The 253,049-nt window shown below is 48.0% G+C and overlaps 3 protein-coding genes, 2 long non-coding RNA genes, 205 other non-coding genes and 8 pseudogenes across 210 annotated transcripts; 217 read left to right on the plus strand and 1 right to left on the minus strand.

Annotated features, from left to right (window-relative positions):
* Positions 1-21,826: 21,826 nt before the first annotated feature.
* Positions 21,827-24,652, plus strand: LOC121902056. Its single transcript, XR_006097451.1, has 3 exons — positions 21,827-21,880; positions 21,966-22,036; positions 24,309-24,652. It is a non-coding gene; the product is annotated as an uncharacterized LOC121902056 (long non-coding RNA).
* Positions 24,653-54,919: 30,267 nt separating this feature from the next.
* On the plus strand, positions 54,920-55,100 carry LOC121902785 (annotated as a pseudogene).
* Positions 55,101-55,633: 533 nt separating this feature from the next.
* Positions 55,634-55,749, plus strand: LOC121902927. The gene has a single exon (XR_006097894.1). It is a non-coding gene; the product is annotated as a U5 spliceosomal RNA (small nuclear RNA).
* Positions 55,750-57,818: 2,069 nt separating this feature from the next.
* Positions 57,819-61,244, plus strand: LOC121902267. Its single transcript, XM_042419523.1, has 3 exons — positions 57,819-58,004; positions 60,188-60,455; positions 60,582-61,244. Exons 2-3 carry the CDS (start codon positions 60,267-60,269, stop codon positions 61,242-61,244), a joined length of 852 nt encoding a protein of 283 aa, XP_042275457.1. The 5' UTR covers positions 57,819-58,004; positions 60,188-60,266.
* A 388-nt stretch (positions 61,245-61,632) lies between these two features.
* Positions 61,633-61,807, plus strand: LOC121902788 (annotated as a pseudogene).
* Positions 61,808-62,340: 533 nt separating this feature from the next.
* LOC121902930 lies at positions 62,341-62,456 on the plus strand. The gene has a single exon (XR_006097897.1). It is a non-coding gene; the product is annotated as a U5 spliceosomal RNA (small nuclear RNA).
* A 176-nt stretch (positions 62,457-62,632) lies between these two features.
* Positions 62,633-62,823, plus strand: LOC121902710. Its single transcript, XR_006097700.1, has one exon. It is a non-coding gene; the product is annotated as a U2 spliceosomal RNA (small nuclear RNA).
* Positions 62,824-63,356: 533 nt separating this feature from the next.
* LOC121902931 lies at positions 63,357-63,472 on the plus strand. The gene has a single exon (XR_006097898.1). It is a non-coding gene; the product is annotated as a U5 spliceosomal RNA (small nuclear RNA).
* Positions 63,473-69,303: 5,831 nt separating this feature from the next.
* Positions 69,304-69,490, plus strand: LOC121902784. The gene has a single exon (XR_006097765.1). It is a non-coding gene; the product is annotated as a U2 spliceosomal RNA (small nuclear RNA).
* A 533-nt stretch (positions 69,491-70,023) lies between these two features.
* LOC121902935 lies at positions 70,024-70,139 on the plus strand. Its single transcript, XR_006097902.1, has one exon. It is a non-coding gene; the product is annotated as a U5 spliceosomal RNA (small nuclear RNA).
* Positions 70,140-70,315: 176 nt separating this feature from the next.
* Positions 70,316-70,506, plus strand: LOC121902716. Its single transcript, XR_006097706.1, has one exon. It is a non-coding gene; the product is annotated as a U2 spliceosomal RNA (small nuclear RNA).
* A 533-nt stretch (positions 70,507-71,039) lies between these two features.
* LOC121902928 lies at positions 71,040-71,155 on the plus strand. The gene has a single exon (XR_006097895.1). It is a non-coding gene; the product is annotated as a U5 spliceosomal RNA (small nuclear RNA).
* Positions 71,156-71,331: 176 nt separating this feature from the next.
* Positions 71,332-71,522, plus strand: LOC121902764. Its single transcript, XR_006097752.1, has one exon. It is a non-coding gene; the product is annotated as a U2 spliceosomal RNA (small nuclear RNA).
* Positions 71,523-72,057: 535 nt separating this feature from the next.
* On the plus strand, positions 72,058-72,173 carry LOC121902794. The gene has a single exon (XR_006097767.1). It is a non-coding gene; the product is annotated as a U5 spliceosomal RNA (small nuclear RNA).
* A 176-nt stretch (positions 72,174-72,349) lies between these two features.
* Positions 72,350-72,540, plus strand: LOC121902717. Its single transcript, XR_006097707.1, has one exon. It is a non-coding gene; the product is annotated as a U2 spliceosomal RNA (small nuclear RNA).
* Positions 72,541-73,066: 526 nt separating this feature from the next.
* Positions 73,067-73,182, plus strand: LOC121902795. Its single transcript, XR_006097768.1, has one exon. It is a non-coding gene; the product is annotated as a U5 spliceosomal RNA (small nuclear RNA).
* Positions 73,183-73,355: 173 nt separating this feature from the next.
* Positions 73,356-73,546, plus strand: LOC121902718. Its single transcript, XR_006097708.1, has one exon. It is a non-coding gene; the product is annotated as a U2 spliceosomal RNA (small nuclear RNA).
* A 533-nt stretch (positions 73,547-74,079) lies between these two features.
* On the plus strand, positions 74,080-74,195 carry LOC121902796. The gene has a single exon (XR_006097769.1). It is a non-coding gene; the product is annotated as a U5 spliceosomal RNA (small nuclear RNA).
* A 176-nt stretch (positions 74,196-74,371) lies between these two features.
* On the plus strand, positions 74,372-74,562 carry LOC121902765. Its single transcript, XR_006097753.1, has one exon. It is a non-coding gene; the product is annotated as a U2 spliceosomal RNA (small nuclear RNA).
* Positions 74,563-75,097: 535 nt separating this feature from the next.
* LOC121902932 lies at positions 75,098-75,213 on the plus strand. The gene has a single exon (XR_006097899.1). It is a non-coding gene; the product is annotated as a U5 spliceosomal RNA (small nuclear RNA).
* A 176-nt stretch (positions 75,214-75,389) lies between these two features.
* LOC121902719 lies at positions 75,390-75,580 on the plus strand. The gene has a single exon (XR_006097709.1). It is a non-coding gene; the product is annotated as a U2 spliceosomal RNA (small nuclear RNA).
* Positions 75,581-76,106: 526 nt separating this feature from the next.
* Positions 76,107-76,222, plus strand: LOC121902797. Its single transcript, XR_006097770.1, has one exon. It is a non-coding gene; the product is annotated as a U5 spliceosomal RNA (small nuclear RNA).
* A 173-nt stretch (positions 76,223-76,395) lies between these two features.
* On the plus strand, positions 76,396-76,586 carry LOC121902720. Its single transcript, XR_006097710.1, has one exon. It is a non-coding gene; the product is annotated as a U2 spliceosomal RNA (small nuclear RNA).
* Positions 76,587-77,119: 533 nt separating this feature from the next.
* Positions 77,120-77,235, plus strand: LOC121902798. The gene has a single exon (XR_006097771.1). It is a non-coding gene; the product is annotated as a U5 spliceosomal RNA (small nuclear RNA).
* A 301-nt stretch (positions 77,236-77,536) lies between these two features.
* Positions 77,537-77,652, plus strand: LOC121902799. Its single transcript, XR_006097772.1, has one exon. It is a non-coding gene; the product is annotated as a U5 spliceosomal RNA (small nuclear RNA).
* Positions 77,653-77,828: 176 nt separating this feature from the next.
* On the plus strand, positions 77,829-78,019 carry LOC121902721. Its single transcript, XR_006097711.1, has one exon. It is a non-coding gene; the product is annotated as a U2 spliceosomal RNA (small nuclear RNA).
* A 533-nt stretch (positions 78,020-78,552) lies between these two features.
* LOC121902800 lies at positions 78,553-78,668 on the plus strand. Its single transcript, XR_006097773.1, has one exon. It is a non-coding gene; the product is annotated as a U5 spliceosomal RNA (small nuclear RNA).
* Positions 78,669-78,969: 301 nt separating this feature from the next.
* Positions 78,970-79,085, plus strand: LOC121902802. Its single transcript, XR_006097775.1, has one exon. It is a non-coding gene; the product is annotated as a U5 spliceosomal RNA (small nuclear RNA).
* Positions 79,086-84,933: 5,848 nt separating this feature from the next.
* LOC121902787 lies at positions 84,934-85,107 on the plus strand (annotated as a pseudogene).
* Positions 85,108-85,640: 533 nt separating this feature from the next.
* LOC121902933 lies at positions 85,641-85,756 on the plus strand. Its single transcript, XR_006097900.1, has one exon. It is a non-coding gene; the product is annotated as a U5 spliceosomal RNA (small nuclear RNA).
* A 176-nt stretch (positions 85,757-85,932) lies between these two features.
* On the plus strand, positions 85,933-86,123 carry LOC121902709. Its single transcript, XR_006097699.1, has one exon. It is a non-coding gene; the product is annotated as a U2 spliceosomal RNA (small nuclear RNA).
* A 522-nt stretch (positions 86,124-86,645) lies between these two features.
* On the plus strand, positions 86,646-86,761 carry LOC121902803. Its single transcript, XR_006097776.1, has one exon. It is a non-coding gene; the product is annotated as a U5 spliceosomal RNA (small nuclear RNA).
* Positions 86,762-86,937: 176 nt separating this feature from the next.
* LOC121902766 lies at positions 86,938-87,126 on the plus strand. The gene has a single exon (XR_006097754.1). It is a non-coding gene; the product is annotated as a U2 spliceosomal RNA (small nuclear RNA).
* Positions 87,127-87,659: 533 nt separating this feature from the next.
* On the plus strand, positions 87,660-87,775 carry LOC121902805. The gene has a single exon (XR_006097777.1). It is a non-coding gene; the product is annotated as a U5 spliceosomal RNA (small nuclear RNA).
* A 176-nt stretch (positions 87,776-87,951) lies between these two features.
* LOC121902774 lies at positions 87,952-88,140 on the plus strand. Its single transcript, XR_006097762.1, has one exon. It is a non-coding gene; the product is annotated as a U2 spliceosomal RNA (small nuclear RNA).
* A 533-nt stretch (positions 88,141-88,673) lies between these two features.
* LOC121902806 lies at positions 88,674-88,789 on the plus strand. Its single transcript, XR_006097778.1, has one exon. It is a non-coding gene; the product is annotated as a U5 spliceosomal RNA (small nuclear RNA).
* A 176-nt stretch (positions 88,790-88,965) lies between these two features.
* Positions 88,966-89,156, plus strand: LOC121902737. Its single transcript, XR_006097727.1, has one exon. It is a non-coding gene; the product is annotated as a U2 spliceosomal RNA (small nuclear RNA).
* Positions 89,157-89,689: 533 nt separating this feature from the next.
* LOC121902807 lies at positions 89,690-89,805 on the plus strand. The gene has a single exon (XR_006097779.1). It is a non-coding gene; the product is annotated as a U5 spliceosomal RNA (small nuclear RNA).
* Positions 89,806-89,981: 176 nt separating this feature from the next.
* On the plus strand, positions 89,982-90,172 carry LOC121902754. Its single transcript, XR_006097743.1, has one exon. It is a non-coding gene; the product is annotated as a U2 spliceosomal RNA (small nuclear RNA).
* A 533-nt stretch (positions 90,173-90,705) lies between these two features.
* Positions 90,706-90,821, plus strand: LOC121902808. The gene has a single exon (XR_006097780.1). It is a non-coding gene; the product is annotated as a U5 spliceosomal RNA (small nuclear RNA).
* A 176-nt stretch (positions 90,822-90,997) lies between these two features.
* On the plus strand, positions 90,998-91,188 carry LOC121902744. The gene has a single exon (XR_006097733.1). It is a non-coding gene; the product is annotated as a U2 spliceosomal RNA (small nuclear RNA).
* Positions 91,189-91,710: 522 nt separating this feature from the next.
* Positions 91,711-91,826, plus strand: LOC121902809. The gene has a single exon (XR_006097781.1). It is a non-coding gene; the product is annotated as a U5 spliceosomal RNA (small nuclear RNA).
* Positions 91,827-92,002: 176 nt separating this feature from the next.
* On the plus strand, positions 92,003-92,193 carry LOC121902723. Its single transcript, XR_006097713.1, has one exon. It is a non-coding gene; the product is annotated as a U2 spliceosomal RNA (small nuclear RNA).
* Positions 92,194-92,726: 533 nt separating this feature from the next.
* Positions 92,727-92,842, plus strand: LOC121902810. The gene has a single exon (XR_006097782.1). It is a non-coding gene; the product is annotated as a U5 spliceosomal RNA (small nuclear RNA).
* A 176-nt stretch (positions 92,843-93,018) lies between these two features.
* Positions 93,019-93,207, plus strand: LOC121902767. The gene has a single exon (XR_006097755.1). It is a non-coding gene; the product is annotated as a U2 spliceosomal RNA (small nuclear RNA).
* Positions 93,208-93,740: 533 nt separating this feature from the next.
* LOC121902811 lies at positions 93,741-93,856 on the plus strand. Its single transcript, XR_006097783.1, has one exon. It is a non-coding gene; the product is annotated as a U5 spliceosomal RNA (small nuclear RNA).
* Positions 93,857-94,032: 176 nt separating this feature from the next.
* LOC121902740 lies at positions 94,033-94,223 on the plus strand. Its single transcript, XR_006097730.1, has one exon. It is a non-coding gene; the product is annotated as a U2 spliceosomal RNA (small nuclear RNA).
* A 522-nt stretch (positions 94,224-94,745) lies between these two features.
* On the plus strand, positions 94,746-94,861 carry LOC121902812. Its single transcript, XR_006097784.1, has one exon. It is a non-coding gene; the product is annotated as a U5 spliceosomal RNA (small nuclear RNA).
* Positions 94,862-95,037: 176 nt separating this feature from the next.
* On the plus strand, positions 95,038-95,228 carry LOC121902738. The gene has a single exon (XR_006097728.1). It is a non-coding gene; the product is annotated as a U2 spliceosomal RNA (small nuclear RNA).
* A 533-nt stretch (positions 95,229-95,761) lies between these two features.
* On the plus strand, positions 95,762-95,877 carry LOC121902814. Its single transcript, XR_006097786.1, has one exon. It is a non-coding gene; the product is annotated as a U5 spliceosomal RNA (small nuclear RNA).
* Positions 95,878-96,053: 176 nt separating this feature from the next.
* Positions 96,054-96,244, plus strand: LOC121902755. Its single transcript, XR_006097744.1, has one exon. It is a non-coding gene; the product is annotated as a U2 spliceosomal RNA (small nuclear RNA).
* Positions 96,245-96,777: 533 nt separating this feature from the next.
* Positions 96,778-96,893, plus strand: LOC121902815. Its single transcript, XR_006097787.1, has one exon. It is a non-coding gene; the product is annotated as a U5 spliceosomal RNA (small nuclear RNA).
* Positions 96,894-97,069: 176 nt separating this feature from the next.
* LOC121902746 lies at positions 97,070-97,260 on the plus strand. The gene has a single exon (XR_006097735.1). It is a non-coding gene; the product is annotated as a U2 spliceosomal RNA (small nuclear RNA).
* Positions 97,261-97,782: 522 nt separating this feature from the next.
* Positions 97,783-97,898, plus strand: LOC121902816. The gene has a single exon (XR_006097788.1). It is a non-coding gene; the product is annotated as a U5 spliceosomal RNA (small nuclear RNA).
* Positions 97,899-98,074: 176 nt separating this feature from the next.
* On the plus strand, positions 98,075-98,263 carry LOC121902769. The gene has a single exon (XR_006097757.1). It is a non-coding gene; the product is annotated as a U2 spliceosomal RNA (small nuclear RNA).
* Positions 98,264-98,796: 533 nt separating this feature from the next.
* Positions 98,797-98,912, plus strand: LOC121902817. The gene has a single exon (XR_006097789.1). It is a non-coding gene; the product is annotated as a U5 spliceosomal RNA (small nuclear RNA).
* Positions 98,913-99,088: 176 nt separating this feature from the next.
* Positions 99,089-99,279, plus strand: LOC121902741. Its single transcript, XR_006097731.1, has one exon. It is a non-coding gene; the product is annotated as a U2 spliceosomal RNA (small nuclear RNA).
* A 522-nt stretch (positions 99,280-99,801) lies between these two features.
* Positions 99,802-99,917, plus strand: LOC121902818. Its single transcript, XR_006097790.1, has one exon. It is a non-coding gene; the product is annotated as a U5 spliceosomal RNA (small nuclear RNA).
* A 176-nt stretch (positions 99,918-100,093) lies between these two features.
* On the plus strand, positions 100,094-100,284 carry LOC121902739. Its single transcript, XR_006097729.1, has one exon. It is a non-coding gene; the product is annotated as a U2 spliceosomal RNA (small nuclear RNA).
* Positions 100,285-100,817: 533 nt separating this feature from the next.
* LOC121902819 lies at positions 100,818-100,933 on the plus strand. The gene has a single exon (XR_006097791.1). It is a non-coding gene; the product is annotated as a U5 spliceosomal RNA (small nuclear RNA).
* A 176-nt stretch (positions 100,934-101,109) lies between these two features.
* Positions 101,110-101,300, plus strand: LOC121902757. Its single transcript, XR_006097746.1, has one exon. It is a non-coding gene; the product is annotated as a U2 spliceosomal RNA (small nuclear RNA).
* Positions 101,301-101,833: 533 nt separating this feature from the next.
* Positions 101,834-101,949, plus strand: LOC121902820. Its single transcript, XR_006097792.1, has one exon. It is a non-coding gene; the product is annotated as a U5 spliceosomal RNA (small nuclear RNA).
* Positions 101,950-102,125: 176 nt separating this feature from the next.
* On the plus strand, positions 102,126-102,316 carry LOC121902747. The gene has a single exon (XR_006097736.1). It is a non-coding gene; the product is annotated as a U2 spliceosomal RNA (small nuclear RNA).
* Positions 102,317-102,838: 522 nt separating this feature from the next.
* LOC121902821 lies at positions 102,839-102,954 on the plus strand. Its single transcript, XR_006097793.1, has one exon. It is a non-coding gene; the product is annotated as a U5 spliceosomal RNA (small nuclear RNA).
* A 176-nt stretch (positions 102,955-103,130) lies between these two features.
* LOC121902770 lies at positions 103,131-103,319 on the plus strand. Its single transcript, XR_006097758.1, has one exon. It is a non-coding gene; the product is annotated as a U2 spliceosomal RNA (small nuclear RNA).
* A 533-nt stretch (positions 103,320-103,852) lies between these two features.
* On the plus strand, positions 103,853-103,968 carry LOC121902822. Its single transcript, XR_006097794.1, has one exon. It is a non-coding gene; the product is annotated as a U5 spliceosomal RNA (small nuclear RNA).
* Positions 103,969-104,144: 176 nt separating this feature from the next.
* LOC121902743 lies at positions 104,145-104,335 on the plus strand. The gene has a single exon (XR_006097732.1). It is a non-coding gene; the product is annotated as a U2 spliceosomal RNA (small nuclear RNA).
* A 522-nt stretch (positions 104,336-104,857) lies between these two features.
* Positions 104,858-104,973, plus strand: LOC121902823. Its single transcript, XR_006097795.1, has one exon. It is a non-coding gene; the product is annotated as a U5 spliceosomal RNA (small nuclear RNA).
* Positions 104,974-105,149: 176 nt separating this feature from the next.
* On the plus strand, positions 105,150-105,340 carry LOC121902748. Its single transcript, XR_006097737.1, has one exon. It is a non-coding gene; the product is annotated as a U2 spliceosomal RNA (small nuclear RNA).
* Positions 105,341-105,862: 522 nt separating this feature from the next.
* Positions 105,863-105,978, plus strand: LOC121902934. The gene has a single exon (XR_006097901.1). It is a non-coding gene; the product is annotated as a U5 spliceosomal RNA (small nuclear RNA).
* A 176-nt stretch (positions 105,979-106,154) lies between these two features.
* LOC121902732 lies at positions 106,155-106,345 on the plus strand. Its single transcript, XR_006097722.1, has one exon. It is a non-coding gene; the product is annotated as a U2 spliceosomal RNA (small nuclear RNA).
* A 522-nt stretch (positions 106,346-106,867) lies between these two features.
* Positions 106,868-106,984, plus strand: LOC121902924. Its single transcript, XR_006097891.1, has one exon. It is a non-coding gene; the product is annotated as a U5 spliceosomal RNA (small nuclear RNA).
* A 175-nt stretch (positions 106,985-107,159) lies between these two features.
* LOC121902749 lies at positions 107,160-107,350 on the plus strand. Its single transcript, XR_006097738.1, has one exon. It is a non-coding gene; the product is annotated as a U2 spliceosomal RNA (small nuclear RNA).
* A 522-nt stretch (positions 107,351-107,872) lies between these two features.
* On the plus strand, positions 107,873-107,988 carry LOC121902825. Its single transcript, XR_006097797.1, has one exon. It is a non-coding gene; the product is annotated as a U5 spliceosomal RNA (small nuclear RNA).
* A 176-nt stretch (positions 107,989-108,164) lies between these two features.
* Positions 108,165-108,355, plus strand: LOC121902734. The gene has a single exon (XR_006097724.1). It is a non-coding gene; the product is annotated as a U2 spliceosomal RNA (small nuclear RNA).
* Positions 108,356-108,877: 522 nt separating this feature from the next.
* Positions 108,878-108,987, plus strand: LOC121902923. Its single transcript, XR_006097890.1, has one exon. It is a non-coding gene; the product is annotated as a U5 spliceosomal RNA (small nuclear RNA).
* A 182-nt stretch (positions 108,988-109,169) lies between these two features.
* Positions 109,170-109,360, plus strand: LOC121902751. Its single transcript, XR_006097740.1, has one exon. It is a non-coding gene; the product is annotated as a U2 spliceosomal RNA (small nuclear RNA).
* Positions 109,361-109,893: 533 nt separating this feature from the next.
* LOC121902826 lies at positions 109,894-110,009 on the plus strand. Its single transcript, XR_006097798.1, has one exon. It is a non-coding gene; the product is annotated as a U5 spliceosomal RNA (small nuclear RNA).
* A 176-nt stretch (positions 110,010-110,185) lies between these two features.
* Positions 110,186-110,376, plus strand: LOC121902712. The gene has a single exon (XR_006097702.1). It is a non-coding gene; the product is annotated as a U2 spliceosomal RNA (small nuclear RNA).
* Positions 110,377-110,909: 533 nt separating this feature from the next.
* LOC121902827 lies at positions 110,910-111,025 on the plus strand. The gene has a single exon (XR_006097799.1). It is a non-coding gene; the product is annotated as a U5 spliceosomal RNA (small nuclear RNA).
* A 176-nt stretch (positions 111,026-111,201) lies between these two features.
* LOC121902713 lies at positions 111,202-111,392 on the plus strand. Its single transcript, XR_006097703.1, has one exon. It is a non-coding gene; the product is annotated as a U2 spliceosomal RNA (small nuclear RNA).
* A 532-nt stretch (positions 111,393-111,924) lies between these two features.
* On the plus strand, positions 111,925-112,040 carry LOC121902937. The gene has a single exon (XR_006097904.1). It is a non-coding gene; the product is annotated as a U5 spliceosomal RNA (small nuclear RNA).
* Positions 112,041-112,216: 176 nt separating this feature from the next.
* LOC121902724 lies at positions 112,217-112,407 on the plus strand. The gene has a single exon (XR_006097714.1). It is a non-coding gene; the product is annotated as a U2 spliceosomal RNA (small nuclear RNA).
* A 661-nt stretch (positions 112,408-113,068) lies between these two features.
* Positions 113,069-113,184, plus strand: LOC121902828. Its single transcript, XR_006097800.1, has one exon. It is a non-coding gene; the product is annotated as a U5 spliceosomal RNA (small nuclear RNA).
* A 176-nt stretch (positions 113,185-113,360) lies between these two features.
* Positions 113,361-113,551, plus strand: LOC121902771. The gene has a single exon (XR_006097759.1). It is a non-coding gene; the product is annotated as a U2 spliceosomal RNA (small nuclear RNA).
* A 661-nt stretch (positions 113,552-114,212) lies between these two features.
* LOC121902829 lies at positions 114,213-114,328 on the plus strand. The gene has a single exon (XR_006097801.1). It is a non-coding gene; the product is annotated as a U5 spliceosomal RNA (small nuclear RNA).
* A 176-nt stretch (positions 114,329-114,504) lies between these two features.
* LOC121902714 lies at positions 114,505-114,695 on the plus strand. Its single transcript, XR_006097704.1, has one exon. It is a non-coding gene; the product is annotated as a U2 spliceosomal RNA (small nuclear RNA).
* A 532-nt stretch (positions 114,696-115,227) lies between these two features.
* On the plus strand, positions 115,228-115,343 carry LOC121902938. Its single transcript, XR_006097905.1, has one exon. It is a non-coding gene; the product is annotated as a U5 spliceosomal RNA (small nuclear RNA).
* Positions 115,344-115,519: 176 nt separating this feature from the next.
* Positions 115,520-115,710, plus strand: LOC121902725. The gene has a single exon (XR_006097715.1). It is a non-coding gene; the product is annotated as a U2 spliceosomal RNA (small nuclear RNA).
* Positions 115,711-116,371: 661 nt separating this feature from the next.
* Positions 116,372-116,487, plus strand: LOC121902832. Its single transcript, XR_006097803.1, has one exon. It is a non-coding gene; the product is annotated as a U5 spliceosomal RNA (small nuclear RNA).
* Positions 116,488-116,663: 176 nt separating this feature from the next.
* On the plus strand, positions 116,664-116,854 carry LOC121902772. The gene has a single exon (XR_006097760.1). It is a non-coding gene; the product is annotated as a U2 spliceosomal RNA (small nuclear RNA).
* A 661-nt stretch (positions 116,855-117,515) lies between these two features.
* On the plus strand, positions 117,516-117,631 carry LOC121902833. Its single transcript, XR_006097804.1, has one exon. It is a non-coding gene; the product is annotated as a U5 spliceosomal RNA (small nuclear RNA).
* A 176-nt stretch (positions 117,632-117,807) lies between these two features.
* On the plus strand, positions 117,808-117,998 carry LOC121902759. Its single transcript, XR_006097747.1, has one exon. It is a non-coding gene; the product is annotated as a U2 spliceosomal RNA (small nuclear RNA).
* A 661-nt stretch (positions 117,999-118,659) lies between these two features.
* LOC121902834 lies at positions 118,660-118,775 on the plus strand. Its single transcript, XR_006097805.1, has one exon. It is a non-coding gene; the product is annotated as a U5 spliceosomal RNA (small nuclear RNA).
* Positions 118,776-118,951: 176 nt separating this feature from the next.
* On the plus strand, positions 118,952-119,142 carry LOC121902773. Its single transcript, XR_006097761.1, has one exon. It is a non-coding gene; the product is annotated as a U2 spliceosomal RNA (small nuclear RNA).
* A 661-nt stretch (positions 119,143-119,803) lies between these two features.
* On the plus strand, positions 119,804-119,919 carry LOC121902835. Its single transcript, XR_006097806.1, has one exon. It is a non-coding gene; the product is annotated as a U5 spliceosomal RNA (small nuclear RNA).
* A 176-nt stretch (positions 119,920-120,095) lies between these two features.
* LOC121902760 lies at positions 120,096-120,286 on the plus strand. The gene has a single exon (XR_006097748.1). It is a non-coding gene; the product is annotated as a U2 spliceosomal RNA (small nuclear RNA).
* Positions 120,287-120,947: 661 nt separating this feature from the next.
* LOC121902836 lies at positions 120,948-121,063 on the plus strand. The gene has a single exon (XR_006097807.1). It is a non-coding gene; the product is annotated as a U5 spliceosomal RNA (small nuclear RNA).
* A 176-nt stretch (positions 121,064-121,239) lies between these two features.
* On the plus strand, positions 121,240-121,430 carry LOC121902761. The gene has a single exon (XR_006097749.1). It is a non-coding gene; the product is annotated as a U2 spliceosomal RNA (small nuclear RNA).
* Positions 121,431-122,091: 661 nt separating this feature from the next.
* LOC121902838 lies at positions 122,092-122,207 on the plus strand. Its single transcript, XR_006097809.1, has one exon. It is a non-coding gene; the product is annotated as a U5 spliceosomal RNA (small nuclear RNA).
* Positions 122,208-122,383: 176 nt separating this feature from the next.
* On the plus strand, positions 122,384-122,574 carry LOC121902726. Its single transcript, XR_006097716.1, has one exon. It is a non-coding gene; the product is annotated as a U2 spliceosomal RNA (small nuclear RNA).
* A 533-nt stretch (positions 122,575-123,107) lies between these two features.
* Positions 123,108-123,223, plus strand: LOC121902839. The gene has a single exon (XR_006097810.1). It is a non-coding gene; the product is annotated as a U5 spliceosomal RNA (small nuclear RNA).
* Positions 123,224-129,917: 6,694 nt separating this feature from the next.
* On the plus strand, positions 129,918-130,092 carry LOC121902782 (annotated as a pseudogene).
* Positions 130,093-130,625: 533 nt separating this feature from the next.
* On the plus strand, positions 130,626-130,741 carry LOC121902840. Its single transcript, XR_006097811.1, has one exon. It is a non-coding gene; the product is annotated as a U5 spliceosomal RNA (small nuclear RNA).
* Positions 130,742-130,917: 176 nt separating this feature from the next.
* Positions 130,918-131,108, plus strand: LOC121902727. Its single transcript, XR_006097717.1, has one exon. It is a non-coding gene; the product is annotated as a U2 spliceosomal RNA (small nuclear RNA).
* A 533-nt stretch (positions 131,109-131,641) lies between these two features.
* On the plus strand, positions 131,642-131,757 carry LOC121902841. Its single transcript, XR_006097812.1, has one exon. It is a non-coding gene; the product is annotated as a U5 spliceosomal RNA (small nuclear RNA).
* Positions 131,758-131,933: 176 nt separating this feature from the next.
* On the plus strand, positions 131,934-132,124 carry LOC121902752. Its single transcript, XR_006097741.1, has one exon. It is a non-coding gene; the product is annotated as a U2 spliceosomal RNA (small nuclear RNA).
* A 532-nt stretch (positions 132,125-132,656) lies between these two features.
* LOC121902939 lies at positions 132,657-132,772 on the plus strand. The gene has a single exon (XR_006097906.1). It is a non-coding gene; the product is annotated as a U5 spliceosomal RNA (small nuclear RNA).
* Positions 132,773-132,948: 176 nt separating this feature from the next.
* On the plus strand, positions 132,949-133,139 carry LOC121902728. Its single transcript, XR_006097718.1, has one exon. It is a non-coding gene; the product is annotated as a U2 spliceosomal RNA (small nuclear RNA).
* Positions 133,140-133,672: 533 nt separating this feature from the next.
* LOC121902842 lies at positions 133,673-133,788 on the plus strand. Its single transcript, XR_006097813.1, has one exon. It is a non-coding gene; the product is annotated as a U5 spliceosomal RNA (small nuclear RNA).
* A 4,411-nt stretch (positions 133,789-138,199) lies between these two features.
* LOC121902269 lies at positions 138,200-139,535 on the plus strand. The gene is made up of 2 exons (XM_042419526.1): positions 138,200-138,463; positions 138,590-139,535. Exons 1-2 carry the CDS (start codon positions 138,200-138,202, stop codon positions 139,250-139,252), a joined length of 927 nt encoding a protein of 308 aa, XP_042275460.1. The 3' UTR covers positions 139,253-139,535.
* Positions 139,536-139,636: 101 nt separating this feature from the next.
* LOC121902786 lies at positions 139,637-139,814 on the plus strand (annotated as a pseudogene).
* A 533-nt stretch (positions 139,815-140,347) lies between these two features.
* On the plus strand, positions 140,348-140,463 carry LOC121902843. Its single transcript, XR_006097814.1, has one exon. It is a non-coding gene; the product is annotated as a U5 spliceosomal RNA (small nuclear RNA).
* Positions 140,464-140,639: 176 nt separating this feature from the next.
* On the plus strand, positions 140,640-140,830 carry LOC121902762. The gene has a single exon (XR_006097750.1). It is a non-coding gene; the product is annotated as a U2 spliceosomal RNA (small nuclear RNA).
* Positions 140,831-141,491: 661 nt separating this feature from the next.
* On the plus strand, positions 141,492-141,607 carry LOC121902844. Its single transcript, XR_006097815.1, has one exon. It is a non-coding gene; the product is annotated as a U5 spliceosomal RNA (small nuclear RNA).
* A 2,167-nt stretch (positions 141,608-143,774) lies between these two features.
* LOC121902270 lies at positions 143,775-147,071 on the plus strand. Its single transcript, XM_042419527.1, has 2 exons — positions 143,775-143,831; positions 146,015-147,071. Exon 2 carries the CDS (start codon positions 146,094-146,096, stop codon positions 147,069-147,071), a length of 978 nt encoding a protein of 325 aa, XP_042275461.1. The 5' UTR covers positions 143,775-143,831; positions 146,015-146,093.
* Positions 147,072-147,455: 384 nt separating this feature from the next.
* On the plus strand, positions 147,456-147,630 carry LOC121902783 (annotated as a pseudogene).
* A 533-nt stretch (positions 147,631-148,163) lies between these two features.
* Positions 148,164-148,279, plus strand: LOC121902845. Its single transcript, XR_006097816.1, has one exon. It is a non-coding gene; the product is annotated as a U5 spliceosomal RNA (small nuclear RNA).
* Positions 148,280-148,455: 176 nt separating this feature from the next.
* On the plus strand, positions 148,456-148,646 carry LOC121902753. The gene has a single exon (XR_006097742.1). It is a non-coding gene; the product is annotated as a U2 spliceosomal RNA (small nuclear RNA).
* Positions 148,647-149,178: 532 nt separating this feature from the next.
* Positions 149,179-149,294, plus strand: LOC121902942. The gene has a single exon (XR_006097908.1). It is a non-coding gene; the product is annotated as a U5 spliceosomal RNA (small nuclear RNA).
* Positions 149,295-149,470: 176 nt separating this feature from the next.
* On the plus strand, positions 149,471-149,661 carry LOC121902729. The gene has a single exon (XR_006097719.1). It is a non-coding gene; the product is annotated as a U2 spliceosomal RNA (small nuclear RNA).
* A 660-nt stretch (positions 149,662-150,321) lies between these two features.
* On the plus strand, positions 150,322-150,437 carry LOC121902943. The gene has a single exon (XR_006097909.1). It is a non-coding gene; the product is annotated as a U5 spliceosomal RNA (small nuclear RNA).
* Positions 150,438-150,613: 176 nt separating this feature from the next.
* On the plus strand, positions 150,614-150,804 carry LOC121902730. The gene has a single exon (XR_006097720.1). It is a non-coding gene; the product is annotated as a U2 spliceosomal RNA (small nuclear RNA).
* Positions 150,805-151,337: 533 nt separating this feature from the next.
* LOC121902847 lies at positions 151,338-151,453 on the plus strand. The gene has a single exon (XR_006097817.1). It is a non-coding gene; the product is annotated as a U5 spliceosomal RNA (small nuclear RNA).
* A 176-nt stretch (positions 151,454-151,629) lies between these two features.
* On the plus strand, positions 151,630-151,820 carry LOC121902715. The gene has a single exon (XR_006097705.1). It is a non-coding gene; the product is annotated as a U2 spliceosomal RNA (small nuclear RNA).
* Positions 151,821-152,352: 532 nt separating this feature from the next.
* LOC121902944 lies at positions 152,353-152,468 on the plus strand. Its single transcript, XR_006097910.1, has one exon. It is a non-coding gene; the product is annotated as a U5 spliceosomal RNA (small nuclear RNA).
* Positions 152,469-152,644: 176 nt separating this feature from the next.
* LOC121902735 lies at positions 152,645-152,835 on the plus strand. The gene has a single exon (XR_006097725.1). It is a non-coding gene; the product is annotated as a U2 spliceosomal RNA (small nuclear RNA).
* A 533-nt stretch (positions 152,836-153,368) lies between these two features.
* LOC121902848 lies at positions 153,369-153,484 on the plus strand. Its single transcript, XR_006097818.1, has one exon. It is a non-coding gene; the product is annotated as a U5 spliceosomal RNA (small nuclear RNA).
* Positions 153,485-153,660: 176 nt separating this feature from the next.
* LOC121902736 lies at positions 153,661-153,851 on the plus strand. Its single transcript, XR_006097726.1, has one exon. It is a non-coding gene; the product is annotated as a U2 spliceosomal RNA (small nuclear RNA).
* A 532-nt stretch (positions 153,852-154,383) lies between these two features.
* LOC121902850 lies at positions 154,384-154,499 on the plus strand. Its single transcript, XR_006097820.1, has one exon. It is a non-coding gene; the product is annotated as a U5 spliceosomal RNA (small nuclear RNA).
* A 176-nt stretch (positions 154,500-154,675) lies between these two features.
* LOC121902763 lies at positions 154,676-154,866 on the plus strand. The gene has a single exon (XR_006097751.1). It is a non-coding gene; the product is annotated as a U2 spliceosomal RNA (small nuclear RNA).
* Positions 154,867-155,401: 535 nt separating this feature from the next.
* LOC121902945 lies at positions 155,402-155,517 on the plus strand. The gene has a single exon (XR_006097911.1). It is a non-coding gene; the product is annotated as a U5 spliceosomal RNA (small nuclear RNA).
* A 176-nt stretch (positions 155,518-155,693) lies between these two features.
* Positions 155,694-155,884, plus strand: LOC121902731. The gene has a single exon (XR_006097721.1). It is a non-coding gene; the product is annotated as a U2 spliceosomal RNA (small nuclear RNA).
* Positions 155,885-156,417: 533 nt separating this feature from the next.
* LOC121902851 lies at positions 156,418-156,533 on the plus strand. The gene has a single exon (XR_006097821.1). It is a non-coding gene; the product is annotated as a U5 spliceosomal RNA (small nuclear RNA).
* A 3,536-nt stretch (positions 156,534-160,069) lies between these two features.
* On the plus strand, positions 160,070-160,233 carry LOC121903001. The gene has a single exon (XR_006097962.1). It is a non-coding gene; the product is annotated as a U1 spliceosomal RNA (small nuclear RNA).
* A 575-nt stretch (positions 160,234-160,808) lies between these two features.
* LOC121902619 lies at positions 160,809-160,972 on the plus strand. Its single transcript, XR_006097612.1, has one exon. It is a non-coding gene; the product is annotated as a U1 spliceosomal RNA (small nuclear RNA).
* A 781-nt stretch (positions 160,973-161,753) lies between these two features.
* LOC121902978 lies at positions 161,754-161,917 on the plus strand. The gene has a single exon (XR_006097940.1). It is a non-coding gene; the product is annotated as a U1 spliceosomal RNA (small nuclear RNA).
* A 575-nt stretch (positions 161,918-162,492) lies between these two features.
* LOC121903036 lies at positions 162,493-162,656 on the plus strand. Its single transcript, XR_006097995.1, has one exon. It is a non-coding gene; the product is annotated as a U1 spliceosomal RNA (small nuclear RNA).
* Positions 162,657-162,808: 152 nt separating this feature from the next.
* Positions 162,809-162,972, plus strand: LOC121902947. The gene has a single exon (XR_006097912.1). It is a non-coding gene; the product is annotated as a U1 spliceosomal RNA (small nuclear RNA).
* A 781-nt stretch (positions 162,973-163,753) lies between these two features.
* On the plus strand, positions 163,754-163,917 carry LOC121902635. Its single transcript, XR_006097629.1, has one exon. It is a non-coding gene; the product is annotated as a U1 spliceosomal RNA (small nuclear RNA).
* A 575-nt stretch (positions 163,918-164,492) lies between these two features.
* On the plus strand, positions 164,493-164,656 carry LOC121902622. Its single transcript, XR_006097615.1, has one exon. It is a non-coding gene; the product is annotated as a U1 spliceosomal RNA (small nuclear RNA).
* Positions 164,657-165,231: 575 nt separating this feature from the next.
* Positions 165,232-165,395, plus strand: LOC121902630. The gene has a single exon (XR_006097624.1). It is a non-coding gene; the product is annotated as a U1 spliceosomal RNA (small nuclear RNA).
* Positions 165,396-165,970: 575 nt separating this feature from the next.
* Positions 165,971-166,134, plus strand: LOC121902620. The gene has a single exon (XR_006097613.1). It is a non-coding gene; the product is annotated as a U1 spliceosomal RNA (small nuclear RNA).
* A 575-nt stretch (positions 166,135-166,709) lies between these two features.
* Positions 166,710-166,873, plus strand: LOC121903035. Its single transcript, XR_006097994.1, has one exon. It is a non-coding gene; the product is annotated as a U1 spliceosomal RNA (small nuclear RNA).
* A 575-nt stretch (positions 166,874-167,448) lies between these two features.
* On the plus strand, positions 167,449-167,612 carry LOC121902610. The gene has a single exon (XR_006097603.1). It is a non-coding gene; the product is annotated as a U1 spliceosomal RNA (small nuclear RNA).
* Positions 167,613-168,187: 575 nt separating this feature from the next.
* On the plus strand, positions 168,188-168,351 carry LOC121902621. The gene has a single exon (XR_006097614.1). It is a non-coding gene; the product is annotated as a U1 spliceosomal RNA (small nuclear RNA).
* A 575-nt stretch (positions 168,352-168,926) lies between these two features.
* On the plus strand, positions 168,927-169,090 carry LOC121903034. The gene has a single exon (XR_006097993.1). It is a non-coding gene; the product is annotated as a U1 spliceosomal RNA (small nuclear RNA).
* Positions 169,091-169,665: 575 nt separating this feature from the next.
* On the plus strand, positions 169,666-169,827 carry LOC121903039. The gene has a single exon (XR_006097998.1). It is a non-coding gene; the product is annotated as a U1 spliceosomal RNA (small nuclear RNA).
* Positions 169,828-170,386: 559 nt separating this feature from the next.
* On the plus strand, positions 170,387-170,550 carry LOC121902632. Its single transcript, XR_006097626.1, has one exon. It is a non-coding gene; the product is annotated as a U1 spliceosomal RNA (small nuclear RNA).
* Positions 170,551-171,125: 575 nt separating this feature from the next.
* Positions 171,126-171,289, plus strand: LOC121902644. Its single transcript, XR_006097635.1, has one exon. It is a non-coding gene; the product is annotated as a U1 spliceosomal RNA (small nuclear RNA).
* Positions 171,290-171,864: 575 nt separating this feature from the next.
* LOC121902655 lies at positions 171,865-172,028 on the plus strand. Its single transcript, XR_006097646.1, has one exon. It is a non-coding gene; the product is annotated as a U1 spliceosomal RNA (small nuclear RNA).
* A 572-nt stretch (positions 172,029-172,600) lies between these two features.
* LOC121902667 lies at positions 172,601-172,764 on the plus strand. The gene has a single exon (XR_006097657.1). It is a non-coding gene; the product is annotated as a U1 spliceosomal RNA (small nuclear RNA).
* Positions 172,765-173,339: 575 nt separating this feature from the next.
* Positions 173,340-173,503, plus strand: LOC121902678. Its single transcript, XR_006097668.1, has one exon. It is a non-coding gene; the product is annotated as a U1 spliceosomal RNA (small nuclear RNA).
* Positions 173,504-174,078: 575 nt separating this feature from the next.
* On the plus strand, positions 174,079-174,242 carry LOC121903040. The gene has a single exon (XR_006097999.1). It is a non-coding gene; the product is annotated as a U1 spliceosomal RNA (small nuclear RNA).
* A 575-nt stretch (positions 174,243-174,817) lies between these two features.
* Positions 174,818-174,981, plus strand: LOC121902631. Its single transcript, XR_006097625.1, has one exon. It is a non-coding gene; the product is annotated as a U1 spliceosomal RNA (small nuclear RNA).
* Positions 174,982-175,556: 575 nt separating this feature from the next.
* LOC121902638 lies at positions 175,557-175,716 on the plus strand. The gene has a single exon (XR_006097632.1). It is a non-coding gene; the product is annotated as a U1 spliceosomal RNA (small nuclear RNA).
* Positions 175,717-176,291: 575 nt separating this feature from the next.
* On the plus strand, positions 176,292-176,455 carry LOC121902689. Its single transcript, XR_006097679.1, has one exon. It is a non-coding gene; the product is annotated as a U1 spliceosomal RNA (small nuclear RNA).
* A 151-nt stretch (positions 176,456-176,606) lies between these two features.
* Positions 176,607-176,770, plus strand: LOC121902989. Its single transcript, XR_006097951.1, has one exon. It is a non-coding gene; the product is annotated as a U1 spliceosomal RNA (small nuclear RNA).
* Positions 176,771-177,345: 575 nt separating this feature from the next.
* On the plus strand, positions 177,346-177,509 carry LOC121902700. The gene has a single exon (XR_006097690.1). It is a non-coding gene; the product is annotated as a U1 spliceosomal RNA (small nuclear RNA).
* Positions 177,510-178,084: 575 nt separating this feature from the next.
* On the plus strand, positions 178,085-178,248 carry LOC121902711. The gene has a single exon (XR_006097701.1). It is a non-coding gene; the product is annotated as a U1 spliceosomal RNA (small nuclear RNA).
* A 575-nt stretch (positions 178,249-178,823) lies between these two features.
* LOC121902625 lies at positions 178,824-178,987 on the plus strand. The gene has a single exon (XR_006097619.1). It is a non-coding gene; the product is annotated as a U1 spliceosomal RNA (small nuclear RNA).
* A 782-nt stretch (positions 178,988-179,769) lies between these two features.
* On the plus strand, positions 179,770-179,933 carry LOC121902623. Its single transcript, XR_006097616.1, has one exon. It is a non-coding gene; the product is annotated as a U1 spliceosomal RNA (small nuclear RNA).
* A 575-nt stretch (positions 179,934-180,508) lies between these two features.
* On the plus strand, positions 180,509-180,668 carry LOC121902641. The gene has a single exon (XR_006097634.1). It is a non-coding gene; the product is annotated as a U1 spliceosomal RNA (small nuclear RNA).
* A 575-nt stretch (positions 180,669-181,243) lies between these two features.
* LOC121902626 lies at positions 181,244-181,407 on the plus strand. Its single transcript, XR_006097620.1, has one exon. It is a non-coding gene; the product is annotated as a U1 spliceosomal RNA (small nuclear RNA).
* A 575-nt stretch (positions 181,408-181,982) lies between these two features.
* On the plus strand, positions 181,983-182,146 carry LOC121902627. The gene has a single exon (XR_006097621.1). It is a non-coding gene; the product is annotated as a U1 spliceosomal RNA (small nuclear RNA).
* Positions 182,147-182,928: 782 nt separating this feature from the next.
* LOC121902636 lies at positions 182,929-183,092 on the plus strand. The gene has a single exon (XR_006097630.1). It is a non-coding gene; the product is annotated as a U1 spliceosomal RNA (small nuclear RNA).
* A 553-nt stretch (positions 183,093-183,645) lies between these two features.
* LOC121902606 lies at positions 183,646-183,809 on the plus strand. The gene has a single exon (XR_006097600.1). It is a non-coding gene; the product is annotated as a U1 spliceosomal RNA (small nuclear RNA).
* A 566-nt stretch (positions 183,810-184,375) lies between these two features.
* LOC121902628 lies at positions 184,376-184,539 on the plus strand. The gene has a single exon (XR_006097622.1). It is a non-coding gene; the product is annotated as a U1 spliceosomal RNA (small nuclear RNA).
* A 575-nt stretch (positions 184,540-185,114) lies between these two features.
* Positions 185,115-185,278, plus strand: LOC121902629. Its single transcript, XR_006097623.1, has one exon. It is a non-coding gene; the product is annotated as a U1 spliceosomal RNA (small nuclear RNA).
* A 782-nt stretch (positions 185,279-186,060) lies between these two features.
* LOC121902618 lies at positions 186,061-186,224 on the plus strand. The gene has a single exon (XR_006097611.1). It is a non-coding gene; the product is annotated as a U1 spliceosomal RNA (small nuclear RNA).
* A 575-nt stretch (positions 186,225-186,799) lies between these two features.
* Positions 186,800-186,963, plus strand: LOC121902722. Its single transcript, XR_006097712.1, has one exon. It is a non-coding gene; the product is annotated as a U1 spliceosomal RNA (small nuclear RNA).
* Positions 186,964-187,538: 575 nt separating this feature from the next.
* On the plus strand, positions 187,539-187,702 carry LOC121902607. Its single transcript, XR_006097601.1, has one exon. It is a non-coding gene; the product is annotated as a U1 spliceosomal RNA (small nuclear RNA).
* A 575-nt stretch (positions 187,703-188,277) lies between these two features.
* LOC121902608 lies at positions 188,278-188,441 on the plus strand. The gene has a single exon (XR_006097602.1). It is a non-coding gene; the product is annotated as a U1 spliceosomal RNA (small nuclear RNA).
* Positions 188,442-189,016: 575 nt separating this feature from the next.
* Positions 189,017-189,180, plus strand: LOC121902733. Its single transcript, XR_006097723.1, has one exon. It is a non-coding gene; the product is annotated as a U1 spliceosomal RNA (small nuclear RNA).
* A 575-nt stretch (positions 189,181-189,755) lies between these two features.
* LOC121902745 lies at positions 189,756-189,919 on the plus strand. Its single transcript, XR_006097734.1, has one exon. It is a non-coding gene; the product is annotated as a U1 spliceosomal RNA (small nuclear RNA).
* Positions 189,920-190,700: 781 nt separating this feature from the next.
* LOC121902756 lies at positions 190,701-190,864 on the plus strand. Its single transcript, XR_006097745.1, has one exon. It is a non-coding gene; the product is annotated as a U1 spliceosomal RNA (small nuclear RNA).
* Positions 190,865-191,439: 575 nt separating this feature from the next.
* LOC121902768 lies at positions 191,440-191,603 on the plus strand. Its single transcript, XR_006097756.1, has one exon. It is a non-coding gene; the product is annotated as a U1 spliceosomal RNA (small nuclear RNA).
* Positions 191,604-192,178: 575 nt separating this feature from the next.
* On the plus strand, positions 192,179-192,342 carry LOC121902779. Its single transcript, XR_006097764.1, has one exon. It is a non-coding gene; the product is annotated as a U1 spliceosomal RNA (small nuclear RNA).
* A 781-nt stretch (positions 192,343-193,123) lies between these two features.
* LOC121902633 lies at positions 193,124-193,287 on the plus strand. The gene has a single exon (XR_006097627.1). It is a non-coding gene; the product is annotated as a U1 spliceosomal RNA (small nuclear RNA).
* Positions 193,288-193,862: 575 nt separating this feature from the next.
* Positions 193,863-194,026, plus strand: LOC121902790. Its single transcript, XR_006097766.1, has one exon. It is a non-coding gene; the product is annotated as a U1 spliceosomal RNA (small nuclear RNA).
* Positions 194,027-194,601: 575 nt separating this feature from the next.
* On the plus strand, positions 194,602-194,765 carry LOC121903024. Its single transcript, XR_006097984.1, has one exon. It is a non-coding gene; the product is annotated as a U1 spliceosomal RNA (small nuclear RNA).
* A 781-nt stretch (positions 194,766-195,546) lies between these two features.
* Positions 195,547-195,710, plus strand: LOC121902611. The gene has a single exon (XR_006097604.1). It is a non-coding gene; the product is annotated as a U1 spliceosomal RNA (small nuclear RNA).
* A 575-nt stretch (positions 195,711-196,285) lies between these two features.
* Positions 196,286-196,449, plus strand: LOC121902801. The gene has a single exon (XR_006097774.1). It is a non-coding gene; the product is annotated as a U1 spliceosomal RNA (small nuclear RNA).
* Positions 196,450-197,024: 575 nt separating this feature from the next.
* On the plus strand, positions 197,025-197,188 carry LOC121902813. Its single transcript, XR_006097785.1, has one exon. It is a non-coding gene; the product is annotated as a U1 spliceosomal RNA (small nuclear RNA).
* A 781-nt stretch (positions 197,189-197,969) lies between these two features.
* On the plus strand, positions 197,970-198,133 carry LOC121902634. Its single transcript, XR_006097628.1, has one exon. It is a non-coding gene; the product is annotated as a U1 spliceosomal RNA (small nuclear RNA).
* A 575-nt stretch (positions 198,134-198,708) lies between these two features.
* LOC121903013 lies at positions 198,709-198,872 on the plus strand. The gene has a single exon (XR_006097973.1). It is a non-coding gene; the product is annotated as a U1 spliceosomal RNA (small nuclear RNA).
* Positions 198,873-199,023: 151 nt separating this feature from the next.
* LOC121902624 lies at positions 199,024-199,187 on the plus strand. Its single transcript, XR_006097617.1, has one exon. It is a non-coding gene; the product is annotated as a U1 spliceosomal RNA (small nuclear RNA).
* Positions 199,188-199,762: 575 nt separating this feature from the next.
* On the plus strand, positions 199,763-199,926 carry LOC121902824. Its single transcript, XR_006097796.1, has one exon. It is a non-coding gene; the product is annotated as a U1 spliceosomal RNA (small nuclear RNA).
* A 575-nt stretch (positions 199,927-200,501) lies between these two features.
* Positions 200,502-200,665, plus strand: LOC121902954. The gene has a single exon (XR_006097918.1). It is a non-coding gene; the product is annotated as a U1 spliceosomal RNA (small nuclear RNA).
* Positions 200,666-201,240: 575 nt separating this feature from the next.
* LOC121903032 lies at positions 201,241-201,404 on the plus strand. Its single transcript, XR_006097991.1, has one exon. It is a non-coding gene; the product is annotated as a U1 spliceosomal RNA (small nuclear RNA).
* Positions 201,405-202,185: 781 nt separating this feature from the next.
* Positions 202,186-202,349, plus strand: LOC121902612. Its single transcript, XR_006097605.1, has one exon. It is a non-coding gene; the product is annotated as a U1 spliceosomal RNA (small nuclear RNA).
* A 575-nt stretch (positions 202,350-202,924) lies between these two features.
* Positions 202,925-203,088, plus strand: LOC121902837. Its single transcript, XR_006097808.1, has one exon. It is a non-coding gene; the product is annotated as a U1 spliceosomal RNA (small nuclear RNA).
* A 575-nt stretch (positions 203,089-203,663) lies between these two features.
* On the plus strand, positions 203,664-203,827 carry LOC121902613. The gene has a single exon (XR_006097606.1). It is a non-coding gene; the product is annotated as a U1 spliceosomal RNA (small nuclear RNA).
* A 575-nt stretch (positions 203,828-204,402) lies between these two features.
* Positions 204,403-204,566, plus strand: LOC121902614. Its single transcript, XR_006097607.1, has one exon. It is a non-coding gene; the product is annotated as a U1 spliceosomal RNA (small nuclear RNA).
* Positions 204,567-205,141: 575 nt separating this feature from the next.
* LOC121902849 lies at positions 205,142-205,305 on the plus strand. The gene has a single exon (XR_006097819.1). It is a non-coding gene; the product is annotated as a U1 spliceosomal RNA (small nuclear RNA).
* A 575-nt stretch (positions 205,306-205,880) lies between these two features.
* On the plus strand, positions 205,881-206,044 carry LOC121902615. Its single transcript, XR_006097608.1, has one exon. It is a non-coding gene; the product is annotated as a U1 spliceosomal RNA (small nuclear RNA).
* Positions 206,045-206,619: 575 nt separating this feature from the next.
* Positions 206,620-206,783, plus strand: LOC121902616. Its single transcript, XR_006097609.1, has one exon. It is a non-coding gene; the product is annotated as a U1 spliceosomal RNA (small nuclear RNA).
* A 575-nt stretch (positions 206,784-207,358) lies between these two features.
* On the plus strand, positions 207,359-207,523 carry LOC121903037. Its single transcript, XR_006097996.1, has one exon. It is a non-coding gene; the product is annotated as a U1 spliceosomal RNA (small nuclear RNA).
* A 575-nt stretch (positions 207,524-208,098) lies between these two features.
* LOC121902860 lies at positions 208,099-208,262 on the plus strand. Its single transcript, XR_006097830.1, has one exon. It is a non-coding gene; the product is annotated as a U1 spliceosomal RNA (small nuclear RNA).
* A 575-nt stretch (positions 208,263-208,837) lies between these two features.
* On the plus strand, positions 208,838-209,001 carry LOC121902617. The gene has a single exon (XR_006097610.1). It is a non-coding gene; the product is annotated as a U1 spliceosomal RNA (small nuclear RNA).
* A 575-nt stretch (positions 209,002-209,576) lies between these two features.
* Positions 209,577-209,736, plus strand: LOC121902639. The gene has a single exon (XR_006097633.1). It is a non-coding gene; the product is annotated as a U1 spliceosomal RNA (small nuclear RNA).
* Positions 209,737-210,311: 575 nt separating this feature from the next.
* Positions 210,312-210,475, plus strand: LOC121902871. Its single transcript, XR_006097841.1, has one exon. It is a non-coding gene; the product is annotated as a U1 spliceosomal RNA (small nuclear RNA).
* Positions 210,476-211,050: 575 nt separating this feature from the next.
* Positions 211,051-211,214, plus strand: LOC121902883. Its single transcript, XR_006097852.1, has one exon. It is a non-coding gene; the product is annotated as a U1 spliceosomal RNA (small nuclear RNA).
* Positions 211,215-211,995: 781 nt separating this feature from the next.
* LOC121902894 lies at positions 211,996-212,159 on the plus strand. The gene has a single exon (XR_006097863.1). It is a non-coding gene; the product is annotated as a U1 spliceosomal RNA (small nuclear RNA).
* A 575-nt stretch (positions 212,160-212,734) lies between these two features.
* Positions 212,735-212,898, plus strand: LOC121902966. Its single transcript, XR_006097929.1, has one exon. It is a non-coding gene; the product is annotated as a U1 spliceosomal RNA (small nuclear RNA).
* Positions 212,899-213,473: 575 nt separating this feature from the next.
* LOC121903033 lies at positions 213,474-213,637 on the plus strand. Its single transcript, XR_006097992.1, has one exon. It is a non-coding gene; the product is annotated as a U1 spliceosomal RNA (small nuclear RNA).
* Positions 213,638-214,418: 781 nt separating this feature from the next.
* Positions 214,419-214,582, plus strand: LOC121902604. Its single transcript, XR_006097598.1, has one exon. It is a non-coding gene; the product is annotated as a U1 spliceosomal RNA (small nuclear RNA).
* A 575-nt stretch (positions 214,583-215,157) lies between these two features.
* On the plus strand, positions 215,158-215,321 carry LOC121902906. Its single transcript, XR_006097874.1, has one exon. It is a non-coding gene; the product is annotated as a U1 spliceosomal RNA (small nuclear RNA).
* A 781-nt stretch (positions 215,322-216,102) lies between these two features.
* On the plus strand, positions 216,103-216,266 carry LOC121902918. Its single transcript, XR_006097885.1, has one exon. It is a non-coding gene; the product is annotated as a U1 spliceosomal RNA (small nuclear RNA).
* A 781-nt stretch (positions 216,267-217,047) lies between these two features.
* LOC121902929 lies at positions 217,048-217,211 on the plus strand. The gene has a single exon (XR_006097896.1). It is a non-coding gene; the product is annotated as a U1 spliceosomal RNA (small nuclear RNA).
* Positions 217,212-217,786: 575 nt separating this feature from the next.
* Positions 217,787-217,950, plus strand: LOC121902831. Its single transcript, XR_006097802.1, has one exon. It is a non-coding gene; the product is annotated as a U1 spliceosomal RNA (small nuclear RNA).
* A 781-nt stretch (positions 217,951-218,731) lies between these two features.
* Positions 218,732-218,879, plus strand: LOC121902642 (annotated as a pseudogene).
* Positions 218,880-219,660: 781 nt separating this feature from the next.
* On the plus strand, positions 219,661-219,824 carry LOC121902605. The gene has a single exon (XR_006097599.1). It is a non-coding gene; the product is annotated as a U1 spliceosomal RNA (small nuclear RNA).
* A 781-nt stretch (positions 219,825-220,605) lies between these two features.
* LOC121902643 lies at positions 220,606-220,753 on the plus strand (annotated as a pseudogene).
* Positions 220,754-221,534: 781 nt separating this feature from the next.
* On the plus strand, positions 221,535-221,698 carry LOC121903038. Its single transcript, XR_006097997.1, has one exon. It is a non-coding gene; the product is annotated as a U1 spliceosomal RNA (small nuclear RNA).
* Positions 221,699-222,273: 575 nt separating this feature from the next.
* Positions 222,274-222,437, plus strand: LOC121902637. The gene has a single exon (XR_006097631.1). It is a non-coding gene; the product is annotated as a U1 spliceosomal RNA (small nuclear RNA).
* A 782-nt stretch (positions 222,438-223,219) lies between these two features.
* On the plus strand, positions 223,220-223,383 carry LOC121902941. The gene has a single exon (XR_006097907.1). It is a non-coding gene; the product is annotated as a U1 spliceosomal RNA (small nuclear RNA).
* Positions 223,384-226,168: 2,785 nt separating this feature from the next.
* Positions 226,169-232,778, minus strand: LOC121902014. Its single transcript, XR_006097435.1, has 3 exons — positions 232,412-232,778; positions 227,327-227,479; positions 226,169-227,236 (listed from the first exon to the last, which is right to left on the minus strand). It is a non-coding gene; the product is annotated as an uncharacterized LOC121902014 (long non-coding RNA).
* Positions 232,779-253,049: the final 20,271 nt, after the last annotated feature.

A 253,049-nucleotide genomic window follows, 5' to 3' on the forward strand; every position in this document is an offset into this window, starting at 1 on the left:
GGCCGCGAATCACAAGCAGTCAGATGATCAAACAAGTTGTAGGCTAAAAAAAACCCAGGTTAGTTAAAGAGAGAAAACTGCCAGTGCAACTTTATTATCACTAGTAGAACTGGTGATCAGAAGTACAAACATAAGATTCCAGTTGAAATAAATTGGAATTGTCCTTTAAGAGGACTGGAAAACCAGCTTATTGGTAGAAAATAATATTAATCATAACTCAGAATCCAGGTCATTTCATCAGGATTTGTGAAATGATGTATAACTTAACTTTACATGAAACTGTAAGCATACTTACATAAATAAAGTTTGGTATTGTGTTTTTCACATTGTTCTTCTCTGTCAAAGGAGCCTTTACAGATGTGTCAGAATGGTGTGAACACAGCTGCAGCTAGTTCAACTAATTCTGAGTGTGTTTTCAGTCTGACAATTGGCAAAAACGGTCATCAAAACAGAGCAGATGTTTTGACTTATCATAATAACACAATAACATTAATGACAACTTCTTTTTTTCTGTTTGTATGAGTGCCACGTGTCGTAGTGAAATAGGTGGGGCAGAAACTTTTGTAACTACTTGCAGGGTTACTTGTTGAGCTACTGTACCTGGTTAGCTAATCTAGCAACATGCTAACCTGCAGGGAACATGCAAGTACTAGCCAGCAGCAACAGCTCATCAAAGTAGCTCTCTTGCTAATGCAGGTTACTCAAGAATTGTATTTGTACCATTGACTCAAGTCTCACAACTGACTGCAAACCATGCCTCTTCTTTGGAACAGTTGAGTGGGTTAAGTAAAATTGGATGAGTGCACATGACGCAGCTAGTCTCCATTTAGGACTCTAACTCTGTTTCTCTGAACATCATCAATGTCAGAACGGTGTGCTATTGGTCAATGATGAAAATACACATCTATGCGAAAAAAAACTTTTGGATTGATATCGCCTTTGTGAGCAATTCAGTGCTTGCTGTGTTTCTAAGGCAATTGACATTGACATTTTGTGGTTACAAATGCTGGTCTGTCTGGGCCAGAGCTAAGCCATATGCTACTGAGCCAGAAAATAGAATAAAGGGCCCCACATATGACACATAAAATGAAATGCAGCCATAATTCATTTTATTACTTACACCTGTGTTTGTCAAGTCAAAATATCTGCCGTGACAAACATCAAGGTTGCATTCAGTTTGGACACTCTTTCCTAAGAACATTCACTTCTGGTAGCTAATGTATAATTCAGCTTTTTATGGGTTTTTTTTTATTTTTTATAAAACTAACAGGCTAACCTTGAAGCTTCAGACAGCTGAAGCTTAGTCTCCAGTGTGGAAGTTTTTGTATCATGGATGAATCATAGGAACTGGAAACTGGCTTCAAAGACAGTGCCTAATCACTTGAATGAAAATTGCTTCCCTGGCTCATAAGTCAAAAAACTTTAGTAGCATCTGGGTTTGCTTCCGTGCTGTGTGGCCCACTGAATATGCACAGTAGTATTTCTCCCTCTGGCCCTGTCTGGGTGTTCCCACTCGGTCCATTGACTTTACATTGAGATGTAATGAATGCTAGGCTCGAGGGAAGTTTTAAAACCATCCATGGATTAAAAAAATCATAATACAAAGAGAAATAGTTGACCTTGTTAGTAGTTGGAGGTGTCCTGTCAACAGTCTTACAAACATCTCTTTTATAATGGTACTTTTTTTTTTACACTTCACACATTTTTGCTTTTGTGTAACAATTTGGCTTCAGTACTGTGGAAAATGTCTGATTCTTGAGTACTCTGTTTAGCATGCAGACTTTGCACAGCTCTCTCTAGAGCCACAAAAGGCTTAATACAACTTTTTCACATATGCAGTAGCACTCCCCTATAAACACATTTGTGTGTGATGTACAAAACTGGTGGAGTTGATCCTTGAACAAAATTTGATTCTACACACTCTTCTCAGTAACTGCATTGAATGTCGTTAATGATGTTATACAGATATTGCAGTGATATAATAGCTGATAAATACAAAAATATGAGGTTACAGTAAAGTTTCATGCTGTAATCCGTTGGATTTCCACTACAGTGATTTTTACTGTCTCCTTGTCTCTCACATGTTTGCAGGAGGTTGCATCAATCCCCTTTCATGCCATCCAGGTTCATACCATTTATCCCCAGGAGATGCTGAGAAGGAGTGATCTATTTATATTGCTGATGTTCATCTTTGATCTGCCATGTTGGAAACTTTGATCTGTCATCTCTCTTTGTTATGTTGACAAGTAACTTCCCTGTACTGTGAGCAGAGAATCATTCCTGTTTCTAACTTGTCCTGGAAGCCTCGAAGGCAAACTTCAGAATGATTATTGGTCAGGATTCTGGCTGTCAAAATCAAAGCAAACGTGTTTCAGTTCCTTTAGCCTTTTTTGTCAATCAAAGGATCCAACCAAATGTAACTTATGTTCCATGGTATTCTTTATTCAATATTTCAATAGTGGATTAAATCGTGTAAAATCTGTTTCTCTCACTGTCCCTTCATGACATCATGTTCACCTTTAAAGTCCAACTGAAACTAATAGAAACTAAAGAGATTCTACTGTGCTGAGACGGTGTAGGGCTTTTGCTACATATTTTCTGACTGCTCTGTGACATTCATTAACCCTTTCCTGACTACTTTTTCTTTTTGCTGCGAGGGAAAACAGTGCTTGATCCTCACCGGGAGTCTGTGCTTCCGAAACAGTACAAGCCTAAGTAAAAACAACAGGGTATAAATAATATTAATCCTACTTCTTATTCAGCAAATATAAATAAATCACTGATTTTTCTGTGAACTCATCATTGCACTGGTATCGGCAGTAGGCTGAGGCGGAGCACTCATCATCCTCATCCACCATCAAAAATGCCACAAGTAATGAGTGCAACATGATGGATAGTAGATAAATGTTCAAGTAATGCACTTGTTGTGCCTCCCTTCATAGTGAGCACCTTCTCACAAATATGCAGTAGTTTTGTTGACTTTGGTTAAGTGTATCCACACTTTTGAAGGTGGTCCACCATATTTGTTAACAACTGTCACATAGTTAGCATATGTATAAACCATAGTTCTTTCCTTGTTTTGTCAGAAACACAGAGATGCAACATTAAATCACCTTTCACATGACCAGTTGTAATATCTGGCTCCGTATTGTCAAGTGACCAATATGTCAACATCTACAGTCAACAGTTTACTTTGCTGAAGCAGAATTAACATTGCATTGTGTTCAGCTGTAGCTCAATTCAATGCAGTGAAGCTCAATTTTGTCTGAGCTGCACCTACAACATTTGACTTGAAAAGCCAACCAGCAACATGTCATTAAAAAGAATGACAGAGTTAACCACAATAATTAGATCACTGTGAACAGTTTCACAGAGCACTACACTATTTTATATATCCACCAACTGTCTGTACCAGAGGAAGCAACTGGTCCGTGGATATGTCATGATCATTTAAAAGAGTGGTGTTATTGTTGGAGTTTCAAACACCAAACAAACACCAAAATTAGTGTATAAAATAAGATGTAGCTGTGGTGTTTCTGTTTCAACAGCACCATGCTGGGCAGGTGACAGGTGTGTTGACGGTGTTTGTGTGCTCTGAAAGTCAGACAGCTGACGGACTGTAGCCTAGCATGCTGATATTACATAAACATTGGATGTAATAACTGTTGTGGAGATATGAGCGATGGTCAGCATCTCAGTGGAGAAAGTGTACACGAGCCTTTGATGTCTTAATGCTGAAAATGTTTATTGAAAGCACTTGGCCAAGTGGAGAACTGAAAACACCAAACATCGAAGTGCTCTGCTCTGATGCTGTCTCTTTCTGTTCTGCCCTCTGAAGGTCTGACTCTTAGTCTTTAACTTCAACAGATCAGCCTACAATATGAAAAATTAGTCTAATTGGTTCACTAGTTTCTAAACAAGGAACTGCATTTTTACCCGTGTTAGTTCAGGTCACATTGTATGGAACTTCAGGTCACCGTCAACACATTCTGGTTACACATTCACCTATCTGTGTTGTCTAGGAAGGCCCCCTCCGACCTTGGTAACCATGGCAATGCTGATTTACCCTTTATCAGAGAGGCTTCTGTTTTCCCCAAAACATCACAGAGGGTTCTGGAGTCTCAAGGAGAGGAGAGAATTTCTCCTTTCTACTTAATAATTACAGTGTGGCCCAGGCTTGTAACCTAATGTATAACCCCTAAAGATGGAAAATTCCATAACAATAACAAAGTACATATTACTTTGTCATTACAGAGAGACCATACGTAAACATATGGATGAGACCATATGTTTACAGACATCTGCAGATAGAAACAGATGAAAGAGCAGCAAGAATAGGGGCAAAAATTAGCGTGTTCTCCCGGGTGTCATGTTTCCATCACTGCTAATCTGAGCGAAGGCTGATAAATACCCATGACTACTGCAGACATTTGACCAGGGATTGCATGCCGATTGTACCCTTTCCCACTGAGGACAAAAGCTAGATGTTAGTGGGTGTTATTGGGGGTTTTTTGTCCAGTGTGAATGGGGCTTTATTTTAAAATTTACTTAAAATGTTTAACTAAATTAAAATATAGTATCAAAAAATATCAATGGAGTTTATTGACCCACTACAGTGTTGAGTCTACACTAATATAAAAACAGGTAAAATCTCATAAATAGTGTCTTGGACTTCAGAATAAAGACATGATGTCTTTTATGAGCGCAAGAGCTCACTGAGAATGCAATGAGTTACTGAGACACACTACACCTTACCTTAATTCTGCTTATGTCACCAATCTGTCTTTAATGAGGGAGGAAGAGGAGAGGAACAGTAAAGATGAAGCATGTGTTTTATCTTGTGTTTGAAGGCCTTGGGAGTTTGAACTGGTTTGAACACATGGAGTTTGAATCAACATGAGAGACGCTGAGTTTGAAGCCAGATGGCTCTTCAGCTCTCCAGACGTCTCTTCTCAGTTTCAGTGAATCATATTTGACACACATTTATTATCAGTTACAGCACAGTACAATACAGTGGTGTTGATGTCTCTGTGGTGTCCTGGGGTTTATTTTAAAACACATTTTGAATGACTGTAACCTAGAGACATTTCAAGATTATCAGCCAGGCCCAGAAGTACGTCAGCAGCTTGACAGAGCAGCAGCAGGAGGCCCCCACATCCACACTTCTCAACCCACGGGAGGTGGTGATGGAGGTGCTTCTGAAAGTCCTGCTGGGATTCTGCTTACCTCCACTAAACACCTCCTGCCATCTCAGCAGCTCAGGAAAAAGGCAGTTGGAGTCACACAGGCTGTTCTAGACTGGATCTCTACCACTTTGCCTACCATGCACCATCAGGCCACATTCTCTCTCCATCAGAGACGATGTGGTCCTGTCTATCCAGGAAAAGGTTAGACAGGATTACACTCAACACATCCTTGTGAAGAGGCTGAAGTGCTTTGCAGCAGAGGTGCTGAACATCATCACTGGTGTCTCAGTGAGAGAGATCTGTGTGCAGTTTCAGCCTCAGACTCTGCTGATATCTCATCTCCACCAACTCTGAAGCCTCCAGCTGAAGCTCCAGTCACTGCTTCAGTCTTGGATGGTGAGATTTTGAAAGAACAGAGAGAGAAACATTTCCACTCCATCACCTCCTGTGACCTCTGTTGATGACCCTCCTGCCATCCCTGCTGCACTGGAGTGTTTATACAATCAACCATGTTGAACCAGTGGAGCATCCTTTATCCAGCTCAGAGCCAGACTATGTTGTTTCTCCTCCACCTGATCCACTGACCCCCACTGCTGAACCTCCTGCCAACACTGGCTTGGATAAACCAGCAGAGCAGCTAGCACCTCACCCAGAACCAGACTGTGCTGCTGTCTCATCTCCACCACCTCCTCTGACCCCTTCTACTGAACCTCCAGTCACTGATTCAGTCCTGGATAGTGAGGATTTGAGTGAGGAGCCCACCAGAGAACCATACACTCCTGTCATGATAGCAGAGCAGGATGACCTAACCATCAGCCAGGGTGAAGCCAAAATTAAGGAGTGTGGACTCAGAAGCTTCTGTAATTGGTTCAGAAAAACACTCTGCTGCTGCTGCTACCTGCCTGAAGATGCAGACTGAAATTATTCCTCAGTTAGATTTTTCCTTTGTTCTTATTATTATGGTTCTATTCAAAATAATAAATTCTTTGTTGTATTGCAGTCAGTATGCATCAGTCAGTTTCATTTAACGTAAGATGAAGATGTCATCAAACAGGAGGTGAAAGCTGGATTCACTGTTTCTTTGAGAAATGTATAATGTAGTACAAAGTCAAGAGGTTGTGTTATGTAGCACAACAAGCTAGCAAAGCTCTGTTACTGAAACCTCATTCGCAGTGGCATCTGCCATACAAGAAAACTCTCCTGAGAGTTACAACCTTATTGTTATTACTCTTTGGAGCCGTTTCGAAAATCATTCTCTTCAATTTTTTTTTTTTTTGAACAATAACAGGGCTCTATGGCACAGAAATAGGATAGGAATAGGATATATCAGACCTGGGATACACACACAATACTTGTAAGTAGGATGAGTTCATTGTTGGTTTGGCTCTGCACATGAGATTTGTTGACAGTAATAAAAATATAGAAAATCACCTCATCCTTTAATATACTGTAATTCCTGGGGATCTCATGACAGCCACAGTGTGCTGCTTTGTGACCAAACCAGAGGTGAGGCGGGGAGGAAACAGACAACTTCAACCTGATTTTTTTTAAAAATATCCTATGAAATATGTAAAAAAGAGAGAGAGATCCTTAACAGTGTGTTGAGTACATGAAAACTATAGAAGGACAAAATATGGAGGTCTGGGTCACCCTGGTTGCCTACAGATTTAAGGTGCCAACCATAAACTACAACCCCAGTTCACATCGTCTCTCTTTCCCTTAATTTCCTTTAATCTCTCTACTGTCAACCAACTAAATAAAGCCATAAAATGAAGGTCAGAATCAGACAAATCAAGGACATCTGACACGTATGTTGTAAAACATCTTACCACTAAGAAACTGACTGTATGTTCTACGCAAGAGCAGATTTAAATGTAATTTAACTGTTTCAATGTACTTGTGTTTGAGAGTTAAAAAGTTATCCAAAGCAATGGAGTAAATTATTATTAAACACATGATACTCGGCACTAGCTGTGTAATCACAAGCATACTGTAGTTGGCAGCAGCCTCATCTAGGTGAATGACCTCTAGTGAGGCAGGAAGCATTGAGAGAGGAGGGGTGGCTACAGTTATCATGCCTGGATGGACTGGCAGATCCAATTAACCGACTCTCTTCCACTGGTGTAAATGCTCCTGCACAGAGCAAAACCTGCCTTCATCGACCCTGAACACAAATACCTTGATAGGGTGGGAGCTCTGCAGAGGGTGGAGAGGGGTACAGGAAGAGGACGGGGATCCTGGAATGCTTTTTTGTAATCATGTAGTACACATGGCCATTATTAACATACTACCAAAGTATATTTTCTTTAGTTGTAGTCCAACAAAATTACAAATATTATATTTCAGCAGAACTTCTATTGGCCACTAGAACAATAGCCGTTTTTCTTACACATCATCTTCCTGTAATGGCTTTATGTTAACGTGACCATTAACACCACATTGTCTGCAATACTTCGTCTATTACATGTTCATTAACATCAACTACTTAATCTAACTAAACGACTGTTGACTGAGAACAATGACAAGCTTGTTCTGGCTTTTTCATCGCTTCTTCACATCTTTAACCCAAGCCAGAATTAAGACCTCTAATTGACTTGAGTGCAAGGAACCATATATAGGACCAACTGTAGTGTAGCGTGTAAGCTAAAGCATTATGAGATGGGACATTAATTCAGAGGCTTTGTTTATTTAAGGTGAACATGAATTAAAGGAAAAAAATCTTTTTAACCTAACTGGATTTAGTGGCTTTTTAAGCTAACCAATGATTTTAAACCTGATATAATTTCTAATCCTGTACATGAGTGATATTGTTTAGAGGAGCGCTCCTGGGTCTCACGTCATCGCATTCTGGATCCAGCTCTGATTGACCACATCCATCATCATCTTCCTGACCTACCCAGAGGTTGATCAGAAGCCCTTCCAAGAGGAAGAAAACCATGTTTTTTAGGAAATATTTTGAAGTAAAAGACAAAGAAGATACAGAGACTTTGAACATGTGTTCGAGCCACATGCAAACACACACACACAGAATGATGAGCACTCATTGCATCCTTACAGACATTTTGTCAGCAGTCAAGCTCCCCTGAAATTAAAAGGAGTAGCAAAACTAATATGCAGAAACCACAGGAGTGTGTTTTCGTAATAAGTGTGGGTGTATGTTTGTTTTTCATAAATGTGTGTGTGTGTGTGTGCATACACCTTCTCACTGTACAAAGGCAGTGCAGAGTGTCTGCAGCCCAAAAGTGTGAAGATGAATTGGAAGTGGAACTGAATAAGTGAGGCATATTAACAAACAGAGCCTAGTCATTTATAGATGAGAGCGAGGGTGGAGAGGAAAGGACTGGAGAATGAATAAAGAGCGTTAGGTAATAAGAAGGTGAGAGAGAGGAAAAGGTGAAAAGGATTCAGACAGTACACCTACACGGTGAGTAATGGAGAGACAGCGACGTGCAACAGTCAGTTAAGTCCAACTTGTCAAAACAAGAAATACTAAAGACTATGATTTTATGCTATTTTAAAACATGTTGTTTATTATATCACTGATATCGTACTCAGTCGTCACTTTAGGTAGAATCTAAGGACATTAAACAGGTCAGTCTGACTTTCATTTTGGCTCGATATTTGCTCTGCTTTTCAATGTTGGTGCAGTCTGTCAGATCAACATCTCTTCAAAGTCAGAATGTTTGCTAGGTAGATAAAGACTGTTTGGACTGGTTTTAGACAGGATCACGTTGTCTTTTTGTACCCTAATGGCCAGAGATGTACAGGATGGTGAAGCCAGTTAAAACCAAGTTCGCTCAGCCTTTTAACTACACCAAATGTTTTAATTTATTACACCAGTTTAATTCTTGAGGATGAATTAGAGGATCTTTAGTTTTATTCAATCAACCTAACTATTGGATGGATTTCCATGATTCTTTTTTAAATTGACCATGATGATCCCCTCACTTTTCCTCCATAAAACCATAAGCAGGTTGACTTTTCTGTTTTAAATGTCTTGACAACTATTGGATGGCTTGTCATGAAATTTGGTACATTAATGTTCCTCTCAGGATTATTTCTAAAAACTTTGGTGATCAACCGCAAATGAAGCACCATCATCATATTACAATTTAAATTTTGTCCAGTACTTTAGTTTATGACTAAATACCTGCAAAACTAATGACACTGCCACAAGCAACAGCTGTACTTAGCGACAGCGTGCAGCTATTTGCTAATTAGCAAATGTTAGCATGCTAACACATGAACTAAGATGGTGAACATTTTAACAGCATACCTGCTAAACATCAGCATGTTAGCATTGTCATTTTGAGCATGTTAGCCCTTTGACATTAGTATTTAACTCAAAGCAACACTGTAGTACAGCCTCATGTAGTCACTAGCATGGCTATAGACTCTTAAGGTGTTAATCACATCAGAAATCAAATGTGTTTATATTTAAAGTTGGTCTGAACAGCCACCCTCAAAGGTGGAGTGAAAAGCCCACCGTCATAGGAAGAATATCATTTAAACACAGGGATAACCAGAGCTGTAGTGGAGTGGAGAATAGTAGTGGAGAAAGTGAGGAGTTTTGTTAGTATCTGACTTTAGAGTGCAAGTATATGGCTACTTCCCAGAGGCAGTACATATCAGTACAGACTCAATACATATCGAACCCACAAAAGAATCTGCCTTTTTGTTTCACTCGTTCATTTCATGCCAGCACTACAATGGAGGATAAATGCACGTAAACACTGTTTACCCACCTCACAAATATGAACATTGTATCCTCGTATGAGACACTGAGACAACTATTACTGTTAACATGGAGTGACCAACAAACCACCACCCACCCATGCTACACAGGTGTTAAAACAAAACAGCCCTCTGTGCTGAAGCTAGTAGGCAGACTGGAGCTGCTTTCATGGTATCAACCGTAGACTGTATATAAAGATGGATGACTCATCTCCTCTTCCTGCCACTATGTAAAAACGAAGCCAAAATATCTTGTTTCCGGGAGCTGCCATCTTGCTTGTGTGATGTCATTTGCAACCAGAGTCTGCACAGTAGAGTTGGGCAGTGGGATGACAGCCCGTGGGACCTGCTGCCGAGAGCCAAGTAAACCATTCAAAACCAGTTTGTAACTAGCAGCTACAGCTGGTAGTGAATCACAAATGAAAACGTAGCGTCTTCCATGAGAAACTGCTCCAGTCACTCAGCTCATCTGCCACATCTGATGGAGGTTTGAGGGCAGTTGTCAATCACAGCTGTCAATCATGATGTCACATCCCCTTTTTATATTGTCAAATAAATAATTAAAAATAAACCTGTCAGAAAAATGAGCACTTGAACATACATCAGTGTGATAAGAACGACCTAAAATGACAGAAACCATCTTTGGGAAAAATTCATTTGACGTTAATTTGGTTGTTTTAGTTTGGCCCATGTCCCATCCCCTAACATGAGGGGGCGGGACTTATGACCTATACTTCAACCAGCCACCAGGGAGTGATCAAGATATTTTGGCTTCAATTTTGGGGAGCTGTCATGTTGGCCATCGTTATATACAATCTATAGGATAGACTGAGTTCAGAGGATGAGAAAAAAAGACCACAAAATACATAGCTAGCAAAAGCTTGTATGTCTGGCTTGCTGGTAAAAATTGTATCATAATGTTTGTAGTTTAGTTTAAGTTTGCTGTTTTTTATATCTAAAATTTCCTTTTCAACATATGGTCGCTATTCTGAAACTGGTCCAGGGAGGCTTTGGATGCAGGCATGAAGAAGAGGGAGTGGAGGACCTGAAGCTGTGGAGGCCAGCCGTCAACCAGTTAACAATTTCATTCAGTCATTTAATCTCATTTATTATTTGGGTCAGTGCGTGTTATTAAATATTATACCACTGAATGTGATCTAAATATTTTTTATCTTCCTCAGCATATGCATCAGTCCTGATGGAGTGTCTGTGGGAGGATGACTCAACGTCACCAAAGACTCCACTGCAGGTGGATCCCTTATCAGATCCTGACAGCAGATCACCAAACACCAGGCAGTTGGCCAGTAAGTTGAATAGCCTTGATGGTTTAACACAGGACTTTAGTGTGAAACCCAGCACGGATGTTGTAGTTCTCAGTTTGCAGTTTCACATTATTACAAGTCAGATTAATTCTATAATTCATACTCATATTTACCAAGAGTTAACTGACTCATTTGCTTTGTTGCATATTTATTTATATTTGAAACCTGGTAGGACATTTACATAGGGAAAAATTAGATCATGAATGATTGAGTGATGGGGTATTTTTGAACATTTTCACTATGTACTCATGGTTATTAAATAAAAAAACAACCTGTCTCATGATTGTCTATTTCTGTGTGTATTTTGATGTAGAGCCAGATGCAGATTGAAACATTATGAAATAGTTAATGAAGCATTATGCAGCTTTGGCAGTATGCACTCTCTGCCTTCTAGTTGTTTTAAAAGTGTAAATTGGTATTCTATCGTTTGACCATATATTTTTGAGATACATCCTGATACATAATTTAAAAACCTACATTCATTATGTTTGTATGTATGTCTTACTTGATTCCTAGTGTGGAAGATAAATTTCCCTTGTGTAAATAGTCATGACAGTGTCAGCACAAAAGACAGCACGCAGGAGGGTTAATTATTAAAGAATCAAGGAAAGGACAGTACTCATGATATTTGATTATTTGCTTATGATGTTTGATTAAAGGCCACAGGCCTTATTTTACTTTTTAATTTTAGGGAAATTTGAGACACCATTGTTTCTGAGATGAATCATACTTGGGTCATTGCCAAAGCATCAAGGTCAATAAATGATGTCGTAAATTCAGAAACAATGGTGGAAAAGTCCTGAATTTGGTTAAGAGCAAGGTGGAGCCTACAACAGGAAGAGTTATAAAAAGTAAATGAGATGATGTTTTATAGATATAGTATAAATAGATAGTATAAAATAGATATAGTATGTTTCTGCTGTTACTCTCTGTGTTAAAACACTTACTGATCAGTTTGTTGGTGATAGTAACCCCTAAGTTAGTGTTTTGAATTTTGGTGGTGGGATTAAACCTTTGTTTACACATGTATTACATAATGTGCTTTTACTCAATGCAGTTGGAGAATAAACTGAAATTATACCTTCTGTGTCCGCAAGTAGGCGTGGGTCCGCCAGGGTCCACGTGACATAAATTTCATCATCAGAGGGTGTATGCATAGACTTGTCTTCCTGTAAAGGCCAGAAAGTAGTATAAACAGAGCTACTATGCATCTGTGGTGTGCGCAGCTGTCTGTGTACATGTCCACTCGGGAGTATATCTGTGCCCTTAGCTGCTGACACCTGCAGGCCTTGCCACTGATGCAGTATCTGATAATTATGAAGCTGCTCTTAACAGCATAAGAAGTTTTAATACATCCAAACACTTGGTTGTTATAACTTTTATTAATTCTTAACTAAAAGATGCCATTGAAATGCTTTGTAACATGCTCTGTCGCCCTATTAAAAACTTTGATTAGAAATGTATGTCAGTGTTTTAACACCGCTTAATGTGGACCCCCATCAACTCCCGATGAAAGGCTGACACTGTTTTCTTTTTGTTGCCTCGTAATCAGCTTTTCATTGGAAATTCATGTTAAACAGTAGATGAGAATGTAACCTTAGTGTTCCCAGTAATTCCACTGTTGATTGTTGCTGAGAGTTGTCAGTACACGAGTGCAATAAAGCTGACTGCTGTGATTGCTGTTTGTCTCTTCCGATAGTATTTACTTTCAGCCTGGGCGTCATGACAGGAGGAAGAGGGATTTAGAAACTTTGTACAAAGTCAGAGAGGAGCAGAGTGATGACAGATATTCGGATTCAGAACAAATTAACACTTGAGACACTCAGTCAGGAAAATGACAGCCTCCTTGTCTGCCTGCATGACAAAGACTGGCAACAGTACAGAGCCCCTAAGGGGACATGGGGGAGAAAAAAAACTAGATGGATGGGAAAAAAATAGATGGGTGAAAAAAAAGATAAATTCTAAGATAAATGCGTTTCCCCAAGAAATATTTTGAGTGGATAAAAGTACTTCCTGTCAAAATCCAAGGGAGAAGAAGAGGAGAGTGAACCGGTACTATAAAAATGTCATCTTTTGTAATGCAACAAAAGTAATGAATGGTGAGTTCTTCACCATGTTAACATTAGTTCACTAACGTAACATTACAGCTTTGGTAACTTTACTCTTACCACTAACGTCACCCTTTTTGAAGTCTGTAGCATTATAATCATGGGCATGATTTAATATGGGGAAGTACTGCCCTATAACTTATCAGATGGCATAATTGTATGTGCATTTAAAACATGTCCTTTCCATCGGTGGTCATTTAAAACATCTGAGGTTCCTGGTATTTCTGATTTAACAGGCTCAAGATTTCCATAACACAAGTAAATGTCCTGCATTCACAAAAGTAATAAATAAAAAAGCAAAAGTACAAAAGTATTATGAGCAAAATTTACTTAAAGTATCAAAAGTAAAAGTACTCTTCTGTTCTGTGACACGTGACATTCTGTGATATATTATTACATTATTTTATCGTAAATAGTAATGCATCAATTCATAAGCAGCATTGTACTGTTGTGGCTGCTGGAGGTGGATGTAGTTTTAACTGTTTTATGTACAGTTGGCTAGTTTAGTTCAACCTAGGGGTTGGGCCAAAGGGTCACAAGATAAATCTGAGGGGCTGTGAGATGATAGGAAGGAATAAAGTTTGTTAAATGACTATGTACTGCTTATAAATGCCAAATATGGACTTAAAGTAAAGTGTTACCAGTGTTTAATAAGACAAATGTATCATATGTGTTCTTTTTATGTAGTCTTATTCTGAAAAATTACAAGAGACTATAGCTGTCAGATAAACGTAGTGGAGTAAAAATTTTCTTCTGAAATGAAATGGAGCAGAAGTAGAAAGTAGCATACAACTGAAGTACTCAAGTAGAGTGCAAGTACCTAGAATTGTACTTAAGTACAGTACTTGAGTAAATGTACTCAGTTACATTCCACCATTGAGGTGACACATTAGGAAATGTGTATGTGAATAATTTTGAAAGGCTACTTATGTTATTGTCTAGGACTTGATGTATATACAGTATAGTATATGCGTACAATCTCCTGTATATTTTAAATGATTTTATTACACGTTGACACGTTGTAGACAGCCAGTAAGACTTACAGAGAGATATACTATGGATATGAAGCAGACAAACTTATTAAGAGGAAGGTACTCAAGAAAATAGACAGACTCAAACAATACAATCATCCAAACCTACGGCAGCACAAACTGTTGTATGGACCCCTAAGGAGACATGGGAGAGAAAAAAAAAGATGTGTGAAAAAAAAAAGACAAATACTTTTGCGTTCCAAAAAGACACTTTTGTGTTCCCCCGATAAATATTTTGAGTGGAAAAAAGTACTTTCCGTTAGGCAAATCAAGCCACAGCCACTCTCACAGCTGCATGTAAGGGAGGCAGGAGCAAAGTGAATGAACACCAATAGAAACTCTACTTCTCATCCAGTGGTAATGTAAGGGAGTTAAGCAGAAGAATTTATTGATACTTAATCGATTAAGGAGACACTACGGATACAGTCAAAGTGCGGTCCTGACACCGTGAATGCTACTCCAAAAGTCTGCTGGAGAGCCTTGAGCAACGTCTAGTTAAACTTCAGATAGGGCTTTGTTTACCAGATAGCCTTGGCCCGAGTCATAACATAATTTACTTTAGCACAGGTTCCCAGTAGAACGACCAGATAGAGAAATCAGCCTGACCCAAATAAGGACAGACAGCTGGCTGTATATAAAATTCCTTCACAACTTGAATCAGTCTCCAATTTGTTCTTTCCCCAGTGTTTTTGTCTCTCCTCATCCCTTTATCTACTCCTGGGAAATATAAAAGGCCCATATGCATGAAGCAGTAATTTACCTTGAATATTGTTAATCACAGCAGTTGCTGATTAACAACTTACCATTCCTATGTCTTGGGAATATAAGTTCTAAACTAGTTAACATTCAAGCTAACTTGAGCTATCAAGCTACATAAAAGCCATACACTGGATGGCTCATAACTAGCCTGTTTCTTTGGTCTTTGATGTGACAGATCATTATTTCAATGCACCACATTTCAGATGTCATATGTCCATTGTCTGAACTGATTAATTTCTTGGCTTATTGAAAGTGTTTCCAGTATGCACCCCCTAGCCTCTAGCCTCTTCAATATGTCCAATACTTTGGTTTATGACCAAATACCTGCAAAACTAATGACATTCTTATCAGCCTCAGCTGTACTTAGTACAGTGTTTAGTGCTATTTAGCAATGTTAAAATAAGATGATGAACATGACCTTCTTAACATCAGCATGATAGCAAAACACAGACAGCTGCTGATTTTCACATGGACAGTGGCTGCGCTTCTATAAATACTACAGTTGTCTCCACACACGTACACTATCAACTGATCTCACAACAGCAAGAAAAAGAGCTTTGTTTGCTGTATTTAGCTGAACAGCAATGACAAGTCAAAAAAACAAAATTGTGTGTGTGACTGTTCAGTGAAAATAGGAACATAGATGGGGACTACATACATATATACAATACATTTAAAAAAGCGTTCAGTTTGCATTTGTGGTGCATGCACAATTAGTGCACTCATAGAGTGTACAGTCTATGCAGTCACTAATTCCAGCCTTCATGCAAACATCTGCAGAGGGGTCCTAACAAAGCTTTGCAGACTTGGAAACACTACGAAATTCACATCACGCACACCTGCATAGACCCTTGTGGCCACGTGCCCTCTGAAGTGCTGTGAGTGTGTATAGCTGAGGTTTTTTCAGATTTGAGGAGTTTACTGAGGGACACTCTGCCTCTTGGGAGTGATCACTCCCTTCTGCTTGTGTGTCCTCATCAGTAAATGTAGACTGTTTGATCTCAATGTCCAGTTCTACAGTTGTGCTTCCCCTCGACATTTACATCTTCATCTCCTAAACTCAGCCTTATCTGATTCCAAAACAGACCTGAAAATGACAGATTCCTTATTTCAGTGTTCAGTAATATATGTCTGACATCAGCTGCAAGGCTGATGGCACTTATGACTCTTCCCAGGAAAAGCTGTGGAAAAGTGTGCCAGTAGCTTGCTCAATTCCTGTCTTGATAGGTAAATAACAGGAAGCACTCAACTGGTTCTGCAAATTTATCAAATTTAGCTTCCATACCTCATGAGCCACAGCTTGTCCCAGAAAACTGGTCAGATAATGCTCTAATTGCACTAAATTTAGCTCTATTAAGTGTCAGGTCTTTGTCAGGAAAAACATTTTTAATCAATGATTTTATCATCAAGAACAATCTTGATTTTATGTTTTTAACTGAAACTTGGTTAGACCAAGATAACAGTGCAGCTGTTCTTCTTGAGTCAACCCCTCCCAACTTCAGTTTTATGAATAAAGTAAGAGTGCATAAGAAAGGAGGTAGAGTTGCCATTTTGTTTAATGATTCCCTCCAATACAAGCAGATGTCTTGTGGAAATTTTTACTCTTTTGAATGTGTGGCTCTTCAGTTGAATTCCTCCTCTTGACTTATATTTCTAAACATCTACAGGCCACCTAAATACTGTGCTTCCTTTTTTGATGACTTTGCTGAACTGCTGTCTATTATCTGTGTTGATTTTAACTGTGTTGTTATTGTTGGTGATTTTAACATCCATGTTGAAAACTCCCAGGACAGAGGGACTAAAGAATTGTGTTGTGTTCTTGATAAAAGCATATTTTTGTTCATTCAGATGTGTAATAAACTATAGACAGTTCAGTACTGTGCCAGAAGGTCCCACCCAGTTTTCCAGTCTCTCTAATAATATGTTGTGGTTGACCATGTCAAAAGCGCCACTGAGATCCAGTAATACTAATAGTGAAATTCTGCCACTGTCTGTGTTCAAGTGTATGTCACAGAAGACCTTAACAAGAGCAGTCTCAGTGCTGTGGTGTGGTTGAAATCCTGACTGGAAGACATCAAAATGGTTGTTTAGTGCCACAAAGCTGTTCAGATGTTGAAAAATAGCTTTTTCAATGACTTTACTTAAAAACAGGAGGTTTGATATGGGCCTATAGTTGCTCATTAGTGATGTGTCTAGATTCTTAAGAGTGGCTTGATGACGGTAGTTTTCAGGGCCTGTGGGAAGACACCTGAGAGAAGAGATGTGTGGACAATCTGTAGAAGATCTGAGGCCATGCAATTTGAAACAGTTTTGAAATATCCTGTAGGCAGAATATCAAGGCAGCAGGAGGAGGAATTCAGATGTTGTATAATGTCCTTCAGGTTTTTATGGTTGATCAGATAAAATTGTGTCATACTACTTGAACTGATTTGAAGTGGACACAAGGACAACAAATATCCTGTACCTGATATGGAGGCACTGACTGCTTGTCTAATTTTCTGAATTTTGTCAGTAAAGAATAAGGCAAATTCATTGCAGGCCCTGGTGGATAGAAGTTCAGGGGCTACTGACACTGACAATCTCTTTTATTAAACCAAATTTGAGGGTTAATAACACTGCACTGTAACTTTTATCCTGCTTTATCTGTCTTATTCTATTTTAGCTTCTTTTTTATTTCTAAATTTAACACTTTTTAATTGTATTTAAATGTCTCTTTACATTGCCTTGCGTTGCTTTTATATTCTGTCTTGATGTCTTTTATGCTGTATGTAAAGCATTTTGAATTGCCCTGTTGTTGAAATGTGCTATACAAATGAACTTGCCTTGCCTTGACATACAAATGTCCGACATGTATTAATACAATTGCATTAATACAACGTGATTCGGGTCACTTTTACCAGGCAGTGCATATACAGCCTTACAGAAAACAGCAGACATGACAAAACAAATGTTTATGCCTTTGGGAAAGAACTAGTCACTATTATTGTCATCTAGATTAAAATACTGCTGGCAACATGATATCAAAAGTCTTGGCAGTCTCTGAAACATTAATGCGTAGAAAAATTGATCTTATCCTGGATTTGGTGTTCATATTTACCAGTTCATAAGGAGAATACTTGAATATCAAATACTAAGTAGATGTTATGGTCAATTTAAGCAAAGCAACTGACTATCAATCACCTTTTTGCATGTTTGACTGTCTACCAACCTTCAACTCATACTCTTAGTGCAGTCATGCAGAGTGAATAAGTCATGCTTGAACAGACAAAGAGCAACATCACTCCTTGGGCACTTTGAACTTGCAAGTGAGAACAAACTTACTGGAACACCAAAGGTAGTTTGTGTTTTGGAGATTTGAACCAGCGACCTTTTGATCCTGTGTTTGTCTCTCTAATGTGACACATTGTGCAGATTCAGTTTGTGGCGGAAACTGCCCACTGCCCACTCTGTCTATGCTTTCAGACATCAAACCAGGTCAGTCTGAGTCTGTGTGTGTGTGTGTGTGTGCATGCGTGCATGAGTGCGACTGTGTTGTTGAGGCAACAATTAGTGCAGCTCAGGGACTTGCTGTGCTTTAGTTCACTCTATCTCTCTGTCTCTCTCTCTTTCTCTCTCTCTCGCACACACAATGTAATTACCTGTCTGTTTTTTCTCCCCTGTAAATGGTTGATTTGGAGAAAAAGTAATTTTTGCCATTTCATTCTGTTTTCTGTGTCTTACCTTTCTCATTACTCTTTATAAATAGTTTTTTGAAAATTATAGAAAAGCTTATTCTTTACTTTGAATTTTCCTTGTTTTCTCACTTTTTTAATCTCTATTTATTGCAGTATCATTTTCTCTTTTACTGTCTCTCTTCTCAGTAGTTCCCCCTATTCTATTCTCTGCTGTCAAAATGCAGTGCTTTATTGATACCCACTGAAACACACTGCAATTTGTACTAGTCTGCTGGGACATCTGTTGCTGACTTTATATATGTTATTTGTGGGTATACTGACACAGCAGAAATCTAGTTGTACTGCAGTCTTCTTGTTAATGTGACATTACATTTCATTTATTGGGTGTAATAATTAAATACAAGCAAACTGGTTTGGACCTACATACACACACTTTTGAACTTGTTCTTTTATTTTGAAGGCTAAAAACTAACTAAACAGTGTGTCTTATTTTATTATAATTCTGCCCAGAAACATGTGGTTTAATCCACATGCTGAAGCTGTGTACATGAGGAAGTGATACTTGGTATCTAATAAATTTGGATTGTTAAACCTACCATTACCTCCAAGACCAAGCAGCACATCTTTAACTAACGACATTTTGTGGGGTTTCAGGTTACAATTACAAGAATCCCCATTCACAACACACTTACTCTGTAGGTTTTAAATGCTATCAGAGTTTAAGCTAATGTTAGCAGCTCTGTCAAGGTCTTCATTAGATTTGTGCAATTTAACACACAAGAGAGATTTATGTTTAGGAAACATGTTTGTCCTCATTCTCAAAGGCTTTTCTCTTGGTACGTACAGTTTGAAAATATGAACAATAAAGCAAAAAGCTTGTCCATGCATGTTTTTACATGGGCAGCAGCCATTTAGGGTTATATCAGAGAGAAATAACTCTGATATTGCTTTTTCTTATAACACTGTACTATTATACTGTCAACTTCAATTTTAACTTTATTGTCCCCAAAGGTAAAATATAGAACACAAGGCCCTATTTTCCTGAAATAGGGCATAGGCACAGATCCAAGTATTAATTCCTGGCACATGGCACATGTGGGTGTGACCAACACATTTCTGCAATTTTCTTGATCATCAGCAGTGGTACACAAGGTGGAGGAGAGACTGAATTCATTATTAGTGGGGGTAATACAGAATCAGCAGATGGAGTCAGGGAGAGCTTCAGTAATAACCAATCACATGAGCTTCTCTTATTGCAATGGTAACACCCTTGATTTGGTTTTATCTAAAGGGATAGCTGTTTCTGATCTGACTGTCTTAACAGCCACATCCGCTGTGTCAGATCGTTTTCTCATTAAATTTGAAGCATCATTTGCCTGTCCTGTTAATGCCGGAACAGATGTATTTACCACTCGCCATATTGGTCTGCCTACCATAGCTGCATTTGGTCAGCAGGTACCTGAAGTCTCGGCTCCTTTCACTGCAGAGACAGGCTCTTTTGAAAATTTCACTAGTGACTTAAATGTGGCCATCTCTAGTCTCCTGGATTCAGTTGCATCTCTTACTACCAGAACTAGGTGACTAAAGAGGTCTATACCCTGGTTTAATGAAGAGACATGTGCTCTTAAGCGGGCCTGCAGGAGACTGGAACATAAATGGCGAAAATCAAAATTGGAAGTTTTTACCTATCTTGGCATGATTGTTTATTGAAATACAAGCGTGCTTTATCTGCTGCAAAAGCAGCGTATTTCTCTTTCTTAATCAATATTAATAAACATAATCCTAGATTCTCTTTAACACTGTAGCGAAACTTACTAAAAAGCAGCCATCTATTAGCTGCTCACCTATCATAACTCATGAGCTTCTAGCCTTATTCTGCAATAAGGATGATGAGATTAGAAACAAAATAAGTTCATCAACTCCAGCTACTCCTGTAGATCCTGTCTTACCAAATTCATATTTATACAAAGTGTCACAGATAGTCTGTGTTATTACAGTTTTTGAGACTATCTCTCTTGAGACTTTGACTAAGCTCATGTCAGCTTCTAAACCAACTACTTGCCTACTTGACCTTTACCAGCAAAACTTCCTAAAGACCTCTGGCCTTTTCTGGGACCTACAATGCTAGATATTGCTAATTTATCACTTACTACTGGCAATGTCCCCAGAAGTTTTAAGACAGCTGTGGTTATACCTCTACTTAAGAAACCGCATCTCGATCCAGGGTCTCTTAATAACTATTGACCAGTTTCTAATATTCTATTCTTTTCTAAAGTATTCGAGAGAGTTGTGACTCAACAACTTTTGACTCATATAAAAGGAAATGATCTATATGAACCTTTTCAGTTTGCTCTCAGGGCCTGTCACTCCATTGAAACCGCTCTAACCAGAGTGGTAAATGATCTTCTACTTGCTATGGATTCAGATTCTACCTCTTCTACTACTGGATCTCAGTGCAGCCTTTGATCCTAACATTGATCACTGTATACTGTGTACTTTTGGTTTCTTTGGCCCAGCCCTCTCTTGGCTTAAGTCATACTTATCTGAAAGAACCATAGACTGTAAAAACATATAGACGTAGTCACTGTGACGTCACCCATTCGTTTGTGAACTGCCGTTTTGAAGCCTTGAGTTTAACAATTTGACCATCTGTTCCAAATACCTTCATGTTGTGTCTATTATAAATTTAGCTCCTTGCTGTGTAAAATGAGACAGTTGAATGTATGTAAGTTAGTTTATGATGTCGTACTTTTGTCTGAGCCAGTTATAGGACAAATCATAGTAGATTTCTATGTCTCTTTAATGTGTTGATTTGATAAGCCCCTGGAGGATAGTGCTGTTTGTTCTTTAATTCAATGTGATAGCAATGTCTTTTTGTGGTGCTGCTTTGGTCCACACCTGTGTGCTGTAATTCTGACATATGTGTAACCCGGGTCACAAAGAGTTAACAACACAGAAGTGCCTCAGCCAATCAGAGGGCAGGTCCGCAGCACCGTAGGCAAGCTACACAGCGTACGCTTGTCAGACGCTGGGTGACACTGTTGAGAGAAGACCTACAGCTGAACGGTAAAAATTTAACTCAGATAAAACAGTAAAAACGCCATATAATGTTGTCAAAACAGAACGGTAACAGCCTGTACTTTGTTGTAAGCTCGAAGAGGTGTGTGTGAGAGAGGCTGCTCATTGAAACCTGCCGAGTGACACAGAGGAACTCCTGAATTGGTGAGTAGTAGTAAAAGTAAACAATTAGGCTAAATGTTGCGCCACACGATGCTAGGCTAAGCTAGCTAGCTCAAGTGAATGAGCCTAGAGCTAACAAAAATTAGCATTTAGTGCTGAACAGTGCAATTAGCCGACTGTTGTAGAGCTCAACTAAAGTAAAACTGTTTGACAACTCAACTGGAAAAAATATAAAGATGTGACATGTAGAGTATTTAATTGCTCAATGTTTTCGGTGGCTGGTAAAGCTACTGAACTGTTTAATCTGCCGCTGACCGGTAAAGATATAACTCAGATAAAACAGTAAAAACGCCATATAATGTTGTCAAAACAGAACGGTAACAGCCTGTACTTTGTTGTAAGCTCGTAGAGAGGCTGCTCATTGAAACCTGCCGAGTGACACAGAGGAACTCCCGGATTGGTGAGTCGTAGTAAAAGTAAACAATTAAATGTTGCGCCACACGATGCTAGGCTGTTTAATACTGAAGCAACATACTAAGTTATGTTTTGTCGGGTATTGTATTTCATTGGTATAGTGAATCTGATTTAAAAAGAACAGAAGACATAAGAATATAGAGTGTAAAGTTCACACTGTTGGTCTGTAATTCATGTAATATTGTTTTAATTTTAAAAAATAGCAGGTTAAACGCACAATATGTAATTTCAGCCGCTAGAGGTCTCTCAATCAAAACAATAACAAAAGACAGCGTGTGATGACGGTGTGAAGTAGCAAGGGATCATGGGAGTTGTTGTCTTCGTTGTTAAATAACCAGCTTCTCCGGGATACGATTACTCCAATGTTAATCATTTGGGATGTTCTTACTGGGAGCCGAATTACCCGCGGGGGGTCTCCTCCTCTCCAGAACACACGGACTCGGAGATTACAGGTAAAAACACTAAATAAAGCTGTTTCACCTAAAAAATCAGTGTTTCTCCGACGATGTACGATGACCACCGGACGTCCAGTACAGGCTGTTAGCTGAGCTGCTGCTAACACTTGTTTGGTTTATTTCTCTTATAACTTTAGATCCAGACGTTCCGCCAGTTTCTCCTGGGAGCCGAATCATCCGCAGAGGTCTCCTCCTCCCAAGAAACAAACGTACACGCAGATTAAAATTGTTAATCGTTAAATACTAATTAAAGCTGTTTCACGTGAAAAATCAATATTTCTCTGACGATGTTTGGTGACCACCGGACTTCCTGGAGGGGCTATTAGCCCCTCTTAATGTTTGCCCAGTTTATTTCTCTGATAACTTAAGATCCAGACCTCCAATGACGAAATCCTTCTTCCGGCTGAAAGATATAGTTAAAAGCGACCTAAAATTATCATGAAAATGTGGCTTAAAACCGAACAAAAGTCAATTTATAACAATTTCTGTGGAACAACCACAACGCCAATGTATTACCTTGTATGTGTGTAAGTTATTCTTTGGTAGACACCATTGTAGCGGACAATCACAGCGCCGCCGTATGCATCTTGTGCATGTTTACTCTTTGGTAGAGGAGATATGACGCCATTGACAGGCGACTAAATGAAACGGTCCGTTACTTTGATTAAATTACAGATTTTCTGGGTTTGAAAATTGTTGGAAACATTTGAGATAATCTAAGTACACAACTCAACAAAATATATAACATAGGTCTAGTTGTTTTTAGACATTTTAATGTGGAATAATTACATATTATAGAAAAAAAGCCCTCTTTTTAGCTGAGTTGTTTTAATGGTGTAAGTGTGAGAGTGCGTGTGCATTGTGAGCGGGGATTTTTCTTTTTTGTCTTAATCGTTTGCTTATCCTCAGTTTTGCTTAGTTTAGTTCATTTATTTGTCTCTACTTTATAGCTTACATAATGATTTCATATTAATAATATTCTTTTCATAGTTTATTTTGTGGTTTGGTTATTCTCAGTTCTGCTTAGTTTAGTTCATTCATTTGTCCCAACTTTATGGCTTATGTAATGGTTTCATATTAATAATATTATTTTTCTAGTTTATTTTGTTTATTTGTTTATCTTTTTCTAGTTAGCTGTGCAAGTACAGGATTTTTTTATGCCCTGTAATGAGTATTGTTCGGTATTCTTTATGTGTTTATTTAGTTTAATTTTGGTTTATTCTTTTCTCTTTTTTTCTTGTTTTGTTACACCGCCGGCAGGAGGCCCTCTCCTATAGCTGTTGATAACCAGTGTTAAGCATTTCAACATTAAGGCAACTGTATGGTGGTTTTGTTTGTTTGGTCGAACACTTCATTGATTTTGTATCCCTTTTTATTTTTTTCAGGAGCTGAGCGCCCAAGGTGGTGGGGTTGGTGACTGTAGGTGATGGTTCCTCCTTTTTCCTGTGTGCTGTGTTTAACTGCATCCCTGGGTTTGACCATTCACCAGTGTGTGTGTGTGTGTGTGTGTGTGTGTGTGTGTGTGTGTGTGTGTGTGTGTGGATGTGTGTACACGTGTGATTCGTGGTGACTCTCTTCTGGATACCTCTCCTACCTCCCCTCCCCTGGTAAGCCTCAGCCCTGAATAATTCCCCTGCCCCTCTTTTTAATACCTGTGTGGTCAGTATGTTTAATAATTGTTTTTTTACTAAATTTTGCTATAGTTAAAATAAAGAATTGATGGTTGGAACCACGTCTCTCGCTTCTTGGTGTAACGAACCTGATTACCTTTCTGGGTTATTGGTACTGGTCTGAGGTAACATTTGTCCCTGGGTAAAACCCCCAGGGTGGCGTAGTTGGATCCTTGTGATTACACTGGCTAGTGCCATTCATACCTAGTCTCTTGCCACAGAAGGATGCACCCAGTCAAAACAGAAAAGTAGCTGAAGAGAACTCAGTGGTTCAAAACCAAAAGAAAAAGTGACAGAAGAAATGATTTGTTGCTGAATTGAAACTGAGATATCTTTGTGGAATTCAACTATTTACCGAACTTAAAGTTATTTAATTTATTTTGTTTATTTTCAAAAATAATACACGGTACCAGTTTATAGCTTCTTGTCTCGTGTGGTCATTTAATGTTGCAAATAGCCATTTCTGCCTCCTGTCTGAATCTGGTATCCTCTGATTCTGGTCCAAAATTATTAAAATCCATACTAAATAGTAGTGTTAGGAGCTACATATGGTTGGGAGGAAATCTTATTCCTTGACTAGTTGAACTCTTGACCCTTGTTTCTATCTGAGGGTTGTTCATTGACCTACATTTATTTTTGAGTCTGTACAAGAGTATTTAAGAACTGGCTGAGTGCCAACTCACCAGAGAGAGAAAAGGTAACTCTAGTTGGTATGTGCTCTGTCTCTCAGAAGTATGATGCATTGTACTTCTGATTGTATTATTTGATTACATTGTTTCAAAACCTGACAATACTCTTTGTGTGTTTTTTGAATGATCAAGCAATTCTCACTACAATACTCAAATGTTATTTTGATGATAGATCTTCAGTCTTTAGTCTGACTAAATGGCCTTCTGTCTGAGACATTTTCTCTTCTCTCAGTTTGACCATCCATATATCTGTCTGTCTCCTCTCCTTCCTCTACTTACTGCATGTTTCTGTCTCCTCTTCCTGTCTGCCCGTTTCTCTCTCAGGACTTAACATTGACAAGTTGGGATGTTGTAATTGTCCAAAGATGTTCTCAAAGGCAGAATGACAACACACTATTGGGCACTGAACACATCAGTTACAGTCAGACAGGGAGTGCACACACACACACACACACTCACATGGTCACTCTTCTGACAACCAGTCTATGAAAAATTGTTAACTTGCCAAGGGCAGTGGCAGAAATTTTGAGCCAGGCTGCTGTAATTTTTGCTCTAGGACTGTTAATATGTCACTTTATCAAGTTTTAATATTTTTTCAGGCGAGAAAGGAACCATTTAGATTCCCAGTATCTGGTCTATTTGGTTTATCTAAATAACACCTGTTTGGAAATTTGTACTACTATGTTGCAGTGGGATGTGCTTGAAGTTGGCATTGGCGTTGCTGGGACACTGGAGGCATGTACAGTTAGGTAATGACTTGGCTCTCTAGCCTGTGGAAGACAATTTTTAGAGGGGTCGTTAGTTGAACCAACTGCGAACCAGAACCAGCACCAGCCCACCACCAGCACTAGGTTCCAATTGGTGGAAAGGGGGTAAGAGAGGCAGTCCTGGATTTAAATAAAAATGCAGGAACTCCTTGATGAGACAGAGTTTGTAAGTGTTAGTATGTAAAAGGTACAAGGCTAGGCACTCTTGCGGGTCAATCAGCTCTCTGAAATTGCTCCTCCATCTGTTCATGTGTGGTGCCAGCTAAACTCCTCAAACTATCCCATGGACCTTCTGAAGTGGGTCTGAAAGTGGCTGTGGTAGAGCTTTGACTCCTGCACCCAGTTTGTTCTCTCCTCCCTCTCAGAATAGGATGCACCCAGAATTTTATTTTTCTTTTTATTCAGCAGAATCAGCACCAGGTCATCATTGCTTGATGCCAACATGTATGGGTTTGAAAAATCAAACCTGTACTTGCATAATTGCATTGTGTTTGATGTGAACATACTATATGTGGTGAGTCAAATTCCCTTCTGTTATTTTGTGTTGTATATTCACAATGTTCTTGATGTGTAAAGACTTTTATTCTGGATCTGAATGCAAGTCCAATATTTCAATTCAATTCAATTCAGTTTTATTTATATAGCGCCAAATAACAGAAGTTATTACAGGGCACTTTTCACATAGAGCAGGTCTAGACCATACTCTTTAATTTACAGAGACCCAACAGTTCCCCCATGAGCAAGCACTTAGCAACAGTGGTAAGGAAAAACTCCCCCTTAACGGGAAGAAATTTCAAGCAGAACCCGGCTCTAGGTGGGCAGCTATCTGCTTTGACAGGTTGGGACTCTGTTTTGGGTTCTTCCAGCTCCTGAGAAAAAGCTCAGCTGCTTAATGCTCTACTATGTTCACTGGCTAGTAGCTAACTTTGTCTGACTGCTCTCTGCTGTTTGGTGCTGATCAGGTGGTGTACAGCAGGTTTATCAGAACTCTTTTAACTGAAAACAGCTACCTGCTGCTGCTGAAAATGAAGTTAATGAGAGCGGTGTGACTGAATGAAGACATTAAAGCAGCAGGGCAGAAAATGAAAATACTGAGCATGGAAATGCTAAAACATCCCCTAGGGCTGGGGTCAACTGCAAAGTCAGGTGAAAATTTTCTGTTTATCACTAGGATTGACCCTTGTCATATTACATGTAGTCATTCAATTAATATATATTTTATATATATATATATATATATATATATATATATATATATATATATATATATATATATATATATTATCGATTATAGCAGCTTTAAGTTTTATCTTTAGTGCCCCACATGACTGTCATTTGGTAGAGGTTGGTACTGAGGCAATATGAAAGAGGAGATCAGAACAGCCATCAGGGTGGGTATAGTATATTAAAGCTTACTGTTGAAAGTAAAGGACTGTAAATGAGCCCTTTGAATGTTCATATGTGTCATTTTGAGTTACACTGTCTCCCTCTCCCTCCTGCACCTTCTTCTTTCCTTCATCCTCACCCTTGAAACGAATCCAATGTGCGATGCTGATCTGTTCTGAGCTGCAAAGCAGAACCATAAACACCAGGATATTTCCTCAGAGATGATTCTCTTTACTGAACAGCTGATAAATGTATCACCTTGTAAAATCAGGCATGCCCACCACTGACATTTCCAAACACCTTCTAATGAGGCAACAGGAAGTCAAACATTAACACTGCAAAAAATGTACACAAGTGCAAAGAGAGAGCTGATCAATCAGATGCTACAGATGAAACTACAGTAAGTCTTCACACTGAGTAGACCACAGGATCATTAACAGTTTTACTTTTCAGAATAAAAAGATGAGTGAATAAATTCAGTGGACAGAGTAGCAGTCTTCATTTAGTGATCATTCGGTGGTTTAGATTGAAGGCTTTATATTATATTCCTCCAGTCCACCCTTTTTCCTCTACAGATAATTGTAATACAGACAGTGAAAAGGCCAATCTGTTTAGAGCTGTCATTTTTATCTGCAAGGAAGGATCATAAAACTATGAAATCCTCCCAGATAATATTCTGTTGTCTGGGTCCCAAAACACAACCAAGCTGTTAGACGGCAGCTGGCTGAGAATTAGAACAGATAAAGAGGGAACTAACCTGTCTAGAATATAAAGTATCATTGATGTTTTCTTGGAAATAAGCATTGTTGTATGTGTGGAAAATCCTTGCCAAAAGTCTGACTGGAGCATCACAGGGTTGTCCAATCATTCCAGAGGAGTGTTGGCAACTATCTACCCTGCTGAAGTGTCCTTGAACAAGATCCCAGGGAAGCATAAACGATGCACACAACACAAAATCCATTTCCCACACATAAACTGGTATTTATAAGCAGAATGTGCGGTGAGAATGTGCGCACCCTCACGCATTCATCAGACCAGGCGTACACATGTTTTTCTAATGCGATGTGCTGGAGATGAAATAAAAGGTGATGGAATCTTTTAGTAAAACATTGTTTTGGTTTGACAATCAGCTGCACTGATTGTGTGATTTTTTTTGGCTGGACCACAACAGCGGGGCTAGCCCTATAAACACGAACGTCCGTGACTGACTGACTGACTGACTGAGTGATGAAGTTACACCATTGGTTGGCTAAAGGCTGCTGAAGCTTGGGACAGCCAAGTATCCCGGAATGCATTTCACACCAATCGACAGCGATGGCCAGGATTTTGAGCCAGGCTGAAAGCTGTTGTAATTTTCGCCGTAGGACTGTCAATATGTTACTTTACTAAGTTTTAATATTTTTTCAGGTGAGAAAGTAACCAATTTGCTCTCCAGTATGTGGTCAGTTTATCTAAATAACTGGCCGGGTGAGACCGGTGTTGTACCGAGTTCTGCCTGCGTGCCAAGAATTACATGTACCTCACGGGAGCACACACAGCTAAAGGGAAAACTACCAGGTATTGGAATGATTTTTAAGGCAAAGTACTGTTTAAAAACGATATAATCTTCTTTGTGAGGTTTATCACTGATGATAAATGATCTGAAGTCTACAGTTTTTGAAGATTGAGTGATCAATGTTTTATTAGACTTAGTGGTAGTAGCAGTTCCTTGATACAATTGGAATGAAATTTACAAGGTTTCCTTGATTAATCTCTCAGTATTTCTTAGTATGAACTCTTCAGTGTTCTTTGTAGATGTGTTTTTAAGCATAGGATTTCAGATATTCTAAAAATGAGAAATTTTATTTGATCAACTCTGCCAAAGTTGATCAAATAAAGTATGTGCTGATAAAACCATTTGATTCCCATAAAGCTTTGATTTAAAGTGTCACTACTGAGTGTTAAGGGGTGCATGCATTATTCTGCAGAACTGATTGTTGCTGCTGAGTAATGCATCTGCTATTATTTCAGCTTAGGTCATTATTAAATGCATGAAATTCACATTGTTGAGCCAAAATGGCCTAAAGTAAGTGCTGATAAAACCATTTGATTAACAAATGTCCAGAAATAAAGTTACAGTTACATTACAGACTGAATACAATAATTTACTGCATCTCTCTGTCAATGTTATTTTTTTGTGAGAAAAAAAGTGTTAGTGGAGCTTTGAGTTGAGATTGTTTTCACACAGTACAGTCAGGTAGTTGTGTAGCTTAGCTTCAACTTGTCAAGTCTGAACCAGCAAGTATGCAAGTGTGAACTTGATATACTTGTTTATGAGAAAGGCCCTATGTCAAATTGGCTTTAGTCAAAGTGTGGCACACTTCCTGGGGCCTTGGTCACCAAGTGTCGCCACTTCCTGTATCCATAGTTTCAAATTAAAAGCCCTCTAGTGTTTCATACACAGTCCAGCCATAAACTAGGTTTTGACATAGTCTTGTTATGTTTACACAGAGATCTGTAAAATCCCATCAAAGATGCATTTACAAATGCATGTTGATTATCGTTTTTTGTGTGATTCATTTTATCATTCTATTAATTTACACTGGAGTCAACATTTGCTGTTAATATTCTTAGCTGTGTCACACCTTGTAAAGTTGGTTTAGATATGAGCATTACAAACTAATCATATAATACATGTGAAGATCAGGTCCACTAACTGCTTAAGTTATAATAGCATGAAGTGGGCAAGTCATCAGGCTTCATGCAAGAACCACTAATACAAACAGATTCAAGTAGTTAATGGAATTTAAGAGAACTTGTCACATTCTCCAAATTTCTGATATTTATCATTTTCTTTTAGGCAAAAGAGTCTAGACCTGTCATATGAATCATGTACAGATACTGTAGTCAATAGGAAGAAAAAATTTTGTTTGATTTAAAAAAAGCTACAATCAATATTTTTATAATGGTGATGAACACACAGAGAATTGTCAGTGACTCTGCAGCTCCCCTTGGCTTTATGGAACTTTATAATGAATTTCAGCTCATTGTTTAGCTGCCCGGCTACAACTTTACTGTTTTGGTTCACTCTCAGCGTTCTCATTGCATTTGGCCGTAGCAGGATGTACACTACCTGCTCAGCACCAAACAGCAAACAGATACAGTTAGTGACTAGCTGGTAAACATAGTGGAGCATTTAGCAGCTAAAGAGCCAGATATTTCCCTCAGGAGTTGGTAGAGAGGAAAAACAGAAAGAGAGTAAATATTGGACTTATCTTTACCAGGTGGACAGAAACACAACTCCAAATGAATGATAATGTTGCTCCATAACTGCTGGATGTGGAAATAAGCAACTGGTTGCTAACAAGTTCAACACATTAACTTCTATTTGGAATGGGAAAAAAACAGTTATTGAAGGGTTATGAATTAAAGTGTAATGACTTAATCAGAATGGACCTGAAGTTTAAATATGTTACAGAAATCAACTAAAATGAAAATAATAAAGATAAGACAAAAATAATTTGGATAAAACATAAGGTAAAAATAATATAATATTTGGTTCACCACATCAGTGTTATGTGCATTGAAGCTTGCCAATTAATTTGTTTTTCTTTTCTTTTGTTTTTCTGTTTAGAAAAATGTCATTTGGCATCTAACTTTATGTCAAATCCAGCACTGAAAGCTGTTGTAACATTTTCTAATTGTTTTGAGCTCCCTAATATGACTACTGAAACTGCTACATTTGTTATGTTTTTGTCTGAAAAGCATAGACTTGAAGCACTGCAGTGTGAAATTCTTCTTTTTACTCTTTGGTAACAAGAGTTGGTGATTTTTTGGGCATTAAAATCTCATGAACAGCAACAGGTTTGTGTAGTTTATAAAACTGTTGGAGCCCACTGTGTCAAGTTTATCATATAAAAAGCTAAAAAAAAACCCAACAGTATATTATTCTATCTGCTGGTATAAGAGAATCAGCAGAAAAAGAAATCATAATCTGTCAAGACCAACAAAAGGGGATAATAGTTCAAAGGTTCTTAATTTTAGGCAAAGGAGAACTATTTGTTAAAGGGTTAAGCTTCAGAGGAACTAGTAAACACAGTGTTGTGTTTGAAGATGCTTTGCGTCTCTCTCTGCATCCGTCTACAGCTGCGGCCCATTTCAGCAGCTGCTGTCCTCCAAAATTTATTTCAAGATGGAATACAACATTAGAGATCCGACCCAGTCCACAGGCTCATCCAAATGCAGCTTGCTTGTGCCTGACATTACTTATTGATTAATCATTAGTTGTGTATTTAATCTCTGGACTCTGCTTCCTTCTGTTGTTGAGTCTCTGCCTGCGTCCTTCTTCCACAGTCAGGACCATTATAGTCAGTGTGTTCGGTTCCTGTACTGAACCTCCATACCCCTGCAGTGAAGTCTTGAGTTTTACAATTACTTCCTGCTGTGCTGTTTGACACATGCATCTTTTCATACGTAACCCATAAGTCCACTAAGATCATCTTCAGTTCATCAATACTAGAAAATACTTTCTACTAATTTTACTACAAAAGATTTTTTCATGATGTTCCTGGTGTTCCCACATCAAATTACAGAGCACACATGACACAGGGTTAAATTTCTCATCAGATCTAGGATTCCTAACCTGGGAGAGGCATTTCCAGCTTGTTCATCTGGACCAACGAACAGAACGAACAGAAATGGCTGCAACATGGTGGAACAAAGACACCATGTGATCTGCGATTTCAAAATGTGACAGTCATTGAATGTCCAGTAAATGTCCTCCCATCCACCCCCAGACCTCCACAGCTACAGAGTTTGAGGAGTGGAAGGATGAATAAGTAGGTTTCCCTCACGTTTTCCCAGTTTTGCATATAAACACATGATGTGCATTGTAACATGCAATCACAGAATTGTTCTTAAGAGGCACATACAAAGAATTTAAGAGAATTTGTGGCATTCAGTGGTATTCTTGTACTTACAATTTTCTCTTACTTACAAACAAAATTTACAAGTGGTCCAGATCTGTCATACGAGTCATCTTGTGTTGCAGCTGACAGTGTAACATCACCTACTGTAGGCTAGATTATTCTCTCCTCTAAAATGTCTGTGACTGTTGCATCCCTTGACCGCCTCTCATATTCATGGAGAATATCATGGGGCACTTTGCTTCAGAAAGATGGGATATATCTTATTTCTCTGTGCCGTAGACATCCATTGTTATGAAAAACATAAATGCTGCTGCAATGGCTGACATGTTCCTTGGCCCCGAAAATTACGGTCACGTTAAGTTGTTTAGAAACGGCTCCAAACTCTAATGACAGTGATCACATTTTTAGTCTCTGGAGAGTAGTTCTGTGCAAGGCAGACGCCACTGTGCATGCATGGGAACGCAGTTCTGTTTACAGAGCTTTACTAGCTTGTTGTGCTACATATCACAACCTCCTGACTTTGTACTACAGTGAATATGTGATCGATGTGTGATTTATGTGATAAATCACCTGGTTCTAGTTGATTCTTACCATAAAAGGGCCTATTGTAGCTATATAAAGTAGACCTGCAAAGACAGACTTTCAAGAAAGTTAAGATGAATAGAAGTGCCCTTTCTATTCTAATCTATTCAAATGCTGGTGTCAGGTAGGGCAGCTATAGTCAGATAACGATCCCTGATCAGATAAATGTAAAGAAAATGATGAGACAGCAAATGTAAAGCAGTAACAGAAAAGAATGAATAAAAGTAGGAGAGGGGATGAAAGGAGGAGAAGGAAAAATGAAAGATATAATCAGTGAATTTTATTACGTAGACACACACAGGCTTCCTATAATACATACCACAACATGTGTGTGTAAGTTATATGACATCAGTGCTCCAAAAGCAGAAGAACAGATGGGCAAATAAATTACACATTTATCAAGCAACAGGTGAAAGTAACGTGATGCCCTGCCTTTAAACCAGTTAGCAATGTGTTTGTATGTATGTGTTTGTGCATGCATGTATGTATGTGTGGTCACATACTACTTCATCTTAAGGCATTGCTTCCTGTCTGATAAAAAAAGGTTATTTATTCCCACTTCTTTTGTGAGTGTGTGTGGAAACAGACCACAATGTTAACTGAAAACTGTTATTTGTGTCATGCTTGCACAAACACATGTGCAGCTACAAGCCCCAGAGTGAATGAAATGTCTTCCTCCAGTGTCTGCAGGCGACCATACATCCAGCTGATGTGTTGTTATGAGTGAGTGTGACAGAGCGAGGTCCAGGCACAAAACAGTGAAGCCATACAAACTTTATGGGCCGTGCAATGGCCCTGCTGTCACCACTAATGGAAAAGTGTAGCAGAATGCCCGGAGAAGAGAGGAAGTAGTTGTGAGTGTTGAGGCTAGTGCTGTCTGCTGCACGTGTGATGTAACAACTACCAGCAGTGGTTTCAGCATGGCTGACATGACAGATGATAACAGTGGTGATATGAGTGGAAGCTGAATGACAACACTGTCCTTTCCTGCCGGTTTTACTAGAATTCTGGGTTAGCTCCCATTGGAAATGCATAGATGTGAAGCAGGTCCTTGCTGCAAGATGTTGTTCTTGCTCACATGGAATCTCAGGACTATCTGGCTGTGTGAGTAACCTTTACAGTTTCTCTTTTGTCCATGAATTTACTTGCTAAATCATAAAATTTATCTGGATTTATATTCTGATAGGATAGCAAGTTAGCTAGAAAGCATTCCCATTATGTCTGGAACTAAAGATTATTTTCATAATATGTTAATCTATAGATATTTTTCTTCCCTGTTCATTGACTATCTTCTATAAAATTTATAAAAAAAAGTAATGGAGTTCCTAATCACAAATTCCCAAAGTCCAAGGTGACATCAGTCCAAAACCCAAAGAAACATCACTTTGCAATGATATAAAACAGAGAAAAGCAGTAAATCCTCATTTGAAAAACAAAAAAATAACTTAAAAAATATAAACGATAGAAGTTGCTGTCATTTTTGTTTTATTTGTTTTTTTGTAGATTGACTAATCAATTAAATATTGATTTCTTGGCACTATTTATCATCTCACATTAGATACTTTTCAGGATAGTGATACCTTGCAGTAGCCACAGAGCCAAACATTTAACATATAATTACAAGATGAGTGTTTGTGACACTAGTTGTGTTAGTGTTGCGAGATACTATGACCCCATTGATACTAACATGTAATCTGCATTAGGATACATTAACTGGGTAATGACATCTTATCAAGGGCCCTTTGTTACTATACATAGTATAAATAAATGTACTCTATTCTGCTCACATTGTGATTGTATCTAAATATGCAAATTAGGTTGTCAATATATGGTGTCTCACAGGTCAAGGGAAGTGATGCTGCTGTATTGGCTCTACTTAATTTTCCTCAGTGACCTTTTAATTTGTTGGGAAGACTTTTTGTGAAGAATGTGGCCATACAGGGTGCATATACACCTTGCTGAGATCTGATCAGATGTGGACTGGCCATTATGATAGCATTTGGACAGCAATGCATTTCTGCACGCATACCCTTCTACAGACACAATATCCAGATACAGATCACATGCTAATACTAGGTGGAAAAATACTGATGCACTATCCTTTGACATCATCCAGTCAGGATCAGCTGTTAAGCAATTGTAGCTTCTATTTGTTATTTTACTTGTGAAGAAATATTAAAACCACATGTATATAAAATTGCCCTCCATTATTTTCAAGTTAGAGCATTTAAATGATATGTGAATGTTATATACATTAAATTATACGTATTTGGATATTTGGATATTTCACTTCATATTCATTAATATATTATTTATTGATATGTACATTTTGACATCACATGCAAAGATAGATCCCTCATGAATACGTTAATATTTTTAAGCAATATTTTTAAATATTCAAACTCATTCCAGAATATACCAAATACATGTCAAATGCTGGCAATTTGTGAGATTTTGAGGAAGTTAGACTGCATATGGGCTTATACTGAATTGTTTAGCGTAAGGAAAAAATAAGAGGAATAATAAATTTGGCGAAGACGAGCAAGACAAAGAGGAGGAGAAGGAATGGGGAGAATAAAAAGGAGAAACAACAGATTGATGGCAAAACATTTCCTGTGGAAGACCTTGGATTCAACCGGAGCCCAAAACAAAATGAAAATAAATATTTGCAAACATGCTTTCTCTCTGTCTCTCTCTCTCTGTCGCTTTCTGTCTCTCTGTCGTGGCTGTAAGAATGGCTGTGTGGATTTGAGTGGACGTAAATTCCATTGTGATGAATAGCAGCATTGATTCAGGCCATCGTTACCATTCTTCTTTATGGTTCCAATCATTTATTGTTATTTGCTATGAGGGAAGGGCTGCCTCCACTAAACACCACTATCCTTCTACATCTACCACATCAGGGATAGGACACACAAGCCATGTATTCATCTTTCATTCATTCACTCCTTACATGATTTATACTTTTCCACCTTCCTTCCTATCTCTTTTCCATCTCATTCACTTATAAAACCTGATTTCTTTCCTTCCTTTCTCTTCCTTTCTCTTCTTCCTACTTTCCTTTCTTTTTGTCTTCATTCAATTAATGTTCCAAATTGGTTTACTTGTTGTCAGTTAGCCAAAAGAGGGTCTGTGTCATTCATTGATGTTGTCTCATTCATTCATCTCCTCACCACTTCTTTTCTTCCATTCTTCCTGCGTCATCTCTATCCATGCAAACATGCCTTCTCTTTGTCTTTGATATTTAGTGGCTTCTTTCAGTCACATTACCGTCTTTAGTTTCCTCCTTTTCCCATTTTCTCATGGAGTAGCCTACTTCAATTTCTCCTTTCCTTTTGCACTCTCATGTCTGTGTTCCTCTTTTCTTACTCATTCACACCCTCCTTTCTTGGGGTTGACCCATATCACTGACAAGCATCTACACTGGATTGCAGTGCCCGAGGGCTCGCAGCTGGTTTGGACATTTTTTGTGGTATTCTTGTACTGTGCAGTTAGAATAAATTGAATCTGAATGTGACCCCCACTAAAACCACTGCAAGGTTTCTGACTGCTGGATGCTAGGTTTAAGGCGAGCAATTTCATTTTGTTGACCCAATTAATGCTAGAGCTTCATGCAATTAATTTATGATTGGTCCAAACATTAATTTTAAATATGTCCTATAAACCCTCTGACTAGTAAGACTTTGGAGCCAACCAATTAAAATAAGTGCAATTTAGATTTTACTATCTGAAATGTGAATTCCAGGTATCTTGCTTTTATTGGTAAAACAAAACTCAAATTCAAGATATTTCCATTGGAGTCTGTCCAATCAAGAAAATGAGAACATTGGCCATTGGTTCAAATGCTAAGTTCATGTTCAAATTCTAAAATGACTGACACTTTCTAACAGTGACCTCTTATGAAATGCTGTGAAATCTTTTATGAGAAAGAGGTCAAGGTGGATAGTTAGGTCAACAAAGCGTGTCATTTTGAAAAGGTGGACACTGTTCTAACAATGACGACAATCTTAACGGAGGAGATGATGTGCCTTTGGAAGGCAGTGACAATGAAAATGACACTAACAATGTAATGTTACTGATAGGGCTGTCAGATAAGGAAATGCTTATGTGTTTAGTTTGGAGGGCTTATTGCTCATATAGCACCGACTTTTTGGTTTGTTGTTGGTTTGGTTTCATGGCCCACAACTTTATTGTTTTGGTTCAATATTACCGCTGTTTCCAGTAGCAGGCAGCTGTTTCCAGAGAAAAAGCCCCTTTTGTCAGCCTAACAGAATTTTGGGCCTCAACAGTTGCTGGGAAGAAAATGCTGCTTTCAGCTCTGTGATTGGTGGTCCAGCTATAATTTTACACAGGGCCGAGTAATTCAAATAATCGTAAAATTGACCAATCGTAACCATATCTTCCCTCTAAATGGGCGGGCCTTGTTGTAGTTACTTTATGACAAGGTCAGCCCACTGTGCACTGTGAATAGATCTGCACCATCACCACCCTGGTACACATGTGCTGCACCGAGTAGGCAGAGTCTGAATACCATTGGACAGTTGCTGCTGCAGCTGGCAGATACGTCAGATCCGCCGCCAAATTTCAGCGGCGGAAGCAGCGTTAACGTCACCACGATTACATGGCCCATACAAACACAAACAAGTCAAGGGAGCTTGATAAGACAGAGAACTGATGAATGTCATTCAGGCTTACTTAAAATCATATTGTGAACATTACTGTCCATGCTCGCAATTAGGCCCTATTTGTCTTCTAGGAAAGTTGCCATGGCTTTTGCGCTGTAGGCCGACATTGTTGTTTTTTTTTGTCAGCTGACAGTTACGTGATTGCTGCTGCTGGCTGACAGATTACTTTCCATTTAAACCGTTATCCTGACCTTCACAGTTAGATGAAGTGATGCAGCTGCGCACTGAAATGGAGTGGACCCAATCACAAACTAACAGGAAAAAAACATTTAAACAAGCCGCAGTAACCATGGTTAATGAGGATTATCCAGACCTTTTTCAAGATGAACTTTTAATGAAAAATTGGAGTTAATCGGCAAAGGAAGACTTTCACCAGAGCTAATTTGGTGCAGAAAACCAAGGCTTTTTTCAACTTCAAGTAACTTTTGTTAATGTGATCATCAAAGGGTAAATTTTTAAAATCTAATAACGGCCGCTGTGTCAACTGATATTATTCTGGCCACTGCTGCCACTGTTGTGTATGTTACTTTATTTGGAAAAAACGGTTATTAATATGCACATGTTGCTAATTTTTGGCTGTCTGCGTGCTGTAATGTATGTGTGTGTGTGTGTGTGTAGGTTGGTTTTGTGACGTAGGAGGGCTGGCTGTCATGCACCCATATTCTGCTGAAGTGCACACAGCTTGTGTAATGATGTAATTATTTTAAGGAAGATTTGCATTTTGCTTAAGAAATTAGCTGTTTATTTCGGTGATAACTCTCACTCCCTCCGTGCTGTTTGCTCATTACATTGGCTGCTCTATTTTTGTTTCAGAGCTGGAATTGTCATAGGTAACTTTTGCAGTACTATAGGGAAGGACACAGTAAGTTGGGCTGGTAGTTTGCTTTTTTCCCCGACGAGGGAAGGAGGGTCAGAGGGCCAAGGTTTAAGAGGCACAGTTTGCTATTAAACATAATGGTCGGAAAAAACTGGTGTGAATTTAATAAAATGTGGTTATTTATGGTGGAGGGAGGGTCATGTATTTTTCCCCCAGTCACTCAGGGAGGATCAAGCAAAAATATTTGTAGCTCTGGGGAGGGTCAAGATAAAAAGAAAAACCTACCCCAGCCATCCCCCTCCCTATGATAAATAATGAACAGTCCCTTAGTTCGTAATGACAGTTCATTTGAATTGTCTTCCTTACTTGTTGCTATGCAATTATAACTCCTCAAAATGCACTTATATTTCTTAAATGTAATTATGGTCCCACAAAACCTTATTTGTGTTAAAATGACTTGCTATATGAATCTGGGAGGCCAGCCAGGTCTGCATGATGATTCCTCTTCTACTGGTATTCTCATGAATATTCATCACTGAGGGCTAGGTGGGATTTTTCCTCTCAGTCACTAGGACAAAATACTCCATACTGATCATAAATATTCAGACTGAATTTTATACATATTCAATAAAGATCTTGTTAAGAACTTACTCAAAGTAGATCTCGTGCATTACAAAAATTAGAAGCCCATAGGCAGCAACAGATAAATATTTCTTACAATATAGTTCAAATCAACATTCTATATAACATTATATCTTGATTTATTTGATGTCATCTGATGAATCACTTGTTACCAATCATTGGCACAATTTAAAAGCTCTAATTTTTTGCTGTCAAGACCTATAACTCCTGTCAATTCTCTTCTCTGTAGTCTCAGCAGACTATTTACATTATTAGTTCAGTTTCCTCTGCTCTGCCAGCCGTGTTGTGTTCATTCACTCCCAATCTTAAGCACAGCCTCAGTCAGAGTGGAGCCTTAAGGCACATCACAGATATTTATAGAGGAAAGAGGAATCAGCAGCTTTTCTGTATCCACCAAACTTCTTTATCACTTTGGGGATTCACATCAACAACCTTTTTGATCACAGGCTCCCTGCAGAACTCAGAGCTGCCCCTGCCCCTTGTATTTGTACCTGCTGGTTAAGTGACCTGCTGGCTTTGTTCCCTTTGTTGAGAGTACAACAGTCACACACACACAAACACACACACACATATACACAAGCACTAACACATGCTGAATGCATGTACCTGTTTAGCCTGAAGTAGTGCACATATAGCATCATGAAATGGGTCACACACACGCTAACTGCAACACAGAGAGATACTAACATACTGAATACACACATTAGTTTTGCCTAGTGTGACACACAGCAATGTGTGGCCACATTATTTTGCCAGTCAATTAGCTTAGTGAACTGTTGTTTCTACACTTCGGGTTTTGATTAAACAAATGAGATATAACATGTTATTTAGTGAGCTAGACGTGCTGGTAGGTAGATATTTTAGATAGAGTCAGGATAGCCGTTTCCCCCTGTGTCCAGACTTTGTGCTATGCTAAGCTAATCAGCTTCTGGGTCCAGCTACATATTTAGCTGACAAAGACTAGAGTGGTAGCCTATCAATCTTCTCATCTAACTCTCAGCATAATAGATAATAAGTGTATTTTTCAATATATTGAATTATTCCCCTTAAAACACACATATGTGGTCAAAATAATTTTGGTAAATGATTGTTTTGTGTGTTCTAAAGTAATGTGGTCAGAATGCTACAGCTAAGGCAGTGTCATCTAGTTTTCTCTTGCTGTGTCTCATTTTAAGGTTTCCCTAATGATCCCTTATGATGTTATTTTTTGGTGAGGCTCCCATGAAGTAAGAAGTTATTTGGTTATGTATGTGTTCTAAAATACTGTTGTATGTGCATATCCAGTGTTTGTTTATTTCATTAGTGTAATGCTAACTCTCGCTAGCTGTACCAGTTTTCCTATGGGATTCCTCATTGTACTGACATGTTGTTAGCATTATACAGCATTCACACATTATTCCAAGATGATTACTCCACTACTAGTCTTCACATCAGATTATCATCCTAAATTAGCTACTTTTGTTGTTTTATATATTTGTCATTGTTTTGTTGACAAGGGAAACCATTTAAAATGAAAATTAGCTGAATGGATTCTATTTGTGTTATATCTGATTTTATGTCTCCAACTCTGAATTAGGATTTGGAGGTTGATATGAAAGTTTTTCTGACTACAGTCTGACTGATATGATGTGAGCATGGGATTCTAAGCATTCTGGGATGTCTAACTAGACACGTTAGACAGCCTACTTGGTAACCTGTTTTCTTTTAGTAGAGTGATTAAAACTGTAAAGAGCAGACCAAAGGAATTTGGAGGAAATATTTATTTTTTTGTTTCTTTTTGTTTGTTTATGGAGAACAACAAACACACATGGACTGTGGAAATTAATATTTAAATTTGGCAACTAATTGTCCTTGTGTTATTTTGAGTTATGTGGCCTGTTACGTTTAAGTTTATAAAGAGAACTGTGAGAAGTATATAGTGTAGTTAAAATAAATACATGAACATGCAAGTAAAGACTGACAGATGCAAGAGAGGGAAACTACTGTTGTTCTTGTCATTATTTCCCTTTTCTTTCTGGGACACTAATACAGTATAATCTGGATACAGGCCTCACACCCACCCTGTTACGCAAGGACTGATTTGTGTAGCATAACAGACTATATGAATTACATGCACACACACATTCACATGAAGACTGGAATGAAGAAAAATTATTTATTTACTGACAGTTCACTCAGACAAAGATGCATTATGATCAAATGCAATGAGACACTATGAAAATGCAGATAAACTGACTGGAGAGTAGGATTCTTGTGTTTCTTTTTGGAATATTACTTCATGGACTCTTGTTTTTATATCAGCCACAAGGGGGCAGTGCAACATCAGATATCTTCCTTCAGTCAGTGTTTGTGCTTGTGTACCTCTTATATGGTGTGTGTTTGTGTGTGCATCAGTGTATAGCAAGGAGGAGTAAATTTAAGCAAATGAAATTGACTTCCTTTGAATCTCAGCTTTAATAAATCACTATTAAAAGTCCATGCACCTTCTCTGCATGGACTAAACTGGTGTTATATCTAATGTAATAAAAGGAATATAATCAAATCTAATTTAATATCAGACAAAACAACCAAATACAGTACACATCATGTAAGAATATTGTAAGAATATTATAAATCAAAATGTGGCATTTACCATGTAATTTACACAGTAATTAAGTTTGCTCTCTGTTGCATCAACAAAGACTTTAGTTGATGCCAGTGTTTATTTAGCTGCAGCATTTTTAGAACCATTGATTATTACAGAGCCGCTGAAGAGATGCACAAAAGATTTTTCCCCAAACTCTCTTGTGCACACTAAAAATAATCTAGTGATTTTTTTGTGCATGTGTTACTTAAGGAGCTATGTAATTAGCAATGCCAATGTAAGTCAAATGAAAATAACAGCTATCATAGCCAGAGTAGCAAAATATGAAAAATGACTTTTTTGTTTCTCGTCCAATATAGTATAAATCCCTTACTTTTGTAAATACTTTGGAATTACTTTTCTTGAATTTACTGTAGGTTTATGTAACCCAGGTTATTTTCTGTAGCTACAAGTTACAAATGTTCCCTAAACACCTCACATGCAGACTATTGGTAGAAGTTACAATTTACCGATGTTCTGTAAATGCCTCACATGCAGGCTATCAGTAGATGCTAGCTAAGTGGCTGTGCACAGAGAAGTTTCTAGTCCCCCATCAATTACTGCATTGAACACAACTCAAACAGGTGTGTGGCCAAAAAAAAGAAAAGAATACAAGAGTAAAATTAGGCGGTCTAATGAAAGATTTACAAGCTTAAACCGAGTGGAGCTGGCGTGTTGCCAGAGTGAGAGAAAACTGCTACGCTGCAGAGTGGCTGTGGAAAGAATCATCAGCATTCTGGCGGGCGTTTCCCTCCAAATTAATGGATTATCCTAGTGAGTTAGCCACCCGATGTTAGCTGGTTGGCATTAAGGTTTTGTTCCAAAATAATTTAATCGTGTTATTTTACCTTGAAAGGTGTGGTGAAGCAAAAAAACAGTCAGGATATAATGTTTGTGTTATGTGATGAGAATATAGCTGAGGGTACTAAGCTTTTTAGCCAATAACCACTGTAGGCTTGATAGAGACAGTACAGTACACAAAATATGGACTATGCTACGTAGACATGGACTATACTATGGCTCGTTATTATGCACAGGCTAATCATGACTCTGCAGCACCATTAATGTTCTGGGGAATAGAAAAAATTTCACCCTCTCCTAGAGGTGGTGACATCATCAACTCACTGCTTCGCAGAGAGGCATTTTTGTTTCACACTCAACACGGTGGAGCCCTTTGGCATAAATGAAGAACTGAATTTTCCTCTGACTTGTCATACTTCATGGATGTTTGCATTTGTACTTTAGTTACTTTTATTTCTGTAACTCTCTAGAAGGGGTTCTGTTTTGTTTTTTCTGCTTTTTGTTTCGGATGTAGCATTGTTCTTTTGGCATTGATGAGGAACTAAGTATGTCATGTTTTTTTAGTTTGTCACTTTTAATGGATGTTCGTACTTGGATTTGATGCATTTTATTAATTGTGAGTGGTTTGTGCTCTTTTTTTCCTGACATGTATTGGGGGTGTGGCACTCAGACACTGACCATGGCAACTCCCACCCTTGGATTCATTATCCAATAGATTTGAAATTCTGTTCAAACTATTATCTAATTACAACTGCACACCTGGTTCAGGTTGATTACATATGTTGTTTGCCTCATGTCTTTGTCCACCTCTGATGAAGACACAGTAGTGTCAAAACGTTAGTCTGTTTGCACAATTAAAGGCTGCAAATTAATCAGTGTGCTCCAGTCCCCTCTGTTATTTATAAAATCATTGAGTAGTGTTGCTGATGTTTTCAGTAGCCTCTTTTATACAGAGAACCTGCGTTATAGCCGTAAAGAGGATCCGCCTTTGGGCCGCCTTTGCTTTCTTACTCTGAACCACACAAAGCTGGTATAAAGCCGCCTCCATGTGTGGTTTTACATAGCATGCCGGCGTTCTAGATTCAGAGGCATGATGGAGATCAAACTGATCAGAGCTGTAAACTCTGCCATGAGGAAGTGCAAAGACATTACTGGGACGAGGGGAGGACATTTCACTTCGTTTGATAACATTAAAAGTTAAGTTAGACTTTTCTGTCAGCTTCCCGACTCATTTTAAAAAAGACGAGAGAAAAAGACAGAGAGAGAGAGCTTAGAGCACCAGCGACAGAGAGAGAGAGAGAGAGAGAGAGAGAGCAGCTGTGGTCGAGTGAGCTAGAGAGTGAATGAAGAGAGGGAGTGCTGGTGGTGAGAAAGCTGGTGAATCAGCTCAAGAAAATGTTATTTTCTGATTGTTTCACAGCAGTTATGTTCTAAAGCATAAACATGCCCACACCCCCACTCACGTCTGCTCAACCCTGCAGCTGTATGCTGCACCACGTCTGTACCTTTTATACAGAACAGCTAGGCGGATTACAGGCGTAGTATTCCTGTCTGGAACGGGCTGTGTAAAAGGGGCTACTGATTCACGTTACACTGCAATAACACATCAAACTATATAGACTATGGTAATGTAAAGCACAGAGCTGCTTTGTAAATACCACTTTGTGTTGTATTAGTATTGTTAATATTGTGCAGAACAGTTACAAACCACAGTTGCTTCCCTTCGGTCCCTTTGCAGGGTTTCCAGCCTCTCCTCTTCTTCCCTTGCTGCTGCTGTGCCGGTTTTTGCTCTCCTCCCTCACCAGGCCCTGCCTGCAGCAGCACCTCTACCTCGCCCTTGTCCTCTTCCTCTCCCTCTAACCTCTGGTACTTGACTCTGCAAACAGATAATAAAATATGTATACTGCCAACATCTTGCTATCAATAACACCTAATATTAGGATAAAATAACCGTAAGTTTCGTTTAGCACTACTTTGCTAATGTTAGCTTTTATTACCAAAGCAATAAAACACTCATAATTGCTATCTTGTGAGCTATAACCTACAGTATTATAGACTAAATAATTAAATACATCTTCACCTCATCACTTGACTTATAACTACTTGAAGCTGTCGTGAACGATGCCATCTTTAGTAAAAAGCTTCTTGTCCCTGAAGGCCATGGTAGCTTCTGGAACTGAAAGGGAGGGGTGAGTGGCAGAGTGTTTAAATCTAGAATCTGACCGCTCAATGCCGCTAAATACTACAAATACTATACACTGTACTTTTAAGGGTAAGGCTAATGACGGCACAGTGTGGAGGGCCAGGTGCAGCTCCAGACTCTGCTGGGCTAGTCACACAGTCGTGATTCTTAGCAGATATGTGTGATTCCAGTGAAATTGGACAAATAATATATAGGCAATTCTTTGGTGTGTAGGCTCAGTTCTGTAAGAAAAAAAAATCCTTTGTTCAAAACTAAACTTCAAAAATTCTAAAAATACTAAAATTCATGACTAAATTTGCATATCAATAATATGCTTACAGCCTGTAAACTAAATGTTTTTTTTCCATTTAATTGTGTGCGCTAGCTGTTCAAGTATCCCTTCAACCTGGGAAGAAGAGTGTGATGTCAGACTGAACCTCAACCTCAGTACACTTCAACCCCCATTTCCACACCACTGAAGAGATCACACTTGGACTACGCCACAGATGCAGGCCTGGAATTAAGTCATTTTCAGGGCAAGGCCACTTTGGCCTTTGATAAATACAAATTTATTTGGGCATCTTGGTCAAAATGTAGGGCATCAAGGCCAATAAGTGATAATTACATCGTATGAAGAACAGTATACAATAAACAATTAGTAGTCAGTGTATTGAAAAACAGTATTGAGTTTATTAAAACTGTACACTGAATGTTTGACTTTTCCACAAAATGCTGTCTGATTTTTTAAAAGTGTTAACAATTCATTATATTAATTGTTATTGTTATTATTTTAGTGATAAAATTAAGTCTATAAATGGGCTAAAGGTGATCAAAATGAATATAAACAAGTTTCAACACCCATGCAACTACAGTGGAAACCGCTTATAGTGATCATGGTTCCAGTGATCTACCACTTATATGGATCAAAAAGCTCAGGACAGAATCATTCCTATACAAATGCTGTTTAAATAATTTGCTTATGGTAATCAATAGTCTGCTTACAAAGTACATTTTGGGTCTTTTCTTACATGAAAACATATGGGGAAAACATTTTAAAACTATGGTAATTCATACTCCATGATACACTTATGATGTGTATTTAGCGGCTATATAAGGCGTTCTGGCATACCTCTGCAGGGTTGTGTGGAGTAGCGGGATGGACATGTTTATTTGTGACCGCTGTGAAACAATCAGAAAATAACGTTTTCTTCCTCTCATTCGCTGGCTTTCTCACTACTGCTGCTCGCTTTCTTCATCCACTTTCTAGCTTGCTCAATCACTGCTTCTCGGGAAGCCGTCAGTAAAGTCTAACTTTACTTTTAATGTTATCAAACAAAGAGAAATGTCCTCCCCTCTTCCTAGTAATGTTTTTGTCTTCCTTCATGGCAGGGTTGTACAGCATTACAGGTTGCATTTCTCCAAAAGTTGATTCTGGTTCAACTTTCTCGATGCAGGTCACTGTGGCCCCCACCCCTGCAGCCTAAACTCACAACGCACTACCCGTCTGCTTCAGGCTGGGAGGCTGCATGCACATTGAAATCATGATGGGAAAAAGAAAAGGAAAACGTGATTTTCTCTCAATGCAAAGCATAGTCTCCTTGAAGCTTATGACAAACTGCCAAAAATGAGCCAACAAGATGCAGCAGTGAAACAAGTGTTTAAACAGCTGTTCTGTATTTTGAAAGTCAATAAAATTAAGTAAATAGTGCAGCTGCCCGTTTCATTACATTATCTTCATGCAATAAATATACAAATGTCAATTAAATGGTAATCTGCATGAGAAATTAAGAAAAAGAAAAAGAAAGAAGTTATAATAATCATCTGCTTATAGTGATATATATTTGACCCGGACGGATGTGATCACTATAAGCGTTTTCCACTGTATTAGCATTAAAGTCTGAGATCATAGGGACAGTTACAAAAATGACTTAAAGCACTTTTTGACATGTTAAACACACTGATGAGAAACTTATTATCTCTTCTCTGGATAGACTAGGAGTCATGTAACAGCCGACAGACTCTCCTGAATTGTTTTAAAGGTACAATATGTAACTATTCTGCATTAAAATGCCTAAAAACAACTAGACCTGTGTTATATATTTTGTTGAGTTGTGCACCTACAGTACTGTGCAAAAGTTTTAGGCACTAAAAGTAAAGTGAGAATGCATACAAAAATATTGCTATAAACTGTTTTAATTTATCAATTAACTTCTTACAAAGTTGAGTAAACAGCAGAAACCTAAATGAAATCAATATTTGCTGTGAGCAGCTTTGCCTTTAAAACAGCAGCAGTTCTCCTCGGTACATTTTAACACAGTTTTTCATGGTAACTTGCAGGTAGGTTGTTGTAACCGTCCTGGAGAAAGAATGTTCTTCTGTGGATTTATTATTTAGGCCATCTCAGGTGCTTCTTCATGTAATCCCAGATTGACTCCATGATGTTGAGATCAGGGCTCTGTGGGGGCCAAACCATACCATCTGTTGCTCATCATTCTTCTTGTTGCTGAAAATAGTTCTTTATGACTCTAGCTGTATGCTTGGGGTCATTGTCATGTCATGAATAAATTTTGGACCGATCAGACACCTCCCTGATGGTATTGCATAATGGATAAGAATCTAAGCATCTAGGGTGCCTAAAACTTTTGCACAGTACTGTACCTTATCCCAAATGTTTCCAACAATTTTCAAAACCCAGAGAGATCAGTAAATTTAATCAATGATCCGTTTCATTTGGTTGCCTGTCAAAGGCGTCATACCCCCTCTACCAATGTGTAATAACCATTATGTGCATGTATACTCTATACATGCACATAATGCATGCGTTGACATAGTGGTTGCCCGCTACAAAGGCCTCTACCAAAGAGTATATACATACAAGATAAAACATCGGTGGCATTGTGGTTGTCTGTCACAACTGCGTCTACTAAAGAGTATACACATAGAAGATAAAACATCGGCGTTGTGGTTGTCTGTCACAATGGTGTCTACCAAAGAGTATACACATATAAGAAAATACATCTGTGTTGTGGTTGCCTGCAAGAAACTGTTATAAATGGACTTTTATTCAGTTTTAAGCCACATTTTTATGATAAACTTTTTTGATCTTGGTCATTTTTAACTGTATCTTTTAACTGGATGAAGGATTTTAGTCATTGAACACTAACAGCAGCTTGGCTCGCAGCCCTAACGTCCTATGTCCACCAACTGTGTTGGAGAAACACTGATTTTTAACATGAAACTGCTTTATTTCAGTGTTTTTACATGTTTTAATCACCAAATCCGTTTGTTCTGGAGAGGAGGAGACCTCTGTGGATGATTCAGCATCTGGTAATAACATCCTGAACGATGAACACTGAAGTAATCCTATACTGGAGAAGGTGGTTATTTAACAATGAGGATAACAACTTCCATGATCCCATGCTACTTCACACCGTCATCACAATCCATCTTTTGTTATTGTTTTGATTGAGAGACCATTAGTGGCAGAAATTACATTTTGTGCATTTAACTGAGAAGTGGCTGTCTGCTTACAGAGATGTGTGTGTGTGTGTGTGTTAACATTGCATCGGCCTGAAAAAGTAGCAGCCCATCAGGTCTCACAGCGAGTTATAAACTCTATGTAAGTTTGGAGTTAGCTAACACTATGCAGCAATATCCTGGTTAGGAATGTCAGTGGTTAACCACAGAAAATATTTTTGACTGGTTACACATGTCGTTCTATAGGTTCATTTGCATACACACTCTGCTAACGGCAAGACAATTAGGTGTTCACAACATCAGATGTGTAAAAGCGACTCTTACACTGATTGTTGCATTATGTGTTGCTTGTAGCCTTAATGTTACTAGGCTAGCGAGTATGTTAAAGTCTGTTTGTACTGAATGTCAGTCAGCCCTAAAAGTGTTTCATTAGTCAGTTTAGCAGTTCAGTTTAATCTGTAGGAGTTTCTGAAGGCTCGTGTAACGTGTTTTTCTGCCATGGAGGAAATAAATTCATGATGAGTGAAAACAAGTCCAAAGTGTCTTCCAACATCTATACTGCAGAAACAGAGAATATGAAGCTACCAAATACCACTGTCACCGACAGGTGTAAACGGCAGTCTTACAAATAACTAACTGCCCGAGAAAATAATTTTTGACTGCTTCCAAGAGCCTAGCAGGAGAATGTGTGACTGATAAACTTTAAAACACAACTTGTATTAATACTTACAGTGTACAGTGTTCAGCTGCTTGTGCTTATCACGTAATGTTAACTGTTAGCTAACAGGTTAGCTGTTAATGTTTACGTTGACTTTACACATATATTTACAGGAGTGGGAGAAATCTTGTGCTACTGTTGATGTCCTGCATGATGACAGAGACACTCAGAAACGTTGCTGAGTTGCATGCAGTTTTAAATGAAGAAATATGCAATTTTCTTTTAAGGGCGCAACGGCCAGTTCAAAACAGGCCACACCAAACTGGCCATGTGGGTAGTTAATTCTAGAAGGGACATTACGGCCACGCCCTGGGGCATCCACAGCAGTGGCTGTTTGGTTGTGGTATAATCCCTGCCTTGCAGATAATTCCAGTTTTTATCCTGATGACAGCATAAACGTCAGAGGTGCTACACGTCCATCCACTATCCCGACCTCCACAAACTTACTTCCTTAAATTCAAGGTCTAAGGAAAGAGGATGTTGTATTGCTGTATAGATTTAAAGTCACTTGATGTAAATTTGTAATATGACTATACAAATGAAATTTGGCTGAATTTTTAAAGCTGAATTTTTAACATTCCATTAACATTTTTATTATAGCTTGTGTTTTTATTTATGAAATAGCCTATTCTGTATTTATGACACTTGTGTGGCAGTAGCTACATTTTTCTCTGTATGTAGGCTATAGCTGTTTTTGTGCCTAAAGACGAATTCCCCATAGGTTAGGCTATATGAAAGCCATATAACATTATATTATTCTGAAAAAAAACCCAGCATAACATATAGGCTAACTAACTTCACACAATAACGCTTTTTAATAACTGTCCATCTTGCCAAAATGGTCGATAACTGTATAGTAGCTAAACACTGTAAACTATGCAGGAACCCACCTGTTAACATACTGCATCCTTCTTCACGTCTGACAGGATTTACCATTCCAAATATAGTAGTGATTTTCGTAAGTTTGGCAGAAAATTCTGCAGATTTTTCTTTGTTGTGCCGTTTTTGGGCACCGCTTTGATATTTTCGTTTCATTTTCTAAGTGTCTCTGACAGCGGTGCCGATGCTGTCACTGAGCTGTATTGATTTGAATTTCCCGCCTAATGTATTAATTGGACCAAAAATCCCTGATGTATCAAACAAAGAAAACTATGGACCAGTAAAATTTTTATTTTATTTTAAATATTTGTTTTATTTTTATGTTCAAAATACAGACAATATCATGACTTGAACCCTACGTTGCGGTAAAAAAAAAAGAAAGATGAGGGCGGGGCCCCCCTACGTTTAACATTTTTTTAAAAATGTTTCCTAAAGTTCAAATTTGGATCCAATGTCACACCATGATATTTAAAATTAGTGACTATGTCAATCCTTTCACCTTTGATGAGAATATCAGCGTTAGGAGGTTGTGCCATGATTTTAGAGAAAAACATACCCTTTTTCTTGTTTACATTTACACTCAGACATGATTGATCAAACCAATGTGTGATCCTTTCCAATGCAATTGTTAGCTTAGCAGCAGCCAACTCAGCTGTTTTTGCATGTGTGTACAAAATGTATGTCAGCTGCATACATTTGTAGTTCTACATCATGACACTGTTGAGGGAGATCATTAATAAATAATAGGGGATCTAACACTGACCCTTGTGGAACACCCATTGTGCACTTCATGTTACTGGACAGTGCGTCACAAACTTTAACACATATTAGACAAATATGAAGACATCCATCCAAGTTCAATTTAGAGTTTCGATATTAAAACATCATGATTGACTGTGTCAAATGCTTTACACAGATCTAAAAATACAGCACCAACGACTCCTTTATCAAGTCTTGATTTAATTTGCTCTATTAAGTGCAAGGTAGCAGTTTCGGGGGAATGATTTGCTCTAAAGCCAAATTGCATACAATGTGGACCAAAATTGCTTGTATTAAGAAATATTGTCTGTTGTTCAATGACAGCTTTCTAGGCAACCTTTGAGAGTACTGGTAGTATACTTATTGGTCTGTTGTTACTGGCTTCGAGGTGGTCTCCAGATTTAAAAATAGGTGTGGCAATGGCATATTTCCAGTCATTAAGAAAGGAGCTGTGTTTAAAAGACAAGTTAATGAAATGAGCAATAGGGGGAGTTAAAATATCTTTGTGTGATTTAACAAACATGGTGTCAAATTGGAAAGCATTTTGGAGCTTTTTAAGGAGCTGATGATTTTGTTTACTTGTAACTCATTAGTCTCTACCAGCTCGAAAACCTGGCCTGTAGCATGTATAGGAACAATATCCATTTTCCTTTTCGTTATTTTTTTTCCTAACTCGTATACAGACTCAGGAAAAAAAATGTTAAAGACAGAAGCAACAGTAAGATGATCTTCAATTAACTTTCCTTGTACTTTGAGTTTAAAATCTCCTAAAAATTTCAGGTCCCTCCTTGTGAGATTATCAATGTTCTTCCAGATCAATTTACTGTTGCATTTGTCTCATTCAATATATTGAGATAAAAACAAGATTTAGCTTCTCTTAGCTCTTGGATAACTTTGTTTCTTAAACCTTTATAAGTCAGCATGTCAGTGTCTCTTCTAGTTTTAATTGCCTTCCTTAGTGCAGCATCTCTAGATTTCATTAGTTTCCATGAATTTTCATTAAACCACTGTAAATTGTTTTTATTTTTAGATTTTATCTGTATCCTCACATTAAATCTTTCCCCCACAGTGTTGATTTTGTGAGTAAAAGTATCAGAGCCATAGTCTAGATCAACAGACTATGACTACGTCATCCCAGTTCAAGATGTTAATTTCACTGACAAATTCTTCTTGTTTAGCTCTGGGTATGCACTGAAGTATCATTGTCTAAGTTGCCGTGGTCCTAAATCTATTTTTAGTCAGTTTTTTTGCACATAGGGTTAGGTTATGATCTGATAAGCCAGTGATTAAATCATAACTTTTAGCTATTCTTTCTGGTTTGTTAGTAAATATCAGATCGATTTGTGTACTGGAGCATTTTGCAATCCTAGTTGGGCCTTTTAGTAGTTGTTCGAGTTGGAATTTCTCTGTGATCATTTTTATTTTTTTCCTCTTAGATTTATCCTCCCAGTTCACATTAAAATCACCCATAAGTAATAATTCTTTGTTGAGATTGCACTCTTCCAAGACTTCTGTGAGTTGATCATAGAAAGTGTCATCTTCAGGAGGGGGCCTATAGACACCTATGATGTTAAAGACATTTGTTGGGATAACATTTTTATCCCAACATATTCTAATGTGTTACCCGCATTGTAAACCACACGTTCACATTTGATGTTGTCTCTCACATAAAAAAGGACCCCTCCTCCTCTTCCATCGGGTCTGTCTCTTCTGAAACATTGGTATCCAGACTCCGTGAACACATTCACAAGAGTTGTTTGTTTCAACCATGTTTCAGTCAGACAGAGAAAGTCCAAATTTGAGTCAGACAGAAGATGAGTTAGCTGATTGCTCTTTGCAGTAATGCCTCTGATGTTAAAATGTCCACCGAATAGCCCCCTCTGTTTCAGCTTCGGGTCCCATAAGACTTTTGCATGATTGACAGTTTGGAAGGTTTTGAATAGCCTCTGCCTCCTTGCTACAGGGTTTTGACACACAGTGGTGTTAGCAGTAAGTTTTGTGAGAGAGACACTGGACCTATCAAGGTCTCCACAGCCCAGTAGCAAAAAGTTATTCATTGAGACATCATGCCTTGTGTTAACAAAGTTTAGACTGTTAAGGGGAGAAGTCTCACTCAGAAAGTTGATGCTCATTCATCACCGGCACCAGAGTTGTTCCAGACACACTCAGGCACAAATCAGCACAGAAGTTGTGCAGTACTTCAGGGGTCACTGGTCCAGGATTTAGCTGAACATCTCTGAAGAGCAGGAGCAGCATGAAGAGGAGACCTGCTATTCTCCGAAACGGGGTGGCATATGACCGGACCACTGGATCGGTGATTTGCTCTGCTACCTGGGCTCATCTGTGCCGCAAGACAGAGGAATAGATTGCAAAATATCCCAGTAAGTTATGATGAAAACTCACTGTAGGAGTGTCAACTGGCCATGAGCCAGCATTTGTCCCAAGCACAATCACTCAGTGTCCCAGCTGTTTTCCATCAACATTGATTGCTCTGGCCAGACAGACACGTACAGACAATACAGCAGTGAGTACCAACAGTAGTCCAAAAAGCACTCCATGAAACACAGCCCAGATGTTTTTGCTGATGTATGACTGCTTTGAACTTGACGCAGTTTTTGACAGGCCTGCTCTGTGGTACGATAAACAGCCTCAGAGGAGAGTCCTATGCAGCAATCCCATCCAGGATCCCGGTGGCCCAAGGGTAGATGCTCCTCTTAAGCCCCTCAGCACCGGCCCATCCTAACCCATCCTCACTCTCTTCCCATGGATTTCTATATTTTTGTATTTCTCTAGAATCAGTGATATGCCTCCAAATGAAATGCAAAAGTACATTGTTTATGAGGATTGCTGCAACTCTTCAAAAGATGCACATTTTGTAGTCACAGATGTGACAGAGAGCAGTTTTACATAGGCACTATGGTAGCATAGAGGCTGCATGTACAGAGTGCAAGCTGGTGAGGAAGTGGAGAAGCTAGCCATATGCAGGAAGCTGTCCAGCAGGCAACATAACTGTCAGTGCTGCGGTTATTTTCACTGAATCGTCATTTACGAAAACAGAAAAGGTAGCAGAGGCCAAAAAAAAAAAAAAAATACAGTGATACAAAATACAAAATACAGTCCTGTGTAAACAAAGTTAATTGATATTACTGTCCTTTTTGGAGCTCATGAATGCACTGAAAATCCAGTTAATTTCAGGGTCAACCCTCTTTACCACCAGAATGTTTTCTTTGGCCCATCATCGACTCTGTGTGGAAGCAAGAGGAGGGACTGCACCTCAGCAGGCAGCTCCCGGAGATGTGGTGTATTTGGATGGAGATATCCGAGCTGACAGTTCAGGTAGGTGGTTAAATTAAAATTTAACCACAGTTGCAAATCCCACAAACTTATGTGGTCAATATTGCTTCTCGGCCTTTTGGCTAAGACTGCGGTCGCCTCCTGTTGGTGGTAAATATTCTTGCCTGTTGTGGCATTGATTTCTTACCATTGCTTGGGAGGATATTCACTTAATTCCTTGTGTAAAGTATTTCAACTCTACTGTAGTTGTACATCTTGCAAAAATAGGAATCCATTGGCTCAGAGGACTGTCTAACGTCACTCTGCGGTAAGTAACACCTTGACCAGGCCAAACACAAAGTACCTTTTAAATTTCCTTCATTTTGTTGGTTTTAGGATATTTTACTTATTTATTGGTATTCTATGATTTTTAGGGTATTTATTGGCAATTTTAAAGGTTTTAGTTGCTTTTAGTTGTTTTACCTTGTGGTGCCTCCACCATGTCGGCCCCCCGTGCCGGCATGCAGAGGCACCACAGTATCTGTTTTACCTTCCAAGAAAGAGATGGAAAGCTTCTGGGGATGTCAAGACTTGACTTTTCCAGGAAGCTAGTTCAAAACGCTTTGGACCTGAACTGTATTTTTACCCTGCCTAATAAAAAAGGCTTTGATGTAAGTTTTTGATCTGCTGTTTCGCTTAGAGAGTTCTGGACATGCTTTGAAAATGTGAAACCCCAGTATTCTGCTTTCTGCGGATGACATTTGTTTGTGGTTGGGGAGATTGAAGGGTCCCCATTCAACAATGGCAGGACCCCCAAGGCTTCCAAAGCCTGAAACATCCGCCATCCATGGTAGCTCTGGGAGAAAACAGGGGCTACATTCATTACCAGGGTCAGCCCAAGTTATGCCGCAAGTGTGGTGAGCATGGGAACCTGGCAGAAGCATGCCAGCAGATTGTTTGTGTAAAAGAGAAATTGGGCACACCTTTGAGGAGTGCTCCAATGGCAGACGGTGCAATCTTTGTGGAGAAACAAACCACCTCTTCAGAGATTGCCCCAAGTCTTTTGCCAACAAATTAAAGGCAGCAAGGTAAATGGAAAATGGGAAAACTGTCGGACAATCTGTTTGAAATGTGTGTCAATAAATTTTTTCGAAAGAAAAAAAAAAATCTGTTCTTATCAGTTTAATATCTGATATGTCCTCTATACGGGGACAAAGTATTAAACGGATTTTTAGCACCTGGAGCTGAAAGAGGGGCTTGCTCCGTTCACTCCACGCATCGACCCGGTATTGCAGTGCCGCCGGGAACGGTGCACCCTTCTCTTTGCTTTGTGGAAAGCCAAGTGCTCGGAGGAAAGCGGCAGGGCTCAGCGTGCAAGCTGTCACTGTCGTCAGTCAAAGCGGATGGCAGCAGCGTTTATGGCTTGGGAGAGTGGAAAAGCAGCCTTTATGATGCTCCCCATCTCAAATGAGCGTATATATGTCAGCTATGACAACTGGGGCAAAAGTGCAGCGTACAACGTGAGATTTGCACGTCTGGTTGACAGACAAACATGACAAAGAGGGAAAGTCGCCGTGCGCTGCGATAGGTCCAAAATACCCCTTGGATCTGCGCTGCGTCTTCCCTGCTGGAGCCATGGAGCGCATGCGGGCGCCTGAGTATTTTTGTGTTTTGGTAGCCTGCGTCTGACAGCCAGTCCTTAATATCTCAGCATTGCGATCGGATAGAGCCCGTGATGGGGGAAACGGGTGTGGCCTGGGATTTGGTACGCGGCAAGCCAAGGGAGCCTCACCGTGAAGGTGGTGACTGGGACGACTGGGCTCTTTCGGCTGCTGTTGAGGAGCGGGCCGTACTTACTCTGGTTTCTCTTCACAACGTACAAGTCTTTCGCCTTTTACTAAAGACTTCCGTGGAGAGGAACACCCACGAGTTAAACCTATTTTTGGCAGGCTTTGCAGTTTGGCAGAGCCTCGTGTGTTTGTGAAAAGCCAAGCAGCTGTCCTCAACGAGGCGTGCGGCTGCGTCAAGGAGCACCTGGGCGGAGCCGCTAAGCAGAAGTCGTTCTTGGAGCCGTTTGAAACGACTGCGCCGCGACGAGCGAGACCTGTGCAGGAGGGCACCACGGGCGGCATACCGCAAGGGTTCATCGCTTCTCGGCCTTTTGGCTAAGACTGCGGTTGCCTCCTGTTGGTGGTAAAAATTCTTGCCTGTTGTGGCATTAATTTGTTACTACTGCTTGGGAGGATATTCTCTTCATTCCTTGTGTAAAGTATTTCAACTCCATTTGTAGTTGTACATCTTGCACAAATAGGAATTCATTGGCTCAGAGGACTGTCTAACTGTACTCTGCGGTAAGTAACACCTTGACCAAGCCAAACAGAAAGGTAAGTCTCTTTTATTTTCCTTTACTTTGGTTGGTTTTAAGGTATTTTAGTTATTTATTGGTGTTTTTGAGCTTTTTAGCATATTTATTTGCACTTATAAAGGTTTTAGTTGTTTTAACTTGTGGTGCCTCCACCATGTCGGCCCCCCATGCCGGCATGCGGAGGCACCACAGTGTCCGTTTTATCTTCCAAGAGAGAGATGGAAAGCTTCTAGGGATGTCAAGACTAGACTTTTCCCGGAAGCTAGTTCAGAAAACATTGAACTTTAAACCAGAGGACCTGAATTGTATATTGACCTTGCCAAACAACAAAGGCTTTAATGTAAGTTTTCGATCTGCTGTTTTGCTAAGAGAGTTCTGGACACGCTTTGAAAATGTGAAACCCCAGTTTTCTGCTTTCAATGTTGAGAAACTGACTGATAATGCTTTGAAAACGGTTATTGTTAGGATGTTCAATGAGACAGTGAATGCAGAGGACATTTGTTTGTGGCTGGGGAGATACTGCACTGTTAAAGGCCAGGCTACCAAAGTGAGAGATGAGGATGGCATTTGGAATTGTGCTTGGAGGGTCCCCATCCAACAATGGCAGGACCCCCAAGGATTCCAAGGCTTGAAACATCTGCCATCCATGGTAGTTCTGGGAGAAAACAGGGGCTATATTCACTACAAGGGTCAGCCCAAGCTCTGCCGCAAGCGTGGTGAGCATGGGCACCTGGCAGAAGCATGCCAGCAGATTGTTTGTGGGAAATGTAGAGAAATTGGGCACACCTTTGAGGAGTGCTCCAATGGCAGACGGTGTAATCTTTGTGGAGAATCAAACCACCTCTTCAGAGATTGCCCCAAGTCTTTTGCCAACAAATTAAAGGCAGCAAAGCAAATGGAAAATGTGAAAAATGGCGGACAAGCTGAACTGTTAAGAGAGCTACCAGAAGGGGCTGGGCAGGAAAATTCAAATCTCCCGCCAAATCCTGTGATTGGAGGAGAGGAATCAGGTGAGGCGGGAGTGGGGGAGGGGCCTGCAACAGCCCCACCAGTGGAGAGTTCTGTGGAGGATGGGGTGATGCAGGCAGAGGGCGGAGCTAGCTCTGAATGTGAAGAAGTCCAATCACAAGAAGACAGCGAGGATGCCCCCCTCCCCGCAGCCCAGCAATCAAAGAGGCCTGCATCAGAATTGTCCTCTGAGTCTCCTGTAGTCTCAGAGAAGAGGGGAAGAGTTGGGTTTTTCTCAGACAGTTCATCTGTGGAGGAACCCAGAGTCTTCCCCTCCGGTTCACCAAATGAGGTCTCGTTTTTAACAATAGCTCTGCAATCAACCCCTAGAGACTCAAAATTAAATGCGACACTGTGTCCAAGGCCAACCCCCAGAGTCCGATCGGGGAATGGAGCTCAACCCCTTCACTCTTCACCAGTGGGAGTGAAGGAAGAGCTACATTCACAAGAAATTGCCTAACATTTGTTTTACTTTTTAAAGGTATTTTAATGTTTTAATCTCCTTTTTAGTCTTTTAAAATGTCATACCTGTTGTTTTTAACCATACTCATGACACTCACCTTCTCTACCTGTTGTTTTTAACCATACTCATGACACTCACCTTCTCAACCATCAATGTGAGAAGTGTGAAGTCGAGAGTTAGAGCCCAGGGTGTTTTATCCTTTCTTCATTCTTTTAAGTCAGATGTGTTTTTAATACAGGAATGTGGCCTACCGTTTTTAAAACAGTACAGACAGTGGGAGGATATGTGGCCAAAATCATCAATATGGAGCGGGTCAAATCAAAACAAGAACGATGGAGTGGCCATTTTAATAAAAAATCCTCAAGTTCTGGTGAAGGGCAGCACTGTGGTGAGAGACGGTCGGGCACTTTTAACACATTTGACTTTTATGGGACAGGATTTTAACCTTTTAAATATTTATGGCTTTAATGAGAAGAATGACAGGTATGACCTTTTAGAAGACCTGCAGTTCCACATGCTAGGCAGAGTACCATTAGTTGTAGGGGGTGATTTTAACTGTATTTTAAGTAGAAATGATAGGAAAGGAGCAGGGGATAATTTTAAAGTGGATAAAACATCGGTTTTATTACAGGGCATTTGCAAGGATTTTAAACTCCAGGACTGTTTTAAAACCATGCATCCCAGAGAGGAAGGCTTCACCTGGTTCAGTGGTGATGGCACCAGAGCCTCTCGCATCGACTATATTTTTACACGGGACTGCCCACCAACCGATGCTAGATTGACCCCTGTTTTCTTTTCCGATCACCTAATGCTTTCCTGCACCCTTTCACTCTCTTCGGGTGTGACATTAGGAAGTGGTCTGTGGAAACTCAACTGCTCCCTGTTAGAAGATAAGGAGCTCATTAGTCAATACAGGGAGCAGTACCAAGAGTGGCAGACCCTTCAAGACTTTTACGATTCACGTGCACACTGGTGGGAAATGGTGAAGGGAAAGACCCAGACTTTCTTTAGAAAAGCAGGTAAGAGAAAAAAGAGTAAAGAAGACAGACGCATGATGGGACTGCAAAAAAGACTACAGCGCTATTTTAAACTAAATCAAAATGGAATGGATTTTAATGAGGAGATTAAACAAATTAAAACAGAGATGTCGGTTTTAGCAGAAATAAAAAGTAAGGGTGTCATTTTAAGGAGCAGGGAACGGGAAATAGAAGAGGGGGAGAAGTGCACTCGATATTTCTTCAAGAAAATTTTAAATAAAGGGGGGAACATTTTAAAACTAAGAAAAGACAATGGGTGCACGGCTAACACAATGGAAGAGATTAATGAAACGGTTGAAAATTTTTATGGAGAATTGTACAAGGAAAAAAACATTGAAATGGACACCATGACTGAAGTCTTAAAATTCATTGAAAACACAGTAAAGGACAGTGTGCTTTTATCCTAAGATTTTAGTATTTTTGAGTTAAATAAATGTCTTATGAGTTTTAAGAAAGGGAAGTCCCCAGGACAAGATGGACTTCCCTTGGAATTTTATTTGACTTTTTGGGACATTTTAGCACCTGACTTGCTTACTGTTTTTATGGATTTTGAGCGTTTTTACCGACTTCCTGACAGTTTTAGAGTAGGGATAGTGACTCTTCTTCACAAAAAGAAAGACAAGACTGACCTGAAGAACTGGAGACCTATCACACTTTTAAATTTTGACTGCAAACTTTTTAGTAAAGTTTTAGCATCACGTATGTCCTTGGTTTTAGAAGAGGTGATTCACCCGGATCAAGCCTGTGCCATCCCGGAGAGGAAGATCACCGACAGCCTCGTACTGATCCGAGACACCATCTGTTACGCGAGAGACAGAAACATCCGGCTAGTAGTACTCAATCTAGATTTTGAGAAAGCCTTTGATCGGGTCTCGCACCAGTACCTTTTCCAGGTACTGCTAAAAATGGGGTTCCCAGAGAGGTTTGTAGCTTGGGTGGGATTGCTGTACCGGGGCATTACCAGCAAATTCGTTGTTAACGGGCATCTGACAAAAGCAGTCGATATCAACTGCGGCGTCCGTCAGGGTTGTCCGTTATCTGCCCTCCTCTATGTCACCTGTATAGAACCACTGGCACAGGTCTTGAGAAGGGACCAACGAATCAATGGGGTGGGAGTTCCAGGGAGCGGGGGACTTGTCACCAAGTGTGTTTTATATATGGACGACGTGAACATTTTATGCACTGACCTTTTATCTGTTAACAGGACGCTGGACTTGACTGACTGGTTTGGACGGGCCTCTGGGTCTAAATTAAACAGAGGCAAGACCCAAGCCCAGTTTTATGGACCATGGACAGCGACTGAGACGACAGGACTCCCTTTGACTATGACCCAGACTGACCAGAAAATACTGGGGATTAAATTTGACAGGGAAGGGGGAGGTAGAACAAATTGGCCAGACGTGGTAGGGAAAGTACGGCAAAGACTAGGGTACTGGGGACTTAGAGGACTGACCATGGAAGGAAAGGTTTTAATCATTAAAGCAGTGATTTTACCTTTGCTTTTACTGATCAGTTCTGTTTTTATCCCACCTAGGAGAGTGCTTTTAGATCTGGACCGAGCCATCTTTTATTTTCTGTGGGGCTCGAAGTGGGAAAGGCTAAGAAGAGAGATCATGAAGAAGCCAAAAGAAAAAGGAGGAAAAGGAGTGCCCGATCTATATCTGTTTTTAGGAAGTAGATACACAACACTGCACCTCAAAATAGCTACAGACCCATCCGGAAACCCCAAGACAAAAGCAATGACACGATTCTGGATGGGATCTTACCTCAGAAAGATGAAGTTTTTACCCACAGATCTCAAAGTACCTGTGTCTTTTAACCTGCCACCTGTTTATGTTTTTATCCAGACGTTTCTCAAGCATTTTAACTTGGAGCAGGAGGAGCTGCATATTTTAACTAACCACCGGTCTCTGATTTCTGTTGTGCAGGAGCGGGAACCAGTGAGTCCAGTGCGCGGGCTCGCATTCGGCGAGCCCTCAACAGTTTGGCGCAACGTCAACCATTCCGCTCTTCCAAACAGACTCCGGGACCTGTCATGGATGGTGGCTCATGAGATCCTCCCAGTTAGGTCCGTTATGCACTCCCGGGGCATGTCAACGCTCTCAACCTGCCCCCGACCTGGTTGTGGCGCGCCTGAGTCGGTGAGGCATCTGCTCTGGGAGTGCAGTGCTGCCGTAGACCAGTGGGCAACAGCCGGCTCCTTACAATTCCCGTACTTGCCAGCAAGGGAGGTCCTCACAGCACAACTAGTGCTCTATGGGGTGAGCCAAACAGCGATAAAAAAGAATGACTTTGCCAAGCAGTGGCTCACCCTAGCTGCCATCAAAGACGCCATGTGGACCTCCAGAAACTTGCTGGTAAGAAAGCACATGCAGATCCCCCCCGTGGCTGTGATCCGGATGGCCGCAGCGACGGCCCAAGCGGCCGGAGCTGCTGGCGGCGGGCCTAGGACACAGCCACAAAGAAGCATCGCCTCTGTGCCCATTCGGAGGAAGGAGCCGGAGCTACACGCAAAAAGGTCAAAGCAGCGACGGCCTGGCTCTCCGGGTGAGGCAGGTGGGAATGAGCATCAGGGTGAGAGTCTCCTCTGAGCACCACGACAGGATCCCGAGAGACCCGTTGTTTGGGAGAGCGGAATGAGTTACCCTTGGTAGGGACTCACTGCGCTCCTGCACAAAGAAGGACCTGGCAAAAACATCTTAACGAAATGCACTCCCTTTTAAAGACTTTTAAAATGGACACTCAAAACATACTGTCATCCACATGAGAAGTGTTTTATGAATGGCTTTTACCTGTGACAATGCTGGTTTTATCTGTAATACCTCTTAAAACAAAAGTTTTATTGTTTTAAATGTGGTTTTACAGATCACACTGATTTATTTATTTATTTATTTATTTATTTATGAATTGCATTTTCAAGGTAAATTTTATGTCATGAATATGAACAACTTTGATGAAATGTGTTTGAAATGAGTGTCAATAAATTTTTTCGAAAGAAAAATCTGTTCTTGTCAGTTTAATATCTGATATGTCCTCTATACGGGGACAAAGTATTAAACGGATTTTTAGCACCTGGAGCTGAAAGAGGGGCTTGCTCCGTTCACTCCACGCATCGACCCGGTATTGCAGTGCCGCCGGGAACGGTGCACCCTTCTCTTTGCTTTGTGGAAAGCCAAGTGCTCGGAGGAAAGCGGCAGGGCTCAGCGTGCAAGCTGTCACTGTCGTCAGTCAAAGTGGATGGCAGCAGCGTTTATGGCTTGGGAGAGTGGAAAAGCAGCCTTTATGACGCTCCCCATCTCAAATGAGCGTATATATGTCAGCTATGACAAGTGGGGCAAAAGTGCAGCGTACAACGTGAGATTTGCACGTCTGGTTGACAGACAAACATGACAAAGAGGGAAAGTCGCCGTGCGCTGCGATAGGTCCAAAATACCCCTTGGATCTGCGCTGCGTCTTCCCTGCTGGAGCCATGGAGCGCATGCGGGCGCCTGAGTATTTCTGTGTTTTGGTAGCCTGCGTCTGACAGCCAGTCCTTAATATCTCAGCATTGCGATCGGATAGAGCCCGTGATGGGGGAAACGGGTGTGGCCTGGGATTTGGTACGCGGCAAGCCAAGGGAGCCTCACCGTGAAGGTGGTGACTGGGACGACTGGGGTCTTTCGGCTGCTGTTGAGGAGCGGGCCGTACTTACTCTGGTTTCTCTTCATGACGTACAAGTCTTTCGCCTTTTACTAAAGACTTCCGTGGAGAGGAACACCCACGAGTTAAACCTATTTTTGGCAGGCTTTGCAGTTTGGCAGAGCCTCGTGTGTTTGTGAAAAGCCAAGCAGCTGTCCTCAACGAGGCGTGCGGCTGCGTCAAGGAGCACCTGGGCGGAGCCGCTAAGCAGAAGTCGTTCTTGGAGCCGTTTGAAGCGACTGCGCCGCGACGAGCGAGACCTGTGCAGGAGGGCACCACGGGCGGCAGACCGCAAGGGTTCATCGCTTCTCGGCCTTTTGGCTAAGATCAAGTGTAGTATCTGTTCTTATCAGTTTAATATCTGATATGTCCTCTATATGGGGACAAAGTATTAAACGGATTTTTAGCACCTGGAGCTGAAAGAGGGGCTTGCTCCGTTCACTCCACGCATCGACCCGGTATTGCAGTGCCGCCGGGAACGGTGCACCCTTCTCTTTGCTTTGTGGAAAGCCAAGTGCTCGGAGGAAAGCGGCAGGGCTCAGCGTGCAAGCTGTCACTGTCGTCAGTCAAAGCGGATGGCAGCAGCGTTTATGGCTTGGGAGAGTGGAAAAGCAGCCTTTATGACGCTCCCCATCTCAAATGAGCGTATATATGTCAGCTATGACAACTGGGGCAAAAGTGCAGCGTACAACGTGAGATTTGCACGTCTGGTTGACAGACAAACATGACAAAGAGGGAAAGTCGCCGTGCGCTGCGATAGGTCCAAAATACCCCTTGGATCTGCGCTGCGTCTTCCCTGCTGGAGCCATGGAGCGCATGCGGGCGCCTGAGTATTTCTGTGTTTTGGTAGCCTGCGTCTGACAGCCAGTCCTTAATATCTCAGCATTGCGATCGGATAGAGCCCGTGATGGGGGAAACGGGTGTGGCCTGGGATTTGGTACGCGGCAAGCCAAGGGAGCCTCACCGTGAAGGTGGTGACTGGGACGACTGGGGTCTTTCGGCTGCTGTTGAGGAGCGGGCCGTACTTACTCTGGTTTCTCTTCATGACGTACAAGTCTTTCGCCTTTTACTAAAGACTTCCGTGGAGAGGAACACCCACGAGTTAAACCTATTTTTGGCAGGCTTTGCAGTTTGGCAGAGCCTCGTGTGTTTGTGAAAAGCCAAGCAGCTGTCCTCAACGAGGCGTGCGGCTGCGTCAAGGAGCACCTGGGCGGAGCCGCTAAGCAGAAGTCGTTCTTGGAGCCGTTTGAAGCGACTGCGCCGCGACGAGCGAGACCTGTGCAGGAGGGCACCACGGGCGGCAGACCGCAAGGGTTCATCGCTTCTCGGCCTTTTGGCTAAGACTGCGGTCGCCTCCTGTTGGTGGTAAAAATTCATGCCTGTTGTGGCATTAATTTGTTGCTACTGCTTGGGAGGATATTCCCTTCATTCCTTGTGCAAAGTATTTCAACTCTATTTGTAGTTGTTCATCTTGCACAAATAGGAATTCATTGGCTCAGAGAACAGTCTAACTGTACTCTGCGGTAAGTAACACCTTGACCAGGCCAAACAGAAAGGTAAGTCTCTTTTAATTTCCTTTATTTTGGTTGGTTTTACGGTATTTTAGTTATTTATTGGTATTTTTGAGCCTTTTAGCATATTTTTTGGCACTTTTAAAGGTTTTAGTTGCTTTTAGTTGTTTTAACTTGTGGTGCCTCCACCATGTCGGCCCCCCATGCCGGCATGCGGAGGCACCACAGTGTCCGTTTTATCTTCCAAGAGAAAGATGGAAAGCTTCTAGGGATGTCAAGACTAGACTTTTCCCGAAAGCTAGTTCAGAAAACATTGAACTTTAAACCAGAGGACCTGAATTGTATATTGACCTTGCCAAACAACAAAGGCTTTGATGTAAGTTTTCGATCTGCTGTTTTGCTAAGAGAGTTCTGGACACGCTTTGAAAATGTGAAACCCCAGTTTTCTGCTTTCAATGTTGAGAAACTGACTGATAATGCTTTGAAAACGGTTATTGTTAGGATGTTCAATGAGACAGTGAATGCAGAGGACATTTGTTTGTGGCTGGGGAGATATTGCACTGTAAAAGGCCAGGCTACAAAAGTGAGAGATGAGGATGGCATCTGGAATTGCGCTTGGAGGGTCCCCATCCAACAATGGCAGGACCCCCAAGGCTTCCAGGGCTTGAAACATCTGCCATCCATGGTAGTTCTGGGAGAAAACAGGGGCTATATTCACTACCAGGGTCAGCCCAAGCTCTGCCGCAAGTGTGGTGAGCATGGGCACCTGGCAGAAGCATGCCAGCAGATTGTTTGTGGGAAATGTAGAGAAATTGGGCACACCTTTGAGGAGTGCTCCAATGGCAGACGGTGTAATCTTTGTGGAGAAACAAACCACCTCTTCAGAGATTGCCCTAAGTCTTTTGCCAACAAATTGAAGGCAGCAAAGCAAATGGAAAATGTGAAAAATGGCGGACAAGCTGAATTGTTAAGAGAGCTACCAGAAGAGGCTGGGCAGGAAAATTCAAATCTCCCGCCAAATCCTGTGATTGGAGGAGAGGAATCAGGTGAGGCGGGAGTGGGGGAGGGGCCTGCAACAGCCCCACCAGTGGAGAGTTCTGTGGAGGATGGGGTGATGCAGGCAGAGGGCGGAGCTAGCTCTGAATGTGAAGAAGTCCAATCACAAGAAGACAGCGAGGATGCCCCCCTCCCCGCAGCCCAGCAATCAAAGAGGCCTGCATCAGAATTGTCCTCTGAGTCTCCTGTAGTCTCAGAGAAGAGGGGAAGAGTTGGGATTTTCTCAGACAGTTCATCTGTGGAGGAACCCAGAGTCTTCCCCTCCGGTTCACCAAATGAGGTCTCGTTTTTAACAATAGCTCTGCAATCAACCCCTAGAGACTCAAAATTAAATGCGACACTGTGTCCAAGGCCAACCCCCAGAGTCCGATTGGGGAATGGAGCTCAACCCCTTCACTCTTCACCAGTGGGAGTGAAGGAAGAGCTACATTCACAAGAAATTGCTTGACATTTGTTTTACTTTTTAAAGGTTTTTAATGTTTTAATCTCCTTTTTAGTCTTTTAAAATTTCATACCTGTTGTTTTTAACCATACTCATGACACTCACCTTCTCAACCATCAATGTGAGAAGTGTGAAGTCGAGAGTTAGAGCCCAAAGTGTTTTATCCTTTCTTCATTCTTTTAAGTCAGATGTGTTTTTAATACAGGAATGTGGCCTACCGTTTTTAAAACAGTACAGACAGTGGGAGGATATGTGGCCAAAATCATCAATATGGAGCGGGTCAAATCAAAACAAGAACGATGGAGTGGCCATTTTAATAAAAAATCCTCAAGTTCTGGTGAAGGGCAGCACTGTGGTGAGAGACGGTCGGGCACTTTTAACACATTTGACTTTTATGGGACAGGATTTTAACCTTTTAAATATTTATGGCTTTAATGAGAAGAATGACAGGTATGACCTTTTAGAAGACCTGCAGTTCCACATGCTAGGCAGAGTACCATTAGTTGTAGGGGGTGATTTTAACTGTATTTTAAGTAGAAATGATAGGAAAGGAGCAGGGGATAATTTTAAAGTGGATAAAACATCGGTTTTATTACAGGGCATTTGCAAGGATTTTAAACTCCAGGACTGTTTTAAAACCATGCATCCCAGAGAGGAAGGCTTCACCTGGTTCAGTGGTGATGGCACCAGAGCCTCTCGCATCGACTATATTTTTACACGGGACTGCCCACCAACCGATGCTAGATTGACCCCTGTTTTCTTTTCCGATCACCTAATGCTTTCCTGCACCCTTTCACTCTCTTCGGGTGTGACATTAGGAAGTGGTCTGTGGAAACTCAACTGCTCCCTGTTAGAAGATAAGGAGCTCATTAGTCAATACAGGGAGCAGTACCAAGAGTGGCAGACCCTTCAAGACTTTTACGATTCACGTGCACACTGGTGGGAAATGGTGAAGGGAAAGACCCAGACTTTCTTTAGAAAAGCAGGTAAGAGAAAAAAGAGTAAAGAAGACAGACGCATGATGGGACTGCAAAAAAGACTACAGCGCTATTTTAAACTAAATCAAAATGGAATGGATTTTAATGAGGAGATTAAACAAATTAAAACAGAGATGTCGGTTTTAGCAGAAATAAAAAGTAAGGGTGTCATTTTAAGGAGCAGGGAACGGGAAATAGAAGAGGGGGAGAAGTGCACTCGATATTTCTTCAAGAAAATTTTAAATAAAGGGGGGAACATTTTAAAACTAAGAAAAGACAATGGGTGCACGGCTAACAATGGAAGAGATTAATGAAACGGTTGAAAATTTTTATGGAGAATTGTACAAGGAAAAAAACATTGAAATGGACACCATGACTGAAGTCTTAAAATTCATTGAAAACACAGTAAAGGACAGTGTGCTTTTATCCCAAGATTTTAGTATTTTTGAGTTAAATAAAGGTCTTATGAGTTTTAAGAAAGGGAAGTCCCCAGGACAAGATGGACTTCCCTTGGAATTTTATTTGACTTTTTGGGACATTTTAGCACCTGACTTGCTTACTGTTTTTATGGATTTTGAGCGTTTTTACCGACTTCCTGACAGTTTTAGAGTAGGGATAGTGACTCTTCTTCACAAAAAGAAAGACAAGACTGACCTGAAGAACTGGAGACCTATCACACTTTTAAATTTTGACTGCAAACTTTTTAGTAAAGTTTTAGCATCACATATGTCCTTGGTTTTAGAAGAGGTGATTCACCCGGATCAAGCCTGTGCCATCCCGGGGAGGAAGATCACCGACAGCCTCGTACTGATCCGAGACACCATCTGTTACGCGAGAGACAGAAACATCCGGCTAGTAGTACTCAATCTAGATTTTGAGAAAGCCTTTGATCGGGTCTCGCACCAGTACCTTTTCCAGGTACTGCTAAAAATGGGGTTCCCAGAGAGGTTTGTAGCTTGGGTGGGATTGCTGTACCGGGGCATTACCAGCAAATTCGTTGTTAACGGGCATCTGACAAAAGCAGTCGATATCAACTGCGGCGTCCGTCAGGGTTGTCCGTTATCTGCCCTCCTCTATGTCACCTGTATAGAACCACTGGCACAGGTCTTGAGAAGGGACCAACGAATCAATGGGGTGGGAGTTCCAGGGAGCGGGGGACTTGTCACCAAGTGTGTTTTATATATGGACGACGTGAACATTTTATGCACTGACCTTTTATCTGTTAACAGGACGCTGGACTTGACTGACTGGTTTGGACGGGCCTCTGGGTCTAAATTAAACAGAGGCAAGACCCAAGCCCAGTTTTATGGACCATGGACAGCGACTGAGACGACAGGACTCCCTTTGACTATGACCCAGACTGACCAGAAAATACTGGGGATTGAATTTGACAGGGAAGGGGGAGGTAGAACAAATTGGCCAGACGTGGTAGGGAAAGTACGGCAAAGACTAGGGTACTGGGGACTTAGAGGACTGACCATGGAAGGAAAGGTTTTAATCATTAAAGCAGTGATTTTACCTTTGCTTTTACTGATCAGTTCTGTTTTTATCCCACCTAGGAGAGTGCTTTTAGATCTGGACCGAGCCATCTTTTATTTTCTGTGGGGCTCGAAGTGGGAAAGGCTAAGAAGAGAGATCATGAAGAAGCCAAAAGAAAAAGGAGGAAAAGGAGTGCCCGATCTATATCTGTTTTTAGGAAGTAGATACACAACACTGCACCTCAAAATAGCTACAGACCCATCCGGAAACCCCAAGACAAAAGCAATGACACGATTCTGGATGGGATCTTATCTCAGAAAGATGAAGTTTTTACCCACAGATCTCAAAGTACCTGTGTCTTTTAACCTGCCACCTGTTTATGCTTTTATCCAGATGTTTCTTAAGCATTTTAACTTGGAGCAGGAGGAGCTGCATATTTTAACTAACCACCGGTCTCTGATTTCTGTTGTGCAGGAGCGGGAACCAGTGAGTCCAGTGCGCGGGCTCGCATTCGGCGAGCCCTCAACAGTTTGGCGCAACGTCAACCATTCCGCTCTTCCAAACAGACTCCAGGACTTGTCATGGATGGTGGCTCATGAGATCCTCCCAGTTAGGTCCGTTATGCACTCCCGGGGCATGTCAACGCTCTCAACCTGCCCCCGACCTGGTTGTGGCGCGCCTGAGTCGGTGAGGCATCTGCTCTGGGAGTGCAGTGCTGCCGTAGACCAGTGGGCAACAGCCGGCTCCTTACAATTCCCGTACTTGCCAGCAAGGGAGGTCCTCACAGCACAACTAGTGCTCTATGGGGTGAGCCAAACAGCGATAAAAAAGAATGACTTTGCCAAGCAGTGGCTCACCCTAGCTGCCATCAAAGACGCCATGTGGACCTCCAGAAACTTGCTGGTAAGAAAGCACATGCAGATCCCCCCCGTGGCTGTGATCCGGATGGCCGCAGCGACGGCCCAAGCGGCCGGAGCTGCTGGCGGCGGGCCTAGGACACAGCCACAAAGAAGCATCGCCTCTGTGCCCATTCGGAGGAAGGAGCCGGAGCTACACGCAAAAAGGTCAAAGCAGCGGCGGCCTGGCTCTCCGGGTGAGGCAGGTGGGAAGGAGCATCAGGGTGAGAGTCTCCTCTGAGCACCACGACAGGATCCCGAGAGACCCGTTGTTTGGGAGAGCGGAATGAGTTACCCTTGGTAGGGACTCACTGCGCTCCTGCACAAAGAAGGACCTGGCAAAAACATCTTAACGAAATGCACTCCTTTTTAAAGACTTTTAAAATGGACACTCAAAACATACTGTCATCCACATGAGAAGTGTTTTATGAATGGCTTTTACCTGTGACAATGCTGGTTTTATCTGTAATACCTCTTAAAACAAAAGTTTTATTGTTTTAAATGTGGTTTTACAGATCACACTGATTTATTTATTTATTTATTTATGGATTGCATTTTCAAGGTAACTTTTATGTCATGAATATGAACAACTTTGATGAAATGTGTTTGAAATGAGTGTCAATAAATTTTTTCGAAAGAAAAAAATCTGTTCTTATCAGTTTAATATCTGATATGTCCTCTATACGGGGACAAAGTATTAAACGGATTTTTAGCACCTGGAGCTGAAAGAGGGGCTTGCTCCGTTCACTCCACGCATCGACCCGGTATTGCAGTGCCGCCGGGAACGGTGCACCCTTCTCTTTGCTTTGTGGAAAGCCAAGTGCTCGGAGGAAAGCGGCAGGGCTCAGCGTGCAAGCTGTCACTGTCGTCAGTCAAAGCGGATGGCAGCAGCGTTTATGGCTTGGGAGAGTGGAAAAGCAGCCTTTATGACGCTCCCCATCTCAAATGAGCGTATATATGTCAGCTATGACAACTGGGGCAAAAGTGCAGCGTACAACGTGAGATTTGCACGTCTGGTTGACAGACAAACATGACAAAGAGGGAAAGTCGCCGTGCGCTGCGATAGGTCCAAAATACCCCTTGGATCTGCGCTGCGTCTTCCCTGCTGGAGCCATGGAGCGCATGCGGGCGCATGAGTATTTCTGTGTTTTGGTAGCCTGCGTCTGACAGCCAGTCCTTAATATCTCAGCATTGCGATCGGATAGAGCCCGTGATTGGGGAAACGGGTGTGGCCTGGGATTTGGTACGCGGCAAGCCAAGGGAGCCTCACCGTGAAGGTGGTGACTGGGACGACTGGGGTCTTTCGGCTGCTGTTGAGGAGCGGGCCGTACTTACTCTGGTTTCTCTTCATAACGTACAAGTCTTTCGCCTTTTACTAAAGACTTCCGTGGAGAGGAACACCCACGAGTTAAACCTATTTCTGGCAGGCTTTGCAGTTTGGCAGAGCCTCGTGTGTTTGTGAAAAGCCAAGCAGCTGTCCTCAACGAGGCGTGCGGCTGCGTCAAGGAGCACCTGGGCGGAGCCGCTAAGCAGAAGTCGTTCTTGGAGCCGTTTGAAGCGACTGCGCCGCAACGAGCGAGACCTGTGCAGGAGGGCACCACGGGCGGCAGACCGCAAGGGTTCATCGCTTCTCGGCCTTTTGGCTAAGATCAAGTGTAGTATCTGTTCTTATCAGTTTAATATCTGATATGTCCTCTATACGGGGACAAAGTATTAAACGGATTTTTAGCACCTGGAGCTGAAAGAGGGGCTTGCTCCGTTCACTCCACGCATCGACCCGGTATTGCAGTGCCGCCGGGAACGGTGCACCCTTCTCTTTGCTTTGTGGAAAGCCAAGTGCTCGGAGGAAAGCGGCAGGGCTCAGCGTGCAAGCTGTCACTGTCGTCAGTCAAAGCGGATGGCAGCAGCGTTTATGGCTTGGGAGAGTGGAAAAGCAGCCTTTATGACGCTCCCCATCTCAAATGAGCGTATATATGTCAGCTATGACAACTGGGGCAAAAGTGCAGCGTACAACGTGAGATTTGCACGTCTGGTTGACAGACAAACATGACAAAGAGGGAAAGTCGCCGTGCGCTGCGATAGGTCCAAAATACCCCTTGGATCTGCGCTGCGTCTTCCCTGCTGGAGCCATGGAGCGCATGCGGGCGCCTGAGTATTTCTGTGTTTTGGTAGCCTGCGTCTGACAGCCAGTCCTTAATATCTCAGCATTGCGATCGGATAGAGCCCGTGATGGGGGAAACGGGTGTGGCCTGGGATTTGGTACGCGGCAAGCCAAGGGAGCCTCACCGTGAAGGTGGTGACTGGGACGACTGGGGTCTTTCGGCTGCTGTTGAGGAGCGGGCCGTACTTACTCCGGTTTCTCTTCATAACGTACAAGTCTTTCGCCTTTTACTAAAGACTTCCGTGGAGAGGAACACCCACGAGTTAAACCTATTTTTGGCAGGCTTTGCAGTTTGGCAGAGCCTCGTGTGTTTGTGAAAAGCCAAGCAGCTGTCCTCAACGAGGCGTGCGGCTGTGTCAAGGAGCACCTGGGCGGAGCTGCTAAGCAGAAGTCGTTCTTGGAGCCGTTTGAAGCGACTGCGACGCGACGAGCGAGACCTGTGCAGGAGGGCACCACGGGCGGCGGACCGCAAGGGTTCATGGCTTCTCGGCCTTTTGGCTAAGATCAAGTGTAGTATCTGTTCTTATCAGTTTAATATCTGATATGTCCTCTATACAGGGACAAAGTATTAAACGGATTTTTAGCACCTGGAGCTGAAAGAGGGGCTTGCTCCGTTCACTCCACGCATCGACCCGGTATTGCAGTGCCGCCGGGAACGGTGAACCCTTCTCTTTGCTTTGTGGAAAGCCAAGTGCTCGGAGGAAAGCGGCAGGGCTCAGCGTGCAAGCTGTCACTGTCGTCAGTCAAAGCGGATGGCAGCAGCGTTTATGGCTTGGGAGAGTGGAAAAGCAGCCTTTATGACGCTCCCCATCTCAAATGAGCGTATATATATGTCAGCTATGACAACTGGGGCAAAAGTGCAGCGTACAACGTGAGATTTGCACGTCTGGTTGACAGACAAACATGACAAAGAGGGAAAGTCGCCGTGCGCTGCGATAGGTCCAAAATACCCCTTGGATCTGCGCTGCGTCTTCCCTGCTGGAGCCATGGAGCGCATGCGGGCGCCTGAGTATTTCTGTGTTTTGGTAGCCTGCGTCTGACAGCCAGTCCTTAATATCTCAGCATTGCGATCGGATAGAGCCCGTGATGGGGGAAACGGGTGTGGCCTGGGATTTGGTACGCGGCAAGCCAAGGGAGCCTCACCGTGAAGGTGGTGACTGGGACGACTGGGGTCTTTCGGCTGCTGTTGAGGAGCGGGCCGTACTTACTCTGGTTTCTCTTCATAACGTACAAGTCTTTCGCCTTTTACTAAAGACTTCCGTGGAGAGGAACACCCACGAGTTAAACCTATTTTTGGCAGGCTTTGCAGTTTGGCAGAGCCTCGTGTGTTTGTGAAAAGCCAAGCAGCTGTCCTCAACGAGGCGTGCGGCTGCGTCAAGGAGCACCTGGGCGGAGCCGCTAAGCAGAAGTCGTTCTTGGAGCCGTTTGAAACGACTGCGCCGCGACGAGCGAGACCTGTGCAGGAGGGCACCACGGGCGGCAGACCGCAAGGGTTCATCGCTTCTCGGCCTTTTGGCTAAGATCAAGTGTAGTATCTGTTCTTATCAGTTTAATATCTGATATGTCCTCTATACGGGGACAAAGTATTAAACGGATTTTTAGCACCTGGAGCTGAAAGAGGGGCTTGCTCCGTTCACTCCACGCATCGACCCGGTATTGCAGTGCCGCCGGGAACGGTGCACCCTTCTCTTTGCTTTGTGGAAAGCCAAGTGCTCGGAGGAAAGCGGCAGGGCTCAGCGTGCAAGCTGTCGTCAGTCAAAGCGGATGGCAGCAGCGTTTATGGCTTGGGAGAGTGGAAAAGCAGCCTTTATGACGCTCCCCATCTCAAATGAGCGTATATATGTCAGCTATGACAACTGGGGCAAAAGTGCAGCGTACAACGTGAGATTTGCACGTCTGGTTGACAGACAAACATGACAAAGAGGGAAGTCGCCGTGCGCTGCGATAGGTCCAAAATACCCCTTGGATCTGCGCTGCGTCTTCCCTGCTGGAGCCATGGAGCGCATGCGGGCGCCTGAGTATTTCTGTGTTTTGGTAGCCTGCGTCTGACAGCCAGTCCTTAATATCTCAGCATTGCGATCGGATAGAGCCCGTGATGGGGGAAACGGGTGTGGCCTGGGATTTGGTACGCGGCAAGCCAAGGGAGCCTCACCGTGAAGGTGGTGACTGGGACGACTGGGGTCTTTCGGCTGCTGTTGAGGAGCGGGCCGTACTTACTCTGGTTTCTCTTCATAACGTACAAGTCTTTCGCCTTTTACTAAAGACTTCCGTGGAGAGGAACACCCACGAGTTAAACCTATTTTTGGCAGGCTTTGCAGTTTGGCAGAGCCTGTGTTTGTGAAAAGCCAAGCAGCTGTCCTCAACGAGGCGTGCGGCTGCGTCAAGGAGCACCTGGGCGGAGCCGCTAAGCAGAAGTCGTTCTTGGAGCCGTTTGAAGCGACTGCGCCGCAACGAGCGAGACCTGTGCAGTAGGGCACCACGGGCGGCAGACCGCAAGGGTTCATCGCTTCTCGGCCTTTTGGCTAAGATCAAGTGTAGTATCTGTTCTTATCAGTTTAATATCTGATATGTCCTCTATACGGGGACAAAGTATTAAACGGATTTTTAGCACCTGGAGCTGAAAGAGGGGCTTGCTCCGTTCACTCCACGCATCGACCCGGTATTGCAGTGCCGCCGGGAACGGTGCACCCTTCTCTTTGCTTTGTGGAAAGCCAAGTGCTCGGAGGAAAGCGGCAGGGCTCAGCGTGCAAGCTGTCACTGTCGTCAGTCAAAGCGGATGGCAGCAGCGTTTATGGCTTGGGAGAGTGGAAAAGCAGCCTTTATGACGCTCCCCATCTCAAATGAGCGTATATATGTCAGCTATGACAACTGGGGCAAAAGTGCAGCGTACAACGTGAGATTTGCACGTCTGGTTGACAGACAAACATGACAAAGAGGGAAAGTCGCCGTGTGCTGCGATAGGTCCAAAATACCCCTTGGATCTGCGCTGCGTCTTCCCTGCTGGAGCCATGGAGCGCATGCGGGCGCCTGAGTATTTCTGTGTTTTGGTAGCCTGCGTCTGACAGCCAGTCCTTAATATCTCAGCATTGCGATCGGATAGAGCCCGTGATGGGGGAAACGGGTGTGGCCTGGGATTTGGTACGCGGCAAGCCAAGGGAGCCTCACCGTGAAGGTGGTGACTGGGACGACTGGGGTCTTTCGGCTGCTGTTGAGGAGCGGGCCGTACTTACTCTGGTTTCTCTTCATAACGTACAAGTCTTTCGCCTTTTACTAAAGACTTCCGTGGAGAGGAACACCCACGAGTTAAACCTATTTTTGGCAGGCTTTGCAGTTTGGCAGAGCCTCGTGTGTTTGTGAAAAGCCAAGCAGCTGTCCTCAACGAGGCGTGCGGCTGCGTCAAGGAGCACCTGGGCGGAGCCGCTAAGCAGAAGTCGTTCTTGGAGCCGTTTGAAGCGACTGCGCCGCGACGAGCGAGACCTGTGCAGGAGGGCACCACGGGCGGCGGACCGCAAGGGTTCATGGCTTCTCGGCCTTTTGGCTAAGATCAAGTGTAGTATCTGTTCTTATCAGTTTAATATCTGATATGTCCTCTATACAGGGACAAAGTATTAAACGGATTTTTAGCACCTGGAGCTGAAAGAGGGGCTTGCTCCGTTCACTCCACGCATCGACCCGGTATTGCAGTGCCGCCGGGAACGGTGAACCCTTCTCTTTGCTTTGTGGAAAGCCAAGTGCTCGGAGGAAAGCGGCAGGGCTCAGCGTGCAAGCTGTCACTGTCGTCAGTCAAAGCGGATGGCAGCAGCGTTTATGGCGTGGGAGAGTGGAAAAGCAGCCTTTATGACGCTCCCCATCTCAAATGAGCGTATATATATGTCAGCTATGACAACTGGGGCAAAAGTGCAGCGTACAACGTGAGATTTGCACGTCTGGTTGACAGACAAACATGACAAAGAGGGAAAGTCGCCGTGCGCTGCGATAGGTCCAAAATACCCCTTGGATCTGCGCTGCGTCTTCCCTGCTGGAGCCATGGAGCGCATGCGGGCGCCTGAGTATTTCTGTGTTTTGGTAGCCTGCGTCTGACAGCCAGTCCTTAATATCTCAGCATTGCGATCGGATAGAGCCCGTGATGGGGGAAAAGGGTGTGGCCTGGGATTTGGTACGCGGCAAGCCAAGGGAGCCTCACCGTGAAGGTGGTGACTGGGACGACTGGGGTCTTTCGGCTGCTGTTGAGGAGCGGGCCGTACTTACTCTGGTTTCTTTTCATAACGTACAAGTCTTTTGCCTTTTACTAAAGACTTCCGTGGAGAGGAACACCCACGAGTTAAACCTATTTTTGGCAGGCTTTGCAGTTTGGCAGAGCCTCGTGTGTTTGTGAAAAGCCAAGCAGCTGTCCTCAACGAGGCGTGCGGCTGCGTCAAGGAGCACCTGGGCGGAGCCGCTAAGCAGAAGTCGTTCTTGGAGCCGTTTGAAACGACTGCGCCGCGACGAGCGAGACCTGTGCAGGAGGGCACCACGGGCGGCAGACCGCAAGGGTTCATCGCTTCTCGGCCTTTTGGCTAAGATCAAGTGTAGTATCTGTTCTTATCAGTTTAATATCTGATATGTCCTCTATACGGGGACAAAGTATTAAACGGATTTTTAGCACCTGGAGCTGAAAGAGGGGCTTGCTCCGTTCACTCCACGCATCGACCCGGTATTGCAGTGCCGCCGGGAACGGTGCACCCTTCTCTTTGCTTTGTGGAAAGCCAAGTGCTCGGAGGAAAGCGGCAGGGCTCAGCGTGCAAGCTGTCGTCAGTCAAAGCGGATGGCAGCAGCGTTTATGGCTTGGGAGAGTGGAAAAGCAGCCTTTATGACGCTCCCCATCTCAAATGAGCGTATATATGTCAGCTATGACAACTGGGGCAAAAGTGCAGCGTACAACGTGAGATTTGCACGTCTGGTTGACAGACAAACATGACAAAGAGGGAAGTCGCCGTGCGCTGCGATAGGTCCAAAATACCCCTTGGATCTGCGCTGCGTCTTCCCTGCTGGAGCCATGGAGCGCATGCGGGCGCCTGAGTATTTCTGTGTTTTGGTAGCCTGCGTCTGACAGCCAGTCCTTAATATCTCAGCATTGCGATCGGATAGAGCCCGTGATGGGGGAAACGGGTGTGGCCTGGGATTTGGTACGCGGCAAGCCAAGGGAGCCTCACCGTGAAGGTGGTGACTGGGACGACTGGGGTCTTTCGGCTGCTGTTGAGGAGCGGGCCGTACTTACTCTGGTTTCTCTTCATAACGTACAAGTCTTTCGCCTTTTACTAAAGACTTCCGTGGAGAGGAACACCCACGAGTTAAACCTATTTTTGGCAGGCTTTGCAGTTTGGCAGAGCCTGTGTTTGTGAAAAGCCAAGCAGCTGTCCTCAACGAGGCGTGCGGCTGCGTCCAGGAGCACCTGGGCGGAGCCGCTAAGCAGAAGTCGTTCCTGGAGCCGTTTGAAGCGACTGCGCCGCGACGAGCGAGACCTGTGCAGGAGGGCACCATGGGCGGCAGACCGCAAGGGTTCATCGCTTCTCGGCCTTTTGGCTAAGATCAAGTGTAGTATCTGTTCTTATCAGTTTAATATCTGATATGTCCTCTATACGGGGACAAAGTATTAAACGGATTTTTAGCACCTGGAGCTGAAAGAGGGGCTTGCTCCGTTCACTCCACGCATCGACCCGGTATTGCAGTGCCGCCGGGAACGGTGCACCCTTCTCTTTGCTTTGTGGAAAGCCAAGTGCTCGGAGGAAAGCGGCAGGGCTCAGCGTGCAAGCTGTCACTGTCGTCAGTCAAAGCGGATGGCAGCAGCGTTTATGGCTTGGGAGAGTGGAAAAGCAGCCTTTATGACGCTCCCCATCTCAAATGAGCGTATATATGTCAGCTATGACAACTGGGGCAAAAGTGCAGCGTACAACGTGAGATTTGCACGTCTGGTTGACAGACAAACATGACAAAGAGGGAAAGTCGCCGTGCGCTGCGATAGGTCCAAAATACCCCTTGGATCTGCGCTGCGTCTTCCCTGCTGGAGCCATGGAGCGCATGCGGGCGCCTGAGTATTTCTGTGTTTTGGTAGCCTGCGTCTGACAGCCAGTCCTTAATATCTCAGCATTGCGATCGGATAGAGCCCGTGATGGGGGAAACGGGTGTGGCCTGGGATTTGGTACGCGGCAAGCCAAGGGAGCCTCACCGTGAAGGTGGTGACTGGGACGACTGGGGTCTTTCGGCTGCTGTTGAGGAGCGGGCCGTACTTACTCTGGTTTCTCTTCATAACGTACAAGTCTTTCGCCTTTTACTAAAGACTTCCGTGGAGAGGAACACCCACGAGTTAAACCTATTTTTGGCAGGCTTTGCAGTTTGGCAGAGCCTCGTGTGTTTGTGAAAAGCCAAGCAGCTGTCCTCAACGAGGCGTGCGGCTGCGTCAAGGAGCACCTGGGCGGTGCGTCTTCCCTGCTGGAGCCATGGAGCACATGCGGGCGCCTGAGTATTTCTGTGTTTTGGTAGCCTGCGTCTGACAGCCAGACGTGCAAATCTCACGTTGTACGCCGTGATGGGGGAAACGGGTGTGGCCTGGGATTTGGTACGCGGCAAGCCAAGGGAGCCTCACCGTGAAGGTGGTGACTGGGACGACTGGGGTCTTTCGGCTGCTGTTGAGGAGCGGGCCGTACTTACTCTGGTTTCTCTTCATAACGTACAAGTCTTTCGCCTTTTACTAAAGACTTCCGTGGAGAGGAACACCCACGAGTTAAACCTATTTTTGGCAGGCTTTGCAGTTTGGCAGAGCCTCGTGTGTTTGTGAAAAGCCAAGCAGCTGTCCTCAACGAGGCGTGCGGCTGCGTCAAGGAGCACCTGGGCGGAGCCGCTAAGCAGAAGTCGTTCTTGGAGCCGTTTGAAGCGACTGCGCCGCAACGAGCGAGACCTGTGCAGGAGGGCACCACGGGCGGCAGACCGCAAGGGTTCATCGCTTCTCGGCCTTTTGGCTAAGATCAAGTGTAGTATCTGTTCTTATCAGTTTAATATCTGATATGTCCTCTATACGGGGACAAAGTATTAAACGGATTTTTAGCACCTGGAGCTGAAAGAGGGGCTTGCTCCGTTCACTCCACGCATCGACCCGGTATTGCAGTGCCGCCGGGAACGGTGCACCCTTCTCTTTGCTTTGTGGAAAGCCAAGTGCTCGGAGGAAAGCGGCAGGGCTCAGCGTGCAAGCTGTCACTGTCGTCAGTCAAAGCGGATGGCAGCAGCGTTTATGGCTTGGGAGAGTGGAAAAGCAGCCTTTATGACGCTCCCCATCTCAAATGAGCGTATATATGTCAGCTATGACAACTGGGGCAAAAGTGCAGCGTACAACGTGAGATTTGCACGTCTGGTTGACAGACAAACATGACAAAGAGGGAAAGTCGCCGTGCGCTGCGATAGGTCCAAAATACCCCTTGGATCTGCGCTGCGTCTTCCCTGCTGGAGCCATGGAGCGCATGCGGGCGCCTGAGTATTTCTGTGTTTTGGTAGCCTGCGTCTGACAGCCAGTCCTTAATATCTCAGCATTGCGATCGGATAGAGCCCGTGATGGGGGAAACGGGTGTGGCCTGGGATTTGGTACGCGGCAAGCCAAGGGAGCCTCACCGTGAAGGTGGTGACTGGGACGACTGGGGTCTTTCGGCTGCTGTTGAGGAGCGGGCCGTACTTACTCTGGTTTCTCTTCATAACGTACAAGTCTTTCGCCTTTTACTAAAGACTTCCGTGGAGAGGAACACCCACGAGTTAAACCTATTTTTGGCAGGCTTTGCAGTTTGGCAGAGCCTCGTGTGTTTGTGAAAAGCCAAGCAGCTGTCCTCAACGAGGCGTGCGGCTGCGTCAAGGAGCACCTGGGCGGTGCGTCTTCCCTGCTGGAGCCATGGAGCACATGCGGGCGCCTGAGTATTTCTGTGTTTTGGTAGCCTGCGTCTGACAGCCAGACGTGCAAATCTCACGTTGTACGCCGTGATGGGGGAAACGGGTGTGGCCTGGGATTTGGTACGCAGCAAGCCAAGGGAGCCTCACCGTGAAGGTGGTGACTGGGACGACTGGGGTCTTTCGGCTGCTGTTGAGGAGCGGGCCGTACTTACTCTGGTTTCTCTTCATAACGTACAAGTCTTTCGCCTTTTACTAAAGACTTCCGTGGAGAGGAACACCCACGAGTTAAACCTATTTTTGGCAGGCTTTGCAGTTTGGCAGAGCCTCGTGTGTTTGTGAAAAGCCAAGCAGCTGTCCTCAACGAGGCGTGCGGCTGCGTCAAGGAGCACCTGGGCGGAGCCGCTAAGCAGAAGTCGTTCTTGGAGCCGTTTGAAACGACTGCGCCGCGACGAGCAAGACCTGTGCAGGAGGGCACCACGGGCGGCAGACCGCAAGGGTTCATCGCTTCTCGGCCTTTTGGCTAAGACTGCGGTCGCCTCCTGTTGGTGGTAAAAATTCTTGCCTGTTGTGGCATTAATTTGTTGCTACTGCTTGGGAGGATATTCTCTTCATTCCTTGTGCAAAGTATTTCAACTCTATTTGTAGTTGTTCATCTTGCACAAATAGGAATTCATTGGCTCAGAGGACTGTCTAACTGTACTCTGTGGTAAGTAACACCTTGACCAGGCCAAACAGAAAGGTAAGTCTCTTTTAATTTCCTTTATTTTGGTTGGTTTTACGGTATTTTAGTTATTTATTGGTATTTTTGAGCCTTTTAGCATATTTATTGGCACTTTTAAAGGTTTTAGTTGCTTTTAGTTGTTTTAACTTGTGGTGCCTCCACCATGTCGGCCCCCCATGCCGGCATGCGGAGGCACCACAGTGTCCGTTTTATCTTCCAAGAGAGAGATGGAAAGCTTCTAGGGATGTCAAGACTAGACTTTTCCCGGAAGCTAGTTCAGAAAACATTGAACTTTAAACCAGAGGACCTGAATTGTATATTGACCTTGCCAAACAACAAAGGCTTTGATGTAAGCTTTCGATCTGCTGTTTTGCTAAGAGAGTTCTGGACACGCTTTGAAAATGTGAAACCCCAGTTTTCTGCTTTCAATGTTGAGAAGCTGACTGATAATGCTTTGAAAACGGTTATTGTTAGGATGTTCAATGAGACAGTGAATGCAGAGGACATTTGTTTGTGGCTGGGGAGATATTGCACTGTAAAAGGCCAGGCTACAAAAGTGAGAGATGAGGATGGCATCTGGAATTGCGCTTGGAGGGTCCCCATCCAACAATGGCAGGACCCCCAAGGCTTCCAGGGCTTGAAACATCTGCCATCCATGGTAGTTCTGGGAGAAAACAGGGGCTATATTCACTACCAGGGTCAGCCCAAGCTCTGCCGCAAGTGTGGTGAGCATGGGCACCTGGCAGAAGCATGCCAGCAGATTGTTTGTGGGAAATGTAGAGAAATTGGGCACACTTTTGAGGAGTGCTCCAATGGCAGACGGTGTAATCTTTGTGGAGAATCAAACCACCTCTTCAGAGATTGCCCCAAGTCTTTTGCCAACAAATTGAAGGCAGCAAAGCAAATGGAAAATGCAAAAAATGGCGGACAAGCTGAACTGTTAAGAGAGCTACCAGAAGAGGCTGGGCAGGAAAATTCAAATCTCCCGCCAAATCCTGTGATTGGAGGAGAGGAATCAGGTGAGGCGGGAGTGGGGGAGGGGCCTGCAACAGCCCCACCAGTGGAGAGTTCTGTGGAGGATGGGGTGATGCAGGCAGAGGGCGGAGCTAGCTCTGAATGTGAAGAAGTCCAATCACAAGAAGACAGCGAGGATGCCCCCCTCCCCGCAGCCCAGCAATCGAAGAGGCCTGCATCAGAATTGTCCTCTGAGTCTCCTGTAGTCTCAGAGAAGAGGGGAAGAGTTGGGATTTTCTCAGACAGTTCATCTGTGGAGGAACCCAGAGTCTTCCCCTCCAGTTCACCAAATGAGGTCTCGTTTTTAACAATAGCTCTGCAATCAACCCCTAGAGACTCAAAATTAAATGCGACACTGTGTCCAAGGCCAACCCCCAGAGTCCGATTGGGGAATGGAGCTCAACCCCTTCACTCTTCACCAGTGGGAGTGAAGGAAGAGCTACATTCACAAGAAATTGCCTAACATTTGTTTTACTTTTTAAAGGTATTTTAATGTTTTAATCTCCTTTTTAGTCTTTTAAAATTTCATACCTGTTGTTTTTAACCATACTCATGACACTCACCTTCTCAACCATCAATGTGAGAAGTGTGAAGTCGAGAGTTAGAGCCCAAAGTGTTTTATCCTTTCTTCATTCTTTTAAGTCAGATGTGTTTTTAATACAGGAATGTGGCCTACCGTTTTTAAAACAGTACAGACAGTGGGAGGACATGTGGCCAAAATCATCAGTATGGAGCGGGTCAAATCAAAACAAGAACGATGGAGTGGCCATTTTAATAAAAAATCCTCAAGTTCTGGTGAAGGGCAGCACTGTGGTGAGAGACGGTCGGGCACTTTTAACACATTTGACTTTTATGGGACAGGATTTTAACCTTTTAAATATTTATGGCTTTAATGAGAAGAATGACAGGTATGACCTTTTAGAAGACCTGCAGTTCCACATGCTAGGCAGAGTACCATTAGTTGTAGGGGGTGATTTTAACTGTATTTTAAGTAGAAATGATAGGAAAGGAGCAGGGGATAATTTTAAAGTGGATAAAACATCGGTTTTATTACAGGGCATTTGCAAGGATTTTAAACTCCAGGACTGTTTTAAAACCATGCATCCCAGAGAGGAAGGCTTCACCTGGTTCAGTGGTGATGGCACCAGAGCCTCTCGCATTGACTATATTTTTACACGGGACTGCCCACCAACCGATGCTAGATTGACCCCTGTTTTCTTTTCCGATCACCTAATGCTTTCCTGCACCCTTTCACTCTCTTCGGGTGTGACATTAGGAAGTGGTCTGTGGAAACTCAACTGCTCCCTGTTAGAAGATAAGGAGCTCATTAGTCAATACAGGGAGCAGTACCAAGAGTGGCAGACCCTTCAAGACTTTTACGATTCACGTGCACACTGGTGGGAAATGGTGAAGGGAAAGACCCAGACTTTCTTTAGAAAAGCAGGTAAGAGAAAAAAGAGTAAAGAAGACAGACGCATGATGGGACTGCAAAAAAGACTACAGCGCTATTTTAAACTAAATCAAAATGGAATGGATTTTAATGAGGAGATTAAACAAATTAAAACAGAGATGTCGGTTTTAGCAGAAATAAAAAGTAAGGGTGTCATTTTAAGGAGCAGGGAACGGGAAATAGAAGAGGGGGAGAAGTGCACTCGATATTTCTTCAAGAAAATTTTAAATAAAGGGGGGAACATTTTAAAACTAAGAAAAGACAATGGGTGCACGGCTAACACAATGGAAGAGATTAATGAAACGGTTGAAAATTTTTATGGAGAATTGTACAAGGAAAAAAACATTGAAATGGACACCATGACTGAAGTCTTAAAATTCATTGAAAACACAGTAAAGGACAGTGTGCTTTTATCCCAAGATTTTAGTATTTTTGAGTTAAATAAATGTCTTATGAATTTTAAGAAAGGGAAGTCCCCAGGACAAGATGGACTTCCCTTGGAATTTTATTTGACTTTTTGGGACATTTTAGCACCTGACTTGCTTACTGTTTTTATGGATTTTGAGCGTTTTTACCGACTTCCTGACAGTTTTAGAGTAGGGATAGTGACTCTTCTTCACAAAAAGAAAGACAAGACTGACCTGAAGAACTGGAGACCTATCACACTTTTAAATTTTGACTGCAAACTTTTTAGTAAAGTTTTAGCATCTCGTATGTCCTTGGTTTTAGAAGAGGTGATTCACCCGGATCAAGCCTGTGCCATCCCGGGGAGGAAGACCACCGACAGCCTCGTACTGATCCGAGACACCATCTGTTACGCGAGAGACAGAAACATCCGGCTAGTAGTACTCAATCTAGATTTTGAGAAAGCCTTTGATCGGGTCTCGCACCAGTACCTTTTCCAGGTACTGCTAAAAATGGGGTTCCCAGAGAGGTTTGTAGCTTGGGTGGGATTGCTGTACCGGGGCATTACCAGCAAATTCGTTGTTAACGGGCATCTGACAAAAGCAGTCGATATCAACTGCGGCGTCCGTCAGGGTTGTCCGTTATCTGCCCTCCTCTATGTCACCTGTATAGAACCACTGGCACAGGTCTTGAGAAGGGACCAACGAATCAATGGGGTGGGAGTTCCAGGGAGCGGGGGACTTGTCACCAAGTGTGTTTTATATATGGACGACGTGAACATTTTATGCACTGACCTTTTATCTGTTAACAGGACGCTGGACTTGACTGACTGGTTTGGACGGGCCTCTGGGTCTAAATTAAACAGAGGCAAGACCCAAGCCCAGTTTTATGGACCATGGACAGCGACTGAGATGACAGGACTCCCTTTGACTATGACCCAGACTGACCAGAAAATACTGGCGATTAAATTTGACAGGGAAGGGGGAGGTAGAACAAATTGGCCAGACGTGGTAGGGAAAGTACGGCAAAGACTAGGGTACTGGGGACTTAGAGGACTGACCATGGAAGGAAAGGTTTTAATCATTAAAGCAGTGATTTTACCTTTGCTTTTACTGATCAGTTCTGTTTTTATCCCACCTAGGAGAGTGCTTTTAGATCTGGACCGAGCCATCTTTTATTTTCTGTGGGGCTCGAAGTGGGAAAGGCTAAGAAGAGAGATCATGAAGAAGCCAAAAGAAAAAGGAGGAAAAGGAGTGCCCGATCTATATCTGTTTTTAGGAAGTAGATACACAACACTGCACCTCAAAATAGCTACAGACCCATCCGGAAACCCCAAGACAAAAGCAATGACACGATTCTGGATGGGATCTTACCTCAGAAAGATGAAGTTTTTACCCACAGATCTCAAAGTACCTGTGTCTTTTAACCTGCCACCTGTTTATGCTTTTATCCAGACGTTTTTTAAGCATTTTAACTTGGAGCAGGAGGAGCTGCATATTTTAACTAACCACCGGTCTCTGATTTCTGTTGTGCAGGAGCGGGAACCAGTGAGTCCAGTGCGCGGGCTCGCATTCGGCGAGCCCTCAACAGTTTGGCGCAACGTCAACCATTCCGCTCTTCCAAACAGACTCCGGGACCTGTCATGGATGGTGGCTCATGAGATCCTCCCAGTTAGGTCCGTTATGCACTCCCGGGGCATGTCAACGCTCTCAACCTGCCCCCGACCTGGTTGTGGCGCGCCTGAGTCGGTGAGGCATCTGCTCTGGGAGTGCAGTGCTGCCGTAGACCAGTGGGCAACAGCCGGCTCCTTACAATTCCCGTACTTGCCAGCAAAGGAGGTCCTCACAGCACAACTAGTGCTCTATGGGGTGAGCCAAGCAGCGATAAAAAAGAATGACTTTGCCAAGCAGTGGCTCACCCTAGCTGCCATCAAAGACGCCATGTGGACCTCCAGAAACTTGCTGGTAAGAAAGCACATGCAGATCCCCCCCGTGGCTGTGATCCGGATGGCCGCAGCGACGGCCCAAGCGGCCGGAGCTGCTGGCGGCGGGCCTAGGACACAGCCACAAAGAAGCATCGCCTCTGTGCCCATTCGGAGGAAGGAGCCGGAGCTACACGCAAAAAGGTCAAAGCAGCGGCGGCCTGGCTCTCCGGGTGAGGCAGGTGGGAAGGAGCATCAGGGTGAGAGTCTCCTCTGAGCACCTTGACAGGATCCCGAGAGACCCGTTGTTTGGGAGAGCGGAATGAGTTACCCTTGGTAGGGACTCACTGCGCTCCTGCACAAAGAAGGACCTGGCAAAAACATCTTAACGAAATGCACTCCTTTTTAAAGACTTTTAAAATGGACACTCAAAACATACTGTCATCCACATGAGAAGTGTTTTATGAATGGCTTTTACCTGTGACAATGCTGGTTTTATCTGTAATACCTCTTAAAACAAAAGTTTTATTGTTTTAAATGTGGTTTTACAGATCACACTGATTTATTTATTTATTTCTTTATTTATGAATTGCATTTTCAAGGTAACTTTTATGTCATGAATATGAACAACTTTGATGAAATGTGTTTGAAATGAGTGTCAATAAATTTTTTCGAAAGAAAATCTGTTCTTATCAGTTTAATATCTGATATGTCCTCTATACGGGGACAAAGTATTAAACGGATTTTTAGCACCTGGAGCTGAAAGAGGGGCTTGCTCCGTTCACTCCACGCATCGACCCGGTATTGCAGTGCCGCCGGGAACGGTGCACCCTTCTCTTTGCTTTGTGGAAAGCCAAGTGCTCAGAGGAAAGCGGCAGGGCTCAGCGTGCAAGCTGTCACTGTCGTCAGTCAAAGCGGATGGCAGCAGCGTTTATGGCTTTGGAGAGTGGAAAAGCAGCCTTTATGACGCTCCCCATCTCAAATGAGCGTATATATGTCAGCTATGACAACTGGGGCAAAAGTGCAGCGTACAACGTGAGATTTGCACGTCTGGTTGACAGACAAACATGACAAAGAGGGAAAGTCGCCGTGCGCTGCGATAGGTCCAAAATACCCCTTGGATCTGCGCTGCGTCTTCCCTGCTGGAGCCATGGAGCGCATGCGGGCGCCTGAGTATTTCTGTGTTTTGGTAGCCTGCGTCTGACAGCCAGTCCTTAATATCTCAGCATTGCGATCGGATAGAGCCCTTGATGGGGGAAACGGGTGTGGCCTGGGATTTGGTACGCGGCAAGCCAAGGGAGCCTCACCGTGAAGGTGGTGACTGGGACGACTGGGGTCTTTCGGCTGCTGTTGAGGAGCGGGCCGTACTTATTCTGGTTTCTCTTCATAACGTACAAGTCTTTCGCCTTTTACTAAAGACTTCCGTGGAGAGGAACACCCACGAGTTAAACCTATTTTTGGCAGGCTTTGCAGTTTGGCAGAGCCTCGTGTGTTTGTGAAAAGCCAAGCAGCTGTCCTCAACGAGGCGTGCGGCTGCGTCTAGGAGCACCTGGGCGGAGCCGCTAAGCAGAAGTCGTTCTTGGAGCCGTTTGAAACGACTGCGCCGCGACGAGCGAGACCTGTGCAGGAGGGCACCACGGGCGGCAGACCGCAAGGGTTCATCGCTTCTCGGCCTTTTGGCTAAGATCAAGTGTAGTATCTGTTCTTATCAGTTTAATATCTGATATGTCCTCTATACGGGGACAAAGTATTAAACGGATTTTTAGCACCTGGAGATGAAAGAGGGGCTTGCTCCGTTCACTCCACGCATCGACCCGGTATTGCAGTGCCGCCGGGAACGGTGCACCCTTCTCTTTGCTTTGTGGAAAGCCAAGTGCTCGGAGGAAAGCGGCAGGGCTCAGCGTGCAAGCTGTCACTGTCGTCAGTCAAAGCGGATGGCAGCAGCGTTTATGGCTTGGGAGAGTGGAAAAGCAGCCTTTATGACGCTCCCCATCTCAAATGAGCGTATATATGTCAGCTATGACAACTGGGGCAAAAGTGCAGCGTACAACGTGAGATTTGCACGTCTGGTTGACAGACAAACATGACAAAGAGGGAAAGTCGCCGTGCGCTGTGATAGGTCCAAAATACCCCTTGGATCTGCGCTGCGTCTTCCCTGCTGGAGCCATGGAGCGCATGCGGGCGCCTGAGTATTTCTGTGTTTTGGTAGCCTGCGTCTGACAGCCAGACGTGCAAATCTCACGTTGTACGCCATGATGGGGGAAACGGGTGTGGCCTGGGATTTGGTACGCGGCAAGCCAAGGGAGCCTCACCGTGAAGGTGGTGACTGGGACGACTGGGGTCTTTCGGCTGCTGTTGAGGAGCGGGCCGTACTTACTCTGGTTTCTCTTCATAACGTACAAGTCTTTCGCCTTTTACTAAAGACTTCCGTGGAGAGGAACACCCACGAGTTAAACCTATTTTTGGCAGGCTTTGCAGTTTGGCAGAGCCTCGTGTGTTTGTGAAAAGCCAAGCAGCTGTCCTCAATGAGGCGTGCGGCTGCGTCAAGGAGCACCTGGGCCGAGCCGCTAAGCAGAAGTCGTTCTTGGAGCCGTTTGAAACGACTGCGCCGCGACGAGCGAGACCTGTGCAGGAGGGCACCACGGGCGGCAGACCGCAAGGGTTCATCGCTTCTCGGCCTTTTGGCTAAGATCAAGTGTAGTATCTGTTCTTATCAGTTTAATATCTGATATGTCCTCTATACGGGGACAAAGTATTAAACGGATTTTTAGCACCTGGAGCTGAAAGAGGGGCTTGCTCCGTTCACTCCACGCATCGACCCGGATGTAGTGCCGCCGGGAACGGTGCACCCTTCTCTTTGCTTTGTGGAAAGCCAAGTGCTCGGAGGAAAGCGGCAGGGCTCAGCGTGCAAGCTGTCACTGTCGTCAGTCAAAGCGGATGGCAGCAGCGTTTATGGCTTGGGAGAGTGGAAAAGCAGCCTTTATGACGCTCCCCATCTCAAATGAGCGTATATATGTCAGCTATGACAACTGGGGCAAAAGTGCAGCGTACAACGTGAGATTTGCACGTCTGGTTGACAGACAAACATGACAAAGAGGGAAAGTCGCCGTGCGCTGCGATAGGTCCAAAATACCCCTTGGATCTGCGCTGCGTCTTCCCTGCTGGAGCCATGGAGCGCATGCGGGCGCCTGAGTATTTCTGTGTTTTGGTAGCCTGCGTCTGACAGCCAGTCCTTAATATCTCAGCATTGCGATCGGATAGAGCCCGTGATGGGGGAAACGGGTGTGGCCTGGGATTTGGTACGCGGCAAGCCAAGGGAGCCTCACCGTGAAGGTGGTGACTGGGACGACTGGGGTCTTTCGGCTGCTGTTGAGGAGCGGGCCGTACTTACTCTGGTTTCTCTTCATAACGTACAAGTCTTTCGCCTTTTACTAAAGACTTCCGTGGAGAGGAACACCCACGAGTTAAACCTATTTTTGGCAGGCTTTGCAGTTTGGCAGAGCCTCGTGTGTTTGTGAAAAGCCAAGCAGCTGTCCTCAACGAGGCGTGTGGCTGCGTCAAGGAGCACCTGGGCGGAGCCGCTAAGCAGAAGTCGTTCTTGGAGCCGTTTGAAGCGACTGCGCCGCGACGAGCGAGACCTGTGCAGGAGGGCACCACGGGCGGCAGACCGCAAGGGTTCATCGCTTTTCGGCCTTTTGGCTAAGATCAAGTGTAGTATCTGTTCTTATCAGTTTAATATCTGATATGTCCTCTATACGGGGACAAAGTATTAAACGGATTTTTAGCACCTGGAGCTGAAAGAGGGGCTTGCTCCGTTCACTCCACGCATCGACCCGGATGTAGTGCCGCCGGGAACGGTGCACCCTTCTCTTTGCTTTGTGGAAAGCCAAGTGCTCGGAGGAAAGCGGCAGGGCTCAGCGTGCAAGCTGTCACTGTCGTCAGTCAAAGCGGATGGCAGCAGCGTTTATGGCTTGGGAGAGTGGAAAAGCAGCCTTTATGACGCTCCCCATCTCAAATGAGCGTATATATGTCAGCTATGACAACTGGGGCAAAAGTGCAGCGTACAACGTGAGATTTGCACGTCTGGTTGACAGACAAACATGACAAAGAGGGAAAGTCGCCGTGCGCTGCGATAGGTCCAAAATACCCCTTGGATCTGCGCTGCGTCTTCCCTGCTGGAGCCATGGAGCGCATGCGGGCGCCTGAGTATTTCTGTGTTTTGGTAGCCTGCGTCTGACAGCCAGTCCTTAATATCTCAGCATTGCGATCGGATAGAGCCCGTGATGGGGGAAACGGGTGTGGCCTGGGATTTGGTACGCGGCAAGCCAAGGGAGCCTCACCGTGAAGGTGGTGACTGGGACGACTGGGGTCTTTCGGCTGCTGTTGAGGAGCGGGCCGTACTTACTCTGGTTTCTCTTCATAACGTACAAGTCTTTCGCCTTTTACTAAAGACTTCCGTGGAGAGGAACACCCACGAGTTAAACCTATTTTTGGCAGGCTTTGCAGTTTGGCAGAGCCTCGTGTGTTTGTGAAAAGCCAAGCAGCTGTCCTCAATGAGGCGTGCAGCTGCGTCAAGGAGCACCTGGGCGGAGCCGCTAAGCAGAAGTCGTTCTTGGAGCCGTTTGAAACGACTGCGCCGCGACGAGCGAGACCTGTGCAGGAGGGCACCACGGGCGGCAGACCGCAAGGGTTCATCGCTTCTCGGCCTTTTGGCTAAGATCAAGTGTAGTATCTGTTCTTATCAGTTTAATATCTGATATGTCCTTTATACGGGGACAAAGTATTAAACGGATTTTTAGCACCTGGAGCTGAAAGAGGGGCTTGCTCCGTTCACTCCACGCATCGACCCGGTATTGCAGTGCCGCCGGGAACGGTGCACCCTTCTCTTTGCTTTGTGGAAAGCCAAGTGCTCGGAGGAAAGCGGCAGGGCTCAGCGTGCAAGCTGTCACTGTCGTCAGTCAAAGCGGATGGCAGCAGCGTTTATGGCTTGGGAGAGTGGAAAAGCAGCCTTTATGACGCTCCCCATCTCAAATGAGCGTATATATGTCAGCTATGACAACTGGGGCAAAAGTGCAGCGTACAACGTGAGATTTGCACGTCTGGTTGACAGACAAACATGACAAAGAGGGAAAGTCGCCGTGCGCTGCGATAGGTCCAAAATACCCCTTGGATCTGCGCTGCGTCTTCCCTGCTGGAGCCATGGAGCGCATGCGGGCGCCTGAGTATTTCTGTGTTTTGGTAGCCTGCGTCTGACAGCCAGTCCTTAATATCTCAGCATTGCGATCGGATAGAGCCCGTGATGGGGGAAACGGGTGTGGCCTGGGATTTGGTACGCGGCAAGCCAAGGGAGCCTCACCGTGAAGGTGGTGACTGGGACGACTGGGGTCTTTCGGCTGCTGTTGAGGAGCGGGCCGTACTTACTCTGGTTTCTCTTCATAACGTACAAGTCTTTCGCCTTTTACTAAAGACTTCCGTGGAGAGGAACACCCACGAGTTAAACCTATTTTTGGCAGGCTTTGCAGTTTGGCAGAGCCTCGTGTGTTTGTGAAAAGCCAAGCAGCTGTCCTCAACGAGGCGTGCGGCTGCGTCAAGGAGCACCTGGGCGGAGCCGCTAAGCAGAAGTCGTTCTTGGAGCCGTTTGAAGCGACTGCGCCGCGACGAGCGAGACCTGTGCAGGAGGGCACCACGGGCGGCAGACCGCAAGGGTTCATCGCTTTTCGGCCTTTTGGCTAAGATCAAGTGTAGTATCTGTTCTTATCAGTTTAATATCTGATATGTCCTCTATACGGGGACAAAGTATTAAACGGATTTTTAGCACCTGGAGCTGAAAGAGGGGCTTGCTCCGTTCACTCCACGCATCGACCCGGTATTGCAGTGCCGCCGGGAACGGTGCACCCTTCTCTTTGCTCTGTGGAAAGCCAAGTGCACGGAGGAAAGCGGCAGGGCTCAGCGTGCAAGCTGTCACTGTCGTCAGTCAAAGCGGATGGCAGCAGCGTTTATGGCTTGGGAGAGTGGAAAAGCAGCCTTTATGACGCTCCCCATCTCAAATGAGCGTATATATGTCAGCTATGACAACTGGGGCAAAAGTGCAGCGTACAACGTGAGATTTGCACGTCTGGTTGACAGACAAACATGACAAAGAGGGAAAGTCGCCGTGCGCTGCGATAGGTCCAAAATACCCCTTGGATCTGCGCTGCGTCTTCCCTGCTGGAGCCATGGAGCGCATGCGGGCGCCTGAGTATTTCTGTGTTTTGGTAGCCTGCGTCTGACAGCCAGTCCTTAATATCTCAGCATTGCGATCGGATAGAGCCCGTGATGGGGGAAACGGGTGTGGCCTGGGATTTGGTACGCGGCAAGCCAAGGGAGCCTCACCGTGAAGGTGGTGACTGGGACGACTGGGGTCTTTCGGCTGCTGTTGAGGAGCGGGCCGTACTTACTCTGGTTTCTCTTCATAACGTACAAGTCTTTCGCCTTTTACTAAAGACTTCCGTGGAGAGGAACACCCACGAGTTAAACCTATTTTTGGCAGGCTTTGCAGTTTGGCAGAGCCTCGTGTGTTTGTGAAAAGCCAAGCAGCTGTCCTCAACGAGGCGTGCGGCTGCGTCAAGGAGCACCTGGGCGGAGCCGCTAAGCAGAAGTCGTTCTTGGAGCCGTTTGAAGCGACTGCGCCGCGACGAGCGAGACCTGTGCAGGAGGGCACCACGGGCGGCAGACCGCAAGGGTTCATCGCTTCTCGGCCTTTTGGCTAAGATCAAGTGTAGTATCTGTTCTTGTCAGTTTAATATCTGATATGTCCTCTATACGGGGACAAAGTATTAAACGGATTTTTAGCACCTGGAGCTGAAAGAGGGGCTTGCTCCGTTCACTCCACGCATCGACCCGGTATTGCAGTGCCGCCGGGAACGGTGCACCCTTCTCTTTGCTTTGTGGAAAGCCAAGTGCTCGGAGGAAAGCGGCAGGGCTCAGCGTGCAAGCTGTCACTGTCGTCAGTCAAAGCGGATGGCAGCAGCGTTTATGGCTTGGGAGAGTGGAAAAGCAGCTTTTATGACGCTCCCCATCTCAAATGAGCGTATATATGTCAGCTATGACAACTGGGGCAAAAGTGCAGCGTACAACGTGAGATTTGCACGTCTGGTTGACAGACAAACATGACAAAGAGGGAAAGTCGCCGTGCGCTGCGATAGGTCCAAAATACCCCTTGGATCTGCGCTGCGTCTTCCCTGCTGGAGCCATGGAGCGCATGCGGGCGCCTGAGTATTTCTGTGTTTTGGTAGCCTGCGTCTGACAGCCAGACGTGCAAATCTCACGTTGTACGCCGTGATGGGGGAAACGGGTGTGGCCTGGGATTTGGTACGCGGCAAGCCAAGGGAGCCTCACCGTGAAGGTGGTGACTGGGACGACTGGGGTCTTTCGGCTGCTGTTGAGGAGCGGGCCGTACTTACTCTGGTTTCTCTTCATAACGTACAAGTCTTTCGCCTTTTACTAAAGACTTCCGTGGAGAGGAACACCCACGAGTTAAACCTATTTTTGGCAGGCTTTGCAGTTTGGCAGAGCCTCGTGTGTTTGTGAAAAGCCAAGCAGCTGTCCTCAACGAGGCGTGCGGCTGCGTCAAGGAGCACCTGGGCGGAGCCGCTAAGCAGAAGTCGTTCTTGGAGCCGTTTGAAACGACTGCGCCGCGACGAGCGAGACCTGTGCAGGAGGGCACCACGGGTGGCAGACCGCAAGGGTTCATCGCTTCTCGGCCTTTTGGCTAAGATCAAGTGTAGTATCTGTTCTTATCAGTTTAATATCTGATATGTCCTCTATACGGGGACAAAGTATTAAACGGATTTTTAGCACCTGGAGCTGAAAGAGGGGCTTGCTCCGTTCACTCCACGCATCGACCCGGTATTGCAGTGCCGCCGGGAACGGTGCACCCTTCTCTTTGCTTTGTGGAAAGCCAAGTGCTCGGAGGAAAGCGGCAGGGCTCAGTGTGCAAGCTGTCACTGTCGTCAGTCAAAGCGGATGGCAGCAGCGTTTATGGCTTGGGAGAGTGGAAAAGCAGCCTTTATGACGCTCCCCATCTCAAATGAGCGTATATATGTCAGCTATGACAACTGGGGCAAAAGTGCAGCGTACAACGTGAGATTTGCACGTCTGGTTGACAGACAAACATGACAAAGAGGGAAAGTCGCCGTGCGCTGCGATAGGTCCAAAATACCCCTTGGATCTGCGCTGCGTCTTCCCTGCTGGAGCCATGGAGCGCATGCGGGCGCCTGAGTATTTCTGTGTTTTGGTAGCCTGCGTCTGACAGCCAGTCCTTAATATCTCAGCATTGCGATCGGATAGAGCCCGTGATGGGGGAAACGGGTGTGGCCTGGGATTTGGTACGCGGCAAGCCAAGGGAGCCTCACCGTGAAGGTGGTGACTGGGACGACTGGGGTCTTTCGGCTGCTGTTGAGGAGCGGGCCGTACTTACTCTGGTTTCTCTTCATAACGTACAAGTCTTTCGCCTTTTACTAAAGACTTCCGTGGAGAGGAACACCCACGAGTTAAACCTATTTTTGGCAGGCTTTGCAGTTTGGCAGAGCCTCGTGTGTTTGTGAAAAGCCAAGCAGCTGTCCTCAACGAGGCGTGCGGCTGCGTCAAGGAGCACCTGGGCGGAGCCGCTAAGCAGAAGTCGTTCTTGGAGCCGTTTGAAGCGACTGCGCCGCGACGAGCGAGACCTGTGCAGGAGGGCACCACGGGCGGCAGACCGCAAGGGTTCATCGCTTCTCGGCCTTTTGGCTAAGATCAAGTGTAGTATCTGTTCTTATCAGTTTAATATCTGATATGTCCTCTATACGGGGACAAAGTATTAAACGGATTTTTAGCACCTGGAGCTGAAAGAGGGGCTTGCTCCGTTCACTCCACGCATCGACCCGGATGTAGTGCCGCCGGGAACGGTGCACCCTTCTCTTTGCTTTGTGGAAAGCCAAGTGCTCGGAGGAAAGCGGCAGGGCTCAGCGTGCAAGCTGTCACTGTCGTCAGTCAAAGCGGATGGCAGCAGCGTTTATGGCTTGGGAGAGTGGAAAAGCAGCCTTTATGACGCTCCCCATCTCAAATGAGCGTATATATGTCAGCTATGACAACTGGGGCAAAAGTGCAGCGTACAACGTGAGATTTGCACGTCTGGTTGACAGACAAACATGACAAAGAGGGAAAGTCGCCGTGCGCTGCGATAGGTCCAAAATACCCCTTGGATCTGCGCTGCGTCTTCCCTGCTGGAGCCATGGAGCGCATGCGGGCGCCTGAGTATTTCTGTGTTTTGGTAGCCTGCGTCTGACAGCCAGTCCTTAATATCTCAGCATTGCGATCGGATAGAGCCCGTGATGGGGGAAACGGGTGTGGCCTGGGATTTGGTACGCGGCAAGCCAAGGGAGCCTCACCGTGAAGGTGGTGACTGGGACGACTGGGGTCTTTCGGCTGCTGTTGAGGAGCGGGCCGTACTTACTCTGGTTTCTCTTCATAACGTACAAGTCTTTCGCCTTTTACTAAAGACTTCCGTGGAGAGGAACACCCACGAGTTAAACCTATTTTTGGCAGGCTTTGCAGTTTGGCAGAGCCTCGTGTGTTTGTGAAAAGCCAAGCAGCTGTCCTCAACGAGGTGTGCGGCTGCGTCAAGGAGCACCTGGGCAGAGCCGCTAAGCAGAAGTCGTTCTTGGAGCCGTTTGAAGCGACTGCGCCGCGACGAGCGAGACCTGTGCAGGAGGGCACCACGGGCGGCAGACCGCAAGGGTTCATCGCTTCTCGGCCTTTTGGCTAAGATCAAGTGTAGTATCTGTTCTTATCAGTTTAATATCTGATATGTCCTCTATACGGGGGCAAAGTATTAAACGGATTTTTAGCACCTGGAGCTGAAAGAGGGGCTTGCTCCGTTCACTCCACGCATCGACCCGGTATTGCAGTGCCGCCGGGAACGGTGCACCCTTCTCTTTGCTTTGTGGAAAGCCAAGTGCTCGGAGGATAGCGGCAGGGCTCAGCGTGCAAGCTGTCACTGTCGTCAGTCAAAGCGGATGGCAGCAGCGTTTATGGCTTGGGAGAGTGGAAAAGCAGCCTTTATGACGCTCCCCATCTCAAATGAGCGTATATATGTCAGCTATGACAACTGGGGCAAAAGTGCAGCGTACAACGTGAGATTTGCACGTCTGGTTGACAGACAAACATGACAAAGAGGGAAAGTCGCCGTGCGCTGCGATAGGTCCAAAATACCCCTTGGATCTGCGCTGCGTCTTCCCTGCTGGAGCCATGGAGCGCATGCGGGCGCCTGAGTATTTCTGTGTTTTGGTAGCCTGCGTCTGACAGCCAGACGTGCAAATCTCACGTTGTACGCCGTGATGGGGGAAACGGGTGTGGCCTGGGATTTGGTACGCGGCAAGCCAAGGGAGCCTCACCGTGAAGGTGGTGACTGGGACGACTGGGGTCTTTCGGCTGCTGTTGAGGAGCGGGCCGTACTTACTCTGGTTTCTCTTCATAACGTACAAGTCTTTCGCCTTTTACTAAAGACTTCCGTGGAGAGGAACACCCACGAGTTAAACCTATTTTTGGCAGGCTTTGCAGTTTGGCAGAGCCTCGTGTGTTTGTGAAAAGCCAAGCAGCTGTCCTCAATGAGGCGTGCAGCTGCGTCAAGGAGCACCTGGGCGGAGCCGCTAAGCAGAAGTCGTTCTTGGAGCCGTTTGAAACGACTGCGCCGCGACGAGCGAGACCTGTGCAGGAGGGCACCACGGGCGGCAGACCGCAAGGGTTCATCGCTTCTCGGCCTTTTGGCTAAGATCAAGTGTAGTATCTGTTCTTATCAGTTTAATATCTGATATGTCCTTTATACGGGGACAAAGTATTAAACGGATTTTTAGCACCTGGAGCTGAAAGAGGGGCTTGCTCCGTTCACTCCACGCATCGACCCGGTATTGCAGTGCCGCCGGGAACGGTGCACCCTTCTCTTTGCTTTGTGGAAAGCCAAGTGCTCGGAGGAAAGCGGCAGGGCTCAGCGTGCAAGCTGTCACTGTCGTCAGTCAAAGCGGATGGCAGCAGCGTTTATGGCTTGGGAGAGTGGAAAAGCAGCCTTTATGACGCTCCCCATCTCAAATGAGCGTATATATGTCAGCTATGACAACTGGGGCAAAAGTGCAGCGTACAACGTGAGATTTGCACGTCTGGTTGACAGACAAACATGACAAAGAGGGAAAGTCGCCGTGCGCTGCGATAGGTCCAAAATACCCCTTGGATCTGCGCTGCGTCTTCCCTGCTGGAGCCATGGAGCGCATGCGGGCGCCTGAGTATTTCTGTGTTTTGGTAGCCTGCGTCTGACAGCCAGTCCTTAATATCTCAGCATTGCGATCGGATAGAGCCCGTGATGGGGGAAACGGGTGTGGCCTGGGATTTGGTACGCGGCAAGCCAAGGGAGCCTCACCGTGAAGGTGGTGACTGGGACGACTGGGGTCTTTCGGCTGCTGTTGAGGAGCGGGCCGTACTTACTCTGGTTTCTCTTCATAACGTACAAGTCTTTCGCCTTTTACTAAAGACTTCCGTGGAGAGGAACACCCACGAGTTAAACCTATTTTTGGCAGGCTTTGCAGTTTGGCAGAGCCTCGTGTGTTTGTGAAAAGCCAAGCAGCTGTCCTCAACGAGGCGTGCGGCTGCGTCAAGGAGCACCTGGGCGGAGCCGCTAAGCAGAAGTCGTTCTTGGAGCCGTTTGAAGCGACTGCGCCGCGACGAGCGAGACCTGTGCAGGAGGGCACCACGGGCGGCAGACCGCAAGGGTTCATCGCTTTTCGGCCTTTTGGCTAAGATCAAGTGTAGTATCTGTTCTTATCAGTTTAATATCTGATATGTCCTCTATACGGGGACAAAGTATTAAACGGATTTTTAGCACCTGGAGCTGAAAGAGGGGCTTGCTCCGTTCACTCCACGCATCGACCCGGTATTGCAGTGCCGCCGGGAACGGTGCACCCTTCTCTTTGCTCTGTGGAAAGCCAAGTGCACGGAGGAAAGCGGCAGGGCTCAGCGTGCAAGCTGTCACTGTCGTCAGTCAAAGCGGATGGCAGCAGCGTTTATGGCTTGGGAGAGTGGAAAAGCAGCCTTTATGACGCTCCCCATCTCAAATGAGCGTATATATGTCAGCTATGACAACTGGGGCAAAAGTGCAGCGTACAACGTGAGATTTGCACGTCTGGTTGACAGACAAACATGACAAAGAGGGAAAGTCGCCGTGCGCTGCGATAGGTCCAAAATACCCCTTGGATCTGCGCTGCGTCTTCCCTGCTGGAGCCATGGAGCGCATGCGGGCGCCTGAGTATTTCTGTGTTTTGGTAGCCTGCGTCTGACAGCCAGTCCTTAATATCTCAGCATTGCGATCGGATAGAGCCCGTGATGGGGGAAACGGGTGTGGCCTGGGATTTGGTACGCGGCAAGCCAAGGGAGCCTCACCGTGAAGGTGGTGACTGGGACGACTGGGGTCTTTCGGCTGCTGTTGAGGAGCGGGCCGTACTTACTCTGGTTTCTCTTCATAACGTACAAGTCTTTCGCCTTTTACTAAAGACTTCCGTGGAGAGGAACACCCACGAGTTAAACCTATTTTTGGCAGGCTTTGCAGTTTGGCAGAGCCTCGTGTGTTTGTGAAAAGCCAAGCAGCTGTCCTCAACGAGGCGTGCGGCTGCGTCAAGGAGCACCTGGGCGGAGCCGCTAAGCAGAAGTCGTTCTTGGAGCCGTTTGAAGCGACTGCGCCGCGACGAGCGAGACCTGTGCAGGAGGGCACCACGGGCGGCAGACCGCAAGGGTTCATCGCTTCTCGGCCTTTTGGCTAAGATCAAGTGTAGTATCTGTTCTTGTCAGTTTAATATCTGATATGTCCTCTATACGGGGACAAAGTATTAAACGGATTTTTAGCACCTGGAGCTGAAAGAGGGGCTTGCTCCGTTCACTCCACGCATCGACCCGGTATTGCAGTGCCGCCGGGAACGGTGCACCCTTCTCTTTGCTTTGTGGAAAGCCAAGTGCTCGGAGGAAAGCGGCAGGGCTCAGCGTGCAAGCTGTCACTGTCGTCAGTCAAAGCGGATGGCAGCAGCGTTTATGGCTTGGGAGAGTGGAAAAGCAGCTTTTATGACGCTCCCCATCTCAAATGAGCGTATATATGTCAGCTATGACAACTGGGGCAAAAGTGCAGCGTACAACGTGAGATTTGCACGTCTGGTTGACAGACAAACATGACAAAGAGGGAAAGTCGCCGTGCGCTGCGATAGGTCCAAAATACCCCTTGGATCTGCGCTGCGTCTTCCCTGCTGGAGCCATGGAGCGCATGCGGGCGCCTGAGTATTTCTGTGTTTTGGTAGCCTGCGTCTGACAGCCAGACGTGCAAATCTCACGTTGTACGCCGTGATGGGGGAAACGGGTGTGGCCTGGGATTTGGTACGCGGCAAGCCAAGGGAGCCTCACCGTGAAGGTGGTGACTGGGACGACTGGGGTCTTTCGGCTGCTGTTGAGGAGCGGGCCGTACTTACTCTGGTTTCTCTTCATAACGTACAAGTCTTTCGCCTTTTACTAAAGACTTCCGTGGAGAGGAACACCCACGAGTTAAACCTATTTTTGGCAGGCTTTGCAGTTTGGCAGAGCCTCGTGTGTTTGTGAAAAGCCAAGCAGCTGTCCTCAACGAGGCGTGCGGCTGCGTCAAGGAGCACCTGGGCGGAGCCGCTAAGCAGAAGTCGTTCTTGGAGCCGTTTGAAGCGACTGCGCCGCGACGAGCGAGACCTGTGCAGGAGGGCACCACGGGCGGCAGACCGCAAGGGTTCATCGCTTCTCGGCCTTTTGGCTAAGATCAAGTGTAGTATCTGTTCTTATCAGTTTAATATCTGATATGTCCTCTATACGGGGACAAAGTATTAAACGGATTTTTAGCACCTGGAGCTGAAAGAGGGGCTTGCTCCGTTCACTCCACGCATCGACCCGGATGTAGTGCCGCCGGGAACGGTGCACCCTTCTCTTTGCTTTGTGGAAAGCCAAGTGCTCGGAGGAAAGCGGCAGGGCTCAGCGTGCAAGCTGTCACTGTCGTCAGTCAAAGCGGATGGCAGCAGCGTTTATGGCTTGGGAGAGTGGAAAAGCAGCCTTTATGACGCTCCCCATCTCAAATGAGCGTATATATGTCAGCTATGACAACTGGGGCAAAAGTGCAGCGTACAACGTGAGATTTGCACGTCTGGTTGACAGACAAACATGACAAAGAGGGAAAGTCGCCGTGCGCTGCGATAGGTCCAAAATACCCCTTGGATCTGCGCTGCGTCTTCCCTGCTGGAGCCATGGAGCGCATGCGGGCGCCTGAGTATTTCTGTGTTTTGGTAGCCTGCGTCTGACAGCCAGTCCTTAATATCTCAGCATTGCGATCGGATAGAGCCCGTGATGGGGGAAACGGGTGTGGCCTGGGATTTGGTACGCGGCAAGCCAAGGGAGCCTCACCGTGAAGGTGGTGACTGGGACGACTGGGGTCTTTCGGCTGCTGTTGAGGAGCGGGCCGTACTTACTCTGGTTTCTCTTCATAACGTACAAGTCTTTCGCCTTTTACTAAAGACTTCCGTGGAGAGGAACACCCACGAGTTAAACCTATTTTTGGCAGGCTTTGCAGTTTGGCAGAGCCTCGTGTGTTTGTGAAAAGCCAAGCAGCTGTCCTCAACGAGGTGTGCGGCTGCGTCAAGGAGCACCTGGGCAGAGCCGCTAAGCAGAAGTCGTTCTTGGAGCCGTTTGAAGCGACTGCGCCGCGACGAGCGAGACCTGTGCAGGAGGGCACCACGGGCGGCAGACCGCAAGGGTTCATCGCTTCTCGGCCTTTTGGCTAAGATCAAGTGTAGTATCTGTTCTTATCAGTTTAATATCTGATATGTCCTCTATACGGGGGCAAAGTATTAAACGGATTTTTAGCACCTGGAGCTGAAAGAGGGGCTTGCTCCGTTCACTCCACGCATCGACCCGGTATTGCAGTGCCGCCGGGAACGGTGCACCCTTCTCTTTGCTTTGTGGAAAGCCAAGTGCTCGGAGGATAGCGGCAGGGCTCAGCGTGCAAGCTGTCACTGTCGTCAGTCAAAGCGGATGGCAGCAGCGTTTATGGCTTGGGAGAGTGGAAAAGCAGCCTTTATGACGCTCCCCATCTCAAATGAGCGTATATATGTCAGCTATGACAACTGGGGCAAAAGTGCAGCGTACAACGTGAGATTTGCACGTCTGGTTGACAGACAAACATGACAAAGAGGGAAAGTCGCCGTGCGCTGCGATAGGTCCAAAATACCCCTTGGATCTGCGCTGCGTCTTCCCTGCTGGAGCCATGGAGCGCATGCGGGCGCCTGAGTATTTCTGTGTTTTGGTAGCCTGCGTCTGACAGCCAGACGTGCAAATCTCACGTTGTACGCCGTGATGGGGGAAACGGGTGTGGCCTGGGATTTGGTACGCGGCAAGCCAAGGGAGCCTCACCGTGAAGGTGGTGACTGGGACGACTGGGGTCTTTCGGCTGCTGTTGAGGAGCGGGCCGTACTTACTCTGGTTTCTCTTCATAACGTACAAGTCTTTCGCCTTTTACTAAAGACTTCCGTGGAGAGGAACACCCACGAGTTAAACCTATTTTTGGCAGGCTTTGCAGTTTGGCAGAGCCTCGTGTGTTTGTGAAAAGCCAAGCAGCTGTCCTCAATGAGGCGTGCAGCTGCGTCAAGGAGCACCTGGGCGGAGCCGCTAAGCAGAAGTCGTTCTTGGAGCCGTTTGAAACGACTGCGCCGCGACGAGCGAGACCTGTGCAGGAGGGCACCACGGGCGGCAGACCGCAAGGGTTCATCGCTTCTCGGCCTTTTGGCTAAGATCAAGTGTAGTATCTGTTCTTATCAGTTTAATATCTGATATGTCCTTTATACGGGGACAAAGTATTAAACGGATTTTTAGCACCTGGAGCTGAAAGAGGGGCTTGCTCCGTTCACTCCACGCATCGACCCGGTATTGCAGTGCCGCCGGGAACGGTGCACCCTTCTCTTTGCTTTGTGGAAAGCCAAGTGCTCGGAGGAAAGCGGCAGGGCTCAGCGTGCAAGCTGTCACTGTCGTCAGTCAAAGCGGATGGCAGCAGCGTTTATGGCTTGGGAGAGTGGAAAAGCAGCCTTTATGACGCTCCCCATCTCAAATGAGCGTATATATGTCAGCTATGACAACTGGGGCAAAAGTGCAGCGTACAACGTGAGATTTGCACGTCTGGTTGACAGACAAACATGACAAAGAGGGAAAGTCGCCGTGCGCTGCGATAGGTCCAAAATACCCCTTGGATCTGCGCTGCGTCTTCCCTGCTGGAGCCATGGAGCGCATGCGGGCGCCTGAGTATTTCTGTGTTTTGGTAGCCTGCGTCTGACAGCCAGTCCTTAATATCTCAGCATTGCGATCGGATAGAGCCCGTGATGGGGGAAACGGGTGTGGCCTGGGATTTGGTACGCGGCAAGCCAAGGGAGCCTCACCGTGAAGGTGGTGACTGGGACGACTGGGGTCTTTCGGCTGCTGTTGAGGAGCGGGCCGTACTTACTCTGGTTTCTCTTCATAACGTACAAGTCTTTCGCCTTTTACTAAAGACTTCCGTGGAGAGGAACACCCACGAGTTAAACCTATTTTTGGCAGGCTTTGCAGTTTGGCAGAGCCTCGTGTGTTTGTGAAAAGCCAAGCAGCTGTCCTCAACGAGGCGTGCGGCTGCGTCAAGGAGCACCTGGGCGGAGCCGCTAAGCAGAAGTCGTTCTTGGAGCCGTTTGAAGCGACTGCGCCGCGACGAGCGAGACCTGTGCAGGAGGGCACCACGGGCGGCAGACCGCAAGGGTTCATCGCTTTTCGGCCTTTTGGCTAAGATCAAGTGTAGTATCTGTTCTTATCAGTTTAATATCTGATATGTCCTCTATACGGGGACAAAGTATTAAACGGATTTTTAGCACCTGGAGCTGAAAGAGGGGCTTGCTCCGTTCACTCCACGCATCGACCCGGTATTGCAGTGCCGCCGGGAACGGTGCACCCTTCTCTTTGCTCTGTGGAAAGCCAAGTGCACGGAGGAAAGCGGCAGGGCTCAGCGTGCAAGCTGTCACTGTCGTCAGTCAAAGCGGATGGCAGCAGCGTTTATGGCTTGGGAGAGTGGAAAAGCAGCCTTTATGACGCTCCCCATCTCAAATGAGCGTATATATGTCAGCTATGACAACTGGGGCAAAAGTGCAGCGTACAACGTGAGATTTGCACGTCTGGTTGACAGACAAACATGACAAAGAGGGAAAGTCGCCGTGCGCTGCGATAGGTCCAAAATACCCCTTGGATCTGCGCTGCGTCTTCCCTGCTGGAGCCATGGAGCGCATGCGGGCGCCTGAGTATTTCTGTGTTTTGGTAGCCTGCGTCTGACAGCCAGTCCTTAATATCTCAGCATTGCGATCGGATAGAGCCCGTGATGGGGGAAACGGGTGTGGCCTGGGATTTGGTACGCGGCAAGCCAAGGGAGCCTCACCGTGAAGGTGGTGACTGGGACGACTGGGGTCTTTCGGCTGCTGTTGAGGAGCGGGCCGTACTTACTCTGGTTTCTCTTCATAACGTACAAGTCTTTCGCCTTTTACTAAAGACTTCCGTGGAGAGGAACACCCACGAGTTAAACCTATTTTTGGCAGGCTTTGCAGTTTGGCAGAGCCTCGTGTGTTTGTGAAAAGCCAAGCAGCTGTCCTCAACGAGGCGTGCGGCTGCGTCAAGGAGCACCTGGGCGGAGCCGCTAAGCAGAAGTCGTTCTTGGAGCCGTTTGAAGCGACTGCGCCGCGACGAGCGAGACCTGTGCAGGAGGGCACCACGGGCGGCAGACCGCAAGGGTTCATCGCTTCTCGGCCTTTTGGCTAAGATCAAGTGTAGTATCTGTTCTTGTCAGTTTAATATCTGATATGTCCTCTATACGGGGACAAAGTATTAAACGGATTTTTAGCACCTGGAGCTGAAAGAGGGGCTTGCTCCGTTCACTCCACGCATCGACCCGGTATTGCAGTGCCGCCGGGAACGGTGCACCCTTCTCTTTGCTTTGTGGAAAGCCAAGTGCTCGGAGGAAAGCGGCAGGGCTCAGCGTGCAAGCTGTCACTGTCGTCAGTCAAAGCGGATGGCAGCAGCGTTTATGGCTTGGGAGAGTGGAAAAGCAGCTTTTATGACGCTCCCCATCTCAAATGAGCGTATATATGTCAGCTATGACAACTGGGGCAAAAGTGCAGCGTACAACGTGAGATTTGCACGTCTGGTTGACAGACAAACATGACAAAGAGGGAAAGTCGCCGTGCGCTGCGATAGGTCCAAAATACCCCTTGGATCTGCGCTGCGTCTTCCCTGCTGGAGCCATGGAGCGCATGCGGGCGCCTGAGTATTTCTGTGTTTTGGTAGCCTGCGTCTGACAGCCAGACGTGCAAATCTCACGTTGTACGCCGTGATGGGGGAAACGGGTGTGGCCTGGGATTTGGTACGCGGCAAGCCAAGGGAGCCTCACCGTGAAGGTGGTGACTGGGACGACTGGGGTCTTTCGGCTGCTGTTGAGGAGCGGGCCGTACTTACTCTGGTTTCTCTTCATAACGTACAAGTCTTTCGCCTTTTACTAAAGACTTCCGTGGAGAGGAACACCCACGAGTTAAACCTATTTTTGGCAGGCTTTGCAGTTTGGCAGAGCCTCGTGTGTTTGTGAAAAGCCAAGCAGCTGTCCTCAACGAGGCGTGCGGCTGCGTCAAGGAGCACCTGGGCGGAGCCGCTAAGCAGAAGTCGTTCTTGGAGCCGTTTGAAGCGACTGCGCCGCGACGAGCGAGACCTGTGCAGGAGGGCACCACGGGCGGCAGACCGCAAGGGTTCATCGCTTCTCGGCCTTTTGGCTAAGATCAAGTGTAGTATCTGTTCTTATCAGTTTAATATCTGATATGTCCTCTATACGGGGACAAAGTATTAAACGGATTTTTAGCACCTGGAGCTGAAAGAGGGGCTTGCTCCGTTCACTCCACGCATCGACCCGGATGTAGTGCCGCCGGGAACGGTGCACCCTTCTCTTTGCTTTGTGGAAAGCCAAGTGCTCGGAGGAAAGCGGCAGGGCTCAGCGTGCAAGCTGTCACTGTCGTCAGTCAAAGCGGATGGCAGCAGCGTTTATGGCTTGGGAGAGTGGAAAAGCAGCCTTTATGACGCTCCCCATCTCAAATGAGCGTATATATGTCAGCTATGACAACTGGGGCAAAAGTGCAGCGTACAACGTGAGATTTGCACGTCTGGTTGACAGACAAACATGACAAAGAGGGAAAGTCGCCGTGCGCTGCGATAGGTCCAAAATACCCCTTGGATCTGCGCTGCGTCTTCCCTGCTGGAGCCATGGAGCGCATGCGGGCGCCTGAGTATTTCTGTGTTTTGGTAGCCTGCGTCTGACAGCCAGTCCTTAATATCTCAGCATTGCGATCGGATAGAGCCCGTGATGGGGGAAACGGGTGTGGCCTGGGATTTGGTACGCGGCAAGCCAAGGGAGCCTCACCGTGAAGGTGGTGACTGGGACGACTGGGGTCTTTCGGCTGCTGTTGAGGAGCGGGCCGTACTTACTCTGGTTTCTCTTCATAACGTACAAGTCTTTCGCCTTTTACTAAAGACTTCCGTGGAGAGGAACACCCACGAGTTAAACCTATTTTTGGCAGGCTTTGCAGTTTGGCAGAGCCTCGTGTGTTTGTGAAAAGCCAAGCAGCTATCCTCAACGAGGTGTGCGGCTGCGTCAAGGAGCACCTGGGCAGAGCCGCTAAGCAGAAGTCGTTCTTGGAGCCGTTTGAAGCGACTGCGCCGCGACGAGCGAGACCTGTGCAGGAGGGCACCACGGGCGGCAGACCGCAAGGGTTCATCGCTTCTCGGCCTTTTGGCTAAGATCAAGTGTAGTATCTGTTCTTATCAGTTTAATATCTGATATGTCCTCTATACGGGGGCAAAGTATTAAACGGATTTTTAGCACCTGGAGCTGAAAGAGGGGCTTGCTCCGTTCACTCCACGCATCGACCCGGTATTGCAGTGCCGCCGGGAACGGTGCACCCTTCTCTTTGCTTTGTGGAAAGCCAAGTGCTCGGAGGATAGCGGCAGGGCTCAGCGTGCAAGCTGTCACTGTCGTCAGTCAAAGCGGATGGCAGCAGCGTTTATGGCTTGGGAGAGTGGAAAAGCAGCCTTTATGACGCTCCCCATCTCAAATGAGCGTATATATGTCAGCTATGACAACTGGGGCAAAAGTGCAGCGTACAACGTGAGATTTGCACGTCTGGTTGACAGACAAACATGACAAAGAGGGAAAGTCGCCGTGCGCTGCGATAGGTCCAAAATACCCCTTGGATCTGCGCTGCGTCTTCCCTGCTGGAGCCATGGAGCGCATGCGGGCGCCTGAGTATTTCTGTGTTTTGGTAGCCTGCGTCTGACAGCCAGACGTGCAAATCTCACGTTGTACGCCGTGATGGGGGAAACGGGTGTGGCCTGGGATTTGGTACGCGGCAAGCCAAGGGAGCCTCACCGTGAAGGTGGTGACTGGGACGACTGGGGTCTTTCGGCTGCTGTTGAGGAGCGGGCCGTACTTACTCTGGTTTCTCTTCATAACGTACAAGTCTTTCGCCTTTTACTAAAGACTTCCGTGGAGAGGAACACCCACGAGTTAAACCTATTTTTGGCAGGCTTTGCAGTTTGGCAGAGCCTCCTGTGTTTGTGAAAAGCCAAGCAGCTGTCCTCAATGAGGCGTGCGGCTGCGTCAAGGAGCACCTGGGCGGAGCCGCTAAGCAGAAGTCGTTCTTGGAGCCGTTTGAAACGACTGCGCCGCGACGAGCGAGACCTGTGCAGGAGGGCACCACGGGCGGCAGACCGCAAGGGTTCATCGCTTCTCGGCCTTTTGGCTAAGATCAAGTGTAGTATCTGTTCTTGTCAGTTTAATATCTGATATGTCCTCTATACGGGGACAAAGTATTAAACGGATTTTTAGCACCTGGAGCTGAAAGAGGGGCTTGCTCCGTTCACTCCACGCATCGACCCGGTATTGCAGTGCCGCCGGGAACGGTGCACCCTTCTCTTTGCTTTGTGGAAAGCCAAGTGCTCGGAGGAAAGCGGCAGGGCTCAGCGTGCAAGCTGTCACTGTCGTCAGTCAAAGCGGATGGCAGCAGCGTTTATGGCTTGGGAGAGTGGAAAAGCAGCCTTTATGACGCTCCCCATCTCAAATGAGCGTATATATGTCAGCTATGACAACTGGGGCAAAAGTGCAGCGTACAACGTGAGATTTGCACGTCTGGTTGACAGACAAACATGACAAAGAGGGAAAGTCGCCGTGCGCTGCGATAGGTCCAAAATACCCCTTGGATCTGCGCTGCGTCTTCCCTGCTGGAGCCATGGAGCGCATGCGGGCGCCTGAGTATTTCTGTGTTTTGGTAGCCTGCGTCTGACAGCCAGACGTGCAAATCTCACGTTGTACGCCGTGATGGGGGAAACGGGTGTGGCCTGGGATTTGGTACGCGGCAAGCCAAGGGAGCCTCACCGTGAAGGTGGTGACTGGGACGACTGGGGTCTTTCGGCTGCTGTTGAGGAGCGGGCCGTACTTACTCTGGTTTCTCTTCGTAACGTACAAGTCTTTCGCCTTTTACTAAAGACTTCCGTGGAGAGGAACACCCACGAGTTAAACCTATTTTTGGCAGGCTTTGCAGTTTGGCAGAGCCTCGTGTGTTTGTGAAAAGCCAAGCAGCTGTCCTCAACGAGGCGTGCGGCTGCGTCAAGGAGCACCTGGGCGGAGCCGCTAAGCAGAAGTCGTTCTTGGAGCCGTTTGAAGCGACTGCGCCGCGACGAGCGAGACCTGTGCAGGAGGGCACCACGGGCGGCGGACCGCAAGGGTTCATCGCTTCTCGGCCTTTTGGCTAAGATCAAGTGTAGTATCTGTTCTTATCAGTTTAATATCTGATATGTCCTCTATACGGGGACAAAGTATTAAAGGGATTTTTAGCACCTGGAGCTGAAAGAGGGGCTTGCTCCGTTCACTCCACGCATCGACCCGGTATTGCAGTGCCGCCGGGAACGGTGCACCCTTCTCTTTGCTTTGTGGAAAGCCAAGTGCTCGGAGGATAGCGGCAGGGCTCAGCGTGCAAGCTGTCACTGTCGTCAGTCAAAGCGGATGGCAGCAGCGTTTATGGCTTGGGAGAGTGGAAAAGCAGCCTTTATGACGCTCCCCATCTCAAATGAGCGTATATATGTCAGCTATGACAACTGGGGCAAAAGTGCAGCGTACAACGTGAGATTTGCACGTCTGGTTGACAGACAAACATGACAAAGAGGGAAAGTCGCCGTGCGCTGCGATAGGTCCAAAATACCCCTTGGATCTGCGCTGCGTCTTCCCTGCTGGAGCCATGGAGCGCATGCGGGCGCCTGAGTATTTCTGTGTTTTGGTAGCCTGCGTCTGACAGCCAGACGTGCAAATCTCACGTTGTACGCCGTGATGGGGGAAACGGGTGTGGCCTGGGATTTGGTACGCGGCAAGCCAAGGGAGCCTCACCGTGAAGGTGGTGACTGGGACGACTGGGGTCTTTCGGCTGCTGTTGAGGAGCGGGCCGTACTTACTCTGGTTTCTCTTCATAACGTACAAGTCTTTCGCCTTTTACTAAAGACTTCCGTGGAGAGGAACACCCACGAGTTAAACCTATTTTTGGCAGGCTTTGCAGTTTGACAGAGCCTCGTGTGTTTGTGAAAAGCCAAGCAGCTGTCCTCAACGAGGCGTGCGGCTGCGTCAAGGAGCACCTGGGCGGAGCCGCTAAGCAGAAGTCGTTCTTGGAGCCGTTTGAAGCGACTGTGCCGCGACGAGCGAGACCTGTGCAGGAGGGCACCACGGGCGGCAGACCGCAAGGGTTCATCGCTTCTCGGCCTTTTGGCTAAGATCAAGTGTAGTATCTGTTCTTGTCAGTTTAATATCTGATATGTCCTCTATACGGGGACAAAGTATTAAACGGATTTTTAGCACCTGGAGCTGAAAGAGGGGCTTGCTCCGTTCACTCCACGCATCGACCCGGTATTGCAGTGCCGCCGGGAACGGTGCACCCTTCTCTTTGCTTTGTGGAAAGCCAAGTGCTCGGAGGAAAGCGGCAGGGCTCAGCGTGCAAGCTGTCACTGTCGTCAGTCAAAGCGGATGGCAGCAGCGTTTATGGCTTGGGAGAGTGGAAAAGCAGCCTTTATGACGCTCCCCATCTCAAATGAGCGTATATATGTCAGCTATGACAACTGGGGCAAAAGTGCAGCGTACAACGTGAGATTTGCACGTCTGGTTGACAGACAAACATGAAAAAGAGGGAAAGTCGCCGTGCGCTGCGATAGGTCCAAAATACCCCTTGGATCTGCGCTGCGTCTTCCCTGCTGGAGCCATGGAGCGCATGCGGGCGCCTGAGTATTTCTGTGTTTTGGTAGCCTGCGTCTGACAGCCAGACGTGCAAATCTCACGTTGTACGCCGTGATGGGGGAAACGGGTGTGGCCTGGGATTTGGTACGCGGCAAGCCAAGGGAGCCTCACCGTGAAGGTGGTGACTGGGACGACTGGGGTCTTTCGGCTGCTGTTGAGGAGCGGGCCGTACTTACTCTGGTTTCTCTTCATAACGTACAAGTCTTTCGCCTTTTACTAAAGACTTCCGTGGAGAGGAACACCCACGAGTTAAACCTATTTTTGGCAGGCTTTGCAGTTTGGCAGAGCCTCGTGTGTTTGTGAAAAGCCAAGCAGCTGTCCTCAACGAGGCGTGCGGCTGCGTCAAGGAGCACCTGGGCGGAGCCGCTAAGCAGAAGTCGTTCTTGGAGCCGTTTGAAGCGACTGCGCCGCGACGAGCGAGACCTGTGCAGGAGGGCACCACGGGCGGCGGACCGCAAGGGTTCATCGCTTCTCGGCCTTTTGGCTAAGATCAAGTGTAGTATCTGTTCTTATCAGTTTAATATCTGATATGTCCTCTATACGGGGACAAAGTATTAAAGGGATTTTTAGCACCTGGAGCTGAAAGAGGGGCTTGCTCCGTTCACTCCACGCATCGACCCGGTATTGCAGTGCCGCCGGGAACGGTGCACCCTTCTCTTTGCTTTGTGGAAAGCCAAGTGCTCGGAGGATAGCGGCAGGGCTCAGCGTGCAAGCTGTCACTGTCGTCAGTCAAAGCGGATGGCAGCAGCGTTTATGGCTTGGGAGAGTGGAAAAGCAGCCTTTATGACGCTCCCCATCTCAAATGAGCGTATATATGTCAGCTATGACAAGTGGGGCAAAAGTGCAGCGTACAACGTGAGATTTGCACGTCTGGTTGACAGACAAACATGACAAAGAGGGAAAGTCGCCGTGCGCTGCGATAGGTCCAAAATACCCCTTGGATCTGCGCTGCGTCTTCCCTGCTGGAGCCATGGAGCGCATGCGGGCGCCTGAGTATTTCTGTGTTTTGGTAGCCTGCGTCTGACAGCCAGACGTGCAAATCTCACGTTGTACGCCGTGATGGGGGAAACGGGTGTGGCCTGGGATTTGGTACGCGGCAAGCCAAGGGAGCCTCACCGTGAAGGTGGTGACTGGGACGACTGGGGTCTTTCGGCTGCTGTTGAGGAGCGGGCCGTACTTACTCTGGTTTCTCTTCATAACGTACAAGTCTTTCGCCTTTTACTAAAGACTTCCGTGGAGAGGAACACCCACGAGTTAAACCTATTTTTGGCAGGCTTTGCAGCTTGGCAGAGCCTCGTGTGTTTGTGAAAAGCCAAGCAGCTGTCCTCAACGAGGCGTGCGGCTGCGTCAAGGAGCACCTGGGCGGAGTCGCTAAGCAGAAGTCGTTCTTGGAGCCGTTTGAAACGACTGCGCCGCGACGAGCGAGACCTGTGCAGGAGGGCACCACGGGCGGCAGACCGCAAGGGTTCATCGCTTCTCGGCCTTTTGGCTAAGATCAAGTGTAGTATTTGTTCTTATCAGTTTAATATCTGATATGTCCTCTATACGGGGACAAAGTATTAAACGGATTTTTAGCACCTGGAGCTGAAAGAGGGGCTTGCTCCGTTCACTCCACGCATCGACCCGGTATTGCAATGCCGCCGGGAACGGTGCACCCTTCTCTTTGCTTTGTGGAAAGCCAAGTGCTCGGAGGAAAGCGGCAGGTCTCAGCGTGCAAGCTGTCACTGTCGTCAGTCAAAGCGAATGGCAGCAGCGTTTATGGCTTGGGAGAGTGGAAAAGCAGCCTTTATGACGCTCCCCATCTCAAATGAGCGTATATATGTCAGCTATGACAACTGGGGCAAAAGTGCAGCGTACAACGTGAGATTTGCACGTCTGGTTGACAGACAAACATGACAAAGAGGGAAAGTCGCCGTGCGCTGCGATAGGTCCAAAATACCCCTTGGATCTGCGCTGCGTCTTCCCTGCTGGAGCCATGGAGCGCATGCGGGCGCCTGAGTATTTCTGTGTTTTGGTAGCCTGCGTCTGACAGCCAGTCCTTAATATCTCAGCATTGCGATCGGATAGAGCCCGTGATGGGGGAAACGGGTGTGGCCTGGGATTTGGTACGCGGCAAGCCAAGGGAGCCTCACCGTGAAGGTGGTGACTGGGACGACTGGGGTCTTTCGGCTGCTGTTGAGGAGCGGGCCGTACTTACTCTGGTTTCTCTTCATAACGTACAAGTCTTTCGCCTTTTACTAAAGACTTCCGTGGAGAGGAACACCCACGAGTTAAACCTATTTTTGGCAGGCTTTGCAGTTTGGCAGAGCCTCGTGTGTTTGTGAAAAGCCAAGCAGCTGTCCTCAACGAGGCGTGCGGCTGCGTCAAGGAGCACCTGGGCGGAGCCGCTAAGCAGAAGTCGTTCTTGGAGCCGTTTGAAGCGACTGCGCCGCGACGAGCGAGACCTGTGCAGGAGGGCACCACGGGCGGCAGACCGCAAGGGTTCATCGCTTCTCGGCCTTTTGGCTAAGATCAAGTGTAGTATCTGTTCTTATCAGTTTAATATCTGATATGTCCTCTATACGGGGACAAAGTATTAAACGGATTTTTAGCACCTGGAGCTGAAAGAGGGGCTTGCTCCGTTCACTCCACGCATCGACCCGGTATTGCAGTGCCGCCGGGATCGGTGCACCCTTCTCTTTGCTTTGTGGAAAGCCAAGTGCTCGGAGGAAAGCGGCAGGGCTCAGCGTGCAAGCTGTCACTGTCGTCAGTCAAAGCGGATGGCAGCAGCGTTTATGGCTTGGGAGAGTGGAAAAGCAGCCTTTATGACGCTCCCCATCTCAAATGAGCGTATATATGTCAGCTATGACAACTGGGGCAAAAGTGCAGCGTACAACGTGAGATTTGCACGTCTGGTTGACAGACAAACATGACAAAGAGGGAAAGTCGCCGTGCGCTGCGATAGGTCCAAAATACCCCTTGGATCTGCGCTGCGTCTTCCCTGCTGGAGCCATGGAGCGCATGCGGGCGCCTGAGTATTTCTGTGTTTTGGTAGCCTGCGTCTGACAGCCAGTCCTTAATATCTCAGCATTGCGATCGGATAGAGCCCGTGATGGGGGAAACGGGTGTGGCCTGGGATTTGGTACGCGGCAAGCCAAGGGAGCCTCACCGTGAAGGTGGTGACTGGGACGACTGGGGTCTTTCGGCTGCTGTTGAGGAGCGGGCCGTACTTACTCTGGTTTCTCTTCATAACGTACAAGTCTTTCGCCTTTTACTAAAGACTTCCGTGGAGAGGAACACCCACGAGTTAAACCTATTTTTGGCAGGCTTTGCAGTTTGGCAGAGCCTCGTGTGTTTGTGAAAAGCCAAGCAGCTGTCCTCAACGAGGCGTGCGGCTGCGTCAAGGAGCACCTGGGCGGAGCCGCTAAGCAGAAGTCGTTCTTGGAGCCGTTTGAAGCGACTGCGCCGCGACGAGCGAGACCTGTGCAGGAGGGCACCACGGGCGGCAGACCGCAAGGGTTCATCGCTTCTCGGCCTTTTGGCTAAGATCAAGTGTAGTATCTGTTCTTATCAGTTTAATATCTGATATGTCCTCTATACGGGGACAAAGTATTAAACGGATTTTTAGCACCTGGAGCTGAAAGAGGGGCTTGCTCCGTTCACTCCACGCATCGACCCGGTATTGCAGTGCCGCCGGGATCGGTGCACCCTTCTCTTTGCTTTGTGGAAAGCCAAGTGCTCGGAGGAAAGCGGCAGGGCTCAGCGTGCAAGCTGTCACTGTCGTCAGTCAAAGCGGATGGCAGCAGCGTTTATGGCTTGGGAGAGTGGAAAAGCAGCCTTTATGACGCTCCCCATCTCAAATGAGCGTATATATGTCAGCTATGACAACTGGGGCAAAAGTGCAGCGTACAACGTGAGATTTGCACGTCTGGTTGACAGACAAACATGACAAAGAGGGAAAGTCGCCGTGCGCTGCGATAGGTCCAAAATACCCCTTGGATCTGCGCTGCGTCTTCCCTGCTGGAGCCATGGAGCGCATGCGGGCGCCTGAGTATTTCTGTGTTTTGGTAGCCTGCGTCTGACAGCCGTCCTTAATATCTCAGCATTGCGATCGGATAGAGCCCGTGATGGGGGAAACGGGTGTGGCCTGGGATTTGGTACGCGGCAAGCCAAGGGAGCCTCACCGTGAAGGTGGTGACTGGGACGACTGGGGTCTTTCGGCTGCTGTTGAGGAGCGGGCCGTACTTACCCTGGTTTCTCTTCATAACGTACAAGTCTTTCGCCTTTTACTAAAGACTTCCGTGGAGAGGAACACCCACGAGTTAAACCTATTTTTGGCAGGCTTTGCAGTTTGGCAGAGCCTCGTGTGTTTGTGAAAAGCCAAGCAGCTGTCCTCAACGAGGCGTGCGGCTGCGTCAAGGAGCACCTGGGCGGAGCCGCTAAGCAGAAGTCGTTCTTGGAGCCGTTTGAAGCGACTGCGCCGCGACGAGCGAGACCTGTGCAGGAGGGCACCACGGGCGGCAGACCGCAAGGGTTCATCGCTTCTCGGCCTTTTGGCTAAGATCAAGTGTAGTATCTGTTCTTATCAGTTTAATATCTGATATGTCCTCTATACGGGGACAAAGTATTAAACGGATTTTTAGCACCTGGAGCTGAAAGAGGGGCTTGCTCCGTTCACTCCACGCATCGACCCGGTATTGCAGTGCCGCCGGGAACGGTGCACCCTTCTCTTTGCTTTGTGGAAAGCCAAGTGCTCGGAGGAAAGCGGCAGGGCTCAGCGTGCAAGCTGTCACTGTCGTCAGTCAAAGCGGATGGCAGCAGCGTTTATGGCTTGGGAGAGTGGAAAAGCAGCCTTTATGACGCTCTGTGGAAAGCCAAGTGCTCGGAGGAAAGCGGCAGGGCTCAGCGTGCAAGCTGTCACTGTCGTCAGTCAAAGCGGATGGCAGCAGCGTTTATGGCTTGGGAGAGTGGAAAAGCAGCCTTTATGACGCTCCCCATCTCAAATGAGCGTATATATGTCAGCTATGACAACTGGGGCAAAAGTGCAGCGTACAACGTGAGATTTGCACGTCTGGTTGACAGACAAACATGACAAAGAGGGAAAGTCGCCGTGCGCTGCGATAGGTCCAAAATACCCCTTGGATCTGCGCTGCGTCTTCCCTGCTGGAGCCATGGAGCGCATGCGGGCGCCTGAGTATTTCTGTGTTTTGGTAGCCTGCGTCTGACAGCCAGTCCTTAATATCTCAGCATTGCGATCGGATAGAGCCCGTGATGGGGGAAACGGGTGTGGCCTGGGATTTGGTACGCGGCAAGCCAAGGGAGCCTCACCGTGAAGGTGGTGACTGGGACGACTGGGGTCTTTCGGCTGCTGTTGAGGAGCGGGCCGTACTTACTCTGGTTTCTCTTCATAACGTACAAGTCTTTCGCCTTTTACTAAAGACTTCCGTGGAGAGGAACACCCACGAGTTAAACCTATTTTTGGCAGGCTTTGCAGTTTGGCAGAGCCTCGTGTGTTTGTGAAAAGCCAAGCAGCTGTCCTCAACGAGGCGTGCGGCTGCGTCAAGGAGCACCTGGGCGGAGCCGCTAAGCAGAAGTCGTTCTTGGAGCCGTTTGAAGCGACTGCGCCGCGACGAGCGAGACCTGTGCAGGAGGGCACCACGGGCGGCAGACCGCAAGGGTTCATCGCTTCTCGGCCTTTTGGCTAAGATCAAGTGTAGTATCTGTTCTTATCAGTTTAATATCTGATATGTCCTCTATACGGGGACAAAGTATTAAACGGATTTTTAGCACCTGGAGCTGAAAGAAGGGCTTGCTCCGTTCACTCCACGCATCGACCCGATATTGCAGTGCCGCCGGGATCAGTGCACCCTTCTCTTTGCTTTGTGGAAAGCCAAGTGCTCGGAGGAAAGCGGCAGGGCTCAGCGTGCAAGCTGTCACTGTCGTCAGTCAAAGCGGATGGCAGCAGCGTTTATGGCTTGGGAGAGTGGAAAAGCAGCCTTTATGACGCTCTGTGGAAAGCCAAGTGCTCGGAGGAAAGCGGCAGGGCTCAGCGTGCAAGCTGTCACTGTCGTCAGTCAAAGCGGATGGCAGCAGCGTTTATGGCTTGGGAGAGTGGAAAAGCAGCCTTTATGACGCTCCCCATCTCAAATGAGCGTATATATGTCAGCTATGACAACTGGGGCAAAAGTGCAGCGTACAACGTGAGATTTGCACGTCTGGTTGACAGACAAACATGACAAAGAGGGAAAGTCGCCGTGCGCTGCGATAGGTCCAAAATACCCCTTGGATCTGCGCTGCGTCTTCCCTGCTGGAGCCATGGAGCGCATGCGGGCGCCTGAGTATTTCTGTGTTTTGGTAGCCTGCGTCTGACAGCCAGTCCTTAATATCTCAGCATTGCGATCGGATAGAGCCCGTGATGGGGGAAACGGGTGTGGCCTGGGATTTGGTACGCGGCAAGCCAAGGGAGCCTCACCGTGAAGGTGGTGACTGGGACGACTGGGGTCTTTCGGCTGCTGTTGAGGAGCGGGCCGTACTTACTCTGGTTTCTCTTCATAACGTACAAGTCTTTCGCCTTTTACTAAAGACTTCCGTGGAGAGGAACACCCACGAGTTAAACCTATTTTTGGCAGGCTTTGCAGTTTGGCAGAGCCTCGTGTGTTTGTGAAAAGCCAAGCAGCTGTCCTCAACGAGGCGTGCGGCTGCGTCAAGGAGCACCTGGGCGGAGCCGCTAAGCAGAAGTCGTTCTTGGAGCCGTTTGAAGCGACTGCGCCGCGACGAGCGAGACCTGTGCAGGAGGGCACCACGGGCGGCAGACCGCAAGGGTTCATCGCTTCTCGGCCTTTTGGCTAAGATCAAGTGTAGTATCTGTTCTTATCAGTTTAATATCTGATATGTCCTCTATACGGGGACAAAGTATTAAACGGATTTTTAGCACCTGGAGCTGAAAGAGGGGCTTGCTCCGTTCACTCCACGCATCGACCCGGTATTGCAGTGCCGCCGGGATCGGTGCACCCTTCTCTTTGCTTTGTGGAAAGCCAAGTGCTCGGAGGAAAGCGGCAGGGCTCAGCGTGCAAGCTGTCACTGTCGTCAGTCAAAGCGGATGGCAGCAGCGTTTATGGCTTGGGAGAGTGGAAAAGCAGCCTTTATGACGCTCCCCATCTCAAATGAGCGTATATATGTCAGCTATGACAACTGGGGCAAAAGTGCAGCGTACAACGTGAGATTTGCACGTCTGGTTGACAGACAAACATGACAAAGAGGGAAAGTCGCCGTGCGCTGCGATAGGTCCAAAATACCCCTTGGATCTGCGCTGCGTCTTCCCTGCTGGAGCCATGGAGCGCATGCGGGCGCCTGAGTATTTCTGTGTTTTGGTAGCCTGCGTCTGACAGCCGTCCTTAATATCTCAGCATTGCGATCGGATAGAGCCCGTGATGGGGGAAACGGGTGTGGCCTGGGATTTGGTACGCGGCAAGCCAAGGGAGCCTCACCGTGAAGGTGGTGACTGGGACGACTGGGGTCTTTCGGCTGCTGTTGAGGAGCGGGCCGTACTTACCCTGGTTTCTCTTCATAACGTACAAGTCTTTCGCCTTTTACTAAAGACTTCCGTGGAGAGGAACACCCACGAGTTAAACCTATTTTTGGCAGGCTTTGCAGTTTGGCAGAGCCTCGTGTGTTTGTGAAAAGCCAAGCAGCTGTCCTCAACGAGGCGTGCGGCTGCGTCAAGGAGCACCTGGGCGGAGCCGCTAAGCAGAAGTCGTTCTTGGAGCCGTTTGAAGCGACTGCGCCGCGACGAGCGAGACCTGTGCAGGAGGGCACCACGGGCGGCAGACCGCAAGGGTTCATCGCTTCTCGGCCTTTTGGCTAAGATCAAGTGTAGTATCTGTTCTTATCAGTTTAATATCTGATATGTCCTCTATACGGGGACAAAGTATTAAACGGATTTTTAGCACCTGGAGCTGAAAGAGGGGCTTGCTCCGTTCACTCCACGCATCGACCCGGTATTGCAGTGCCGCCGGGAACGGTGCACCCTTCTCTTTGCTTTGTGGAAAGCCAAGTGCTCGGAGGAAAGCGGCAGGGCTCAGCGTGCAAGCTGTCACTGTCGTCAGTCAAAGCGGATGGCAGCAGCGTTTATGGCTTGGGAGAGTGGAAAAGCAGCCTTTATGACGCTCTGTGGAAAGCCAAGTGCTCGGAGGAAAGCGGCAGGGCTCAGCGTGCAAGCTGTCACTGTCGTCAGTCAAAGCGGATGGCAGCAGCGTTTATGGCTTGGGAGAGTGGAAAAGCAGCCTTTATGACGCTCCCCATCTCAAATGAGCGTATATATGTCAGCTATGACAACTGGGGCAAAAGTGCAGCGTACAACGTGAGATTTGCACGTCTGGTTGACAGACAAACATGACAAAGAGGGAAAGTCGCCGTGCGCTGCGATAGGTCCAAAATACCCCTTGGATCTGCGCTGCGTCTTCCCTGCTGGAGCCATGGAGCGCATGCGGGCGCCTGAGTATTTCTGTGTTTTGGTAGCCTGCGTCTGACAGCCAGTCCTTAATATCTCAGCATTGCGATCGGATAGAGCCCGTGATGGGGGAAACGGGTGTGGCCTGGGATTTGGTACGCGGCAAGCCAAGGGAGCCTCACCGTGAAGGTGGTGACTGGGACGACTGGGGTCTTTCGGCTGCTGTTGAGGAGCGGGCCGTACTTACTCTGGTTTCTCTTCATAACGTACAAGTCTTTCGCCTTTTACTAAAGACTTCCGTGGAGAGGAACACCCACGAGTTAAACCTATTTTTGGCAGGCTTTGCAGTTTGGCAGAGCCTCGTGTGTTTGTGAAAAGCCAAGCAGCTGTCCTCAACGAGGCGTGCGGCTGCGTCAAGGAGCACCTGGGCGGAGCCGCTAAGCAGAAGTCGTTCTTGGAGCCGTTTGAAGCGACTGCGCCGCGACGAGCGAGACCTGTGCAGGAGGGCACCACGGGCGGCAGACCGCAAGGGTTCATCGCTTCTCGGCCTTTTGGCTAAGATCAAGTGTAGTATCTGTTCTTATCAGTTTAATATCTGATATGTCCTCTATACGGGGACAAAGTATTAAACGGATTTTTAGCACCTGGAGCTGAAAGAAGGGCTTGCTCCGTTCACTCCACGCATCGACCCGATATTGCAGTGCCGCCGGGATCAGTGCACCCTTCTCTTTGCTTTGTGGAAAGCCAAGTGCTCGGAGGAAAGCGGCAGGGCTCAGCGTGCAAGCTGTCACTGTCGTCAGTCAAAGCGGATGGCAGCAGCGTTTATGGCTTGGGAGAGTGGAAAAGCAGCCTTTATGACGCTCTGTGGAAAGCCAAGTGCTCGGAGGAAAGCGGCAGGGCTCAGCGTGCAAGCTGTCACTGTCGTCAGTCAAAGCGGATGGCAGCAGCGTTTATGGCTTGGGAGAGTGGAAAAGCAGCCTTTATGACGCTCCCCATCTCAAATGAGCGTATATATGTCAGCTATGACAACTGGGGCAAAAGTGCAGCGTACAACGTGAGATTTGCACGTCTGGTTGACAGACAAACATGACAAAGAGGGAAAGTCGCCGTGCGCTGCGATAGGTCCAAAATACCCCTTGGATCTGCGCTGCGTCTTCCCTGCTGGAGCCATGGAGCGCATGCGGGCGCCTGAGTATTTCTGTGTTTTGGTAGCCTGCGTCTGACAGCCAGTCCTTAATATCTCAGCATTGCGATCGGATAGAGCCCGTGATGGGGGAAACGGGTGTGGCCTGGGATTTGGTACGCGGCAAGCCAAGGGAGCCTCACCGTGAAGGTGGTGACTGGGACGACTGGGGTCTTTCGGCTGCTGTTGAGGAGCGGGCCGTACTTACTCTGGTTTCTCTTCATAACGTACAAGTCTTTCGCCTTTTACTAAAGACTTCCGTGGAGAGGAACACCCACGAGTTAAACCTATTTTTGGCAGGCTTTGCAGTTTGGCAGAGCCTCGTGTGTTTGTGAAAAGCCAAGCAGCTGTCCTCAACGAGGCGTGCGGCTGCGTCAAGGAGCACCTGGGCGGAGCCGCTAAGCAGAAGTCGTTCTTGGAGCCGTTTGAAGCGACTGCGCCGCGACGAGCGAGACCTGTGCAGGAGGGCACCACGGGCGGCAGACCGCAAGGGTTCATCGCTTCTCGGTCTTTTGGCTAAGATCAAGTGTAGTATCTGTTCTTATCAGTTTAATATCTGATATGTCCTCTATACGGGGACAAAGTATTAAACGGATTTTTAGCACCTGGAGCTGAAAGAGGGGCTTGCTCCGTTCACTCCACGCATCGACCCGGTATTGCAGTGCCGCCGGGAACGGTGCACCCTTCTCTTTGCTTTGTGGAAAGCCAAGTGCTCGGAGGAAAGCGGCAGGGCTCAGCGTGCAAGCTGTCACTGTCGTCAGTCAAAGCGGATGGCAGCAGCGTTTATGGCTTGGGAGAGTGGAAAAGCAGCCTTTATGACGCTCTGTGGAAAGCCAAGTGCTCGGAGGAAAGCGGCAGGGCTCAGCGTGCAAGCTGTCACTGTCGTCAGTCAAAGCGGATGGCAGCAGCGTTTATGGCTTGGGAGAGTGGAAAAGCAGCCTTTATGACGCTCCCCATCTCAAATGAGCGTATATATGTCAGCTATGACAACTGGGGCAAAAGTGCAGCGTACAACGTGAGATTTGCACGTCTGGTTGACAGACAAACATGACAAAGAGGGAAAGTCGCCGTGCGCTGCGATAGGTCCAAAATACCCCTTGGATCTGCGCTGCGTCTTCCCTGCTGGAGCCATGGAGCGCATGCGGGCGCCTGAGTATTTCTGTGTTTTGGTAGCCTGCGTCTGACAGCCAGTCCTTAATATCTCAGCATTGCGATCGGATAGAGCCCGTGATGGGGGAAACGGGTGTGGCCTGGGATTTGGTACGCGGCAAGCCAAGGGAGCCTCACCGTGAAGGTGGTGACTGGGACGACTGGGGTCTTTCGGCTGCTGTTGAGGAGCGGGCCGTACTTACTCTGGTTTCTCTTCATAACGTACAAGTCTTTCGCCTTTTACTAAAGACTTCCGTGGAGAGGAACACCCACGAGTTAAACCTATTTTTGGCAGGCTTTGCAGTTTGGCAGAGCCTCGTGTGTTTGTGAAAAGCCAAGCAGCTGTCCTCAACGAGGCGTGCGGCTGCGTCAAGGAGCACCTGGGCGGAGCCGCTAAGCAGAAGTCGTTCTTGGAGCCGTTTGAAGCGACTGCGCCGCGACGAGCGAGACCTGTGCAGGAGGGCACCACGGGCGGCAGACCGCAAGGGTTCATCGCTTCTCGGCCTTTTGGCTAAGATCAAGTGTAGTATCTGTTCTTATCAGTTTAATATCTGATATGTCCTCTATACGGGGACAAAGTATTAAACGGATTTTTAGCACCTGGAGCTGAAAGAAGGGCTTGCTCCGTTCACTCCACGCATCGACCCGATATTGCAGTGCCGCCGGGATCAGTGCACCCTTCTCTTTGCTTTGTGGAAAGCCAAGTGCTCGGAGGAAAGCGGCAGGGCTCAGCGTGCAAGCTGTCACTGTCGTCAGTCAAAGCGGATGGCAGCAGCGTTTATGGCTTGGGAGGGTGGAAAAGCAGCCTTTATGACGCTCTGTGGAAAGCCAAGTGCTCGGAGGAAAGCGGCAGGGCTCAGCGTGCAAGCTGTCACTGTCGTCAGTCAAAGCGGATGGCAGCAGCGTTTATGGCTTGGGAGAGTGGAAAAGCAGCCTTTATGACGCTCCCCATCTCAAATGAGCGTATATATGTCAGCTATGACAACTGGGGCAAAAGTGCAGCGTACAACGTGAGATTTGCACGTCTGGTTGACAGACAAACATGACAAAGAGGGAAAGTCGCCGTGCGCTGCGATAGGTCCAAAATACCCCTTGGATCTGCGCTGCGTCTTCCCTGCTGGAGCCATGGAGCGCATGCGGGCGCCTGAGTATTTCTGTGTTTTGGTAGCCTGCGTCTGACAGCCAGTCCTTAATATCTCAGCATTGCGATCGGATAGAGCCCGTGATGGGGGAAACGGGTGTGGCCTGGGATTTGGTACGCGGCAAGCCAAGGGAGCCTCACCGTGAAGGTGGTGACTGGGACGACTGGGGTCTTTCGGCTGCTGTTGAGGAGCGGGCCGTACTTACTCTGGTTTCTCTTCATAACGTACAAGTCTTTCGCCTTTTACTAAAGACTTCCGTGGAGAGGAACACCCACGAGTTAAACCTATTTTTGGCAGGCTTTGCAGTTTGGCAGAGCCTCGTGTGTTTGTGAAAAGCCAAGCAGCTGTCCTCAACGAGGCGTGCGGCTGCGTCAAGGAGCACCTGGGCGGAGCCGCTAAGCAGAAGTCGTTCTTGGAGCCGTTTGAAGCGACTGCGCCGCGACGAGCGAGACCTGTGCAGGAGGGCACCACGGGCGGCAGACCGCAAGGGTTCATCGCTTCTCGGTCTTTTGGCTAAGATCAAGTGTAGTATCTGTTCTTATCAGTTTAATATCTGATATGTCCTCTATACGGGGACAAAGTATTAAACGGATTTTTAGCACCTGGAGCTGAAAGAGGGGCTTGCTCCGTTCACTCCACGCATCGACCCGGTATTGCAGTGCCGCCGGGAACGGTGCACCCTTCTCTTTGCTTTGTGGAAAGCCAAGTGCTCGGAGGAAAGCGGCAGGGCTCAGCGTGCAAGCTGTCACTGTCGTCAGTCAAAGCGGATGGCAGCAGCGTTTATGGCTTGGGAGAGTGGAAAAGCAGCCTTTATGACGCTCTGTGGAAAGCCAAGTGCTCGGAGGAAAGCGGCAGGGCTCAGCGTGCAAGCTGTCACTGTCGTCAGTCAAAGCGGATGGCAGCAGCGTTTATGGCTTGGGAGAGTGGAAAAGCAGCCTTTATGACGCTCCCCATCTCAAATGAGCGTATATATGTCAGCTATGACAACTGGGGCAAAAGTGCAGCGTACAACGTGAGATTTGCACGTCTGGTTGACAGACAAACATGACAAAGAGGGAAAGTCGCCGTGCGCTGCGATAGGTCCAAAATACCCCTTGGATCTGCGCTGCGTCTTCCCTGCTGGAGCCATGGAGCGCATGCGGGCGCCTGAGTATTTCTGTGTTTTGGTAGCCTGCGTCTGACAGCCAGTCCTTAATATCTCAGCATTGCGATCGGATAGAGCCCGTGATGGGGGAAACGGGTGTGGCCTGGGATTTGGTACGCGGCAAGCCAAGGGAGCCTCACCGTGAAGGTGGTGACTGGGACGACTGGGGTCTTTCGGCTGCTGTTGAGGAGCGGGCCGTACTTACTCTGGTTTCTCTTCATAACGTACAAGTCTTTCGCCTTTTACTAAAGACTTCCGTGGAGAGGAACACCCACGAGTTAAACCTATTTTTGGCAGGCTTTGCAGTTTGGCAGAGCCTCGTGTGTTTGTGAAAAGCCAAGCAGCTGTCCTCAACGAGGCGTGCGGCTGCGTCAAGGAGCACCTGGGCGGAGCCGCTAAGCAGAAGTCGTTCTTGGAGCCGTTTGAAGCGACTGCGCCGCGACGAGCGAGACCTGTGCAGGAGGGCACCACGGGCGGCAGACCGCAAGGGTTCATCGCTTCTCGGCCTTTTGGCTAAGATCAAGTGTAGTATCTGTTCTTATCAGTTTAATATCTGATATGTCCTCTATACGGGGACAAAGTATTAAACGGATTTTTAGCACCTGGAGCTGAAAGAAGGGCTTGCTCCGTTCACTCCACGCATCGACCCGATATTGCAGTGCCGCCGGGATCGGTGCACCCTTCTCTTTGCTTTGTGGAAAGCCAAGTGCTCGGAGGAAAGCGGCAGGGCTCAGCGTGCAAGCTGTCACTGTCGTCAGTCAAAGCGGATGGCAGCAGCGTTTATGGCTTGGGAGAGTGGAAAAGCAGCCTTTATGACGCTCTGTGGAAAGCCAAGTGCTCGGAGGAAAGCGGCAGGGCTCAGCGTGCAAGCTGTCACTGTCGTCAGTCAAAGCGGATGGCAGCAGCGTTTATGGCTTGGGAGAGTGGAAAAGCAGCCTTTATGACGCTCCCCATCTCAAATGAGCGTATATATGTCAGCTATGACAACTGGGGCAAAAGTGCAGCGTACAACGTGAGATTTGCACGTCTGGTTGACAGACAAACATGACAAAGAGGGAAAGTCGCCGTGCGCTGCGATAGGTCCAAAATACCCCTTGGATCTGCGCTGCGTCTTCCCTGCTGGAGCCATGGAGCGCATGCGGGCGCCTGAGTATTTCTGTGTTTTGGTAGCCTGCGTCTGACAGCCAGTCCTTAATATCTCAGCATTGCGATCGGATAGAGCCCGTGATGGGGGAAACGGGTGTGGCCTGGGATTTGGTACGCGGCAAGCCAAGGGAGCCTCACCGTGAAGGTGGTGACTGGGACGACTGGGGTCTTTCGGCTGCTGTTGAGGAGCGGGCCGTACTTACTCTGGTTTCTCTTCATAACGTACAAGTCTTTCGCCTTTTACTAAAGACTTCCGTGGAGAGGAACACCCACGAGTTAAACCTATTTTTGGCAGGCTTTGCAGTTTGGCAGAGCCTCGTGTGTTTGTGAAAAGCCAAGCAGCTGTCCTCAACGAGGCGTGCGGCTGCGTCAAGGAGCACCTGGGCGGAGCCGCTAAGCAGAAGTCGTTCTTGGAGCCGTTTGAAGCGACTGCGCCGCGACGAGCGAGACCTGTGCAGGAGGGCACCACGGGCGGCAGACCGCAAGGGTTCATCGCTTCTCGGCCTTTTGGCTAAGATCAAGTGTAGTATCTGTTCTTATCAGTTTAATATCTGATATGTCCTCTATACGGGGACAAAGTATTAAACGGATTTTTAGCACCTGGAGCTGAAAGAGGGGCTTGCTCCGTTCACTCCACGCATCGACCCGGTATTGCAGTGCCGCCGGGAACGGTGCACCCTTCTCTTTGCTTTGTGGAAAGCCAAGTGCTCGGAGGAAAGCGGCAGGGCTCAGCGTGCAAGCTGTCACTGTCGTCAGTCAAAGCGGATGGCAGCAGCGTTTATGGCTTGGGAGAGTGGAAAAGCAGCCTTTATGACGCTCCCCATCTCAAATGAGCGTATATATGTCAGCTATGACAACTGGGGCAAAAGTGCAGCGTACAACGTGAGATTTGCACGTCTGGTTGACAGACAAACATGACAAAGAGGGAAAGTCGCCGTGCGCTGCGATAGGTCCAAAATACCCCTTGGATCTGCGCTGCGTCTTCCCTGCTGGAGCCATGGAGCGCATGCGGGCGCCTGAGTATTTCTGTGTTTTGGTAGCCTGCGTCTGACAGCCAGTCCTTAATATCTCAGCATTGCGATCGGATAGAGCCCGTGATGGGGGAAACGGGTGTGGCCTGGGATTTGGTACGCGGCAAGCCAAGGGAGCCTCACCGTGAAGGTGGTGACTGGGACGACTGGGGTCTTTCGGCTGCTGTTGAGGAGCGGGCCGTACTTACTCTGGTTTCTCTTCATAACGTACAAGTCTTTCGCCTTTTACTAAAGACTTCCGTGGAGAGGAACACCCACGAGTTAAACCTATTTTTGGCAGGCTTTGCAGTTTGGCAGAGCCTCGTGTGTTTGTGAAAAGCCAAGCAGCTGTCCTCAACGAGGCGTGCGGCTGCGTCAAGGAGCACCTGGGCGGAGCTGCTAAGCAGAAGTCGTTCTTGGAGCCGTTTGAAGCGACTGCGCCGCGACGAGCGAGACCTGTGCAGGAGGGCACCACGGGCGGCAGACCGCAAGGGTTCATCGCTTCTCGGCCTTTTGGCTAAGACTGCGGTCGCCTCCTGTTGGTGGTAAAAATTCTTGCCTGTTGTGGCATTAATTTGTTGCTACTGCTTGGGAGGATATTCCCTTCATTCCTTGTGCAAAGTATTTCAACTCTATTTGTAGTTGTTCATCTTGCACAAATAGGAATTCATTGGCTCAGAGGACTGTCTAACTGTACTTGGCGGTAAGTAACACCTTGACCAGGCCAAACAGAAAGGTAAGTCTCTTTTAATTTCCTTTATTTTGGTTGGTTTTACGGTATTTTAGTTATTTATTGGTATCTTTTAGCTTATTTATTGGCACTTTTAAAGGTTTTAGTTGCTTTTAGTTGTTTTAACTTGTGGTGCCTCCACCATGTCGGCCCCCCATGCCGGCATGCGGAGGCACCACAGTGTCCGTTTTATCTTCCAAGAGAAAGATGGAAAGCTTCTAGGGATGTCAAGACTAGACTTTTCCCGGAAGCTAGTTCAGAAAACATTGAACTTTAAACCAGAGGACCTGAATTGTATATTGACCTTGCCAAACAACAAAGGCTTTGATGTAAGTTTTCGATCTGCTGTTTTGCTAAGAGAGTTCTGGACACGCTTTGAAAATGTGAAACCCCAGTTTTCTGCTTTCAATGTTGAGAAACTGACTGATAATGCTTTGAAAACGGTTATTGTTAGGATGTTCAATGAGACAGTGAATGCAGAGGACATTTGTTTGTGGCTGGGGAGATATTGCACTGTAAAAGGCCAGGCTACAAAAGTGAGAGATGAGGATGGCATCTGGAATTGCGCTTGGAGGGTCCCCATCCAACAATGGCAGGATCCCCAAGGCTTCCAGGGCTTGAAACATCTGCCATCCATGGTAGTTCTGGGAGAAAACAGGGGCTATATTCACTACCAGGGTCAGCCCAAGCTCTGCCGCAAGTGTGGTGAGCATGGGCACCTGGCAGAAGCATGCCAGCAGATTGTTTGTGGAAAATGTAGAGAAATTGGGCACACCTTTGAGGAGTGCTCCAATGGCAGACGGTGTAATCTTTGTGGAGAATCAAACCACCTCTTCAGAGATTGCCCCAAGTCTTTTGCCAACAAATTGAAGGCAGCAAAGCAAATGGAAAATGTGAAAAATGGCGGACAAGCTGGACTGTTAAGAGAGCTACCAGAAGAGGCTGGGCAGGAAAATTCAAATCTCCCGCCAAATCCTGTGATTGGAGGAGAGGAATCAGGTGAGGCGGGAGTGGGGGAGGGGCCTGCAACAGCCCCACCAATGGAGAGTTCTGTGGAGGATGGGGTGATGCAGGCAGAGGGCGGAGCTAGCTCTGAATGTGAAGAAGTCCAATCACAAGAAGACAGCGAGGATGCCCCCCTCCCCGCAGCCCAGCAATCAAAGAGGCCTGCATCAGAATTGTCCTCTGAGTCTCCTGTAGTCTCAGAGAAGAGGGGAAGAGTTGGGATTTTCTCAGACAGTTCATCTGTGGAGGAACCCAGAGTCTTCCCCTCCAGTTCACCAAATGAGGTCTCGTTTTTAACAATAGCTCTGCAATCAACCCCTAGAGACTCAAAATTAAATGCGACACTGTGTCCAAGGCCAACCCCCAGAGTCCGATTGGGGAATGGAGCTCAACCCCTTCACTCTTCACCAGTGGGAGTGAAGGAAGAGCTACATTCACAAGAAATTGCCTAACACTTGTTTTACTTTTTAAAGGTATTTTAATGTTTTAAGCTCCTTTCTAGTCTTTTAAAATTTCATACCTGTTGTTTTTAACCATACTCTGCCGCAAGTGTGGTGAGCATGGGCACCTGGCAGAAGCATGCCAGCAGATTGTTTGTGGAAAATGTAGAGAAATTGGGCACACCTTTGAGGAGTGCTCCAATGGCAGACGGTGTAATCTTTGTGGAGAATCAAACCACCTCTTCAGAGATTGCCCCAAGTCTTTTGCCAACAAATTGAAGGCAGCAAAGCAAATGGAAAATGTGAAAAATGGCGGACAAGCTGGACTGTTAAGAGAGCTACCAGAAGAGGCTGGGCAGGAAAATTCAAATCTCCCGCCAAATCCTGTGATTGGAGGAGAGGAATCAGGTGAGGCGGGAGTGGGGGAGGGGCCTGCAACAGCCCCACCAATGGAGAGTTCTGTGGAGGATGGGGTGATGCAGGCAGAGGGCGGAGCTAGCTCTGAATGTGAAGAAGTCCAATCACAAGAAGACAGCGAGGATGCCCCCCTCCCCGCAGCCCAGCAATCAAAGAGGCCTGCATCAGAATTGTCCTCTGAGTCTCCTGTAGTCTCAGAGAAGAGGGGAAGAGTTGGGATTTTCTCAGACAGTTCATCTGTGGAGGAACCCAGAGTCTTCCCCTCCAGTTCACCAAATGAGGTCTCGTTTTTAACAATAGCTCTGCAATCAACCCCTAGAGACTCAAAATTAAATGCGACACTGTGTCCAAGGCCAACCCCCAGAGTCCGATTGGGGAATGGAGCTCAACCCCTTCACTCTTCACCAGTGGGAGTGAAGGAAGAGCTACATTCACAAGAAATTGCCTAACACTTGTTTTACTTTTTAAAGGTATTTTAATGTTTTAAGCTCCTTTCTAGTCTTTTAAAATTTCATACCTGTTGTTTTTAACCATACTCATGACACTCACCTTCTCAACCATCAATGTGAGAAGTGTGAAGTCGAGAGTTAGAGCCCAAAGTGTTTTATCCTTTCTTCATTCTTTTAAGTCAGATGTGTTTTTAATACAGGAATGTGGCCTACCGTTTTTAAAACAGTACAGACAGTGGGAGGATATGTGGCCAAAATCATCAATATGGAGCGGGTCAAATCAAAACAAGAATGATGGAGTGGCCATTTTAATAAAAAATCCTCAAGTTCTGGTGAAGGGCAGCACTGTGGTGAGAGACGGTCGGGCACTTTTAACACATTTGACTTTTATGGGACAGGATTTTAACCTTTTAAATATTTATGGCTTTAATGAGAAGAATGACAGGTATGACCTTTTAGAAGACCTGCAGTTCCACATGCTAGGTAGGGTACCATTAGTTGTAGGGGGTGATTTTAACTGTATTTTAAGTAGAAATGATAGGAAACGAGCAGGGGATAATTTTAAAGTTGATAAAACATCGGTTTTATTACAGGGCATTTGCAAGGATTTTAAACTCCAGGACTGTTTTAAAACCATGCATCCCAGAGAGGAAGGCTTCACCTGGTTCAGTGGTGATGGCACCAGAGCCTCTCGCATCGACTACATTTTTACACGGGACTGCCCACCAACCGATGCTAGATTGACCCCTGTTTTCTTTTCCGATCACCTAATGCTTTCCTGCACCCTTTCACTCTCTTCGGGTGTGACATTAGGAAGTGGTCTGTGGAAACTCAACTGCTCCCTGTTAGAAGATAAGGAGCTCATTAGTCAATACAGGGAGCAGTACCAAGAGTGGCAGACCCTTCAAGACTTTTACGATTCACGTGCACACTGGTGGGAAATGGTGAAGGGAAAGACCCAGACTTTCTTTAGAAAAGCAGGTAAGAGAAAAAAGAGTAAAGAAGACAGACGCATGATGGGACTGCAAAAAAGACTACAGCGCTATTTTAAACTAAATCAAAATGGAATGGATTTTAATGAGGAGATTAAACAAATTAAAACAGAGATGTCGGTTTTAGCAGAAATAAAAAGTAAGGGTGTCATTTTAAGGAGCAGGGAACGGGAAATAGAAGAGGGGGAGAAGTGCACTCGATATTTCTTCAAGAAAATTTTAAATAAAGGGGGGAACATTTTAAAACTAAGAAAAGACAATGGGTGCACGGCTAACACAATGGAAGAGATTAAGGAAACGGTTGAAAATTTTTATGGAGAATTGTACAAAGAAAAAAACATTGAAATGGACACCATGACTGAAGTCTTAAAATTCATTGAAAACACAGTAAAGGACAGTGTGCTTTTATCCCAAGATTTTAGTATTTTTGAGTTAAATAAATGTCTTATGAGTTTTAAGAAAGGGAAGTCCCCAGGACAAGATGGACTTCCCTTGGAATTTTATCTGACTTTTTGGGACATTTTAGCACCTGACTTGCTTACTGTTTTTATGGATTTTGAGCGTTTTTACCGACTTCCTGACAGTTTTAGAGTAGGGATAGTGACTCTTCTTCACAAAAACAAAGACAAGACTGACCTGAAGAACTGGAGACCTATCACACTTTTAAATTTTGACTGCAAACTTTTTAGTAAAGTTTTAGCATCACGTATGTCCTTGGTTTTAGAAGAGGTGATTCACCCGGATCAAGCCTGTGCCATCCCGGGGAGGAAGATCACCGACAGCCTCGTACTGATCCGAGACACCATCTGTTACGCGAGAGACAGAAACATCCGGCTAGTGGTACTCAATTTAGATTTTGAGAAAGCCTTTGATCGGGTCTCGCACCAGTACCTTTTCCAGGTACTGCTAAAAATGGGGTTCCCAGAGAGGTTTGTAGCTTGGGTGGGATTGCTGTACCGGGGCATTACCAGCAAATTCGTTGTTAACGGGCATCTGACAAAAGCAGTCGATATCAACTGCGGCGTCCGTCAGGGTTGTCCGTTATCTGCCCTCCTCTATGTCACCTGTATAGAACCACTGGCACAGGTGTTGAGAAGGGACCAACGAATCAATGGGGTGGGAGTTCCAGGGAGCGGGGGACTTGTCACCAAGTGTGTTTTATATATGGACGACGTGAACATTTTATGCACTGACCTTTTATCTGTTAATAGGACGCTGGACTTGACTGACTGGTTTGGACGGGCCTCTGGGTCTAAATTAAACAGAGGCAAGACCCAAGCCCAGTTTTATGGACCATGGACAGCGACTGAGACAACAGGACTCCCTTTGACTATGACCCAGACTGACCAGAAAATACTGGGGATTAAATTTGACAGGGAAGGTGGAGGGAGAACAAATTGGCCAGACGTGGTAGGGAAAGTACGGCAAAGACTAGGGTACTGGGGACTTAGAGGACTGACCATTGAAGGAAAGGTTTTAATCATTAAAGCAGTGATTTTACCTTTGCTTTTACTGATCAGTTCTGTTTTTATCCCACCTAGGAGAGTGCTTTTAGATCTGGACCGAGCCATCTTTTATTTTCTGTGGGGCTCGAAGTGGGAAAGGCTAAGAAGAGACATCATGAAGAAGCCAAAAGAAAAAGGAGGAAAAGGAGTGCCCGATTTATATTTGTTTTTAGGAAGTAGATACATCACACTACACCTCAAAACAGCCACAGACCCATCCGGAAACCCCAAGACAAAAGCAATGACACGATTCTGGATGGGCTCTTACCTCAGAAAAATGAAGATTTTACCCACGGATCTTAAAGTGCCTGTGTCTTTTAACCTGCCACCTGTTTATGCTTTTATCCAGATGTTTTTAAAGCATTTTAACTTGGAGCAGGAGGAGTTGCATATTTTAACTAACCATCGGTCTCTGATTTCTGTTGTGCAGGAGCGGGAACCAGTGAGTCCAGTGCGCGGGCTCGCATTCGGCGAGCCCTCGACAGTTTGGCGCAACGTCAACCATTCCGCTCTTCCAAACAGACTCCGGGACCTGTCATGGATGGTGGCTCATGAGATCCTCCCAGTCAGGTCCGTTATGCACTCCCGGGGCATGTCAACGCTCTCAACCTGCCCCCGACCTGGTTGTGGCGCGCCTGAGTCGGTGAGGCATCTGCTCTGGGAGTGCAGTGCTGCCGTAGACCAGTGGGCAACAGCCGGCTCCTTACAATTCCCGTACTTGCCAGCAAGGGAGGTCCTCACAGCACAACTAGTGCTCTATGGGGTGAGCCAAGCAGCGATAAAAAAGAATGACTTTGCCAAGCAGTGGCTCACCCTAGCTGCCATCAAAGACGCCATGTGGACCTCCAGAAACTTGCTGGTAAGAAAGCACATGCAGATCCCCCCCGTGGCTGTGATCCGGATGGCCGCAGCGACGGCCCAAGCGGCCGGAGCTGCTGGCGGCGGGCCTAGGACACAGCCACAAAGAAGCATCGCCTCTGTGCCCATTCGGAGGAAGGAGCCGGAGCTACACGCAAAAAGGTCAAAGCAGCGGCGGCCTGGCTCTCCGGGTGAGGCAGGTGGGAAGAAGCATCAGTGTGAGAGTCTCCTCTGAGCACCACGACAGGATCCCGAGAGACCCGTTGTTTGGGAGAGCGGAATGAGTTACCCTTGGTAGGGACTCACTGCGCTCCTGCACAAAGAAGGACCTGGAAAAAACATCTTAACGAAATGCACTCCTTTTTAAAGACTTTTAAAATGGACACTCAAAACATACTGTCATCCACATGAGAAGTGTTTTATGAATGGCTTTTACCTGTGACAATGCTGGTTTTATCTGTAATACCTCTTAAAACAAAAGTTTTATTGTTTTAAATGTGGTTTTACAGATCACACTGATTTATTTATGTATTTATTTATTTATGAATTGCATTTTCAAGGTAACTTTTATGTCATGAATATGAACAACTTTGATGAAATGTGTTTGAAATGAGTGTCAATAAATTTTTTCGAAAGAAAAATCTGTTCTTATCAGTTTAATATCTGATATGTCCTCTATACGGGGACAAAGTATTAAACGGATTTTTAGCACCTGGAGCTGAAAGAGGGGCTTGCTCCGTTCACTCCACGCATCGACCCGGTATTGCAGTGCCGCCGGGAACGGTGCACCCTTCTCTTTGCTTTGTGGAAAGCCAAGTGCTCGGAGGAAAGCGGCAGGGCTCAGCGTGCAAGCTGTCACTGTCGTCAGTCAAAGCGGATGGCAGCAGCGTTTATGGCTTGGGAGAGTGGAAAAGCAGCCTTTATGACGCTCCCCATCTCAAATGAGCGTATATATGTCAGCTATGACAACTGGGGCAAAAGTGCAGCGTACAACGTGAGATTTGCACGTCTGGTTGACAGACAAACATGACAAAGAGGGAAAGTCGCCGTGCGCTGCGATAGGTCCAAAATACCCCTTGGATCTGCGCTGCGTCTTCCCTGCTGGAGCCATGGAGCGCATGCGGGCGCCTGAGTATTTCTGTGTTTTGGTAGCCTGCGTCTGACAGCCAGTCCTTAATATCTCAGCATTGCGATCGGATAGAGCCCGTGATGGGGGAAACGGGTGTGGCCTGGGATTTGGTACGCGGCAAGCCAAGGGAGCCTCACCGTGAAGGTGGTGACTGGGACGACTGGGGTCTTTCGGCTGCTGTTGAGGAGCGGGCCGTACTTACTCTGGTTTCTCTTCATAACGTACAAGTCTTTCGCCTTTTACTAAAGACTTCCGTGGAGAGGAACACCCACGAGTTAAACCTATTTTTGGCAGGCTTTGCAGTTTGGCAGAGCCTCGTGTGTTTGTGAAAAGCCAAGCAGCTGTCCTCAACGAGGCGTGCGGCTGCGTCAAGGAGCACCTGGGCGGAGCCGCTAAGCAGAAGTCGTTCTTGGAGCCGTTTGAAGCGACTGCGCCGCGACGAGCGAGACCTGTGCAGGAGGGCACCACGGGCGGCAGACCGCAAGGGTTCATCGCTTCTCGGCCTTTTGGCTAAGATCAAGTGTAGTATCTGTTCTTATCAGTTTAATATCTGATATGTCCTCTATACGGGGACAAAGTATTAAACGGATTTTTAGCACCTGGAGCTGAAAGAGGGGCTTGCTCCGTTCACTCCACGCATCGACCCGGTATTGCAGTGCCGCCGGGAACGGTGCACCCTTCTCTTTGCTTTGTGGAAAGCCAAGTGCTCGGAGGAAAGCGGCAGGGCTCAGCGTGCAAGCTGTCACTGTCGTCAGTCAAAGCGGATGGCAGCAGCGTTTATGGCTTGGGAGAGTGGAAAAGCAGCCTTTATGACGCTCCCCATCTCAAATGAGCGTATATATGTCAGCTATGACAACTGGGGCAAAAGTGCAGCGTACAACGTGAGATTTGCACGTCTGGTTGACAGACAAACATGACAAAGAGGGAAAGTCGCCGTGCGCTGCGATAGGTCCAAAATACCCCTTGGATCTGCGCTGCGTCTTCCCTGCTGGAGCCATGGAGCGCATGCGGGCGCCTGAGTATTTCTGTGTTTTGGTAGCCTGCGTCTGACAGCCAGTCCTTAATATCTCAGCATTGCGATCGGATAGAGCCCGTGATGGGGGAAACGGGTGTGGCCTGGGATTTGGTACGCGGCAAGCCAAGGGAGCCTCACCGTGAAGGTGGTGACTGGGACGACTGGGGTCTTTCGGCTGCTGTTGAGGAGCGGGCCGTACTTACTCTGGTTTCTCTTCATAACGTACAAGTCTTTCGCCTTTTACTAAAGACTTCCGTGGAGAGGAACACCCACGAGTTAAACCTATTTTTGGCAGGCTTTGCAGTTTGGCAGAGCCTCGTGTGTTTGTGAAAAGCCAAGCAGCTGTCCTCAACGAGGCGTGCGGCTGCGTCAAGGAGCACCTGGGCGGAGCCGCTAAGCAGAAGTCGTTCTTGGAGCCGTTTGAAGCGAATGCGCCGCGACGAGCGAGACCTGTGCAGGAGGGCACCACGGGCGGCAGACCGCAAGGGTTCATCGCTTCTCGGCCTTTTGGCTAAGATCAAGTGTAGTATCTGTTCTTATCAGTTTAATATCTGATATGTCCTCTATACGGGGACAAAGTATTAAACGGATTTTTAGCACCTGGAGCTGAAAGAGGGGCTTGCTCCGTTCACTCCACGCATCGACCCGGTATTGCAGTGCCGCCGCGATCGGTGCACCCTTCTCTTTGCTTTGTGGAAAGCCAAGTGCTCGGAGGAAAGCGGCAGGGCTCAGCGTGCAAGCTGTCACTGTCGTCAGTCAAAGCGGATGGCAGCAGCGTTTATGGCTTGGGAGAGTGGAAAAGCAGCCTTTATGACGCTCCCCATCTCAAATGAGCGTATATATGTCAGCTATGACAACTGGGGCAAAAGTGCAGCGTACAACGTGAGATTTGCACGTCTGGTTGACAGACAAACATGACAAAGAGGGAAAGTCGCCGTGCGCTGCGATAGGTCCAAAATACCCCTTGGATCTGCGCTGCGTCTTCCCTGCTGGAGCCATGGAGCGCATGCGGGCGCCTGAGTATTTCTGTGTTTTGGTAGCCTGCGTCTGACAGCCGTCCTTAATATCTCAGCATTGCGATCGGATAGAGCCCGTGATGGGGGAAACGGGTGTGGCCTGGGATTTGGTACGCGGCAAGCCAAGGGAGCCTCACCGTGAAGGTGGTGACTGGGACGACTGGGGTCTTTCGGCTGCTGTTGAGGAGCGGGCCGTACTTACCCTGGTTTCTCTTCATAACGTACAAGTCTTTCGCCTTTTACTAAAGACTTCCGTGGAGAGGAACACCCACGAGTTAAACCTATTTTTGGCAGGCTTTGCAGTTTGGCAGAGCCTCGTGTGTTTGTGAAAAGCCAAGCAGCTGTCCTCAACGAGGCGTGCGGCTGCGTCAAGGAGCACCTGGGCGGAGCCGCTAAGCAGAAGTCGTTCTTGGAGCCGTTTGAAGCGACTGCGCCGCGACGAGCGAGACCTGTGCAGGAGGGCACCACGGGCGGCAGACCGCAAGGGTTCATCGCTTCTCGGCCTTTTGGCTAAGATCAAGTGTAGTATCTGTTCTTATCAGTTTAATATCTGATATGTCCTCTATACGGGGACAAAGTATTAAACGGATTTTTAGCACCTGGAGCTGAAAGAGGGGCTTGCTCCGTTCACTCCACGCATCGACCCGGTATTGCAGTGCCGCCGGGAACGGTGCACCCTTCTCTTTGCTTTGTGGAAAGCCAAGTGCTCGGAGGAAAGCGGCAGGGCTCAGCGTGCAAGCTGTCACTGTCGTCAGTCAAAGCGGATGGCAGCAGCGTTTATGGCTTGGGAGAGTGGAAAAGCAGCCTTTATGACGCTCCCCATCTCAAATGAGCATATATATGTCAGCTATGACAACTGGGGCAAAAGTGCAGCGTACAACGTGAGATTTGCACGTCTGGTTGACAGACAAACATGACAAAGAGGGAAAGTCGCCGTGCGCTGCGATAGGTCCAAAATACCCCTTGGATCTGCGCTGCGTCTTCCCTGCTGGAGCCATGGAGCGCATGCGGGCGCCTGAGTATTTCTGTGTTTTGGTAGCCTGCGTCTGACAGCCAGTCCTTAATATCTCAGCATTGCGATCGGATAGAGCCCGTGATGGGGGAAACGGGTGTGGCCTGGGATTTGGTACGCGGCAAGCCAAGGGAGCCTCACCGTGAAGGTGGTGACTGGGACGACTGGGGTCTTTCGGCTGCTGTTGAGGAGCGGGCCGTACTTACTCTGGTTTCTCTTCATAACGTACAAGTCTTTCGCCTTTTACTAAAGACTTCCGTGGAGAGGAACACCCACGAGTTAAACCTATTTTTGGCAGGCTTTGCAGTTTGGCAGAGCCTCGTGTGTTTGTGAAAAGCCAAGCAGCTGTCCTCAACGAGGCGTGCGGCTGCGTCAAGGAGCACCTGGGCGGAGCCGCTAAGCAGAAGTCGTTCTTGGAGCCGTTTGAAGCGACTGCGCCGCGACGAGCGAGACCTGTGCAGGAGGGCACCACGGGCGGCGGACCGCAAGGGTTCATCGCTTCTCGGCCTTTTGGCTAAGACTGCGGTCGCCTCCTGTTGGTGGTAAAAATTCTTGCCTGTTGTGGCATTAATTTGTTGCTACTGCTTGGGAGGATATTCTCTTCATTCCTTGTGCAAAGTATTTCAACTCTATTTGTAGTTGTTCATCTTGCACAAATAGGAATTCATTGGCTCAGAGGACTGTCTAACTGTACTCTGTGGTAAGTAACACCTTGACCAGGCCAAACAGAAAGGTAAGTCTCTTTTAATTTCCTTTATTTTGGTTGGTTTTACGGTATTTTAGTTATTTATTGGTATTTTTGAGCCTTTTAGCATATTTATTGGCACTTTTAAAGGTTTTAGTTGCTTTTAGTTGTTTTAACTTGTGGTGCCTCCACCATGTCGGCCCCCCATGCCGGCATGCGGAGGCACCACAGTGTCCGTTTTATCTTCCAAGAGAGAGATGGAAAGCTTCTAGGGATGTCAAGACTAGACTTTTCCCGGAAGCTAGTTCAGAAAACATTGAACTTTAAACCAGAGGACCTGAATTGTATATTGACCTTGCCAAACAACAAAGGCTTTGATGTAAGCTTTCGATCTGCTGTTTTGCTAAGAGAGTTCTGGACACGCTTTGAAAATGTGAAACCCCAGTTTTCTGCTTTCAATGTTGAGAAGCTGACTGATAATGCTTTGAAAACGGTTATTGTTAGGATGTTCAATGAGACAGTGAATGCAGAGGACATTTGTTTGTGGCTGGGGAGATATTGCACTGTAAAAGGCCAGGCTACAAAAGTGAGAGATGAGGATGGCATCTGGAATTGCGCTTGGAGGGTCCCCATCCAACAATGGCAGGACCCCCAAGGCTTCCAGGGCTTGAAACATCTGCCATCCATGGTAGTTCTGGGAGAAAACAGGGGCTATATTCACTACCAGGGTCAGCCCAAGCTCTGCCGCAAGTGTGGTGAGCATGGGCACCTGGCAGAAGCATGCCAGCAGATTGTTTGTGGGAAATGTAGAGAAATTGGGCACACTTTTGAGGAGTGCTCCAATGGCAGACGGTGTAATCTTTGTGGAGAATCAAACCACCTCTTCAGAGATTGCCCCAAGTCTTTTGCCAACAAATTGAAGGCAGCAAAGCAAATGGAAAATGCAAAAAATGGCGGACAAGCTGAACTGTTAAGAGAGCTACCAGAAGAGGCTGGGCAGGAAAATTCAAATCTCCCGCCAAATCCTGTGATTGGAGGAGAGGAATCAGGTGAGGCGGGAGTGGGGGAGGGGCCTGCAACAGCCCCACCAGTGGAGAGTTCTGTGGAGGATGGGGTGATGCAGGCAGAGGGCGGAGCTAGCTCTGAATGTGAAGAAGTCCAATCACAAGAAGACAGCGAGGATGCCCCCCTCCCCGCAGCCCAGCAATCGAAGAGGCCTGCATCAGAATTGTCCTCTGAGTCTCCTGTAGTCTCAGAGAAGAGGGGAAGAGTTGGGATTTTCTCAGACAGTTCATCTGTGGAGGAACCCAGAGTCTTCCCCTCCAGTTCACCAAATGAGGTCTCGTTTTTAACAATAGCTCTGCAATCAACCCCTAGAGACTCAAAATTAAATGCGACACTGTGTCCAAGGCCAACCCCCAGAGTCCGATTGGGGAATGGAGCTCAACCCCTTCACTCTTCACCAGTGGGAGTGAAGGAAGAGCTACATTCACAAGAAATTGCCTAACATTTGTTTTACTTTTTAAAGGTATTTTAATGTTTTAATCTCCTTTTTAGTCTTTTAAAATTTCATACCTGTTGTTTTTAACCATACTCATGACACTCACCTTCTCAACCATCAATGTGAGAAGTGTGAAGTCGAGAGTTAGAGCCCAAAGTGTTTTATCCTTTCTTCATTCTTTTAAGTCAGATGTGTTTTTAATACAGGAATGTGGCCTACCGTTTTTAAAACAGTACAGACAGTGGGAGGACATGTGGCCAAAATCATCAGTATGGAGCGGGTCAAATCAAAACAAGAACGATGGAGTGGCCATTTTAATAAAAAATCCTCAAGTTCTGGTGAAGGGCAGCACTGTGGTGAGAGACGGTCGGGCACTTTTAACACATTTGACTTTTATGGGACAGGATTTTAACCTTTTAAATATTTATGGCTTTAATGAGAAGAATGACAGGTATGACCTTTTAGAAGACCTGCAGTTCCACATGCTAGGCAGAGTACCATTAGTTGTAGGGGGTGATTTTAACTGTATTTTAAGTAGAAATGATAGGAAAGGAGCAGGGGATAATTTTAAAGTGGATAAAACATCGGTTTTATTACAGGGCATTTGCAAGGATTTTAAACTCCAGGACTGTTTTAAAACCATGCATCCCAGAGAGGAAGGCTTCACCTGGTTCAGTGGTGATGGCACCAGAGCCTCTCGCATCGACTATATTTTTACACGGGACTGCCCACCAACCGATGCTAGATTGACCCCTGTTTTCTTTTCCGATCACCTAATGCTTTCCTGCACCCTTTCACTCTCTTCGGGTGTGACATTAGGAAGTGGTCTGTGGAAACTCAACTGCTCCCTGTTAGAAGATAAGGAGCTCATTAGTCAATACAGGGAGCAGTACCAAGAGTGGCAGACCCTTCAAGACTTTTACGATTCACGTGCACACTGGTGGGAAATGGTGAAGGGAAAGACCCAGACTTTCTTTAGAAAAGCAGGTAAGAGAAAAAAGAGTAAAGAAGACAGACGCATGATGGGACTGCAAAAAAGACTACAGCGCTATTTTAAACTAAATCAAAATGGAATGGATTTTAATGAGGAGATTAAACAAATTAAAACAGAGATGTCGGTTTTAGCAGAAATAAAAAGTAAGGGTGTCATTTTAAGGAGCAGGGAACGGGAAATAGAAGAGGGGGAGAAGTGCACTCGATATTTCTTCAAGAAAATTTTAAATAAAGGGGGGAACATTTTAAAACTAAGAAAAGACAATGGGTGCACGGCTAACACAATGGAAGAGATAAATGAAACGGTTGAAAATTTTTATGGAGAATTGTACAAGGAAAAAAACATTGAAATGGACACCATGACTGAAGTCTTAAAATTCATTGAAAACACAGTAAAGGACAGTGTGCTTTTATCCCAAGATTTTAGTATTTTTGAGTTAAATAAATGTCTTATGAATTTTAAGAAAGGGAAGTCCCCAGGACAAGATGGACTTCCCTTGGAATTTTATTTGACTTTTTGGGACATTTTAGCACCTGACTTGCTTACTGTTTTTATGGATTTTGAGCGTTTTTACCGACTTCCTGACAGTTTTAGAGTAGGGATAGTGACTCTTCTTCACAAAAAGAAAGACAAGACTGACCTGAAGAACTGGAGACCTATCACACTGTTAAATTTTGACTGCAAACTTTTTAGTAAAGTTTTAGCATCTCGTATGTCCTTGGTTTTAGAAGAGGTGATTCACCCGGATCAAGCCTGTGCCATCCCGGGGAGGAAGATCACCGACAGCCTCGTACTGATCCGAGACACCATCTGTTACGCGAGAGACAGAAACATCCGGCTAGTAGTACTCAATCTAGATTTTGAGAAAGCCTTTGATCGGGTCTCGCACCAGTACCTTTTCCAGGTACTGCTAAAAATGGGGTTCCCAGAGAGGTTTGTAGCTTGGGTGGGATTGCTGTACCGGGGCATTACCAGCAAATTCGTTGTTAACGGGCATCTGACAAAAGCAGTCGATATCAACTGCGGCGTCCGTCAGGGTTGTCCGTTATCTGCCCTCCTCTATGTCACCTGTATAGAACCACTGGCACAGGTCTTGAGAAGGGACCAACGAATCAATGGGGTGGGAGTTCCAGGGAGCGGGGGACTTGTCACCAAGTGTGTTTTATATATGGACGACGTGAACATTTTATGCACTGACCTTTTATCTGTTAACAGGACGCTGGACTTGACTGACTGGTTTGGACGGGCCTCTGGGTCTAAATTAAACAGAGGCAAGACCCAAGCCCAGTTTTATGGACCATGGACAGCGACTGAGACGACAGGACTCCCTTTGACTATGACCCAGACTGACCAGAAAATACTGGGGATTAAATTTGACAGGGAAGGGGGAGGTAGAACAAATTGGCCAGACGTGGTAGGGAAAGTACGGCAAAGACTAGGGTACTGGGGACTTAGAGGACTGACCATGGAAGGAAAGGTTTTAATCATTAAAGCAGTGATTTTACCTTTGCTTTTACTGATCAGTTCTGTTTTTATCCCACCTAGGAGAATGCTTTTAGATCTGGACCGAGCCATCTTTTATTTTCTGTGGGGCTCGAAGTGGGAAAGGCTAAGAAGAGAGATCATGAAGAAGCCAAAAGAAAAAGGAGGAAAAGGAGTGCCCGATCTATATCTGTTTTTAGGAAGTAGATACACAACACTGCACCTCAAAATAGCTACAGACCCATCCGGAAACCCCAAGACAAAAGCAATGACACGATTCTGGATGGGATCTTACCTCAGAAAGATGAAGTTTTTACCCACAGATCTCAAAGTACCTGTGTCTTTTAACCTGCCACCTGTTTATGCTTTTATCCAGACGTTTTTTAAGCATTTTAACTTGGAGCAGGAGGAGCTGCATATTTTAACTAACCACCGGTCTCTGATTTCTGTTGTGCAGGAGCGGGAACCAGTGAGTCCAGTGCGCGGGCTCGCATTCGGCGAGCCCTCAACAGTTTGGCGCAACGTCAACCATTCCGCTCTTCCAAACAGACTCCGGGACCTGTCATGGATGGTGGCTCATGAGATCCTCCCAGTTAGGTCCGTTATGCACTCCCGGGGCATGTCAACGCTCTCAACCTGCCCCCGACCTGGTTGTGGCGCGCCTGAGTCGGTGAGGCATCTGCTCTGGGAGTGCAGTGCTGCCGTAGACCAGTGGGCAACAGCCGGCTCCTTACAATTCCCGTACTTGCCAGCATGGGAGGTCCTCACAGCACAACTAGTGCTCTATGGGGTGAGCCAAACAGCGATAAAAAAGAATGACTTTGCCAAGCAGTGGCTCACCCTAGCTGCCATCAAAGACGCCATGTGGACCTCCAGAAACTTGCTGGTAAGAAAGCACATGCAGATCCCCCCCGTGGCTGTGATCCGGATGGCCGCAGCGACGGCCCAAGCGGCCGGAGCTGCTGGCGGCGGGCCTAGGACACAGCCACAAAGAAGCATCGCCTCTGTGCCCATTCGGAGGAAGGAGCCGGAGCTACACGCAAAAAGGTCAAAGCAGCGGCGGCCTGGCTCTCCGGGTGAGGCAGGTGGGAAGGAGCATCAGGGTGAGAGTCTCCTCTGAGCACCTTGACAGGATCCCGAGAGACCCGTTGTTTGGGAGAGCGGAATGAGTTACCCTTGGTAGGGACTCACTGCGCTCCTGCACAAAGAAGGACCTGGCAAAAACATCTTAACGAAATGCACTCCTTTTTAAAGACTTTTAAAATGGACACTCAAAACATACTGTCATCCACATGAGAAGTGTTTTATGAATGGCTTTTACCTGTGACAATGCTGGTTTTATCTGTAATACCTCTTAAAACAAAAGTTTTATTGTTTTAAATGTGGTTTTACAGATCACACTGATTTATTTAATTATTTCTTTATTTATGAATTGCATTTTCAAGGTAACTTTTATGTCATGAATATGAACAACTTTGATGAAATGTGTTTGAAATGAGTGTCAATAAATTTTTTCGAAAGAAAAAAAATCTGTTCTTATCAGTTTAATATCTGATATGTCCTCTATACGGGGACAAAGTATTAAACGGATTTTTAGCACCTGGAGCTGAAAGAGGGGCTTGCTCCGTTCACTCCACGCATCGACCCGGTATTGCAGTGCCGCCGGGAACGGTGCACCCTTCTCTTTGCTTTGTGGAAAGCCAAGTGCTCGGAGGAAAGCGGCAGGGCTCAGCGTGCAAGCTGTCACTGTCGTCAGTCAAAGCGGATGGCAGCAGCGTTTATGGCTTGGGAGAGTGGAAAAGCAGCCTTTATGACGCTCCCCATCTCAAATGAGCGTATATATGTCAGCTATGACAACTGGGGCAAAAGTGCAGCGTACAACGTGAGATTTGCACGTCTGGTTGACAGACAAACATGACAAAGAGGGAAAGTCGCCGTGCGCTGCGATAGGTCCAAAATACCCCTTGGATCTGCGCTGCGTCTTCCCTGCTGGAGCCATGGAGCGCATGCGGGCGCCTGAGTATTTCTGTGTTTTGGTAGCCTGCGTCTGACAGCCAGTCCTTAATATCTCAGCATTGCGATCGGATAGAGCCCGTGATGGGGGAAACGGGTGTGGCCTGGGATTTGGTACGCGGCAAGCCAAGGGAGCCTCACCGTGAAGGTGGTGACTGGGACGACTGGGGTCTTTCGGCTGCTGTTGAGGAGCGGGCCGTACTTACTCTGGTTTCTCTTCATAACGTACAAGTCTTTCGCCTTTTACTAAAGACTTCCGTGGAGAGGAACACCCACGAGTTAAACCTATTTTTGGCAGGCTTTGCAGTTTGGCAGAGCCTCGTGTGTTTGTGAAAAGCCAAGCAGCTGTCCTCAACGAGGCGTGCGGCTGCGTCAAGGAGCACCTGGGCGGAGCCGCTAAGCAGAAGTCGTTCTTGGAGCCGTTTGAAGCGACTGCGCCGCGACGAGCGAGACCTGTGCAGGAGGGCACCACGGGCGGCAGACCGCAAGGGTTCATCGCTTCTCGGCCTTTTGGCTAAGATCAAGTGTAGTATCTGTTCTTATCAGTTTAATATCTGATATGTCCTCTATACGGGGACAAAGTATTAAACGGATTTTTAGCACCTGGAGCTGAAAGAAGGGCTTGCTCCGTTCACTCCACGCATCGACCCGATATTGCAGTGCCGCCGGGATCGGTGCACCCTTCTCTTTGCTTTGTGGAAAGCCAAGTGCTCGGAGGAAAGTGGCAGGGCTCAGCGTGCAAGCTGTCACTGTCGTCAGTCAAAGCGGATGGCAGCAGCGTTTATGGCTTGGGAGAGTGGAAAAGCAGCCTTTATGACGCTCTGTGGAAAGCCAAGTGCTCGGAGGAAAGCGGCAGGGCTCAGCGTGCAAGCTGTCACTGTCGTCAGTCAAAGCGGATGGCAGCAGCGTTTATGGCTTGGGAGAGTGGAAAAGCAGCCTTTATGACGCTCCCCATCTCAAATGAGCGTATATATGTCAGCTATGACAACTGGGGCAAAAGTGCAGCGTACAACGTGAGATTTGCACGTCTGGTTGACAGACAAACATGACAAAGAGGGAAAGTCGCCGTGCGCTGCGATAGGTCCAAAATACCCCTTGGATCTGCGCTGCGTCTTCCCTGCTGGAGCCATGGAGCGCATGCGGGCGCCTGAGTATTTCTGTGTTTTGGTAGCCTGCGTCTGACAGCCAGTCCTTAATATCTCAGCATTGCGATCGGATAGAGCCCGTGATGGGGGAAACGGGTGTGGCCTGGGATTTGGTACGCGGCAAGCCAAGGGAGCCTCACCGTGAAGGTGGTGACTGGGACGACTGGGGTCTTTCGGCTGCTGTTGAGGAGCGGGCCGTACTTACTCTGGTTTCTCTTCATAACGTACAAGTCTTTCGCCTTTTACTAAAGACTTCCGTGGAGAGGAACACCCACGAGTTAAACCTATTTTTGGCAGGCTTTGCAGTTTGGCAGAGCCTCGTGTGTTTGTGAAAAGCCAAGCAGCTGTCCTCAACGAGGCGTGCGGCTGCGTCAAGGAGCACCTGGGCGGAGCCGCTAAGCAGAAGTCGTTCTTGGAGCAGTTTGAAGCGACTGCGCCGCGACGAGCGAGACCTGTGCAGGAGGGCACCACGGGCGGCAGACCGCAAGGGTTCATCGCTTCTCGGCCTTTTGGCTAAGACTGCGGTCGCCTCCTGTTGGTGGTAAAAATTCTTGCCTGTTGTGGCATTAATTTGTTGCTACTGCTTGGGAGGATATTCCCTTCATTCCTTGTGCAAAGTATTTCAACTCTATTTGTAGTTGTTCATCTTGCACAAATAGGAATTCATTGGCTCAGAGGACTGTCTAACTGTACTTTGCGGTAAGTAACACCTTGACCAGGCCAAACAGAAAGGTAAGTCTCTTTTAATTTCCTTTATTTTGGTTGGTTTTACGGTATTTTAGTTATTTATTGGTATCTTTTAGCCTTTTAGCTTATTTATTGGCACTTTTAAAGGTTTTAGTTGCTTTTAGTTGTTTTAACTTGTGGTGCCTCCACCATGTCGGCCCCCCATGCCGGCATGCGGAGGCACCACAGTGTCCGTTTTATCTTCCAAGAGAAAGATGGAAAGCTTCTAGGGATGTCAAGACTAGACTTTTCCCGGAAGCTAGTTCAGAAAACATTGAACTTTAAACCAGAGGACCTGAATTGTATATTGACCTTGCCAAACAACAAAGGCTTTGATGTAAGTTTTCGATCTGCTGTTTTGCTAAGAGAGTTCTGGACACGCTTTGAAAATGTGAAACCCCAGTTTTCTGCTTTCAATGTTGAGAAACTGACTGATAATGCTTTGAAAACGGTTATTGTTAGGATGTTCAATGAGACAGTGAATGCAGAGGACATTTGTTTGTGGCTGGGGAGATATTGCACTGTAAAAGGCCAGGCTACAAAAGTGAGAGATGAGGATGGCATCTGGAATTGCGCTTGGAGGGTCCCCATCCAACAATGGCAGGATCCCCAAGGCTTCCAGGGCTTGAAACATCTGCCATCCATGGTAGTTCTGGGAGAAAACAGGGGCTATATTCACTACCAGGGTCAGCCCAAGCTCTGCCGCAAGTGTGGTGAGCATGGGCACCTGGCAGAAGCATGCCAGCAGATTGTTTGTGGAAAATGTAGAGAAATTGGGCACACCTTTGAGGAGTGCTCCAATGGCAGACGGTGTAATCTTTGTGGAGAATCAAACCACCTCTTCAGAGATTGCCCCAAGTCTTTTGCCAACAAATTGAAGGCAGCAAAGCAAATGGAAAATGTGAAAAATGGCGGACAAGCTGGACTGTTAAGAGAGCTACCAGAAGAGGCTGGGCAGGAAAATTCAAATCTCCCGCCAAATCCTGTGATTGGAGGAGAGGAATCAGGTGAGGCGGGAGTGGGGGAGGGGCCTGCAACAGCCCCACCAATGGAGAGTTCTGTGGAGGATGGGGTGATGCAGGCAGAGGGCGGAGCTAGCTCTGAATGTGAAGAAGTCCAATCACAAGAAGACAGCGAGGATGCCCCCCTCCCCGCAGCCCAGCAATCAAAGAGGCCTGCATCAGAATTGTCCTCTGAGTCTCCTGTAGTCTCAGAGAAGAGGGGAAGAGTTGGGATTTTCTCAGACAGTTCATCTGTGGAGGAACCCAGAGTCTTCCCCTCCAGTTCACCAAATGAGGTCTCGTTTTTAACAATAGCTCTGCAATCAACCCCTAGAGACTCAAAATTAAATGCGACACTGTGTCCAAGGCCAACCCCCAGAGTCCGATTGGGGAATGGAGCTCAACCCCTTCACTCTTCACCAGTGGGAGTGAAGGAAGAGCTACATTCACAAGAAATTGCCTAACACTTGTTTTACTTTTTAAAGGTATTTTAATGTTTTAAGCTCCTTTCTAGTCTTTTAAAATTTCATACCTGTTGTTTTTAACCATACTCATGACACTCACCTTCTCAACCATCAATGTGAGAAGTGTGAAGTCGAGAGTTAGAGCCCAAAGTGTTTTATCCTTTCTTCATTCTTTTAAGTCAGATGTGTTTTTAATACAGGAATGTGGCCTACCGTTTTTAAAACAGTACAGACAGTGGGAGGATATGTGGCCAAAATCATCAATATGGAGCGGGTCAAATCAAAACAAGAATGATGGAGTGGCCATTTTAATAAAAAATCCTCAAGTTCTGGTGAAGGGCAGCACTGTGGTGAGAGACGGTCGGGCACTTTTAACACATTTGACTTTTATGGGACAGGATTTTAACCTTTTAAATATTTATGGCTTTAATGAGAAGAATGACAGGTATGACCTTTTAGAAGACCTGCAGTTCCACATGCTAGGTAGGGTACCATTAGTTGTAGGGGGTGATTTTAACTGTATTTTAAGTAGAAATGATAGGAAAGGAGCAGGGGATAATTTTAAAGTTGATAAAACATCGGTTTTATTACAGGGCATTTGCAAGGATTTTAAACTCCAGGACTGTTTTAAAACCATGCATCCCAGAGAGGAAGGCTTCACCTGGTTCAGTGGTGATGGCACCAGAGCCTCTCGCATCGACTACATTTTTACACGGGACTGCCCACCAACCGATGCTAGATTGACCCCTGTTTTCTTTTCCGATCACCTAATGCTTTCCTGCACCCTTTCACTCTCTTCGGGTGTGACATTAGGAAGTGGTCTGTGGAAACTCAACTGCTCCCTGTTAGAAGATAAGGAGCTCATTAGTCAATACAGGGAGCAGTACCAAGAGTGGCAGACCCTTCAAGACTTTTACGATTCACGTGCACACTGGTGGGAAATGGTGAAGGGAAAGACCCAGACTTTCTTTAGAAAAGCAGGTAAGAGAAAAAAGAGTAAAGAAGACAGACGCATGATGGGACTGCAAAAAAGACTACAGCGCTATTTTAAACTAAATCAAAATGGAATGGATTTTAATGAGGAGATTAAACAAATTAAAACAGAGATGTCGGTTTTAGCAGAAATAAAAAGTAAGGGTGTCATTTTAAGGAGCAGGGAACGGGAAATAGAAGAGGGGGAGAAGTGCACTCGATATTTCTTCAAGAAAATTTTAAATAAAGGGGGGAACATTTTAAAACTAAGAAAAGACAATGGGTGCACGGCTAACACAATGGAAGAGATTAAGGAAACGGTTGAAAATTTTTATGGAGAATTGTACAAAGAAAAAAACATTGAAATGGACACCATGACTGAAGTCTTAAAATTCATTGAAAACACAGTAAAGGACAGTGTGCTTTTATCCCAAGATTTTAGTATTTTTGAGTTAAATAAATGTCTTATGAGTTTTAAGAAAGGGAAGTCCCCAGGACAAGATGGACTTCCCTTGGAATTTTATCTGACTTTTTGGGACATTTTAGCACCTGACTTGCTTACTGTTTTTATGGATTTTGAGCGTTTTTACCGACTTCCTGACAGTTTTAGAGTAGGGATAGTGACTCTTCTTCACAAAAAGAAAGACAAGACTGACCTGAAGAACTGGAGACCTATCACACTTTTAAATTTTGACTGCAAACTTTTTAGTAAAGTTTTAGCATCACGTATGTCCTTGGTTTTAGAAGAGGTGATTCACCCGGATCAAGCCTGTGCCATCCCGGGGAGGAAGATCACCGACAGCCTCGTACTGATCCGAGACACCATCTGTTACGCGAGAGACAGAAACATCCGGCTAGTGGTACTCAATTTAGATTTTGAGAAAGCCTTTGATCGGGTCTCGCACCAGTACCTTTTCCAGGTACTGCTAAAAATGGGGTTCCCAGAGAGGTTTGTAGCTTGGGTGGGATTGCTGTACCGGGGCATTACCAGCAAATTCGTTGTTAACGGGCATCTGACAAAAGCAGTCGATATCAACTGCGGCGTCCGTCAGGGTTGTCCGTTATCTGCCCTCCTCTATGTCACCTGTATAGAACCACTGGCACAGGTGTTGAGAAGGGACCAACGAATCAATGGGGTGGGAGTTCCAGGGAGCGGGGGACTTGTCACCAAGTGTGTTTTATATATGGACGACGTGAACATTTTATGCACTGACCTTTTATCTGTTAATAGGACGCTGGACTTGACTGACTGGTTTGGACGGGCCTCTGGGTCTAAATTAAACAGAGGCAAGACCCAAGCCCAGTTTTATGGACCATGGACAGCGACTGAGACAACAGGACTCCCTTTGACTATGACCCAGACTGACCAGAAAATACTGGGGATTAAATTTGACAGGGAAGGTGGAGGGAGAACAAATTGGCCAGACGTGGTAGGGAAAGTACGGCAAAGACTAGGGTACTGGGGACTTAGAGGACTGACCATTGAAGGAAAGGTTTTAATCATTAAAGCAGTGATTTTACCTTTGCTTTTACTGATCAGTTCTGTTTTTATCCCACCTAGGAGAGTGCTTTTAGATCTGGACCGAGCCATCTTTTATTTTCTGTGGGGCTCGAAGTGGGAAAGGCTAAGAAGAGACATCATGAAGAAGCCAAAAGAAAAAGGAGGAAAAGGAGTGCCCGATTTATATTTGTTTTTAGGAAGTAGATACATCACACTACACCTCAAAACAGCCACAGACCCATCCGGAAACCCCAAGACAAAAGCAATGACACGATTCTGGATGGGCTCTTACCTCAGAAAAATGAAGATTTTACCCACGGATCTTAAAGTGCCTGTGTCTTTTAACCTGCCACCTGTTTATGCTTTTATCCAGATGTTTTTAAAGCATTTTAACTTGGAGCAGGAGGAGTTGCATATTTTAACTAACCATCGGTCTCTGATTTCTGTTGTGCAGGAGCGGGAACCAGTGAGTCCAGTGCGCGGGCTCGCATTCGGCGAGCCCTCGACAGTTTGGCGCAACGTCAACCATTCCGCTCTTCCAAACAGACTCCGGGACCTGTCATGGATGGTGGCTCATGAGATCCTCCCAGTTAGGTCCGTTATGCACTCCCGGGGCATGTCAACGCTCTCAACCTGCCCCCGACCTGGTTGTGGCGCGCCTGAGTCGGTGAGGCATCTGCTCTGGGAGTGCAGTGCTGCCGTAGACCAGTGGGCAACAGCCGGCTCCTTACAATTCCCGTACTTGCCAGCAAGGGAGGTCCTCACAGCACAACTAGTGCTCTATGGGGTGAGCCAAGCAGCGATAAAAAAGAATGACTTTGCCAAGCAGTGGCTCACCCTAGCTGCCATCAAAGACGCCATGTGGACCTCCAGAAACTTGCTGGTAAGAAAGCACATGCAGATCCCCCCCGTGGCTGTGATCCGGATGGCCGCAGCGACGGCCCAAGCGGCCGGAGCTGCTGGCGGCGGGCCTAGGACACAGCCACAAAGAAGCATCGCCTCTGTGCCCATTTGGAGGAAGGAGCCGGAGCTACACGCAAAAAGGTCAAAGCAGCGGCGGCCTGGCTCTCCGGGTGAGGCAGGTGGGAAGGAGCATCAGTGTGAGAGTCTCCTCTGAGCACCACGACAGGATCCCGAGAGACCCGTTGTTTGGGAGAGCGGAATGAGTTACCCTTGGTAGGGACTCACTGCGCTCCTGCACAAAGAAGGACCTGGAAAAAACATCTTAACGAAATGCACTCCTTTTTAAAGACTTTTAAAATGGACACTCAAAACATACTGTCATCCACATGAGAAGTGTTTTATGAATGGCTTTTACCTGTGACAATGCTGGTTTTATCTGTAATACCTCTTAAAACAAAAGTTTTATTGTTTTAAATGTGGTTTTACAGATCACACTGATTTATTTATGTATTTATTTATTTATGAATTGCATTTTCAAGGTAACTTTTATGTCATGAATATGAACAACTTTGATGAAATGTGTTTGAAATGAGTGTCAATAAATTTTTTCGAAAGAAAAATCTGTTCTTATCAGTTTAATATCTGATATGTCCTCTATACGGGGACAAAGTATTAAACGGATTTTTAGCACCTGGAGCTGAAAGAGGGGCTTGCTCCGTTCACTCCACGCATCGACCCGGTATTGCAGTGCCGCCGGGAACGGTGCACCCTTCTCTTTGCTTTGTGGAAAGCCAAGTGCTCGGAGGAAAGCGGCAGGGCTCAGCGTGCAAGCTGTCACTGTCGTCAGTCAAAGCGGATGGCAGCAGCGTTTATGGCTTGGGAGAGTGGAAAAGCAGCCTTTATGACGCTCCCCATCTCAAATGAGCGTATATATGTCAGCTATGACAACTGGGGCAAAAGTGCAGCGTACAACGTGAGATTTGCACGTCTGGTTGACAGACAAACATGACAAAGAGGGAAAGTCGCCGTGCGCTGCGATAGGTCCAAAATACCCCTTGGATCTGCGCTGCGTCTTCCCTGCTGGAGCCATGGAGCGCATGCGGGCGCCTGAGTATTTCTGTGTTTTGGTAGCCTGCGTCTGACAGCCAGTCCTTAATATCTCAGCATTGCGATCGGATAGAGCCCGTGATGGGGGAAACGGGTGTGGCCTGGGATTTGGTACGCGGCAAGCCAAGGGAGCCTCACCGTGAAGGTGGTGACTGGGACGACTGGGGTCTTTCGGCTGCTGTTGAGGAGCGGGCCGTACTTACTCTGGTTTCTCTTCATAACGTACAAGTCTTTCGCCTTTTACTAAAGACTTCCGTGGAGAGGAACACCCACGAGTTAAACCTATTTTTGGCAGGCTTTGCAGTTTGGCAGAGCCTCGTGTGTTTGTGAAAAGCCAAGCAGCTGTCCTCAACGAGGCGTGCGGCTGCGTCAAGGAGCACCTGGGCGGAGCCGCTAAGCAGAAGTCGTTCTTGGAGCCGTTTGAAGCGAATGCGCCGCGACGAGCGAGACCTGTGCAGGAGGGCACCACGGGCGGCAGACCGCAAGGGTTCATCGCTTCTCGGCCTTTTGGCTAAGATCAAGTGTAGTATCTGTTCTTATCAGTTTAATATCTGATATGTCCTCTATACGGGGACAAAGTATTAAACGGATTTTTAGCACCTGGAGCTGAAAGAGGGGCTTGCTCCGTTCACTCCACGCATCGACCCGGTATTGCAGTGCCGCCGCGATCGGTGCACCCTTCTCTTTGCTTTGTGGAAAGCCAAGTGCTCGGAGGAAAGCGGCAGGGCTCAGCGTGCAAGCTGTCACTGTCGTCAGTCAAAGCGGATGGCAGCAGCGTTTATGGCTTGGGAGAGTGGAAAAGCAGCCTTTATGACGCTCCCCATCTCAAATGAGCGTATATATGTCAGCTATGACAACTGGGGCAAAAGTGCAGCGTACAACGTGAGATTTGCACGTCTGGTTGACAGACAAACATGACAAAGAGGGAAAGTCGCCGTGCGCTGCGATAGGTCCAAAATACCCCTTGGATCTGCGCTGCGTCTTCCCTGCTGGAGCCATGGAGCGCATGCGGGCGCCTGAGTATTTCTGTGTTTTGGTAGCCTGCGTCTGACAGCCGTCCTTAATATCTCAGCATTGCGATCGGATAGAGCCCGTGATGGGGGAAACGGGTGTGGCCTGGGATTTGGTACGCGGCAAGCCAAGGGAGCCTCACCGTGAAGGTGGTGACTGGGACGACTGGGGTCTTTCGGCTGCTGTTGAGGAGCGGGCCGTACTTACCCTGGTTTCTCTTCATAACGTACAAGTCTTTCGCCTTTTACTAAAGACTTCCGTGGAGAGGAACACCCACGAGTTAAACCTATTTTTGGCAGGCTTTGCAGTTTGGCAGAGCCTCGTGTGTTTGTGAAAAGCCAAGCAGCTGTCCTCAACGAGGCGTGCGGCTGCGTCAAGGAGCACCTGGGCGGAGCCGCTAAGCAGAAGTCGTTCTTGGAGCCGTTTGAAGCGACTGCGCCGCGACGAGCGAGACCTGTGCAGGAGGGCACCACGGGCGGCAGACCGCAAGGGTTCATCGCTTCTCGGCCTTTTGGCTAAGATCAAGTGTAGTATCTGTTCTTATCAGTTTAATATCTGATATGTCCTCTATACGGGGACAAAGTATTAAACGGATTTTTAGCACCTGGAGCTGAAAGAGGGGCTTGCTCCGTTCACTCCACGCATCGACCCGGTATTGCAGTGCCGCCGGGAACGGTGCACCCTTCTCTTTGCTTTGTGGAAAGCCAAGTGCTCGGAGGAAAGCGGCAGGGCTCAGCGTGCAAGCTGTCACTGTCGTCAGTCAAAGCGGATGGCAGCAGCGTTTATGGCTTGGGAGAGTGGAAAAGCAGCCTTTATGACGCTCTGTGGAAAGCCAAGTGCTCGGAGGAAAGCGGCAGGGCTCAGCGTGCAAGCTGTCACTGTCGTCAGTCAAAGCGGATGGCAGCAGCGTTTATGGCTTGGGAGAGTGGAAAAGCAGCCTTTATGACGCTCCCCATCTCAAATGAGCGTATATATGTCAGCTATGACAACTGGGGCAAAAGTGCAGCGTACAACGTGAGATTTGCACGTCTGGTTGACAGACAAACATGACAAAGAGGGAAAGTCGCCGTGCGCTGCGATAGGTCCAAAATACCCCTTGGATCTGCGCTGCGTCTTCCCTGCTGGAGCCATGGAGCGCATGCGGGCGCCTGAGTATTTCTGTGTTTTGGTAGCCTGCGTCTGACAGCCGTCCTTAATATCTCAGCATTGCGATCGGATAGAGCCCGTGATGGGGGAAACGGGTGTGGCCTGGGATTTGGTACGCGGCAAGCCAAGGGAGCCTCACCGTGAAGGTGGTGACTGGGACGACTGGGGTCTTTCGGCTGCTGTTGAGGAGCGGGCCGTACTTACCCTGGTTTCTCTTCATAACGTACAAGTCTTTCGCCTTTTACTAAAGACTTCCGTGGAGAGGAACACCCACGAGTTAAACCTATTTTTGGCAGGCTTTGCAGTTTGGCAGAGCCTCGTGTGTTTGTGAAAAGCCAAGCAGCTGTCCTCAACGAGGCGTGCGGCTGCGTCAAGGAGCACCTGGGCGGAGCCGCTAAGCAGAAGTCGTTCTTGGAGCCGTTTGAAGCGACTGCGCCGCGACGAGCGAGACCTGTGCAGGAGGGCACCACGGGCGGCAGACCGCAAGGGTTCATCGCTTCTCGGCCTTTTGGCTAAGATCAAGTGTAGTATCTGTTCTTATCAGTTTAATATCTGATATGTCCTCTATACGGGGACAAAGTATTAAACGGATTTTTAGCACCTGGAGCTGAAAGAGGGGCTTGCTCCGTTCACTCCACGCATCGACCCGGTATTGCAGTGCCGCCGGGAACGGTGCACCCTTCTCTTTGCTTTGTGGAAAGCCAAGTGCTCGGAGGAAAGCGGCAGGGCTCAGCGTGCAAGCTGTCACTGTCGTCAGTCAAAGCGGATGGCAGCAGCGTTTATGGCTTGGGAGAGTGGAAAAGCAGCCTTTATGACGCTCCCCATCTCAAATGAGCGTATATATGTCAGCTATGACAACTGGGGCAAAAGTGCAGCGTACAACGTGAGATTTGCACGTCTGGTTGACAGACAAACATGACAAAGAGGGAAAGTCGCCGTGCGCTGCGATAGGTCCAAAATACCCCTTGGATCTGCGCTGCGTCTTCCCTGCTGGAGCCATGGAGCGCATGCGGGCGCCTGAGTATTTCTGTGTTTTGGTAGCCTGCGTCTGACAGCCAGTCCTTAATATCTCAGCATTGCGATCGGATAGAGCCCGTGATGGGGGAAACGGGTGTGGCCTGGGATTTGGTACGCGGCAAGCCAAGGGAGCCTCACCGTGAAGGTGGTGACTGGGACGACTGGGGTCTTTCGGCTGCTGTTGAGGAGCGGGCCGTACTTACTCTGGTTTCTCTTCATAACGTACAAGTCTTTCGCCTTTTACTAAAGACTTCCGTGGAGAGGAACACCCACGAGTTAAACCTATTTTTGGCAGGCTTTGCAGTTTGGCAGAGCCTCGTGTGTTTGTGAAAAGCCAAGCAGCTGTCCTCAACGAGGCGTGCGGCTGCGTCAAGGAGCACCTGGGCGGAGCCGCTAAGCAGAAGTCGTTCTTGGAGCCGTTTGAAGCGACTGCGCCGCGACGAGCGAGACCTGTGCAGGAGGGCACCACGGGCGGCAGACCGCAAGGGTTCATCGCTTCTCGGCCTTTTGGCTAAGATCAAGTGTAGTATCTGTTCTTATCAGTTTAATATCTGATATGTCCTCTATACGGGGACAAAGTATTAAACGGATTTTTAGCACCTGGAGCTGAAAGAGGGGCTTGCTCCGTTCACTCCACGCATCGACCCGGTATTGCAGTGCCGCCGGGATCGGTGCACCCTTCTCTTTGCTTTGTGGAAAGCCAAGTGCTCGGAGGAAAGCGGCAGGGCTCAGCGTGCAAGCTGTCACTGTCGTCAGTCAAAGCGGATGGCAGCAGCGTTTATGGCTTGGGAGAGTGGAAAAGCAGCCTTTATGACGCTCCCCATCTCAAATGAGCGTATATATGTCAGCTATGACAACTGGGGCAAAAGTGCAGCGTACAACGTGAGATTTGCACGTCTGGTTGACAGACAAACATGACAAAGAGGGAAAGTCGCCGTGCGCTGCGATAGGTCCAAAATACCCCTTGGATCTGCGCTGCGTCTTCCCTGCTGGAGCCATGGAGCGCATGCGGGCGCCTGAGTATTTCTGTGTTTTGGTAGCCTGCGTCTGACAGCCGTCCTTAATATCTCAGCATTGCGATCGGATAGAGCCCGTGATGGGGGAAACGGGTGTGGCCTGGGATTTGGTACGCGGCAAGCCAAGGGAGCCTCACCGTGAAGGTGGTGACTGGGACGACTGGGGTCTTTCGGCTGCTGTTGAGGAGCGGGCCGTACTTACCCTGGTTTCTCTTCATAACGTACAAGTCTTTCGCCTTTTACTAAAGACTTCCGTGGAGAGGAACACCCACGAGTTAAACCTATTTTTGGCAGGCTTTGCAGTTTGGCAGAGCCTCGTGTGTTTGTGAAAAGCCAAGCAGCTGTCCTCAACGAGGCGTGCGGCTGCGTCAAGGAGCACCTGGGCGGAGCCGCTAAGCAGAAGTCGTTCTTGGAGCCGTTTGAAGCGACTGCGCCGCGACGAGCGAGACCTGTGCAGGAGGGCACCACGGGCGGCAGACCGCAAGGGTTCATCGCTTCTCGGCCTTTTGGCTAAGATCAAGTGTAGTATCTGTTCTTATCAGTTTAATATCTGATATGTCCTCTATACGGGGACAAAGTATTAAAGGGATTTTTAGCACCTGGAGCTGAAAGAGGGGCTTGCTCCGTTCACTCCACGCATCGACCCGGTATTGCAGTGCCGCCGGGAACGGTGCACCCTTCTCTTTGCTTTGTGAAAAGCCAAGTGCTTGGAGGAAAGCGGCAGGGCTCAGCGTGCAAGCTGTCACTGTCGTCAGTCAAAGCGGATGGCAGCAGCGTTTATGGCTTGGGAGAGTGGAAAAGCAGCCTTTATGACGCTCCCCATCTCAAATGAGCGTATATATGTCAGCTATGACAACTGGGGCAAAAGTGCAGCGTACAACGTGAGATTTGCACGTCTGGTTGACAGACAAACATGACAAAGAGGGAAAGTCGCCGTGCGCTGCGATAGGTCCAAAATACCCCTTGGATCTGCGCTGCGTCTTCCCTGCTGGAGCCATGGAGCGCATGCGGGCGCCTGAGTATTTCTGTGTTTTGGTAGCCTGCGTCTGACAGCCAGTCCTTAATATCTCAGCATTGCGATCGGATAGAGCCCGTGATGGGGGAAACGGGTGTGGCCTGGGATTTGGTACGCGGCAAGCCAAGGGAGCCTCACCGTGAAGGTGGTGACTGGGACGACTGGGGTCTTTCGGCTGCTGTTGAGGAGCGGGCCGTACTTACTCTGGTTTCTCTTCATAACGTACAAGTCTTTCGCCTTTTACTAAAGACTTCCGTGGAGAGGAACACCCACGAGTTAAACCTATTTTTGGCAGGCTTTGCAGTTTGGCAGAGCCTCGTGTGTTTGTGAAAAGCCAAGCAGCTGTCCTCAACGAGGCGTGCGGCTGCGTCAAGGAGCACCTGGGCGGAGCCGCTAAGCAGAAGTCGTTCTTGGAGCCGTTTGAAGCGACTGCGCCGCGACGAGCGAGACCTGTGCAGGAGGGCACCACGGGCGGCAGACCGCAAGGGTTCATCGCTTCTCGGCCTTTTGGCTAAGATCAAGTGTAGTATCTGTTCTTATCAGTTTAATATCTGATATGTCCTCTATACGGGGACAAAGTATTAAAGGGATTTTTAGCACCTGGAGCTGAAAGAGGGGCTTGCTCCGTTCACTCCACGCATCGACCCGGTATTGCAGTGCCGCCGGGAACGGTGCACCCTTCTCTTTGCTTTGTGGAAAGCCAAGTGCTCGGAGGAAAGCGGCAGGGCTCAGCGTGCAAGCTGTCACTGTCGTCAGTCAAAGCGGATGGCAGCAGCGTTTATGGCTTGGGAGAGTGGAAAAGCAGCCTTTATGACGCTCCCCATCTCAAATGAGCGTATATATGTCAGCTATGACAACTGGGGCAAAAGTGCAGCGTACAACGTGAGATTTGCACGTCTGGTTGACAGACAAACATGACAAAGAGGGAAAGTCGCCGTGCGCTGCGATAGGTCCAAAATACCCCTTGGATCTGCGCTGCGTCTTCCCTGCTGGAGCCATGGAGCGCATGCGGGCGCCTGAGTATTTCTGTGTTTTGGTAGCCTGCGTCTGACAGCCGTCCTTAATATCTCAGCATTGCGATCGGATAGAGCCCGTGATGGGGGAAACGGGTGTGGCCTGGGATTTGGTACGCGGCAAGCCAAGGGAGCCTCACCGTGAAGGTGGTGACTGGGACGACTGGGGTCTTTCGGCTGCTGTTGAGGAGCGGGCCGTACTTACTCTGGTTTCTCTTCATAACGTACAAGTCTTTCGCCTTTTACTAAAGACTTCCGTGGAGAGGAACACCCACGAGTTAAACCTATTTTTGGCAGGCTTTGCAGTTTGGCAGAGCCTCGTGTGTTTGTGAAAAGCCAAGCAGCTGTCCTCAACGAGGCGTGCGGCTGTGTCAAGGAGCACCTGGGCGGAGCTGCTAAGCAGAAGTCGTTCTTGGAGCCGTTTGAAGCGACTGCGCCGCGACGAGCGAGACCTGTGCAGGAGGGCACCACGGGCGGCGGACCGCAAGGGTTCATCGCTTCTCGGCCTTTTGGCTAAGATCAAGTGTAGTATCTGTTCTTATCAGTTTAATATCTGATATGTCCTCTATACAGGGACAAAGTATTAAACGGATTTTTAGCACCTGGAGCTGAAAGAGGGGCTTGCTCCGTTCACTCCACGCATCGACCCGGTATTGCAGTGCCGCCGGGAACGGTGAACCCTTCTCTTTGCTTTGTGGAAAGCCAAGTGCTCGGAGGAAAGCGGCAGGGCTCAGCGTGCAAGCTGTCACTGTCGTCAGTCAAAGCGGATGGCAGCAGCGTTTATGGCTTGGGAGAGTGGAAAAGCAGCCTTTATGACGCTCCCCATCTCAAATGAGCGTATATATATGTCAGCTATGACAACTGGGGCAAAAGTGCAGCGTACAACGTGAGATTTGCACGTCTGGTTGACAGACAAACATGACAAAGAGGGAAAGTCGCCGTGCGCTGCGATAGGTCCAAAATACCCCTTGGATCTGCGCTGCGTCTTCCCTGCTGGAGCCATGGAGCGCATGCGGGCGCCTGAGTATTTCTGTGTTTTGGTAGCCTGCGTCTGACAGCCAGTCCTTAATATCTCAGCATTGCGATCGGATAGAGCCCGTGATGGGGGAAACGGGTGTGGCCTGGGATTTGGTACGCGGCAAGCCAAGGGAGCCTCACCGTGAAGGTGGTGACTGGGACGACTGGGGTCTTTCGGCTGCTGTTGAGGAGCGGGCCGTACTTACTCTGGTTTGTCTTCATAACGTACAAGTCTTTCGCCTTTTACTAAAGACTTCCGTGGAGAGGAACACCCACGAGTTAAACCTATTTTTGGCAGGCTTTGCAGTTTGGCAGAGCCTCGTGTGTTTGTGAAAAGCCAAGCAGCTGTCCTCAACGAGGCGTGCGGCTGCGTCAAGGAGCACCTGGGCGGAGCCGCTAAGCAGAAGTCGTTCTTGGAGCCGTTTGAAACGACTGCGCCGCGACGAGCGAGACCTGTGCAGGAGGGCACCACGGGCGGCAGACCGCAAGGGTTCATCGCTTCTCGGCCTTTTGGCTAAGATCAAGTGTAGTATCTGTTCTTATCAGTTTAATATCTGATATGTCCTCTATACGGGGACAAAGTATTAAACGGATTTTTAGCACCTGGAGCTGAAAGAGGGGCTTGCTCCGTTCACTCCACGCATCGACCCGGTATTGCAGTGCCGCCGGGAACGGTGCACCCTTCTCTTTGCTTTGTGGAAAGCCAAGTGCTCGGAGGAAAGCGGCAGGGCTCAGCGTGCAAGCTGTCACTGTCGTCAGTCAAAGCGGATGGCAGCAGCGTTTATGGCTTGGGAGAGTGGAAAAGCAGCCTTTATGACGCTCCCCATCTCAAATGAGCGTATATATGTCAGCTATGACAACTGGGGCAAAAGTGCAGCGTACAACGTGAGATTTGCACGTCTGGTTGACAGACAAACATGACAAAGAGGGAAAGTCGCTGTGCGCTGCGATAGGTCCAAAATACCCCTTGGATCTGCGCTGCGTCTTCCCTGCTGGAGCCATGGAGCGCATGCGGGCGCCTGAGTATTTCTGTGTTTTGGTAGCCTGCGTCTGACAGCCAGTCCTTAATATCTCAGCATTGCGATCGGATAGAGCCCGTGATGGGGGAAACGGGTGTGGCCTGGGATTTGGTACGCGGCAAGCCAAGGGAGCCTCACCGTGAAGGTGGTGACTGGGACGACTGGGGTCTTTCGGCTGCTGTTGAGGAGCGGGCCGTACTTACTCTGGTTTCTCTTCATAACGTACAAGTCTTTCGCCTTTTACTAAAGACTTCCGTGGAGAGGAACACCCACGAGTTAAACCTATTTTTGGCAGGCTTTGCAGTTTGGCAGAGCCTCGTGTGTTTGTGAAAAGCCAAGCAGCTGTCCTCAACGAGGCGTGCGGCTGCGTCAAGGAGCACCTGGGCGGAGCCGCTAAGCAGAAGTCGTTCTTGGAGCCGTTTGAAGCGACTGCGCCGCGACGAGCGAGACCTGTGCAGGAGGGCACCACGGGCGGCAGACCGCAAGGGTTCATCGCTTCTCGGCCTTTTGGCTAAGACTGCGGATGCCTCCTGTTGGTGGTAAAAATTCTTGCCTGTTGTGGCATTAGTTTGATACTACTGCTTGGGAGGATATTCTCTTCATTCCTTGTGTAAAGTATGTCAATTCCATTTGTAGTTGTACATCTTGCACAAATAGGAATTCATTGGCTCAGAGGACTGTCTAACTGTACTCTGCGGTAAGTAACACCTTGACCAAGCCAAATAGAAAGGTAAGTCTCTTTTAATTTCCTTTACTTTGGTTGGTTTTAAGGTATATTAGTTATTTATTTGTATTTTTGAGCTTTTTAGCATATTTATTTGCACTTTTAAAGATTTTAGTTGTTTTAACTTGTGGTGCCTTCACCATGTCGGCCCCCCATGCCGGCATGCGGAGGCACCACAGTGTCCGTTTTATCTTCCAAGAGAGAGATGGAAAGCTTCTAGGGATGTCAAGACTAGACTTTTCCCGGAAGCTAGTTCAGAAAACATTGAACTTTAAACCAGAGGACCTGAATTGTATATTGACCTTGCCAAACAACAAAGGCTTTGATGTAAGTTTTCGATCTGCTGTTTTGCTGAGAGAGTTCTGGACACGCTTTGAAAATGTGAAAAATGTTTTCTGCTTTCAATGTTGAGAAACTGACTGATAATGCTTTGAAAACGGTTATTGTTAGGATGTTCAATGAGACAGTGAATGCAGAGGATATTTGTTTGTGGCTGGGGAGATACTGCACCGTTAAAGGCCAGGCTACCAAAGTGAGAGATGAGGATGGCATCTGGAATTGCGCTTGGAGGGTCCCTCTCGCATCGACTACATTTTTACACGGGACTGCCCACCAACCGATGCTAGATTGACCCCTGTTTTCTTTTCCGATCACCTAATGCTTTCCTGCACCCTTTCACTCTCTTCGGTTGTGACATTAGGAAGTGGTCTGTGGAAACTCAACTGCTCCCTGTTAGAAGATAAGGAGCTCATTAGTCAATACAGGGAGCAGTACCAAGAGTGGCAGACCCTTCAAGACTTTTACGATTCACGTGCACACTGGTGGGAAATGGTGAAGGGAAAGACCCAGACTTTCTTTAGAAAAGCAGGTAAGAGAAAAAAGAGTAAAGAAGACAGACGCATGATGGGACTGCAAAAAAGACTACAGCGCTATTTTAAACTAAATCAAAATGGAATGGATTTTAATGAGGAGATTAAACAAATTAAAACAGAGATGTCGGTTTTAGGAGAAAAAAAAAGTAAGGGTGTCATTTTAAGAAGCAGGGAACAGGAAATAGAAGAGGGGGAGAAGTGCACTCGATATTTCTTCAAGAAAATTTTAAATAAAGGGGGGAACATTTTAAAACTAAGAAAAGACAATGGGTGCACGGCTAACAGAATGGAAGAGATTAATGAAACGGTTGAAAATTTTTATGGAGAATTGTACAAAGAAAAAAACATTGAAATGGACACCATGACTGAAGTCTTAAAATTCATTGAAAACACAGTAAAGGACAGTGTGCTTTTGACTGCAAACTTTTTAGTAAAGTTTTAGCATCACGTATGTCCTTGGTTTTAGAAGAGGTGATTCACCCGGATCAAGCCTGTGCCATCCCGGGGAGGAAGATCACCGACAGCCTCGTACTGATCCGAGACACCATCTGTTACGTGAGAGACAGAAACATCCGGCTAGTAGTCCTCAATCTAGATTTTGAGAAAGCCTTTGATCGGGTCTCGCACCATTACCTTTTCCAGGTACTGCTATAAATGGGGTTCCCAGAGAGGTTCGTAGCTTGGGTGGGAATTCTGTACCGGGGCATTATCAGCAAATTCGTTGTTAACGGGCATCTGACAAAAGCAGTCGATATCAACTGCGGCGTCCGTCAGGGTTGTCCGTTATCTGCCCTCCTCTATGTCACCTGTATAGAACCACTGGCACAGGTCTTGAGAAGGGACCAACGAATCAATGGGGTGGGAGTTCCAGGGAGCGGGGGACTTGTCACCAAGTGCGTTTTATATATGGACGACGTGAACATTTTATGCACTGACCTTTTATCTGTTAACAGGACGCTGGACTTGACTGACTGGTTTGGACGGGCCTCTGGGTCTAAATTAAACAGAGGCAAGACCCAAGCCCAGTTTTATGGACCATGGACAGCGACTGAGACGACAGGACTCCCTTTGACTATGACCCAGACTGACCAGAAAATACTGGGGATTAAATTTGACAGAGAAGGGAGAGGGAGAACTAATTGGCCAGACGTGGTAGGGAAAGTGAGGCAAAGACTAGGGTACTGGGGACTTAGAGGACTGAGATTTGAAGGAAAGGTTTTAATCATTAAAGCAGTGATTTTACCTTTGCTTTTACTGATCAGTTCTGTTTTTATCCCACCTAGGAGAATGCTTTTAGATCTGGACCGAGCCATCTTTTATTTTCTGTGGGGCTCGAAGTGGGCAAGGCTAAGAAGAGACATCATGAAGAAGCCAAAAGAAAAAGGAGGAAAAGGAGTGCCCGATCTATATCTGTTTTTAGGAAGTAGATACACAACACTGCACCTCAAAATAGCTACAGACCCATCCGGAAACCCCAAGACAAAAGCAATGACACGATTCTGGATGGGATCAGGGCGAGGTGAGGCCACGTTCTGGTCGACTGGGTGGCTTTTTGCAGGAGATATGGTGACGGACGGAGGGGAGCCGCGGCCAAAGGCACTGGATTCTGGGGTTATGCATTGTAGGCACCGTCAGCCAGAGTGCTGTGTCTAGGAGTCACCCCCCTGGACCCGATCTTTTCTGTGAAAAGAACAAGAACAAGCAAAAGGCGTCCCTCGGGTAAAGGCCACTTTCTGGTCGACTGCGGCGGAGGGGTTGCGTGCAAAACCGCGACCCCTTGGAGTCAAAGGGAGTGCGGAAAAATTGACTTTGAGGCGCGTCTAACTTTGCAGCCTATCGAGAAAGTGGCGGCGTTTGTGTACGGCAGCCGCTGGTGCGCTCTGTGAAGCTGGGTTCAGTAATGCAGAGCACCCGGGAGTCCTGGCAGCGGGAAATGGGCGTGGCCTTTGAGACGGAAGGAAAGTGTATTATTTGCCCTCCTCATTGATGTGGTTCTTTCTCTTTGCAAGAAATATGCGCAAGGCATTCTTCCATCACCAGCATGCTTAGGTCTTAGGCTTTGGCGCAGCGGCTGCCTGGCTTCGCCTTGTCAGAGACAGAAAGAGCTTCCCGGGTGGCTTTTTGCAGGAGATGTGGTGACGGACGGAGGGGAGCGGCGGCCAAAGGCACTGGATTCTGGGGTTATGCATTGTAGGCACCGTCAGCCAGAGTGCTGTGTCTAGGAGTCACCCCCCTGGACCCGACACTTCCAACTCATACTTACCTGGCAGGGGAGATACCATGGTCAAGAAGGTGGTTCACCCAGGGCGAGGCTCAGCCATTGCACTCCGGTTGTGCTGACCCCTGCGAATTCCCCAAATGTGGGAATCTCGACTGCATAATTTCTGGTAGTGGGGGACTGCGTTCGCGCTCTCCCCTGATCTTTTCTGTGAAAGAACAAGCAAAAGGCGTCCCTCGGTTAAAGGCCACTTTCTGGTCGACTGCGGCGGAGGGGTGGCGTGCAAAACCGCGACCCCTTGGAGTCAAAGGGAGTGCGGAAAAATTGACTTTGAGGCGCGTGTAACATTGCAGCCTATCGAGAAAGTGGCGGCGTTTGTGTACGGCAGCCGCTGGTGCGCTCTGTGAAGCTGGGTTCAGTAATGCAGAGCACCCGGGAGTCCTGGCAGCGGGAAATGGGCGTGGCCTTTGAGACGGAAGGAAAGTGTATTATTTGCCCTCCTCATTGATGTGGTTCTTTCTCTTTGCAAGAAATATGCGCAAGGCATTCTTCCATCACCAGCATGCTTAGGTCTTAGGCTTTGGCGCAGCGGCTGCCTGGCTTCGCCTTGTCAGAGACAGAAAGAGCTTCCCGGGTGGCTTTTTGCAGGAGATGTGGTGACGGACGGAGGGGAGCGGCGGCCAAAGGCACTGGATTCTGGGGTTATGCATTGTAGGCACCGTCAGCCAGAGTGCTGTGTCTAGGAGTCACCCCCCTGGACCCGACACTTCCAACTCATACTTACCTGGCAGGGGAGATACCATGATCAAGAAGGTAGTTCACCCAGGGCGAGGCTCAGCCATTGCACTCCGGTTGTGCTGACCCCTGCGAATTCCCCAAATGTGGGAATCTCGACTGCATAATTTCTGGTAGTGGGGGACTGCGTTCGCGCTCTCCCCTGATCTTTTCTGTGAAAGAACAAGCAAAAGGCGTCCCTCGGGTAAAGGCCACTTTCTGGTCGACTGCGGCGGAGGGATGGCGTGCAAAACCGCGACCCCTTGGAGTCAAAGGGAGTGCGGAAAAATTGACTTTGAGGCGCGTCTAACTTTGCAGCCTATCGAGAAAGTGGCGGCGTTTGTGTACGGCAGCCGCTGGTGCGCTCTGTGAAGCTGGGTTCAGTAATGCAGAGCACCCGGGAGTCCTGGCAGCGGGAAATGGGCGTGGCCTTTGAGACGGAAGGAAAGTGTATTATTTGCCCTCCTCATTGATGTGGTTCTTTCTCTTTGCAAGAAATATGCGCAAGGCATTCTTCCATCACCAGCATGCTTAGGTCTTAGGCTTTGGCGCAGCGGCTGCCTGGCTTCGCCTTGTCAGAGACAGAAAGAGCTTCCCGGGTGGCTTTTTGCAGGAGATGTGGTGACGGACGGAGGGGAGCGGCGGCCAAAGGCACTGGATTCTGGGGTTATGCATTGTAGGCACCGTCAGCCATCGAGAAAGTGGCGGCGTTCACACACTCTTGTTTTGGTTGGTAGAGCAATGAATGACGGGAAAAGGAAAGAGAGTGTGTGCACCACAAACCCGAGTTAAACTGCGGCAGTGTTTTCAACGTTGCAGGAGATGTGGTGACGGACGGAGGGGAGCGACGGCCAAAGGCACTGGATTCTGGGGTTATGCATTGTAGGCACCGTCAGCCAGAGTGCTGTGTCTAGGAGTCACCCCCCTGGACCCGACACTTCCAACTCATACTTACCTGGCAGGGGAGATACCATGATCAAGAAGGTGGTTCACCCAGGGCGAGGCTCAGCCATTGCACTCCGGTTGTGCTGACCCCTGCGAATTCCCCAAATGTGGCAATCTCGACTGCATAATTTCTGGTAGTGGGGGACTGCGTTCGCGCTCTCCCCTGATCTTTTCTGTGAAAGAACAAGCAAAAGGCGTCCCTCGGGTACAGGCCACTTTCTGGTCGACTGCGGCGGAGGGGTGGCGTGCAAAACCGCGCCCCCTTGGAGTCAAAGGGAGTGCGGAAAAATTGACTTTGAGGCGCGTCTAACTTTGCAGCCTATCGAGAAAGTGGCGGCGTTTGTGTACGGCAGCCGCTGGTGCGCTCTGTGAAGCTGGGTTCAGTAATGCAGAGCACCCGGGAGTCCTGGCAGCGGGAAATGGGCGTGGCCTTTGAGACGGAAGGAAAGTGTATTATTTGCCATCCTCATTGATGTGGTTCTTTCTCTTTGCAAGAAATATGCGCAAGGCATTCTTCCATCACCAGCATGCTTAGGTCTTAGGCTTTGGCGCAGCGGCTGCCTGGCTTCGCCTTGTCAGAGACAGAAAGAGCTTCCCGGGTGGCTTTTTGCAGGAGATGTGGTGACGGACGGAGGGGAGCGGCGGCCAAAGGCACTGGATTCTGGGGTTATGCATTGTAGGCACCGTCAGCCAGAGTGCTGTGTCTAGGAGTCACCCCCCTGGACCCGAAACTTCCAACTCATACTTACCTGGTAGGGGAGATACCATGATCAAGAAGGTGGTTCACCCAGGGCGAGGCTCAGCCATTGCACTCCGGTTGTGCTGACCCCTGCGAATTCCCCAAATGTGGGAATCTCGACTGCATAATTTCTGGTAGTGGGGGACTGCGTTCGCGCTCTCCCCTGATCTTTTCTGTGAAAGAACAAGCAAAAGGCGTCCCTCGGGTAAAGGCCACTTTCTGGTCGACTGCGGCGATTCTGGGGTTATGCATTGTAGGCACCGTCAGCCAGAGTGCTGCGTCTAGGAGTCACCCCCCTGGACCCGACACTTCCAACTCATACTTACCTGGCAGGGGAGATACCATGATCAAGAAGGTGGTTCACCCAGGGCGAGGCTCAGCCATTGCACTCCGGTTGTGCTGACCCCTGCGAATTCCCCAAATGTGGGAATCTCGACTGCATAATTTCTGGTAGTGGGGGACTGCGTTCGCGCTCTCCCCTGATCTTTTCTGTGAAAGAACAAGCAAAAGGCGTCCCTCGGGTAAAGGCCACTTTCTGGTCGACTGCGGCGGAGGGGTGGCGTGCAAAACCGCGACCCCTTGGAGTCAAAGGGAGTGCGGAAAAATTGACTTTGAGGCGCGTATAACATTGCAGCCTATCGAGAAAGTGGCGGCGTTTGTGTACGGCAGCCGCTGGTGCGCTCTGTGAAGCTGGGTTCAGTAATGCAGAGCACCCGGGAGTCCTGGCAGCGGGAAATGGGCGTGGCCTTTGAGACGGAAGGAAAGTGTATTATTTGCCCTCCTCATTGATGTGGTTCTTTCTCTTTGCAAGAAATATGCGCAAGGCATTCTTCCATCACCAGCATGCTTAGGTCTTAGGCTTTGGCGCAGCGGCTGCCTGGCTTCGCCTTGTCAGAGACAGAAAGAGCTTCCCGGGTGGCTTTTTGCAGGAGATGTGGTGACGGACGGAGGGGAGCGGCGGCCAAAGGCACTGGATTCTGGGGTTATGCATTGTAGGCACCGTCAGCCATCGAGAAAGTGGCGGCGTTCACACACTCTTGTTTTGGTTGGTAGAGCAATGAATGACGGGAAAAGGAAAGAGAGTGTGTGCACCACAAACCCGAGTTAAACTGCGGCAGTGTTTTCAACGTTGCAGGAGATGTGGTGACGGACGGAGGGGAGCGGCGGCCAAAGGCACTGGATTCTGGGGTTATGCATTGTAGGCACCGTCAGCCAGAGTACTGTGTCTAGGAGTCACCCCCCTGGACCCGACACTTCCAACTCATACTTACCTGGCAGGGGAGATACCATGGTCAAGAAGGTGGTTCACCCAGAGCGAGGCTCAGCCTTTGCACTCCGGTTGTGCTGACCCCTGCGAATTCCCCAAATGTGGGAATCTCGACTGCATAATTTCTGGTAGTGGGGGACTGCGTTCGCGCTCTCCCCTGATCTTTTCTGTGAAAGAACAAGCAAAAGGCGTCCCTCGGGTAAAGGCCACTTTCTGGTCGACTGCGGCGGAGGGGTGGCGTGCAAAACCGCGACCCCTTGGAGTCAAAGGGAGTGCGGAAAAATTGACTTTGAGGCGCGTGTAACATTGCAGCCTATCGAGAAAGTGGCGGCGTTTGTGTACGGCAGCCGCTGGTGCGCTCTGTGAAGCTGGGTTCAGTAATGCAGAGCACCCGGGAGTCCTGGCAGCGGGAAATGGGCGTGGCCTTTGAGACGGAAGGAAAGTGTATTATTTGCCCTCCTCATTGATGTGGTTCTTTCTCTTTGCAAGAAATATGCGCAAGGCATTCTTCCATCACCAGCATGCTTAGGTCTTAGGCTTTGGCGCAGCGGCTGCCTGGCTTCGCCTTGTCAGAGACAGAAAGAGCTTCCCGGGTGGCTTTTTGCAGGAGATGTGGTGACGGACGGAGGGGAGCGGCGGCCAAAGGCACTGGATTCTGGGGTTATGCATTGTAGGCACCGTCAGCCAGAGTGCTGTGTCTAGGAGTCACCCCCCTGGACCCGACACTTCCAACTCATACTTACCTGGCAGGGGAGATACCATGGTCAAGAAGGTGGTTCACCCAGGGCGAGGCTCAGCCATTGCACTCCGGTTGTGCTGACCCCTGCGAGTTCCCCAAATGTGGGAATCTCGACTGCATAGTTTCTGGTAGTGGGGGACTGCGTTCGCGCTCTCCCCTGATCTTTTCCGTGAAAGAACAAGCAAAAGGCGTCCCTCGGGTAAAGGCCACTTTCTGGTCGACTGCGGCGGAGGGGTGGCGTGCAAAACCGCGACCCCTTGGAGTCAAAGGGAGTGCGGAAAATTTGACTTTGAGGCGCGTCTAACTTTGCAGCCTATCGAGAAAGTGGCGGCGTTTGTTTACGGCAGCCGCTGGTGCGCTCTGTGAAGCTGGGTTCAGTAATGCAGAGCACCCGGGAGTCCTGGCAGCGGGAAATGGGCGTGGCCTTTGAGACGGAAGGAAAGTGTATTATTTGCCCTCCTCATTGATGTGGTTCTTTCTCTTTGCAAGAAATATGCGCAAGGCATTCTTCCATCACCAGCATGCTTAGGTCTTAGGCTTTGGCGCAGCGGCTGCCTGGCTTCGCCTTGTCAGAGACAGAAAAAGCTTCCCGGGTGGCTTTTTGCAGGAGATGTGGTGACGGACGGAGGGGAGCGGCGGCCAAAGGCACTGGATTCTGGGGTTATGCATTGTAGGCACCGTCAGCCAGAGTGCTGTGTCTAGGAGTCACCCCCCTGGACCCGACACTTCCAACTCATACTTACCTGGCAGGGGAGATACCATGGTCAAGAAGGTGGTTCACCCAGGGCGAGGCTCAGCCATTGCACTCCGGTTGTGCTGACCCCTGCGAATTCCCCAAATGTGGGAATCTCGACTGCATAATTTCTGGTAGTGGGGGACTTCGTTCGCGCTCTCCCCTGATCTTTTCCGTGAAAGAACAAGCAAAAGGCGTCCCTCGGGTAAAGGCCACTTTCTGGTCGACTGCGGTGGAGGGGTGGCGTGCAAAACCGCGACCCCTTGGAGTCAAAGGGAGTGCGGAAAAATTGACTTTGAGGCGCGTCTAACTTTGCAGCCTATCGAGAAAGTGGCGGCGTTTGTGTACGGCAGCCGCTGGTGCGCTCTGTGAAGCTGGGTTCAGTAATGCAGAGCACCCGGGAGTCCTGGCAGCGGGAAATGGGCGTGGCCTTTGAGACGGAAGGAAAGTGTATTATTTGCCCTCCTCATTGATGTGGTTCTTTCTCTTTGCAAGAAATATGCGCAAGGCATTCTTCCATCACCAGCATGCTTAGGTCTTAGGCTTTGGCGCAGCGGCTGCCTGGCTTCGCCTTGTCAGAGACAGAAAGAGCTTCCCGGGTGGCTTTTTGCAGGAGATGTGGTGACGGACGGAGGGGAGCGGCGGCCAAAGGCACTGGATTCTGGGGTTATGCATTGTAGGCACCGTCAGCCAGAGTGCTGTGTCTAGGAGTCACCCCCCTGGACCCGACACTTCCAACTCATACTTACCTGGCAGGGGAGATACCATGATCAAGAAGGTGGTTCACCCAGGGCGAGGCTCAGCCATTGCACTCCGGTTGTGCTGACCCCTGCGAATTCCCCAAATGTGGGAATCTCGACTGCATAATTTCTGGTAGTGGGGGACTGCATTCGCGCTCTCCCCTGATCTTTTCTGTGAAAGAACAAGCAAAAGGCGTCCCTCGGGTAAAGGCCACTTTCTGGTCGACTGCGGCGGAGGGGTGGCGTGCAAAACCGCGACCCCTTGGAGTCAAAGGGAGTGCGGAAAAATTGACTTTGAGGCGCATCTAACTTTGCAGCCTATCGAGAAAGTGGCGGCGTTTGTGTACGGCAGCCGCTGGTGCGCTCTGTGAAGCTGGGTTCAGTAATCCAGAGCACCCGGGAGTCCTGGCAGCGGGAAATGGGCGTGGCCTTTGAGACGGAAGGAAAGTGTATTATTTGCCCTCCTCATTGATGTGGTTCTTTCTCTTTGCAAGAAATATGCGCAAGGCATTCTTCCATCACCAGCATGCTTAGGTCTTAGGCTTTGGCGCAGCGGCTGCCTGGCTTCGCCTTGTCAGAGACAGAAAGAGCTTCCCGGGTGGCTTTTTGCAGGAGATGTGGTGACGGACGGAGGGGAGCGGCGGCCAAAGGCACTGGATTCTGGGGTTATGCATTGTAGGCACCGTCAGCCAGAGTGCTGTGTCTAGGAGTCACCCCTCTGGACCCGACACTTCCAACTCATACTTACCTGGCAGGGGAGATACCATGATCAAGAAGGTGGTTCACCCAGGGCGAGGCTCAGCCATTGCACTCCGGTTGTGCTGACCCCTGCGAATTCCCCAAATGTGGGAATCTCGACTGCATAATTTCTGGTAGTGGGGGACTGCGTTCGCGCTCTCCCCTGATCTTTTCTGTGAAAGAACAAGCAAAAGGCGTCCCTCGGGTAAAGGCCACTTTCTGGTCGACTGCGGCGGGGGGGTGGCGTGCAAAACCGTGACCCCTTGGAGTCAAAGGGAGTGCGGAAAAATTGACTTTGAGGCGCATCTAACTTTGCAGCCTATCGAGAAAGTGGCGGCGTTTGTGTACGGCAGCCGCTGGTGCGCTCTGTGAAGCTGGGTTCAGTAATGCAGAGCACCCGGGAGTCCTGGCAGCGGGAAATGGGCGTGGCCTTTGAGACGGAAGGAAAGTGTATTATTTGCCCTCCTCATTGATGTGGTTCTTTCTCTTTGCAAGAAATATGCGCAAGGCATTCTTCCATCACCAGCATGCTTAGGTCTTAGGCTTTGGCGCAGCGGCTGCCTGGCTTCGCCTTGTCAGAGACAGAAAGAGCTTCCCGGGTGGCTTTTTGCAGGAGATGTGGTGACGGACGGAGGGGAGCGGCGGCCAAAGGCACTGGATTCTGGGGTTATGCATTGTAGGCACCGTCAGCCAGAGTGCTGTGTCTAGGAGTCACCCCCCTGGACCCGACACTTCCAACTCATACTTACCTGGCAGGGGAGATACCATGATCAAGAAGGTGGTTCACCCAGGGCGAGGCTCAGCCATTGCACTCCGGTTGTGCTGACCCCTGCGAATTCCCCAAATGTGGGAATCTCGACTGCATAATTTCTGGTAGTGGGGGACTGCGTTCGCGCTCTCCCCTGATCTTTTCTGTGAAAGAACAAGCAAAAGGCGTCCCTCGGGTAAAGGCCACTTTCTGGTCGACTGCGGCGGAGGGGTGGCGTGCAAAACCGCGACCCCTTGGAGTCAAAGGGAGTGCGGAAAAATTGACTTTGAGGCGCATCTAACTTTGCAGCCTATCGAGAAAGTGGCGGCGTTTGTGTACGGCAGCCGCTGGTGCGCTCTGTGAAGCTGGGTTCAGTAATGCAGAGCACCCGGGAGTCCTGGCAGCGGGAAATGGGCGTGGCCTTTGAGACGGAAGGAAAGTGTATTATTTGCCCTCCTCATTGATGTGGTTCTTTCTCTTTGCAAGAAATATGCGCAAGGCATTCTTCCATCACCAGCATGCTTAGGTCTTAGGCTTTGGCGCAGCGGCTGCCTGGCTTCGCCTTGTCAGAGACAGAAAGAGCTTCCCGGGTGGCTTTTTGCAGGAGATGTGGTGACGGATGGAGGGGAGCGGCGGCCAAAGGCACTGGATTCTGGGGTTATGCATTGTAGGCACCGTCAGCCAGAGTGCTGTGTCTAGGAGTCACCCCCCTGGACCCGACACTTCCAACTCATACTTACCTGGCAGGGGAGATACCATGATCAAGAAGGTGGTTCACCCAGGGCGAGGCTCAGCCATTGCACTCCGGTTGTGCTGACCCCTGCGAATTCCCCAAATGTGGGAATCTCGACTGCATAATTTCTGGTAGTGGGGGACTGCGTTCGCGCTCTCCCCTGATCTTTTCTGTGAGAGAACAAGCAAAAGGCGTCCCTCGGGTAAAGGCCACTTTCTGGTCGACTGCGGCGGAGGGGTGGCGTGCAAAACCGCGACCCCTTGGAGTCAAAGGGAGTGCGGAAAAATTGACTTTGAGGCGCGTCTAACTTTGCAGCCTATCGAGAAAGTGGCGGCGTTTGTGTACGGCAGCCGCTGGTGCGCTCTGTGAAGCTGGGTTCAGTAATGCAGAGCACCCGGGAGTCCTGGCAGCGGGAAATGGGCGTGGCCTTTGAGATGGAAGGAAAGTGTATTATTTGCCCTCCTCATTGATGTGGTTCTTTCTCTTTGCAAGAAATATGCGCAAGGCATTCTTCCATCACCAGCATGCTTAGGTCTTAGGCTTTGGCGCAGCGGCTGCCTGGCTTCGCCTTGTCAGAGACAGAAAGAGCTTCCCGGGTGGCTTTTTGCAGGAGATGTGGTGACGGACGGAGGGGAGCGGCGGCCAAAGGCACTGGATTCTGGGGTTATGCATTGTAGGCACCGTCAGCCAGAGTGCTGTGTCTAGGAGTCACCCCCCTGGACCCGACACTTCCAACTCATACTTACCTGGCAGGGGAGATACCATGATCAAGAAGGTGGTTCACCCAGGGCGAGGCTCAGCCATTGCACTCCGGTTGTGCTGACTCCTGCGAATTCCCCAAATGTGGGAATCTCGACTGCATAATTTCTGGTAGTGGGGGACTGCGTTCGCGCTCTCCCCTGATCTTTTCTGTGAAAGAACAAGCAAAAGGCGTCCCTCGGGTAAAGGCCACTTTCTGGTCGACTGCGGCGGAGGGGTGGCGTGCAAAACCGCGACCCCTTGGAGTCAAAGGGAGTGCGGAAAAATTGACTTTGAGGCGCATCTAACTTTGCAGCCTATCGAGAAAGTGGCGGCGTTTGTGTACGGCAGCCGCTGGTGCGCTCTGTGAAGCTGGGTTCAGTAATGCAGAGCACCCGGGAGTCCTGGCAGCGGGAAATGGGCGTGGCCTTTGAGACGGAAGGAAAGTGTATTATTTGCCCTCCTCATTGATGTGGTTCTTTCTCTTTGCAAGAAATATGCGCAAGGCATTCTTCCATCACCAGCATGCTTAGGTCTTAGGCTTTGGCGCAGCGGCTGCCTGGCTTCGCCTTGTCAGAGACAGAAAGAGCTTCCCGGGTGGCTTTTTGCAGGAGATGTGGTGACGGACGGAGGGGAGCGGCGGCCAAAGGCACTGGATTCTGGGGTTATGCATTGTAGGCACCGTCAGCCAGAGTGCTGTGTCTAGGAGTCACCCCTCTGGACCCGACACTTCCAACTCATACTTACCTGGCAGGGGAGATACCATGATCAAGAAGGTGGTTCACCCAGGGCGAGGCTCAGCCATTGCACTCCGGTTGTGCTGACCCCTGCGAATTCCCCAAATGTGGGAATCTCGACTGCATAATTTCTGGTAGTGGGGACTGCGTTCGCGCTCTCCCCTGATCTTTTCTGTGAAAGAACAAGCTAAAGGCCACTTTCTGGTCGACTGCGGCGGAGGGGTGGCGTGCAAAACCGCGACCCCTTGGAGTCAAAGGGAGTGCGGAAAAATTGACTTTGAGGCGCATCTAACTTTGCAGCCTATCGAGAAAGTGGCGGCGTTTGTGTACGGCAGCCGCTGGTGCGCTCTGTGAAGCTGGGTTCAGTAATGCAGAGCACCCGGGAGTCCTGGCAGCGGGAAATGGGCGTGGCCTTTGAGACGGAAGGAAAGTGTATTATTTGCCCTCCTCATTGATGTGGTTCTTTCTCTTTGCAAGAAATATGCGCAAGGCATTCTTCCATCACCAGCATGCTTAGGTCTTAGGCTTTGGCGCAGCGGCTGCCTGGCTTCGCCTTGTCAGAGACAGAAAGAGCTTCCCGGGTGGCTTTTTGCAGGAGATGTGGTGACGGACGGAGGGGAGCGGCAGCCAAAGGCACTGGATTCTGGGGTTATGCATTGTAGGCACCGTCAGCCAGAGTGCTGTGTCTAGGAGTCACCCCTCTGGACCCGACACTTCCAACTCATACTTACCTGGCAGGGGAGATACCATGATCAAGAAGGTGGTTCACCCAGGGCGAGGCTCAGCCATTGCACTCCGGTTGTGCTGACCCCTGCGAATTCCCCAAATGTGGGAATCTCGACTGCATAATTTCTGGTAGTGGGGGACTGCGTTCGCGCTCTCCCCTGATCTTTTCTGTGAAAGAACAAGCAAAAGGCGTCCCTCGGGTAAAGGCCACTTTCTGGTCGACTGCGGCGGGGGGGTGGCGTGCAAAACCGCGACCCCTTGGAGTCAAAGGGAGTGCGGAAAAATTGACTTTGAGGCGCATCTAACTTTGCAGCCTATCGAGAAAGTGGCGGCGTTTGTGTACGGCAGCCGCTGGTGCGCTCTGTGAAGCTGGGTTCAGTAATGCAGAGCACCCGGGAGTCCTGGCAGCGGGAAATGGGCGTGGCCTTTGAGACGGAAGGAAAGTGTATTATTTGCCCTCCTCATTGATGTGGTTCTTTCTCTTTGCAAGAAATATGCGCAAGGCATTCTTCCATCACCAGCATGCTTAGGTCTTAGGCTTTGGCGCAGCGGCTGCCTGGCTTCGCCTTGTCAGAGACAGAAAGAGCTTCCCGGGTGGCTTTTTGCAGGAGATGTGGTGACGGACGGAGGGGAGCGGCGGCCAAAGGCACTGGATTCTGGGGTTATGCATTGTAGGCACCGTCAGCCAGAGTGCTGTGTCTAGGAGTCACCCCCCTGGACCCGACACTTCCAACTCATACTTACCTGGCAGGGGAGATACCATGATCAAGAAGGTGGTTCACCCAGGGCGAGGCTCAGCCATTGCACTCCGGTTGTGCTGACCCCTGCGAATTCCCCAAATGTGGGAATCTCGACTGCATAATTTCTGGTAGTGGGGGACTGCGTTCGCGCTCTCCCCTGATCTTTTCTGTGAAAGAACAAGCAAAAGGCGTCCCTCGGGTAAAGGCCACTTTCTGGTCGACTGCGGCGGAGGGGTGGCGTGCAAAACCGCGACCCCTTGGAGTCAAAGGGAGTGCGGAAAAATTGACTTTGAGGCGCATCTAACTTTGCAGCCTATCGAGAAAGTGGCGGCGTTTGTGTACGGCAGCCGCTGATGCGCTCTGTGAAGCTGGGTTCAGTAATGCAGAGCACCCGGGAGTCCTGGCAGCGGGAAATGGGCGTGGCCTTTGAGACGGAAGGAAAGTGTATTATTTGCCCTCCTCATTGATGTGGTTCTTTCTCTTTGCAAGAAATATGCGCAAGGCATTCTTCCATCACCAGCATGCTTAGGTCTTAGGCTTTGGCGCAGCGGCTGCCTGGCTTCGCCTTGTCAGAGACAGAAAGAGCTTCCCGGGTGGCTTTTTGCAGGAGATGTGGTGACGGACGGAGGGGAGCGGCGGCCAAAGGCACTGGATTCTGGGGTTATGCATTGTAGGCACCGTCAGCCAGAGTGCTGTGTCTAGGAGTCACCCCCCTGGACCCGACACTTCCAACTCATACTTACCTGGCAGGGGAGATACCATGATCAAGAAGGTGGTTCACCCAGGGCGAGGCTCAGCCATTGCACTCCGGTTGTGCTGACCCCTGCGAATTCCCCAAATGTGGGAATCTCGACTGCATAATTTCTGGTAGTGGGGGACTGCGTTCGCGCTCTCCCCTGATCTTTTCTGTGAAAGAAGCAAAAGGCGTCCCTCGGGTAAAGGCCACTTTCTGGTCGACTGCGGCGGAGGGGTGGCGTGCAAAACCGCGACCCCTTGGAGTCAAAGGGAGTGCGGAAAAATTGACTTTGAGGCGCATCTAACTTTGCAGCCTATCGAGAAAGTGGCGGCGTTTGTGTACGGCAGCCGCTGGTGCGCTCTGTGAAGCTGGGTTCAGTAATGCAGAGCACCCGGGAGTCCTGGCAGCGGGAAATGGGCGTGGCCTTTGAGACGGAAGGAAAGTGTATTATTTGCCCTCCTCATTGATGTGGTTCTTTCTCTTTGCAAGAAATATGCGCAAGGCATTCTTCCATCACCAGCATGCTTAGGTCTTAGGCTTTGGCGCAGCGGCTGCCTGGCTTCGCCTTGTCAGAGACAGAAAGAGCTTCCCGGGTGGCTTTTTGCAGGAGATGTGGTGACGGACGGAGGGGAGCGGCGGCCAAAGGCACTGGATTCTGGGGTTATGCATTGTAGGCACCGTCAGCCAGAGTGCTGTGTCTAGGAGTCACCCCCCTGGACCCGACACTTCCAACTCATACTTACCTGGCAGGGGAGATACCATGATCAAGAAGGTGGTTCACCCAGGGCGAGGCTCAGCCATTGCACTCCGGTTGTGCTGACCCCTGCGAATTCCCCAAATGTGGGAATCTCGACTGCATAATTTCTGGTAGTGGGGGACTGCGTTCGCGCTCTCCCCTGATCTTTTCCGTGAAAGAACAAGCAAAAGGCGTCCCTCGGGTAAAGGCCACTTTCTGGTCGACTGCGGCGGAGGGGTGGCGTGCAAAACCGCGACCCCTTGGAGTCAAAGGGAGTGCGGAAAAATTGACTTTGAGGCGCGTCTAACTTTGCAGCCTATCGAGAAAGTGGCGGCGTTTGTGTACGGCAGCCGCTGGTGCGCTCTGTGAAGCTGGGTTCAGTAATGCAGAGCACCCGGGAGTCCTGGCAGCGGGAAATGGGCGTGGCCTTTGAGACGGAAGGAAAGTGTATTATTTGCCCTCCTCATTGATGTGGTTCTTTCTCTTTGCAAGAAATATGCGCAAGGCATTCTTCCATCACCAGCATGCTTAGGTCTTAGGCTTTGGCGCAGCGGCTGCCTGGCTTCGCCTTGTCAGAGACAGAAAGAGCTTCCCGGGTGGCTTTTTGCAGGAGATGTGGTGACGGACGGAGGGGAGCGGCGGCCAAAGGCACTGGATTCTGGGGTTATGCATTGTAGGCACCGTCAGCCAGAGTGCTGTGTCTAGGAGTCACCCCCCTGGACCCGACACTTCCAACTCATACTTACCTGGCAGGGGAGATACCATGATCAAGAAGGTGGTTCACCCAGGGCGAGGCTCAGCCATTGCACTCCGGTTGTGCTGACCCCTGCGAATTCCCCAAATGTGGGAATCTCGACTGCATAATTTCTGGTAGTGGGGGACTGCGTTCGCGCTCTCCCCTGATCTTTTCTGTGAAAGAACAAGCAAAAGGCGTCCCTCGGGTAAAGGCCACTTTCTGGTCGACTGCGGCGGAGGGGTGGCGTGCAAAACCGCGACCCCTTGGAGTCAAAGGGAGTGCGGAAAAATTGACTTTGAGGCGCATCTAACTTTGCAGCCTATCGAGAAAGTGGCGGCGTTTGTGTACGGCAGCCGCTGGTGCGCTCTGTGAAGCTGGGTTCAGTAATGCAGAGCACCCGGGAGTCCTGGCAGCGGGAAATGGGCGTGGCCTTTGAGACGGAAGGAAAGTGTATTATTTGCCCTCCTCATTGATGTGGTTCTTTCTCTTTGCAAGAAATATGCGCAAGGCATTCTTCCATCACCAGCATGCTTAGGTCTTAGGCTTTGGCGCAGCGGCTGCCTGGCTTCGCCTTGTCAGAGACAGAAAGAGCTTCCCGGGTGGCTTTTTGCAGGAGATGTGGTGACGGACGGAGGGGAGCGGCGGCCAAAGGCACTGGATTCTGGGGTTATGCATTGTAGGCACCGTCAGCCAGAGTGCTGTGTCTAGGAGTCACCCCCCTGGACCCGACACTTCCAACTCATACTTACCTGGCAGGGGAGATACCATGATCAAGAAGGTGGTTAACCCAGGGCGAGGCTCAGCCATTGCACTCCGGTTGTGCTGACCCCTGCGAATTCCCCAAATGTGGGAATCTCGACTGCATAATTTTTGGTAGGGGGGGACTGCGTTCGCGCTCTCCCCTGATCTTTTCTGTGAAAGAACAAGCAAAAGGCGTCCCTCGGGTAAAGGCCACTTTCTGGTCGACTGCGGCGGAGGGGTGGCGTGCAAAACCGCGACCCCTTGGAGTCAAAGGGAGTGCGGAAAAATTGACTTTGAGGCGCGTCTAACTTTGCAGCCTATCGAGAAAGTGGCGGCGTTTGTGTACGGCAGCCGCTGGTGCGCTCTGTGAAGCTGGGTTCAGTAATGCAGAGCACCCGGGAGTCCTGGCAGCGGGAAATGGGCGTGGCCTTTGAGACGGAAGGAAAGTGTATTATTTGCCCTCCTCATTGATGTGGTTCTTTCTCTTTGCAAGAAATATGCGCAAGGCATTCTTCCATCACCAGCATGCTTAGGTCTTAGGCTTTGGCGCAGCGGCTGCCTGGCTTCGCCTTGTCAGAGACAGAAAGAGCTTCCCGGGTGGCTTTTTGCAGGAGATGTGGTGACGGACGGAGGGGAGCGGCGGCCAAAGGCACTGGATTCTGGGGTTATGCATTGTAGGCACCGTCAGCCAGAGTGCTGTGTCTAGGAGTCACCCCCCTGGACCCGACACTTCCAACTCATACTTACCTGGCAGGGGAGATACCATGATCAAGAAGGTGGTTAACCCAGGGCGAGGCTCAGCCATTGCACTCCGGTTGTGCTGACCCCTGCGAATTCCCCAAATGTGGGAATCTCGACTGCATAATTTCTGGTAGGGAGGGACTGCGTTCGCGCTCTCCCCTGATCTTTTCTGTGAAAGAACAAGCAAAAGGCGTCCCTCAGGTAAAGGCCACTTTCTGGTCGACTGCGGCGGAGGGGTGGCGTGCAAAACCGCGACCCCTTGGAGTCAAAGGGAGTGCGGAAAAATTGACTTTGAGGCGCGTCTAACTTTGCAGCCTATCGAGAAAGTGGCGGCGTTTGTGTACGGCAGCCGCTGGTGCGCTCTGTGAAGCTGGGTTCAGTAATGCAGAGCACCCGGGAGTCCTGGCAGCGGGAAATGGGCGTGGCCTTTGAGACGGAAGGAAAGTGTATTATTTGCCCTCCTCATTGATGTGGTTCTTTCTCTTTGCAAGAAATATGCGCAAGGCATTCTTCCATCACCAGCATGCTTAGGTCTTAGGCTTTGGCGCAGCGGCTGCCTGGCTTCGCCTTGTCAGAGACAGAAAGAGCTTCCCGGGTGGCTTTTTGCAGGAGATGTGGTGACGGACGGAGGGGAGCTGCGGCCAAAGGCACTGGATTCTGGGGTTATGCATTGTAGGCACCGTCAGCCAGAGTGCTGTGTCTAGGAGTCACCCCCCTGGACCCGACACTTCCAACTCATACTTACCTGGCAGGGGAGATACCATGATCAAGAAGGTGGTTCACCCAGGGCGAGGCTCAGCCATTGCACTCCGGTTGTGCTGACCCCTACGAATTCCCCAAATGTGGGAATCTCGACTGCATAATTTCTGGTAGTGGGGGACCTCGCGCTCTCCCCTGATCTTTTCTGTGAAAGAACAAGCAAAAGGCGTCCCTCGGGTAAAGGCCACTTTCTGGTCGACTGCGGCGGAGGGGTGGCGTGCAAAACCGCGACCCCTTGGAGTCAAAGGGAGTGCGGAAAAATTGACTTTGAGGCGCATCTAACTTTGCAGCCTATCGAGAAAGTGGCGGCGTTTGTGTACGGCAGCCGCTGGTGCGCTCTGTGAAGCTGGGTTCAGTAATGCAGAGCACCCGGGAGTCCTGGCAGCGGGAAATGGGCGTGGCCTTTGAGACGGAAGGAAAGTGTATTATTTGCCCTCCTCATTGATGTGGTTCTTTCTCTTTGCAAGAAATATGCGCAAGGCATTCTTCCATCACCAGCATGCTTAGGTCTTAGGCTTTGGCGCAGCGGCTGCCTGGCTTCGCCTTGTCAGAGACAGAAAGAGCTTCCCGGGTGGCTTTTTGCAGGAGATGTGGTGACGGACGGAGGGGAGCGGCGGCCAAAGGCACTGGATTCTGGGGTTATGCATTGTAGGCACCGTCAGCCAGAGTGCTGTGTCTAGGAGTCACCCCCCTGGACCCGACACTTCCAACTCATACTTACCTGGCAGGGGAGATACCATGATCAAGAAGGTGGTTCACCCAGGGCGAGGCTCAGCCATTGCACTCCGGTTGTGCTGACCCCTGCGAATTCCCCAAATGTGGGAATCTCGACTGCATAATTTCTGGTAGTGGGGGACTGCGTTCGCGCTCTCCCCTGATCTTTTCTGTGAAAGAACAAGCAAAAGGCGTCCCTCGGGTAAAGGCCACTTTCTGGTCGACTGCGGCGATTCTGGGGTTATGCATTGTAGGCACCGTCAGCCAGAGTGCTGTGTCTAGGAGTCACCCCCCTGGACCCGACACTTCCAATTTTACTTACCTGGCAGGGGAGATACCATGATCAAGAAGGTGGTTCACCCAGGGCGAGGCTCAGCCATTGCACTCCGGTTGTGCTGACCCCTGCGAATTCCCCAAATGTGGGAATCTCGACTGCATAATTTCTGGTAGTGGGGGACTGCGTTCGCGCTCTCCCCCGATCTTCTCTGTGAAAGAACAAGCAAAAGGCGTCCCTCGGGTAAAGGCCACTTTCTGGTCGACTGCGGCGGAGGGGTGGCGTGCAAGACCGCGCCCCCTTGGAGTCAAAGGGAGTGCGGAAAAATTGACTTTGAGGCACGTCTAACTTTGCAGCCTATCGAGAAAGTGGCGGCGTTTGTGTACGGCAGCCGCTGGTGCGCTCTGTGAAGCTGGGTTCAGTAATGCAGAGCACCCGGGAGTCCTGGCAGCGGGAAATGGGCGTGGCCTTTGAGACGGAAGGAAAGTGTATTATTTGCCCTCCTCATTGATGTGGTTCTTTCTCTTTGCAAGAAATATGCGCAAGGCATTCTTCCATCACCAGCATGCTTAGGTCTTAGGCTTTGGCGCAGCGGCTGCCTGGCTTCGCCTTGTCAGAGACAGAAAGAGCTTCCCGGGTGGCTTTTTGCAGGAGATGTGGTGACGGACGGAGGGGAGCGGCGGCCAAAGGCACTGGATTCTGGGGTTATGCATTGTAGGCACCGTCAGCCAGAGTGCTGTGTCTAGGAGTCACCCCCCTGGACCCGACACTTCCAACTCATACTTACCTGGCAGGGGAGATACCATGATCAAGAAGGTGGTTCACCCAGGGCGAGGCTCAGCCATTGCACTCCGGTTGTGCTGACCCCTGCGAATTCCCCAAATGTGGGAATCTCGACTGCATAATTTCTGGTAGTGGGGGACTGCGTTCGCGCTCTCCCCTGATCTTTTCTGTGAAAGAACAAGCAAAAGGCGTCCCTCGGGTAAAGGCCACTTTCTGGTCGATTGCGGCGGAGGGGTGGCGTGCAAAACCGCGACCCCTTGGAGTCAAAGGGAGTGCGGAAAAATTGACTTTGAGGCGCATCTAACTTTGCAGCCTATCGAGAAAGTGGCGGCGTTTGTGTACGGCAGCCGCTGGTGCGCTCTGTGAAGCTGGGTTCAGTAATGCAGAGCACCCGGGAGTCCTGGCAGCGGGAAATGGGCGTGGCCTTTGAGACGGAAGGAAAGTGTATTATTTGCCCTCCTCATTGATGTGGTTCTTTCTCTTTGCAAGAAATATGCGCAAGGCATTCTTCCATCACCAGCATGCTTAGGTCTTAGGCTTTGGCGCAGCGGCTGCCTGGCTTCGCCTTGTCAGAGACAGAAAGAGCTTCCCGGGTGGCTTTTTGCAGGAGATGTGGTGACGGACGGAGGGGAGCGGCGGCCAAAGGCACTGGATTCTGGGGTTATGCATTGTAGGCACCGTCAGCCAGAGTGCTGTGTCTAGGAGTCACCCCCCTGGACCCGACACTTCCAACTCATACTTACCTGGCAGGGGAGATACCATGATCAAGAAGGTGGTTCACCCAGGGCGAGGCTCAGCCATTGCACTCCGGTTGTGCTGACCCCTGCGAATTCCCCAAATGTGGGAATCTCGACTGCATAATTTCTGGTAGTGGGGGACTGCGTTCGCGCTCTCCCCTGATCTTTTCTGTGAAAGAACAAGCAAAAGGCGTCCCTCGGGTAAAGGCCACTTTCTGGTCGATTGCGGCGGAGGGGTGGCGTGCAAAACCGCGACCCCTTGGAGTCAAAGGGAGTGCGGAAAAATTGACTTTGAGGCGCATCTAACTTTGCAGCCTATCGAGAAAGTGGCGGCGTTTGTGTACGGCAGCCGCTGGTGCGCTCTGTGAAGCTGGGTTCAGTAATGCAGAGCACCCGGGAGTCCTGGCAGCGGGAAATGGGCGTGGCCTTTGAGACGGAAGGAAAGTGTATTATTTGCCCTCCTCATTGATGTGGTTCTTTCTCTTTGCAAGAAATATGCGCAAGGCATTCTTCCATCACCAGCATGCTTAGGTTTTAGGCTTTGGCGCAGCGGCTGCCTGGCTTCGCCTTGTCAGAGACAGAAAGAGCTTCCCGGGTGGCTTTTTGCAGGAGATGTGGTGACGGACGGAGGGGAGCGGCGGCCAAAGGCACTGGATTCTGGGGTTATGCATTGTAGGCACCGTCAGCCAGAGTGCTGTGGCTAGGAGTCACCCCCCTGGACCCGACACTTCCAACTCATACTTACCTGGCAGGGGAGATACCATGATCAAGAAGGTGGTTCACCCAGGGCGAGGCTCAGCCATTGCACTCCGGTTGTGCTGACCCCTGCGAATTCCCCAAATGTGGGAATCTGGACTGCATAATTTCTGGTAGTGGGGGACTGCGTTCGCGCTCTCCCCTGATCTTTTCTGTGAAAGAACAAGCAAAAGGCGTCCCTCGGGTAAAGGCCACTTTCTGGTCGACTGCGGCGGAGGGGTGGCGTGCAAAACCGCGACCCCTTGGAGTCAAAGGGAGTGCGGAAAAATTGACTTTGAGGCGCGTCTAACTTTGCAGCCTATCGAGAAAGTGGCGGCGTTTGTGTACGGCAGCCGCTGGTGCGCTCTGTGAAGCTGGGTTCAGTAATGCAGAGCACCCGGGAGTCCTGGCAGCGGGAAATGGGCGTGGCCTTTGAGACGGAAGGAAAGTGTATTATTTGCCCTCCTCATTGATGTGGTTCTTTCTCTTTGCAAGAAATATGCGCAAGGCATTCTTCCATCACCAGCATGCTTAGGTTTTAGGCTTTGGCGCAGCGGCTGCCTGGCTTCGCCTTGTCAGAGACAGAAAGAGCTTCCCGGGTGGCTTTTTGCAGGAGATGTGGTGACGGACGGAGGGGAGCGGCGGCCAAAGGCACTGGATTCTGGGGTTATGCATTGTAGGCACCGTCAGCCAGAGTGGAAATTGGCGGCGTTCACACACTCTTGTTTTGGTTGGTAGAGCAATGAATGACGGGAAAAGGAAAGAGAGTGTGTGCACCACAAACCCGAGTTAAACTGCGGCAGTGTTTTCAACGTTGCAGGAGATGTGGTGACGGACGGAGGGGAGCAACGGCCAAAGGCACTGGATTCTGGGGTTATGCATTGTAGGCACCGTCAGCCAGAGTGCTGTGTCTAGGAGTCACCCCCCTGGACCCGACACTTCCAACTCATACTTACCTGGCAGGGGAGATACCATGATCAAGAAGGTGGTTAACCCAGGGCGAGGCTCAGCCATTGCACTCCGGTTGTGCTGACCCCTGCGAATTCCCCAAATGTGGGAATCTCGACTGCATAATTTCTGGTAGGGGGGGATTGCGTTCGCGCTCTCCCCTGATCTTTTCTGTGAAAGAACAAGCAAAAGGCGTCCCTCGGGTAAAGGCCATTTTCTGGTCGACTGCGGCGGAGGGGTGGCGTGCAAAACCGCGACCCCTTGGAGTCAAAGGGAGTGCGGAAAAATTGACTTTGAGGCGCGTCTAACTTTGCAGCCTATCGAGAAAGTGGCGGCGTTTGTGTACGGCAGCCGCTGGTGCGCTCTGTGAAGCTGGGTTCAGTAATGCAGAGCACCCGGGAGTCCTGGCAGCGGGAAATGGGCGTGGCCTTTGAGACGGAAGGAAAGTGTATTATTTGCCCTCCTCATTGATGTGGTTCTTTCTCTTTGCAAGAAATATGCGCAAGGCATTCTTCCATCACCAGCATGCTTAGGTCTTAGGCTTTGGCGCAGCGGCTGCCTGGCTTCGCCTTGTCAGAGACAGAAAGAGCTTCCCGGGTGGCTTTTTGCAGGAGATGTGGTGACGGACGGAGGGGAGCTGCGGCCAAAGGCACTGGATTCTGGGGTTATGCATTGTAGGCACCGTCAGCCAGAGTGCTGTGTCTAGGAGTCACCCCCCTGGACCCGACACTTCCAACTCATACTTACCTGGCAGGGGAGATACCATGATCAAGAAGGTGGTTCACCCAGGGCGAGGCTCAGCCATTGCACTCCAGTTGTGCTGACCCCTGCGAATTCCCCAAATGTGGGAATCTCGACTGCATAATTTCTGGTAGTGGGGGACCTCGCGCTCTCCCCTGATCTTTTCTGTGAAAGAACAAGCAAAAGGCGTCCCTCGGGTAAAGGCCACTTTCTGGTCGACTGCGGCGGAGGGGTGGCGTGCAAAACCGCGACCCCTTGGAGTCAAAGGGAGTGCGGAAAAATTGACTTTGAGGCGCATCTAACTTTGCAGCCTATCGAGAAAGTGGCGGCGTTTGTGTACGGCAGCCGCTGGTGCGCTCTGTGAAGCTGGGTTCAGTAATGCAGAGCACCCGGGAGTCCTGGCAGCGGGAAATGGGCGTGGCCTTTGAGACGGAAGGAAAGTGTATTATTTGCCCTCCTCATTGATGTGGTTCTTTCTCTTTGCAAGAAATATGCGCAAGGCATTCTTCCATCACCAGCATGCTTAGGTCTTAGGCTTTGGCGCAGCGGCTGCCTGGCTTCGCCTTGTCAGAGACAGAAAGAGCTTCCCGGGTGGCTTTTTGCAGGAGATGTGGTGACGGACGGAGGGGAGCGGCGGCCAAAGGCACTGGATTCTGGGGTTATGCATTGTAGGCACCGTCAGCCAGAGTGCTGTGTCTAGGAGTCACCCCCCTGGACCCGACACTTCCAACTCATACTTACCTGGCAGGGGAGATACCATGATCAAGAAGGTGGTTCACCCAGGGCGAGGCTCAGCCATTGCACTCCGGTTGTGCTGACCCCTGCGAATTCCCCAAATGTGGGAATCTGGACTGCATAATTTCTGGTAGTGGGGGACTGCGTTCGCGCTCTCCCCTGATCTTTTCTGTGAAAGAACAAGCAAAAGGCGTCCCTCGGGTAAAGGCCACTTTCTGGTCGACTGCGGCGGAGGGGTGGCGTGCAAAACCGCGACCCCTTGGAGTCAAAGGGAGTGCGGAAATATTGACTTTGAGGCGCATCTAACTTTGCAGCTTATCGAGAAAGTGGCGGCGTTTGTGTACGGCAGCCGCTGGTGCGCTCTGTGAAGCTGGGTTCAGTAATGCAGAGCACCCGGGAGTCCTGGCAGCGGGAAATGGGCGTGGCCTTTGAGACGGAAGGAAAGTGTAATATTTGCCCTCCTCATTGATGTGGTTCTTTCTCTTTGCAAGAAATATGCGCAAGGCATTCTTCCATCACCAGCATGCTTAGGTTTTAGGCTTTGGCGCAGCGGCTGCCTGGCTTCGCCTTGTCAGAGACAGAAAGAGCTTCCCGGGTGGCTTTTTGCAGGAGATGTGGTGACGGACGGAGGGGAGCGGCGGCCAAAGGCACTGGATTCTGGGGTTATGCATTGTAGGCACCGTCAGCCAGAGTGCTGTGGCTAGGAGTCACCCCCCTGGACCCGACACTTCCAACTCATACTTACCTGGCAGGGGAGATACCATGATCAAGAAGGTGGTTCACCCAGGGCGAGGCTCAGCCATTGCACTCCGGTTGTGCTGACCCCTGCGAATTCCCCAAATGTGGGAATCTGGACTGCATAATTTCTGGTAGTGGGGGACTGCGTTCGCGCTCTCCCCTGATCTTTTCTGTGAAAGAACAAGCAAAAGGCGTCCCTCGGGTAAAGGCCACTTTCTGGTCGACTGCGGCGGAGGGGTGGCGTGCAAAACCGCGACCCCTTGGAGTCAAAGGGAGTGCGGAAAAATTGACTTTGAGGCGCGTCTAACTTTGCAGTCTATCGAGAAAGTGGCGGCGTTTGTGTACGGCAGCCGCTGGTGCGCTCTGTGAAGCTGGGTTCAGTAATGCAGAGCACCCGGGAGTCCTGGCAGCGGGAAATGGGCGTGGCCTTTGAGACGGAAGGAAAGTGTATTATTTGCCCTCCTCATTGATGTGGTTCTTTCTCTTTGCAAGAAATATGCGCAAGGCATTCTTCCATCACCAGCATGCTTAGGTTTTAGGCTTTGGCGCAGCGGCTGCCTGGCTTCGCCTTGTCAGAGACAGAAAGAGCTTCCCGGGTGGCTTTTTGCAGGAGATGTGGTGACGGACGGAGGGGAGCGGCGGCCAAAGGCACTGGATTCTGGGGTTATGCATTGTAGGCACCGTCAGCCAGAGTGGAAATTGGCGGCGTTCACACACTCTTGTTTTGGTTGGTAGAGCAATGAATGACGGGAAAAGGAAAGAGAGTGTGTGCACCACAAACCCGAGTTAAACTGCGGCAGTGTTTTCAACGTTGCAGGAGATGTGGTGACGGACGGAGGGGAGCGGCGGCCAAAGGCACTGGATTCTGGGGTTATGCATTGTAGGCACCGTCAGCCAGAGTGCTGTGTCTAGGAGTCACCCCCCTGGACCCGACACTTCCAACTCATACTTACCTGGCAGGGGAGATACCATGATCAAGAAGGTGGTTAACCCAGGGCGAGGCTCAGCCATTGCACTCCGGTTGTGCTGACCCCTGCGAATTCCCCAAATGTGGGAATCTGGACTGCATAATTTCTGGTAGTGGGGGACTGCGTTCGCGCTCTCCCCTGATCTTTTCTGTGAAAGAACAAGCAAAAGGCGTCCCTCAGGTAAAGGCCACTTTCTGGTCGACTGCGGCGGAGGGGTGGCGTGCAAAACCGCGACCCCTTGGAGTCAAAGGGAGTGCGGAAAAATTGACCCCCTTGCTTAGGTTTTAGGCTTTGGCGCAGCGGCTGCCTGGCTTCGCCTTGTCAGAGACAGAAAGAGCTTCCCGGGTGGCTTTTTGCAGGAGATGTGGTGACGGACGGAGGGGAGCGGCGGCCAAAGGCACTGGATTCTGGGGTTATGCATTGTAGGCACCGTCAGCCAGAGTGGAAATTGGCGGCGTTCACACACTCTTGTTTTGGTTGGTAGAGCAATGAATGACGGGAAAAGGAAAGAGAGTGTGTGCACCACAAACCCGAGTTAAACTGCGGCAGTGTTTTCAACGTTGCAGGAGATGTGGTGACGGACGGAGGGGAGCAACGGCCAAAGGCACTGGATTCTGGGGTTATGCATTGTAGGCACCGTCAGCCAGAGTGCTGTGTCTAGGAGTCACCCCCCTGGACCCGACACTTCCAACTCATACTTACCTGGCAGGGGAGATACCATGATCAAGAAGGTGGTTAACCCAGGGCGAGGCTCAGCCATTGCACTCCGGTTGTGCTGACCCCTGCGAATTCCCCAAATGTGGGAATCTCGACTGCATAATTTCTGGTAGGGGGGGACTGCGTTCGCGCTCTCCCCTGATCTTTTCTGTGAAAGAACAAGCAAAAGGCGTCCCTCGGGTAAAGGCCATTTTCTGGTCGACTGCGGCGGAGGGGTGGCGTGCAAAACCGCGACCCCTTGGAGTCAAAGGGAGTGCGGAAAAATTGACTTTGAGGCGCGTCTAACTTTGCAGCCTATCGAGAAAGTGGCGGCGTTTGTGTACGGCAGCCGCTGGTGCGCTCTGTGAAGCTGGGTTCAGTAATGCAGAGCACCCGGGAGTCCTGGCAGCGGGAAATGGGCGTGGCCTTTGAGACGGAAGGAAAGTGTATTATTTGCCCTCCTCATTGATGTGGTTCTTTCTCTTTGCAAGAAATATGCGCAAGGCATTCTTCCATCACCAGCATGCTTAGGTCTTAGGCTTTGGCGCAGCGGCTGCCTGGCTTCGCCTTGTCAGAGACAGAAAGAGCTTCCCGGGTGGCTTTTTGCAGGAGATGTGGTGACGGACGGAGGGGAGCTGCGGCTGGATTCTGGGGTTATGCATTGTAGGCACCGTCAGCCAGAGTGCTGTGGCTAGGAGTCACCCCCCTGGACCCGACACTTCCAACTCATACTTACCTGGCAGGGGAGATACCATGATCAAGAAGGTGGTTCACCCAGGGCGAGGCTCAGCCATTGCACTCCGGTTGTGCTGACCCCTGCGAATTCCCCAAATGTGGGAATCTGGACTGCATAATTTCTGGTAGTGGGGGACTGCGTTCGCGCTCTCCCCTGATCTTTTCTGTGAAAGAACAAGCAAAAGGCGTCCCTCGGGTAAAGGCCACTTTCTGGTCGACTGCGGCGGAGGGGTGGCGTGCAAAACCGCGACCCCTTGGAGTCAAAGGGAGTGCGGAAAAATTGACTTTGAGGCGCGTCTAACTTTGCAGTCTATCGAGAAAGTGGCGGCGTTTGTGTACGGCAGCCGCTGGTGCGCTCTGTGAAGCTGGGTTCAGTAATGCAGAGCACCCGGGAGTCCTGGCAGCGGGAAATGGGCGTGGCCTTTGAGACGGAAGGAAAGTGTAATATTTGCCCTCCTCATTGATGTGGTTCTTTCTCTTTGCAAGAAATATGCGCAAGGCATTCTTCCATCACCAGCATGCTTAGGTTTTAGGCTTTGGCGCAGCGGCTGCCTGGCTTCGCCTTGTCAGAGACAGAAAGAGCTTCCCGGGTGGCTTTTTGCAGGAGATGTGGTGACGGACGGAGGGGAGCGGCGGCCAAAGGCACTGGATTCTGGGGTTATGCATTGTAGGCACCGTCAGCCAGAGTGCTGTGGCTAGGAGTCACCCCCCTGGACCCGACACTTCCAACTCATACTTACCTGGCAGGGGAGATACCATGATCAAGAAGGTGGTTCACCCAGGGCGAGGCTCAGCCATTGCACTCCGGTTGTGCTGACCCCTGCGAATTCCCCAAATGTGGGAATCTGGACTGCATAATTTCTGGTAGTGGGGGACTGCGTTCGCGCTCTCCCCTGATCTTTTCTGTGAAAGAACAAGCAAAAGGCGTCCCTCGGGTAAAGGCCACTTTCTGGTCGACTGCGGCGGAGGGGTGGCGTGCAAAACCGCGACCCCTTGGAGTCAAAGGGAGTGCGGAAAAATTGACTTTGAGGCGCGTCTAACTTTGCAGTCTATCGAGAAAGTGGCGGCGTTTGTGTACGGCAGCCGCTGGTGCGCTCTGTGAAGCTGGGTTCAGTAATGCAGAGCACCCGGGAGTCCTGGCAGCGGGAAATGGGCGTGGCCTTTGAGACGGAAGGAAAGTGTATTATTTGCCCTCCTCATTGATGTGGTTCTTTCTCTTTGCAAGAAATATGCGCAAGGCATTCTTCCATCACCAGCATGCTTAGGTTTTAGGCTTTGGCGCAGCGGCTGCCTGGCTTCGCCTTGTCAGAGACAGAAAGAGCTTCCCGGGTGGCTTTTTGCAGGAGATGTGGTGACGGACGGAGGGGAGCGGCGGCCAAAGGCACTGGATTCTGGGGTTATGCATTGTAGGCACCGTCAGCCAGAGTGGAAATTGGCGGCGTTCACACACTCTTGTTTTGGTTGGTAGAGCAATGAATGACGGGAAAAGGAAAGAGAGTGTGTGCACCACAAACCCGAGTTAAACTGCGGCAGTGTTTTCAACGTTGCAGGAGATGTGGTGACGGACGGAGGGGAGCGGCGGCCAAAGGCACTGGATTCTGGGGTTATGCATTGTAGGCACCGTCAGCCAGAGTGCTGTGTCTAGGAGTCACCCCCCTGGACCCGACACTTCCAACTCATACTTACCTGGCAGGGGAGATACCATGATCAAGAAGGTGGTTAACCCAGGGCAAGGCTCAGCCATTGCACTCCGGTTGTGCTGACCCCTGCGAATTCCCCAAATGTGGGAATCTCGACTGCATAATTTCTGGTAGGGGGGGACTGCGTTCGCGCTCTCCCCTGATCTTTTCTGTGAAAGAACAAGCAAAAGGCGTCCCTCAGGTAAAGGCCACTTTCTGGTCGACTGCGGCGGAGGGGTGGCGTGCAAAACCGCGACCCCTTGGAGTCAAAGGGAGTGCGGAAAAATTGACTTTGAGGCGCGTCTAACTTTGCAGCCTATCGAGAAAGTGGCGGCGTTTGTGTACGGCAGCCGCTGGTGCGCTCTGTGAAGCTGGGTTCAGTAATGCAGAGCACCCGGGAGTCCTGGCAGCGGGAAATGGGCGTGGCCTTTGAGACGGAAGGAAAGTGTATTATTTGCCCTCCTCATTGATGTGGTTCTTTCTCTTTGCAAGAAATATGCGCAAGGCATTCTTCCATCACCAGCATGCTTAGGTCTTAGGCTTTGGCGCAGCGGCTGCCTGGCTTCGCCTTGTCAGAGACAGAAAGAGCTTCCCGGGTGGCTTTTTGCAGGAGATGTGGTGACGGACGGAGGGGAGCTGCGGCCAAAGGCACTGGATTCTGGGGTTATGCATTGTAGGCACCGTCAGCCAGAGTGCTGTGTCTAGGAGTCACCCCCCTGGACCCGAAACTTCCAACTCATACTTACCTGGCAGGGGAGATACCATGATCAAGAAGGTGGTTCACCCAGGGCGAGGCTCAGCCATTGCACTCCGGTTGTGCTGACCCCTGCGAATTCCCCAAATGTGGGAATCTCGACTGCATAATTTCTGGTAGTGGGGGACTGCGTTCGCGCTCTCCCCTGATCTTTTCTGTGAAAGAACAAGCAAAAGGCGTCCCTCGGGTAAAGGCCACTTTCTGGTCGACTGCGGCGGAGGGGTGGCGTGCAAAACCGCGACCCCTTGGAGTCAAAGGGAGTGCGGAAAAATTGACTTTGAGGCGCGTCTAACTTTGCAGCCTATCGAGAAAGTGGCGGCGTTTGTGTACGGCAGCCGCTGGTGCGCTCTGTGAAGCTGGGTTCAGTAATGCAGAGCACCCGGGAGTCCTGGCAGCGGGAAATGGGCGTGGCCTTTGAGACGGAAGGAAAGTGTATTATTTGCCCTCCTCATTGATCTGGTTCTTTCTCTTTGCAAGAAATATGCGCAAGGCATTCTTCCATCACCAGCATGCTTAGGTTTTAGGCTTTGGCGCAGCGGCTGCCTGGCTTCGCCTTGTCAGAGACAGAAAGAGCTTCCCGGGTGGCTTTTTGCAGGAGATGTGGTGACGGACGGAGGGGAGCGGCGGCCAAAGGCACTGGATTCTGGGGTTATGCATTGTAGGCACCGTCAGCCAGAGTGCTGTGTCTAGGAGTCACCCCCCTGGACCCGACACTTCCAACTCATACTTACCTGGCAGGGGAGATACCATGATCAAGAAGGTGGTTAACCCAGGGCGAGGCTCAGCCATTGCACTCCGGTTGTGCTGACCCCTGCGAATTCCCCAAATGTGGGAATCTCGACTGCATAATTTCTGGTAGGGGGGGACTGCGTTCGCGCTCTCCCCTGATCTTTTCTGTGAAAGAACAAGCAAAAGGCGTCCCTCAGGTAAAGGCCACTTTCTGGTCGACTGCGGCGGAGGGGTGGCGTGCAAAACCGCGACCCCTTGGAGTCAAAGGGAGTGCGGAAAAATTGACTTTGAGGCGCGTCTAACTTTGCAGCCTATCGAGAAAGTGGCGGCGTTTGTGTACGGCAGCCGCTGGTGCGCTCTGTGAAGCTGGGTTCAGTAATGCAGAGCACCCGGGAGTCCTGGCAGCGGGAAATGGGCGTGGCCTTTGAGACGGAAGGAAAGTGTATTATTTGCCCTCCTCATTGATGTGGTTCTTTCTCTTTGCAAGAAATATGCGCAAGGCATTCTTCCATCACCAGCATGCTTAGGTCTTAGGCTTTGGCGCAGTGGCTGCCTGACTTCGCCTTGTCAGAGACAGAAAGAGCTTCCCGGGTGGCTTTTTGCAGGAGATGTGGTGACGGACGGAGGGGAGCGGCGGCCAAAGGCACTGGATTCTGGGGTTATGCATTGTAGGCACCGTCAGCCAGAGTGCTGTGTCTAGGAGTCACCCCCCTGGACCCGACACTTCCAACTCATACTTACCTGGCAGGGGAGATACCATGATCAAGAAGGTGGTTAACCCAGGGCGAGGCTCAGCCATTGCACTCCGGTTGTGCTGACCCCTGCGAATTCCCCAAATGTGGGAATCTCGACTGCATAATTTCTGGTAGGGGGGGACTGCGTTCGCGCTCTCCCCTGATCTTTTCTGTGAAAGAACAAGCAAAAGGCGTCCCTCAGGTAAAGGCCACTTTCTGGTCGACTGCGGCGGAGGGGTGGCGTGCAAAACCGCGACCCCTTGGAGTCAAAGGGAGTGCGGAAAAATTGACTTTGAGGCGCGTCTAACTTTGCAGCCTATCGAGAAAGTGGCGGCGTTTGTGTACGGCAGCCGCTGGTGCGCTCTGTGAAGCTGGGTTCAGTAATGCAGAGCACCCGGGAGTCCTGGCAGCGGGAAATGGGCGTGGCCTTTGAGACGGAAGGAAAGTGTATTATTTGCCCTCCTCATTGATGTGGTTCTTTCTCTTTGCAAGAAATATGCGCAAGGCATTCTTCCATCACCAGCATGCTTAGGTTTTAGGCTTTGGCGCAGCGGCTGCCTGGCTTCGCCTTGTCAGAGACAGAAAGAGCTTCCCGGGTGGCTTTTTGCAGGAGATGTGGTGACGGACGGAGGGGAGCGGCGGCCAAAGGCACTGGATTCTGGGGTTATGCATTGTAGGCACCGTCAGCCAGAGTGCTGTGGCTAGGAGTCACCCCCCTGGACCCGACACTTCCAACTCATACTTACCTGGCAGGGGAGATACCATGATCAAGAAGGTGGTTCACCCAGGGCGAGGCTCAGCCATTGCACTCCGGTTGTGCTGACCCCTGCGAATTCCCCAAATGTGGGAATCTCGACTGCATAATTTCTGGTAGTGGGGGACTGCGTTCGCGCTCTCCCCTGATCTTTTCTGTGAAAGAACAAGCAAAAGGCGTCCCTCGGGTAAAGGCCACTTTCTGGTCGACTGCGGCGGAGGGGTGGCGTGCAAAACCGCGACCCCTTGGAGTCAAAGGGAGTGCGGAAAAATTGACTTTGAGGCGCGTCTAACTTTGCAGCCTATCGAGAAAGTGGCGGCGTTTGTGTACGGCAGCCGCTGGTGCGCTCTGTGAAGCTGGGTTCAGTAATGCAGAGCACCCGGGAGTCCTGGCAGCGGGAAATGGGCGTGGCCTTTGAGACGGAAGGAAAGTGTATTATTTGCCCTCCTCATTGATGTGGTTCTTTCTCTTTGCAAGAAATATGCGCAAGGCATTCTTCCATCACCAGCATGCTTAGGTTTTAGGCTTTGGCGCAGCGGCTGCCTGGCTTCGCCTTGTCAGAGACAGAAAGAGCTTCCCGGGTGGCTTTTTGCAGGAGATGTGGTGACGGACGGAGGGGAGCGGCGGCCAAAGGCACTGGATTCTGGGGTTATGCATTGTAGGCACCGTCAGCCAGAGTGCTGTGTCTAGGAGTCACCCCCCTGGACCCGACACTTCCAACTCATACTTACCTGGCAGGGGAGATACCATGATCAAGAAGGTGGTTCACCCAGGGCGAGGCTCAGCCATTGCACTCCGGTTGTGCTGACCCCTGCGAATTCCCCAAATGTGGGAATCTCGACTGCATAATTTCTGGTAGTGGGGGACTGCGTTCGCGCTCTCCCCTGATCTTTTCTGTGAAAGAACAAGCAAAAGGCGTCCCTCGGGTAAAGGCCACTTTCTGGTCGACTGCGGCGGAGGGGTGGCGTGCAAAACCGCGACCCCTTGGAGTCAAAGGGAGTGCGGAAAAATTGACTTTGAGGCGCGTCTAACTTTGCAGCCTATCGAGAAAGTGGCGGCGTTTGTGTACGGCAGCCGCTGGTGCGCTCTGTGAAGCTGGGTTCAGTAATGCAGAGCACCCGGGAGTCCTGGCAGCGGGAAATGGGCGTGGCCTTTGAGACGGAAGGAAAGTGTATTATTTGCCATCCTCATTGATGCGGTTCTTTCTCTTTGCAAGAAATATGCGCAAGGCATTCTTCCATCACCAGCATGCTTAGGTCTTAGGCTTTGGCGCAGCGGCTGCCTGGCTTCGCCTTGTCAGAGACAGAAAGAGCTTCCCGGGTGGCTTTTTGCAGGAGATGTGGTGAAGGACGGAGGGGAGCGGCGGCCAAAGGCACTGGATTCTGGGGTTATGCATTGTAGGCACCGTCAGCCATCGAGAAAGTGGCGGCGTTCACACACTCTTGTTTTGGTTGGTAGAGCAATGAATGACGGGAAAAGGAAAGAGAGTGTGTGCACCACAAACCCGAGTTAAACTGCGGCAGTGTTTTCAACGTTGCAGGAGATGTGGTGACGGACGGAGGGGAGCGGCGGCCAAAGGCACTGGATTCTGGGGTTATGCATTGTAGGCACCGTCAGCCAGAGTGCTGTGTCTAGGAGTCACCCCCCTGGACCCGACACTTCCAACTCATACTTACCTGGCAGGGGAGATACCATGATCAAGAAGGTGGTTCACCCAGGGCGAGGCTCAGCCATTGCACTCCGGTTGTGCTGACCCCTGCGAATTCCCCAAATGTGGGAATCTCGACTGCATAATTTCTGGTAGTGGGGGACTGCGTTCGCGCTCTCCCCTGATCTTTTCTGTGAAAGAACAAGCAAAAGGCGTCCCTCGGGTAAAGGCCACTTTCTGGTCGACTGCGGCGGAGGGGTGGCGTGCAAAACCGCGACCCCTTGGAGTCAAAGGGAGTGCGGAAAAATTGACTTTGAGGCGCGTCTAACTTTGCAGCCTATCGAGAAAGTGGCGGCGTTTGTGTACGGCAGCCGCTGGTGCGCTCTGTGAAGCTGGGTTCAGTAATGCAGAGCACCCGGGAGTCCTGGCAGCGGGAAATGGGCGTGGCCTTTGAGACGGAAGGAAAGTGTATTATTTGCCCTCCTCATTGATGTGGTTCTTTCTCTTTGCAAGAAATATGCGCAAGGCATTCTTCAATCACCAGCATGCTTAGGTTTTAGGCTTTGGCGCAGCGGCTGCCTGGCTTCGCCTTGTCAGAGACAGAAAGAGCTTCCCGGGTGGCTTTTTGCAGGAGATGTGGTGACGGACGGAGGGGAGCGGCGGCCAAAGGCACTGGATTCTGGGGTTATGCATTGTAGGCACCGTCAGCCAGAGTGCTGTGTCTAGGAGTCACCCCCCTGGACCCGACACTTCCAACTCATACTTACCTGGCAGGGGAGATACCATGATCAAGAAGGTGGTTCACCCAGGGCGAGGCTCAGCCATTGCACTCCGGTTGTGCTGACCCCTGCGAATTCCCCAAATGTGGGAATCTCGACTGCATAATTTCTGGTAGTGGGGGACTGCGTTCGCGCTCTCCCCTGATCTTTTCTGTGAAAGAACAAGCAAAAGGCGTCCCTCGGGTAAAGGCCACTTTCTGGTCGACTGCGGCGGAGGGGTGGCGTGCAAAACCGCGACCCCTTGGAGTCAAAGGGAGTGCGGAAAAATTGACTTTGAGGCGCGTCTAACTTTGCAGCCTATCGAGAAAGTGGCGGCGTTTGTGTACGGCAGCCGCTGGTGCGCTCTGTGAAGCTGGGTTCAGTAATGCAGAGCACCCGGGAGTCCTGGCAGCGGGAAATGGGCGTGGCCTTTGAGACGGAAGGAAAGTGTATTATTTGCCCTCCTCATTGATGTGGTTCTTTCTCTTTGCAAGAAATATGCGCAAGGCATTCTTCCATCACCAGCATGCTTAGGTCTTAGGCTTTGGCGCAGCGGCTGCCTGGCTTCGCCTTGTCAGAGACAGAAAGAGCTTCCCGGGTGGCTTTTTGCAGGAGATGTGGTGACGGACGGAGGGGAGCGGCGGCCAAAGGCACTGGATTCTGGGGTTATGCATTGTAGGCACCGTCAGCCAGAGTGCTGTGTCTAGGAGTCACCCCCCTGGACCCGACACTTCCAACTCATACTTACCTGGCAGGGGAGATACCATGATCAAGAAGGTGGTTCACCCAGGGCGAGGCTCAGCCATTGCACTCCGGTTGTGCTGACCCCTGCGAATTCCCCAAATGTGGGAATCTCGACTGCATAATTTCTGGTAGTGGGGGACTGCGTTCGCGCTCTCCCCTGATCTTTTCTGTGAAAGAACAAGCAAAAGGCGTCCCTCGGGTAAAGGCCACTTTCTGGTCGACTGCGGCGGAGGGGTGGCGTGCAAAACCGCGACCCCTTGGAGTCAAAGGGAGTGCGGAAAAATTGACTTTGAGGCGCGTCTAACTTTGCAGCCTATCGAGAAAGTGGCGGCGTTTGTGTACGGCAGCCGCTGGTGCGCTCTGTGAAGCTGGGTTCAGTAATGCAGAGCACCCGGGAGTCCTGGCAGCGGGAAATGGGCGTGGCCTTTGAGATGGAAGGAAAGTGTATTATTTGCCATCCTCATTGATGTGGTTCTTTCTCTTTGCAAGAAATATGCGCAAGGCATTCTTCCATCACCAGCATGCTTAGGTCTTAGGCTTTGGCGCAGCGGCTGCCTGGCTTCGCCTTGTCAGAGACAGAAAGAGCTTCCCGGGTGGCTTTTTGCAGGAGATGTGGTGAAGGACGGAGGGGAGCGGCGGCCAAAGGCACTGGATTCTGGGGTTATGCATTGTAGGCACCGTCAGCCATCGAGAAAGTGGCGGCGTTCACACACTCTTGTTTTGGTTGGTAGAGCAATGAATGACGGGAAAAGGAAAGAGAGTGTGTGCACCACAAACCCGAGTTAAACTGCGGCAGTGTTTTCAACGTTGCAGGAGATGTGGTGACGGACGGAGGGGAGCGACGGCCAAAGGCACTGGATTCTGGGGTTATGCATTGTAGGCACCGTCAGCCAGAGTGCTGTGTCTAGGAGTCACCCCCCTGGACCCGACACTTCCAACTCATACTTACCTGGCAGGGGAGATACCATGATCGAGAAGGTGGTTCACCCAGGGCGAGGCTCAGCCATTGCACTCCGGTTGTGCTGACCCCTGCGAATTCCCCAAATGTAGGAATCTCGACTGCATAATTTCTGGTAGTGGGGGACTGCGTTCGCGCTCTCCCCTGATCTTTTCTGTGAAAGAACAAGCAGAAGGCGTCCCTCGGGTAAAGGCCACTTTCTGGTCGACTGCGGCGGAGGGGTGGCGTGCAAAACCGCGACCCCTTGGAGTCAAAGGGAGTGCGGAAAAATTGACTTTGAGGCGCGTCTAACTTTGCAGCCTATCGAGAAAGTGGCGGCGTTTGTGTACGGCAGCCGCTGGTGCGCTCTGTGAAGCTGGGTTCAGTAATGCAGAGCACCCGGGAGTCCTGGCAGCGGGAAATGGGCGTGGCCTTTGAGACGGAAGGAAAGTGTATTATTTGCCTTCCTCATTGATGTGGTTCTTTCTCTTTGCAAGAAATATGCGCAAGGCATTCTTCCATCACCAGCATGCTTAGGTCTTAGGCTTTGGCGCAGCGGCTGCCTGGCTTCGCCTTGTCAGAGACAGAAAGAGCTTCCCGGGTGGCTTTTTGCAGGAGATGTGGTGACGGACGGAGGGGAGCGGCGGCCAAAGGCACTGGATTCTGGGGTTATGCATTGTAGGCACCGTCAGCCAGAGTGCTGTGTCTAGGAGTCACCCCCCTGGACCCGACACTTCCAACTCATACTTACCTGGCAGGGGAGATACCATGATCAAGAAGGTGGTTCACCCAGGGCGAGGCTCAGCCATTGCACTCCGGTTGTGCTGACCCCTGCGAATTCCCCAAATGTGGGAATCTCGACTGCATAATTTCTGGTAGTGGGGGACTGCGTTCGCGCTCTCCCCTGATCTTTTCTGTGGAAGAACAAGCAAAAGGCGTCCCTCGGGTAAAGGCCACTTTCTGGTCGACTGCGGCAGAGGGGTGGCGTGCAAAACCGCGACCCCTTGGAGTCAAAGGGAGTGCGGAAAAATTGACTTTGAGGCGCGTCTAACTTTGCAGCCTATCGAGAAAGTGGCGGCGTTTGTGTACGGCAGCCGCTGGTGCGCTCTGTGAAGCTGGGTTCAGTAATGCAGAGCACCCGGGAGTCCTGGCAGCGGGAAATGGGCGTGGCCTTTGAGACGGAAGGAAAGTGTATTATTTGCCCTCCTCATTGATGTGGTTCTTTCTCTTTGCAAGAAATATGCGCAAGGCATTCTTCCATCACCAGCATGCTTAGGTTTTAGGCTTTGGCGCAGCGGCTGCCTGGCTTCGCCTTGTCAGAGACAGAAAGAGCTTCCCGGGTGGCTTTTTGCAGGAGATGTGGTGACGGACGGAGGGGAGCGGCGGCCAAAGGCACTGGATTCTGGGGTTATGCATTGTAGGCACCGTCAGCCAGAGTGCTGTGTCTAGGAGTCACCCCCCTGGACCCGACACTTCCAACTCATACTTACCTGGCAGGGGAGATACCATGATCAAGAAGGTGGTTCACCCAGGGCAAGGTTCTGCCATTGCACTCCGGTTGTGCTGACCCCTGCGAATTCCCCAAATGTGGGAATCTCGACTGCATAATTTCTGGTAGTGGGGGACTGCGTTCGCGCTCTCCCCTGATCTTTTCTGTGAAAGAACAAGCAAAAGGCGTCCCTCGGGTAAAGGCCACTTTCTGGTCGACTGCGGCGGAGGGGTGGCGTGCAAAACCGCGACCCCTTGGAGTCAAAGGGAGTGCGGAAAAATTGACTTTGAGGCGCGTCTAACTTTGCAGCCTATCGAGAAAGTGGCGGCGTTTGTGTACGGCAGCCGCTGGTGCGCTCTGTGAAGCTGGGTTCAGTAATGCAGAGCACCCGGGAGTCCTGGCAGCGGGAAATGGGCGTGGCCTTTGAGACGGAAGGAAAGTGTATTATTTGCCATCCTCATTGATGTGGTTCTTTCTCTTTGCAAGAAATATGCGCAAAGCATTCTTCCATCACCAGCATGCTTAGGTCTTAGGCTTTGGCGCAGCGGCTGCCTGGCTTCTCCTTGTCAGAGACAGAAAGAGCTTCCCGGGTGGCTTTTTGCAGGAGATGTGGTGACGGACGGAGGGGAGCGGCGGCCAAAGGCACTGGATTCTGGGGTTATGCATTGTAGGCACCGTCAGCCATCGAGAAAGTGGCGGCGTTCACACACTCTTGTTTTGGTTGGTAGAGCAATGAATGACGGGAAAAGGAAAGAGAGTGTGTGCACCACAAACCCGAGTTAAACTGCGGCAGTGTTTTCAACGTTGCAGGAGATGTGGTGACGGACGGAGGGGAGCGGCGGCCAAAGGCACTGGATTCTGGGGTTATGCATTGTAGGCACCGTCAGCCAGAGTGCTGTGTCTAGGAGTCACCCCCCTGGACCCGACACTTCCAACTCATACTTACCTGGCAGGGGAGATACCATGATCAAGAAGGTGGTTAACCCAGGGCGAGGCTCAGCCATTGCACTCCGGTTGTGCTGACCCCTGCGAATTCCCCAAATGTGGGAATCTCGACTGCATAATTTCTGGTAGGGGGGGACTGCGTTCGCGCTCTCCCCTGATCTTTTCTGTGAAAGAACAAGCAAAAGGCGTCCCTCAGGTAAAGGCCACTTTCTGGTCGACTGCGGCGGAGGGGTGGCGTGCAAAACCGCGACCCCTTGGAGTCAAAGGGAGTGCGGAAAAATTGACTTTGAGGCGCGTCTAACTTTGCAGCCTATCGAGAAAGTGGCGGCGTTTGTGTACGGCAGCCGCTGGTGCGCTCTGTGAAGCTGGGTTCAGTAATGCAGAGCACCCGGGAGTCCTGGCAGCGGGAAATGGGCGTGGCCTTTGAGACGGAAGGAAAGTGTATTATTTGCCCTCCTCATTGATGTGGTTCTTTCTCTTTGCAAGAAATATGCGCAAGGCATTCTTCCATCACCAGCATGCTTAGGTCTTAGGCTTTGGCGCAGCGGCTGCCTGGCTTCGCCTTGTCAGAGACAGAAAGAGCTTCCCGGGTGGCTTTTTGCAGGAGATGTGGTGACGGACGGAGGGGAGCTGCGGCCAAAGGCACTGGATTCTGGGGTTATGCATTGTAGGCACCGTCAGCCAGAGTGCTGTGTCTAGGAGTCACCCCCCTGGACCCGAAACTTCCAACTCATACTTACCTGGCAGGGGAGATACCATGATCAAGAAGGTGGTTCACCCAGGGCGAGGCTCAGCCATTGCACTCCGGTTGTGCTGACCCCTGCGAATTCCCCAAATGTGGGAATCTCGACTGCATAATTTCTGGTAGTGGGGGACTGCGTTCGCGCTCTCCCCTGATCTTTTCTGTGAAAGAACAAGCAAAAGGCGTCCCTCGGGTAAAGGCCACTTTCTGGTCGACTGCGGCGGAGGGGTGGCGTGCAAAACCGCGACCCCTTGGAGTCAAAGGGAGTGCGGAAAAATTGACTTTGAGGCGCGTCTAACTTTGCAGCCTATCGAGAAAGTGGCGGCGTTTGTGTACGGCAGCCGCTGGTGCGCTCTGTGAAGCTGGGTTCAGTAATGCAGAGCACCCGGGAGTCCTGGCAGCGGGAAATGGGCGTGGCCTTTGAGACGGAAGGAAAGTGTATTATTTGCCCTCCTCATTGATGTGGTTCTTTCTCTTTGCAAGAAATATGCGCAAGGCATTCTTCCATCACCAGCATGCTTAGGTCTTAGGCTTTGGCGCAGCGGCTGCCTGGCTTCGCCTTGTCAGAGACAGAAAGAGCTTCCCGGGTGGCTTTTTGCAGGAGATGTGGTGACGGACGGAGGGGAGCGGCGGCCAAAGGCACTGGATTCTGGGGTTATGCATTGTAGGCACCGTCAGCCAGAGTGCTGTGTCTAGGAGTCACCCCCCTGGACCCGACACTTCCAACTCATACTTACCTGGCAGGGGAGATACCATGATCAAGAAGGTGGTTCACCCAGGGCGAGGCTCAGCCATTGCACTCCGGTTGTGCTGACCCCTGCGAATTCCCCAAATGTGGGAATCTCGACTGCATAATTTCTGGTAGTGGGGGACTGCGTTCGCGCTCTCCCCTGATCTTTTCTGTGAAAGAACAAGCAAAAGGCGTCCCTCGGGTAAAGGCCACTTTCTGGTCGACTGCGGCGGAGGGGTGGCGTGCAAAACCGCGACCCCTTGGAGTCAAAGGGAGTGCGGAAAAATTGACTTTGAGGCGCGTCTAACTTTGCAGCCTATCGAGAAAGTGGCGGCGTTTGTGTACGGCAGCCGCTGGTGCGCTCTGTGAAGCTGGGTTCAGTAATGCAGAGCACCCGGGAGTCCTGGCAGCGGGAAATGGGCGTGGCCTTTGAGACGGAAGGAAAGTGTATTATTTGCCATCCTCATTGATGTGGTTCTTTCTCTTTGCAAGAAATATGCGCAAGGCATTCTTCCATCACCAGCATGCTTAGGTCTTAGGCTTTGGCGCAGCGGCTGCCTGGCTTCGCCTTGTCAGAGACAGAAAGAGCTTCCCGGGTGGCTTTTTGCAGGAGATGTGGTGAAGGACGGAGGGGAGCGGCGGCCAAAGGCACTGGATTCTGGGGTTATGCATTGTAGGCACCGTCAGCCATCGAGAAAGTGGCGGCGTTCACACACTCTTGTTTTGGTTGGTAGAGCAATGAATGACGGGAAAAGGAAAGAGAGTGTGTGCACCACAAACCCGAGTTAAACTGCGGCAGTGTTTTCAACGTTGCAGGAGATGTGGTGACGGACGGAGGGGAGCGACGGCCAAAGGCACTGGATTCTGGGGTTATGCATTGTAGGCACCGTCAGCCAGAGTGCTGTGTCTAGGAGTCACCCCCCTGGACCCGACACTTCCAACTCATACTTACCTGGCAGGGGAGATACCATGATCGAGAAGGTGGTTCACCCAGGGCGAGGCTCAGCCATTGCACTCCGGTTGTGCTGACCCCTGCGAATTCCCCAAATGTAGGAATCTCGACTGCATAATTTCTGGTAGTGGGGGACTGCGTTCGCGCTCTCCCCTGATCTTTTCTGTGAAAGAACAAGCAGAAGGCGTCCCTCGGGTAAAGGCCACTTTCTGGTCGACTGCGGCGGAGGGGTGGCGTGCAAAACCGCGACCCCTTGGAGTCAAAGGGAGTGCGGAAAAATTGACTTTGAGGCGCGTCTAACTTTGCAGCCTATCGAGAAAGTGGCGGCGTTTGTGTACGGCAGCCGCTGGTGCGCTCTGTGAAGCTGGGTTCAGTAATGCAGAGCACCCGGGAGTCCTGGCAGCGGGAAATGGGCGTGGCCTTTGAGACGGAAGGAAAGTGTATTATTTGCCTTCCTCATTGATGTGGTTCTTTCTCTTTGCAAGAAATATGCGCAAGGCATTCTTCCATCACCAGCATGCTTAGGTCTTAGGCTTTGGCGCAGTGGCTGCCTGACTTCGCCTTGTCAGAGACAGAAAGAGCTTCCCGGGTGGCTTTTTGCAGGAGATGTGGTGACGGACGGAGGGGAGCGGCGGCCAAAGGCACTGGATTCTGGGGTTATGCATTGTAGGCACCGTCAGCCAGAGTGCTGTGTCTAGGAGTCACCCCCCTGGACCCGAAACTTCCAACTCATACTTACCTGGCAGGGGAGATACCATGGTCAAGAAGGTGGTTCACCCAGGGCGAGGCTCAGCCATTGCACTCCGGTTGTGCTGACCCCTGCGAATTCCCCAAATGTGGGAATCTCGACTGCATAATTTCTGGTAGTGGGGGACTGCGTTCGCGCTCTCCCCTGATCTTTTCTGTGAAAGAACAAGCAAAAGGCGTCCCTCGGGTAAAGGCCACTTTCTGGTCGACTGCGGCGATTCTGGGGTTATGCATTGTAGGCACCGTCAGCCAGAGTGCTGTGTCTAGGAGTCACCCCCCTGGACCCGACACTTCCAATTTTTCTTACCTGGCAGGGGAGATACCATGATCAAGAAGGTGGTTCACCCAGGGCGAGGCTCAGCCATTGCACTCCGGTTGTGTTGACCCCTGCGAATTCCCCAAATGTGGGAATCTCGACTGCATAATTTCTGGTAGTGGGGGACTGCGTTCGCGCTCTCCCCTGATCTTTTCTGTGAAAGAACAAGCAAAAGGCGTCCCTCGGGTAAAGGCCACTTTCTGGTCGACTGCGGCGGAGGGGTGGCGTGCAAGACCGCGCCCCCTTGGAGTCAAAGGGAGTGCGGAAAAATTGACTTTGAGGCGCGTCTAACTTTGCAGCCTATCGAGAAAGTGGCGGCGTTTGTGTACGGCAGCCGCTGGTGCGCTCTGTGAAGCTGGGTTCAGTAATGCAGAGCACCCGGGAGTCCTGGCAGCGGGAAATGGGCGTGGCCTTTGAGACGGAAGGAAAGTGTATTATTTTCCCTCCTCATTGATGTGGTTCTTTCTCTTTGCAAGAAATATGCGCAAGGCATTCTTCCATCACCAGCATGCTTAGGTTTTAGGCTTTGGCGCAGCGGCTGCCTGGCTTCGCCTTGTCAGAGACAGAAAGAGCTTCCCGGGTGGCTTTTTGCAGGAGATGTGGTGACGGACGGAGGGGAGCGGCGGCCAAAGGCACTGGATTCTGGGGTTATGCATTGTAGGCACCGTCAGCCAGAGTGCTGTGTCTAGGAGTCACCCCCCTGGACCCGACACTTCCAACTCATACTTACCTGGCAGGGGAGATACCATGATCAAGAAGGTGGTTCACCCAGGGCGAGGCTCAGCCATTGCACTCCGGTTGTGCTGACCCCTGCGAATTCCCCAAATGTGGGAATCTCGACTGCATAATTTCTGGTAGTGGGGGACTGCGTTCGCGCTCTCCCCTGATCTTTTCTGTGAAAGAACAAGCAAAAGGCGTCCCTCGGGTAAAGGCCACTTTCTGGTCGACTGCGGCGGAGGGGTGGCGTGCAAAACCGCGACCCCTTGGAGTCAAAGGGAGTGCGGAAAAATTGACTTTGAGGCGCGTCTAACTTTGCAGCCTATCGAGAAAGTGGCGGCGTTTGTGTACGGCAGCCGCTGGTGCGCTCTGTGAAGCTGGGTTCAGTAATGCAGAGCACCCGGGAGTCCTGGCAGCGGGAAATAGGCGTGGCCTTTGAGACGGAAGGAAAGTGTATTATTTGCCCTCCTCATTGATGTGGTTCTTTCTCTTTGCAAGAAATATGCGCAAGGCATTCTTCCATCACCAGCATGCTTAGGTCTTAGGCTTTGGCGCAGCGGCTGCCTGGCTTTGCCTTGTCAGAGACAGAAAGAGCTTCCCGGGTGGCTTTTTGCAGGAGATGTGGTGACGGACGGAGGGGAGCGGCGGCCAAAGGCACTGGATTCTGGGGTTATGCATTGTAGGCACCGTCAGCCAGAGTGCTGTGTCTAGGAGTCACCCCCCTGGACCCGACACTTCCAACTCATACTTACCTGGCAGGGGGGATACCATGATCAAGAAGGTGGTTCACCCAGGGCGAGGCTCAGCCATTGCACTCCGGTTGTGCTGACCCCTGCGAATTCCCCAAATGTGGGAATCTCGACTGCATAATTTCTGGTAGTGGGGGACTGCGTTCGCGCTCTCCCCTGATCTTTTCTGTGGAAGAACAAGCAAAAGGCGTCCCTCGGGTAAAGGCCACTTTCTGGTCGACTGCGGCAGAGGGGTGGCGTGCAAAACCGCGACCCCTTGGAGTCAAAGGGAGTGCGGAAAAATTGACTTTGAGGCGCGTCTAACTTTGCAGCCTATCGAGAAAGTGGCGGCGTTTGTGTACGGCAGCCGCTGGTGCGCTCTGTGAAGCTGGGTTCAGTAATGCAGAGCACCCGGGAGTCCTGGCAGCGGGAAATGGGCGTGGCCTTTGAGACGGAAGGAAAGTGTATTATTTGCCCTCCTCATTGATGTGGTTCTTTCTCTTTGCAAGAAATATGCGCAAGGCATTCTTCCATCACCAGCATGCTTAGGTTTTAGGCTTTGGCGCAGCGGCTGCCTGGCTTCGCCTTGTCAGAGACAGAAAGAGCTTCCCGGGTGGCTTTTTGCAGGAGATGTGGTGACGGACGGAGGGGAGCGGCGGCCAAAGGCACTGGATTCTGGGGTTATGCATTGTAGGCACCGTCAGCCAGAGTGCTGTGTCTAGGAGTCACCCCCCTGGACCCGACACTTCCAACTCATACTTACCTGGCAGGGGAGATACCATGATCAAGAAGGTGGTTCACCCAGGGCAAGGTTCTGCCATTGCACTCCGGTTGTGCTGACCCCTGCGAATTCCCCAAATGTGGGAATCTCGACTGCATAATTTCTGGTAGTGGGGGACTGCGTTCGCGCTCTCCCCTGATCTTTTCTGTGAAAGAACAAGCAAAAGGCGTCCCTCGGGTAAAGGCCACTTTCTGGTCGACTGCGGCGGAGGGGTGGCGTGCAAAACCGCGACCCCTTGGAGTCAAAGGGAGTGCGGAAAAATTGACTTTGAGGCGCGTCTAACTTTGCAGCCTATCGAGAAAGTGGCGGCGTTTGTGTACGGCAGCCGCTGGTGCGCTCTGTGAAGCTGGGTTCAGTAATGCAGAGCACCCGGGAGTCCTGGCAGCGGGAAATGGGCGTGGCCTTTGAGACGGAAGGAAAGTGTATTATTTGCCATCCTCATTGATGTGGTTCTTTCTCTTTGCAAGAAATATGCGCAAAGCATTCTTCCATCACCAGCATGCTTAGGTCTTAGGCTTTGGCGCAGCGGCTGCCTGGCTTCTCCTTGTCAGAGACAGAAAGAGCTTCCCGGGTGGCTTTTTGCAGGAGATGTGGTGACGGACGGAGGGGAGCGGCGGCCAAAGGCACTGGATTCTGGGGTTATGCATTGTAGGCACCGTCAGCCATCGAGAAAGTGGCGGCGTTCACACACTCTTGTTTTGGTTGGTAGAGCAATGAATGACGGGAAAAGGAAAGAGAGTGTGTGCACCACAAACCCGAGTTAAACTGCGGCAGTGTTTTCAACGTTGCAGGAGATGTGGTGACGGACGGAGGGGAGCGGCGGCCAAAGGCACTGGATTCTGGGGTTATGCATTGTAGGCACCGTCAGCCAGAGTGCTGTGTCTAGGAGTCACCCCCCTGGACCCGACACTTCCAACTCATACTTACCTGGCAGGGGAGATACCATGATCAAGAAGGTGGTTAACCCAGGGCGAGGCTCAGCCATTGCACTCCGGTTGTGCTGACCCCTGCGAATTCCCCAAATGTGGGAATCTCGACTGCATAATTTCTGGTAGGGGGGGACTGCGTTCGCGCTCTCCCCTGATCTTTTCTGTGAAAGAACAAGCAAAAGGCGTCCCTCAGGTAAAGGCCACTTTCTGGTCGACTGCGGCGGAGGGGTGGCGTGCAAAACCGCGACCCCTTGGAGTCAAAGGGAGTGCGGAAAAATTGACTTTGAGGCGCGTCTAACTTTGCAGCCTATCGAGAAAGTGGCGGCGTTTGTGTACGGCAGCCGCTGGTGCGCTCTGTGAAGCTGGGTTCAGTAATGCAGAGCACCCGGGAGTCCTGGCAGCGGGAAATGGGCGTGGCCTTTGAGACGGAAGGAAAGTGTATTATTTGCCCTCCTCATTGATGTGGTTCTTTCTCTTTGCAAGAAATATGCGCAAGGCATTCTTCCATCACCAGCATGCTTAGGTCTTAGGCTTTGGCGCAGCGGCTGCCTGGCTTCGCCTTGTCAGAGACAGAAAGAGCTTCCCGGGTGGCTTTTTGCAGGAGATGTGGTGACGGACGGAGGGGAGCTGCGGCCAAAGGCACTGGATTCTGGGGTTATGCATTGTAGGCACCGTCAGCCAGAGTGCTGTGTCTAGGAGTCACCCCCCTGGACCCGAAACTTCCAACTCATACTTACCTGGCAGGGGAGATACCATGATCAAGAAGGTGGTTCACCCAGGGCGAGGCTCAGCCATTGCACTCCGGTTGTGCTGACCCCTGCGAATTCCCCAAATGTGGGAATCTCGACTGCATAATTTCTGGTAGTGGGGGACTGCGTTCGCGCTCTCCCCTGATCTTTTCTGTGAAAGAACAAGCAAAAGGCGTCCCTCGGGTAAAGGCCACTTTCTGGTCGACTGCGGCGGAGGGGTGGCGTGCAAAACCGCGACCCCTTGGAGTCAAAGGGAGTGCGGAAAAATTGACTTTGAGGCGCGTCTAACTTTGCAGCCTATCGAGAAAGTGGCGGCGTTTGTGTACGGCAGCCGCTGGTGCGCTCTGTGAAGCTGGGTTCAGTAATGCAGAGCACCCGGGAGTCCTGGCAGCGGGAAATGGGCGTGGCCTTTGAGACGGAAGGAAAGTGTATTATTTGCCCTCCTCATTGATCTGGTTCTTTCTCTTTGCAAGAAATATGCGCAAGGCATTCTTCCATCACCAGCATGCTTAGGTTTTAGGCTTTGGCGCAGCGGCTGCCTGGCTTCGCCTTGTCAGAGACAGAAAGAGCTTCCCGGGTGGCTTTTTGCAGGAGATGTGGTGACGGACGGAGGGGAGCGGCGGCCAAAGGCACTGGATTCTGGGGTTATGCATTGTAGGCACCGTCAGCCAGAGTGCTGTGTCTAGGAGTCACCCCCCTGGACCCGACACTTCCAACTCATACTTACCTGGCAGGGGAGATACCATGATCAAGAAGGTGGTTAACCCAGGGCGAGGCTCAGCCATTGCACTCCGGTTGTGCTGACCCCTGCGAATTCCCCAAATGTGGGAATCTCGACTGCATAATTTCTGGTAGGGGGGGACTGCGTTCGCGCTCTCCCCTGATCTTTTCTGTGAAAGAACAAGCAAAAGGCGTCCCTCAGGTTAAGGCCACTTTCTGGTCGACTGCGGCGGAGGGGTGGCGTGCAAAACCGCGACCCCTTGGAGTCAAAGGGAGTGCGGAAAAATTGACTTTGAGGCGCGTCTAACTTTGCAGCCTATCGAGAAAGTGGCGGCGTTTGTGTACGGCAGCCGCTGGTGCGCTCTGTGAAGCTGGGTTCAGTAATGCAGAGCACCCGGGAGTCCTGGCAGCGGGAAATGGGCGTGGCCTTTGAGACGGAAGGAAAGTGTATTATTTGCCTTCCTCATTGATGTGGTTCTTTCTCTTTGCAAGAAATATGCGCAAGGCATTCTTCCATCACCAGCATGCTTAGGTCTTAGGCTTTGGCGCAGCGGCTGCCTGACTTCGCCTTGTCAGAGACAGAAAGAGCTTCCCGGGTGGCTTTTTGCAGGAGATGTGGTGACGGACGGAGGGGAGCGGCGGCCAAAGGCACTGGATTCTGGGGTTATGCATTGTAGGCACCGTCAGCCAGAGTGCTGTGTCTAGGAGTCACCCCCCTGGACCCGACACTTCCAACTCATACTTACCTGGCAGGGGAGATACCATGATCAAGAAGGTGGTTAACCCAGGGCGAGGCTCAGCCATTGCACTCCGGTTGTGCTGACCCCTGCGAATTCCCCAAATGTGGGAATCTCGACTGCATAATTTCTGGTAGGGGGGGACTGCGTTCGCGCTCTCCCCTGATCTTTTCTGTGAAAGAACAAGCAAAAGGCGTCCCTCAGGTAAAGGCCACTTTCTGGTCGACTGCGGCGGAGGGGTGGCGTGCAAAACCGCGACCCCTTGGAGTCAAAGGGAGTGCGGAAAAATTGACTTTGAGGCGCGTCTAACTTTGCAGCCTATCGAGAAAGTGGCGGCGTTTGTGTACGGCAGCCGCTGGTGCGCTCTGTGAAGCTGGGTTCAGTAATGCAGAGCACCCGGGAGTCCTGGCAGCGGGAAATGGGCGTGGCCTTTGAGACGGAAGGAAAGTGTATTATTTGCCCTCCTCATTGATGTGGTTCTTTCTCTTTGCAAGAAATATGCGCAAGGCATTCTTCCATCACCAGCATGCTTAGGTCTTAGGCTTTGGCGCAGCGGCTGCCTGGCTTCGCCTTGTCAGAGACAGAAAGAGCTTCCCGGGTGGCTTTTTGCAGGAGATGTGGTGACGGACGGAGGGGAGCTGCGGCCAAAGGCACTGGATTCTGGGGTTATGCATTGTAGGCACCGTCAGCCAGAGTGCTGTGTCTAGGAGTCACCCCCCTGGACCCGAAACTTCCAACTCATACTTACCTGGCAGGGGAGATACCATGATCAAGAAGGTGGTTCACCCAGGGCGAGGCTCAGCCATTGCACTCCGGTTGTGCTGACCCCTGCGAATTCCCCAAATGTGGGAATCTCGACTGCATAATTTCTGGTAGTGGGGGACTGCGTTCGCGCTCTCCCCTGATCTTTTCTGTGAAAGAACAAGCAAAAGGCGTCCCTCGGGTAAAGGCCACTTTCTGGTCGACTGCGGCGGAGGGGTGGCGTGCAAAACCGCGACCCCTTGGAGTCAAAGGGAGTGCGGAAAAATTGACTTTGAGGCGCGTCTAACTTTGCAGCCTATCGAGAAAGTGGCGGCGTTTGTGTACGGCAGCCGCTGGTGCGCTCTGTGAAGCTGGGTTCAGTAATGCAGAGCACCCGGGAGTCCTGGCAGCGGGAAATGGGCGTGGCCTTTGAGACGGAAGGAAAGTGTATTATTTGCCCTCCTCATTGATCTGGTTCTTTCTCTTTGCAAGAAATATGCGCAAGGCATTCTTCCATCACCAGCATGCTTAGGTTTTAGGCTTTGGCGCAGCGGCTGCCTGGCTTCGCCTTGTCAGAGACAGAAAGAGCTTCCCGGGTGGCTTTTTGCAGGAGATGTGGTGACGGACGGAGGGGAGCGGCGGCCAAAGGCACTGGATTCTGGGGTTATGCATTGTAGGCACCGTCAGCCAGAGTGCTGTGTCTAGGAGTCACCCCCCTGGACCCGACACTTCCAACTCATACTTACCTGGCAGGGGAGATACCATGATCAAGAAGGTGGTTAACCCAGGGCGAGGCTCAGCCATTGCACTCCGGTTGTGCTGACCCCTGCGAATTCCCCAAATGTGGGAATCTCGACTGCATAATTTCTGGTAGGGGGGGACTGCGTTCGCGCTCTCCCCTGATCTTTTCTGTGAAAGAACAAGCAAAAGGCGTCCCTCAGGTTAAGGCCACTTTCTGGTCGACTGCGGCGGAGGGGTGGCGTGCAAAACCGCGACCCCTTGGAGTCAAAGGGAGTGCGGAAAAATTGACTTTGAGGCGCGTCTAACTTTGCAGCCTATCGAGAAAGTGGCGGCGTTTGTGTACGGCAGCCGCTGGTGCGCTCTGTGAAGCTGGGTTCAGTAATGCAGAGCACCCGGGAGTCCTGGCAGCGGGAAATGGGCGTGGCCTTTGAGACGGAAGGAAAGTGTATTATTTGCCTTCCTCATTGATGTGGTTCTTTCTCTTTGCAAGAAATATGCGCAAGGCATTCTTCCATCACCAGCATGCTTAGGTCTTAGGCTTTGGCGCAGTGGCTGCCTGACTTCGCCTTGTCAGAGACAGAAAGAGCTTCCCGGGTGGCTTTTTGCAGGAGATGTGGTGACGGACGGAGGGGAGCGGCGGCCAAAGGCACTGGATTCTGGGGTTATGCATTGTAGGCACCGTCAGCCAGAGTGCTGTGTCTAGGAGTCACCCCCCTGGACCCGACACTTCCAACTCATACTTACCTGGCAGGGGAGATACCATGATCAAGAAGGTGGTTAACCCAGGGCGAGGCTCAGCCATTGCACTCCGGTTGTGCTGACCCCTGCGAATTCCCCAAATGTGGGAATCTCGACTGCATAATTTCTGGTAGGGGGGGACTGCGTTCGCGCTCTCCCCTGATCTTTTCTGTGAAAGAACAAGCAAAAGGCGTCCCTCAGGTTAAGGCCACTTTCTGGTCGACTGCGGCGGAGGGGTGGCGTGCAAAACCGCGACCCCTTGGAGTCAAAGGGAGTGCGGAAAAATTGACTTTGAGGCGCGTCTAACTTTGCAGCCTATCGAGAAAGTGGCGGCGTTTGTGTACGGCAGCCGCTGGTGCGCTCTGTGAAGCTGGGTTCAGTAATGCAGAGCACCCGGGAGTCCTGGCAGCGGGAAATGGGCGTGGCCTTTGAGACGGAAGGAAAGTGTATTATTTGCCTTCCTCATTGATGTGGTTCTTTCTCTTTGCAAGAAATATGCGCAAGGCATTCTTCCATCACCAGCATGCTTAGGTCTTAGGCTTTGGCGCAGTGGCTGCCTGACTTCGCCTTGTCAGAGACAGAAAGAGCTTCCCGGGTGGCTTTTTGCAGGAGATGTGGTGACGGACGGAGGGGAGCGGCGGCCAAAGGCACTGGATTCTGGGGTTATGCATTGTAGGCACCGTCAGCCAGAGTGCTGTGTCTAGGAGTCACCCCCCTGGACCCGACACTTCCAACTCATACTTACCTGGCAGGGGAGATACCATGATCAAGAAGGTGGTTAACCCAGGGCGAGGCTCAGCCATTGCACTCCGGTTGTGCTGACCCCTGCGAATTCCCCAAATGTGGGAATCTCGACTGCATAATTTCTGGTAGGGGGGGGACTGCGTTCGCGCTCTCCCCTGATCTTTTCTGTGAAAGAACAAGCAAAAGGCGTCCCTCAGGTAAAGGCCACTTTCTGGTCGACTGCGGCGGAGGGGTGGCGTGCAAAACCGCGACCCCTTGGAGTCAAAGGGAGTGCGGAAAAATTGACTTTGAGGCGCGTCTAACTTTGCAGCCTATCGAGAAAGTGGCGGCGTTTGTGTACGGCAGCCGCTGGTGCGCTCTGTGAAGCTGGGTTCAGTAATGCAGAGCACCCGGGAGTCCTGGCAGCGGGAAATGGGCGTGGCCTTTGAGACGGAAGGAAAGTGTATTATTTGCCCTCCTCATTGATGTGGTTCTTTCTCTTTGCAAGAAATATGCGCAAGGCATTCTTCCATCACCAGCATGCTTAGGTCTTAGGCTTTGGCGCAGCGGCTGCCTGGCTTCGCCTTGTCAGAGACAGAAAGAGCTTCCCGGGTGGCTTTTTGCAGGAGATGTGGTGACGGACGGAGGGGAGCTGCGGCCAAAGGCACTGGATTCTGGGGTTATGCATTGTAGGCACCGTCAGCCAGAGTGCTGTGTCTAGGAGTCACCCCCCTGGACCCGAAACTTCCAACTCATACTTACCTGGCAGGGGAGATACCATGATCAAGAAGGTGGTTCACCCAGGGCGAGGCTCAGCCATTGCACTCCGGTTGTGCTGACCCCTGCGAATTCCCCAAATGTGGGAATCTCGACTGCATAATTTCTGGTAGTGGGGGACTGCGTTCGCGCTCTCCCCTGATCTTTTCTGTGAAAGAACAAGCAAAAGGCGTCCCTCGGGTAAAGGCCACTTTCTGGTCGACTGCGGCGGAGGGGTGGCGTGCAAAACCGCGACCCCTTGGAGTCAAAGGGAGTGCGGAAAAATTGACTTTGAGGCGCGTCTAACTTTGCAGCCTATCGAGAAAGTGGCGGCGTTTGTGTACGGCAGCCGCTGGTGCGCTCTGTGAAGCTGGGTTCAGTAATGCAGAGCACCCGGGAGTCCTGGCAGCGGGAAATGGGCGTGGCCTTTGAGACGGAAGGAAAGTGTATTATTTGCCCTCCTCATTGATCTGGTTCTTTCTCTTTGCAAGAAATATGCGCAAGGCATTCTTCCATCACCAGCATGCTTAGGTTTTAGGCTTTGGCGCAGCGGCTGCCTGGCTTCGCCTTGTCAGAGACAGAAAGAGCTTCCCGGGTGGCTTTTTGCAGGAGATGTGGTGACGGACGGAGGGGAGCGGCGGCCAAAGGCACTGGATTCTGGGGTTATGCATTGTAGGCACCGTCAGCCAGAGTGCTGTGTCTAGGAGTCACCCCCCTGGACCCGACACTTCCAACTCATACTTACCTGGCAGGGGAGATACCATGATCAAGAAGGTGGTTAACCCAGGGCGAGGCTCAGCCATTGCACTCCGGTTGTGCTGACCCCTGCGAATTCCCCAAATGTGGGAATCTCGACTGCATAATTTCTGGTAGGGGGGGACTGCGTTCGCGCTCTCCCCTGATCTTTTCTGTGAAAGAACAAGCAAAAGGCGTCCCTCAGGTAAAGGCCACTTTCTGGTCGACTGCGGCGGAGGGGTGGCGTGCAAAACCGCGACCCCTTGGAGTCAAAGGGAGTGCGGAAAAATTGACTTTGAGGCGCGTCTAACTTTGCAGCCTATCGAGAAAGTGGCGGCGTTTGTGTACGGCAGCCGCTGGTGCGCTCTGTGAAGCTGGGTTCAGTAATGCAGAGCACCCGGGAGTCCTGGCAGCGGGAAATGGGCGTGGCCTTTGAGACGGAAGGAAAGTGTATTATTTGCCCTCCTCATTGATGTGGTTCTTTCTCTTTGCAAGAAATATGCGCAAGGCATTCTTCCATCACCAGCATGCTTAGGTCTTAGGCTTTGGCGCAGCGGCTGCCTGGCTTCGCCTTGTCAGAGACAGAAAGAGCTTCCCGGGTGGCTTTTTGCAGGAGATGTGGTGACGGACGGAGGGGAGCTGCGGCCAAAGGCACTGGATTCTGGGGTTATGCATTGTAGGCACCGTCAGCCAGAGTGCTGTGTCTAGGAGTCACCCCCCTGGACCCGAAACTTCCAACTCATACTTACCTGGCAGGGGAGATACCATGATCAAGAAGGTGGTTCACCCAGGGCGAGGCTCAGCCGTTGCACTCCGGTTGTGCTGACCCCTGCGAATTCCCCAAATGTGGGAATCTCGACTGCATAATTTCTGGTAGTGGGGGACCTCGCGCTCTCCCCTGATCTTTTCTGTGAAAGAACAAGCAAAAGGCGTCCCTCGGGTAAAGGCCACTTTCTGGTCGACTGCGGCGGAGGGGTGGCGTGCAAAACCGCGACCCCTTGGAGTCAAAGGGAGTGCGGAAATATTGACTTTGAGGCGCATCTAACTTTGCAGCCTATCGAGAAAGTGGCGGCGTTTGTGTACGGCAGCCGCTGGTGCGCTCTGTGAAGCTGGGTTCAGTAATGCAGAGCACCCGGGAGTCCTGGCAGCGGGAAATGGGCGTGGCCTTTGAGACGGAAGGAAAGTGTATTATTTGCCCTCCTCATTGATGTGGTTCTTTCTCTTTGCAAGAAATATGCGCAAGGCATTCTTCCATCACCAGCATGCTTAGGTCTTAGGCTTTGGCGCAGCGGCTGCCTGGCTTCGCCTTGTCAGAGACAGAAAGAGCTTCCCGGGTGGCTTTTTGCAGGAGATGTGGTGACGGACGGAGGGGAGCGGCGGCCAAAGGCACTGGATTCTGGGGTTATGCATTGTAGGCACCGTCAGCCAGAGTGCTGTGTCTAGGAGTCACCCCCCTGGACCCGACACTTCCAACTCATACTTACCTGGCAGGGGAGATACCATGATCAAGAAGGTGGTTCACCCAGGGCGAGGCTCAGCCATTGCACTCCGGTTGTGCTGACCCCTGCGAATTCCCCAAATGTGGGAATCTCGACTGCATAATTTCTGGTAGTGGGGGACTGCGTTCGCGCTCTCCCCTGATCTTTTCTGTGAAAGAACAAGCAAAAGGCGTCCCTCGGGTAAAGGCCACTTTCTGGTCGACTGCGGCGGAGGGGTGGCGTGCAAAACCGCGACCCCTTGGAGTCAAAGGGAGTGCGGAAAAATTGACTTTGAGGCGCGTCTAACTTTGCAGCCTATCGAGAAAGTGGCGGCGTTTGTGTACGGCAGCCGCTGGTGCGCTCTGTGAAGCTGGGTTCAGTAATGCAGAGCACCCGGGAGTCCTGGCAGCGGGAAATGGGCGTGGCCTTTGAGACGGAAGGAAAGTGTATTATTTGCCCTCCTCATTGATGTGGTTCTTTCTCTTTGCAAGAAATATGCGCAAGGCATTCTTCCATCACCAGCATGCTTAGGTTTTAGGCTTTGGCGCAGCGGCTGCCTGGCTTCGCCTTGTCAGAGACAGAAAGAGCTTCCCGGGTGGCTTTTTGCAGGAGATGTGGTGACGGACGGAGGGGAGCGGCGGCCAAAGGCACTGGATTCTGGGGTTATGCATTGTAGGCACCGTCAGCCAGAGTGCTGTGGCTAGGAGTCACCCCCCTGGACCCGACACTTCCAACTCATACTTACCTGGCAGGGGAGATACCATGATCAAGAAGGTGGTTCACCCAGGGCGAGGCTCAGCCATTGCACTCCGGTTGTGCTGACCCCTGCGAATTCCCCAAATGTGGGAATCTCGACTGCATAATTTCTGGTAGTGGGGGACTGCGTTCGCGCTCTCCCCTGATCTTTTCTGTGAAAGAACAAGCAAAAGGCGTCTCTCGGGTAAAGGCCACTTTCTGGTCGACTGCGGCGGAGGGGTGGCGTGCAAAACCGCGACCCCTTGGAGTCAAAGGGAGTGCGGAAAAATTGACTTTGAGGCGCGTCTAACTTTGCAGCCTATCGAGAAAGTGGCGGCGTTTGTGTACGGCAGCCGCTGGTGCGCTCTGTGAAGCTGGGTTCAGTAATGCAGAGCACCCGGGAGTCCTGGCAGCGGGAAATGGGCGTGGCCTTTGAGACGGAAGGAAAGTGTATTATTTGCCATCCTCATTGATGCGGTTCTTTCTCTTTGCAAGAAATATGCGCAAGGCATTCTTCCATCACCAGCATGCTTAGGTCTTAGGCTTTGGCGCAGCGGCTGCCTGGCTTCGCCTTGTCAGAGACAGAAAGAGCTTCCCGGGTGGCTTTTTGCAGGAGATGTGGTGAAGGACGGAGGGGAGCGGCGGCCAAAGGCACTGGATTCTGGGGTTATGCATTGTAGGCACCGTCAGCCATCGAGAAAGTGGCGGCGTTCACACACTCTTGTTTTGGTTGGTAGAGCAATGAATGACGGGAAAAGGAAAGAGAGTGTGTGCACCACAAACCCGAGTTAAACTGCGGCAGTGTTTTCAACGTTGCAGGAGATGTGGTGACGGACGGAGGGGAGCGGCGGCCAAAGGCACTGGATTCTGGGGTTATGCATTGTAGGCACCGTCAGCCAGAGTGCTGTGTCTAGGAGTCACCCCCCTGGACCCGACACTTCCAACTCATACTTACCTGGCAGGGGAGATACCATGATCAAGAAGGTGGTTCACCCAGGGCGAGGCTCAGCCATTGCACTCCGGTTGTGCTGACCCCTGCGAATTCCCCAAATGTGGGAATCTCGACTGCATAATTTCTGGTAGTGGGGGACTGCGTTCGCGCTCTCCCCTGATCTTTTCTGTGAAAGAACAAGCAAAAGGCGTCCCTCGGGTAAAGGCCACTTTCTGGTCGACTGCGGCGGAGGGGTGGCGTGCAAAACCGCGACCCCTTGGAGTCAAAGGGAGTGCGGAAAAATTGACTTTGAGGCGCGTCTAACTTTGCAGCCTATCGAGAAAGTGGCGGCGTTTGTGTACGGCAGCCGCTGGTGCGCTCTGTGAAGCTGGGTTCAGTAATGCAGAGCACCCGGGAGTCCTGGCAGCGGGAAATGGGCGTGGCCTTTGAGACGGAAGGAAAGTGTATTATTTGCCCTCCTCATTGATGTGGTTCTTTCTCTTTGCAAGAAATATGCGCAAGGCATTCTTCCATCACCAGCATGCTTAGGTCTTAGGCTTTGGCGCAGCGGCTGCCTGGCTTTGCCTTGTCAGAGACAGAAAGAGCTTCCCGGGTGGCTTTTTGCAGGAGATGTGGTGACGGACGGAGGGGAGCGGCGGCCAAAGGCACTGGATTCTGGGGTTATGCATTGTAGGCACCGTCAGCCAGAGTGCTGTGTCTAGGAGTCACCCCCCTGGACCCGACACTTCCAACTCATACTTACCTGGCAGGGGGGATACCATGATCAAGAAGGTGGTTCACCCAGGGCGAGGCTCAGCCATTGCACTCCGGTTGTGCTGACCCCTGCGAATTCCCCAAATGTGGGAATCTCGACTGCATAATTTCTGGTAGTGGGGGACTGCGTTCGCGCTCTCCCCTGATCTTTTCTGTGGAAGAACAAGCAAAAGGCGTCCCTCGGGTAAAGGCCACTTTCTGGTCGACTGCGGCAGAGGGGTGGCGTGCAAAACCGCGACCCCTTGGAGTCAAAGGGAGTGCGGAAAAATTGACTTTGAGGCGCGTCTAACTTTGCAGCCTATCGAGAAAGTGGCGGCGTTTGTGTACGGCAGCCGCTGGTGCGCTCTGTGAAGCTGGGTTCAGTAATGCAGAGCACCCGGGAGTCCTGGCAGCGGGAAATGGGCGTGGCCTTTGAGACGGAAGGAAAGTGTATTATTTGCCCTCCTCATTGATGTGGTTCTTTCTCTTTGCAAGAAATATGCGCAAGGCATTCTTCCATCACCAGCATGCTTAGGTTTTAGGCTTTGGCGCAGCGGCTGCCTGGCTTCGCCTTGTCAGAGACAGAAAGAGCTTCCCGGGTGGCTTTTTGCAGGAGATGTGGTGACGGACGGAGGGGAGCGGCGGCCAAAGGCACTGGATTCTGGGGTTATGCATTGTAGGCACCGTCAGCCAGAGTGCTGTGTCTAGGAGTCACCCCCCTGGACCCGACACTTCCAACTCATACTTACCTGGCAGGGGAGATACCATGATCAAGAAGGTGGTTCACCCAGGGCAAGGTTCTGCCATTGCACTCCGGTTGTGCTGACCCCTGCGAATTCCCCAAATGTGGGAATCTCGACTGCATAATTTCTGGTAGTGGGGGACTGCGTTCGCGCTCTCCCCTGATCTTTTCTGTGAAAGAACAAGCAAAAGGCGTCCCTCGGGTAAAGGCCACTTTCTGGTCGACTGCGGCGGAGGGGTGGCGTGCAAAACCGCGACCCCTTGGAGTCAAAGGGAGTGCGGAAAAATTGACTTTGAGGCGCGTCTAACTTTGCAGCCTATCGAGAAAGTGGCGGCGTTTGTGTACGGCAGCCGCTGGTGCGCTCTGTGAAGCTGGGTTCAGTAATGCAGAGCACCCGGGAGTCCTGGCAGCGGGAAATGGGCGTGGCCTTTGAGACGGAAGGAAAGTGTATTATTTGCCATCCTCATTGATGTGGTTCTTTCTCTTTGCAAGAAATATGCGCAAAGCATTCTTCCATCACCAGCATGCTTAGGTCTTAGGCTTTGGCGCAGCGGCTGCCTGGCTTCTCCTTGTCAGAGACAGAAAGAGCTTCCCGGGTGGCTTTTTGCAGGAGATGTGGTGACGGACGGAGGGGAGCGGCGGCCAAAGGCACTGGATTCTGGGGTTATGCATTGTAGGCACCGTCAGCCATCGAGAAAGTGGCGGCGTTCACACACTCTTGTTTTGGTTGGTAGAGCAATGAATGACGGGAAAAGGAAAGAGAGTGTGTGCACCACAAACCCGAGTTAAACTGCGGCAGTGTTTTCAACGTTGCAGGAGATGTGGTGACGGACGGAGGGGAGCGACGGCCAAAGGCACTGGATTCTGGGGTTATGCATTGTAGGCACCGTCAGCCAGAGTGCTGTGTCTAGGAGTCACCCCTCTGGACCCGACACTTCCAACTCATACTTACCTGGCAGGGGAGATACCATGATCAAGAAGGTGGTTCACCCAGGGCGAGGCTCAGCCATCGCACTCCGGTTGTGCTGACCCCTGCGAATTCCCCAAATGTGGGAATCTCGACTGCATAATTTCTGGTAGTGGGGGACTGCGTTCGCGCTCTCCCCTGATCTTTTCTGTGAAAGAACAAGCAAAAGGCGTCCCTCGGGTAAAGGCCACTTTCTGGTCGACTGCGGCGGAGGGGTGGCGTGCAAAACCGCGACCCCTTGGAGTCAAAGGGAGTGCGGAAAAATTGACTTTGAGGCGCGTCTAACTTTGCAGCCTATCGAGAAAGTGGCGGCGTTTGTGTACGGCAGCCACTGGTGCGCTCTGTGAAGCTGGGTTCAGTAATGCAGAGCACCCGGGAGTCCTGGCAGCGGGAAATGGGCGTGGCCTTTGAGACGGAAGGAAAGTGTATTATTTGCCCTCCTCATTGATGTGGTTCTTTCTCTTTGCAAGAAATATGCGCAAGGCATTCTTCCATCACCAGCATGCTTAGGTCTTAGGCTTTGGCGCAGCGGCTGCCTGGCTTCGCCTTGTCAGAGACAGAAAGAGCTTCCCGGGTGGCTTTTTGCAGGAGATGTGGTGACGGACGGAGGGGAGCGGCGGCCAAAGGCACTGGATTCTGGGGTTATGCATTGTAGGCACCGTCAGCCAGAGTGCTGTGTCTAGGAGTCACCCCCCTGGACCCGACACTTCCAACTCATACTTACCTGGCAGGGGAGATACCATGATCAAGAAGGTGGTTCACCCAGGGCGAGGCTCAGCCATTGCACTCCGGTTGTGCTGACCCCTGCGAATTCCCCAAATGTGGGAATCTCGACTGCATAATTTCTGGTAGTGGGGGACTGCGTTCGCGCTCTCCCCTGATCTTTTCTGTGAAAGAACAAGCAAAAGGCGTCCCTCGGGTAAAGGCCACTTTCTGGTCGACTGCGGCGGAGGGGTGGCGTGCAAAACCGCGACCCCTTGGAGTCAAAGGGAGTGCGGAAAAATTGACTTTGAGGCGCGTCTAACTTTGCAGCCTATCGAGAAAGTGGCGGCGTTTGTGTACGGCAGCCGCTGGTGGGCTCTGTGAAGCTGGGTTCAGTAATGCAGAGCACCCGGGAGTCCTGGCAGCGGGAAATGGGCGTGGCCTTTGAGACGGAAGGAAAGTGTATTATTTGCCCTCCTCATTGATGTGGTTCTTTCTCTTTGCAAGAAATATGCGCAAGGCATTCTTCCATCACCAGCATGCTTAGGTCTTAGGCTTTGGCGCAGCGGCTGCCTGGCTTCGCCTTGTCAGAGACAGAAAGAGCTTCCCGGGTGGCTTTTTGCAGGAGATGTGGTGACGGACGGAGGGGAGCCGCAGCCAAAGGCACTGGATTCTGGGGTTATACATTGTAGGCACCGTCAGCCATCGAGAAAGTGGCGGCGTTCACACACTCTTGTTTTGGTTGGTAGAGCAATGAATGACGGGAAAAGGAAAGAGAGTGTGTGCACCACAAACCCGAGTTAAACTGCGGCAGTGTTTTCAACGTTGCAGGAGATGTGGTGACGGACGGAGGGGAGCGGCGGCCAAAGGCACTGGATTCTGGGGTTATGCATTGTAGGCACCGTCAGCCAGAGTGCTGTGTCTAGGAGTCACCCCCCTGGACCCGACACTTCCAACTCATACTTACCTGGCAGGGGAGATACCATGATCAAGAAGGTGGTTCACCCAGGGCGAGGCTCAGCCATTGCACTCCGGTTGTGCTGACCCCTGCGAATTCCCCAAATGTGGGAATCTCGACTGCATAATTTCTGGTAGTGGGGGACTGCGTTCGCGCTCTCCCCTGATCTTTTCTGTGAAAGAACAAGCAAAAGGCGTCCCTCGGGTAAAGGCCACTTTCTGGTCGACTGCGGCGGAGGGGTGGCGTGCAAAACCGCGACCCCCTCGAGTCAAAGGGAGTGCAGAAAAATTGACTTTGAGGCGCGTCTAACTTTGCAGCCTATCGAGAAAGTGGCGGCGTTTGTGTACGGCAGCCGCTGGTGCGCTCTGTGAAGCTGGGTTCAGTAATGCAGAGCACCCGGGAGTCCTGGCAGCGGGAAATGGGCGTGGCCTTTGAGACGGAAGGAAAGTGTATTATTTGCCCTCCTCATTGATGTGGTTCTTTCTCTTTGCAAGAAATATGCGCAAGGCATTCTTCCATCACCAGCATGCTTAGGTCTTAGGCTTTGGCGCAGCGGCTGCCTGGCTTCGCCTTGTCAGAGACAGAAAGAGCTTCCCGGGTGGCTTTTTGCAGGAGATGTGGTGACGGACGGAGGGGAGCCGCAGCCAAAGGCACTGGATTCTGGGGTTATGCATTGTAGGCACCGTCAGCCATCGAGAAAGTGGCGGCGTTCACACACTCTTGTTTTGGTTGGTAGAGCAATGAATGACGGGAAAAGGAAAGAGAGTGTGTGCACCACAAACCCGAGTTAAACTGCGGCAGTGTTTTCAACGTTGCAGGAGATGTGGTGACGGACGGAGGGGAGCGGCGGCCAAAGGCACTGGATTCTGGGGTTATGCATTGCAGGCACCGTCAGCCAGAGTGCTGTGTCTAGGAGTCACCCCCCTGGACCCGACACTTCCAACTCATACTTACCTGGCAGGGGAGATACCATGATCAAGAAGGTGGTTCACCCAGGGCGAGGCTCAGCCATTGCACTCCGGTTGTGCTGACCCCTGCGAATTCCCCAAATGTGGGAATCTCGACTGCATAATTTCTGGTAGTGGGGGACTGCGTTCGCGCTCTCCCCTGATCTTTTCTGTGAAAGAACAAGCCAAAGGTGTCCCTCGGGTAAAGGCCACTTTCTGGTCGACTGCGGCGGAGGGGTGGCGTGCAAAACCGCGACCCCTTGGAGTCAAAGGGAGTGCGGAAAAATTGACTTTGAGGCGCGTCTAACTTTGCAGCCTATCGAGAAAGTGGCGGCGTTTGTGTACGGCAGCCGCTGGTGCGCTCTGTGAAGCTGGGTTCAGTAATGCAGAGCACCCGGGAGTCCTGGCAGCGGGAAATGGGCGTGGCCTTTGAGACGGAAGGAAAGTGTATTATTTGCCCTCCTCATTGATGTGGTTCTTTCTCTTTGCAAGAAATATGCGCAAGGCATTCTTCCATCACCAGCATGCTTAGGTCTTAGGCTTTGGCGCAGCGGCTGCCTGGCTTCGCCTTGTCAGAGACAGAAAGAGCTTCCCGGGTGGCTTTTTGCAGGAGATGTGGTGACGGACGGAGGGGAGCTGCGGCCAAAGGCACTGGATTCTGGGGTTATGCATTGTAGGCACCGTCAGCCAGAGTGCTGTGTCTAGGAGTCACCCCCCTGGACCCGACACTTCCAACTCATACTTACCTGGCAGGGGAGATACCATGATCAAGAAGGTGGTTCACCCAGGGCGAGGCTCAGCCATTGCACTCCGGTTGTGCTGACCCCTGCGAATTCCCCAAATGTGGGAATCTCGACTGCATAATTTCTGGTAGTGGGGGACTGCGTTCGCGCTCTCCCCCGATCTTCTCTGTGAAAGAACAAGCCAAAGGCGTCCCTCGGGTAAAGGCCACTTTCTGGTCGACTGCGGCGGAGGGGTGGCGTGCAAAACCGCGAGCCCTTGGAGTCAAAGGGAGTGCGGAAAAATTGACTTTGAGGCGCATCTAACTTTGCAGCCTATCGAGAAAGTGGCGGCGTTTGTGTACGGCAGCCGCTGGTGCGCTCTGTGAAGCTGGGTTCAGTAATGCAGAGCACCCGGGAGTCCTGGCAGCGGGAAATGGGCGTGGCCTTTGAGACGGAAGGAAAGTGTATTATTTGCCCTCCTCATTGATGTGGTTCTTTCTCTTTGCAAGAAATATGCGCAAGGCATTCTTCCATCACCAGCATGCTTAGGTCTTAGGCTTTGGCGCAGCGGCTGCCTGGCTTCGCCTTGTCAGAGACAGAAAGAGCTTCCCGGGTGGCTTTTTGCAGGCGATGTGGTGACGGACGGAGGGGAGCGGCGGCCAAAGGCACTGGATTCTGGGGTTATGCATTGTAGGCACCGTCAGCCATCGAGAAAGTGGCGGCGTTCACACACTCTTGTTTTGGTTGGTAGAGCAATGAATGACGGGAAAAGGAAAGAGAGTGTGTGCACCACAAACCCGAGTTAAACTGCGGCAGTGTTTTCAACGTTGCAGGAGATGTGGTGACGGACGGAGGGGAGCGGCGGCCAAAGGCACTGCATTCTGGGGTTATGCATTGTAGGCACCGTCAGCCAGAGTGCTGTGTCTAGGAGTCACCCCCCTGGACCCGACACTTCCAACTCATACTTACCTGGCAGGGGAGATACCATGATCAAGAAGGTGGTTCACCCGTTGCACTCCGGTTGTGCTGACCCCTGCGAATTCCCCAAATGTGGGAATCTCGACTGCATAATTTCTGGTAGTGGGGGACTGCGTCCGCGCTCTCCCCTAATCTTTTCTGTGAAAGAACAAGCAAAAGGCGTCCCTCGGGTAAAGGCCACTTTCTGGTCGACTGCGGCGGAGGGGTGGCGTGCAAAACCGCGAGCCCTTGGAGTCAAAGGGAGTGCGGAAAAATTGACTTTGAGGCGCGTCTAACTTTGCAGCCTATCGAGAAAGTGGCGGCGTTTGTGTACGGCAGCCGCTGGTGCGCTCTGTGAAGCTGGGTTCAGTAATGCAGAGCACCCGGGAGTCCTGGCAGCGGGAAATGGGCGTGGCCTTTGAGACGGAAGGAAAGTGTATTATTTGCCCTCCTCATTGATGTGGTTCTTTCTCTTTGCAAGAAATATGCGCAAGGCATTCTTCCATCACCAGCATGCTTAGGTCTTAGGCTTTGGCGCAGCGGCTGCCTGGCTTCGCCTTGTCAGAGACAGAAAGAGCTTCCCGGGTGGCTTTTTGCAGGAGATGTGGTGACGGACGGAGGGGAGCCGCGGCCAAAGGCACTGGATTCTGGGGTTATGCATTGTAGGCACCGTCAGCCATCGAGAAAGTGGCGGCGTTCACACACTCTTGTTTTGGTTGGTAGAGCAATGAATGACGGGAAAAGGAAAGAGAGTGTGTGCACCACAAACCCGAGTTAAACTGCGGCAGTGTTTTCAACGTTGCAGGAGATGTGGTGACGGACGGAGGGGAGCGGCGGCCAAAGGCACTGGATTCTGGGGTTATGCATTGTAGGCACCGTCAGCCAGAGTGCTGTGTCTAGGAGTCACCCCCCTGGACCCAACACTTCCAACTCATACTTACCTGGCAGGGGAGATACCATGATCAAGAAGGTGGTTCACCCAGGGCGAGGCTCAGCCATCGCACTCCGGTTGTGCTGACCCCTGCGAATTCCCCAAATGTGGGAATCTCGACTGCATAATTTCTGGTAGTGGGGGACTGCGTTCGCGCTCTCCCCTGATCTTTTCTGTGAAAGAACAAGCAAAAGGCGTCCCTCGGGTAAAGGCCACTTTCTGGTCGACTGCGGCGGAGGGGTGGCGTGCAAAACCGCGACCCCTTGGAGTCAAAGGGAGTGCGGAAAAATTGACTTTGAGGCGCGTCTAACTTTGCAGCCTATCGAGAAAGTGGCGGCGTTTGTGTACGGCAGCCGCTGGTGCGCTCTGTGAAGCTGGGTTCAGTAATGCAGAGCACCCGGGAGTCCTGGCAGCGGGAAATGGGCGTGGCCTTTGAGACGGAAGGAAAGTGTATTATTTGCCCTCCTCATTGATGTGGTTCTTTCTCTTTGCAAGAAATATGCGCAAGGCATTCTTCCATCACCAGCATGCTTAGGTCTTAGGCTTTGGCGCAGCGGCTGCCTGGCTTCGCCTTGTCAGAGACAGAAAGAGCTTCCCGGGTGGCTTTTTGCAGGAGATGTGGTGACGGACGGAGGGGAGCGGCGGCCAAAGGCACTGGATTCTGGGGTTATGCATTGTAGGCACCGTCAGCCATCGAGAAAGTGGCGGCGTTCACACACTCTTGTTTTGGTTGGTAGAGCAATGAATGACGGGAAAAGGAAAGAGAGTGTGTGCACCACAAACCCGAGTTAAACTGCGGCAGTGTTTTCAACGTTGCAGGAGATGTGGTGACGGACGGAGGGGAGCGGCGGCCAAAGGCACTGCATTCTGGGGTTATGCATTGTAGGCACCGTCAGCCAGAGTGCTGTGTCTAGGAGTCACCCCCCTGGACCCGACACTTCCAACTCATACTTACCTGGCAGGGGAGATACCATGATCAAGAAGGTGGTTCACCCGTTGCACTCCGGTTGTGCTGACCCCTGCGAATTCCCCAAATGTGGGAATCTCGACTGCATAATTTCTGGTAGTGGGGGACTGCGTCCGCGCTCTCCCCTAATCTTTTCTGTGAAAGAACAAGCAAAAGGCGTCCCTCGGGTAAAGGCCACTTTCTGGTCGACTGCGGCGGAGGGGTGGCGTGCAAAACCGCGAGCCCTTGGAGTCAAAGGGAGTGCGGAAAAATTGACTTTGAGGCGCGTCTAACTTTGCAGCCTATCGAGAAAGTGGCGGCGTTTGTGTACGGCAGCCGCTGGTGCGCTCTGTGAAGCTGGGTTCAGTAATGCAGAGCACCCGGGAGTCCTGGCAGCGGGAAATGGGCGTGGCCTTTGAGACGGAAGGAAAGTGTATTATTTGCCCTCCTCATTGATGTGGTTCTTTCTCTTTGCAAGAAATATGCGCAAGGCATTCTTCCATCACCAGCATGCTTAGGTCTTAGGCTTTGGCGCAGCGGCTGCCTGGCTTCGCCTTGTCAGAGACAGAAAGAGCTTCCCGGGTGGCTTTTTGCAGGAGATGTGGTGACGGACGGAGGGGAGCCGCGGCCAAAGGCACTGGATTCTGGGGTTATGCATTGTAGGCACCGTCAGCCATCGAGAAAGTGGCGGCGTTCACACACTCTTGTTTTGGTTGGTAGAGCAATGAATGACGGGAAAAGGAAAGAGAGTGTGTGCACCACAAACCCGAGTTAAACTGCGGCAGTGTTTTCAACGTTGCAGGAGATGTGGTGACGGACGGAGGGGAGCGGCGGCCAAAGGCACTGGATTCTGGGGTTATGCATTGTAGGCACCGTCAGCCAGAGTGCTGTGTCTAGGAGTCACCCCCCTGGACCCAACACTTCCAACTCATACTTACCTGGCAGGGGAGATACCATGATCAAGAAGGTGGTTCACCCAGGGCGAGGCTCAGCCATTGCACTCCGGTTTTGCTGACCCCTGCGAATTCCCCAAATGTGGGAATCTCGACTGCATAATTTCTGGTAGTGGGGGACTGCGTTCGCGCTCTCCCCTGATCTTTTCTGTGAAAGAACAAGCAAAAGGCGTCCCTCGGGTAAAGGTCACTTTCTAGTCGACTGCGGCGGAGGGGTGGCGTGCAAAACCGCGAGCCCTTGGAGTCAAAGGGAGTGCGGAAAAATTGACTTTGAGGCGCGTCTAACTTTGCAGCCTATCGAGAAAGTGGCGGCGTTTGTGTACGGCAGCCGCTGGTGCGCTCTGTGAAGCTGGGTTCAGTAATGCAGAGCACCCGGGAGTCCTGGCAGCGGGAAATGGGCGTGGCCTTTGAGACGGAAGGAAAGTGTATTATTTGCCCTCCTCATTGATGTGGTTCTTTCTCTTTGCAAGAAATATGCGCAAGGCATTCTTCCATCACCAGCATGCTTAGGTCTTAGGCTTTGGCGCAGCGGCTGCCTGGCTTCGCCTTGTCAGAGACAGAAAGAGCTTCCCGGGTGGCTTTTTGCAAGAGATGTGGTGACGGACGGAGGGGAGCGGCGGCCAAAGGCACTGGATTCTGGGGTTATGCATTGTAGGCACCGTCAGCCAGAGTGCTGTGTCTAGGAGTCACCCCCCTGGACCCGACACTTCCAACTCATACTTACCTGGCAGGGGAGATACCATGATCAAGAAGGTGGTTCACGCAGGGCGAGGCTCAGCCATTGCACTCCGGTTGTGCTGACCCCTGCGAATTCTCCAAATGTGGGAATCTCGACTGCATATTTTCTGGTAGTGGGGGACTGCGTTCGCGCTCTCCCCTGATCTTTTCTGTGAAAGAACAAGCAAAAAGGCGTCCCTCGGGTAAAGGCCACTTTCTGGTCGACTGCGGCGGAGGGGTGGCGTGCAAAACCGCGACCCCTTGGAGTCAAAGGGAGTGCGGAAAAATTGACTTTGAGGCGCGTCTAACTTTGCAGCCTATCGAGAAAGTGGCGGCGTTTGTGTACGGCAGCCGCTGGTGCGCTCTGTGAAGCTGGGTTCAGTAATGCAGAGCACCCGGGAGTCCTGGCAGCGGGAAATGGGCGTGGCCTTTGAGACGGAAGGAAAGTGTATTATTTGCCCTCCTCATTGATGTGGTTCTTTCTCTTTGCAAGAAATATGCGCAAGGCATTCTTCCATCACCAGCATGCTTAGGTCTTAGGCTTTGGCGCAGCGGCTGCCTGGCTTCGCCTTGTCAGAGACAGAAAGAGCTTCCCGGGTGGCTTTTTGCAGGAGATGTGGTGACGGACGGAGGGGAGCCGCGGCCAAAGGCACTGGATTCTGGGGTTATGCATTGTAGGCACCGTCAGCCATCGAGAAAGTGGCGGCGTTCACACACTCTTGTTTTGGTTGGTAGAGCAATGAATGACGGGAAAAGGAAAGAGAGTGTGTGCACCACAAACCCGAGTTAAACTGCGGCAGTGTTTTCAACCTTGCAGGAGATGTGGTGACGGACGGAGGGGAGCGGCGGCCAAAGGCACTGGATTCTGGGGTTATGCATTGTAGGCACCGTCAGCCAGAGTGCTGTGTCTAGGAGTCACCCCCCTGGACCCGACACTTCCAACTCATACTTACCTGGCAGGGGAGATACCATGATCAAGAAGGTGGTTCACCCAGGGCGAGGCTCAGCCATTGCACTCCGGTTGTGCTGACCCCTGCGAATTCCCCAAATGTGGGAATCTCGACTGCATAATTTCTGGTAGTGGGGGACTGCGTTCGCGCTCTCCCCTGATCTTTTCTGTGAAAGAACAAGCAAAAGGCGTCCCTCGGGTAAAGGCCACTTTCTGGTCGACTGCGGCGGAGGGGTGGCGTGCAAAACCGCGACCCCTTGGAGTCAAAGGGAGTGCGGAAAAATTGACTTTGAGGCGCGTCTAACTTTGCAGCCTATCGAGAAAGTGGCGGCGTTTGTGTACGGCAGCCGCTGGTGCGCTCTGTGAAGCTGGGTTCAGTAATGCAGAGCACCCGGGAGTCCTGGCAGCGGGAAATGGGCGTGGCCTTTGAGACGGAAGGAAAGTGTATTATTTGCCCTCCTCATTGATGTGGTTCTTTCTCTTTGCAAGAAATATGCGCAAGGCATTCTTCCATCACCAGCATGCTTAGGTCTTAGGCTTTGGCGCAGCGGCTGCCTGGCTTCGCCTTGTCAGAGACAGAAAGAGCTTCCCGGGTGGCTTTTTGCAGGAGATGTGGTGTGTGCGAATAATATTTTATGATGGCAGGCTAGCTAGGTTTGTATCAAGGATGATGAAGACAATTATTAAAAATGTTTTTTCTCTTATACGGTTTTAAAAATGACTGTGCAATACACAGGAAACTGATAATGGATATTTTATACAACATAGTTCCCTACTTACCCAGTGCAGCAAAACTGTCCTGTGTGTGCAGGTGGTCAACACAGTACAAGTCCTGTACTGCAAAGAATGTTGCGGGCGCCACCATACCAATATTCGTAAAGCGGAAGAGGAGAGCAACCTTGGAGAAGCTATTGCCAGAAAGCAGTTTTTTTTTGAACAGCATGAAGTCCCCTCTTTGCATTCCATACTTCAGGACTGGATGGCTGTTCCACTTCCAAAGCTTATGCCCATGTGTGCAAAACTATGATAGATAATACAACACATGGTCTAGTCAACTCCATGAACAGGATCTTTTTAACAATATTGCCAGGACCTACCACTGCTGTAGTTGGCTTCTTCTGATAGCTGGAAAACATATACAATCATATTTTGTGTGTTGAAAATGTTAGCAAGCAAGAAAGCCAAGGTTAGCCAGCTGGCTGTAAATTAGCTACGCAGCATGGAACTGGAGTTGGTTGCTTCATAATGTTAGCTGATAAAGTAAACGGCAACCTAGACAATTTACCAGCCAGCTCAGCCCCGGGAATCTGTACTAATTAGCTGGCATTATCCACTCAAGAAATACAGTTTTTAGATAAGGTCAACTAACATTAGCCAGCAAAAAACACAATATCACAATATATTTTTCAATGTCAGTTTGTGCATCATTTTTGGCTCCAACCGGCTGTCTATTCTGGTAACAACACAGTGGTATCTGGTCTTCAGCAGACAGTTTCATGGTAAAAAGCTAACACAACAAGCTAAAAGCTAACAAGCTAAAACATTGAAAGAAATGATAGAGCTCACAGCTAGTTAGCAAGTTACACCACAAGGATTTCCTGCAAACTTAAAATCAAGCTCAACAAATGACTTGTAATGTTAACTTTCCTGTCCAATAGGGAGAAAGCCATCTCAGGGTCAGTTTTGATCTCCCAAAGCAAACGAAGGTCCCTTTATGAATCAAAAGCTTGGCGGATGTTGACTCTAGCTTTCCCTTGACGTCGGTCAGATTCCTGTTTGGCATGACAGACTTCACTAGCTGAACTAACTTTTTTCTTGTTGAGCTTCGGTGGACTTTTTGTTGGACTCTGTTGTGGTGGGTTGTTGATGTTACTGGACTCCATTTCCAATCTAACATTAAGTAGTTTTGCAGCCTCTCCTTCTTCTCTGGTTTACTGGCAGAGGCGCTGTAGAAGAGAGGCAAGCTAGGGAGTGTGCATGAACGTCACATCCATTGGATTTTCACAGAAAGTGTGTCCCAGGTCCTTCACATACAAATCAGTCCACAGGCTGATAAACCTAACCGACAAAGTCAAGGAAGATCTCTTTTTTAAGTTATGTTGCTACCTGTTTACTCATTGGCAATAAAAAACAATTCATAAATGTAAATTGCTTAATAATAGTTACATTCAGAACCTTTAACACTGCCATCAAATGGAATTGCGGGTATCACAACCTGGGGGTTGTTTAATTAGTCACTAGTGGGCAGTGTTCATTAGCCTGTAAGAATTAAGGTGAGAAAAGTATATTGAGAAGAGGAACTGAAAAAACTAAGTAAGGGAAGGTGTGAACTTTTGCTTAGAAAAGATATATCAGATGGGGATGAACTCAATAAAAAGTTGGTTGCAGTCACTATACAGTCAGCAGAGGAAACAATACCGAGAGGTGCAGGGAGCAGAGGTAAAAAGAGTGTACCATGGTGGGATGAAAACAGTAGAAAAGCTGTAAAAAAAGAATTAATTCATTGATTAGAAACATTAATTCAGTACAAAAGATCACAGGCAGTAGTTTGGAAGGCTATAAGAACAACTAAACTTGCATACTGGAGGTAATATTGTAATAAGATAGAGAGGGAGAAACAGCTGTCTGATATATGGGGAACAATCAGAAGAAGTGGAATTAGGAGAAACAAAATAATACCGGTGTTGGTAAGTAGCAACAAAACAGCAGTCAGCAATATAGAAAAGGCAGAACTTCTGGCAGAAACAGTAAAAGTTCACAGTTCAGAAAATTTATCAGTAAGTGATAGACAGTGTAGGGACAACATTCTTGCCCAGAATACAGGTGTAAATGTTAGAAAAACTACAACAGGAGAAAGTTGTATACAAATATACAGCAATCATCACCAGGGAAAGACAGCATTTGCTACAGTATGTTAGCTCATATGGAAGACAGTGCACTCCTTGTAGTATTAAGGTTGTTTAATAAAGTCACAGAGAGACACAAAAAAATTCCAGTTGCATGGAAACAGTCAATCATTGTTCCAATTTTGAAACCCGGTAAAGACCCATCAGGCCCCTCTAACTATAGACCAATAGGACTTACATCACAATTAGGGAATACTATGGAGCGAATGGTAACAGAGACTAACATATTTTCTAGAAAGTAGAGACTTGTTTCCTCCTTTTCAAAGTAGGTTTTGTAAAGGGAGAAATACAATGGACTTTATCTTATGCCTAGAGTCAGAAATTAAGAAAGCCCAAACAAATAAGGAAATAGTGGTTTCCGTCTTTTTCAATGTAGAAAAAGCATATGATATGTTGTGGAAGGATCAAATTAAGTAAGATAGAGGTGGGTGGCATGTTATATAACTGGGTGTTGGACTTTCTATATGGCAGGACAATAGAAGTAAGGGTAAATGCAGAATAGAATGGAAGAATGGAGAATGGAACCCTGCAGGGCAGTGTTTGCAGTCCAGTACTACTTAACATGATTAATGATATTTTTGAGCAAGATGAGGAAGGTATAGGGAAACTGTTATATGCGGATGATAAGGGGGCGGAATCTAAGATATATGCAGAAGAAGCTACAGGCTGCAGTTGAGATGGTTGTGCAGTGGGCAAATAAGTGGAGTTTTATCTGTAGCCAAGACTCAAGTGATATGTTTTTCTAGACGTCATAAAGCTATATCCTTGAAACTATATGGCCAAACACTGGAGCAGGTCAGTGTGATTAGGTTTCTTGGAGAATTGTTTGATGAAAAGCTGACCTGCAGCACATTGATAAAATAAAAGACAAGTGTAAAAAGGTCAGCAATTTCTTACGGCTTGATCCCACCAGACGTGCGCCATGTTCCAGCTCCAATGCGGCTACCGGAGCTGATTGTGGTAGTCAATGCCGGTGATCCCACTGGGCGCGGCTCTTTGCTCCACTGTGCTAAATGCACCCAGTCTATTTTTGATGGAGGCCGTGTCAAGCAGCACAGAGCAGATGGAGCTGGGCAGGAGGTCAGGCACAGGAATAGCATACAGCATCTGGTCATTTTCAAAATAAAACACTAATATTCCTTACACCATACCTAAAACCCAACAAATCGCAGTGAGGAGAGGTACAACCATACTCACTGCAAAGCAGGTTCCATTGCCTCCATGGAGAGCTTCGGATGTCACTAGCAAGGGTCTGCAAAATCACCTGTGTGAATGATCTTGTTCACTCTTTTCAGAGATCTAGCCTTTCCTGAGCCTGATGAGGCTGAGCATGGATAGCAGGAGGCAGAGCTGAGACACACACCAGTAACAAAGCACATATTAATAAACAACTGATAAACTTTATTATTAATGTTACAATGTTCTTTTGAGAAAAAAATGTAAAGATCTGATTTTCTGTACTATATGTATGTCTTCAAAAATATGTTTACAATAATAACAGATTACATAGTTTTCAATATTAACAGATTACAATGTTTTCAATATTAACAGGCTAAACTTTGTTTATTCATTTCAGTGTGAGAGTCTCTAGATTTCCAGTTTCAGTTTTTGTTTTTTCAATTCTAGTTTCTAAATTTCAAGTTTTAATTTAAGATGCTCAACTTCAAGATTTCTGTACTGCTGCCCCAGGACCATGGCCAGGGTCACTTTTTTAGCACCACAGACAGCTGCTGTTGCATTCTTGGCCATGGGTGCACTGGGGGTGGTGTCACCTTTAAGGTCCAAATGCACTGAGAGTGATAATTGATACCTCATGTCTTAAAGATCTTGTCTAGCGTGTGTTTTGGAAGTGAGTGAAAGAAAGATGCTTCCTATTTTTAATGCTATTTTTCCTTTTTAAACACAGCTGTTGGCAGGATGCATAGCGATGAGGCAAAGTATCTACTTCTGTCTATGTAAGATTAATAATTGTAATATGATGATGGTGAAGCAAAGTAAACTTTGTTTTAGTGCTGTTCCTACACCTGGTCAGGTTACAAGTAAGGCTGCATTCACCACCAAGTCCAGCAATGTGGCATCTTCCCACAGAGTTGTGCAGAGGTGTGGGCATGTTTATTTGTGCAAGCTGCTGTGAAACGATGAGAAAATAATGTTTTATTTATCAGATTCATTCCTTTGTTCTCACTAAACCGTCGCTCCCTCTCTTCATTCACTCTCTAGCTTGCTCGACCACCAATGCTCTCTCTCTCTCTCTCTTGTGCTTTCAACTCGCTTGCACTTTTACTTTACTTTTAATTATCAGAAGTTATCAAACGAAGAGAATATCCTCTCCTCATTCTAGTAACATCTCTCTACTCTCTCATGCTACAATGCTACATGTAATGTAAACATAGGCTCTTCAAGTTGGCGTGCCGTGAATAGTTTTGTCTGATTTCACAGGGAATCTGACCAGGTGGGAGGCATTGAGAATAACTATATAGAAATAGCCAATCTTCTTGCTGATGGTCCTGTTTGCTTATGTAGGTAATATAGAGGCATCAGAGGCATCATGAGACATTATAGGGCATTATAGTGCCAAAAAATGCACAAGCGCAAATGAGATCCACGTGCGCTGATGTAGAGGAGCCACGTGCGCATATAATTTTTGAGAGTGTTTTCACAGCACTCGCGCACTGAATGTCTCTGCTCACATGAGCAATATTGTAGCCTGCGAGGAGAAAACCACGCTTTGAGCATGCACAGAATCCGAAGGAGTGCGTGACTGTTATCCCAGAGTGCAAAACTACTACCACTGCTCTCCTGCTTGCAAAACTGTCACCTGCTTGCTCAAGAGTGGTTTTTCTTTTTGGCAGTAAGTGACGGACCCAGTCACCATTGTATCACTAAATATAATTGGTTGAGCAGATCTGCCACCTTGGACAGCTTGGTACGGCAACACCACTAGGACAAACATGACACACCACATAGCCTTGAGATAACTTCTGTTGTGATTTGGCATTATATAAATAAAACTGACTTGACTTGATGTATGTATGCACCATCTTACACAGAGCAACGTACTTGAATGTGTTTGTCTGAGCTCTGTCTTTTGTTTCTTCTATTGCTTTTTAAACTAAGATCCTATGGTTGTTTTTATGTTGTTTATTTTGGGAAAATGTCAGTGTAGGTAAAGATATTGAATACATTGAGATAAAACAATAGTATTTCAACCTCATGGAACTTTTCATCTGTTTTTAGCATTCTAGTTGTATGACAATTTCCACAGCATATGTGCTATTGCATAAAAATGTTCATGTTCAAATTCTTTGCCAAAATGCAAAACTGTACTCATCAAATAATGTACTTCTTATGTTTTTCTTTTTGGCAGTAACTGGGCGGACCCAGTCATCACTGTATCCCCAAATATAATAGGTTACCATCAGGGTCAGACTGGGAACAAAATTCGGCCCTGGTAATTTTCGTCTGGACCTGCCCCATTGTCCCCCAACACAAGCACTTATGAGTTGCATAACATAATATCAGGCTATTTATAACATTTTATTGGCTAAGCAGTAGATATCAAGTTGACACCCTAACAACAGGTGTACTTACAGGATTTCATAAAATAATGTAATAAAAAAATAAATAGCCAAGAAATAGTCTAGAGGAAAAGTCGGCACCCCAAGAGGCGCACTTAGGATTTTATTCATTTGACAATTGATATGGGCAACCCAGCTCTCAGCACAATTATAGTGCAATCTGTAACTTTACAAATAAAATAAATATGACATAATCATATGTCATGAGTATAGTCTGTGGCAAAATGCAATGGTCATCGTGAAACAAAATAGCCAAAACTTAATTTTCATACTGGACAAAAGCTTTCATGTGATGATCTGGAAATGTGGGAGCTATTTATAGTCAATCATCCGACATGTTCGCAGCTGATCTGATACAATTCACACATCAGGCTTAACAGTCAGGACTTCATGCTACTAACGCAATTTAAACATTCATTCACTGGTATTGCCAGGCTGTGACAAGCAGCATGCCTGCACCCTGCCAGCGAACAGAATAGCATTTCCTACCCTGGGTGAGAAGACATCTCATCAGTGCACTCTTCTCTGCCATCCTATTGATTATTCCATGAGTGTCCAAAGCCATAGGAATGTCTTTTTCTATAGCCATATGCATAACCTCTTCAAGATGTAGTGCTCTGTAATCTATTGTTGATGGTAATGTAGGAATGTATGTATCATGCTGCATAGCTAGACAGATAGCTAACACAAAACTCAGTAGGCTGGACTTCATGTTGAGCGTGACTTACTGAAGCTTAAGTTGTAAAACTACAAGCACAAACACAAGAATACATAACTATTATTATTATTATTTATGTATTTATTGGGACCATGTACTTTGTTAAACATAAATGTTACCGTTTGATGTACTGTACCAGAGTTAGCTCATAGCTCATTTTTATCTGCAGTCCCACAGGCAGGTCACAATTAAAACATATGACAGCACAGTAACAAACTCACCAAATGAGGTGAGTAACAGTTAGCCCACGTAACTTATACAGACCAACTAACAAATTTGCATTGTGTTAACTTAGAAAGAAGCCTAGGCTAGAGATTAGCTTAGATGATTAGCTCAGTAGCTAGTTAGCTCTTCTCATAAACCTGAACACAACAAAATCCTTTTAACAGCATATTTGAAGCTCATAACTAAATTACAAAGGTACAGTAAGTAACCATACTCACAGACAGATCTATTTAAAGGATCAAACCAAAAAATTCTGTGTGACACCTCAACCTGCTTGTAGGTATCACTAATTTACAGCAAAAACTGACTGGTGTCAGAACAATATGCCTCTTGTGATTCTACATTTCATGACCAGAATTTCTACTAACCTCCTGTTGCTACATGATGTGGCTATTGATGGACTAAGGGTTAGGGTCAAAGGTTAGTCCTGGCTAGGGATGTTATGAAATAAATGTAGTCATTGGAAGTAGTAGATGTAAAATGTTAGTGTGTGTGAGTAAATTAGAAAGAAAATTGTGAATCATGTGTGATGTGTGTGTTTGTGTGTGTAGGAGGGCAATGCATGAGTGTGTGCAGTCGAGCAGTATCCTTGCCAAAAGGCAGGTTAAAGACAGTATCTGAATAAATCTGACTAGACTGACTCACTGACCTACACAGACACACACATACACACACACACACATAGCCTGAAACCTTACAGTACAGTAATAGTGCTGTTTTTCTTGTTAATGAAATAAAACAGAGGAGGTGAAACACAGCAGAATACATCCCAAACAGCCGCAGATGCAGCAGCAGAAGCTGCTTTATTTATAGGGTGAAATACACCTTTCTTTATTATAATCAGGTAAGTGGAACGACTTTGACAAATGTTGCCATTTCCATAGTGAGGTATACAGCGTGCGTGCGTGCGTGCGTGCGTGCGTGTGTGTGTGTGTGTGTATACATTGCAAGTAATTCGCAAATTGGGTCCAATCAGGCAGATTGCAGTAGGCAGGAGGCCTCTTGAAAGCACCGGTTAACACAAAAAGCTCCATCCCTGTTACTGCCAGGAGACCTGCCATGAACACACCAAACCCTTAACGCTCTATTACCAAGGCAACAGTGCTACTGAGGTGGAAATATTAGAGCTCATTGCAGATCAACCTCAAGATTTAAAGGAAAATTCCAGTTTATTTGACCCTGATGTATTTTCCAGAAATGTGGCCATTGTGGCTCTATGTGTCATGCTAGTTTTGCTCTCTGCAGCTCCATTATAGATTCTAGTGATTCACAAAAAAACATTTATCGCACAAAAGGATGACCATTGGGGCAAGCTGCTGTGACTCCTACATCTCTCCAAATAAACATGATTTTTACATGAATTGTTTCCAAACTTTGTTTCTGAGTCTGAACGAAAGTAAACACAGAAACTAGCCACCTGTAGCAGCTATTATGACTAACTGCATAGGGAACTACATCCGGGGCAGCTGAACCACCCACATATTCATCTGCACATGCTGCATTGTTTACAAGTATAAGGCTGACTTTCACTGTGGTAATACTGTTAGGAAACCAAAAAAAACAAAGTGCAATGACAGATTATCCTGCAGACTATTATGAGGACAATCATAAGTCATTTCACTTTGACTGGCCAACCATATTTATTTGAGCCGGAGTACACAGAGAAGAGATAAAATAACTGAAAGAAAAAAAAACAAAGAATGGAGGTAGAAAGGCAACAGAATCGTCAGGGAAGTCAACCTACTGTACAGTAATGGTTACCTCAGAGAAACTGCTGGTGTTCCTGCAGTCACTGTGCTCCTCTTCTGCTGAGTGAGGAAAACTTCTGCTGCAGAGTGGGACCAGTTGCTGCCAGACTCGGAAAATCTACGAGTGTCAACTAGCACAAATGGATTTACAGCGTTCATCAACATTGTCATCCTGGAAACTGTTTCAGTTCCACAAATTCTACTCGAAGAAAAGAGCAAGGCCGACTGGACCAAACATTCAGCTCCACGCAGCAAGAAAAATGTGATTACAACACGTAACTGTGTGAGGAATTACAGTATGTAAGTCTCTATCGTCCAACAGTAATCCATGAAAACTGCAGTGTGTATCTTGTCATTTTGTCCTTGCAACTCGGAAACTTGCAGGCAAGAAATCAATTTCTGTGTTTACTTTCATTCAGACTCAGAAACTTTTGAAGTGATTCATGTAAAAATCATGTTTATTTGGACAGATGTAGGAGTCACAGCAGCTTGCCCCGATGATTGTCGTTTTGTGCAATAAATATCTTTTTGTGAATCGCCAGAATCTCTATAACAGAGCCGGAGAGAGCAAAATTAGCATGACACATAGAGCCACAATGGCCACATTAATGGGAAACACATCAAGTTCAAATAAACCGGAATTTTCTTTTAATCTTGCAACAGTGTCAATGCAAAAAATAAAGCTACTATTAAAAATCACAGAGCAACCAGACATCCAACCATTCACATATCAAAGGTTCCTGTTCTGGGGATGTTTGGTTCTCTAAATGTCTTAGTTTGTGTGTTTGCTTTTCAGAGGTCAAATATGGAAGGATAGCAAGCCAATGACAGGTGATGTCCCTCCCGCTACATCTAACACAACAGGTTTCCATTGTTAGCCAGCCACATTACTACTTGGACTTGTAAATATCATAAAGGCATGAAGCATCTGTGTATCTTTGAGGTTTGTAGGACATTAGAGAAAGACATATATTGGATGGAGTGCAATAATTTACAGTAAAATAGGGGGTAAAGCTGGTTCCAGAAGTATTTTTAGCCAAACTGGCTCTAGGGATGGAAATGTTGGTCTGTCCACCACTTTAGTTCAGACTGAAATATCTCAACAACTATCTGATGGATTGCCAGGAAATTTTGTACAGACTTCCACTGAGGTTTAATCATACATTGGTGGTTCCTGACCTCTCCCCTTATGCCACCAGTGTCATTGACACTTTTGACTTTTTGAGAAATATAAAACTAAACATAAACTATCTGATTGATTGCCATAACATTTGGTACACATATCAATGTTACCTGGAGGATGAATCCTACTGACTTTGGCAAACCCCTGATTTTTCATCTAGCGCCACCAGCAGGTCAAAGTGTCCACTTATCCTGTGAAATACCTCAACATCAACAAGATGGATTAACACAAAAGTTTGTGAAAATTATTTACATTCCCATCAGCCTCAGCTGTACTTTGTGTTTAGTGCTTATTAATGTTAGCATGCTAAGATTGTTAACATGGTAAACCTTATATCATCAGCTGATGTTGATGCATTTAGCTCAAAGCACCACTGTAAGTACAGCCATGCATAGCCACTAACATGGCTGTAGTTTCGAATACAAAGTTATATTTGGAATCTCACGTTTATGGAAAACCTCAATGTTCTCAACACAGACATTTACTGGGTAATTTTACAACACAAGAATGTTATCTTATGGCCATTTCTCTGCCAGAATAAAACATATCAATTCAAAATGTATACAAAATCCAAGAATGACTTGATTCAAATTGCTGAATGTATCCAAAAACATTAGTACATTTTGGATTGCTTTTTGATATGGATCTAATTTCTGTGGGTTTAATACAGAAGTAACTCTGTGATCTGTTTTTTCTTGCCCAGGAACAAGACTGGAAGAGGGGGAGAAAAAAAGCTTGCTTTCTGTCACGTGTGTTCCCAGCACCTTCATGTTTATATTTATACATCATACGTGTATACACAAGTACAAACATAAACTCTGAAGAAGCTGAGGAATGGCACCTATGCCACCATCCCAAAAAAGGAAACATCTAAATTAAACTGTCAGATGTCAACTTGTAAAACCCTTCCGTCAGAACATTGTCATCAGGCTTTTGATTCCTAAAGTTTATAAAATGGGCATAACAATGTATTACCCATTTTAATGACAGGTAACAGCTAATTGCCTAACATTGTTGGTGAGAAAATTTAATTGTACGTTTACTTCCAAAACTCCAGAGGCCCAATGTAAATGGGCATTCAGACCAGAAATAGCACTGCATTTAAAAAAGAAAAAACAAACATGTTGTGTTGGGAGTGTTGCTACAGGTACTGATGTGAAGATGCAATACAACTCAGGAAGTCCAGTTTGATTGAGTGAGTTTGAGGGCTTATCAGATGCCAAAATGTGAAGCTTATAACACAATGAGACAGGATTGTACTACTCTGTAAAGTTACCACAAAGACAATAATTTAATCTACATTATAATGCTTGTAGACGGAATTGTAAGATTACACTCTTCATGTTACAAATTAATCTACCAGGAATGTGCTGTTTTATGTAATTGGCCAGTTAAGTGTGTTGCATTGCAGTATTGTGCTATTGTGAGTCTGAACACACCTTACCCTACCCATTTCACTACTCTGTAATCAGTGTTTTTACACAGTAACGTTCCTGTTTTATTCAAGATTAATTTGGTTCAGTTACCCATTGGACACTTGGATCTGTGCACTTTGTTTTCAGATGCTTGCATGATTTTAGCAAAATCACTTGTTTAGGGAAAAGGATTGATATAATTTACATTTATAATTTAGCCTGCATTGAGAATCCCCGAAGGGTCTTCTAAGACGTTGAGTATGTGTTTTAACACTAGGACCGCCAGCATTCTAGTACGCCCTACAGGTGGCGCAACAGTCTCCCAGACCATCACGTGTAATTTCATTGTTCGTATTGTTACAACCCTGCAGGTGTCTAGTAATAAGAGAATTCATATACTGCTGATGTCATCAGGCAAGCACTGCCATTTATTGTTTTGTGTACCAACAATATAAAATGTACAAGCTTTCTGCTTAACAGTTAAACACAAGATAACCAGAAAAGGAGTCAAGTGAGATGAGGAACAAAGGGAAGGGCTGCGGGTGGCGCCAAATCATGAAACAAACAAAACACTTCCTAACCCAACAGAGTCCCACTGACTCACTACAGCTGAGAAATAGCTATAAGAAACAAAATAAAAACCTACCTGGTTGCACTAATCTACACCTGTCGAAATAAAACACAATCAAATTACCGTGTGGTGCCTAAAAAATGGACATATGAAAATAAACAAGGTAAACCTACTGCCCAGATCCCTAAACCACTAAACTAGTGCCTCAGACTAGTTAACGTTATTTTACACTCACTGAAAGACCTAATAGCTAATCCAAGACAGAGACGATTGGGGCACCAACACAGTTGGGAGGGCTGGGATTCCCCCTGGAGAAACACGTCATTAGGAGGGATTCCCACCTGATGATGTGTTGGCTAGCCTAATTGACAGAGGAAAAGACTGCACCACAGTAAATCATAACAATATAAAGAGCTGTCATCATAATGTGTTCACAAGCACATAAATAATGCATTCGTTTGATGAAGTTACTAGAAATTTTGCCAATGGTTTGTCACTTATATTTTTTTATCATGCCATTGATTTATAAACTGCTGCTACATGTCTCCCATCCAAATGGACCAATTTGCTTTACAGCGCTAAACTACAGCGACACTAATATAAAACTTGTAGCCTAATATATTGTAGGCTACAGTCCCCTCCAGAAGTATTGGAACAGCAAGGTAAATTCCCTTTTTTGTTGTTCACTGAAGACATTTGGGTTTAAGATCAAAAGATGAGTATGAGACAAGAGTTCAGAATGTCAGCTTTTATTTCCTGGTATTTACATTTAGATGTGTTAAACAACTTAGGATATATCACTGTTTGCATAACACCACAGCATTTTTAGGTGAGCAAAAGTAAAGGAACAAATAATCTTAAAGTAAATAACATTTAATATTTGGTGGCATAACCCTTGCTTGCAATAACTGCCTCAAGCCTGTGACCCATCGACATCACCAAACTGTTGCATTCTTCATTTGTGATGCTATTCCAGGCTTTTACTGCAGCTCCTTTCAGTTTTTGTTTGTTTCGGGGGGTTTCTCCCTTCAGTCTCCTCTTCAGGAGGTGAAATGCATGCTCTATTGGGTTAAGGTCAGGTGATTGACTTGGCCAGTCTAAAACCTTCCACTTTTTTCCCCGATGAAGTCCTTTGTTTTGTTGGCAGTGTGCTTTGGGTCATTGTCCTGCTGCATGATAAAATTCCTCCTGATTAGTTTGGATGCATTTCTCCGTAAATTGGCAGACAAAATGTTTCTGTACACTTCGGAAGTCATTCTGCTGCTACCATCATCAGTTACATCATCAATAAATATTAATGAGCCTGTTCCAGAAGCGGCCATGCACGCCCAAGCCATGACATAACCTCCACCATGCTTCACAGATGAGCTTGTATGCTTCGGATCATAAGCAGTTCCTTTCTTTCTCCACACTTTGGCCTTTCCATCACTTTGGTAGAGATTAATCTTGGTCTCATCAGTCCATAAGATTGTGTTCCAGAACTTTTGCGGCTCATCTCTGTACTTCTTTGCAAATTTCAATCTGGCTGGCCGATTCTTACTGCTGATGAGTGGTTTGCATCTTGTGGACCTCTATATTTCTGCTGTTGGAGTCGTTTCGAACAGTGGATTGTGATACCTTCACCTCTGCACTGTGGAGGTCGTTGGTGATATGACTTACTGATGTTTTGGGGTTTTTCTTTGCAACTCTCGCAATATTTCTGTCATCAACTACTGTTGTTTTCCTTCGCCGACCTGTTCGACTGGTCTCAGTACACCAGTAGTTTCTTTCTTTTTCAGGACAATCCAAATTGTTGTGCTTGCTATGCCCAATGTTTGTCCAATGGCTCTGATTGATTTTCCTTCTTTTCTCAGCTTCAAAATGGCTTGCTTTTCTCCCATAGACACTCTTGTCTTCATGTTGGTTTATCCTCTTTAACAAGAAAGTCGTTATAGGTTTAAACCCAGGCCAAAAAGTAGACTAGTCATGCAGAGCTATTTAATGTTTGAACAATCAACCTTAAAGGCAACACCTGGTCAACAAGAAGCACCTGTCAGTCACATGTTCCAATAGTTTTGCTCACTTGAAAAATGGGTGGGTTCAAACAAAGGGTGGTATGTCCTGAGTTGTTTAACACATTTAGATGTAAATACCAGGAAATAAAAGCTGACATTCTGAGCTCTTGTCTCATGCTCATCTTTTGATCTTAAACCCAAATGTCTTCAGTGAACAACAAAAACAAGGGAATTTGCCGTGCTGTTCCAATACTTTTGGAGGGGACTGTATATGCTGCAGCATTTGCCTGTCCAGCAAACACAATAAAGAGCTCTGAGAATCTTCAATATTGTGCTTAGCATGTGCTGTGGGGCCAGAGGATTCCGTCAGGACATTTTGGGACTGCTGTCTCCCCGAGTGTCCTCCCGGCTGGATGGCTGTCCACATGGTTCCATCTTTCCCTTGCTCACATGGGCTCAGGACTGCAAAACATAAATAAGGGTATATATGTATGTATGCATGTATGTATATATGTATAAAGAGAGATGTATATATGTCCTACCAACCCCAAAAGCCCAGTCAAAAAAGAAAAGAAAAGATAACGAAAAGAGCACAGTGAAGTCACCCGGCTTTAGCCGACTCACGGTTCAGGGGAAGTGTGGAAACGTGCGTTGTCCGGAGTTGTAAACACGGACGGTTCGGTGTGTTCGTGGAGATAAGAAGAGAGGCTGCAGTATCCACGGCTCGAGGGCAACCAAGGTGGATGTTAACGACGCGGACTGAAACGCGCGCTGATGGCCAAGGATAGGCTTACTACGGACATGGATGACTCACGAGGGTTTCTCTCCTGCTGTTCACCTGCCGGCGACTCCCGCCATACTGAATTAAATCTCCTGGTACGAAAAACGGAAGAGGCTGGACTCCGAGGGAGTGGCAACGTGGAGCTAACTCACTGGCTGACTGGACTAGTGGGGTGTGGAAGTAAGTAAAAAAAAAACAACAAAAAACAAAATGGGCAATCGCATACCAAAACATAACATATATTTAAAGCATGAATGTCAGGTATTTGCTTAGTCACGAACATAGCACAGATACCAAACTGATACAAAACTTTCAAATCCTTATTATTATTATTTTTTTTTATTCTGTGGGAGTGATCGCCACAGTGTGTGTAGCTGTTCTAAAATCACTGTAAATCACAGCCTGAAGTGGCTTTTTGCCTTTATAAAACAGTTACTATAGGTTACCTAGTAAGATTTCACAAAATAGACACACAGCAACATAAATTGTGATCATTTATTGATAAAACATTCTTCCGCCATGCTAATTAGGCTTTAGATATTTACTTTGTAGAAATATTTTTGTTTTCAGAGATGGATCTACACATATTTGTGTATTCTACCATTTGTGTTTTGGTGTACTTCAGCTGTTTTGCAATAAGCCTACCTGCCTCTGGAGATGGTGTGAGCACTTTTGCTAGATTAGCTGCCGGTGTATATTTTTATGATACAAAATAGGCTATAACCTTGTTTGTTGTCTGTTGTCTTGTTTGCATTTGTTATAAGACGAAAGTAGCCATGAGTGTTTTACAATAATTGTTCTATCTGGAGATGACGTGAACTCTCACAGAGACCAGTGTGGCTTGCGTGCCGGACTGGACAGCAGCCAGGAGCACTTGGGCATCTGGTGATGGCACTGTTGAGATTTATTAGACTACATTATAATTCCTTATTCGTTATTAGTGAGGATAATTTTAGATGTTGTTTACTATTTACAGCTTATAATATTAACAACACCAAGATCTAGTCTGTATTCAGAAAATACAGTTTGTCATGCGGCTGCGCTGGCAATGACTCCATAAAATGAATAATTTAATAAAAATGAGAACAAAATTAATACTGAATAATAATAACCTGGACTGGACACGCCAACAGATGGGGCAATTGGCACAGACTTTTTTTTTTTGGCATGGTGGTTCAGGCTCAGAGTCTGAACTCCCCTCCACACTCCAATCCACATCACTGAAGTCCAACACTTCTCCACCATTAGACTCCCCTTCGCTCAGCTCTTGAAGCACTGCCAGAGCCTCCTGAACAGTGTATCTTTGACATTTTCTTCCTCTCTCCATCTTCTGATCCCTTGCTTTTAGGCTAATAGCTAGCTACTTTAGGCATATAGTATAAATCAAATGGCTACTTCTTTCTCCCCAGACAGTTCCTGTGCATGAAAACTGACCAATGAAAAATATGATAGACGCACCACTCATAGAGCGCGAAAACGAATCCCACAAAAAGGGAAAACTTACCATATATGGTAATAATGTGTAATATGGTAAATGTGGTCTATATGACTGTGGTGGCGGTCAGAGGTATAAATGCTCAGAAATCTTGTGTGTCTTACTGTAGTGCCTTATAGAAACCTTATTTCAGAAAACATCAAAAACACATTTAGGAAAAGTCGTGGGCTGAAAGGCTCGTAGTTTTTATTTAAACAGAGTTATCTGCATTATAAAAACCCAAACAGTCTGTCAGACCATCTTGGCGGTGCTAATGTTAAGCCCCTGATTGAGGACTGTGTGATTCTGCTGCAGTAACTTGAGTAGGACGGTCAAAAGCCACTGAACTAGAAAGACAAAATCAAGGCAGAGATTACCAGGATGATGCTGTGTGTGTGTGTGTGTGTGTGTGTGTGTGTGTGTTTGTGTGCCTGCACACACAATCAGGTCCAGTTGGACTGTATGTGTTCTGAGCCCCTGCAACCTGTCTTTGTTACAGCACACCTACAGCAGATTTTGTATGTGTCTGTCTTGAGCAGACTACAGCACAGTGCAGTCATGTGTGATGCCTCAACACAGAGTGAGTTCAGCTATGTCTTCATTAGATGCCTTTCACTCTCTCTCTGTCTCTCTTTCTCAGACACACTCACACATAATAAAGAAAGAGTGACAGAGAGAGAGAGAGGGAGAGGCAAGGAGAACGTGTACTTTCCAGTTTTCTGTCTTTTCTCACGTTGGTCTTGTCTCCCCTCTCTCTCTTTCTCCATCACATAAACACAAACCCAGAGTACTCTCTGTCCATGTAGCAGAACTCAGGCAAGAGAGTGAAGGAAGAAGAAACAAAAGGAGAAGGAGTAAGACACAGGGGGTAGGGGTACACCGCTATACACACTTAGAAAATACACAGACATACACACACACACACAGACAATGACCAGTGTGTTATCTTCTGGTCTGCTGATTTAAAGAGACAACACACCAACATCAACTCTGAGTCATGGCAACATCGCTTCCTCCTGACCTTGAATATTACATCAAATTCTATGATTTGAGCATGTAAAACGTTTACACTGGAAAAATGACAAACTGGAATATATATATTAAAATGTTGGGATACTAAAACTGCCTGATATTTGAGTGACACAACTGTTCCACAATGGAGATGAAGGTGCAACTCATAACTGGGAAAAAGAGAAAAAAAATGTTGACGACAGTGCAATAACTTTGCCGACAGCTTGGAAAACAAAACATAGAGGATGATCTGGGTCTGGTTTATTATATTTTATGTCTTATTTCTATCATTTTGTCCATCATTTCTATCAATTATGATAACACTGTTCATGACAGTAATTGCTGAGATTTAAAAACAAGGCAAAATTGCTACAACAAAGTCCAATGGTGCAAGACAGGTTGTAAACAACCGTTTAGCAAGATTACCTTAAACTCTTCGTTTGGAGGTAAAACTGAAAGTGAGTGCACCTGAAATGTTGCTAATAATCACTGATTGCATAGGAAAACTGTGTAGCACAACTATAAATAGTAGAAATCTGGGCATCGTGATTGATTACTAACTAATTTTTCCTGGGCATGTCGCATCTGTCACTTGGTCATGTCGCCTCACACACACGCATAACATCAGAAAGATCAGGCCTTATGTGCAGGACAATGTGGTAGTGCCAAAGCAAAATAAATTAATAAAACAAAACTAGGCCTAACTAATCACTATCTCTGAAAACAGAAACCCAAACTAAAGACCCAACTTGTTTATTTGCAAAGTGACTTGAACAAAATACACAACAGTGGGGACACCAACCAATAAACCAAGTGTATATAACAAAAGTTACCTACATGAGTGAAAGTGTACAGGGTACCCCGCCTTACCTAATGTCCTGAATCTTTTTTATACCTAAACAACTTTTACTTAACAGGGTACCAATAGCTCATACACAGACAAGTCAAGGCTAGAGAATGAGAGAGCCTCACAATCCAGAGGCCTGCACTAGAAATAATTTCTACATATTAAAATTAGGCTTACACTTAAAATATATGTAGGAATTATTATATATGACTTAAATATAGAGTATTGTTTGCTATTCAGTCAGATGATGAAGAAACCATTCTGAATATGTGACATAAAAAACAGTAATGCCAGACTGTTTCTGCTACTGAAGCAAAGAGTGGAAAAGTAGTTAATGACCAATGAGGTCTATCTGACCCAAATGTTGCATCTATAATCATGGGAGCCAATTAACAGTGTGTGAATTATATTTCTCATAAAAGACAATATTTGATTTCTATTTCTAGTTATCATCACACAGTTGTCTCATGTTATTCTGAGCTGCAGTGATGGAATCAGAGTGTAAAATCATCCACACTGTCAGCTGTCACTCCTGGGATAAAATTGACTTTGCACGATTAAAATGCAGCTAAAATCATCATTATGTGATTAGTGTCGTAAACAATCTCTCTGTTTGTTAGAAGCTATGTTTCAAAACCAGAGTGGCAATAGAAAGTCTGGAACAATAAAATGTTTCCACTGACCTATCAAAATATATTTTGCTCTTCTTGCCACTTTATTGTAACTCAGGTCTTTTGTCCATGTTGGGATCCTGTACGAATGATCACTCCTTTTTTTCCAGTGATCTGATTGGTCAGTGGTTGGGGTGTTGACAGATTGTGATCCAATCCTCTGAAGTTGTTCAGAGGATTGCTGTTCAGCTGTTCAGCATAAATTACCATGGCGATGTACCCCGGTAAGAAGTGAAGCACTGTTGTAACCCTGAAAACCCAGAGTTAAACCTGAAGTTACCTCGCTAACACCAAATCCTGCTTCCTAGTACAGGCTTCTGGTTAACTTCAGAGGATCAGATAAAAAACTGTCAACAGTCATCATTCCTGACAGGGACAAAAGTCCTGAGTTTACAATGAAGTGACAGGTAATAAAGAGAAAAAGATCTTTTTATAGATCATTAGGATCAGTTTGCTGTTTCAGGCTTTTATGTGTCACTCTGTGTTTAAAACAGCTTCTAACAAATGGAGGGATAGTTTACAACACTATATACATAATGAATGATGATTACAGCTGCATTTTAATTATTCCATCACGGCAGCTCAGAATAACATGAGGCAACTGTGTGATGATAAATGGAAATAAAAACTAAACCCTCTGTTGTCTTTTAGTAGAAAAATAATCCACACTGTTAATTAGCTCCCATGATTATAAAAACACCATTTTAATCAGATAGACCTCATCAGGCATTAACTCTTTTCTTCTCCTTTCAAACTTTTTTACATTTGCATCACATATTTAAAATAGTTTGTTCATCGTCAGACAAAATATAAAAAAGTACCCACTCCATACCATAGACTAAAAAAAGCTTTACCACACTTATTTATATTTACTTAGAATATTTGGAAATTATTTCTAGTGTTTCTACTGCTGACTACTACAAGTCAGACTACTTTTAGTGTTGTTTCTGTATTCCCAGATCTCAGTATTAACCAGGTGTATAGATTGATATTATGACTGATAGCAATAATAGCTAAAACTACAAAAATACAAGACAGGAATATGATCTAATACCACATCCTCAGGAAAAGTATCTTTGCTTGGTATTTGAGAAGTTTGCACTTGTCAAATTGTCAGTACTACTCCAAAGTCGTGGTGTACACAGTTTAGACTTTACAGTATGGGACAGGGATAGCTACCTGTTGCTTGCCAGTAATAGTTGTGAAAATAGAAATTATGTCTCAGGGATATACTGTATATTATTGTAACTTAAATAGGGCATGTATTCTCCACTGTAGGACATGTTTCCAGTATGGTTTTGTAAAAAAAAAAAAAAAAGTTTATGTAGAGGAAACTCCACCCGATCACTCTCAACATGAACTTATGTACTTACTGTACTTATTAAATAATCATGTCTAAAATCACAACAGTATTGTATTATATTGCATGGCTGTTGCACTGGATTGCAGTATGCCTCTTTATTTTGCTGCAAATGTGGCACACTTCTATCCTCTTTCTGTTGTATTTTTTTCATATGCTGAAAAATGTTTTCAGTCTTACTACATATTAACTGGGTGTACTGCCTTGAAGTTTGCTGTGCATATTAATGGTCCCAAGAGCTTGATTACCAATGATTTCTGTGACCTTCTGACCTTTTCTCGAACTCCACCATCAGTCCCAGATTTCCATTATGTTCACTTGAAAATGTCAAAATCTAACATGCAGATTGACATGAAATTTACTGAGGATATCAATTCTCTCTAAGGACAAATGGTGTATCTACTGATAAGACCTGGTGAATACTAAAATCCTCAGTATGTTGTTTTTGTTTCAGGCATCACTTTGATTTTTCTCTCTCTCTGCATGCTGTGTTGTCAGTTGTCTGCCCATGCAGCCTGATCAGTGGCTGAATGAAGAATCAGCCACCAGTCGTCTGCACTGAATACAAAATGTTGCATGTGTGTGTATGTGTGTGTCTGTGAGTGTTGTTCTAGAGGGTACAGAGTGTTTCACACAAGCAGTTGAATAAGACATTATGTGAACTCTGAATGTGTGTGTGTGTCCGTGTGTGTGTGTGTGCGTGAAAAGAATTTGTGTCCTTCAGTGTATCATGTTGAGCTGTTAGTATAAAGTACACATGCATGTTTGTGTGTGACAGACATTTCTGTGTGTGCGTTTCAGTGTGTACATGTTTCAAAGACAGCGAGCTCCATGCAAAATGCAGTCACTCAACTATCAGACAATCAAACAAGACATCTGAAGTGCAATTATACACTTTTATTTCCTTGTGTGAATTGACCTGTCACTCACATCATCTAAGGCACTTTAGAAAACTAAAATAGAACTCTAGATTATAATTATGGTGGAAAAGGAGCTGATTTTAGCCTTTGATTTAACTCATATATTAAACATCCTGTAGCCTGCACTAAACTGATTTACACTAATACAGTTTGCAAAATGATGAGCACTATAATGGTTGTCAATAAGAAGATTTTAGCAAGAATTTATTTAGGAAATTAGTAATGTTGTGTTTTTATTTTGACATTAGTATTAAAGTAAATGTTTAAATGTTTCTTTGGATCACTATTCCGAGAGTAAGACAGACATAGACAACACTGGATGTAGATAAGGTCCAATAATGATCTCAGTACTTTATCAGAGATTTTCTCATCTATAAAAGAATACAATTCTGGAAAATGCTAAATGAATGTAATGGCTTAGTATGATGAATATTATACAAAATTCAAGCTAGTGGCATTCAATATTACTTGGAAGTTCACTGTAATTCAACAATGAGACTGAGCCAAGATCATTCGTGCCTTTCTCTCTGGTCCAGCCTCCCCTCTCTCTTCCTCCCTCCCAATTCAACCCATTCATCAAATCACTGCAATGTGTTTGGATCTTTTATTGCGCCTCTTCTCATTCATAAACTAACCTTTTCCTTATTGTCTGTCTTGCTCGTCTCACAGTCAAGACATCGCCACCCATACTCCACCTCACACCAGAGGGCTCAGGACTTCTCACCGGGGCAGTCTCAGACACCTCCTGCAAAGTGCTCCAACCTTGGTCATGCCATCCTTTTCTTAATAAATCGTGTTCATTTCATATTTGTGCGGTGAAGTCTCCTCTTGTTGAACCATTTTACACTAGCCTTCGAAATTCCACATTATGAAACCTGGGGTGACCCTGTGGCTTGCGGGGTTACCTCCCTGTCTCTCTTTCAATTCCTGTAATCTCCCTACTCTCACTGATAATTTTTGAAAAAGGAGACCTTAGTGCACCACCTTGTGGTGGAGACAGATGTCCCCAACAATCAGTCATGCTAGTAACTGTGCAACATGTTAGTAACTCTGCAAAGATAACATTTACGTCAATAAGAGATAGCTCCCAGGGGAATTTGGAAGGGGATGATCAGTAATGGCTCATTTTGATTTGCTGTGTGCAATGATTGAAGGCCGCTAGGCCATGTGTATTGTGAGAAATGTGGAAAATGTCTGGTACAATTGAGAAATGTTAGAGGGGTTTGAGACACCACTTTTTTTTAGATGAATCATGTCTGGATTATTACGAAAGTGTCAAGGTCAAACGAGATGGAGTTTAGAAAATAAGCTCTGCATTAGGAGGGAATATGAGAGGTATATAATTTAATGTTTTATGATTTTGCATTAGGTTCTTTATCCTGGGATCAAGGCCTCAGTTTGCTTTGTATTGCTCTTGATGCAAAGTAAACCTATTCACATTGAACTCTACCAGCTTCCAGTGTATTTCTTTGAGTCTTTCTCTTATAAATTTTGAGTTTAATGCTAAGTTGTGGATGATCTGAAGATTTATTGGCCCATCTGAAGATTTTCCCACAACAACCTGGTGTATTTGTTTTACAGTGATAGTTTAGTTTAGTTTAGTTTAGTTAATTAGGATACCCATTAGCTACAGCATTGCAGCAGATATTCTTCCTGGGGTCCGCAAAAAAAAAAAAAAATTACATTGTGACAATACAACTATAACAACTTACATCATAACACATAACGTCTCAAATAAACTGGGCAAAGACTAGCACACAGACAAGACAAGCTCCTAACAGTACAATAATCAAAATATATGCAATCCAATGACTTAATTTATGGAGAATATCCACCAGTGTTGGCTAAGATTCCTTTAAATACCTTTTTATATTTTTCTGATTACCTTGCAATTGTAATTAGTAACATAATTTGTTAGGTTTCTCTAACACATTAACCTAACCTGATTATATTTGATTACTTTAGTATTACCGAACTTCATAACTAGCACTTAATTTAAATCTCAGTTGGCATTTGATCATTCCTAATTTTTACCAGTATGTGATTCTGAATACAAAAAAGCGACTCCGCCCCATTTGCATTCCTGTCCTCCCTAAAAATGCTGTATCCTTGTATCATTAGTGCCATATCCTCAAATGTTGAATCAAGATGTGTTTCTGATATTGCCAAGATATTTAAATTGTCTGAAAATAATATTTGTGTGATTTAAATTAACTTATTCCTTATGTTACAAATGTTTATGTGGGCTGTCTTTAGTCCCTTCTTAGGTAGTTTAGAATACTTTAACATTGAATAAATGTATAATAAATTTTTTAAAATTGATTTATTTACCAGGGACAGTGCACATTAATCAACATTTCAGCTTCCACATCAGTGTAAATGTGCCAGAGTTAGCTAATGAGCTATTTCTCATCTGTAGTCCCTGGGCAGGTTGTTAGAAATTAGTGACCTAGTGTCATCAATACAATGCTTCAACAAGTACTACAATAAAAAACAATTCAGTACAATACATAAATACATTACAGAAGTAAAATATAAAGAGATATAAAAACAATGCGAGTATGTAAAACCAGTGCCAGAGATGGGGTTGTATTATTACTCATGATGGCAAGTTTGGTTTGCTTTAAGCCATATCTTAAGTTTATGTTTAAAGGTTAAGTAATTAGTGCCCTCTCTTAATTCAATTGGTAGACTATTCCAGTAGTTGGTGGCTCCGATTGACAAGACTGTTTGCGCAAACTTGCTACATCTGTATTTTACAAGTCCGTTCTGTTAGTTTCCCTTGTTGCTACTACTAGCCTTCTGCATTATGAACTGGCTCAGTGGGGGAGGTGCAAGCACATATAAGACCTTAAAGATGAGGCAAGCACCTGCAAAATGTTTACAACTATCTAAATTAAATAAATTGGACTTTTGTATTATATGGCAATGGTGATAGCTATCGGCCATTCGGTCAGGTGTTTTTAGTGTCTGTTTGTAAAGGGATTGGTTTCAGGGTTGTCATGCTTGCTTGTGACTAGCTTGTAAGACAGTATGCTATGCTGTATAAAGAAGTTGGCTGCCTCTGCTGTTACATATGGTCTTATATAGGGATGCACAATATTGGATTTTTTGCCAATATCCAATATGCTGATATTTTCCAACTCCTTTTGGTCAATTGCCAATGCTGATACTGATATATGCACTTATTTTTTCCACCTGTCTGAGCAGACTATTACACATGCAATCATAGATTATACTAAAAACGATCAAGAAAGACAATATATGAAGGAAGGAGCTCAGCATTAAAACTTCAATAAACCTACCAAGTGGGTCGAGCAGTAGAGTTTTCTTTGAGTTCATTAGACAGACATGATTAATGGGTACAATTTAAACTCTGGTCCACACTCTGGAGCAGAAGGTGTCGCTAATGCACCTAATACGCTGGTTGTCAACCACCGTTATAAACCAAAAAGAAGAAGTTATTTCAAACAGAGTGGTACATCCTGTCAGTGGAGGTGTTTCCTATCTGTGCAGCTGAAAACAGCAGCTCCTCTGTGGACTGTTTCACCCTGACGGTCCCAGTACCTCATCCATAGGCTCCACTTCACTCAGCTGCCCGACAGACCCGCTGCTTCTTCCTTCTTCAACTTGAATAACAAACCGACACTCAGTACTGTATTGTATCCAGAGATATTAAAAGCAGCCATGAGAGAAAATTTATTTAGCCATGTTTTCAAAATGTAGAGAAAATCCAGGTTAGAGTCAGTCAGTAAGTGTTCCAGTTGATTGCTCTTTGAGACAATGCTGCAAATATTTAAACGTCTACCTAATAATGCCTTCGGGTTAGAACATGGATCCCAGGGAATTTTTGCATGATTGAGAGTTTTGAAAAAGTTTGTTCTGCGGTATTTCCTGATTGCTGGATTTAGGCCCTTTTCTTTTTGTTTGGGAAGAGTCTGTTTATTGGGGCTGGTAGTTAGACTAGTATTCCCACTGAAAGTGGCATGGTCAAAGTTTGGTACTCACCACTGTTGACTGTTCATGGACATTAGTGTCCTCACAATGCCGCCTGGAGAGAAGTTTCACTTGCGGCTGCTGGCACAGTTGGAACGTGAGTGAGAGTTCAATATACAGAAAGTAGGAGGATAGCGCCACGCCAAGAGCACTCCCCAGTGAGGATGGAACAGCAAAGGCCCTCCACCCACCACTGTTGCTTCCTCGTGACTGCAGGCATCTCCCGCAGCATGTTGCCTGGCTGTTAATTTTGTTTGTGGACGCGGTCAGAGCGGAGTGGGAGTCCAGCGTGCCCAGAGAGGATAGGAGTTCACCGCCAGTGATCAGGTTAGACCCTGGGTTTAGTTGGATATCACCAGCTAACAGGAGGGCTGTCATCAGGAAGAGGATCTCTCGATATTGTCAACTTGATCTCTCTCTCCCCTTGAAACTTGGCTGGCTCATTGGCGGAGTAGCTTGGCCATTATTTAGATTGCATGTTAGCTTCACGTATTTAGAGTGGTACAATATTGAAGATCTCGGTGATCAGGTTAATTTGTATTGATTACTTTGGTCTTAATCTAATGGCCAATCAGCATTGCAGCTATCACAACAACATTTATTCATACAGTCAAACATAAACATACAGACAGCCACATGTACATCAAAGACATACAAACACAGTCACTCACATTGTCACACCAAATGTTCATGTTTGAAAGCCTGAGTAAGCTGACCTCCATGTTGACAATCTTATTGTAATTCCTTTTCTTTTAATAAATAATTCCGCTATTTCAAATCAAGTTTATTTATAAAGCACATTTAAAAACAACCAGAGCTATCAAAATTAACTTAAATAAAATAAAATAACAACATGGTAACAGCAAAAAAAAAGCAGTACAGATAACATAACAATACTATCCCATAAGCATGCACAAATAAATAAGTAAAGGAACAGTTGGAAAAATCAGAAGAGTAAAAAGTGAAACATAAAACCTTAAGGACACTGACTCTATTTCTCTATCTCATCCTAATCAATTATTCAATTAATCAATTAATTATGTCCCAATCAGCCCTCCCTAATGAAAACATATTCTAATTCACCTGAACACAGCTTATTCTCAAGTTTATACATATTGAAATAATTTATTTTAATATTTAATTTCAACACAATATGTCTATAAATTATCTAATTAATCTAATTGTTAGACCTATGTCTCATTCAATAATGAGCCCTTTCTAAAACAAAGCAAAACTGTCTACTTTAATCTAGACACTAGGTCTCTCCTAGAGATTAGCCTATGCATTTTGAAATTCTAAAGATGTATCAAAATTAAAATAAATAATATAACTGAAACAACAAATCAGATTAAGTTTACGTTTAAATGATAAATTCACACTTTACCCTGTCATGGAAATTTTGCATTGTTGCTCAAGAACCACACGGACACATAAAGAACGTATTAAACATTGTTACTTGTTGAAGCAACTGTAGACACTGTACTATTTATCACACAATCAATAACAATTATACAAATGTCCAAATACAAAAACACAAAACAAAAATACAATTATCTTGTATTTTTGAAGAGAAAACATGTTGTTCAGCCGGCCCTTTATCTAAAGATTGCAAACACAAACCAGACAGCTTTATACCTCTCCAGAAGCAAAGTTAATAAAGGTCAGGTCCCTAAATGGACACTTCCACAAACTGTTACACCTTCTTATAAACTAGTATGGTCATAGGATGATCTCACAGAGACCTAATGGTCTGGACTGATGGACTTCAAACAAGGACATCATTCAAATTTATCTTGTCTAGGTACCTCATGATCCACACAGTTTCTAAGACAATAGGCTTAAGGCAAAGATATCTCTGGCTAACCCCAGAGGTCAGCAAACAACCCTCAGACACAAGTAAAAGAGTTCAACTAGTCTAGGAGAAGGATTTCTTATACCACAGTGTCACAGTGACATTACTGTCACTTTGAAACGAGAACAAACATTCACCCCTTAGTTTGAAAACAACATTTGTAACATATATAATATATACAAGAAATACATCAAATGATAACTACTATTTAAATCTCTCACAACTCCCAAAACTAGTTCCGTTCTAGTTAATAGTCATTCTTTCCTTGTCTTCTCCATTTTGATATTGGCAAGTCCCTTTTTCAGTATCCACCTTATCACACTGGTAGAGTGGATTTGATCACCTTGCTGAAATAAGTCTCTGCAGCCTTTTTTGGGCTCTTTTTTTGGCTGCCTCCGCTGTCAGATGTGGAAAGATCCTCACCTTCATTCCTAAAAAGTTCATCACTCCTGCTTTGCTATTTTTAAAATTGTTTCCTTGGCCAAATATCTTTGTCATTGCTCTGGCTACCAATTTAGTTGCTTCAGGCTCACACGGGAGGTTTTTATCCTTGAATACATCTTTGAAGAAAGTTGCCATGAAATTGGTGGGATTTCCCTTTTCAACATCTTGGGCCAGTCCAAATACCCGTAGATTGAACTTTTGGCAGTGGGTCTCCAAACATTCAGCCTTTTCTCTCAAATCCTTGTTCTCCTTTTGCAGTAACGCCAGGGACACACTGGATGCATGAACCTCAGCAGTGCATGTGCGTCGCTGAACTGCTGCGTCTCGCACGCTTGCAGCGTCCACACAGGAAGCACGTCTGCTGCAGCACTTCTGCCACTGGCAGCCCTATCTTTCTATCATGTTCCCTGTCTATTTCTGCTGGGAACTGCGCGTCACGCAGAGAAAATAGGTGAGACCTTGACTCTAGATGACGTGACGCAGCAACCTCGTGTGAGACGCGCGTCTCACGCGGGCTGTGTGACTGCTCTAACCTGTTAACGTGGGCACAGAAATGAAAAGCAAGAGGTTCTGCGACGCACACGTGCTGCTAACGCATCCAGTGTGTCCTCGGCGTAACTCGTTGGATGTCTCCAGCGAGGTTATATGAGCCTCCATGCTGTACCTTAGAATTAACATTTCACGCTGACTCTCATCTTTTGCGCTTTCATTGTCTGTAGTTCCCATGAGGTTCTCAGGTGAGTCAGTTGGTTAGTTGGTTAGTAGGGGCCCAACAATAAACTTTTGCCCCAGGGCCCCATAGGAGGTTGATCCGGCCATGGTCACAGCAGGATCAGCATACAGTATATTTTAGTGAGAAGCAATAATTTTCTGCCTTAGTTGAAACAGCTCTGATTAATATTTTATATTAACAAAGGATGAAATGAAAAAAAGATAATGAATGCATAATTAATTAATGCATAATGTGAAAAGGGTCACATGAAGTGTTGAAGTCACAGAGTTATCACCAGTCATTCCCCTCAGCTCTAATGATCATTTTAGCTTCTTTCAGCTCATTATTCTGGTTTTATGGCATGCAACTTTGCTGTTTTGGTTCAGTCTCACTCTCATCATTGTGGTTTCCAGCAGAAGGCAGCTGTTTTCAGGGAAAAAGCTTTGATAAACCCACTGTAACCTACCTGCTCAGCACAGCAGAAAGACAGAGGTAGAGACTAGGTGGTGAACACAGTGGAGCATTTAGCAACTACTGTACAGAGCCAGATATTTTTCTCATGAGAAGGTTCAGACCAAGACAGAACTAAAATAGAGAGAATATTGTGCTCAAATTCATCAAGTGGTTAGAAACACAACGCCAAATGAAGACTAATGATTCTCCATGTCTACTGGATGTGTAAATAGGGAACTGTTTGCTAACAGATTCAAAATATTAACTATATAGTATGAATGAATTGCTCTCAGAATGAACTTGCTCATAATGAAGATCAAAGTTTGTATACAGTTGACTGAGAGCTGCCTTTTTGCACTTTAAATTACACCTATATTTCAGAATACGGAAAATACATCCACTCATCCACTTTCTCAGCATTTCTCTGTCTCTACCTCTTTTCAGCTGGTAACAGAAACATGCAGGGGAATACTGATCACTGTTACTGTTCCTTTGAAGCTCTGGCAAACATGAAATCTCACTTGATACATGTTTGTTAAGAAATATATTTTTACCTCTAGTACTTTTACTTTTGGTTTTAAGGAAGCTGTTTGGTACATGCAACAAGGCTTCCCCTCTGCTTAAAAGAAGCCTTTAAGGAATACTGTAGAAGCCAGGATGTAAAGACACAAATATTGCTCTGTAAGTATTACATAGCCCTCACAAGAAAAATATGTCAATGTAAACAGCCTCTTAAGCACATCATAATGTTTTATAAGTTTTTTAAGCATTAACAGAATCTCAGTTTGGGTTTGAAGGATAATTGGGTGCTTGGATGTTTGTATTGTTGCTGACTGACCAAATAAATTCATTACATTACATACATCCCTCCTTGAACACCCTCTTTCCTTACTTTTCCTGTTATTTTCCATACACTGTCCATGCCTTTCTTTCTTCTGTAACTGTATGTTTGACCTGCAGACCTAAG

The sequence above is a fragment of the Thunnus maccoyii genome, chromosome 8 (genome assembly GCF_910596095.1).
Source record: "Thunnus maccoyii chromosome 8, fThuMac1.1, whole genome shotgun sequence".
Classification (NCBI taxonomy): domain Eukaryota; kingdom Metazoa; phylum Chordata; class Actinopteri; order Scombriformes; family Scombridae; genus Thunnus; species Thunnus maccoyii.

Excerpts from the sequence above, each read along its gene's own strand:
- LOC121902267 (XM_042419523.1), top strand. The coding sequence starts at position 60,267 with ATGAAGAAGCCAAAAGAAAAAGGAGGAAAAGGAGTGCCCGATCTATAT. Across the intron at positions 60,456-60,581 it reads TTTTACCCACAGATCTCAAA|GAGCGGGAACCAGTGAGTCC; the intron begins GTACCTGTGTCT and ends TCTGTTGTGCAG.
- LOC121902269 (XM_042419526.1), top strand. The coding sequence starts at position 138,200 with ATGCTTTTAGATCTGGACCGAGCCATCTTTTATTTTCTGTGGGGCTCG. Across the intron at positions 138,464-138,589 it reads TTTTACCCACAGATCTCAAA|GAGCGGGAACCAGTGAGTCC; the intron begins GTACCTGTGTCT and ends TCTGTTGTGCAG.
- LOC121902270 (XM_042419527.1), top strand. The coding sequence starts at position 146,094 with ATGAAGAAGCCAAAAGAAAAAGGAGGAAAAGGAGTGCCCGATTTATAT.